At 46.1% G+C, this 288,358-nt stretch overlaps 5 protein-coding genes across 8 annotated transcripts in view; 3 read left to right on the plus strand and 2 right to left on the minus strand.

Moving 5' to 3' along the window:
• Positions 1-14,649: 14,649 nt before the first annotated feature.
• Igf2bp2 (insulin like growth factor 2 mRNA binding protein 2) lies at positions 14,650-124,806 on the plus strand. 2 transcript variants are annotated; one of them, XM_075967961.1, is made up of 16 exons: positions 14,650-14,903; positions 16,385-16,445; positions 89,890-89,938; positions 91,409-91,460; positions 94,868-94,931; positions 96,882-97,154; positions 98,826-98,960; positions 101,799-101,921; positions 102,507-102,642; positions 105,335-105,463; positions 113,723-113,791; positions 115,582-115,698; positions 119,390-119,464; positions 120,959-121,090; positions 121,917-122,030; positions 122,991-124,806. In XM_075967961.1, exons 1-16 carry the CDS (start codon positions 14,726-14,728, stop codon positions 123,081-123,083), a joined length of 1,800 nt encoding a protein of 599 aa, XP_075824076.1. In that variant the 5' UTR covers positions 14,650-14,725; the 3' UTR covers positions 123,084-124,806. The 2 variants fall into 2 exon arrangements, with proteins under 2 accessions (XP_075824076.1, XP_075824080.1); XM_075967965.1 differs by lacking the exon at positions 105,335-105,463 and having other exon boundaries at positions 122,991-123,231.
• Positions 124,807-130,142: 5,336 nt separating this feature from the next.
• Positions 130,143-175,316, minus strand: Senp2 (SUMO specific peptidase 2). Its single transcript, XM_075967973.1, has 17 exons — positions 175,004-175,316; positions 173,336-173,394; positions 169,646-169,779; positions 167,706-167,772; positions 165,736-165,823; positions 158,078-158,246; positions 155,807-155,907; positions 154,597-154,691; positions 154,026-154,077; positions 151,088-151,148; positions 148,755-148,928; positions 147,679-147,810; positions 145,643-145,846; positions 144,818-144,897; positions 136,205-136,289; positions 133,915-134,010; positions 130,143-131,620 (listed from the first exon to the last, which is right to left on the minus strand). The coding sequence occupies exons 1-17, from the start codon at positions 175,102-175,104 to the stop codon at positions 131,558-131,560; spliced, it is 1,761 nt and encodes a 586-aa protein (XP_075824088.1). The 5' UTR covers positions 175,105-175,316; the 3' UTR covers positions 130,143-131,557.
• A 28,327-nt stretch (positions 175,317-203,643) lies between these two features.
• On the plus strand, positions 203,644-244,162 carry Liph (lipase H). The gene is made up of 10 exons (XM_075955876.1): positions 203,644-203,793; positions 215,680-216,047; positions 217,480-217,588; positions 223,366-223,467; positions 226,315-226,404; positions 231,716-231,883; positions 233,693-233,788; positions 237,857-237,968; positions 241,583-241,756; positions 243,112-244,162. The coding sequence occupies exons 1-10, from the start codon at positions 203,745-203,747 to the stop codon at positions 243,188-243,190; spliced, it is 1,347 nt and encodes a 448-aa protein (XP_075811991.1). The 5' UTR covers positions 203,644-203,744; the 3' UTR covers positions 243,191-244,162.
• A 5,649-nt stretch (positions 244,163-249,811) lies between these two features.
• Tmem41a (transmembrane protein 41A) lies at positions 249,812-261,838 on the plus strand. The gene is made up of 5 exons (XM_075968093.1): positions 249,812-250,013; positions 251,236-251,389; positions 253,415-253,576; positions 254,561-254,699; positions 256,638-261,838. Exons 1-5 carry the CDS (start codon positions 249,892-249,894, stop codon positions 256,856-256,858), a joined length of 798 nt encoding a protein of 265 aa, XP_075824208.1. The 5' UTR covers positions 249,812-249,891; the 3' UTR covers positions 256,859-261,838.
• A 133-nt stretch (positions 261,839-261,971) lies between these two features.
• Map3k13 (mitogen-activated protein kinase kinase kinase 13) overlaps positions 261,972-288,358 on the minus strand; it is a 142,842-nt gene continuing 116,455 nt past the window's right edge. For all 3 annotated transcript variants that reach the window (XM_075968080.1, XM_075968087.1, XM_075968072.1), the window contains exons 4-14: positions 287,997-288,188; positions 286,780-286,938; positions 286,093-286,251; positions 285,546-285,654; positions 276,912-277,021; positions 274,858-274,974; positions 273,463-273,600; positions 267,946-268,714; positions 266,298-266,365; positions 265,327-265,624; positions 261,972-264,158 (exon numbers count right to left, since the gene is read on the minus strand). In XM_075968080.1, coding sequence (XP_075824195.1) covers positions 264,057-264,158; positions 265,327-265,624; positions 266,298-266,365; positions 267,946-268,714; positions 273,463-273,600; positions 274,858-274,974; positions 276,912-277,021; positions 285,546-285,654; positions 286,093-286,251; positions 286,780-286,938; positions 287,997-288,188 — 2,221 coding nt within the window. In that variant the 3' untranslated portion in view covers positions 261,972-264,056. The remainder of the gene's footprint in view (positions 264,159-265,326; positions 265,625-266,297; positions 266,366-267,945; positions 268,715-273,462; positions 273,601-274,857; positions 274,975-276,911; positions 277,022-285,545; positions 285,655-286,092; positions 286,252-286,779; positions 286,939-287,996; positions 288,189-288,358) is intronic.

Raw genomic sequence — 288,358 nt, forward strand, 5'->3', positions numbered from 1 at the left:
GTATGGCTACCATGCCCAGTTCATCACCTTGTTTTCTTGAGACAAGGTCGTTCACCGGTACATGGGACTCACTCATTAAACTAGGCTGCCTGGCCAGTATGCCCTAAGAATCAGTCTCCACCTCCCAGAAGTGGGATTGCAAGTGTGTACCACCATACCTGGCTTTTTGAAGGTTAGTGCTGGGGATCAAATGCAGGTCCTTATATCTATAGGGCAGCAATATTTCCAAGGGAGCCGCCCTCCTTTAAGCCCTGTTATAATGTTTATGGAGGACACTTCCACAATGCATATTTAAAGCATCTATACACAGGTTTTTAACCTAGCAACCTCGCTCTTAAGAATTTACTCTGAATGGGTAGGGGTGGCGCATGCCTTTAATCCCAGCACTCAGGAGGCAGAGTCTGGTAGTCAGAGGACAGCCTGGTCTACAGAATGAGTTTCAGGACAACACACAGAAAAACACTGTATTGAAAAACAAAACAACAGAAAAAGAATTTACACTGCAGACAAACCTCTAAGAGTACAAAAGAGCAACAAGGTTGTTACAGCAGTTTCCGTTTTCTTTCTTGTGTGTGTTTTATGTGCATGTCTGTATAAATGCATGCTTATTCTTGCACACATGTGTGTATACATGGAGACCCGGGGTTATGTGCATGTCTGTATAAACGCATGCTTATGCTTGCACACACGTGTGTTTATACATGGAGGCCGGGGGCGACATCAGGTCTCTTTCAAGACAGCTCTCCTCCTTATATATTAAGGGAGGCAGGGTCTCTTGCTGACCACGAGCTTGCTGTTTTGGCTACTGCGGCTAGCCAAACCTAATTTCAGATGAAGGAGATCCATACCACAGAAGGGAAATGCAGCCCAAGGGAGCCTTAAACATTGTAGATGGAGTCTACATCCTTATGCCAAAGACAGATGTTAGATAATAGAAGTCTAGAAAAACACTTAAATTTTTTAAGTTATTTTTAATTTCTGTGCATGGTTATTTTGCCTGCATGTATGTCTATGAACCACATGTACACAGTACCCAAGAAAGCCAGAGAAAGGGATCAGATCCCCTGGAGCTGGAGTTACAGACAGTTACAAGCTACCCTATGGGTACTGGGAAACCTGGGTCTTCTGGAAGAGCAGACAGCATTCTTAACCTCTGAACCACTCTCTTGCCCCATTTTTAAAGTTTTATTATTATTGTTGTTGCTGATTTGAGACATGGTCTCTATATGTATGCTGCCTGGCCTGGAATTTGCTTCGTAGGTTAGGAGGGCCTTGAATGTACAAAGATCCATTTGCCTCTGTCTTCCAAGTGCCGGGATTAAAAACACACATCACCACACCAGCCAGATTCATTTTTATTATTTTCAACTACGTGTGTGCATGTCTGTGTGGATGTGCACATGAGTGCAGGTGCCTAAGGACTAGAAGTATTGGATCCTCTAGAGCTTGTGAACCATACAACCTGGCTGCTGGGAACCGAATTTGAATCCTCTGCAGGAGCAATAGTCACTGAGCCATCTCTCCAGCACCAGCAACAGACTTCATTTTCAAAGACAGATGAGCAACTCCTCTGCATTCTAACACTGAATTAATATAACCATAATGACTAATCCAATGAAGAATCAACAATAGGGGTGGGGCCATAGCTCAGGAGTAGAGGGCTTGCCTAGGATGTGTGAGTTGCTATGCTCAATCCTTAGTACGGCAGAAAGGGAAAAAGAGGCATAAAAGAACCAGGAATATACTTTTGTTGTATGATAGGGCCTCTCTTGGGTATATTCCCAAGAGTGGTATTGCTGGATCCAGGGGTAGGTTGATCTCGAATTTCCTGAGAAATCGAAACACTGCTTTCCAGAGTGGTTGCACAAGTTTGCATTCCCACCAGCAATGGGTGAGTGTACCCCTTTCTCCACAACCTCTCCAGCAAAGAACAATCGCAGTGGGTTTTTGATCCTACTGCACGTACTGGCTTTGGGGGAGCCTAGGCAGTTTGGATGCTCACCTTATGAGACCTGGATAGAGGTGGGCGGTCCTTGGGTTTCCCACAGGTCAGGGAACCCTGATTGCTCTTTGAGCAGATGAGGGAGGGTGACTTGATCGGGGGAGGGGGAGGGAAATGGGAGGCGGTGGCGGGGAGGAGGCAGAAATCCTTAATAAATAAATAAAAAATAAAAATAAATTAAAAAATAAAAAATAAATAAAAATAAAAGAACCAGGAATAGCCGGGCGGTGGTGGCGCACGCCTTTAATCCCAGCACTTGGGAGGCAGAGGCAGGCGGATCTCTATGAGTTCGAGACCAGCCTGGTCTACAGAGCTAGTTCCAGGACAAGCTCCAAAGCCACAAAGAAACCCTGTCTCGAAAAAAAACCAAAAAAAAAAAAAAAAAAGAACCAGGAATGGGGGCTGGAAAGATGGCTCAGAGGTTAAGAGCATTGCCTGCTCTTCCAAAGGTCCTGAGTTCAATTCCCAGCAACCACATGGTGGCTCACAACCATCTGTAATGAGATCTGGTGCCCTCTTCTGGCCTGCAGGCACACATAGACAGAATATTGTATACATAATGAATAAATAAATAAATAAATTTTTTTAAGAAAAAAGAACCAGGAATAGGACAACAGACACTAAAACCTCTGGGTTGAATTTTAAGGGTAAAAAGTATCTACATAGCTTTGAAGTACTTAGTAACTTTGTAACACAGAAACCTGCTTGACACCCACAAGCTGCTTTACGACCTGCAGGGCACAAATCATCACTGACACACCCCTACCCAAGTAGTAGCCTCTCCATGGTGTTCCTGCTGAGTATTTCACCTAAATCTAGCCAGGAGAAAACATTGGACACACCTACTTTGACAGTATTCTCCAGAGAAATATTTCACACGCATCAAGAACATCAATACATTAGGAACAAATGACCAAGAAACTACACAACCTCAATACACGCAAATGTAAAAAATGATTTGAATTTCCTTTTGCTATAACAAATGTCTTTGACAATAAATTCTGAAAAAGCTACAGATTTTAGTATTACTGTTTACTTCATGGTTTGTATATACTTTGAATGTATTAATTGTCTGAGAAGTTCATATGTTTATGCAATGTATTCATTATAATCCATCCCCAACTTTCTACCTAGCTCCTCCCTAAACTACCCTTACCACCAACCCATCCCAACTTCTTGTCCTCTTTTTTTAAATAATATTTAAAATTTATGTGTATGAACAGTTTACCTGAGCTAATAGGAGCTCACCAACTCCAGCCGGACTAGGAAGGAACCAGCATAGGACCAAACTAGTCCCTCTGAATGTGGATGACAGTTGCATGGCTGGGGCAGACTGAGGGTCACTGGCAGTGGCACCAGGATTTATCTCTACTGCATGTACTGGCTTTTTGGGATCCTATTCTTTTTGGATGTATACCTTGTTCAGCCTAGATGTAGTAGGGAGGGCCTTGGACTTTCCACAAAGCAATGTGCCTTATCGTCTCTGAGGATTAGTTGGGGTTGGGGTGGGAGGGTGTGTGGAGGGAATGGGAGGAGGGGGGGAGTGGAAACTTGGATTGGTATTGTTTTTAAAAATCTAATAAATTAAAAAAAATTATGGGTATGTGGGCAGGCTGGGTGCAGGAGGCTGGTTTGAGGCAGATGGAGGTGGAGAGTAACAAAGGAGATGTCTTGATGGGGGGTATTTTGGGGTTAGGGAGAAACCTGGTGCCAGGGAAACCCCCAGGAATTTACAAAGATGACCCCAGCTAAGAATCCTAGCAATGGTGAAGAGGGTGCCTGAACTGGCCATCTACTGTAAGCAGATTAGTGACTTCCCTAATTGCCATCAGAGACACTCTATCCAGTAACTGGTGGAAGCAGAGGCAGAGATCCACAGACCAGCACTGTGCTGAGCTCTGAGTGCCTTGTGGAAGACAGGGAGGAGGGATTGTACTAGCCAGGGGGTCATGATGGGGAGCCCATAGAGACAGCTGACCTGAGCTTGTGGGAGCTCATGGATGCTGGACCAACAGTCAGGAAGCCTTAATGGGACTGGCATAGGCCCTCTACATACGTGTGGCAATCACGTAGCTTTGTCTCTTAGTAAGGCTTCTAACAGTGACAGCAGGACCTCTCCCTGGCACTCACCTGGCTTTTGGTAACCTGTTCCCCATGTTCCCCATGCTGGATTATCTGGCCCTGCCTGACATAAGGGGAGGAACTCAGTCCTGCCTCAACTTGATGTGCCATGCTTTGTGCAAGTGCATGGGAGGCCTGTCCCTTTCTGAATGGAGATGGAGGAGGAGTGGATGGGGAGGGGTTGGATGGGAAAAGGGAGGGGACAGAAGGGGAGGAGGGTAAGGAAACTAATTGGTATGTAAAATAAATTTTAAAATGTTATTTAAATTAAACATCATGTGTATGAGTGCTTTACCTAAATGTGTGTGTACTACATACATCTGTGCAGTGTCAACAGAGGCCATAAAGAGTATTGAATCCCTGGAAGTGGAGTTAAGGGTTGTTGTGAGTCACCAAGGGGTACTGAGAACTGAACCTGGGTCCTTTGCAAGAACAGGGCGTGCTCTTAACTGCTGGCCTTGTGTGTATGATGTACCAGAGAGAGAAAAGAGAGAGAGTGAGAGAGAGAGAGCCCCAACTTGACATCTCTCACCACCAAATTAAACTTTCCAGTACTGGGAATGGGTTATACCTAATCCAGTTGTTGTCCAAAGGGACCTCATGGGAACCCCCAAACTCAGGTTATGGCCAAGGCTACTTGTGGCTCTCCACAAATTGATGATGGTAAGGCTCTACTACTAAAGACAACACCTATATAACTCACTGAAAACAGAGAGAAGTCAAACTGATGCCTACCTAGCACCTTCAGCCCTACTGACTAATGTTCATGGTACAGGAACATACTCAGCATGCTCCCAAGTGAGAAAAGTACATACCAGCCCAGATACAAACCCTGAGATCCACAATGGTGACTGTCCACATGATATGCTGGTGCAACAGTGGTACAAAAGTTGTGGGAGCAACCAACCATTACCTGATTGGAATTAAGGCCCCCTCCATGAACCTAGACCTGACACTGCCTGGGTGGCCAGACCTGAGACTAGAGAGGCTGTGGAGCTGAGAAAACAAAATTCTATTGCTCTGCTAAAGACATGGAGCAGCAGGTGGTAGTGGTCAGCACACCTTTAATCCCAGCACTTGGGAGACAGAGGCAGGTGGATCTCTGTGACTTTGAGGCCAGCCTGGTCTACAAAGCAAGAAGAAGGAGACAGCATGCACACGGCCTATGCAGGGCTAAGCCACAGGTACCAGTGCTGAGAGGGGAAGTAGACACAAGCCCACATCACTAACTCAGAAGTCATTTTCAACTGATAACTACTTACAAAGGGAAATTTAGGTTTTTTCCAATGTAGTCTCACTGGGTAGATCCATGTAGATGGGCAACACAAACAGACTTAATGCTATGTTCAGAGTTACTTTGTTTCCCTTTTTTTTTTATTTTAGCCTTACAGATTTTTTGGTTATATATAGTATGGTTTTTGATTTTATTTTTACTGTTTGTGGGCCAAGGTGTGTGTCTAAGCATCTGTATGTGTTTCTGGTGCTTTCTGCTTTTTTTCTTTTTAAGATTTATTTACTTTACTTTTATGTACACTAGTATTTTGTCTGTATGCATGTCTGTGTGAGGGTGGCAGATCCCCTGGAACTGGAGTTACAGACAGCTGTGAGCTGCCATGTGGGTGCTGAGAACTGAACGTGGGTCCTCTGTGCTTTTTCATTGCCCTTTTTTTCAGTTTGTTTTGTCATTATTTTATTATCATTATCATCTTTTAGATGCTTGATTTTTTTTTTTTATTTTTCGAGACAGGGTTTCTCTGTAGTTTTGGAGCCTGTCCTGGAACTCCCTTGGTAGACCAGGCTGGCCTCGAACTCACAGAGATCCGCCTGTCTCTGCCTCCCAAGTGCTGGGATTACAGGCATGTGCCACCACCGCCCGGCTCTAGATGCTTGATTTCTAATGAGAGAGAAAGGGTGTGGCTTTTGGTGAGTGGGATGTGGGGAACCTGGGAGGGGGAAAAACCTTAATCAGAATAAACTGTATGAAAAAAACTATTTTAAATGGAAAAAAAGAATTCCAGTGATAGATCTTGAAAACGACAATTCAAGTTTTCTTTAAAATGGCAACATTTGTTTGGGGAGGGTACCAGTGCAAGCCACAAGGCACATGTGTAGGCCAGAGGACTGCTTGTGGAAGGTGGTTCTTCTTCCACCATGTGGGCTCTGAGGATGGAACTCAGGTCATCAGCATTGCCTGCAAGTGCCCTTACCTGTCGAGTCATCTTGCCAGCCCAGCAATCTGTAATTTTAAAGTTATCCTGATGATCATGGTACAAAAATCAAGCTCGGAAAGCATTCTCTGCCTTGTGATAAAATTTTGTTAGGGCGAGATTTTTAAAAGACTAATACCCAGCTGGAGAGATGGCTCGGTGGTTGGGAGCGCTGGCTGCTCTTCCAGAGGACCCGGGTTTGGTTCCTGGCACCCACATGGCAGCTCACAGCTGTCTGTAGGTCCCGTTCCACTCTCACAGACGTACATGCAGGCAGAGCACCAATGCACATGAAACAAAATTAAATAATTTAAAATAAATAAATAAAATACCTACACATTTACCACCAAGATTTATTACTATTTTTTAAATAAGACTACTAATTTTACTTAAAAACTGTGACAACCAATCTTGCCATCTACCTGGGCTTTCTGGCATCAGCCTCTGGCTCTCAGAAACCTGCAGAAAACAGCAGACCTGTGCACCCAGGAGATGGCACCACCTTACAAAAACAAAACAAAAAACAGACACATAAAATTGAAATTCTGGCCCCATCTTCTGTTTTATCTTACCAGGGCTGATTCACTCCAGAGCTTGAATTGCTTGTCTCTTTGCCTGCTTCCTACCTTCTAGATCATAGACAGTGTTCTGCAGTGATAGAGAGGGCAGTCCGTCCACAAACAGGTCTTCATCTCTGGCGGTGGTAGCACACGCCCTTAGTCACAGCACGTGGGAGGCAGAGGCAAGCAGATCTCTGCGAGTTAGAGGCAGCCTGGTTTACAGAATGAGTTCCAGGTGAGCCAGGGCTGTGTAGAGAAACCCTTTCTGGAAAAAAACAAAAGAAAACAAACAAATAAACAAAAACCCCATGGACCCATAGCCAGGCAGTAGTCAAGCCGACATCTTCAGCCCTGCTTTCTGACGCGCTGCACCTCCGATGCCCGTCTCCTCAGAATTTAAAAACCTTTGTCAATGCGCTGGGTGGGAGCGGCTTTAATTTCCTCAATTATGGCAGATGAGCTTATTTGCACTCTGTCTTCCAGTGAATTAGTCCGTTCACGGTCTTTGTTGATTCTTCTACTGGTTTTGCTTTTCTGGTTGTTCTGTAGAAGTCTCTTGTAGCTGCTTATGTTACGACTGTGCAAACATTTTCACAATGGAGCCTACAGCCAGGGCTCCTGGCTTGAATGGTCACATGCTTTTCCAGTTGTCTTGTTTTTCATATGCCTGTGATTATTTCCCCTGAAGCTCCATGCCTGTCATTTTACCAGGAACGCTTACTATTTGCATAAATAATGAGTTTCTCCCCCCCCCCCGTGTGTGTATGTGTGTGTGTGTGTGTATGTGTGTCCTTTTTAGTCTTCCTCTGAGCCCTCCGTCTTCCACTCTGTACTCATTGCACTCTGGATGGCTGCACGATAGCATTCCAGGTGTCTCTTCAGAGTATTCTGTATCGGAGCTCCTATTTCCCACACCCATGCCTTCTTTCAGTGTGGTTGGTACTCATCTCTTGGTGGTTTTCACTAGGTGGGGACATAGTTGAATCTTGGCACGACTTTGTAATTGGTCTAAAATTAGAATGCCAGATTAAAATCATCTCCAATCTGCTGTAAAGATATCCCCCCCCTTCGCCCTCTAGTCTCCTGTTTGTTTTAGGAAAATGCATTGCAGTTCTCTTTTCGAATCCCTCCCACATTACTGACTCTGCCAACAGGTTCTTTTACCACCTTGTGAGTTCTGAGCTTCGCAGTGAGGTGCCTTTTCTCTGGAGGAGTCAGAGGCAGGCAGGATCTCTGTGAGTTCGAGGCCAGCCTAGTTTACAGAGCAAGTTCCCAGACCGATTCCATAGCTACTGGGAAACCCTTTATTGAAAAACCAAAACAAAACAGACTTCATTTTATTTTATGCGTGTGGGTGTTTTGCCTGCATGTGTGTCTGTGTAGCACATGCACTTAGTGATTGCAGAATCCAGAAGGAATCAGATCCCCTGGAACTGGAGCCACAGACAGTTGTAAGCTGCCACGTGGGTGCTGGGAACCAAACCAGGGTCCTATAGAAGAGCAACCAGAGCTGTTAACCACTGAACCGTCTCTCCAACCTCCACATGCCATACTTTTTATCTAAGGTATATAATTCATTTCATGCTTTTCCTAGACTAGTAAACTCCTGTGCTGGCTAGTTTGACGTCAACTTGACACAAGGTAGAGTTGCCTGAAAGGAGGGAACTTCCTCTGAAAACAGAGAAAACGCTGAAACTAAGCTCAGGCTGTAGGGCATTTTCTTAATTAGTGATTGATGGGAGAGGGCCCAGCCCATTGTGGGTGGTGCCATCCTTGACTTATGGTCTTGGGTTCTATAAGAAAGCAGGCTGAGCAAGTCATGGGGAGCAAGCCAGTAAGCAGCACCCCTCCATGGCCCCTGCATCAGCTCCTGCCTCCAGGTTCCTCCCTGCTTGAGCTCCAGTCCTGACTTCCTTTGACGAAATATGATGTGTAAGATAAGCCAAATAAATCGTTCCCTCCCCAACTTGCTTTTGATCATGGTGTTTCATGGCAGCAATAGACACCCTGACTCAGACACCTACTTATCCTTCAAACCCTATGTCTAGTATCAGCTTTCTCATGATGATCCCTGGTAGCCCTAGGCTGAATGACATCTGTTTAAAAACAAACTCACATAGGAAATGCCATTATTACATCCATGTGCACATCTGCCTCCCCCACTGACCATAAACCTGCCAGGTCGGGAGAGTGAGTACCTGTTGTGTGTCCATATTGGCTTGTGCTATGATGCCCTAGCACAAGGACGTGTTCAGCACAGGGAGAAAGGACAAGCACCACCATACGCATATGCCTGCATTCAGTCTGGGGTTTCAGATGACCACTGTTTGCTCAACAATTATTACCTGGACTAGTTTTCATATTGGCTCGAAGAACAACAGGGGGAAAAAGACAAAAGTCTCATTTATCTAAAAACCAACTATCTAATTAGAAGACCTGATGTGGGAGTGTCATATATCAATCTGTTGATTTCATTGGTTAAGCAATAAAGAAACTGCTTGGCCCTGATAGGTTAAAACATAGGTGGGAGGAGTAAACAGAACAGAATGCTGGGAGGAAGAGGAAGTGAGCTGAGAGACGCCATGCTCCCCTCTCCAGATGCGATAGCTCTGCTCTCTGAGACACACGCGATGAAGCTCTGACCCAGGACGGACGTAGGCTAGAATCTTCCCGGTAAGCGCACCTAGCTGTGCTACACAGATGATTAGAAATGGGCTAAATTAATATGTGAGAATTAGCCTAGAAGAGGCTAGATAGAAATGGGCCAAGCAGTGTGTGTGTTGTTATTTCGGAGCATAAGCTAGCCAGGCGGCCAGGGTGCTGGGGACGCAGCCCCGCCGCTCTTATTACTACAAAGACCTTTTCCTATATAACTAAAGATATTTTTAATACTTATGTATGTGTATGCACATGCCATGCTGTGCCACACAGGTGGAGGTCAGAGGACAAAGTGGTTCTTTCCTTCCAGCATGTGGGTTCCAGGTATTGAACTTGGGTCCCCAGCGTTGCTACTGGGCATCTCCTTAGTTCCTTCTATGATTTTTAAAAACTAAGATCTAATTCGCATCCCATTGGTCAGTGGTAGAGAATGAACCTGGGACCAATCCCCAGGAAAATAAACACACGCGCGCACACAGAGAAGACAAGAACTCCAGGGGGTTCTTTTTTCTTTCTTTCTTTCTTTTTTTTAAAGCATATTTACAACACCATGCAACGGTGACTACTAGCCAGGATGTTTCTTATCTGTGTGAAGTGCCTGGTGCCAAAATGGGAGGAGAAAGGAGGTTCCGGAGGAAGAAATGCATTTCAGGATGGGGAACAGCATGTTTGAGGGCAGGTTATTCTGGGGAAAGGGAACAGCAACATTCAGGGGCAGGTTATTCCAGGGAAAGGGAACAGTATATGGAAACGGGCAGAGTTCTGAGGAGACCCAGGCTCTGGAAAACGTGAAGAGCAGAGGAGGTGGAGTTTATTGTGAGGAAATGGCTGTGTTATTTCACAGACAAGGAGTCCAAGTAGAGCAAGGTGAACTAACTCAACTATGGCTAGACAATTCCCCCGCACCAACTCACTAGGAGGAGTCTAAGGGACCATAAAAAGTACCGCTGGACACGCAGACGCTGGCGTGACATTCTCAGTTACTGCCATGCCGGCCGAGGCCCCATGTTCCAGTAAGGTTTCATTTTCCTCTTCCAGCTCCTCGTATTGCCTAAAGACACTGACTGTATGACCCTTGACTGTGATAACCATTTCTCCCGTGACTTTGCAGCTTCAGAAAGTTACCTCTAGGGCCATGAGTCACGGCACCTTCTGTGGCCAACATCCTGGATGAAGACTTTGTTCTTCATGGACTCCTAGGCTCATCTATGTTTACCACATGTCTTAAGCCTCTGCGTGACCATGAGTTGCTGCTTTCGGGGCTTTAGTATTCCCACCTGCAAAATGGGATTAGGAACTATTGTTCTGGTCACCTAACTGTTGCTCTGCCTCAGAGATTCAGTGGGAAGCTGTCAGGGTCTCCCTGCTTCTGAAACTCCAGGGGAAGGCTAACATAGACATTGGAAAAAAATGGGAAGACTCTGAGAATATATCCAAACTCCTGACTCTGAACTCTCATCTGGGTTTGCTAGGTTTCAATCCAACCGAGATCACTTGGGAACTCTAAGTGGCCACCATTTCTGCTGTGTAGGGTGGGCTGGCACAGAGAAACAGCTAGGAGTGAGTTTTGTCAGTGAGGGACTCTAGATTTCTGGCTTTACCTTGGAGTTTGTCCCTGCTGTCTCCTATGTTTTCCTGGCCCCTTTCCTAGCACAGAAGAACTATGGCAGTTAAGGAATCATGGCATCTGTGGAGCAGTGTGACGGTTGATCTCACAATCGACATGATAGAATCACCAGGGGAGCCGGGTGGTGGCGGTGCACACCTTTAATCCCAGCACTTGGGAGGCAGAGGCAGAGGGATCTTCATGAGTCGGAGGCCAGCCTGGTCTACAGAGTGAGTTCCAGGACAGCCAAGGCTGTTACAGAAAGAAACCTTGTCTCGAAAAATAAAACAAAACAGGAAAGAAAAAGAAAAAGAAAAGAAAAAAAGAATCACCAGGGAAGCAAGCATTTGGGCATGTCTGTGAGGGACTGGGTTTAGGTGGAAAGAACTACTCTAAATGTGAGCCCATTCTCCATGGGCTGGGGCTGTAGGCTGCAGAAAGAGAGTTAGCTGTCCATCAGCATTTCTTTCTCTCTGCTTCCTGACTGGGTACACAATGTAGCCAGCTCCTTCATACCCCAGCTGTCATGCCTTCTAGGCCATGATGGGCGGTGTGCTCAAAACGTAAGCAAAACTAAAGTCCTCCTCCAGCTGCTTTTGTCAGTGTCTGGCCACAACCAGCAGAGTGACTAACGTAGAAAACTAGCACTTAGTAGTGGGGCCACTACGATAATCCTGACTTTAGGGTTTGTAAGAGTTTGGAATTGGTTCACAGGAGGAATGTAAGTTTGGAACTTTGTGCTAGAAAAGCCCTATTCTGGTGGGAATTTGGAAAACCAGAATGCTAAGTGCAGACAGTGGAGGCCCAGCTCATGAGTTTTCAGAGAACAGAACTCTATCAGGAGCTGGGCTGGGGGCCATTATGTCCTATCCTTATAAAGACTCAGGCTGCCTCTTGACTGTGTCCTGAGAATCGGAGTGAGGCAGAATTCAAAAGTAAAGGACTAATGTCCATCAAACAATGGCGGGAAATTCAAGACAAGATAGCGCTCAAATTGCGGTCTGGCTGCGGTGCGCTGCTCTTAATCGGGAATACAGTTAGAGAAAGCAAAAGGAGGGAAAAATGTAAAGTTTGATGAGGAATGGAGTGCAAACAAGTTGAAATTTCAAATGAGGCAGGTTTGAAAGCAGCTGGAACTATTGAAATGAACTAGTGCCATCAAAAGAAACTTGGACCTCTGCACTGGGACAAGAGAAGGAAGAGACGGTAGGAGGGGAAGACTATAGGGGCTTTTAGAATTGAACTAACTGCATTTTTATTATGAGATCAAAGCAAAACTTTAGGGGGGAAGGGGCGGGATGTTATGATGCTTAATCTTGTCAATTTGATGAAATTTGAAATCACCATGGCATGTCTCTGAGGGGCTGGGTTTAGGCAGGAAGACCCATTGCAAATATAGGTGGTACTGTTTCATGGGCAGGGGTCTCAGACTACATAAAGACTTGTGTATGCCCTCACGGTTACTGCAATGTGACCAGTTGCTGCGTGCTCCTGTGGCTGTGACAGACTGTATCTTCAAACTGTGAGCCAAAATAAATCTTTTCCCCCTTCAACTTCTTTTATCAGGTATTTTGTCCACAGTACCAAAAAAAAAAAAAAGTCAAGAACACAAGAGATCTGGAAAAAAGGGTCCTTCAAGCTTCAAGATTTCAAGTTTTCTTTCAGTAGCACCATTTACAAGATGCCCGCAGGACAGAACACACCAAAGACAGCAAGTTCACAAAGCAATTTGAAAGCAATCCTACTGCCAGTGTAAAGTGGGTCCACCAGAAGCCACCTCTGCTAAGTAAGAATCAGTAGACTGTGCACACTGCCCACGGGAGCAGCCATAGTTTTGCAACACAAACACTTGGCATATTTGAAAATGTGATGTAAAACAAAAGGCATACTAACCTTTCAAAGAGCAAGGAGACTGCCAATCAATGACAGTTCCTTGTCTTTTGTAACCTACCTGTAACTATGATTTACTGCAAGCAGGCAATCGAATCCTTTCATGCAGAGATGGCCACCATAATTAGGAGCATTTGTGTAAATAATCGGAAGGCGGTTGGCTTCCAGTCCCCGGTGATTTATGCACACACAAGTTGTTTCCCTGTGTGATTTTCCTCCACAGTTTAGTTAAGGAAGCATCTATCCCTGGTTTATCTGTCAGCAAAGCTGCTCCAGATTCCAGCAGCAGTAAAACGCAGAAAGGAAATGTGTGAAGGCTTGATGAAAGCCAGAATTGAAATGTCAGTAAATATCTAAATGAGAAAGAATTCGCCGTTTCCTTCTTAAGACAAGTAATTAAGGACAGCCCCCGCCCCCTCCAAGTTTTTAAGCTCCAAGGTTCCCTGGGCAAAGAAAGCAAACCTTCAGTAGTCACACATTACTCAACTAGCCTTTACGACACCCTCACTAGTGTGGTTATTTTGTTTCGTTTACAGATAAAACAGGCTCAGGGACGCTGGCACACTTTGGAGGCACACTGCTGGGTCTGAGAATGGAGTAGCCAGGCCTTCTTCCCTATGGCCCATGGCCACTTCTCCACTTAGACATACCCCCCACCATGTAAGCCCTCTAAATTCCAACAAACGCTTTCCAGGTTACATCCAGAAGTCCAGAGTCATCTCACCTCAAAATCCCTCCAATTCTCCTCTTCTGTAGCCCTACATTTCCACAGGTCCCTTGTAAAGGCCCATTCCCAGGAGGGGGCGTACGACCCTGCCTCTTCCATCCAGAACTCCGGGAATGTCTCCCAGGCTCTGGAACCAAACCGATCTCTCAGCCTGGCATCCAGCGTCGTCGTCTCTTCGGCTGCCACCTGGGCCGCCGCTGGGCTCAGCTCTGGCTTTCCTTTCTCTTCTTGGATGGGAAAACCGGAGCCCAGAGCCACGGCAACTTTCCTAGGATACACGGTCTGGGGAGAAGCCGGTGTGGTCTACCGTCCTTTGACCACATGCGCCCCCTTCTCCAGGAGCCCGACTAGCAGCGAGTATCCGGATCCGCGCATGGCTCTGGACGCGCGGGGGAAAAGTTGTCAGCCGTGGCGTGCGCCTCTCACCTTGCTGTGCACTTCACCGGCCGCACGCCCGCGCCGGTCCACCTTGCACACACCCCGCCCACGCCCCCTCTCCTCCTACTGCCCGCGCGCCGCCACGCCAAGCCGCTCCCGGTAAGGTCCTCGCTCGGGTCGCCGCCGCTTCCGCCCGTCCGGCGCGCAGCCTAGGGAGCGCCGAGCCATCGGAGCGCGCGGCGCGGGACGGGCTGGGCGCGCACTCTTGGCGGTGCACACGCCGGTCCAACTCTCCGGCGCGCGGGGTGCGTCGCCCGTCGCCGCCCCGGTACCGGGAGGCAGAGCGAGTGCTTTGTCCGCGAGCCCGCCCGGGACTCTGCCCCGAGGAGGCAGCCGCGCCGAGTCCCCGCCTCCGCCTCTGCCCCCGGGCGGGCCGGGCCGGCCGCGGTGGGGGGAGCCAGGCTGAGGGCGAGGGTGGGGGCGGGGGCGGGCTCAGGAGGAGAGAGGAGGGCAGCAGAGGCGGCGGGAGCGCCGGGTGCCGGGCCGGGGGAGCCGCGGGCTCTCGGGAAGACACGGATGATGAACAAGCTGTACATCGGGAACCTGAGCCCCGCCGTCACCGCCGACGACCTCCGGCAGCTCTTCGGGGACAGGAAGCTGCCCCTGGCGGGACAGGTCCTTCTCAAGTCCGGCTACGCCTTCGTGGACTACCCCGACCAGAACTGGGCCATCCGCGCCATCGAGACCCTCTCGGGTGAGCACTCGCGCGACCCACGCCTCGCCTCGCCGGCTCGGGACGGTGGCAGCGGGGAGGCCGAGCCCCACGGGCCGCACCCGCCGCGACTCCCGCGCCCGCACGCACACTTCCACGCACCAGCCCCGCGCGACTCTGGTGGCGGGCGGGCTCCGGGACGGCCGGCTGCCCTGCCCCCACAGCGGGGGCTACCCTAGACCTTCGGGCCTCAGACTCGGGGCGACCCTGTGTTCCTCCGGGGGTCCCAGGGCTTGCTGGCTTCCTAGAAGCGCCCCTGGCGTGCCCAGCTGCTTCGCGGAGCTTCCCCCGCCCCCACTTTTGCAGAGCCCCCTGTTTTCCTTTTTTCTGACCCTTCTAGTGTCCTCTTTGCCAGGGGCCCCCCAAGTCCAGCATCTTCCCTTCTGGCCAGACCTTCCTTCTTCCCATGCCTCGTGCCAAAGACCTCTCGCCCTCTGCAGTCTCCCGAGCTGCACTCTCCTTTTCGAGACCCCCCCCGTGTCCTGGCCCCCCACTTTCGGCAGTTCCTCGACTTTACCTACTGAACCCTTTGAGGTCCCGGGGTTCCCCCTAACCGGCCCTTGCCGGACCGCACATCTCCCTCGGTCTTTTCCCGAAGCTCACTTCCCTCTCGCTGGTCTCGGAAGCGCTCCTATTTTTCCCTGAATTTTTTGTCCGATTTTATTGAGAAGAACTCGGGGCTGGGGGCTTTCCGCCTCCCGTCTCCCCGCCTCCTGCTCGGCCAGAAGCACCTTTTTACGAGGTACCCTGTCTCAACTCGGTGGGGGCCCGGGCTGAGAACCGGGAAAGAGGCGACCGGGGGGCCCGCGAGCGCGCTGGAGCCCAGACGGGAGTCGGAGCGCGACACTCGCCTGCGCGCGCGTTCCCAGCTCGCATCCCGCACACGCACGCGACGGGCCACGCTCCCCAGGCCTGCGACCCCCGACTCCGCAGGGAACCCCTTCCTTGGAGACCTGTGCGGTGGGGTGGGCTGGCGAGACCTGGGGGTCACCCCAAAGTAGGCGGCCGCAGAGCTGGGGTCTCCTGCGCGTGTCCCCCGAGCCCCGCTGGCAGGGAGGGCGGTGAGGTGGGGGTGGGGGCGAGCGCCCCGGATCTCGGGGTCCTCGGGTGGCGGAATATGGAACTGGGGGCCGGAGAAGCCGGGGCGCGCCAGCCCTGCAGCTTGAGTTTCAAATGAGCTCATCTTTTCAAATTGGCGCCGCTCTTTATTAAATGTGTTTTTCCGGTTATGCCACCCACAGCTATACCTGGGGTCGGAACCAGGCTTGTGCCCTTCCCACCTCGTCCGCCACCCGTGGCGCCCACTTTTCATCACAGTTGGCGCTAAGTTCGCCCAGCTGCGGCCGGGTGGAGGACCCCTTAAAGGCTCCAGAAGGCGGAGCCCGAGCGCGGGAGTAGTGTGCCTAGACCCCTGCGGGTTTGATTTGGGGAGGTTCTGAGTACTTTAAATTTCTGTTTTAAAGGTAAAGTGGAATTGCATGGGAAAATCATGGAAGTTGATTACTCGGTCTCTAAAAAGCTAAGGTAAATATATTTTGCCTAGTTTCTTTTTTTCTAACCCCCCCTCCGCGATTGGTTTTTCCATACGTATAACTAAAAAAAAAATCGTCAACTTTAAAAAATGTCTGTATGTTTTTTTTTTAAAAAAGTCTTCTGTTTGTTAGTAGAGATACATAGCTTAGAAAGTTATTATTCTTTTATTATTATTTTACTTTCATTATATAAGGTGCTTTCTGCGCTTGCAAACTGTTTGGTGCCTAATTAGGGGTCGAGATGGAGAACACTAGGTGGATTCAGTTGGCTGTGATTAAGCTGTTTATCATAAATTGCCTTTCCCCGAGAACTCCCGACTGCCATCCCTACCCCCAGCACAATAGCAAACTTCCTGGGAGATGTTAAGAGTAAATATTTACTGTGTCAGTTGAATTGCTTAACTTGACCAGGCGACTAATTACTTTTTTTTTTGCATAGTTTAGTGACGAATAATACAATAATTCAGTAACTAAGGGGTCAGTATTTTGTGTGGTATTCTAAAGCAGTAGGTTGTTTGTATGGGATGCAGGGAGAAGCCAGACTTAAGTAACTGAGGCAGAGGGGCTGTGCTCCTGAGCACTTTGCTGTTATTGTTGCATTAGAGAAACGCTGGAGAATAAACAATGTCGCGGTGAAGCCCGATAGTTAGCTATTGTTAACCTAGGAGTAACGCGTTCTGTAGGGGCTGGGTTTCCCCAGTGATTTGCTAGGGAAGAATGAAGGAGGAAATCTTTGTGTAAAGCTCACTGTGGACTTTAAATTGGGGGGGGGGGGGGTGTTTACCTCCTCCCACGTGTCCTGACTTACTTTACAGCCATTAAGGAAGTTTCTTTGCGTTCGTCATTAAGTATGTGAACTTGGGACGCTAAGTCTGATTTTCCACCTTCTTAGTCAGAGGTTAAGACGCAAGATTTTGAGAACATTTTAAAACAAATTGATTTTAGAAATACTTGGCTGTGCTGGAGGGTTTTTAAAAACATCGTGAGCTTATTTCCACATACGTTTTAATGTCATGGAATCTCTGTTTGTACATGACTGCACCACATTAGAAAACTGTTTTAATACTTTTGTTTTAGAAAAAGTTAAGAACTAATGATTTGCAGTTTGGGTTGTATTACTGAGTGGATTCTTATGTTGAAAATGTGTAGCAGGCTTTCTGTAAATTGTTCTGAGTTTATGTGGTTTCCTTCAGTATTATTATTATTACCATTTTGGGGGATGGGTAGGGGAATGTCTTCTGGGATGCTAAGTATTTACTGTAGGTTTAAACCCTTCGTCCCTCAACAGTTGAAGTTTTGATGAATACTGTTAAAAAGAACCACTGAGAATGTTTAATGCACGATGTATCTCTAAATATCTCATTCTGTTGGCTGTCTAGCTCTTGTGAATCCTTTTGGAGGTCATAATTAGCACAAGTCAATAGATTTGTAGTTGGGGGCTATTTGATGTCCCCTTATTCCACCATGCAGTGTATATCCTTCAGTTTTCAAAGTGAAATGCTAGCTTATTTAAAGTTGTTAAGATCACCCAGAACTTAGCAACAAAAAGACTATTCTGGCTTTTTCTTTCAAAATGCAGAGGTTGTTTGTATTTTGGCTGTAGTGTCACTTAGGTAATTTTATTCTGCCATAGCTCAAAAATAGTCATGTCACAAGTTTTAGTATAAATTGTTTAACAGTTTAGGGCTTATATAGTCCTAGGAATAAGTGGATTTCTTTGAACGTGTTGGTGATATAAAATAACCTCAGCCTGCCGCATGGTTGACTACACCTGAAGACAGTTAAGAAACCAAAGGCATGGGTAGCGGCTGCTGGGGAGAGGGGCACTATTTTTTGACTGATGGTTTTAATCTTTTTCCTCCCCCTTTATTTCAAATACAGACGTTCTCTACTTGCACTGCAACTTAAGGGAGAGAAAGCTAAACTGGTTGGAATTGGTTAGCTAGGCTCAGCCCTCTGGGACGAGGTCTCCATAATTCTGGGCACAACCACGCTGGTGGCTTTAAAAAAACCCAGAATACTGTGACATTTAAGACCAAAGCTTTCATGTTATACAGTGATTGTTTTATTGTTCTTTTGTTCCCTTTCCATGCAAATTGACAAGTTGGAAGTAAATTTGTGAACATTTGGTCAGTTCTATATGTGGTTTTTGTGTTCTGTGGAGCACAGGGAAAACAAGCCGTCCTCTCTCTTTACCTCCTTGAGAAATGATTCAGTGAGTGAGTGCTAATTTTTTAAATATCGTGCTTGGCTCTTTGAATTCTCAGGAAGCTGTTTTAATACCTACGTTCCCAATAGGAAGATAGGTGGTGTTTTTCTAAAGCTGATGATAGTTTGTAAAATGTTTTAATCTTCATTTGTGGAGTTATTGGCATGCTGTTTGCTTACCATTGGGTCTTTTGTTAAATCACATAGCATCATTTAATACACATGGCTACACTGTAGACAGACTAGACACTACTGTTTCTTTTTTCGGCCACTCTGAAGTAGAATTTTTTTTTCTTCTTGTTACTTATGTTTCGTCCATCTTAAGTGCAGATTGTTGGTCAGTAAGCCACACCTATCATCTGTTTCTCTTGCATTCTACTTGGTTTCAATCTGCTGAATAAAAATCTTTGGATTGTCTTGTATATTCGTATAGTACCTGTGGGATAGAGAGGGAAAAAAAACTGATAACTTTAAAAGTGCTCTGAAAAGTTCCAGAAACTTCCTTGGTAGAATTTTTATTTTGGGTGTTGCTGAAAGTGCGCTTAAAAATTCCCATATACACACATGTACACATTGGATAAACGGTTTTGATCCAAGACACACTTACTTGACTGTGCTTTTGTACCTAAGGTTGAATGATTCTGTGCGAAACACAACTTTAGAAAAAAAAATGCAGTATCTACCCACGTCTAGGAAGTAGCTGATTGATGCCATTTTCACTGGGACAGTCAAATGCTCCGAGGTGCTGTAGGGAAGCTATGAATCTGTCTTTCATGAATCAGAAATCAGTAATTGTGTTCTCCAATGCAAATGAATTTGGTCTCCTATAGGAATGCTAAAGAAAACAGTATCCCAATTGTATTTTGCTTGTATGTACTACATTGTGTATAGCTGAATTAAATACCAACCCCCCAAAAAAATCCACCCAACTTCATGTCCTCCCTGTAACAAAGGCTTTTTCTGCATTAATTTTTAATTTTCTAGAAACAGAAAGGCTTTATTAGTTTTACATCTTATAGGAGCCTCCTAATTCAAGAGTTTGTTGAATTAGAAATGATGGCTGGACTTAATTACATATGTGGAAAGATTAATACAGTGCCATATATGTTATCAAACTGTAAAGTCACTTTGATTTAGCTTTGAAGTTGCAGTTACACATTTTCAAAAAGGTGAATTTTTTATATTGTAGAGAACATACATTTTCCTGATCTCTAAGAAAAAGATATTAGGGTTGGAATGGAAATGGTAAAAAAAAAATTCTTGATATTTAGATAATAATGTAGCCTTAAGATGTTTTTAAGAGGCTAGTATTTAACTTTTCATATATTATTTAAACATTAAAAACTAATGAGGTCTACAAATAAAGAATATCATTTTCCTTTATTTTCTAATTCAATACTACTATTGAATTAGATTGGTTTTCCAGTAGTATCAATTTTAAATTGAAGGCAGCAATTTATAGAGGTATTTAAATTCTTAAACCTTAGTTCTAGAAGAGAATTGATTATTTAGTCCATCTGCTACATTGTACTTTTCAATAGTAACAAGGTTTATTTGCAAATACAGAGACTAAGATGACCCTTTAAAAGTTGTGTGTTTCATCATGTTAAGCTGGGGTGGTCATTTGATGGATGAGGGAAAATTAATAATATTTGAAGAAAGCCTTTTATATGTAATGGTCTGAAGTATATTTTCTTTAAGAAATGATTTTATATTTTAAAATACACTTAAAAAAGATTAGGAGATTCAAAACTAACTACACGTGAAAATCATTTCACCCTTTAAAGTAAACAATATTTTTATGTGTGTGTGTGTGTGCGCGCGCGCGCGCAGGTTGCTTTTCAAGTTCCTTAGTGGGTTGAAGAAGAATGTTAATGATGCCGAATTGTGCGTAAAAGGATAGAGATTAGGGTATATTTATAACAAGACAGAAAAGTAGTAAAAATAGATTTCTCCTAGAACTATTTATAAATGTTTGATATTTTCTAAATATCTGCTGTCTACAACTGGGCCACTATTCCAGGTCTGCTAATGAAACCATCAAAAGTTGATGAGCAATGGGTCATGTATAAATGTATGTATCATCCCTCTGATTCACTGGGGTGTGTGCGTCTTGTGGGGGAGCGGTAGCTTTTCATAGATCAAGTAGTAAGAGAAAGGGGAGGTCCTTAATTGAGCAGCCATTACTCTGAGTTTCAGTCCAGACAAAGCTAATGAAAATCACCAGATGATTGAAACCCGCTAAGGAAGTCATGTGTAACGCTCAGCCCCTGTGAGATGCCTAGCACTTACAGGTGCCTTCACTCCTGGCCAGCAAGGCAGACACCTGCAGTGGCATTTTCAGTGAGCCCGTTCCTGAGAAGACTGGCCAATGCAAAAACTCCCCTCCTTCATTTCTCTCCAGTTCACTCCTGTGGTGGCTTTCACAGTCTGTCACCCCCGGCCCCCCCCCCCACCAACACACACCAACTTTTCTTTTTTATACACAGGGTCTCCTGATTTAGTCCCAGCTGTTCCTAGCTCGTGAAGCTCTTTGCCTCAGCCTCCCAAATTGCTGGGATCCTAGGCATACATCGCAGTGCCCAGCTTGGGAAGTGTGTGTTGGTGCATGCACGCTTCCACTTAGAAATGCTGTCCTAGAAGGGTGTTTTGTTGTTTTTGCACAACCGGTCCTGAACCAGTTCTCTTAGAAACAGCGTAGAATTGGGAGCTGCTCAGAAGCCATGAGTTTCAAAATGTAATTTGAAAGATTCTATTTAAACACCATGAGTGTATTTTCCATTTTTCTTCCTTTTCTTTTTATTCTCCTTTTTTTTTAAAAATGAGATTGGTGGGCTTTGGCTAAACTAATTTTTAAAAATGTGTGCTTTGAAACATCTTGTCAAAGGCATAATATCTCAAAATATGACCGACTCCTTAATTTGAGGATAGGAGAGTTCTATTTAAGACGGCATGCCTGAACAATTGATTAGTCAGGTTTTATCTTTTTGTACTCAAGGGGAAGAACAAATTAGTTTGGGAGAACGTTCAAACAATGTCAGTGAAGAGATGCTAGCGGACAAACAGCAAATACCTACCAGTAAAGAAAGACAGCCCCTCCCCCACTTATTGCCCTTGAAACATTTTAAATCTTTCACTTTATAATTTGGCTTGATGCTTACAAACTTATAATTTTCATTTGGTGGTATGGATGGTATGGGTTCTATTTTGGGCAGCAAATTGCAGAGTGCTCAGAATTATTTTTAAGGTTTTTACTTTTCCTGTTTTGATTATGGATTTTAGTCTGGTTACTTCATAAAATAAGGGAAAGAAATTATTTTCTATTGCAGAAAACCTTAGGTTCTGTTGTTTTCACTGCCAAAGAGGAGAAAAATAAAATACAAGAATGTGTCTTTAATTTGGTTCAGAGTTGGATGGCATGTTGACGTGGACTATAGGAGCGGGAAAGGATGCTTCTGCATTAGAGGGGCCATCCTTACGTCCGTCATTTCAGGATATCTCCTCTGAAGCGGTGATTCCCACCCTCACTAATAATTCTGTATTCTCGAGGTGCATTATTTTCTTTTTTGCTTATTTTTTGGATTGTCTCATTGTTTATGTCCTTACACTTTTATTTCCTGAAATTTGAACTCTTAATCACCATTTTCCTAGTCTGTCAAGTAGGCATTTTAATAAGTTCAGCAAGTGAAGTCAAAAGCTTGGATACACACGTTAAGTATTATCATCTCTTCCTACATCTTGAGCGATTGTTTACCTAGTAAACAGAAAAGCTTGTATGGAACCATTGCAACAAGAGGGATGTTTGCAGTTTTTCTCGTCGTGTATTTATTTAATGTGTAAGTGTGAATTTGCCTTGGGGAGAGGCTTGGGCTTTAGAATCACTGGAGTTTTATGAGCTGGTACTGTTATGGGCACAGTATTTAAGAGCATCGCATGAGCTGTATTGCGCGTGGCTGCATCTTCAGTTCATACAGTAAAAATGCTGTATGGCCTCTTTGAAAGAAAATCAACCTTTCCTAAGTAAGATTTGGAGAAGAGGAAAAATGGACCATCCTTTTCTCACGTGAGGAAACTTAGTCTTAGAGAAGTAGAGAAATTTGTCTGCGGCAGAGAAAGACATTCAGTGGTAGGGAAGAACCCAGGCAAGGGCTCCCGTCACTGATTCTTACAGAGTGCCTCCCGTAACATTTCCTTTTAAATTAATCCACCGAAAGTTTTGGGAAGCCCAGATGCCATTTGGGAACTCTAGAAATAGAGAAGTGCCCTTTTGTAACCACCTTATTCTTAGCATGTCTGGATGAGCTGCTCTTTGTTACACTGGCTTATCAGAAACTTTATTTGTTTGTTTATTGTTTTCAGAGACAGGGTTTCTCTGTGTAGCTGTGACTGTCTTGGAACTCACTCTGTAGACCAGACTGGCCTCAAACACACACAGATCTGCCTGCCTCTGCCTCTCGAGTGCTAGGATTAAAGGCGTGGGCAGGCATGTCGTTTTAAAAGCAGCGTTAATCCCTGCTTTCAGACGGTATTTCTGCTGGCTTGTTTTGGCTCTTGTTTATACTGTTGCATTTTTCTAGTGGTCGCATTTTCTGTATTAAGAAGAAGGATAGTGCTAAGGAGGACGGTCCTCACTGGGCACCGTCGCACAGGCCCTTAATCCCGGGCAGAGGCAGGAGGAACTCTGTGGGTTAGAAGCCAGCCTGTCTGCATAGCAAATTTCGGGGCAGCCAGGGCCACATAGAGAGACCCTGTCCCAATATACCAGAAAACAAAAATAGGACATTTCTCTTAACATTTGAGGCACACAAATTAGGCACTGACTTTTAGCTCTGGTCAAGACTGTGCCATTTGGTAAAATTCAGTAATTCACGTGGTGGGCTCCTCGTGGCTCAGCTGCTTGCAGGAGGCATTGCCAGTGCTTTCTTTGAGTTGGTGGGAGCTGCCAGTCTTTCATGGATTCACCCTGGAGCTAGTCTTTTCTCCTCTGCTTCATTCTCTGCACAGAATAAGGTCTCCCCCGCCTGCTGTGAGTATGAGCGGAGTTCTCGATGGCATCCTCAGTAGCTAAGCGTGTACACGTTGCCCTTCGTCTCCACGTTGTAATGTTTTCCTGAACTCATCATCTTGTTTCATTTCTGTGGACTCTCAGGGTGATAGTGGTGGTGGGATGGAGGGTGGAATTATCGAGAAAGAAAGTAGGTGAAGGGTTGTTCTAACTCTTTGTGTACTTCTTCAAGCTGTACAGTCCAGGGCGGGATGTGGCATTTTCTATGGAATTGTGACTCAGAAGATGGGGGAGAGGAAGAGAGTAACTAATAATTACAGAGTGGTAGCTGCTATATACGCTAGGCCCTGGGCTCGGCCTCCCAGGCCTTCCGCATCCCCACCACCACCCCACCCTGAGCCTAACCCTGTTGAAGACTGGGTGTGAACCTTCAGACTCTAAACAGATCCTTTCACTGGACCGAACTGCTTCATTCAGGGCTGTAATATCTTTGCAGCTGTGTGTGTAGCTCGACTAGACTAATAGCATCTAGTCAGCAAATAGAGATTAGCTTTGTATGTTACCCCTGTCCACAGCGGGTATGCCGAGGACAGAGGGGGCTGAAGTCTGCTGTATTCATAGTTGAGCGCAGCTGAAAACCAGTTTTGTGAGTGTGGTGGCTTGTGCTTCCGTCACTCGGGAGGTGGAATCAGGGGCACAAGGTCACTGTGGGCTCCGTAAGGTCCTGTCTCAGCAACCACACACACAAAAGATAGAAAGAAATTGAAAGGGTTGGTCATGATTTGAAGGGATTTTTTTAAAGTAGTCCTAGAGTAGAGAAATTTCTAATTATGTAAAAGGGAGTAAGTGCTAAAAAAAAAAAAACCCCAAAATGATTGTAAAGTTAAGTAAGGACACACATATGTCCATGATCCATGTATGTGAGGTGCAGAAGTGTCTAATACTTCTTACCTCAGTAGTTCATTCAGCTATATTCTTTTAAATGTTTATAAGTTGGGAAGGGGAATTACAGAATCCTGTTTTAATTTTTACTTATTATAATTTTTAAAGATTCATTTATTTATTATATATACAATGTTCTGCCTGCATGTGTCCCTGCAGGCCAGAAGTTGGCACCAGATCTTATTACAGGTGGTTGTGAGCCACCATGTGGTTGCTGGGAATTGAACTCAGGACCTCTGGAAGAGCAATCAGTGCTCTTAACCACTGAGCCATCTCTCCAGCCCCATTTTTAAATCCTATTTTTTTAAAATATTTATTTATTATCATACAATATTCTGTCTGTGTGTATGCCTGAAGGCCAGAAGAGGGCACCAGACCTCTTTACAGATGGTTGTGAGCCACCATGTGGTTGCTGGGAATTAAACTCAGGACCTTTGGAAGAACAGGCAATGCTCTTAACCACTGAGCCATCTCTCCAGCCCCTTAAATCCTATTTTTAAAGCCGGTCATCTTATTAACATTAGGAAATCTTGAGCCAGGTGGTGGTGGAGCACATCTTTAGTCCCTGTTCTTCAGAGGCAGAGGCAGGCAGATCTCTGTGAGTTCAAGGCTAGCCTGGTCTACAAATTGAGTTCCGGGATATCCAGGTCTACACAAAGATGTCTTTAAAAAACATTAAAAAAGAAAAGAAAGGAAACTTTAAGCCTTTCAGATGTGGAGGCACAGGGACGAAGATCTGTGGCTGCCTTTAAACCGGTACTTAAAGTATCTCATGCATTTGTGGCTGTTGTTTTCTTTAGTGACATGGGACTTAAGTTACAGTCATATCACCAATGAAATGAGATGTAAGGGCTTTGTCTCCTGTAGAGGATGGTGCATTTTTTAGCCATAAGATAATATGAAATGTGTCAAATTATAAAGGATAATCCCTTTCTCAGTTAAGAACCTGAATGAAGCCAGCTCAAGGTATCAGTAGATAGATCTTAAATGCTGGCCTCTCCCAGTGCACGTAGCCTGTCAGCTGCTGACTGAGAGGCCTGCAAATGCAGCTGTGGGCTTTTGTCCAGCTGGGGACCCTTTCCTTTAGTGCTCACTCATCTCTGGTGAGAACAGACCTGCCTTGGAAAAATAGATGTTTTTCTTCATCATTGTATACATAGAGTTTTGAAGGACCGTGCTTTGATGTCTCTATTTGTCCCGTGTAGATGATGAAAGATTCACCCAGAAAGAGTTTAGTCCTTTAATTTATTAAGGAGGGAAGGAGGAAGGCAGAAGAGCAGTTGCCTCAGAAAACAGAGGCAACCGGGTCGCTGCAGCCTGTGGTGCCGCTGTGTGTGTTCTGGAACTCCAGGGTGAGGGCGGTCGATGCTTCCAGAGCCTCCAGGGCTAAGCAGCTCTGCCACCTTTCTTCCTCCAGTGTGACTGGCCTGCTCACAAAAGGTTTCTTTAAGGCCCTGCACTGACCCCTTCCTTTCCCGCTGCCTTCCCTTGCACTTTGTGGGGTGCTAGGGACGCTAGGTTGCAGGCCTGCTGTGTGCTCTAGCCCCAGTGCCCCTCATCGCTGAGGTTTGGGGCAGCTCAGGAGGCACGTGTGTGCTTGCTCAGTGTGTTGGAATGTATGGTCTCTGTGGCACACACTTCCTTGGATTGGTGCAGCCGACACACAGGCTTCAAGGGGCGTGGGGCCACACACTGCAGATTTTTTTGTAAGTGGTTGAGTGATTGGGAAAGTTTCTCCATGCTGAAGGTTTTTCCTGAGGTGCAGTTGCATTCATCCTTTGCAAAGGGAAAACATCGCTTTCATTTCCTTGTTAATTACCGAAGGCTAGAAAAGAGGTCTGCGGCCCTGTTAAATCATCTGACTTCTAATCCAGCCAGCCTTTCCCTCCCTTCCTCTTTGCCTGACAGCGATGCCTCCAGCCAGGCCTCTGACACTGTTTGCTGGGACACCTGAGAAGAAGGAAATCAAGAACTTTAGAAATATAGGACCTGTTCCTCCTTTTAGAGAATTAAAAGAGTCTAATGGAAAAGATTTTTAAATTTTAGCTGCTGTTACTCTTAAAATTTTCACACATCTTGTTTATTCATCATGAACTATACAAGATGTCAGAGGTGCTGACTGCTGAGTTATTTGAAATAAGACTGAGATTGTTAAAAGGGCTTTGTCTTCAGGGTTGAGGAGGCGGGAGACAGGGAGACAGGTGGTTGTTTCTCATGCTGTTTTCTGCATCTTCAGAGTTTTGCCTGGGAAAAGTTAGTTCTTTTGTTCATTGATTTTTTTTTCCATAATGGTTTGATAATATGTATCTGTTTCAGTAATGCTTTCAAAACAATGTTTATATGCCAAAATTGATTTGTGGCTTTAGGTTTTTTTTTTCTCTTTTGCGACAGGGTGTTTCATTAAATCTGAAGCTATACTGGCTGGCCTGTAAGCTGCAGGTGTCCCGAATACTTGTTTTGTAAAGCCACCTAATATCTCTGTAAATACAGGATGTATATATACTGACTACATAACATTATCTTGTTTGTGTCTGTGTGTGTGTTACATAATACAGGTTCATCTGATAAAAAAATACAGCACTCTATTTCCATTTAATTGGAGGAACATAGTTCCCATTTCTGATCAATATCAGAGCACCTATAACAAATGCTCTAAATCACGCCCTAGTAAACGGAGTCTTTTATATGTCTGGCAAATACTTCACAATTTTATTTTACATTTGTGAGTGTGTGTATATTTGGGCATGCAGTGGAGGTCAGAGGGCAATCTACAGGGTTCTTCTGTTTTCTCCTGCCTAGGTTCTGGGGATCTGACTGAGCTTGTCAGGCTGGGTGCAAGCACCTTTGCAGTATGGTTTGAATAAGGAATGTCCTCCATAGCCTTAGGCATTTCAACACTTGATCCTCAGTTGGCAGCATTGTTTGGAGAGGTGTAGGTGCTTCAGCCTTGCTGCAGGATAAAAACAACAAAAACAAACAAACAAAAACCTTTAAACTCGGAGCCTGTCTTTGGGATTGAAAAGGCTTTCCTACTTCTAGTTTGCTTTCTCCGCTTTGTGCTGTGGTTGGGGATGTGAGCTCTCCCATCCTGCCCCCACCGCAGTGCTTGCCTCTTGCTTCCCTGTGTCCCCACCGTGGCAGACTCTCATCCCTCTGGAACTGTAGACCAAGGTAAACCCTTTCTTCTCTGTCACTTGCATTTGGTCGTGGTGTCCTATCATAGCGACAGAAAGTGGCCACCGTAGCCACTGCACAATCTCACAAGCCCTCATTTACACTTCTGGAGATACGAACTTGAGTGAGTCTGTTCTGTGCTGACTGTAAAGCCAGTGGTTTGATTTTTTTAAAAATATTTTAAGACAGGGTCTTGCTGTGGAACCCTGCCTGGCCTGGGATTTGAAATCATCTAACCCCCCTCTTTCCCAAGTGCTAGGAAGACAGGTGTGCCTCGTTACTCCTGGAAAAGGCAGATTATTTCGGAAGTAAAATATGCCAGTGGAGAAATACATTGATGAAAAGTGGTGCCTTTAAATATGTTTCAAAGTGTTCTGGTTAGCATTGTACTTTGTGTGTTCTCCGTCGAGGAAGTTGAAGGCTGTCTGGATTTTGTTCTTTGGATCTAGGTGCAATAAATACTCATTAACGCCAAACTAGAAACTGTTGACTTAAGAGACATTTTCAGAAAACAAAAATAAAAACCACTCTGAGGTCCGGGATGTAGCACCAGGAAGCCCTGGTTCAGTCTCCAGCATTGCATAAGCCCGGTGTGATGGATTCCCCGTTATCCTAATGTTGCAGAGGGGAACCATCAGAAGCGAGTCTGCCGTGTAGTGAGTCAGAGGCCGGCTTGTTTGTGTCAAAACACATGCAACTCTGAAAGCTGGAATTACACTTTTTGTTTTGTTTTTTTGAGACAGGGCTTTTCTGTGTAACAGCCATGACTGCCCTGTAATACTCTATGTACTTACAGAGATCCACCTGCTTCTGCCTCTCCAGTGCTGAAATTAAAGGCATGTGCCACGGCTGACATTGGAATTACACTTTAAAAATGTATCTTGTAGTGTAATTCACAAGCATGAAGAAACTGGTCACTCTACAGTAGTGAATTAGGGTTTCTTTTTTTCTTTTTATTATGTATACATATACTGCATGTGTGCCTGCAGGCCAGAAGAGGGCACCAGATCTCATTGCAAATGGTTGTGAGCCACCATGTGGTTGCTGGGAATTGAACTCAGGACCTCTGGAAGAGCAGCCAGTGTTCTTAACTGCTGAGCCATCTCTCCAGCCCCTTAGAGTTTCTGTTTCTGTGAAGAGACACCGTGATCATGGAAGTTCTTATAAAGGAAAACATTTGTTTGGTTTATAGTTTCAGAAGTTTAGTCCTTTATTGTCATGTTGTGAAGCAAGGCAGCAAGCAGGCAGACATGGTGCTGGAGAGGTAGCTGAGAGTTCTACATCTGGATCTGCAGGTAACAGGAAGTGAACTGTCCCCCACACTGGGCACAGCTTGAGCATATGAGACCTTAAAGCCTGCCCCCAAGGTGACACACTTCCTGCAACAAGGCCACACCTACTCCAAGGTTACACCTCCTAATAGTGTGACTCCCTGTAGATCAAGCATTCAAACACATGGGTTTATGGGCCATTCCTATTTACACGTTCTCCACGAAACCACGTTCTCCAACACAACAGTCAGCATAGCTCAGGTGTTTCTTTGGACGTTCAGGATCCACAGAATAGCCAGCTCCATTTTGCAGGGCAGAGTGGTGGGGAGAGGAGGGAGGACTGGCCTTTGGCCACATGTCTTTTTATTTTTTAAAGACAGGGTCTTGCTGTGTTACCCTGGCTAACCTGTGTAAACCAGGATGCCTTTGAACTCATGGAGATGCACCTCTTGCATGATCGGATTTAATGCATTAATATCACCACTCCCGGTTTGGGCTGGTCTTCTGAACTTAAAACTTGTTTTGAATTACTGTGTAGACCAACCAGACTGGCCTTGAAATTACGGAGACTCACCTGCCTCAGACACACACACACACATACACACACTCACACAAGTGGTCATGTGTTACTGTTTGTGGAGACCAGAGTGCAACCTGGGGTCTTCTTGGGCACTGTTCACCTCATTATTTGAGAGTCTGGCTATTGGTCTGAAACTTACCAGGTAGGGTAGGTCAGCCAGTCTGCCTCCCCAGTGCTGGGGTCACAGATATGAACCCCATAACCATGGATTCTGGGGTTCCAACTCAGATTTCCATGCCTGCCAGGCCAAACCTTTGCTGATTGAGCTGTCTCCTAGCCTTTTGGACTCTCACTGGCTACATTAGAGTTGTCAGAAATAGCTGTGCCTTGAAGAGTTTTTTTTTTTTTTGTTTTTTTTGGTTTTTCGAGACAGGGTTTCTCTGTGGCTTTGGAGCCTGTCCTGGAACTAGCTCTTGTAGACCAGGCTGGTCTCGAACTCACAGAGATCCGCCTGCCTCTGCCTCCCAAGTGCTGGGATTAAAGGCGTGCGCCACCACCGCCCGGCAAGAGTTTTTTTTTTTTAAATAAATTTACTAAAATTGAAGCCACAATAGTGTCACTAGCTTACATTTTTATTTCTCCCCCTTTCTCTTCTTCATTTTCATTGTGAAGGGAAAAGAGTTAAACTATTCTATGCCTTTTGTTAATAGCCTTTTCAGTTTTTTGACTGACTCTTTGGTGTAGGTGGAATTGGCAGCCTCAGGACAGCTTGTTTGGAGTGTGAGGTGGCTGCACTGTGCATAGGAAACATGAGGAAGATGATTCAGATTGGTGGGGGTCACAACAGGCTTCGGAAATCACTCTTTAAAAAAAAATTAAGGTAGCCTGTGAGTGGTGGCTCATACCTTTGGGTCCAGCACTCAGGAAGCAGAGGCAGGCAGATCTCTGTGAGTTTGAAGCCACTGTGGTCTACAGAGTGAGTTCCAGGACAGCCAGGGAAACACAGAGAAATTGTCCTGAGAACAAAACAAACAGAAATTAAGGGTAAGTCAGCTTTTGCTTTGTAATATTTGAGGCAGGGTCTCGCTGCGGAGTTTTGGCTAGCTTGGCGCTCTTTGCCTGGTGAGTGCTGGGTTAGAGGTATGCTCTGTCCCACCTGGCTCAGCTGTTAGATTTATAAAGTCTCGCATGATTATCTGAAAACTCAATTCCTCCTGTTGGTGTTTCTGTCTAAAACATAAGTTACAGTAAAAATTTGAGCTACAGGGGAAAACCACTTGAACACAAACAATAACGCTTCTCTTTCTGCAGTCTAATTCCTGCCCCCTTGGCCAAGCCCTCCAGTTACACGCTTCCTCTAAGCTGCTTCGGTCGCAGTGTCTCTTCACGGCAGTGGACTAGTAGATAAGACACGAATTTCCTATTTCTAATGGTTTTATAAATGGAATAAACCTTTATGCTGTGGAACTTTCAAAAGTGTCCCATTTTGGAAACTTCAGATTCCAGATTTTTTTTTCAATGAGGTTTGCTCAACCTAGCACAGAGGCTTCGAGAGTCCTGTAACCATCCAGACAAGGGCAGTGTAGCATTTGGGGGGGGGGGGGGAGATGTGACAGCCAGCAACTCTTAAAGGTTAGGCTTGTGAAGCAAGATGCTGTTGGGTCTGTACTGATCATCTGTTGCTATGGACAAATTAACCCCACATCAGTGCTTTCAAACTGCAAAATTTGCTGTCTGTCTTACTCCTTTTGTAAAGGTCAGGAACGTGGCAGCCATATGGCTAGGATTTCCAAGAAAACTACAGTCAGGTGCCAGCTGGAGTGGCTGTCACCTGAAGGCTCAGTTGTGGCTCAATCTGTGGAGGCCCCTATCAGCACAACCTGCTTTTTACTCTGTTTGGATGGTGACAGGAGGCTTCCCCAAAGTCAGTAACACAGCAGGGTCACCAGCTGCCTTGTATGATCCTCCCTTTATTATACCGGAGACGCTAGGTCTGGTTGACACTCTTGTGGTGGTGAGTGTCGGGGTGTCTGCACACCCTCCCTTTATTAGACAGGAGACACTGGGTCTGGTTCACACTCTCAGGATGGTGAGTGTCGGGGTGGCCACTTTGGGAGCAGTGGTGGCGTTCATCAGGAAGAGCCAACAAGCAGATGCGTGTTTCCTTTGTGACTGACACCGAAGGGTGAGAATGGCTACAGTCACGCTTACAGTTAGCGCCTTTCAGAGTGAAACTGGACTCCTCACGAACCACGGTCTTACCGGTCGCCCGAACCGAGTCCTGTTGACTTCTCCATCACCTGTGGGAAGCCATCTGCTGTCTCCATTTCAGAGGTGACAGAACGAGACCCAAGTTTTTAGTGCCTCAGGCGAGGACACATCTCGTTGTTGTTTTAACCTCCCCTGAAGGATGATTTCCTTTAGGTCCCCTTCTCTCCATCTCACCTGGAAGAGCCGGTGTTTTAAATGCCTAACTGAAAGTACAAAAACACTCTTCTACTATCAGGAAGGATGTTTGTTACTTCTCTGCCAGCAGTGAAGAGTTCTTTTTGCTATTTTTGTAACTGGGTGAGGTCTGATTTCTCCAGAATTACGCCATACTGTGGTTAGCCATGGCCTACGAGAGGAAAATAGACTTACTCTTTAAAATCATTGGTTTTCTAAGAAATGTGCCGTTTACTATCCAAATATGAACGCCTTTCTCACGCAGAACGTAGTGGTCACTTTGGTATCGGACGTGAAGTTTTCTCCCCAGCTAAAAACTAAAGCCATGGGGTCCTCAGAATCTGGCCCCTACCTTTACCACACCGTAAATACACTGTGAACACATCTTGATGTTTTTGAAGAAATTGATTGTATTTAGAGTTGTCTTTTGTGTCAAGCATAATCATGCTTGCCAGTGTAAGCCGGGATTGCAGCACGCTAGGCAAATGTGGCCACTGAGCCATATCTCCAGTACAAGTCTATCCATGTGGATACCAGGAAATCCGTTCTATATTTTACCAGACTCATGCCAGCCTCTCATTTGCATGTAGGATGTCCCGAGTTACCTGACTCGGTCAATTATGGTGTAGAGTAATGGTCATGATTTCAGACTTCTGTTTCAGCTCACCACTGACTGTCTGCAATATGCTTCTTCTCAGGTTCTGAGAACATGAGTTATGTGGCCTGGAAAGTTATTTTGGTTACTTTCTTTTTAAAATGAAAATTATTTATACTTATTGTCTTAGATATGGTTTCAATTGCTGTGAGGAAACACCATGACCAAAACCAATTTGGGAAGAAGGATTTATCTCTTCAATATCATAGTTCAGCATCGAAGGAAGTCAGGGCAGGAAGTCAAATAGAGACAGGAGCTGATGCAGAGGCCATGGAGGAGTGCTGCTTACTTGCTTGCTTCCCATGGCTTGTTCAGTCTGCTTTCTTAGAGAACTCAGGACCACCAGCCAGGAATGGGATGGTCCCTCCCATGTCAAGCTCATGAGACAGTCTCTCTTGGGATGCCACTCCAAGTGGGCTGGGCTGGTGGTCACAAAGTCTCAGGAAACAGTTACCTTGCTTTCTTATCCCTGGGATTACAAGTATCCATCACTGTGTTTAGACTTGTACAAGGCATCCCCTCTGTGAAGTACCGTTTATGTGTGGACTTTGAGAAATGCCTTTGTGTTATCCCCAGCTGATGCTTGGCCTCCAGTTCTTTGTCTTCTACCCAGCACCTAGGAGCCACAGGAAGAAGATCACATTTCTCATGTGTCCTTCATCAGCACAGACATCTGAGCCTCCACTCTGAAAACATAAGCAATTTGAGCAATTTAAATTTCTCCAAGTTGGATGGATACTGTTCGCTTCTTGACATATGGTTTGCGTTGCTGGTTGAAACTGGCTGAAACTAGCTGAAGCGGGAAGGTGCAGTGATCACGCCTGTTCAGGCGCAGTTAAATACTGAGTTCCCTTACATACTGCCACCCGGGTGTTTGTGAGACATTGCTGGGTTAAACTCCTTCCACACTTTCTCTTTGGGTAAAACTATGACTTATTTCCAGCATGAGCGTTTTACAAATGCTCCAGAAATACGTCTAACTAGCTTATTCCCTTGTGCAGTTTAAAGCGTCCTCTTTGTGATTATGATATTGGTTTCCTCATTGAGTAATCGCCCACTCCTCTCCTTGTGATGGGAAGACCAAGTAACTTCTTCTGGCTTGGTTCTATTATAAGTACCAAGTACCATGCTTTATTATTCAATGACTTTTAGTCTTGATTTGTTTTAGGTTTTTGATGGCCCCAGGCTCAGGCAGTTAGTGATGTCTGGGATGGCCTCTGCTGAGCTTTAGGATGCGGAAGCTTTCTGGTGGTGGAAATAGGCTGTAACTCCAGCCATTCTAAAGAGTGTTCAGCTCCAGTCATGGGATGTAGTAGGATCTGACTGGTGGAAGATGATGAAATTGCTCACAGCTTATAATAGTGAAAACATTTCTCTTTCAGTACTTTTATTTGGAAAATATTCCACAGGAATAATCTGTCGAGCAGTTGTACTTTAGTTTCCATTGGGGGCCATATGACACCCATTCTGTATTGCTTACTAAATTTACTTTAGTTTTTGTTTGAATTCGAGACAGTGTCTCTGTGTAGCCCGCATTGGCCTAGAACTTGCTCTGTAGCCCAGGCTAGCCTCGAACTTGTGGCATTCTTCCTGCCTCAGCCTCCTGTGTGCTGGAATGTCAGGTGTGAGCCACCAGTCTGGCTCAGTGTGAGATTGAAGTCTAACAGATTGCATTCTTGGGAGACAGGACGATGATCTCGATTGTTGGTAGGCAAGAGAGGTTGGGGGTCAGGAACCACCACAACATCCACTCCCCAAGGAAGCCTTATGCCAGCTAAATCTACATTTATTTCAGCTCTAATGAAGAGGTTGCATTAATTACTTTCCTGTTGCTGGCCAAAGACAACATAATGAAAGAAAGCATTTAACTGGACTCGTGGTTTCAGAGTTGGAGTCCACAGTGATGGAGCAAAGGCATGATGGCAGGAACAGGCGAGAGCTCACATCTCAAACCACAAACACGACTCTTTGGAAACCTCAGAATACATCTCCTCCAACAAGCCCACATCTCCTAATCCTTCCCAAACAGTCCTACCAGTTGGAGACCAAGAATTGAAATGTCTGTGCCTGTAGGGTCATTCTCCTCCAAACCACCATAGAAGTATTTGTGGGTGCTCTCCTCCTGAGAAACATTTTCCTTTTAGGCCTTTTCTCTGCCAGGGTATTTCTTTTAGAGACCTGAATATCATGGATGATGCCTTAGTCTGCTGGTTGGAATAAGGGGACCTCTGTACCTCATTGGAGACGTTGCACCTGTGTTGAAATAACGGCCATTCGTTCTTCCCATCTGGTCCCCTCCTGCTTCTGTGCCTCTGAGAGAACCTCACTGCGATTGATAGGGTTGCTCGCGCTTAGATGTGGGGACAGCGCCAGGGAAGAGATCTCTCCTTCCAGGACATTTCTAAGCCTCTGGTAAGTCAGGCTGGGATGGGACGCTGCTTAGAACAAAGATAGTCAAAACCTGATCTTCGCTCTACCTGCGGGTCCCCCTGGGATGCAGCACCTGTCTCCACACAACATCCTCTTTGTCATTTACTCCCAAGCATTCAGAAAGGGATTTCTAAATGGGAAGCATTGGGTTAATAACTGGAAAGTCCAAAGGTAGATAAACTGCAGAGCCCGTCAGCCTAGAATTCAAATGAGCGTGTAGTTCCTGATCGCTTCTGAAGTGGCTGGGGACAAGGTCCAGGTGGAGCTCGTGGGGAGGCAGTAAACTTGCTTGGGCACCGTAAAAGTTGTTGCGGACGTTGGGAAATTGGCGGTGTCCTTGAACACCCATCTCAAAGGCCTTGTCCTGAATCAAGTCTCTTCTGTCCTGAGCAGCCTCCAGGTTTCAGTTACTGACTGTCCTCTGTGCACAGCAGTTGTGTCTGTTTACACCCACAGCAGGAAGGAGTGATATACTCGTGGTATGTGCTCATCAGTGCCTGGGTGCTGGCCAGCAGGTGGGAACTGCTTCCCAATGATTGAAACAAATTGTATCTAGTTTAGTGTGTTTAATTTTGGTACCATTCTTAGGGAAGAACACATTCTGTGTAACTAAGTTACCTTTCTAGCTTGACAGGTAAGCAGAAAACCTTTTTGTTGTCATATAGCCCAGGCTAGCCTTGACCTCAAGCCTCCACTTCTCCATTACTGGGACTGTAGGCTTGCATCACCACGCCAGGAGAAATCCTCTTCTTTGTCCAACACTACTGGCAACCTATCTGAAATGTCCTGAAATGTCCACATTCCTTTCCAAAGAGTGGTCTCGTGTTTTAAGAAGGCAATTTAGGAGAAACCCTGTCTCTAAAAACCAAGAAAAAAAAAGGCAATTTAAGATAACAAAACATTTTTAAGCTAGAGGAGGCTGAGAAAATACTTCTGTTTGCGGCCTGTGGGCTAATCGCATCTGCACCAATGGGGGAATATGCTAAAAGTCTAAGGTGGGTGGGAAATGTAAACAGATACACGAATGACTGCCCAGGTGGTGTACAGGTGCACCCGGATGGACCCTGTAGGTACCTGGGGAGTGACTTCATGGTCTGGGGAGCGGGAACTGGCACAGCTTGTGTAGGTATCCCACATGTTGCTAGTGTGCAGCCAGTGTGCACAGAGGTGCACGGCACTTCAGAACACACTGCAGTGTCTTCCTCCTGAACGTGGAATAATGACAAACTTAGTTACAATTTACTTAGCTGGGTTTTATTGAGCAGGTGGGTCTGCTTTTTACAATACTGCACTCTAAACATCCCTGAGGGGAAAAGTACCCCATAAAAATGGTGGAGGGGCTAGGGTGATGGCTCCTGGTTAAGAACTCTTGCTGTTCCTACGGCGGACCCCGGTTTGGTTCCCAGGACCCACATGGACACTCACGACCCTCTGTAACTCCTGTTGTAAGCGATCTGGCACCCTCTTCTGGATGCCATGGGCACCAGGCATCTATGTAGGCAAAACACTAACACATACACGTGTGTGCATGAGTGCATGCTTGTGCGGTCCCCTGCGTGTGAGCACTCAGAGGCAGGAGTCAAGCATGCCAACCGTGGGTGTCTTTCTCTACAGCTTTCCTCCTGGTTTTTTGTTTGTTTTTTTCTTTTTTTTTTCTTGAGACAGGATCTCTCAGAAAACCTGTGGTCAGTGATCCAGCTTGATAGACTGGCTGGCCAGCAAGCCCTGCGGATGTGAGGTTACAGACATATGCTGCCATGCCCAGCTTGTGTGTGGGTGCGGAGGACTGGAACTCGGTTCCTCATGCTTAGGCAGCAAATATTTTTCTGCTGAGCCATCTTCCCGGCCCCATAGCAGCCTTGCAAGAGTGAGGACCTGAGATTAAAGCTCCAGACTCCACACAGAAAGCCCAGTGCCCGTGTGGGGAGACGGGAGGTGAGATAGGAGACTCCGTGGAGGTGCACAGGCTTCTAGTGTGGCTTACACAGTAGGAGAACAACAGAGACCCATGTCTCTGGGGAAGGCCACCGCTGACCCCTGAGGCTGTCCCCTGACTTCATATGTGTGCCACGGGATACGGATGCTGAGTGCACACAACCTGTGTTTCAGAGCAGTGGTGTTTTCTCATAGCAGCAACGTCAAACATGGGTGTTAATTTCCTTATCAGGGCCTTAGCATCAAATAAATCACCGAGTGGACCAATAACGTGACGAAATAAATGATACAATAATCGTGGACGTCCATGGTAGTTTAAAATTGCAAATTTTGCACCAAGCCCAGGGAAAAATATGTATCATCCTAGGAACAGAATCTAGTGTTTAATAAATACTTGTGCCTTTACGAATTTGGGCAGGAAAGGCTTGGAGAACCTGAGCTGTTCAGACTGTCTCAGGAGTCTTCCTCACAGTTCACTTCCTGGGGTGAGCCTCGGAATGGGGACCCATCAGTGACTGCAGTTGCTGGAAGTGGTAAGAGCAAGGGGGTTCCTGGAAAGCGTGTGTGTGTGTGGTGCATTTACATGTATCTGTGTGCGTGGAGGCCAGAGGTCAATGCTTAGGTGTCTTTTTCAGTTATCTTATTTTTTAAGTATTTAAAAATTACATGTAGTGTGTGTGTATGCGTGCATGCATGTGTGTTTGTATGTGAGGTCAGAGAGCCCGTCACAGACCAGCAGAATAGAAGATGAGAGCCCAGCAAGTATGTGTGCTTGTTGTACTTGGTGTGAGAGAAAACCAATGCCAGGTGGGTTGTTCAGGGAACTGGCTGCTCACAGACCCAGAATTAGGGCTTAGGCTAAATTCTTTCATCTGAGCCAAGGATCTGGTCCAGCAAGTGAAGCATTTGCAGTTATGCCGACAACCTGAGTTCTATCTCTGAACCCGCATGGTAGAAGGCAAGGACCAAGTCTCTTGCAAGTTGTCTTCTCTCCTTGTACCTGAACTGTGGTGCATGCAACTGCACACATACGGAGTAAATACATAAAATGCAAAGAAAAAAGAGAGAAGCACTGTCTTTAGCAGAGCAAGTGGCTGACTCCTGCTTCTAAGTCCATCATGCAGGGGGCTGAGGACGGGGAATTACAGCCTGTGCCAAACCAGTGGGGCATCTTAGAAAACCAAAAGAATGTGGTATGTTCTTCACACCTGGTTCTAGAGGCAGAACTCTTGAGCTAGAACATCACAGAGATCAATTTAAGCAATCATGTTTTTTTCTCCAGTGGGAATTTATTTGATAAATGCCTTAGAATGTCTAGAGCACCCTGCCTGTGTACTCTGAGTCACAGCTTACTTGGGACCACTGAAGTGTGGCAGGCAGTTTGTAGCACTTGCTCTAAGACTTGTCAGTGTGCGCCGGGCTCTGTATCAACAGGGCACCCCTGCCAAAAAACGCTCGCTTACGATAGTTTGATCCATTGCTGGACAGCATGCTACCATCATCAAGTGCAGTCTGGGTTGCAGGCAAGATACCACAGCATACTCCAAGGGCCGGGCTCCCACCCTCAGGACCCATCCTGACCACCCAAGGCTGGAGGTGTTACTCTCTCTTGAGGAAAGGGTCAGATTGAAAAGCAACGCTTTACCACTCTTTCCCCTGCTCCCTTGGAACTCCCTTGTTGAGGCGTCTATCTGCTGCAGAGGCGAGAGGGCAGGTCGAAATTCCCATGTTTGTTTCACCAATATTCCAGCTACTTAAAATATTTGAAAGTGTCCTAGTTGGTACAGTGAGGGATAGTAACCACACAACCCTTCTAATGAGGCAGGTAGGTGCTAACGTTGGCATCAGATGCAGCAGGGACTCGGACTGCTGGCCACGAAAGCAGCAAGGCTCTCAGCCAGGTTGGACCAGGTCTTCTGGCCTATTTTCCACTCACCGTTTGCCCACATTCACAAGCTGTGCCAACTCGGTCACCGCTACAGAAACTTATTTGAAAGCCCATTCTTAACAGCACTTCACAGTGAGCGTGTTACTCTCCGTTCCCGTCTTCCCTCAGCTACTAAGATCCAGGGTGAAGAGGAGAAGCCAGGGGCCAGTGCTTTCGCTTACAAGGCTTCTGTGGTGCTGGAAGGAATCCACTCTGCAGGGCATGCAGAGCTGGGGAGATGGCTTCATCGGTGACAAGTCTTGTTAACCCTGTACAGCAGCTATCACCGGGGCTTGTGACCTCTGCCTTTGTGAAGCCTCCACAGATAGATTGACAGACCAGAGCGCACCTGAACGCTCACTCACTGCTGTGTGTGGTCAGCACATGGATGGAAAAGATGAGGTATAGCTGGCCTAGGATGGAAAATGGGGACCACTTGCCAGAACTGTTGCCGATCTCTCGATAGCCCTGTGGCTGTCTCTCAATAGCCCTTATTCCTCACAAGAGCAGACTGGAGTTCAGGGAGATCACCAGTCTCTTAAGGCCACCAGTAACAAAAGAGGGGGGGGGGAACCCTTTAGATACAACCTCGATTTGTCTGACTGTAAAACGGTATAGGAAGGCACGCTATTATACAGCTGGCTAATTTAGAACAGAGTTGGCCTCCAATACAGGAAAGCACTAAGACAATCACCAGGAAGACTTTGTAGCTTCCTATAACACCGAGGTCTGAATAGTTCTGCGGTGATTGAGCCAGCCTTGTGCTCCTCAGGACCCAAAGTGTCAGCACTGCCCTGTGGAGAGGTAGGAGGACTGCGGCTGCTTATGGGGGAGGGGCAGTTCACGTGATCTGGAGCTATGGGGTCTGATGTCACTGTTTCTCGTAGGCCTATTTATGGTGTCTTTTAGGAATGCTGACGGTGTTTGCACCTGTGTATTTCTAACGAGTAGTGGCTCCTTTCTATTTTTAACCCCTACTCTATCATCTGATAGGCCTTAGCGTTTCTCTTACGCTCCCTCTTCGGCCAGGCCTGCAGTAAGACTTGAACGAATCAAGGAGCAAAGAATGGCACTTGAAATGACTGGTAGAGGGCGTGTCGCTTTTGTGTGCCCCCACTCCCGCCCCCCTCCCTTATTTTCTGAGGCTAACATAGAATGTGGTCAGTGGATGAGGAGGAGGAAGGTAAGAGAGCTTACAGGTTCTGTCTCTGAATACTCTATGCTTGGGGTCAAGGCCAGGGCCTCACGTATCCGAGGCAAACATTCCATCATCATACCCCACCCTGCAAGTCAGAAGGCCTAACTTTGATAATATCTGTGCTAAATAAATATATTGACAATTTCACGTTCTTTTTCTTTACTCTTTCTATTTTTGACCCTTGGCCATTACGGAGAAAGGCAAAGCCCAGCCTTCAAGATAGATTTTTATTCTGCAGAGTTACTGTATTTGGTGGGATCATCATTTGGTGATATCTGAACCCCCCTAAGAAAGCAATCTGCTTTTAGCAGGATTTGTTACAATTTGTAAGTGACTTTACTGTGATCATGCCTTCAAGTGGATAGCCATTATATCTCTCGTGAGGATGGGGTTCAGTATGAAACACGCACCGGGGTTTAACGGTGATCGGAAATAGAGATGCAGGCTCCTTCTGCTGGGCAAGATTCCAGCTACCCCTGCCGTGTCTGGGCTGTTGTACTGTCTACTCTTTCTTCATTCTATCTCATCTCTGATGGACCAGTGTTCTCACTGGAGGAAGTACAGATGCAGGACCATGCTAACACTTAATGCTAGTTAGTATACTTCAGTACATTTAAAAGTCACATTTTCTGAAATATTTCATGGTCTGCCTTCCACCACTCCCACTTTTTCATAGCTGTTTTGATGAGTGGGTAGGGCCTAAGGACAGTGGGCACCCAGGTGATGGAAGTCCTCCGAGAGGCATAGCTTAGGCAGGTTGTTTGGATGTTATGCTACTGCTGACAGGTCTTGGCACAGACATATGCCCAGAAATACTTGCTGGGTTTAGTTGAATTGAGGGAAAAGCCGACCTTCCCTGTGTAATCATCTTAGAAGTTGGTTTTGTTTGGTCCCTTAATTTACTTTTATTTGCTATATATTTTCTGCTCACCTATGAGAAGGTACCACAGTGATAACTCACACCCATCCCTTGTCCTCTGTGGCTTAGGCCTGGGTCCACTGTCCTAGGGACTGCAGGAGCTTTACACTTGCCTGGGTGCATCCTGAATCAGCTCACGTTTCTGATGCCAAAACCCCCTTTCTTTCCTGAAATACTAGTGACAAAATGATGATTTTTATAATTATTTAAAAAGTCTTCATATGAAATTGGTAGATAATCTGAAATGGGCAGCCTCCCTCTATCCAATCTTCAGCTAGAAAGTAATTCTTATTTCGCTTCTCTTCAGGGAAAGTCCTAACCTAGAAACCTGTGATTGGCTTTCTCCTCTTCCCCTTCCCTCTGACAGGATCTTATGTCGCTCTGGCCAGCCTGGCGTTTACTTGTAGCCGTGGGTTCAAACACATCAGTCCCCCTCCGCCTGCAGAGACCCCTCAGCTGAGATTGATTGGACAACCTACCTACCACCTTCCTTCTTCCAAATGCTTCAAGTGTTCTATTAATTATTAATTTTCTGAGTTTTCCACTGAGGCAAACACAGTTTCTTGTAGTTGGTGACTCACAGCCACTGTTTCTATTCATAGCATAGGTAGCATTGATCAGCTCTTACGTTGATGTTCCGCATGGAAGAAGAGAACCAAAACCAAAAGAATGACTGAGAACCAACTGGTCAGAAAAGGATCCAAAGTGTCTAAAGCCACAGGGACACGGTGGGAAATCCATCACCACCCAGCCAGAAAGCAATTTATAAAAGTGTGTGTGTATTGTGTCTGTCTGTGTTTATGTCTCTGTGTGCATGTGTGTTTATTTCTCTGTATATGTGTCTGTGTGCAATTGTTTATGTCTGTGTGTGCATGTGTGTCTGTGTGTTTCATGTGTGTCTTTGTGTCTCTCTGTGTGTGTTTCTTCTCTGTAAGCTCCCGGTCTGGCTTCATACTTTCCCTCATGTAGACTTACACTCCTGAATCTTGGTTGACCTCCTTACCTATTGGCCTCAAGGACACCGAGCTGAGCGGTGGCTTCACCCGTCTGCCTCCTCCCCCCTCCTTTCTGCCATAATTGGTTCCGTGTTCTTACTTGAAGTTAACGTGGTGAGTTCCTGTCCACTTAACTCCATACAGTCACAGATGACTGCTGAGAAATTAGGAACAAGACCTACCGAGAAGCGGCTGCCCAATGGTATTCCTGACAGTGAAGTAAACAGAATGTTCTTTCTAAGCCAAAGGCCCTCATAGCTCAAAACAAGCTATGTGTAAATATCCTAAGACCAAACCTCTACAGTTTTTAACTGAGTGATTTTCACGGTGATTATCTTGTCTCTCTTATGATTCCTAATGTGGGGTATAAAACCATGAGTGAATTCAGGGTGAATTCAGCTAATATTGTAAATGTTTTTAAACATAAGCATTTAATGGATAGAATAAAACAACCACATCACTAAAGAAAATAATAATACAAAATTAAGCAAACAGTGATTGGCTGATGGGAAGAAGGTAGATGAATAGCATTTACACTGGCCGCACTTAAAGAGGCTGTGCCTTCCGCACCTTCCTAGACTACTTGACACTTGGCAGAGAGTAACTGCCGGGAGTGATGCTCTAGACGTGAAGATGTTGAAGTTTCTGCATATGGTGCTGGGGGAGGGGGATGTGGGGAGTCACCGCTGCAGGAACTGCTTAAACCGCCTGTCTGTGGGATCCCTGAACACCTGGTAGCAAAGAGGTTTAACCTAGTTTCTTAGATGAGAACTAGTGGGGAGGGAGGGCCAGGAACGAGCCCGGGGCAGCTGGGAGCTGGTGACCTTTGGCATACTTGGTCATGAATGCCACACTTCATCCTTCCATATCAGGCCACGGTTTTCTAGGTTTCTAGTGATGAAAATTCGCACAGTCTCGCTTAGGCAAACAGGACTCTGGGCTTTGGTTCAGAGTTTGCCACGGGCTGGCAAGATGGTTCAGCAAGTAAAGGTGCTTCCTGCTCAAGCCTGGTGACCTGGGTTGGACTCCGGATCCAACAGAAAGACAGAAGGCGAGAACTCAGTCTGCAAGGTTACCCTTTGACCTCCACATGTGCACCCATGCACGCGTGTCCTCCAGTAATAACAATAATAAATAATCTTTTGAAAAACTTTTGTCAAATAATTTCTGCAAGGTCAGGCAGGCATTAGAGTTCCTCTCTCCTTCTCTTTCTTTCCTTTAATGTTAAATGTTTTATGTGTGTGAATGTTTGGCCTGCATCTGTGTGTGTGTAACTTATGTGCAGCACCCTTGGAGGTCAGAAGAGGTATCTCATCCCCTAGGGACTGGAGTTAAAGATGGTTGTGAGCCACCGTGAGGGTGCTGGGAACTGAGCCCAAGTCCTTTGGAAGAGTATCCAGTGCTCTTAGCTGTTGAGCCATTTCTCTAGTTTCTTTGTTTCTTTCTTGAGAAATAATGTATTGCCATGTGACCCCAGGCTGGCCTCCAAATTGTGATCCTCCTGCCTCAGCTTCCTTAGGTCTGGGATTACATGTGCAATATTGACTTACTTTTTTTTCTAATTGTTGTTAACGTAATCAAATGAGGTTAGGTCCAAGGGTATAGAGAAGTCTTAAGTTGAAAAGAAAGCACAAGTATGTCATTGTTTTGCCTAATAGCTTCAGATTTAGAATATACAGATTTGATCACAGGCTGTTGTTGGGATTGAAGTCTTTCTTGGGGCCCTGCACACACAGCCTGTGACTAATAACATCTTTGTACTTTGAGAGAACAGGATTCTGGGACTGGTCATACTTCAGTTGCCTGTTTGTACCCAGTGTTCCTACTTGCAGTTTTTCTTTGCCCTAGAGGATCACGCTATTAGATACAGACAGTCTCTTCATCACTCTTTGGTCCCCAAACAGGGCTCACCACAATGCCCATGATGTGTGACCATATTAAATTTTAATCAAATACATGATACCTTTCTTTTTTTTTTTTAAAAAAAAAAAGTACTGTGGGACAATGGTCTTGTATCCTGTAAAGATTTGTCACTTGTATTGGTTTAATAAAATGCTGATTGGCCTGTAGCCAGGCAGGAAGTATAGGCGGGGAGACCAGAATAGGAGAATGCTGGCAAGAAGAAAGGCTTAGTCTGCAGTCATCACTCAGATGCAGAGGAAGCAAGATGAGAATGCCTCACTGATAAAGGTACCAAGCCACATTGTTAACGCAGACAATTATGGGTTAATGTAATATGTAAGAGTTAGTTAATAAAAAAGCCTGAGCTAATAAGCCAACCACTTTATAATTAATGTAGGCCTCTGTGTGTTTCTTTGGGAATGAAGGAACAGACTCTGCCAAAAAAAATAACATAGTTCTTTATTGATTCTTTGAAAATTTCACTTCATGCACCCCAATTCTGTTCACCTCCCAGTCCCTCCATATCCACTCCTAACCCCTGTAGCATTCCTCCCAAAAGAACCACCCCAAATTAATTAAAGCAAAACAAACAAAACCATCTTGCTCCTCTGTCTTTCTCATCTCTCTGGCACCGCCTCTTATCCCAGTAGCATCGGGAGCTGGGATGTGTCATGCAGTACACCCTGTTGTACAATCAGCCCCACCCACAAATGTCCATTGCACTGACTGTGGTCTGGGTCAAGGCCTCTGGCCAACCGTCATTGTAAGACACTCGCCGAAAAGCCTCTCGGAGATCCTGATGTTGCCCTGAGTCATGGAAGTCCTCTGGCTAACGCTCTGTGGTACCAGTCATTTCCTGTGCTCCTGCGTGTCATAGATGGGGCAGAAGTTAGGGTGAGCCAACCCAAGGCCCAGGATGTGGGCCTGGATGGTAGCTGAGCTAGTCATAGTCAGTCCAGGCTGTGGGGACCACCCCTCTCAGGCAAGGGGTAGAGCCAACTCCGCTATGCCCATGCAATCAGGGCAGCTCTCCCATACCCATGGTAAAGTGTGTGTGTGATGGGGCACAGCTCTCCTGCTGTAGTGAGGGGCAAGGCCAGCCAACCCAGGGCCAGTGAAGGATGGGGCTAGCTCAGCACGACCTTCGGATTTTGACACACTTGGTTCCTGTGGCCCCTTGTGGTTACATATCCACACAGATCACAGCTGCAGCACAACTACAGACCCATAAATGGCCCTCAGCAGCAGCTTGGGCCTGGACATCCTGTGGCCTCAGTAGCAGTGCAGGCCACCCAGATTAGTATGGCCACAGCGGCAGCATGACCATTGGACATCACATGGTCTTAGGTGACTGACCAGACTCCAGGCCTCTGCACAGCCCTCAGTGGACATCAGCTCAGACTTCTGTAGGGCCATGGACCCAGACATAGCCCTTGGCAACAACCTGGGCCCAGACAACACCGTGGCCCTGGGTAGCAGCACAGGCCACTCAGATCAACATGGCCCGTAAGTGGCACAGCCCTCGGACACCAGCATGGCCACAGATTGCAGCCTAGACCCCAAGCATCTGTGTGGTGTTTTGTGGTGACATGGGCAACAGACATCACAGACCCCAGCTGCAGTAGGGCCATGGACCCAGACATGGTCCTGGGTAGCAGCACAGGCCACTGGGATTGGTATGGCCCCTCAGCTTGACCCTCAGATGCCAACATGACCCCAGGTGGCAGCACAGACCCTGGGTATTTGCATGGCCTTTGTTGGCAGCAGGAGCCACGGACACCAACACCATCTGTGGCTGCAGCAGAACCACGGAACCAGACATGGCTCTAGGCTGCAGCCTGGGCCTAGATGTCACTGTGACCTCGGGTGGTAAGATTGGCCACCCAGATCAGCATGAGCCCAGCAGCAGCATGGCTCCCAGACATTAGCGTGGACTCGACTGGCTGACCAGATCCTGGGCATCTGTGTGGCTTTCAGTGCTTACTGAGGCCATGGGCACCACCATAGACCCTGGCTGCTGTGATCAGTCCCAGATGTCGTCATGGCCCCAGGTGGCAGCCTGAGCCACTCAGATCAACCTGCTGCTCGTTGCTCTTGCCTCTTCAGTCTGCCTCTTTCTCTCCCATTGCTCCACCGTACATTTACTCATCATTGTGGCATTGGGCCGGCCTGAGGACGCCTTCAGCCCGGGACTGTGAGGACCTGGGCCGGCCTGTGGATGCCTTCAGCCAGCCAGGGACTATGAGGACCCGGGCAGGCCTGTGGATGCCTTCAGCCAGCCCGGGACTGTGAGGACCCAGGCCGACCTGTGGATGCCTTCAGCCAGCCCGGGACTGTGAGGACCCAGGCCGACCTGTGGATGCCTTCAGCCCGGGACCGTGAGGATCCGGGCCGGTCTGTGGATGCCTTTCACCTGCCTGAGCCAAGTGAGACCAGATGGGCCTGTGGACCAAATATATGATACCTTTTATTATTACCCTTTGGTCCAGAAACTGTCATAGTTGGCATACTTTTATGACAACATCTTAGTGAAAGTAAATTTGTACTGAAAATTATAACTATAAATCAAGAAAGCCTGTAACTTGATAAAACAGTCAGGTGGTAAATCCCAACCACATAGCTTCTTCCTATGCAAGTGAAGGTTTTAAATTTTCCCACTTTTACAAAACTGAATTTAGGTTTCAGTTCTCTGAGGAGCAAAATATATGTCTCTCCCAACAAAGGGCCATTTATCAGTAACACCCATATTCGGGGACATACAAGGCCTGAGTCAGCCTGCAATGTCTCAGGGACAAATCCTGCAGCCCCCCTTCTGAGTCATGTCCGGACTTGGTCAAGTATGTCCAAAAATGGTAAAACTAAACCTTAGTCAATTAAAAGTATACTAGTGTGACTGCTGCTTGACCAATTATGTTTGAGATGACCTCACTGTTCCCGAAATTCCCCTAGCCGTGCCTAACAGGAGCCTGCCCGCTCCTCTCAGGGTCGTCGCCATTTTGTACAGGTGAATGACCCCGCAGATGCTCGTGTAAGCAGTAAGCACTCTTTGTTCTTGCATACTATTTGAGTCGAGGGTCTTCCTTCAGCATCTTCTCAGACCCCTACACATGTCCTGAGATAATGTCGGAAGAATACCACTGGAAGACTTTTGGATAAAAATCTCAGCCAGAAAAAGGAAAAAACTTCAAGTAGATGCCATTGGTAACTGAGCTAGAAGGCCAATGATTTCGACCTGCCAGCCCCAACCTGAAGGTCAGTGTACCTGGGTGGCAGGTCTGTGGAGACTCTCTCCCCATCATGTGTTTGATAGTTTCTAGTCACTGTGTGGACAGTCATGAGCTCCTACCAGACAAGACTAGGGTAACCATGACCATTAGTTTCTGACTATGGAATAAAATAGCGATTTTTTGGTTACAGGGTCTTAATGTTGTTTATGTTGGTCTTGAACTCTTGCCATGTCGATGAGGACGACCTTGAACTTGGGATTGCTTGCCCCCATTTTCAGAGTGCCAACCCTATACCTCTTAACATGTGGTGCTTCTTGCATGTTCAACAATCATTCTGCCAACCGAGTTCCATCTGTAGCCTCTGGACTGTCCATTTTTGATGACCGCCTTGTAAGTGCCATACTGTGTGGAGTAGGACCTCTTCTCAGGGAGTTAGGGTGAGTACTGTCACGTTCCCTATAAGAGACTGAAGGCTTATTAGACTTTATACTGTAGAGGTGATCATCAGGTCAGTTCCAAGCAATGCTGGTCAGAAAGACTTCTTTGAAGGCCCTCTGTAGCAAGCCTGTCACCTTGGGCTAATTGGTGTCAGAGAGAAAAGGTGCAGGTTCGGGAGTCAGGAGAGCCATTGCTGGAAATAAGCTGTTATGCTGAGCTGATTGACAGCCCTGCGCCATTTCCTTCTTTGTTAGTAATATACTACAGTCTTAAGCAGTTCCTGGCTCGGTTGTTCCTGACACTCAGAAGGTGTAATTTTAGCAGCTTTCCAACCCCATTCCAAAGAAGGACAGTTTTACTCTGCCTGGTCAGGGTTTAAATTTGCCAAGATTTCAGGGCAGTGCATATGTTTAAGGTTATGAGAATTCCTCTTCCATTTGAAGCAAGTTATAAAGGACTCTTTGTTATTTTAAAGATGTATATTCTGTGTATATGTTTATGTTCCTGATTTTATGTGTGTGCACCATGTGAGTGCAGTGCCAGCAAAGGTCAGAAGAGGGCGCTGGATCCCCTGGAAGCTGTTACAGAGCTGCCCTGTGTGTGTGCACTGGGAACGGATTCTGGGTTTTTACAAGAGCAGAGTGTGCTCTTAAATGCTGAGTCATTTCCAGTTCCCTGACTTTCTTTAAAACAATAATGTATGGATTCTGCCAAATTCTAAACAAAACCAAAATAAATAATAATAATAATAATAATAATAATAATAATAATAATAATAATAATAATACAAGGTAATTAATCTCTCCAGAACTTGATTTTGGAGCCCTTGGTAGATTTCTCCTCAGGGTTTTTGTTGGCAAGTGTCCCCAAAGCAAGAACATGTGCACATACACAGACTATAAACCCACTTTTGAGAACAATATAAAAACAATTCTTAGAAACTTATGAGATGCTCAAAATACTTTGGTCTTCAGTGACCAAATAGCTTTTCTCTTAAGACTTGGTGCTTGCAGTTACAAATAGATGTGTGTTCATGCCCAGTGCTGTCTCTGTAGGCACAGTGCCCAAAAGGTCCCCTGTAGGGAGCTGGTTGTAGTCTTACTATCCTAAGGTCTGTTGTAACCTCTTAGCCTTGTAAACACCACACTGTAAATGTGCTAGAAAGAATTTCTCATTTAGGGCTTGCGTGTTCACTGTTAGTTTCCCTTAGGAGGGGACTGTCTCGGCATTTTAAAGACGGCTGGATTCTTCCTCCTAATCCTTCAGACACTGCTTGCAGAGTCAGTCACGTGACTAAATGAGATGGGTGCATAATATCTGTTTACTTCTGTATTTGCTCATATTTTCCATAACAAATTCATAGTTATACAAAGAAACTCAGAATAGCTGAAATGGATCTTTTTGTTGTATTTATTGGCTGTGTGGGAGCGCATATATGTTTGTGGTCCTGCATGTGCCTCAGCTCCTTTTGAGGCCAGAGGGCAACTTGGGTGAATTTGTTCTCTTCTTCCATCATGTGGGTCCCAGGGGTTAGACTTGATTCTAACTTTGGCCTGTTTCTCTTCTTTTCTTTTCTTTTTTCTTGTTTTTTTGTTTTCCATGGTGCTGAGGATAAAGTGGTAGCTCCTCCCCCCATTTGATTGCTTGGGCTATTTAATAATAAGGTGTAATATTAAAAAATAGAAAAATACTCAGAGTCAAAGTTTTTGTATTTGCTATCTCAGTTGTGCACATATTATCTGAATGTAGCTATTTCTCCCGAGAATTTCCAACTTGAGGGTTATCTAAAACTGCCTTTAAATGTGGATAAGGGGTTGTTGAATGGCTCCATCAATAAAGTGCCTGTCTTATAAGCACAAAGGTCCAGGTTTAATATCTAGAACCCTGTAAAGTTGCTGAGGATGGTGTCATGCACTTGTAATCCCTGCACTGGGGAGTCAGAGACAAGAGGATCCTGGAGCCTGCTGGCTGGCCCATCTGGCCCGATGGGTGAGCTTCAGGCCAGTGTGGGACCCCTTCTCAAAGGAGGCGGACAGTGGTTCTGAGCAGGACACTGGAGGTTGTCCTCTGGTCCTCATGTGGGTGGATGCAACATACATTCAAGCATTTTAAGTGTTTGGGGCTAGAAAGATGGCTCGGTGGTTAAGAACACTTGTTGCTCGCGCAGAGAACCTCGGTTTGTGTTCCTGGCACCCACCTGATGGTTCACAGCCATCTGTAATTCCAGTTCTAAGGGATCTGACTCCCTTTTCTGACCTCCAAGGGTACCAGCCATGCATGTGGCACACTTACCTACAGGCAAAAACCTCATATGCATTAAATCTAAATTTTTTTATCGAAAATAAGATGATGAAAAGAGATTCATCATAGAGATCCATGCGAGTGTATTTTAATTTTGAAATGCTCATAGTATGTCATAGTTGATTTTTACACTTTTTAAAGACAGTCATGTACTTGTGTGTGTCCCCCTGTGTATACACGTGTGGGGGGGGGGTCAGAGGACAACCTGGGGAAGTTGGTTTTATCTTCTACCACGTGGGTCCCATAGATCAAATTCAGACCGCCAGCCTTAGAGTCTAGAATCTTTACCCGCTGACCATTCTGCCAGTTCTAACTTGCTTTCTGCTGCCTTTGGGGGCAGGGACTGTATTTTCTGTATACAGAAACCGTATAGCTGCATTAAACTATGTGTTCTGTGGGTGACACATGGTGCCGTTTCCCTCCAGTGGGTCAGTAAGTAGATGGGTCTTATCACACACCCTTCATCTGTGGAGTTGTTCCTCCTTCCATGTCTGAGTTCTGAGGATGGAACACATGTTGCAAGGTTTCCCCTGCAACCGCCTCCCCCCCCCCCTCCAGCTTCCTGCTTCTTACAAGAGTCTAAGGACATGCTTGACTCGTAATACACTGGTTACCTGATGCTGTTTTCAAGCTTTGCTGTACATTTTAACTTAGTTCAATTTGGGGAATGGGGGGGCACATCAGCTCTTGTGTGTAGCCCAGGCTGGCCTCCAGCTCATGGTGACCCTCATTTTTTAACCTCTCGAGCCTGATTGACTGTTGGCTGTTACTTAAAAAGAAAATGGTTTGGAACTTCTTCGCATTTTAATTTCTGTGAGTCTTTCGGGTTTTAAAAAGCCTTCTCAGGACTGGAGAGGTGATGGCTCAACAGTTACGAGCACTGACTGCTCTTCCAGAGAACCCAGGTTCAATTCCCAGCCGCCACATGACAGCTCACAACTGTCTGTAACTCCAGTTCCAGGAGACCTGACACCCTCACACAGACATACATGCAGGTAAAATAACCAGTGCACATGGGGAAAAAAGAAAGCTTGGTGGTGATTTAAAAAAAAAAAAGCGCACGCCTTTGATCCCAGCACTAAGAAAGGAGAGGTGGGCAGACCTCTGAGTTCAAGGTCAGTCTGGTCTACAAAGTGAGTTCCAGGACTGCCAGGGCTGTTACATAGAGAAACCCTGTCTCAAAACGCAAATAAATAAATAAAAAGCCTTCCCCTTGTCACTCAGTAAAGTCTGCTGCTCTGAGAAGACCCCCAGCCCCGCCCCTGTGATTCATGGGTGCTGCGGGGAATTAAATAGTGCAGGAGTGAGTCAGGCCGGTCTGCCACGCAGTTGTCAGGCTCCACACTCGGGCATTTACCGTCTTGGTCTGTTTCCGTGGAGTGGAGTCTGCAGGCTCCTAAGGAGCAAGGAACACTGAGACATTGAAATGCCGCGCAGCTTGAACCCACTGCTGTTCCTTACACGGTATGCTGAGTCAGTGCTCTCTGATTCTACCTCTCGTGACAAATCATGTTTTCCCGGAGAGGACCAGAGGCCCCTGTGAATCACCAGATGAGCTGCAGTGAGTCGGGTCCCCCCAGTCGTGTGCGGTGTCCTCTGGTACACAGGAGTGGAAGCTTCGTTTTCTGAGGGAACTCTACACCGAGGTCTCCCTTCTGATGAGACAGCATTGTTGATGAATGAGCCCAAGACGGAGACCATCAAAACTCCTATTCCATCTCAGGGTACATGGACCTGGCACAGATCACGAGGGCTGCTCTTGTGGGAGGAAGAATATAGAAGCCACCACGGTGGGCTTCTGGCACTTGGTTGGAGAGAAAGTCAGAAAAAAATAGTTCCTTCATTCACAGTTAGGTCAGTGCCTAATCGGCTTTAAGCATGATGGAAGCTTGAACTTTGTGGTTCGTATAATTTCCGTGACTGGAAATGATTGTTTTTCCTTTGTGGCAGGGTCTCACCGTGTAGAGAGCAGTCTGGCTCAGACCTCACAGAGATCTGCTTGGCTCTGTCCCTGGAGTGCTGGATTTAATAGCAAGTGTCGCCATGCCCTGTTTATTTCCTGTCTCTGGAGACCCAGGTTGACTATCTATACCAGTGGTTCTCAGCCTCCTAATGATATGACCCCTTAATACAGTTCATGTTGTGGTGACTCCCAGCCAGACAATTACTTTGTTTTCATAAAATTATTTTTGTTGCCACTTCATAAGTGTAATTTTGCTACTATTATGAATTATAATATAAAATTCTGTCCATTTTTAATGGTCCTAGGCAACCCCTACAAAAAGGTCCCAAGGGTCCTAACCCACAGGTTGAGAATCTGACCTATACAATGACTTTGAGAATGAATAATGAAGTCCTGGCCTTTAACCTGAATACCCTTGTTTCTTTCGGCCTTCAGCATTTAAGGACCTCTACAAGGTTTTGGAAACTTTGTTGCCTCTTTGTAACTTTCTGTGATTTTAAAGCTTTAAATACAAAGAGCTTGCTGACCTCCAGAGAAGCCTCAGAGCAAGCGTGGCTCCCACCACTAGAGGGCAGCCGGCCTTAGTCACATGATCTGAAGCTGCAGCTTGCTGCACTGGAAGCCTCCTTAGCTTCTCCAGTTCTTGTATTCCTTCATTAGCCATCACTGCACACATGTACTTAAAATACAACGTGAACAAATGTATTTAATATTAAATGACCTCTTAAAATTGCTAAATTAGCTGTTTAAAAAGGTTTAACATGCAGTCATTGATTGTCATTATGTTCGTTACTAAGTTACCAAGGGTTCGAGGATCATGCTCAGCCTCCGGAACACCTCTCCCTATATATTTATGACTTGGGGGGGAGAGTCTTCTTACTGCTGTCTTACAGGCATGTGGGGGATCTGTTTTAACTAACGGCAGCCATTCTCTTGGGAAAGCTAGGGTTTAAGTACATGTTTATACTGTTTTGATGTCACTAAGGATATAAATGCTCATTTGTTTCTTGTCCTTTTTAGTCGAGTAGAAAAGTGCATTTTCTCAAGGGCTAGCACCTTCTTTTCCTTTCTCATGAAGTCATTAGGTGTACATTAAGGGGTAGGATAATTATTTATTCTTATTTTTGTTCTCATTGGTGTTCTGCCTGCATGTCTGTCTATGTGAGGGTGCCAGATCTTGGCGTTACAGACAGTTGTTAGCTGTCCTGTGGCTGCTGGGAATTGAACTCAGGTTCTTGAAGAGCAGCCAGTGCTCTTAACCACTGAGCCATCTCTCCAGCCCTAGGACATTTCAGATTTTTAAAGTATAAATTCCTAGATGTAGCATTCTGCTAATTACTACCAAACTGATTTCCACAAAAGAGTATAGGAAAGCATTTTCGCTCTAATACATATTTCAGGATTCCATTCCTCATCTTTTTTTTTTTTTTTTTTCGAGACAGGGTTTCTCTGTAGCTTTGAAGCCTGTCCTGGCACTAGCTCTTGTAGACCAGGCTGGCCTCGAACTCACAGAGATCCGCCTGCCTCTGCCTCCCGAGTGCTGGGATTAAAGGCGTGCGCCACCACCGCCCGGTTTTATTTTCTTGATATTTTATAATTTCAAACATTTTTCTAGATAGTGGATTCTTTATTTCTCTGCTTCCCAAGTGCATTCCTATTCTGTGAAGTATGTTAGGATATGGTTCAGTGGTCAGGTAAATGTTTCAAATGTGTGTTTCCCTTATTCCTGCATTGGGAATGTGTGAAACCCATGGGCATTGTAAGGCTCCAAGAAGCATGGCAAGGGGGGCCTGTATTCGCTAATCACAGGGTCCCTTTAAGGCCAGCAGCTGGTAAGAGCTAGTGACAGCAGGACTGTGCTGCCAGGTGATGGCAGAAAGATGTTCTGGAAGATTTTAGAAGTCTGTTAGGTCTGGTGAAAGGGCTCAGCAGGTAAAGGCGCTTGCCGGCAAGCCTGACCACGTGATGGGAAGACAACCAGCTCTCACCGTTTGCCCTCCAACCTACACACTCCCATCTCCATATGAATAAATGCACGTAATAAAACATCTTGAAGTATCATAAACATTTCTTCTGGACCTTGTGATGCTATTTACGGAGTAAGGGCTCTGTAGTATCAAGATTATGTGGAAAAGTCTGAAGGAGCAGATGCATCCATCACGGCTGTTGTGTGGCTGAAGAGCTAGACCCCAGGCAGAGCTTCAAGGAACCGGTCAGAAGTAGTCAGCCAAGGATGCTCCGCCTCCATCGTCAGACAGGGCATCACTAGCCCTGGTTGTGTCCACTCTGCAGGAAATGGGCTGGGAGCTTGTTTTCCGTCCTATTTTAGGAAGGGTAGATTTTACACTATGGTGAGCTGTCAAATATGCAGAGAATGTTTAAGGGACTTTGGGCAGTTACACTGGGGAGACAGCCAAGAAGACAGAGTAGTATAATGGGAATGCCGCAGGATGTAGGGATGGGAAGGGATCCATTGAACAAATCTACTTCCAAGCTTCTTGGCCTTCTTATCTAAAAAAGTCACCCAACACGGTTCCCATTGACTCATCTTTCAGACTTGGAGTAAAGAGAAAATAAAAGCAATAACCAGAGTGTACCAAAACATCTATGAAGTGTGAGAAGATGAAGAAAAGATTCTTACATGTTCATATTTATTTTTATAATTAACTTAGTGTGTGTGCACACGTGTGCACACACACACACACACACACACACACACACACACACACAATTAGAGGTCACAAGACAACTTGTCAGGGTAGGTTTGCCCGTCCACGTTGTGGATAGATCCCTGGGGATTGAACTCAGGTCATCTGGTTTGGAGGCAATGCCTTTGCTGAAGTTACCATAATGTCAGCCCTTTCAAACATTTTTAAAAAGTTTTTAAAAATTGGGGTAGCACAGGGTCTCAGTAGGAGCTTGTTGCCAAGCCTGATGTTCAGTTCCCAGGACCACAGGATACAAGGAAATAACTCCTGAAGTTTATTCCTTGACCTCCATGTATGTATACACAGTCACCCAACCCACCATTCAAGGTAATTTCAAAAGTTAAAACTACTCTTAGCTTGTAGAACATTAAAACAAACCAAAACCTTTAAAGACAAGACTAGCTGGCTGCCTGGTTGAGTTTGGCTTCCTGGCTCTTGTTTGCCAACACATGTTCCATACCACATTCGTAAGTTCTTATCTTATAAGGGCTGGGCATGGTAGCTTATTCCTGTAATCTCAGAACTTCAGGCTGGCCTGTGTATATAGTGAAACGCTTCTAAAACACCCGAAAGGGCAGCAGGAGAAATGTACAGCTGTTTGATTTGGTTTTAATTTCGTAGTAAACAATTTAGGATGTTCCTTAATTATGATACCTGTGGGGAGCAAACGACTCTCAGGACACAGCTGGTGGGAACGTAAGCTAGAGCCAGCGTGGGAATCAGTGTGCAGTTCCTCAAGAAACGCTGAAACCAGAACCGTATGACTCAGTTGAACCGTTACTGCATATAGGCTGCGAGGAAGCAAAGTCAGCGTGCTGGAGACATGCCGGCACACCACACGCATCGTTCACAGTGGCCAAGACAGGGAGCCGCCTGGATGCCCAGCAGCGAGCGAACAGATTAAAGCTTTGGCACACATGCACCCTGGAGACGCGCGACACTTGTGCACACGGTATTCTTCCGCTGTAAAGAGTGAAGTGGTGGTATTGTCAGGAAGCGTCTGGACCTGGACATCTCGTTAAGTGAAACATGCGGGGCTCAGGAAGACGAATACCAGGTGTTTTCTCTCCTGTGTTGACTCTGGATTTAAATAAATATATAGGTCATGGGAGGGGGCTGTGTGAGGAGAGAAGTGGGTCTGAATGGAAGGGAGAGGAGGAGGAGACATGGTGGGAAGAGAAATATCGTCGTATGTAGATTTGTACTTTAAAATGTGCGTGCGTGCGTGCATGCGTGCGTGGGTGATTTGAGAGCAAAAGGCGAGACTCTGAGAAAAAGGAACCGTCTACAGCTAAAGGGTAGCATGGCCAAGCAGATGTGAACAGGCCACACAGACACACAGCTGAAATCGTCACAATATTTTGTCTTTATTTAGATTGTGTGTGATAAGAGCTTCCCATTAGGTAGTAGGTGGCTGTGTGGTACCACCATAGCGGGCAACACTTGTGGACAATAAGCTTGCTTCCCAACTGTTAGCTTCTTAGAAAATTGAATTTTTCCCCACAAGTGTCTACTGTTGGTTTTGGGGAAGGCATGGGCAAGTAGGAGTCTGTTTTCCAGAATACCAAAGCCTTGTGGGGTGTGGTTCCCGTCTCTGCACCCTGATATCTCTGCTCCTTACAGTGAGAGGCTGTGGGATTTAGGCTTACAGCAGAACTGCCTGATGCACAAGAATTCTCCCCCAAAGGACTTAATTGTCATTATAGTCCCAGCTTTCTAGAAACCCAGATCCAGAGTGTCTTCCCTGTCCTCAGGTCCCACAGGACTTCCTTCAGGCAACCAGCTTAAGCTAAGTGTGAGATCAGTGAGTGGAGTAGACTTGTGGTATGAAGCCCCTGCAGTGGGGTGTGTGTGAGGAGGCATGCATGGGCCAGGCTTCCCCAGTCGCCCAGCACCTCTCCATGCGTCGTTGCTTTTAGATATGTCTTCTCCATGCGTCCCTTTCCTTCCCAGGCACCTCAGTGAGTGTTGAGTAGGGTATGACGTAATGACCAGGTCAGCATCTAGCAGGCTGCTGAAAGAGCTGAGAGAGCTCAGAGAGAATGGGCAGTCGTTGCTTTTAGATATGTCTTCTCCATGCGTCCCTTTCCTTCCCAGGCACCTCAGTGAGTGTTGAGTAGGGTATGACGTAATGACCAGGTCAGCATCTAGCAGGCTGCTGAAAGAGCTGAGAGAGCTCAGAGAGAATGGGCAGTGCCCGAGGGGGAGGTGGCGTGTGCACCTCATTACACACATTCCCCTCCGGATCTGTGTCAGTGCTTCTCACTGCTGCCTTGGAGGCTGGGGCTTAGGAGCCAAAGAACCTATGTTTAGTTTTGTTTTGCGTGTTGAGAAGGAAGAGGACAGAAGCGGCGTGGAGAGAAGCTGTAGTGAACCAGTGCCTTGACAGCTTTGGGAGAAAGAATTAAAACTTTAACTTTGCGTTCTATTCTGAGGCCACCAGAAGATGTTTTGTGCTGATGTTCATTCCTCAGTCATGAGAAGTGGTAGGAGGGGCCAGGCATTACGTTATCTCTCAGAAAATATTAATTTGGACTTGAGTTAAAATTAGCAAGGGGAAGGAGGGAGAAGCAATAAATCATTGGACTCAAGTGATTTGGAAGCAGAGTAGTAGAACTCTCATGGCAGTAAGAGAGACTTACATGAGTCAGACCATACAGCCCCAAGCCCCGTGGTCTCAAGGTAGGGGTGAGGCTGGGTGCTGTGAGAGCTGTCAGGTAGAACCCTCCCTAAGTTGTGGCCTAGGTCGTCCCCTCTGCAGGCTGGAATCTGAGTCAGTGTGGCTTGTGACTAACGATTTGCCATAATGTCAGCTGCTTTATCGTAACATAGTTACACACAGGAGAGAGATCATCACCTATTTTTAGGAATCACCCTTCTGGGAATCGTGCTGATGATGGTCTCCAGCAAACCACTTCCAGGCCTGTGACATAAGCCTCCCAAGACAGACTCCTCTCCGGCCACCTGCTGGTGCCCTGAGGTCACACCCTCCGCTCACTTGAGATCTGAGTCGCCTTTGCCCCACAGGACCTGAATGAGACAGCCAGTTCCCAGCCACCAAGCTGCTGCCGATCTGAGTGGAGAAGCCTCACCTGCTCATTCCCATTTCCAGACGTCTGCTTCGTACCTAGGACATCTGTCTAGTAACACAGGTGCCTAAGCTGACCCTGCAGACGACAAAGCACAGAGACCCTTTACACTCTGCATTGCGAGAAGACAGAAAAGTCCAAAATAGCAGCTGTGACTTTTAAATGAGTGAGGGTCTTTCTGCTGAGAACTTATCTATGTCAAATTGCTTGATCAGTAGTTTTTTTTTTGTTGGGTTCTTTTTTTTTTTTTTTTTTTTAAAGAATGATTGCTTAGATTCGTGAAGTGGGCAGGCCTGAAGGGAAGCAGGGTGTCCACAAGCCGCTGGAGCTGAGCAGTGAATACCAGCCTCGGCCTCTGGCCTTTGTTCTTGCCTGAGCTCTGCCCGGCTTCGGAATGATTCCCAAACCACCCACCTCCGCATGACTTACCAGCACTCAGGGTCTTATTAGGAGCACATGGCGGGAAGAACTTAAGGGCGATTACTTGTTGCACTGGCTAGCTTTTATGTGGCCCCTTTGGAGAGGTCATGATGCATCGATGTTTGACCCAACCCAGCTGTGTTGCCTGTCAAAGCATGTGTTGTTTGTGACCTGTGTTAGATTATATTAGACATATACTAACCATTAGACTTTGAGTAAATCCTCTTTGTAAGGTGAGTGGGTCTCATATACCAAAATAAATAAATACATTTAAAAAAAGGTTTTTATTTGTTCATTTGAAACAGCCCTGAAGCTCAGGTTTGGCCCAAATCAATGACATAGGATTTCTGTCTTCCTGCCTCTACCTCCTGAGTGCTGCGATTGTTGTCATGTGCCACTACCCCCAGGTTTTAAGATCTGGGGATCACGCCTAACACTAGCCAGACACTCTTCTAGCTGTCTCCATCCCTAGCCCCAGAAAGGTATTATTTTTGTAATAATAAAGGTACCATTTAAAAGCCTTCAGTTATTCCCAGTTGTTGGTTTTCAATCCTCTGGCATTTCTGTAGGTTTTTTAAATTGCTGTTTTTGTTTATTGGAGTGAGTGGCCTCAGTGCCCTCCAGGCTGTTGTTGACCTCCTAGGCCTGCAGGACCCTCCTTCCTTAGCTTCTCATGTGGCTGGAATGACAGGCCTGCTTCCCTGTTTGTGCTGTTTCTCTGGTCTCTCTTAGCTTCTTGTCATTGTGACCACAGTACCCGAGAGAAGCCCACTAAGGGATGAGAGAGGAGTTTTAGTCCACCATGGCAGGGAAGCTTAGCAGAGTAGCTCAGTTTGTTGTAATTAGACTTTCCTTTGGGCGGCCAGCTCACAAATACAACATGGAGACTTACTGCTAATTATGAGAGCTTGGTCTTAGCTTAGGCTTGCTCAACTAGCTCTTATAACTTGAATTATCCCGTAGTTTTATTAATCTACATTCTACCGCATGACTTTTACCTCTCTCCCATTTTGTGTGTCTGACTCATTCCATATCTTTTTTTTTTTTTTTTTTTTTGTTTTTCGAGACAGGGTTTCTCTGTGGCTTTGGTTCCTGTCCTAGAACTGGCTCTGTAGACCAGGCTGGCCTCGAACTCACAGAGATCCGCCTGCCTCTGCCTCCTGAGTGCTGGGATTAAAGGCGTGCACCACCACCGCCCGGCTTCATCGTGTGCACCTCTCAGTTCATCTCCTACTTCCTCTTTCTTTGCCCGGAAGTCCCACCCACACCTCCTGCCTAGCTGTTGGCTGTTCAGCTCTTTATTAAACTGATCATAGCAATTTCTCTTCACACGGTGTATAAATATCCCACAACACTTCATGGAGGTGGGAGAGTTTGGTGATGTTGTTCACATCATGGTAAATGGAAGCCAAGTGTGCTGGAACCAGACCCCACTTTCTCTGGCTTCTCAGCCCTTTTTTTTGGGGGGGGGAGTTTCGAGACAGGGTTTCTCTGTGGCTTTGGAGCCTGTCCTGGAACTAGCTCTTGTAGACCTTAAGATGGTACCACCAGCTGGATTCCAAGTTTTCATTCTTCAGGCTGATCAATGATTTTAAGAGTGTTTCTTCCCAGCAGTATGCCTCACAAGGAAAAACGTTCTCCCTCTCCCCTATCCCCCATTCCTTACCCTCCACTCTTTTAGGTACACTTAGTTGCACTTCTTAGAGATAATTACTGTTAGTCTTTTCTTTCCTGCCTCAGCTCTGCAGATGAGATTTTTAGTTCACCTTAGATATTTATACTAGGCAAGCTCTACTCTGAGTATAATCCCTAGCTTTGGATGTCTATTCTAGACTTGATACTTTGTAAAAATGTATTGTTACTTTATATTTATATGTCTGTGTGGCCGGGGTGTTCCTGTGTGTGCAAGTGCCCGGGAAGACAGAAGAGGGAGTCAGATTCCCTGGAGGTAGAATTATAGGGTGTTGTGAGTTGCCCAACATGGATGCTGGGCACAGAAATTCAGGTCATCTGGAAGATCAGCAAGCACTCTTAACTGCCGGCTGTCTCTCTAGCCCAACTCTACTCGTGAGGAAGAAAGAGTTCCTCCTTTCGTCTCCTCTTTGGCCTTTGGGTTACTTTCCTGACAGTGTAGTTCTATAGGTTCTGAGCACGGTGGGTTCCAATGGAAGCAGTCCATGGTTACGTGCTATCGAAGGGGAGGGCAGAACCAGCCCAGGCCGCAGCTACAGCATAAACTGATAATGGCACCCTATGTAGAAACAGCGAGTGGACACCTGAGCACTGCACCACAGGAGGGTGCAGAGGCTTTCTGTGATGTTAGAGGTGCGCCCGCAGTGCTCTAAGGAAGCCAACTGTGGTGTGTTGCTTGGAAATTCAACCTGAAGAAAGGAAAAAAATCCATCCCCCACCATACCTCTGCCTCCCAAATTCTGGGATTAAAGGCAGGCTCCACCACTGCCTGTCAAAAAAGATTACTTTAAGAGATGGCTAGATGTTTAAAACGAGGTATCCATTGCCTTTTTTTTTTAAACCCAGACTTGAATTTGAGTCATTGGAAAGCTTTTTAAAAATTATAGTGTGTGTGCACATGCACATGTGCCATAGTGTGTGTGTGTGTAGGTCAGAGCATACCCTCAAGTGTCATTTGCCTTCTGCCTTGTTTGAGACAAGCTTTCCATTATTTGATGCTGCGTATATCAGACTAGCTGGCCCATGACCTGGGGAACCTCCTCGTTCTGCCTCCGTAGCTATAGGAACTTGGGACTGTAGAAACCGCTGTCACGTCCTCCTTTGCATGGGTTCTGAGGAGTCCAGCTCTGGTTTCCTTTTTGCCCAGAAGTGTTTTACCCACGGAGCTGTCTCCTAGCCCTAGGAAAGCCTTTGATAAACGTTAGTGCCTGTGCTCAATGGGTGTATTTGGAGCACTGTCTGGAACCATGCTGCACAAAGCAGTCAGAGTTCACTCTGCGGCCGCTCCTGTTTCTAACAGCTGAGAGATAGTAAGCAGGGGTCCACGGGTGAAATGAGAGGCTACGGATGTGAGTATGGAGGAGCTGAGTAAAAGGTCTGTGCTGGAATAGTGACTGAGAAAACTCAAAGGAGGCAGGTAGAGATTGTGAAGGGAGAAGAAACAGGACTTGGTGGATTAATGAGTAGATACTCAAGCTTGACAGAGAGAAGGATAACCAAGGTGACTCCATGGTCCTGAGCTGGGGATCGTGGGAGAAAGGTGCTGCTACTGTTGCTGTCTTATTACATAAAATGAACTCAGGAGCTGGAGTTGATCTTAGAAGACAGGATTTTAAATTTAGGTACTAGAAACGATGACTATGCCCTGCTTGATTTGGGTCAGGCAGTTGCCTTGTTTTTCATGATACAGTGGCTAAGTGGGCTCCCCAAGTATGAATTATTTTGGGGGATGGTAATTAACTTTTTTTTAGCAAGAGATATGAGTTGACTTTTTTCTAAGATAATTATGTGTTAACTCTTCTGTATTTTCCCCAATGAGGTTGAGTCTCTTGATACAAGGTCTGACACCTTGAGGCAGTAAAAATTAAGAATTAGGGGTCAGACCTGGAGACAGGACCAGGGGAAGCCGCCATGTTGGCCATGGAGCTCAAATGTTGGAAAGGAAATCCCTGCATTGACAGTGCTCGTCTAGCGGAGAAGCCTTTAAGCATCACAGCAAAGCAGAAAGCCCTTCTTTCCCACGGCCTCGGCATTTTGGATACCGTACAGCGTGGTGCTTGAGTTCATTCTCACTGTTCTCAGGTGAATGAGAGATTAGAACACAGTGCAAGCATCTTGCATATCTGAATTCTCCCCTTTACTGGAAAGAAGAGCTTTACAATATGCTCTTCCAGCTGTAGAAAATACGTTTTGTTTTTTAAAACAAATTTTGCTAACAAAATTAAATTTTCCATTAAAAATGGGGAAAATACAGCAGCTTATTTGGGGCATGAATAAGAAGTTTAAAGACCATCAATGTTAGAATTGCCGAAAAATGAAAAATAGAAGTGCTTTTGAAAATGTTGACAGTTGCCTTGGCTTTATTTACTTTATATTTTTATGTGTCACATGTGAGGCTCAGAAGACCCCTCTTCTGACACTGGGAGGCTGGTGTCTGCTTGCACCGTGCGGATCTGGGTCCCAGGATGGAGCTTGGTGGCAGCACTTTTACTCAGGGCTGAAATGCTTTTGAATTCAGCAATGTAAATGTTTTTCTCTGATCAGACGGGTGTGTTACACGTCACTGTCACTCGAACTTTGTTATCCAGTAGTTGTGTTCCCACACACGCTCAGTGGAGGAGGAAGTTCAGAGCTTTAAACCGAAGTCAGTTAGGGCCGGAGAGCCCAGCCATGGCTGCTTCGGGTGCCCTGGTAGTGTTTACTATATACTTGCTTGGTTATCTTGGGAACAGGTTCTTTTCTCTCTGAACTAAACTGAGTCCTTTTCTTGGTTTGATGTCATAATAATGTGACTTTTCATTGTACCAGGGCATTTGTCCTTTAATGAGAGGCCACATCCAGGCTAATTCTGAGTCTGATCGTTTACTGGGTAGGAAAAGCATTTGAGAACTTTTTCCTGTTCAGTCTTTCCCTGAGTGAGAAGAGATGCCCACAGGAAATGAGCTTGCCCAAGGCTAGTGGTCCTGGGAGGAGGTGGCAGTCAGAGAGTCACCATAGAGATGCGAGGTTAGACTGTCAGAGCGAGGACCCCAGGCCATTCTCCAGTGACTGTCTACACATGTATTCATGCTGATTGCTTGTTTGCATTGTAGGCTCCAGAGTTTGTTATCATCGTTAGTGTCCAAACAGTAATGATGAAGTGTTTTAACTTCTTATTCAAGTGAGGACCACAACTTCTCAGTGTTTTTTTTTTCTCAATGATATTTCTTAGTCCAGATGACTGATAAATAAACCAGTAGGCAATCATCCTTTAACAACCCAGCCTTTATATATATAAATGTTTAGGTTAAATTACTGTTCTTGGTCTAGCAGTATAGCTCAGTGCAGTGGGTGAAGGTCCCTGGCATCAAGCCTGAGTTCGAGCCCTACAACCTGCATGTAGAGAGGAGAGAACAGACTCCCAGTTCCGTCAGGTAATCCTCTGACTAAGCCATGCCATGGCACATGTGTGCGCGTGTGCACCTACAGAGTAATGGTAATTTTTCTCAATAAGCTCAAACTGGAGGAAAGAGAAGTGCTCAGATTCCAGCACCTGTTTTTAACTTGTTTTAGTGGCTGGTCAGAGTGTTGTGGGATTCTGAGTTCATCAGTGGTATTGAAGCTCTTTGTGTCAAGAACTTGGGGGATAAAAGGACCCAAAGTTGAAGGATAGGAAAAGGGATGGATCCATGAGGAGTTGAGGGGAAGGGAGGTAGGACTATGTTCAAACATCTGGTACAGAATTCCCAAAGAAGTAGTTTAAAAAATGAGAGAGAGACACACACACACACACACACACACACAGAGAGAGAGAGAGAGAGAGAGAGAGACAGAGAGAGACAGAGAGAGAGAGAGAGAGAGAGAGAGAGAGAGAGAGAGAGAGAGAGAGAGAATGAATAAAAATATGAATTGGAAAGAATGGAATTTAGGCTGACTTTAGAATTATGCAGGGACAGCCATCCATTGGAGAATGGGGTTGCCATGGTGATGGTGTGATGGAGGATTTCAGCCTCTAATGGTTGTACATACCGTGTCTGTCAAGTTCTCCCGGTCTAGAGTGTGGCGACTGTGAAGGGTTTAATAGAACTAGTTGTTGGTGTTGATGTCCCACAGTGGTGACAGCAGGCTGTGGGAGTTCTTTCTGGGTTGTCAGCCACTGTTCCTGATGTCAAGGCACAAAGATGCTTTCTCTGATGCCAGACACAGGCAGGCTGTAGTCATGGGACTCCTACACTGTGTGACCTCTCTCTCCGCTGCTGAAGGCAGCATGATGGTGTGAAGATGGGTTTCGTTTTGTCAACACAGGGACTTGCACTGTAGTGTTAGTCTGTAACTTGTTTTGTGGACAGTGGCCGCAAACTTGTGGCGGTTGTGTTCCTGTCTCTGACGACTGGGTACGGTTGTGTGCCACCACCGTCAGCTAGAGGATCTTTTTTTGTTTATTCTAAATTGTAGTGTGTATCATCTGTGTACAAGTGTGCGGTGCCTTGGCACGTGGGTAGAGGTCAGAGGACAGTTTTGTGGAGTTCGCTCTCTCCATCCACTTTCCTCTAGGGCTTTGGATTCAGTTCTGCAGACTTGCTCGGCAAGTGCCCTTACCTGCTGTGCCATCCTTATCCTGGGATCCCTTTTTAAAAAGACAGAACTTTGTCACCACTGGGGACATCCCAACCTACTAAAGAAACAGAACTAGTCTCTGTCCATAGATTGAGAACAAGAACAAATACCTTGTAGAAACAAAGCTTCCAAGACCCTAAGTAGTCCGTCTTCAAGCCCCAGGCTGTGACAGTGCTGTGCTTCAAGGTCCATGAGAGGTGCAGGGTAAGAGTGTTTGTTAACACTTTGGAGAGCGTTTAAATATTTGGCAGTTTTAAAACCAAGATTTATTTATAGACATATATGTGTATATATATATATTTGTGTGTGTGTATTGTTTTTTGGTTTTTTGAGACAGCATTTCTCTGTGTTGCCCTGGCTGTCCTGGAACTCGCTCTGAAGTCAGCTTGCCTTGATCTCACAGAGAATTCACCCACCTCTGCCTCTTGAGTGCTGGGATTAAAGCATGCGCCACCACCTCCAAGCTAAAATATATATTTCTTAATTCACTAAATGAGCGCTTGCATACCCTGGTGTGGTAGCACATGAGAGCAACCCCAGTACTTGGTAGCAGAGGCAGGAGAATTATTGCAAGTTTTAAGCTATCCAAGCCTACATAAGCAAAACTCAATATTAAAAATTTAAGAAGTACCTGCTTAATTTTTTTTTTAAGTTTGAAGCTGCAGGTGGGTGGTTAATTTTGGACGTGTGAAGACCTTGAGTTCAGATATGTAAACCCCTTACTGTGGGTGATTTGAAAATTGTTCATGCTGATGTTTTGTAGGTCTCTGCCTTTTCTGTTTTGATTTTGCTTCTGTCATTGATTTTCTTTTTTCTTTCCTTTCCTTTCCTTTTCTTTCCTATCCTTTCCTTTCCTTTCCTTTCCTTTTATTCCCTAGTCATACTTCTAGAAAAAAACAATTCAAAAATGAAAAAGTGGCCACGCTCAGAAGTGTGGCCATACTTGGATACCTAGTTTTTTGTTTTTTTTTTAAACTAAAATATAATTACATCATTTCCCTTCTCTTTCCTTCCTTCAACTTCTCCCACGTTGTCTTCTCCCCTGTTCTCAAATTCATGGCCTCTTTTTCTTGTGTGTGTACATGCGTGTGTATGGATTTGATGACACATGCCTGAGATCCTACACATGGACAGTGAAGTCAGGGAGCAAGCTTCCAGGGTTCTTCTAGGTTACACAGTGAGTACACAGTGAGTTTAAGTATTGCCTGAGCTAAATAACACTCTTGTCTCAATAATAATAGTAATAATAAAATAAAACAATATTAGTGGGGTTGGAGGGAAGGGGAGAAAATGATGTAATTGAATTTTAATTTAAAATATATTAAAAACAATTAAAATGGAGCTGGAGAGATGGATCAGAGGTTAAGAGCACCAACTACTCTTCCAGAGGTCCTGAGTTCAATTCCCAACAACCACATGGTGGCTCACAACCATCTGTAATGAGGTCTGGCGCCCTCTTCTGGCATACAGGTGTACATGCAGGCAGAACATCATATACATATAAATAAATCTTAAAAAATAATTAAAATGTTAGTTAAACCACAAGCCGAAGTTGAAATAATAGTGACAGGTGCCTTGCAGTTTCTGGTTACTTTTATCCCCACTTCTTCCTCCATATGTGATCTTCCTCACATGGCCCCAAGCCCTAGGAATCAAGCCATGTCTCATAGCCAAGAATGAAAGGTAAGAGCTGGCTGTTTATAGTTACTTATTTTTGAGACCGAGTCCTATTATCTTTGAGTTTGCCATCCTCCTGTCTCAGCGTCCTCAGCACTGGGCCCACAGGTATGTGCCTGACACTCATCTGAGAGCTGGCCTTTACTGTAGGAAGGGGTGACAATCTGAACCAGTGTCTAAGTCCTGAGTTAGGGCCCTGTCCTACCTCCTCAGTGTTGCTGAGGACAGTGTTCATCATTAAATGTTGTCTGTGTTCACTGGGAAAACCTGGGTGGGTTGTGTGGAGCCTGGCCCTTGAACACGTGGAGCCGGCCGGCTGGTTTTATAGCCACGCTTACTATAAGAGCAGTGAGATAGTGTGACCACTTTGTAGCTCTAAGCGGGATATCCCGCAAGTCAAACATGTCAGGCCTTGTAGACTTTATTTTAAGTTTTATGAAAAATGGGTTGTTGTGGGTTTTTTTTTTTTTGTCGTCATTATTGTTCCAGAATTTGGGAATCAGGTTTGAGCTGAAGTGTCCTGTCTGTCTGTGTTAGGAATGAAGTCTCCACTAAATGACAGTGCAGCATTTTGGGTTCCAGTGGGTTTGGGGATCACTGATCTTATAGAGTCCTTTATATAATAGGGTAGATAGTCCTAAGTTTGGGGAGGAATTGTGGCTCTCCTTGAGGGAGAGTCATCTTCCCAAACCTGGCCTCTTGGCTGCTTTGGTTAGCAAGGGGTAGTTAAAGTCGACATGGCCTTGCCTAAAAGACAGCTTACAGACCACCCGCCAGCCTGGCCTAGGCTCGTTTCCTTGTTTGTCTTGATTACAGCCCTCCAGCACCCTGGGGCCTTTGTCAACCACCCAGCTGCACTGAGTGTGTCAAGTGTGACACTTCCACCTGTCGGGAAGCAGCTGGACTGTGGACTGCTCAGCCCTACGTCTCAGCTCTTGTTTCGTGTCTCTCTTCTCTAGTGTCCTGCTTTAGTGAACGGGTGGGAGCCATGGGGGCAGAGGGGAGAGAGCAGGCGAAGATGCTGGGCTCATGCTCTAATTCCAGCTGTTCTCAACATCACTTTTCTCCCTCTCTCCTGGCTAGTGCTTTCTGCTGGTTCACCAGGCCCGCTTTCCCTGCTGTCTTTGGGGCAGGAAGGGAAACTTCACGATACCAACCAGTGAACAGGCAGAGTTTTGTTCAGTAGATGTTTATGGACCTTCTCTCCTGGGCTCATGGATAAAGTGTGAGAACTGGGGCGGCACCCCAGAACCCCTCTAAAGCAGGTGGGCGTGTCAGGCACCTGTGAGCCCCAGCACAGTACCTCAGACTGACTGGAGATGGCAAATCCATCTTCAGTGAGGAACCCGCCTCAGTAAATAAGTGAGCAGTGATGAAGACAAGCCGGACACAGCTTCCACCTTCCATCCGCGAACGCATGCAGCCACACACGTCCCAACATGCACACACATGCATGCGCGCCGCACACAGAGTCTCGTGCGACGAAACTAACAGAAGATGGTCCCTAACCTTGAACCCTCAGACCTTTGAGGTTTGTTTTTCTTCAGTCTCTGGCGTGACTTTCTTGTCCTGGCAGCACACTTTCGAAAGGGCAATGTCGACTCTGCTCTGTAGGCCCCCTTCCCTTGGATGCTCATCCTTCCGCAGAACTGGGACCACTTTGTCCTTTTTGGGTGACAGTTGTTGGGGAAAGGTCAGAGCAGATTGTCGTCGCTAGCTCTCCCTTCAGTCTGTCAGGATAAATGCCTAGGACGCTGAGCACAGATGTTTCAATAAACAAAGATTTGCTTTATTAAGAAATAGATTTTTTTTCCTAGATGAAAGCATAGTGTACTGAATTTGACAGAAAGATTCTGTCTCTTAAAAACAAAAAATGTGGGCTGATCTCAGTGAGTTCAAGGTCAGCCTGGTCTTCAACAGAATGCGTTCCAGGATAGCCACGGCTACACAAGAAACCCTATCTCAAAAAAAACCAAAACAAAGAATGTGAGCCAGTGCCTGCTTGGCCCAGCTCCCTCAACTCTTTCTTCTCTCATTTCTTATGAAGTTACTACCTTTTATTTTATTTTTTTCAAACACAGACATACAATTTGTGCCTCCCCGGCACACACAATAGCTCACTCAGTAAATGAGTATGAATTAAATCCCCAGGTAGCCACTACTCAGACAGAGACCATCAGAAATAACATTATTTCCATTGTTGGAATACTAACAACTAAAATTATTTTTTTATCTTTCCTGAGTGTCTCACATGACTGTCTCAGGAATAAAATAAGGCTGTGTTTAAGTGCCTGTGCTCAGTAGCCGGAAGGCATCTCCCATGTGCTGGGATCTGCATCCCTAGACTGCCAAAGGTGACAGGTGCACCAGCATTCTTCACTGCTGCAGCCCGAGGCTGCTGTGTCACACGGAGAAGTGTGCTGAGAGCGTGACAGTTGCACGAGCTGCCCTCAGAGCACATGTCCGTCCCAGGGAGCCTTCCTACGGCACAGTCTTAGATGTCAGAGGAACTGTGAGCATTAACTCCATGTTTAAAGTGCTTTCTTCCAGGTCGGGCTGAATGCCTGTTGTTGACTTCTGGGTTGTCATGTCTGGATGGGTGCTGATTAGCAGAACGTCACCCAGCCGGAACTCAGAACTCTAGTCAGTGTTTGGTTATTATGTGTGTATTCATATGTTTGTGGGTATGCGCGTGTGTGTTGAGAACAGAGGCCAACATCAGGCATTTTGAGTAAGAAGCAATTGAGTAATTGCTTCTATCTTATTTTTGAGAGTCTCTCACTGAACATGGGGCATAGCAATTCAGCTATACTGGTTGGCCAGTAGACCCTGGGGAGCTTCCATCTCTGCCACCCCTAGCACTGGGATTACAGGTGTGTGCTGCCTCACCTGGCTTTTAAAAATGTGGGTGATGAAAGCCAGGTATTAGGGTGCATGCCTTTAATCACAGTGCTTGAGAGGCAGAGGCAGACAGAGCTCTGAGTTTGAAGGCAACCTGGTCTACATACCGGTTTCCAGGGCTACAAAGAGAGACCCTATCTGACAAGAAAAACAAAGTTCTGCAAGCCATTCATGTTTAGTAGAGTGCCACTTCCCAAGAAGCTTGGCTTCCTAGGGATCTGCTTAACCGTAGACTGATGCTTTCTCGAGCCTGCCACGAATCTTGCTGAACCTAAATGGAGAACTCCAGAACCTGCACAGAGAGCATCATAAGTGCTGGGGCAACAGGTGACTATCAGTGACCATGGACACAGTACACATGTCTCCGCTGCGCACACATGCTGTGTACAAGTTCAGATTAGATGAAGTAGGAAGGTTACTGAGCCAGATGTGGTGGAGCACACCTACGTCTCAACCCTTGGAAGCTAATGTCAGAGGATCCTCTGAGCTCGAGGCCAGACCTGGTCTCAGCTCTCTCCACCCCAGCTGTATTTGGTGCTCTGGTACAAGGAGGTACTTAGAGTTAAAAACTGTCCGTCCTTCCTCCCTCCCGCTCTCTCTCCCTCCCCTCTGCCCCCTTCCCTTTTCTTCCCTTCCCTCCCTTTCCTTTTTACTCCCTCTCTTCTCCCTCCCTCCCTCTTTTTTCTTGAGAAATCATTTATTCTGTGTGTATGTGTTTGCATGTATGTCTGTGCACCGCATGCATTCAGTACCTGCAGAGGCCAGAAGAGGGCATCAGATTCCCTGGAACTGGAGTTACAGGAAGTTGTGAGCTGTCACATAGGTTCTGGGAATAGAACCTGGGTCCTCTGGAAGAACAACAAGTGCATTTAACCACAGAGCCCTCTCTCCAGCCCCCTAAACTGCCATTTCTTAAAAAAAAAAAAAAAAAAAAGACAAAGAAAAAGCAAATTGATGCAGAAAATGAAATTATTTACATTTAACCAAAGCAGTGAGAAAAAGACTCCTAGCTGCTTTCTGTGTTTCCTGTAATCACTTTTGGAAGTTTTATAGAAAAGATGAAACCAAGGCTGGAAAATTAGCGTATGTTCCTGGGGGGCGAGTTCTTCCTCTGCCTGGCATCCGGCTCCAGCCTTTCCCTCCCCCAGCACTAGATTCCTGGAGAAATTTTCATGCTTTGCTGTCTGTTGTTCCAGTAGTCTGAAAACAGGAAGGAAGGGTTCACGGAGAGTGTGTCTTTGGAATAGTGTGTCAGGGCAGCTGTTGCAGTGAGTATATCTGCGTCCCATATTTTTGTTTTAATTGCACAAATGGGACATGCACATTTTCATGCACACTGTTGGCAGAATTATTTCAAAGCTTGGATCAGATCACAGATTTGAGCTACCCTTGGAGTCCTAGTCTGGTTTGTTTTTACTGTAGGGGTTTTTGGAGAGCTCTTGGGGAATGGAACTACCTGGAGAGTTTATCAAGGGTGGGTTATGCACCAGTTACAGAAAGATGTCGACAGATTGGGAGGAATCTAAAGAGGAGCCAACACTGTTGGAAGGAAGGACACAGAAGACATGAAAGGAACTAAATAGCACGGCTTGGCCAGAGCTATGAGAAAGGGTGTGTGACAAGCCCTTAAGAATGGACGTGAAGAACATACACATCACGTCTTTAGAACATGCAAACAAGAAATAAAAATGAACACTCTGCATAAAAATGCTGTAACAAAACCCATGACTTTGTATGCTAACCTAAAATACCAATTTTTTTTTAAAAAAGTATATATATGTCAGAGTTTTGTGGGCTACCAGTGGAAGTCAGATAATGGCTTGGACCTCCTGGAACCGGAGTTACAGATGACTGTGAGCTGCCATGTATGTGCTGGGAACTGAACCCAGTACCTCTGCAAGAGCAGTCAGTGCCCTTAACCACCAAGCCAACTAAAAACCCCTAAAATTAAAAAAAAAAAATTACATCTCTAAAAGAGCTGGGTGGTGGTGGCGCACACCTTTAATCCCAGCACTCAGGAGGCAGAAGCAGGCATTATCTCTGAGTTCGAGGCCAGCCCGGCCTATGGAGCAGGTTCCAGGACGGCCAAGGCTATTGCACAGAGAAATCTCATCTTGAACAACCAAAAGGGGGGAAAAACTCTAAAGGAAAAAAATAATGGTCAGCATTAAAAAATTATTTTTATTATGGTGAAACTTCTTAGCTTGGAATTAAAGTCAGAAAGGAATGTCAGAAGCTGCTGTGTGGGAGACAGGTCTAATTTTGAAGGCTGAGGTCATGCTCTTCCTGGCGAGGATTTCTCACCCAGTTCTGATTGCACAGTTTTGCATATCAGGGTCAGCAGGGGGAGTCGGGTTGCAGTCTGTGGGAGCCAGGCAGTCTCTGCCGTGTAGCAGAGACTCACTGACACTGAGAGTTTGGTCTTTTAACTCCATCAGCTTCCTCCCTCATGGTGCCCCCTGCTGGGATCTCTGATTATAAACAAGACGGAAGAGCACAGTGGTTGAATGGCCACATGGGGTGAAGAGGGCAGCAGGCTTGCACTGCAGCTCACTTGCCCTTAAGTTGTCATCATCAGACCTGAGTTTTGATACAGCAGCACTTTTTCAGGAATCTGTAGGTGTCTGTAAGAGAACTGGGAGAGATTTGCATCTTGGTGTCATAGCAAAAGGCTATTGCTTTAGGTTAAAAGGTGTGTACATTTTAGAAGAGAATTAAAGGGAATTGGAAACTCTGAACCTCTGAAGATAAACCTGAAACCTGTTGGTCCTGGACTATGAAGCCTGTTAAAGAGGCACACCTGTCTGTATTTTAGCAGGAAACTTAACAAATGAAGTAATGAGCTACCGGTACCTTAAGCCATCAAATGCCATTTGATCTAAGAGGGATAAATGAGCAGAAATGAGCTTTTTTAGCTACACAGGAAATCCCAAGTCTCTCTTTAGTCCTTGGAGAACACCAGCCTAGAAGCAGTGCTTGCTGAGTACAAGAGGCCCAAAGATTTTCCTGTTGGGGGGCAGGGAGAGATTTAGTCTGCCTGTGTGGGCAGGATGAGAAGATGGATTCCCTGGTGACATCCAGGAAGCTGAAGAGATGGAAGGCCGCCTTTTGGTGTGTGAGTGGCTTTGCCAAACCCAAAGGCAAGCCTCAAGATGGAAGATCTTCTGGAGAAGCTATAGGATGCTGTGGGAGCTGGCGTGTCTCAGTGTTAGAAGCTCTTTTGTTAAATGCCATACTCTCAGATCTGTAAAGGCATTTGAGAATTGGGTCCCATTACCTGTTATTTTAAACTGGGCATATAAGCTAAATTTAGACGTGTATTTTACCCAATTAGTTACAGCTTACCAATGCCAGTAAATGTAAGAAGATTAAAAGGAATGTTTTAATAAGTCAAAAAACACTAGCACATGTAGGTACTCTTACCCAAGATGGTGGTGAGGTCACGTGTTTGTATTTTTCCAGAGTTGTTGTAATCTGGAGGTATAAGTTTTACAGATCATAAAACATGCACACATATACACATAAAGACCTAACACAGTCATACTATGAAAACACACCCACATAGTCACAGAGGCATAGTGTGGCCACATTATTCTAACAGACAGACAAAACACTTTCAGAAACCTGTGTCAGCTGACCAACTTAAAATTCCAGTGTAGGTAGGCGGCAGAGGCCAGGGAAGCGCAGAGGTGGTCCCATTAAAGACCAGACTAGAGTAGAAGGACAGGGGAGACATCCATTTAGAGAGTCCCAGAGTGAGACAAATGGCAAACAGCTAGAGGGGGAGGGGAAAGGGGAGTGGAGATGGGAGCACACATCTAGAAACCATGGGCTTTTAGAGCCTTGTTTGTTATTACGTTAGATGTTAGATAGCCCCAAACTAAAAGGATTTTTATAACAGGCAGCCCAGGGGTGTTTGAGGATTTGGCTTCGAATCATAAGAACCCATTTAGAAGCCCATGTTAATTGGGACTCAAGCCTGTTTCAGTGCGTCCACCAGACAGAACTCTTGAGTCAAAACGGGAGTTGTGAGAAATGAGTGGCAGATGTCTCTGGTCCACACAATTCCCACCTCAGCCTGCTTGAGTCGGGCTTTCGGCACTGCTGCGACTTCAATGGAAAATCGACAAAGTGGCTGAAATCATTACACTAACTCTTCCTTCCTGAGTCCAGACTCTGAAGAAACGGAGAGGAGAGAGTGCTTGGTGACAGATGGAGACAGGGATCCTGTGGAGCAGAGAGATATGTTGTTGGTAGCTTGGGAGTTCTGAGAGAGGCTCTCCAAGAACAAGAGTGATGACGGGAACTTCACCTCACACACATAGAGTGGCCTGGCACTTGTGTGAATTGCTGTCATGGTTGAGACACATATGACACGTGATGGAAGTCCCCTCCATACAGTCTCTGGTTCTAGGATATAGTCACCATTGGAGCAGTTACCACAAAGCTCAATAGTTCACACTTGACTAACGTTGAACTTGTTACTCGTAAGAGATACCTCTTAACATATTGATCTGTCCAGCCCATGGGCTTTGGGAGCAGGTTCGCCAGGGCAAGTCCTGACTGTGGCATGGACTCATTATAAAGCTTTGGCAGTACAGCATCCCCCTTCATTTTGTCTCTATAAAGTTGGACTGCCAGCATTTCCTGAGAGTATTGTAAGTGTGAAACCAAATAGTGTACAGTAGGCAGCCAGATGCCTTCCTTAGGCTCCTCTCTTCACTTATAAAAGTCCTGATTACTGTTCAGACATGGGCATCATTGCTTTCCTTCATTAAAAACTGTTTAGGGGAAAGTAAATACAGCACTGGGAGAATTGTGATGTCATTTCTCCAGGACCTGCTAGCGAGGTCTTCATAAAACTGTAGCATCTCTTTCCCTTCAGTCTTTCTGAGGACTGGGCTGCTCTGACCTGCAGAACTGCCTGTCTGCTGGCTCTGCTTGTCTGTGGCTTAGCCATTTACTGTTCTGCATTTGAGGCTCCATGCACCAGTCCCACCCAGCTGTCAGATGCATGTCTGCCCACTGCAAAGAAGCAGGGTAACCAGCAGGAAAGAGGCATGAGGCCACCGCCTCCTCAGACCCCGTGCCTCCCAAGAGCTCCGCCTTGCTGTTCTTAGAATGCTCCTCATTCCTGGGATTCACTTTTATTGTTTCTCCAATCCGAGTGTCTCCACTTCCCCTTCTCCTCAACTCACTTTGAGTGAGATTCAGAGAGCTTTATGGTTGTTAATGAATCTCTTCCACAACTTTCCCCCGAATAGCCTCTTGATCAAAAAATGTTCTACTGACATAAAGGGAATCCAGCCAGCCTGATCGGCCTGATTTCTTGTGCAGTTTCCAGGTCTTAACCCTGCCTTGGATTTTGTCTTGTAGTATATAGCATCTTTCCTCCAGTGATACTGTCTACTACCCAAGAATGTTGTGGAGTTCAGCTCACCCTAGAATTTTTCTAAAATGTGAAGGATGGGGAACGCAGATAGCTGTCTGGGAACCTAGTGTGTACTTGGGAGACAGGTGAGTGCAGGTGTCTGCGTGCGCCTCATAGTCTTAGAATGTACATCTTGTCATCTCGGTGCTTCAATCCACGTGCCCGATTGCACTTTCAGTCAGTGGCTGTTTCTCCTCTGATCCTGGTTCTCTTCTTCACCTCCTCCTTTCTCCTCTCCTTTGTAGGCCCTAGTTGTTTGGATCAATATTAATCACTCTGTCTCTTTGGTGGAGCAATTCTAGTCCCTCTCACTTGCTGATCCATTGATAGTAGGCACCTGGAGGCCAAGAGTTTTGTTAGTATAGTCTCATTCATTTCTAAGTATGGTATCATTCGTTTCTTAGTATAGTCTCATTTGTTTCTAAGTATGGCTTTATTCATTTCCAAGGTTCCAGCCAAAATCATTAGTCAGCTTCCTTGTGAATGTCTAAGTTCTTGCTGGGTACTTCAGAGATTGTGTAGACATCATGTACGCCTAATATATTTGGGATGCTGTCTTAGTTTCTTTCCCTTTTGCTGTGATAAGTTACTCCAACAAATGTGACAAAGGATAAAGGGTGTATTCTCACAGTTGAAGGCTAGATTCCACTATGGTGGGGAAGCCATGTTTGAAGTAGCTGGCGACTTGCATCTACAGTCAAGAAGTAGAAGGTAGTGAATGCGTGTCACTGCTTGGTACCCTTCTCCATTTCTTTACAGTCCAGAGTGCCCTGACCAGAGAATGCATCAATCAAGACTTATTTCCACTTGTGGTATCTCCTGTTACATAGCAAGCTCAAATTAGGTGGCATAAAATAAAACCCGTATATTTACAGATTCTGTGGGTCAAGAATGGAAAGGGTGTAGCCAGGCCTGTTTTGTTCCTGTCCTGTGTCTGGGCCCTCTACTGGGAAGACTCAGTGGTCAAGGTAATTTACATCTGGAGGCGGTTCACTCACTCACTCACTCACTCACTCACTCTTTGGCAGGTCGATATGGCTGATCACCGGGACCTCAGCTGGGCTGTTGGCTGAAGCGGTGGCTTTTCTCTGATTGCTTCCTCTTCCTTCTACCATAGGCTGAGTTCTCAGGGTAGCATTCCTAGGGGAATTGTGCTGTGTTCTGGCTTGAGAAGTAAGAGACTCATTTCTCAGTGGTTATAAGCCTGGCTGGATTTCAGAAGAAGATCTCAGTGGGACAGAGTCATAAGGGTGGGTTTTTTTTTTTTAATGAAGTCATCTTTAGGAAATTTTGTCTACCACAAAATCCAGACTAATTTGAGAGCTTCGATACTATCTGCTTCGTCTTCTTTTTAGCTAGACTACAGAGCATTCGTGTGCCAGAGATCACGTTGGCACGTCACAGGCTTTCTCATCCAACCTGGCAGTTCTGAGACCAGACACGAGTTGAGTCGGTGAGGTCAGACAGTTCCCCCAAGGTCAGCTAAATGTCTGGGTAGATGGGCTTTGAACTGGAACTTCTGGTTTTTCTACATCTGTACTGTGGAGACAGAGGACAGGGGCACATGACAATTACAAGACTTAATTAACAATGACATCTCCCTTTTACTTGAGCTGTTTGAAGTTAGAACCCCAGCCTTGACGACCCTAATAAGCCAGGTTCAGCCACCCACCTTTACAGGCTAATTAAACAAGTAGTAGTGGAAAGAAACAAAAACATTATTCAGTGTGGCCCACTGAGAAAGAAGGGGGTTAAAGATGTCTAGCAGCTTGTCTCCCTGCCCCAAGTCCATTCTCCGACTCCTAACTTAGGTTGAAGGCTATGTAGTTAAGCAGTCTTGGCCGAGGTGGGCTGCCCATTATTAACCATCATTGTCTGGGCTCTAATTTCTCCTACAAGATGGCCTCACAGATGTCGGAACCACATGAGATCTTTAGGTAGTGGAGGGAAGGGGACAAGATATATATATCTACAACTGGCACCAGATTTCAACTGCTCCCTCCCAGCGTGAGACTCCTGTGGGGGACATTCCAGTTTCTTGAGGACCTTTGTTTAACAGTTGAATAGTCAAAGCAGGCAACACAAGTATCTCTGGACTATCCTTGCCCCTTCCAGTCCAGTTACACTGTCTAATCCACTCTTGATGGCTGGTGGATCAGGACACTTTAGTCTGTGGACTACACATGGCCCCAGTGGGCAAGAAAAGCCACCGGGGTGGTCTTAATGCTAGTCTGCCTCCATGTCTGCCTCTGCGGACTTCATCCTGTGTGCTTTGCTTGTGAGTTGTTGGGTGGGGCTGGGAGAGATCTCCCCATGAGCTCTCTCCTGTCCCCTCCTACCTGGCTCTTCGTGCTCCTAGGACTCTTGATGCTAGCGTGTATTTGTTTGACCTTAGTTCATTGCAGCCTTGCTTAACATCCCAGTGTGCTTTCTCTGTGTACTTTGGCTTCTCAATGATTTGGGACTTTCCTGAGTTTGTCCATATTCAACCTGCTGCTACCTGGTTGGGATCATCAATCTTGCTTATGCTATTTTCTCTGCAGGATGAATGTCCTTTGCTCTTCTTTCTACTGGAGGTCTATTCTTTCTGCAGGATTAAGATTAGTTCCTGCACGCCTCCTTGCCTCTTAGTCCTGTCCATTGTCCTCCAATGGCTTCACCTTATTCTGTATGCATTCTTTGGTCTGGTTATGTGGAACTCTCACTAGTCTGGAAACTCCAGCAAGGAAGAAGCTGAATGTCACTCTTCCATAACCCTTAGTGCCTCTTTATAACTGAGGGTAGGGGCTGCATCCTTCCGGGGGGGTGTGTACAGCATCTAGTATACGCCAGTGCCTGTCTGGGGCAGTCAGTACTACAGAGATATTGGGGCGGAAGGAAGGTACAGAGATGCTGGTGTAAGATCGTAGAGAGTCTTAGTCTGAACACTTTTATCGTTGTGTATGAAGTGAAGATATTGATGTTTTGGAATACAAAACCATCTTCATCATATCAGCTGTGCAAGTGACACCCCCCCCTCCAGATCAGGACTGGCAGCTGCTGGTATTTCTTTATAGCGGCGTTCTGAAGAGGGTCGTTGGACCCTTAGCTGAGTCTGCCATCCTGCAGCACCTCCCAGCTATTTGTATACAGTTTTGCCCTGATTTCTGGTGTTCTTAGGAGGTGTCAGAGCATGTAGACTGTGGAAATGGCCTGCAGGGGGGGACCCCATCTGCAGAGCTGTGGGGAGTCATCCCCTTGGGGAGTCATCCATGCTGACCTGAGACTTTTCAGTGGCATGGCTACCTTGCGGTCATTGTCACATGTGCTCTGTAAGTAGACTTGATGGGCTCATTGGTTTTGTTTTGCTCAATAATGAAGGAAGGCTCTTGTTTCCATCCCCCCAGGGAGAGAGTTCTTAAAACAGTTGCCCTGAGAGTTTTTATAGCCCTATGCTCTAAGAAGATGACTTTTTCTAAGACTTTTGGCTACAGGCTGCCATATAAGCAAGCAGTAAATTCTGAGTATTGAGATGTCAACTCTGGGCTAGGCCTGCAGCTCAGGGACAGGCCCCCTTGCTTACATGCAGAGCCAACAATGTAGTAAAAAATCCAATATGACCCCACACCATCATTTCCAAGGGGCAGAAACTTGTTGAGTGATTGTGATCATCTCATTTGCTGGAATCATAAATCCATCCATAGTTCACAGATATCTCCCCCTGTCTATATAAACCTCAGTGGATCCTAATTCATACTTAGCCATCTGTTGAATTGGTTTTTTAAAAATATTTTATTTATTTATTATGTGTACAATATTCTGTCTGTGTGTCTGCCTGCAGGCCAGAAGAGGGCACCAGACCCCATTACAGATGGCTGTGAGCCACCATGTGGTTGCTGGGAATTGAACTCAGACCTTTGGAGGAGCAGGCAATGCTCTTAACCACTGAGCCATCTCTCCAGCCCCCCATCTGTTGAATTGTATTGTCTTCCCGGGATAACAGCTTCCAACTCGGTCCAGGGACAAAAGTGACGTATCCTTCAGGAAGGAGACAAACCCCGTCTGTTAAAATGGAATCTGGCCTTAGAAGTGACAGCTTCCGTGTTTTAATTGCACTGTGACATACTGTTAACTTGTATCAGTGTGTACGTGTGCATGCATGCAAGAACTGTGTATGTATGTAAATCCATGTGTATGCTCATTTAATTCCATAGCATGAGGCCAGAGTTCTCTGTTCTGCAGCCCTGATGTAAAGAGGCCAAGTCTGCAGTTTTGTTCAGCTGAGTTCACGTGTTATTTCCTGTGCAGCCTCCACCAGACTCAGTTGTTCCTAATTGGATTGTCCCAGGTTTGATGGGACAGGGCTGTCACTGTAAGCTTCCTGTCTCACCATCTACCGTTTCTAAGCTCACTCTAACTCCTCCCCAAAGCAGAGAAGGGCACAGTATTCTCTGAAACCCGCCGACCCTGCCCAGCCCTAAGGTATGTTTCACAGCTGGCGGCTAGAGGAACGCAGTGCAGTGTTATTGTGGTTTGCTTCTTTTTGAATGAGCCCTAGCCGGAGTTCCTGGAAGGCAGAGGTTGTGGTGGTGAGCTCCGCCTGTGTTGTCTCTCTAAGCTGCCTAGCAGAGTCAGCTGGAGGTGACGCATGGGAAACCTTGTTCCCTCAGACCCTCTGCCTCTGAAGCTGGGCTCCAGGGACTGGGCCTTAGGAATCTGGAGCATTTCAGTCAGTGAGGATGGTGGGCTTTCCCAGGTGTAGGCCTGAGACATAAATGTCTGTCCTCCACGATGTTTGTTTGCAGGGCTTGCCCTTGGTGACTCCTAGGTTCCCCCTCTCCTCTCTGGTTTGCAGCTATTCCCTGAAAAGCTTTGCTTGTTGTAGCTTTTGTTCTGCAGTTCAAGGTGGACTTCTCTTTCTGGAAATTTTAACATCAGTTTTCTGGGCGACTACTTATAACTGACATTTAATGGGGATTTCTAAAACCTCTCTGAGTCCCGCTGTCTGCCCTTTTTGTTGAGCTGTTAAAACTTTAATACAAACAAGATTTAATTGAGATGTTTGGGGTTTTGTGATCTGTTTGTAGCCGAAGCCTCTCGAGGCCCTCCCTTGCGCGCGCTCTCTCTCTCTCTCTCTCTCTCTCTCTCTCTCTCTCTCTCTCTCTCTCTCTCTCTCTCTCTCCATTTCTTGCCTTCTCTTTGCATCAGGTTTGTTTTGTAGCCAGGATGCCATAACTCTGACTTGGAAGCATCTTGTCTGGCTGCGTGCCCCTCTCCCCTCACCTCCCTGCCTCACATCCCAGCATCCGTGAAAGGGTCAATGAATCTCACCAGTGTTAAGTCTGGTATTGACTCCTGTGTGTGACTTACACACTACACAGAGACAGAAGGAGCACACCTGTGGGTCTACAGTGTCAGAATTTATTGAGTAGCAATAATTTCACAAGGAACAACAGTTCCCTAGGCAGTGGTTTGTCAAGTCGTCCTGCGTTGCTGATAGCCTAGGCCGAGGTGAGCAGGGGTTCTCTTACTGCAGTCTTAATTACTGACTTTCACTCTGAGGTCACACACTGCACAGCAGATAAGCCTGTAGCTACATACTCTGCAAAGGGCTGAAGAGGCCAGCTGAGTTCGAGGGCTTTCACGGAGGCCTGGGAGGCAGAAGCCAACGGGAATGATGAGTCCCTGTGAGTGGGTGCTGGGGTGTGCCTCTGCTGTGGAGCAGCCCCAGGGTGGGTAGAGCTGCAGAAGTGAGGTGTGGTAGAGGCTGGGGAGGCAGAGAGCAGGACCAGGGGTGGGCAAGTGATGGCAGTTTGAGAGTATGCCACATCAGCAGTGGGGACTGCCACAAACTGAAGTTCCTGGGACAGTCAGAAGCTCCCTCTCTGCCTGTCGGGCTGCTGGATGGTCAGGTGGCAGGTTGGAGCAGTCGTCACCATCCCAGTGTTAGATGTCCTTCTCTTCCTGGGAGCCAGGTGAGGAGTTGCACCTTTGCCTTATCCTGGCTTTCCTTCAGGCCTGCTTTCCTGGTATTTTAATACACTCATATGCTCACAGTCCCCATTTACTTTAAAAACTTTATCGAGGTGGGTGTGCCCTTCCTTAAGGAGCAGCCACTTGCCAGTCTGTGCTGTGTGGCTGTGCCAGGCAGGTGGTGCCATTCGAATGTTTGCACCCGTGCAGAGCCATCCCCTGCTCCAAATGGAGTCAGGATAAGGCATGGCCTGAAAAACCACTGTTGTTCACAAAATGGCATAACTCAGGGCAGAGTGCAACCTGATCTCAACAGCGGGTCCTGATGGAGCCTGCTTAGCTGGTGACGTGTTAAGGGGGAGCCCTGGAGGCAGTGTGAATCTGAAGCTGAAATTCTGTGCTGGATCCAGAGCTTGAGGCCCTATGGCTGGCCTGCCTTTGTGCACCACTGGCCTTGCCCAACAGCTGCAAGTTGCTTGGTGGGGTGCCCGTGAGTGAGGACCTTTCATCTCCCTCAGAGCCACTTTAGGGGTGGGGGGAGCTTCTTGACAGAAGCCTGGTCTCTCAATCACATTTCTATCTGGGAACTTATCCCTAATTAATTTCCCTCGGATTAAATACAGTACATATATAGGAAATTTCGAGGAAAAAAACCCTAGTTTTAAAAATATAAGCATTTTTTATTCGGTCTTTCCATAGTCTGCTCATTTGTATTAAAGATAGATTCTTCAGGGTTCTTTTTAAAAGGTAAGTTTAAATCCCCACCTTGGTTTTGATGCTAGAAGTCTGATCATGCCAGGCAACCAGTCTGCTTGCTGTTGGAGCTGTGTCCCTGTTCTCAAAAGCAGATTTCTGTGTATTCAACTTGTGTAATGCTGGCGCTAGAAGCTAATTTTAAAAAGAATCAGCATGTTGTGTATTGCCCTTTCATCGCTGTAACAAACACCCAATGCAGCTGATTTTATGGAGATCAAAGGGTTACTTAACACACAAGTTTGACTTGAGCCTGGACAACTGGGTTCTAGTGAGAGCCTCACATATGAATAGTATTGAAGGGAGTTGGACCAGTTAGCATGTGATGTTGTTTTGAACAGGGAGTGTAAGAGCTGCCAAAGGAGTCACAAGGAAATGCCTCATGTCCCCAGTGACCCAAGAACCTTCTGCTTTGCCTACTTCCCGAAGTTCCCTTGCCTCCATACAGGTGTGTGTCCCTGCCTCCCACCCTGTGGACAAGATTTCCATCATAAGGGACCCTCAGGGGTCCCCAAACTACAGCATCTTTTGAGATGCCGGAAAATGGTCATGGACCAGCATCCCTTCATGTCATTCAACCTCCCACCCTATGGACGAGACTTTAATCATAAGGGACCCTCAGGGATTCCCAAACCACAGCATCCTTTGAGAAGCCGGAAGATGGTCATGGACCGGCATCCCCTCATGTCATTCATAATGTGCTGCTTGTTGGTCCTTTGTCGTCTTGATTACAGACCGCTCTCAAATTTCCTCTGCTGCCAAGGCCAGCCTTAGTCGTGGGCTCTTTCTGTCCTCAGGTTCCAGAGAGCCGGCCTTACAGGTGTTTGCCCCTCCTCTCCTTCCCTTCTGAAAAATTACTTTTCTGGATCTCCTCTTGTTGTGATAAATAGCCATTAGAATTTTCTCCTTCTGGTCTTCCCCAGCGCTCCCTTGTGTGGTGATGACAGGGGCAGAGAGCTCAATGCAGGGGCAGAGTGTGAGCGTAAGGAGAGCTTCCTCGACATGTCCATGCCACAGTGAAGATGCCCTACTGACATCCAACACCGGCTTTCCCTGGTGCTCTTGGCCTTTACTGGAGTGTGTTACATCATAAGGGTGGTGCACAGGTCCGGGCATTTAAAGATGGTTTGTTTTTTAACAGAAAAAAAGATATCTAAAAACAAGCTAGGAAAAGATAGGGACTTGGATTGAACAAACAACTGTAAGCTATGTCTTAGTGTTTATAAAATGAAGGCTGGTGTTTCACTCCCTAGAGAGTGAAGCTGTCAGAGTAATTTGGCTGTGTTTGCTGTGGCACTCCAGTGTGCAGGGGTTCAGCCTTTTGATATTGTGACATGATGTCGTCTGCAGGTGTGCCGGGCCACATTCACAGCTGTCCTGGGCTGCATGCAGCCTACAGGCTAGACAGCCTTAAGGGACTGGGTTCTAATAGGCAGGTGTTTGTTACATGATTTGGCAACACTTGTAGATAAAACTTAAAGAGCATCCTAGCCTACAAAATCAATCATTCCAGACAATGCACCCTTACCCTTCTCTGGGAGCTCTCTGGAATGTGTCCCACTTATATTTTGGGGAGGTTCTCAAACTTGAGCTTGCCCCATCAGACATGACACAGTCTGGCAAAACTAAAGCAGGTGATTTTCCACTTTCCCCCACCTATGGGGAAGTTTCTGGAATAACCTTTCCAGGAGGAGAGGGTTTGGTGAAAATCTACAGTGAGGTTGGTGTTGAAGGAAAACCTGCGCCTTCATTCCTAAGGCCAGCTGTTCTTCTGTCTAAGGGGATGCATCCTACCCAGGGTCTATTGAAATAAAACATGTCCTTGAAATATAAACGTTTGTTGTTGAATTGGCAATTCCAGTCTGACATTTTAAGAGCAAATATTTAAATATATAAAGCAAAAAAAAAATAATCCCACCACCACCAACAAACCTGTTACTCCCTGAGACTTAGATGAAGTTTATTTATCTGAAAATTTTTGACAATGATAGGCACTTCAGTAGGAGTGGTAAGGCTTCGCTCAGAAGCACAGAAGCCGTTGATAGAAGTAACAGTCGTAGTTTGTGTGATCTTCCTGTTATAAACGGTGAAGGATATTTTGGGTGTACTTTTGAGATTTTGTCAGTCTGCATCCCATTGAACTGCTAGGAGGGTAGGCGAGAGAGTATCAGTGAGCCCACAGAGAAGATGGGGAAACTAAAGCTTTTCCTTTGCTGTAAAGGATGAGTTAAGGAGGAGCATGATGGGGGATGTTATCCAGAGGGAATTATAGTCAGAGCTTCAGAAGAGTGGGATTGTCCTGTGCCAGCGTCCCCGCATCCCAATTGTGTCCTCTTCCTTCCCTCCTTTACTTCCTCTATTTCATAGTCGTCTTGTTCCTTTTGGTCTTTGAGACAGAGTCTCACTGTGTAGCCCAGGCTAGCCTCTACCTCTCAGTTCTCGTGCTGGGATTGTAGGAATGCACCACTAGCTCTGGTTTTCTGGTTTCCCGGAAGCAAGTTAATGACTCTTCTCTAAGAGTTGAGGTCTTTGAGTTATGAGCTAGTTTTGGTTGACCCTTTGTTTTTTATTAAGAAGGGAATAAGTGAAACCTGTGGCCCATGGCAACACTCCTGCCCTAGCCTTCTGGGTGCTGGGATTCCAGGTGGGAATAGCTGTGCCTGTGGAAAAGGCTTTTTTCAAGGCAACGGGGAGGTGCAAGGGTCACAGGATTTGCAGTCCCCAACTATTGTAGCGCTTTGTTTCCACCTCCCTCAAGGTCATATGCTGAAATCCTCAGCCCCAAGGTACTGGTTCAGGGTGAAGCCCTTGCAATTCTCTCCCTCTTGTCCCTTTGGCTCTGCTACACAACCACCAGGGAAGAACCCTGGCTGAAGGCGGGCCCCACACGCAGCTGTCCTTGGCTGTTTATAAGCCTCCCAGTTCACAGTGCGACACTTCTGCTCACTGGTTTGTTCCATATGATCCATCTGGCTTTCAGGAGTTCTGAGTATACAGGAGGCACGAGTTGTCCCCTGCCGGAGCCTTATAACTTTATGAACATACCTTTACAGAGTGCCAGGAGTCACTGCGTTCATAACTGCAGTTGTCCCAGACAATGCTTTGCAGGGTATCACTGCAGTATCTACCTAACTTACCTATCATTTTATGATTCATCCATGACTATGCTACTGCTCACCATGTGTGAACATACATGCTAGAAGGAAAAACACAATTGATGTGGGTATAGGGTGGGACTTGGCTCTCACCACACATTTATCTGCCTCCCATAATAGGTCAGTTGATCACAGACATTCTAAAGAGACTTCTCTAAACTAAGGAGCTCGAAGCAGGTAAAACTGCATCAAACATGCTGAGTCTATAAGGTGTGTAGAACCTGCCTATGTGACTGGAACAGGTGAGCTCACCTGAGCCTTTGGAGTCAGTCGGTACATCCGCCCTTCTATGCAGACAGTAGGTTTCCAAAGTGCTCTAATGCCCCCACAAGATGAGGATCCCATGGCATCTGTTGGATTGCTGCGTTGCTATAGAAACAAGGGGGACCTAGTTAGGTAGAATTCCTCATTGAATTCTACCCACAGGATGCTCTTGGCTTCCTCTGCTTCCCCTCATGCCTGCAGTTTCCCTGGGGATCCTCAAGCCTAGTTTTAAAAAGGAACCAGGGATGCAACTAGCTGGGTACCTACAAATCACATTAACTCATTCTTGACCGAAACCTCCAGCCCAGCATGATCAAACCTTGTAACAAATTCTATCATGACGAAATAATTTTGCCAGTTCTTGATATTTGTAACAGATATCTATTTCATCTGAAGTCCAGTAGTTGCAGCCTGTATCGCTTTGGGGATCTAGAGTACAGAAATATGGCATTCGTAGAGAATGCCCTGAGGCATCGAGTGTTAGAAGATAGGTTAGGGTCAGGTCGGTTTAGTTTTGAAACGGTTTATAAGGGGAAACCCACAGAGGTACTGCGACCAGTTAAACAGACTGCAGCATCTGCCATCAGAGGGCTCCAGGGCCGCACTCTCTTTCCTGGCCCTGTGGAATTGAAACAGACTGAGCCATTGGAGGGCTCCAGGGTCACACTCTTGGTCCTGGCCGTGTGGAATTGGCGCTCTTACCCTTTCCTACTGCAGAAAACTTCCTTTGATTTGAGTGTTGTTAAGTTCTGCATTTTAAAGCCACAGGGAAAGTGACTGTGTACTTTTATTAAGGGCACCTGTGCCTTTGCTAATGTCAGTTAAAATGCAAGGGGGAAACCCCACAGGTCCTGCTGCTGGCTTCATTCTTGCGCTCAGAGTGAAGATGCAGGTGAGATGATCAGCTGTGCGACCTAAGCTACAGGTGTAGAGCTGCGAGGGGAAGGCCTAGTCAGTGACGCGATTGCTTTCGGAGCCATAAGACCTGAGTTTGAGCCTGCATGAAACGGCCGGGTATGGCCTTGTGCGCATCCCTCACTCTGGGGAGAGAAAGAGTAGTGGCTGGATCCCCGCGGCTTGCTGGCCAGCTAGCCCAGCTAGCCCAGCCTGCTTGGTGAGCTCTTGACCAGAGAGACCCTGTCTCAAAACCAAGATGGATAGCATTCCTGAAGAGCACCAAGGTTGTCCTCTGGCCTTCATGTACACACATGTACATGCACGAGTATCCATATACATCTGTAGACATAGACACATGCCAACAATAGTAAACTGTAGGTGTGTAGTAGTGGTTTGATAAGAATGGCCCCCAGACTCATATATTTAAATGCTTAGTCACCATGGAGTGGCAGTATTTGGAAGGATTATAAGAATTAGGAGGTGTGGCCTTGTTGGAGGAAGTGTTTCACTGGAAGAGGGTTTTGAGGTTTCAAAAGCCCACGCCGGGCCCAGTTTATCTCACCCTGCTGCCTGTGGGTTAAGATGTCGAACTCTGGGCTCCTCCTCAGCACCATGTCTGCCTGCAGACTGCTTGCTTCCAGCCATGATGATAAAGGACTAAACCTCTGAAACTATAAGCCAGCCCCAATTAAATGCTTTCCTTTATAAGAGTTGCCATGGTTGTGGGCTGGAGAGATGGCTCAGGGATTAAGAGCACTGACTGCTCTTCCAAAGGACCCGGATTTAATTCCAAGCACCTACATGGTGGCTCACAGCTGTCTGTAACTCCGGGTCTATGGGACCTGAGACCCTCACATAGACATGCATGAAGACAAAACACCAGTGCACATAAAATAAAATTTTAAAAAGTAAGAGTTGCCGTGATCATGGTGTCTCTTATAGCAATAGAAATTCTAAGATAATCTTCCTTTGTTTTTTTGAGCCAAGGTCTCATTCTATAGCTAGTGTGTTCTCCATCTGGATTGGCAGGCAGCAGGAAGAAAGAGTGGGCCTTGATCTGAGCATCTGAAACCTCAGAGCCCACCCCCAGTGACACACTTCCTCCAACAAGGCCACACCTCCTAATATTAGGTGCCACTCCTTATGGGCCTATGAGGACCATATTCATTCAAACTACCTCAAAGACTCTTGACCTTAATGAGAGAAAGCTCCTCAGCAAATGGAGATCTGTGCAAAGACCTGAGACTACAACATGCTGAGGCCAGTGGAGGGCTCAGCCCAGATACAGCCCATTTAAGACTTGGGGAATGCTGCCGAGAAGAAGGTGGGAAGGTTGTAAGAGCCGGAAGGCAGAGAAGGGCTGCAGAATGGCCATGGCAATAGTACAAATAGAGGGAGCCCGTTCAAAGGAAGCAGGGGTACTCAGTATGTGTCTGGGCTTTAGTTAGAAGGCACCTGGAGCCCAGTGAAATGCACCTGGGGAAGGGAGGCCAGGGCAGAGATGGCCAGGAGAGCTCTGTAGCAGCCACGTGGCAATGGAGGTGAGAGTGGCTGCCGCGCTTGCTTTAAAAACAAGCAGCAACCCAGACAATCCAGGGTTAGTCTCTTGTATTTTTTAAGGGACAAAGATTTATTTCCTTAGTAGCGTGGAGACACACACATATAATCCTAGCCCTCTAGAGGCTGAGACAGAGAGTCATAAGTTCAGGGCCATGTAGTGAAACCCTGTCTCAAAAATAGCAAACCAAGAAGGGAGTGGGTTTCCTTATAACCAGTCACCATGCTAAATTGTAAGTTTAGCTTTCAAAATAAGGCCCACTTGCATGAATGGTGGTGGTTTGAGAAAAATGCCCCCCAAAGGGAGTGGCACTATTAGGAGTGTGGCCTTGTTGGGGAAGTGTGTCACTGTGGAGGCTGGTTTTGAGGTCTCACGTGTGCTCAAGCCACGCCTACTGAGGCAGTCTACTTCCTGTTTCCTGCACATCAACAGGTAACAGCTCCTCCAGCACCATGTCTGCCTGCGTGTCCTGTCATGATGATAATGGACTAAGTCTCTGAAACTGTAAGCCTCCACCTCAGTGAAATGTTTTCCTTTATAAGAGTTTCTGTGGTCATGGTGTCTCCTCACAGCAATAGAAACCCTAACTAAGACAGTGGACTTAAAGGAAGAAAAATGCGTATGTCCCCAGTGTTTGAGCCGAACACGGGGTCACTCATCCAAAACTCTGACCTGGCCTCCTCACTGGAGAAGTAGAGAACACAGCTTTCCTGTAGGTCGGGAGGGCCCTGTGCTGAGCAGCCGGTCACGGGGGACTCTTGGAGTCCTAGGCTTCCAAGTGCTTGACTCATGTTAGAAGTCCACAAAGAGCCTGTCCTAAAGGGAATCACCATGATGGGGTTCAGCGCTCACAGAGAGACAACCATAGTGAAAAGGCTGAATGAACAGTGAGTTGCTAGAGAGGCCAGAGGATGCCTGCAGAATGTCTGCCTAGAAAGCTCAAATTCAGGGAGAAGCTGGACTGGAAGGACCCTCAGAAGCCCCTCCTCCCAGCAAAGCATTCTGATGACCTGACCACAGGCATGGTAGCCTGGTGATGCTGTGGGGGCTGGCAACTTCAGAGACCTCCCTCAGACCCACATGGACCTTTCCCGCATGGAGAGTCTCCAGACAGCTGCGGCTGACAAAGCCCCAGGCTGTGGGTCTTCCTAGGGTGATCTCCTTTCCCAGTTCTCAGTTCCTTTCATTCCTTGATGTCCAGATCTATGACTAGAGGGGTTGTGGACAAGCATTTTAGAGATTATGTTTCCAGGCATCCTAACACTGGGATTTACCAGGTCTGGTTTCTGCTTGCCTGTCATGCAGCCTTCACACAGAAGTATCTGTTACAAGAAGTGCTGTTATTTTAGATCTGTTCGGTTAGGATTCGGGACGAGCTGCCCTTCGTTTCTCGACTGTTGCGCTTGAACAGACGATTTGCCCGATCAGCTGATGCTCTGCAGTAATGGAACAAGAGCTAGGAGTGTTTGCTGAGTCCCCTCTTCTCCTAGCAAGTTCCAGTGTAGTTTAAAGAATAAATCTTGCATATTAATTAAAATAACAGTAAGGGTTATATGGATTGTACCCTGCTTATCAAAGACTTAGCAGTTAACAACCATATGTAAGCAAATGCATAATCATATTTGTCTTTAGGATCTGGGTTCTTTCAATATGATTTTACCTGTAACTGTCATGATTTTGGTTTAACAGCTGAGTGGTATTCCGTTGTGTGTATGGACCACATTTTCTTTACCCAGCCATCTGTTTGTTGATGGACATCTAGGCTGATTCCAGCTTCTGGCTGGTATGAACAGAGCAGCAGTGAATATGGCTGAGAACGTGTCAGTAGTAGGATGTAGACTCCTTTGGGTGTGTGCCCAAGAGTGGTAAAGCTAGACCTTGAGGTAGATCTATTCCCAACTCCCTAAAGAATTGCCACACTGATTTCCATAGTGGGTGTACAAGTTTACATCCCCACCAATCCACATAACCACAGAGGTTAGGTGTAGAGTGTAGGACTGGTGGAGAAGAAGGTAGGTGGATCTCTGTGAGTTCAAAGCAAACCTGGCCTACAGAGTGAATTCCAGGACAGCCAGGGTTACACAGAGAGACCCCCCTCTCAAAAAAACAAAACAGAAGAAGATAATACCTAAATCATTTAGAGCCATCAAACTATCAGGGTGTCTTAAGAAAGGCCTCTAAATTAAAAAAAAAAAGTGAGATGTTTAAATACTCATAATAAGGAAAGTGGCTGGGTAAAATGAATGCCGGGACAATCGTGGGGTAGGAAGCGGAAGCTTTCTAAGCTAGGAAGATGGTCAGTGTGTTACTGGGGCTGGGGAGCAAGGTGCTGAGAGAGTGCAGTGCCTCTGTAAGAGATGTAAGTCTGTATTTGCATGAAATCAAGGATACACAGACAAGCGTGTGAGGGTCAGGAGGTGGAAGGTTTTTATGTTATTTTGAGTTACAAATCAATTACCTTCTGGAAATAAATTTTTAAATGAAATTTGACATGGAACAAGATCCGATTTTCTTTAGGCCCGGAGTATTTGTGACCTTACCCTTTGTGTTTGAGTCTTGGAATAGGATCAGTTGCAAGCATGTGTATTTTGATAGAATGACTGTAGAAACAATATATAGTAGTTTATCTTCTGACTACTTTAGTAGGAAACATAAGTCTGTACTTAAATTGTAATTTATTTAACTTGTTACAGTTTCTGGATTCTTTTTTCCCTCCCGAGATAATTGGAAACCTTAAAACACGGAGCCTACTGTAGGAATGTTCTGTGGGATGGTTTAGTAAATGCAGTTGCACAGTGAACTTGATTTATGATCTTATGTGTGGCTTTGTTATTTGCTGGAGTTGGAGTGTACGGAGAAAATGTTCTGGACTGCTCTTGTCTTTACAGGAGCAGAAAAATCCAAATTCGAAACATCCCGCCTCACCTGCAGTGGGAGGTAAGCCGGGGCACCCAGACACCTCCTTAGTTTTGCTTCCTTTACTTTAGGAATTAGAGGCCATGAGACTGGTCCCCAGAGCCTCTGGATCCTGTCCTTCCTTTCCAGTGCTGGGGCTCACGACGTCAGTTAGGGGTTGTGTTTGTCCCTCTCTGATGATGGCACTCTGGCCGTTCACAGTCTTCTCCCTCAGTACCGGGCCCCAAGCACCAGCCCAACAGCCAGGAGACAGTGTGCAGCTTCTTGTGATGCTTATCACATGATCTGATGGAAGATTTTTGTTGTCTCACATTCTGATTGGCTGAGGCACTGGGAAACCTATAGAAACAGACATTTCTTTGTTAGAGTAGATTTTGTTTGTTTGTCTTTTGTTTTGAGTTAGCTGCTATGAGTAACCATTACAGATACATCTTCAGAGCACTAAATGGTCTAAGATTGCTGTCTTTATATAAAATGCAGTAGGATGCCAGGAGTGGCCCCACTGTTAAGAACAAACTGCCCTAACCCACAGTAAACCAGACCAGCCTTAAATGAAGCTGTGCTTTATCTTGTCTTTAGAAAAGGAAAGAAGAGAAAGGGTGAGGTTGGAGAACTGACTCAGTGCTTAAGCATGCACTGCCTTTGCCAGGGACCCAAGTTCAATTTCCAGTAGTCATATTGGGTGGCTTATTTATAACCCCAGATCCAATACTTCTGGCCTCTGCAGACACCTGTCACACTCATGTATACACACACACCTGTCACCCATACACACGGCGCTCTCTCTCTCTCTCTCTCTCTCTCTCACACACACACACACACACACACACACACACACACACACAGAGCCAGGCATAGTGGTGTGTGTGTGACTTTAATTCCCATGCGTAGGAGGCGGAGGCAGGCAGATCTCTTGAGTTTGAGGCCAGCCTGGTCTACATAAGGATTTCCAGAACAACCAAGTCCTGTCTCAAAAATAAGTCTTTAAAAAGAACAAACGTTGTCAAAAGATTTATTTTTTAATGTGTATGTATGTGTCTCTGTGTGCACCACATGTGTTCAGAGCACATGAGATCAGGAGAGGTCGTTTGATCCCCTGGAACTGGAGTTCCAGGTGTTTGTGAGCTGCCATGTGGGTGCCGGGAATGCTCGGATCCTCTGCGAGAGCAGTGCATACTCTTTACTGTCATCTGTCCCTCCTCAAGAACAACTCTTTTACTGTGGAAAATTTGAAGTATACACAATCTATTACATGAATAAATAAGGGGATCCCTAGGGGAGAGCTGAAGGAAGAATTGTTAAATCTCCTGACGAAAAGTGCGCTGTGTCCTTTGCTCTGCTTTTCATTTCAGCAGCGCAGTTCGGGTCATCCCGCGGGTGTGGCTGTCCAGTTACCGAGACCGCGCAGTTGTGTGGGGCCATCTTACGGTCCAGTTCTGCTGTCCTTGTTTCTCTGCGTGTTTCACGGCAGGATCTTCTGTTTCTTCACAGGTGCTGGATGGACTGTTGGCTGAGTGTGGGACAGTGGAGAATGTGGAACAAGGTAATCAGTGGGAAAGTTGAACACGAGAGTCAGGAAGTTAGCCCACTGGAGAGGACTTTGTTATCTCTTAGGTTGGGGTCATCAGGGAGAAGTAGTAAGTCCCAATGCCTTTGACGTGTGCTTCCTCTGGTGTCTGTACACCTCCCTGTCAGAGGAATCTGTGACTGTCATCTTTATATATCTGTATAATCCAGTCATTCAGGGAATATATTCTTTAAGAGTTTCTCTATATAGCCCTGGTTGACCTGTAAGTCACTTTATAGACCAGACTGACCTCGAAATCACAGAGACCCGCCTGCCTCTGCCTTGGGTGCTGGGATTAGAGGCGTGGCTACCTCGCCTTACACTTGGGCGTCTTGACACCTGCAGTGAGCGTAAGCACTGGACAGACACAGTTGGGGTGGAGCACACTTAACTCGTCTGAGAATAGTTGAGTCACTACTGTGACTTAGCTGACTCGGCCTCACTAGAAGGGAGGACACACCTAGTGTCTGTTTACTGTGAGGTAGGATTTCCCCACCAAGATTCTTATGAAAATGTCAGTTCCTTGGGTTCAGCACAAATCTGCAGAGATTCGAGGTAGAGGGAGTGGCTCGTGGTTGAATCGAGAATCTTGGAGTGGTTTTGTGCGCACTCAGAACTGAGGCCAGCCATCATAGGAACAGCACTACAATGCCTCAGGAAATACTTCTTCTCTTCTGCTCCCCATTGCTTATGGCTAATTCCTGAGGTGCTGGTTTTTTAAGAGGAACCAAAAAGGCACCTGAAGATGATGTCCTGCATAGCTCCTTACGAGTCCCAGAAAGGTGGATCCTAAGACCCTGACAACGATGACACCAAAGTCTGGTAAAAATGATTTTTACATTGGCCCTGACTGCTCCTTACCTGTGAACCCTTGGAACAGTCGCTCAGCCTCACCAACTGAACCGCACTGATTCTGTGTCCACTTGTATAAAACAAGCGTAATTTCTACCCTTCCTGTAGCATCGGATGGTCACGTCACTCAGTGGAAACCTGTTGATGTATTTCATAGACAGTTGTAAGGGTCCTCATGAAAAGATCGTAGAGCATCCTATTTCTCACAGACGGTCCAGCCTGTCAGTGATTAGCATAATTGTCTTGAAGCTGCAGTTATTAGGTGTGTTCCCCTCCACGATGGTGAAGAAGTTACCCTGTTTCTTAGGGCCGCTTGCCCGTGCTCAGAGCTGAAAGCACTCGGAGAGAACATGCTTTCTATGAATTCTGTTTTCACTTCCTTGTCATTGGAAGGAAGACATTCTAGTGGCAAGATAGCTTTCCCAGGTATCAACTTGAAAAAAATTTTAAAACAGACTGCTGGTCTGGGTGTGGTGACACATGCCTGAAATCCCAGTTTTGGAGAGATGGAGACAAACACAGCTAAAACTGTGAAATCGATTCAGAATGGTGCTACCTGAGAAGGAGGGGTTCAGGGGCACCGGGGCAACACACAGCCCTCCAGCCCCTGTGCACTGGAGACTGCTCAGCTCCAGCCCCTCAAGGCATAGAGCAAGCTATTGAGCTCGTCTTTTGTCCTGTTTCGTGGGTGATTTCAATCCGGCACAGCCTGTCAGTAGAGTCTTAGAAACTTTAATGAACAATGACTTTAATGAACAACGAAATAAGTTATTTAAATGGAGCTCAGCTTACTCTAGAATCAAGGACCACGTGACTTTCAGCAGGCAAACATCTTTGAAGACCAGAGACTTAGTGAAAGTGAGAGTAAATCTAAGGAGCCAGGATTCCTAGATGACTTCTCTGGGAGTCTGAGTTTAGCAGCCTTCTCCGTCAGTCTAGAAGGCTGCAGATCGGAAACCTCTGACACTGTACTGCCACACTGCTGCGTTGAGCACTGCGAGGGCATCTGTGAGTAAGACCGTTAGGCGCAGCCCCAGTGAGCCAGAACAGAGCCAGGGCTGGGATCCGTGTTGATGGTGTGTAGCTCATTGAGCTGATAGTTACTGTACACCTCCTACCTGTCCCCAACACCCCCCACCAAGTCTGAAGCTGCTTTGATGTTTTTATCCTAGAGTCTTTAATGTTTGGGGACACCAGATTCCTTTGAGAATCTCAGAGTCACATTTCTTTACAGTTTAAGATGTCGCAAGTGGGATGGTCCTAGAACTCCTAAGGGTTTTTTTTTTTAAGATTTATTTATTTATTATGTATACAACATTCTGCCTCCGTGTATGCCCACATGCCAGAGGAGGGCACCAAATCTCATTGCAGATGGTTGTGAGCCACCATGTGGTTGCTGGGAATTGAACGCAGAACCTCTGGAAGAGCAGCCAGTGCTCTTAAAGTCTGAGCCATCTCTCCAGCCCAGAACTCCTAAGGTTTAAGAATGAGTATTGCTACTTTGAAGGGAGCTTTATTGTGACTTTCTGGAATTATTCTTAATGCTGTTAACTTTAAATTCCCCAACGATGTGTTTTGAAGAGAGGGTCTGATTAGTCATTCTTGGTTTTTGGGAAAACATAAGCAAGCTTTATCAATCAAGCCTTTTGAATGATGTGTGTGTGTGTGTGTGTGTGTGTGCGCGCGTGTATGTGTGTCTGTCTGTGTCTCTGTGTGTCTGTCTGCATGTCTGTGTCTGTTTAGACATAGGGCTTTGCTGTGTAACTCAGGCTTACTATCCTGCCTCAGTCTCCCATTTTTACGATGGATGGACGGACGGACGGACGGACGGACACCACACACACACACACATTGCATGCCACAGATATATATGGTTGACTTTTCTTATTATGGTGTCTATATATGGAGGATATCTTAACTAGAAGGCTCAAGCCCAGCTATTTTTGGGAGTCACAGTCCACAGCCTTCTCTTTAACATTCTGTGAGTTTTAAATTAACAATTAAAATGAATAATAAATAGGTTTAGAAGTTTGAAAGTAATGAAGCACAGAGAACCATGGTGGGTTTTTTTTTCTTTATTTTCTTTATGTCATGTTCTTTCACCCATTTTCCCTCTGTGATTTTAGCCTAAAGAAGTATTTCAGAATACAAAGTCAAATGGCCTTGCCATGGAGGTGACTTAGCAGCGCTTTAGGTTGACAGTACTGGGGGCAGCACATTCCCAAATGATTAAAGATGAGGCTGTTCATGGCCTCTTTGCTCTCCACAACTGTGTGAAAATACATGAATGTGCAGAGATAATTTACTTCCTTAGAATACTTATAAGTGCAGTGCAGGGCAGCGTGTTACATGAACACCTAATTACAGAGGGTTGCATATGTCTGACTTACAAACGCTATAATGATAATAAACACACATGGGCACAGTTAAGATGCGGTGTTCTGTGCATTTTCCTTTGAAGTTAGCTTTCCATGGGCACAGGGGTGAGAGCTATTTTTAAATGGTGATTGTAGTTTTCACTTCTTCCCTAGTCAATACAGATACGGAAACTGCTGTTGTCAACGTCACCTATACAACAAGAGAAGAAGCAAAGATGTAAGTGGGTTGGGGTTCATTTCTTTGCAGGTTTATTTGGGTTTGTCTTTGGTTTTCTTTGAGTCCTGCTTCTGGAAACCTTTCCTGAGAAGGCAGGTACCAACCAGCCAGATCACATCCTCTTTGTACATGCCAGGACAACTCCAGGGTGTCTGTGTCCTCTTGGACATGCCTGTACAACTCCAAGGTATTCTTGCTCCTTTTGGCATGTTCATGCAACACCGGGAGTTTGTGTCGGGCTGTTGTGTGATTGTACAGCATCTCTTTCTTGAACAGTGTTGAACTTGACACCAGCAGAAAGACAGGAACCGCATGAGGAAGAGGACACCAGCTCTATGATGCTGCACCCATGGGCTCACTTTGACAAGCTTCAGGGGGCCTCTTTTACCTGGAGCGTACTCCGTTCTCCACAAGGAATGTGCACAGCCCGCTAGCCACACTCACTGAATGCAGACTAAAACAATAGTGTTTTATTTTTTTCCTGTGTATAATATTTTCAGAAGAATTCACCTCCTTGGCAGCAGCAGGCTTGGTTACCTGGGAATATTCCACCCTGGCTTGGACACCTACTCTTCCTCCGTTCATTACTCTGTTACTTCAGTAATGATTAGAGTTTATTTTTAACAGACATGGGATTACGTTTTTTAAGAATAGCAAAAAAAAAAAAGTTTCTTTTTAATTTTTTGGGCTGTTTTGAGGTGGGGAATTAATAGCCTTGTACCACCGTGCCTAGCTAAGACGTTTCTTTTGCAGGAGGCCCTTAAGTGGCTCCTAGGCCAGAGTAACTTAGAAGTGTAACAGGCGGGCATACTTGGTGGCTGTGTATGTCCATTCCCAAGGGAGGGAATAACCTCGGTGCTGGTACAGTTTTCAGCACACGTGAAGATGTAGTGAACCCGTTTTCATACCAGCAGGCTCAGGCTATGTCACCGCTGGCCATCACAGCCATAGCCCAGTTCCACTTGGGTAGGATCTGCACGTTATTCGCTTGCCTTCATTGAATTAAGTTTTCTGTTTTGTAATGAATTCACAAACCCTCAGTGTTACTCGAGTAGGATTGCTGCAGAAACATGTAAGGGCATTGTTCTGTTTCATGTAAAATTTTTAAAATACAGAAGTAAGTTTTGTTGTTCATAATAGTTATTTTTAGATAATCTGTAGCCTTGAGGATTGGGGGCATAAATACACCCTAACTGCTGTAGAATAGTAGATACTGAAACGTTACCAGACAGACCCTGGGCTATCTAATCTCTAGGAGTTGCCCTAGAGAAGAAGCTATACCTTCAGAGGTGCCCATGACAACATGTGGTCTTCAAGAGACTGGGCATAGTTCACAAACTTAAATGGAAGGCTGGCCCTAGCAAAAGTTACAGTGATTCCGGAGAAGGGCTGACCTCAGTTTACAGTTGTGTCAAGTGGAGTGGGCAATGAGTTATAGAAAATATTTGATAGTGGAAAATATTTAGAGTGTTAACTGATTTTTAAGGATTAGAAATAATATATTTATTTTGGTACATTTTAATAAATAGTATTTAATAAAGACAAGGAAACTATTGTTTTCCTAATTTGTGCTTATGTATTTTTGAATTTCTCAAATTTGTGATACGATTAAAATAATCATGAAGATGTCTTGTGGTTAAAAAGGAAGTAATAGTTTTGGAGCCACACCTACAGTTGTTGGTAAAGAGGGTTTAGTCTGCGGAGGGATGGGAGGAACGCAAACAGCAGAATTGTGTCTTAGCCACCTAGATCTAGATTCTGAGAGAGAACTTATTTAATTGTTGAGACTCCAGGCCCAAGATGGCTATGTCTTGCTCACCCCTGTATCCTTGGTGCTTGGCACAGGTGCCCCATAAATGGCTAGTGAGCAAGGTGAGTCAGTGCACCCTCCCGCCTTCTAGAGTTTTGCCACACTCTCGGATAAGCTTGCTGTGTTCTGCTGTGTTGCAGAGCAATTGAGAAGCTAAGTGGGCATCAGTTTGAGAACTACTCCTTCAAGATTTCCTACATCCCCGATGAAGAGGTGAACTCCTCCTCACCCCCTCAGCGAGTCCAGCATGGGGACCACTCTTCCCGGGAGCAAGGCCACAGCCCCAGGAACTCTTCTCAGGCCAGACAGATTGATTTCCCGCTGCGGATCCTGGTCCCCACCCAGTTCGTTGGTGCCATCATCGGAAAGGAGGGCTTGACCATAAAGAACATCACCAAACAGACCCAGTCCCGGTACGTGCCTCCAGTGCTCCCTCCGCTTCCTTCTGAGGGGTCGCCTGCATCCCGACTCCCCCATCCTCAGGTCACTTGGTGCTGTAGCTGGAGGCTGTGTCGTAGGGACCAGTGCTTCTTTCCCTAGGCTGTGACTAGACTCACCTCATGGGGGCTGTCTGAGTGTTCATGCTAAGATGTACGTCATTCTCTGAAAGGCTAAGTCCATGAAGAGAACACTTAACGGACCTCCAGGAAGGATGATCCCTTGTGCTAGTGTTCCATGAGCATGCCTCGTTCCACAGCAGCCGAGAGGGGCTCTGGTTATAGGATGCTCTGGTCCGGGCTCTCACCCTCTGCTGGGTCAGCCTTGCAGTGGAGTAGCCGTGCTTTAGACTGTCTAGGTTGTCGCCTATAGAAGCTGCGGGTCACTGCTGTACCAAACAAGAAAGTATGGGGCTTTGTCTGATTTTCTGTTTGAAGAGACTGGACTGGAGGTGGCAGTCAGCGGGCAAAGTCATTTGTACAATTGTTGATTTTTATGTGTCCGTAAGACCACAGCACACTGTCATGAAGATACAAGACTTGAAAACAGTGACTTGTGTTCAAGTTTTGATAAAACGTCTCACCTCCTTGAGTTTCGGTTGCTTCTGTGAAAAAGGAAGCCACGGTGTTTTACCAGGATCGCTGTGAGGATGCAAACACTCGGGCAGAGCAAATGAACTTGCATTTGCAGAGCCCCGAATTGCCAGCAAGTACTCATCCCTGAGCTGGTGTGTCTTACTCCAGTCAGTGAGCGCCCTGTAAGCTGAAAGGGAAGTCGCTCCAGTGTCTGAGGAAGCCCCAGCTGTAGACGCTGATGGGCAAGGGGAATGCTGAGATCAGACTGGAAGTTGTTGGCTGTGGTTCCTAAAAAAACCCGGCCTTTCCTTTCCCAAGTAATTCTTAGTTATCTCTGTTCTGCTTCCAAAAACTGCACAAGGTGGCTTAAGTTTCAGGGAAGTGAAATTAGTTTTTAAAGTTTGTGCCCAGTTGGAGAAGGAGACTGATGACTGGGCCCTTTCTAACAGCCGAGGGAAAGGGGCTGCGATCAGTTGTGTGATTTCTTAAAGTGAATGAAGCCAAAAGGCCCCAAAGGAGCCTGACAGACTGTTAGACCAATAGTTTTAGGAGTCTGGAAGGAAGGCAGACTGCTAGTAGAAAGGGAACCAAAACCTCAGGAAGGCAGAGAGGCACGCCTCTGCCCCTCTGTCCTTCTGTGGATGCTCAGACACATAAAGTTTGATTGAATTTGGTGCTGGAATTTGGATTCACATAAGGCTTTTAAAAGCTGTGCTCAGTGCAGAGGTCAGAACTGGTCCAGTGTGCTACTCCTTCTCACCTTACCCTTCACTTCCACGGACATTTGAAAGGCCACACAAAATACTTCACTAACCAAGCTGACTTTATTAACAAGTTGGCTGGGTGCCTTGATCCTCAGCACTCCTGTCAGAATGGCCCACTTCTGACCAGAGCGGCAAAGAATTTACGTCTGGCACGAGCCCCTTTGCACACTGACCTGCTTGGATCGCAGCTTCCGTTGCAAGTGTGCTGACGGCATTTCCTCTGTCCTCGCTATATTGGCTGGGCTGTGTTTGTTGTGTCTGAGGCCCTATCGGATCTGTGCTATGGCTCCTAATTCTTTTCCTATAGGGTAGACATCCACAGAAAGGAGAACTCTGGAGCCGCAGAGAAGCCTGTCACCATCCATGCCACCCCAGAAGGGACATCTGAAGCATGCCGCATGATCCTTGAAATTATGCAGAAAGAGGCTGACGAGACCAAACTGTAAGTTTGTACAATGCCCAGACCACTCAGTGCTGTAAGATGAAGAAAGCTCCATGAGAACACAGCACACAGAGTCAATTGTCCAGGACTCATGGTGGCTCGCAGAAATTAGGGAGCCTGTGGGGTCTGACCTAGGTCCTCTGCACATACATTATAGCTGAGCAGCTTGGTGTTCTTTGTAACAGTGAGAGCCGGCCGGGATGGTCCCTGATGTGACAGTGTGTGCCTGGTCTTGTAGTAGCAAATTATGCTGTGTTTGGTTGATGTTCCTGGGAGGTCTGCTCTTTCTGAGGGAAGATAAAAAGAGGGTGGATCTGGGGGAGAGGGGAGGTGGAGGATCAGGATGTAATATATGAAAGAAGAATTTTTTAAAAAAGAAAGAAATATGTTAAAAAGCTCTAAGTGTGTTAATAAAGGTGGAGGGATCATGTTTTTATTACTCAGGGTTCTCTAGAGAAACAGAATTGATAGAATAAATTTATACATATGCATATATATTCATATTCATGAATATACTGTAGACATGTAAGTATGTGACATGCCAGTATATGCTGTATATTACATATACAATGTGTGTGAAATATATATTTGTATATGAATATATTCTGTATATATGTATAGATTCACATATGTGTATGTGTGTATATTATATATAAAGAGCGAGGGAGGGAAGGGGGAGGGAGGGAAGGAATTTACTAGAGTGGCTTACAGGCTGTGGTCTGTGTGGTCTAGCTAGTCCAACAATGTCTGTCTACCAGTAAGAAATCCAAGAGTCCAGCAGTTGAGTCCATGAGGCTGCATGACTCAGATGGTCTTCAGTATATGGACTCCCAGAGAAGTACACCCTAATGCCAGTGAAGGAATGGACTTGCCAGTGAGAGCATGGACATGCAGGCAAAAAGCAGAGGCTTCCTTCTTCCAAGTCCTTTATATAGGCAGCCAGCAGAAGTTGTGGCCCCAATTAAAGGTGGATCTTCCCACTTCGTATAATTAAGAAAAATAGCTGGGTGGTGGTGATACACACCTTTGATCTCAATGATTAGGAGGCAGAGGCAGGCAGATCTCTGAGTCTGAGGCCAGCCTGGTCTACAGAGTTCCAGGACAGCCAGTACTACACAGGGAAACCCTGTCTTGAAAAAAGAAAAATCCCTCACAAGTATACCCAGCAGCTTGGGTTTTCCTTAAGTTTATCTATAGTTTTAAAAAAGATTGTTGGTCTTCCAAATCTGCCTGTGGGCAGTGGTGGAGCTGCGTAGAGGAGCAGGGCGTGGGCTGAGTAGTAAACTCATTAGCAGGTGTGATGTGCAAAACTAAGACGAGAATGTTCTAAAAAGAGCAACATCGCCAATCTGTTAGCACATCACAGACAGGGCTTAGCCCCTGGCCTAACGGTTATCAAGCACTTGCTTTACTTGGGACTTTTGGAAGTCCCCCAGATGTCATGGCTCGATTTGAGGGAACCCTTCTTTGATTTAAATTACTGAGGCTTTTACAAATGACAGTCTCCTCAGTTCTTTTGATTAGTTGTGTGCAGCTTAGGAGATGGCCACAAGGTGGATGTGTGAAGGGGGCTTTAAGATGTCCTATAGAGCCCAGATAGATAGAGTTCGCATGTCCGAAGTGAGTTTTTCTGAGCAGCTGTCCCATGCACGCCTGAGCTGCGTGTTGAAGCTACAGCTGTGGGCAGGAGTAAACACGGCAGTGAGAAATCAGCCTGCTGACTGCTCATGAGGGCACTCACCCAACATTCAGGGACACAGGGGGTGACTGGAGGAGGGCCCAGGGGGGTGAGTAAAAGGCAGGGGACACATGATAAGACCCTAAAACTTCCTTTCCATTTGCCAAGCGTGTATCATGTACCATGTGCTGGACGTTGCTGTGTGCACTGGGGACCCAGCAGGGGCTACAGGCTTCTCCGCCCTGGGACATTTTTCTGCTTTGCTTTCCTTACAATAACTCAGACCTTGTATCACCACAGAAGGTATCCCAAACTTGAGAGGAAGGCCGTCACTTCTTTTTTAAATGTTTTGAAGAATTGTGTTAAAATACACCTTACAATATATTCATTCACACTCTTACAAAAGAAACAGCCCTGGCTGCCTGTTCTTGCCTCCCTGTCCACCTACTGTTCTTACCAATTGGGTTACTTTAGACCAGTGCTTCTCAACCTGTGGGTCGTGACCTCTTGGGGGTCGAGCAACCCTTTCAGAGGAGTCATGTGCCAGGTATCCTGCATATCAGATATTTATAGCAATAGAAAATTAGTTATGAGGTAGCAACAGAACTAATCTTGTAGTTGGGGTCACCACAGCATGAGGAACTGTATTAAAGGGCCGCAGTGTTAGGAAGGCTGAGAGCCACTGCTTTAGAAACTTGACATGAATGGGTCATGTGGCTCTGTGTTCCTGTGGCTGGTTTAGCTCAGTCCCCCAGTTCCTCCAGGTGTAGCACACAAAGTGCCCATCCCTCTGGGTTATACTGCTGCGCCTTGGCTGCTTCTCAGTGATATTGCTGTGAATGTCAAATCACAAATGATCATGATTTTTATTTCTTTTTTTATATATGCCCAGAAGTGGGATTGCTGGATTTTATGGGATTCTATTTTTGTTAATGTAGCTCCCCCTGGCCAGGCCACCCTTTGGACTCACTCTGCCATCTGGCTACTAGTGAGTAGAAAGTGGAAGTAGAGTTAGCCTGTGGCTCGTTTAAGTCGGGATTTGTAAGCTGAGGTTCGGAAAGAACCTTGAGAAGTTGGTTTCCATTCATAAAAAGTGCAGGTGATGGCTCAGGAGAAGACAGAGTGTCTGTCCTAAGTGTTGAATGTGCTTTGTCTTCTAGAGCTGAGGAGGTTCCTCTGAAAATCTTGGCCCACAATGGCTTGGTTGGAAGACTTATTGGCAAAGAAGGCAGAAATCTGAAGAAAATTGAGCATGAGACAGGGACCAAGATAACCATCTCATCGTAAGTTACCCCTCAGACTATTATTTGCGGGAGCAGCTGACTGAACCTTCCTGTCCTCTGCTTTTGTCCAGAGAGGAGATGCTCAGCCATGCTATAGTCTCTCTGAGCAGCCATGGAAAGTGACCCACGGGTGGGCTCTACAGTCCCCAGAGTGCTCACCAGCACCAGGGAGACTCTGGGCCCACCCCAACACCATGAAAATCTTAAAATAAAAAATATCATCTATTCTGTGGCACAAGCCTGTAATCCAGGCTCTCAGGAGAAGAGGCAGATGAACCAAAAGTTCAAAGCAAGCTTTGGCTGCACAGAGAAGTCAAGGAGAGCCTTAGTGAGACCTTTCTCAAAATACAAAGTAAGACTGGGGGCTGGGGATATAGCTCAAAGGCAGAAGACTTTCCTAGCACGTGTAAGGCTGAGGTTCAATCCATAGTCTGTGCCCATAGATTGTATATAATGAAAGTCACTAGTAAGACTTGAGATTAGATAGCAGGATTCTATGCTGTAGTGTTAGGAGAAATCAAGTCTTTACTGAGATGTGCCTGTGGTCTGGAGTTTTATTCTTGCTGTCTTTTCCCCGTTGGCCAGCTTACAGGATTTGAGCATATATAACCCCGAGAGAACCATCACGGTGAAGGGTACCATTGACGCTTGTGCCAATGCTGAGATAGAGATCATGAAGAAACTGCGCGAGGCCTTTGAAAATGACATGCTGGCCGTTAATGTAAGCATCCAGTTCTTCCCTTTCTGCTGGTTTCCCCACAGCTAAGCCAGGACCCAGGCTCTGCAAGGATAGCTGTTCTTCAGCTGAGGAGCTTAGGGAAGAGGGAAGAGGGAAGGGCTTCCGACTTCTTAGGATTAAAGATGTCGGTAAACTGGGGGAAACACGGATCAGTGTGAGCCGCTAAAATCATACCTTCCAGACCATAAAGTGGGGTGATGTTCATGATCACATGTGTTAGAAAAGGGAGATGTCAAAGCTGGGCTACACATAGATGTGCAAAGTAGTGTGGGCCAACAGGGCTGGATGCTGCCTACCAGAGTAAAAGTTAGAGAGCCAGGAAAGTGGGTTCCCCTGTTTTCTTTTCTTTTCTTTTTTTTTTTCAAGAGGGACTTAAGAATTTTCATTTTTATTCAAGAAGGTGTTCACACTGCTAGTCCGCAGACTAGATTTTGATAATGTTCCTATATTCTTAGCTGAAAGGAGAAAATGCTTTTTGAACAATGGAAGGAAAGGTACCAAACTAATTAGGCTCCCCATGCTATGTTCCAGGCTCAGAATTATATCCTTATCTCCCCTGATCCTACCAACAATCCTGTGGGAACATGTTGCTTCCCTCCAACTCATAGATGAAACAGGAGAGGCTCACACACTGTACATTACAAGTAAAAAGAGATCGAGAGTCAAACAGTATTCATGGCTCCGCAGTCCTTATCTTTCACCCTCTACCCCAAAGGAACGACAATCAGGGGCTGGGAAGATGGCTCAGTCAGTGGTTCCCCTGTTTTCTAAACTTTGTATAATATTATTGTGTCTTCTCTCTCTTTAAAATTTCAAGTATATACTTTAGCCAGGTCTGGTGACCACACACCTTTAATCTCAGAACTGGAGAGACAGAGAGATAGGTGGATGTCTGTGAGTTCGAGGTCAGCCTGGTCCACATAATGGGTTCCAGGTCAGCTGGGGCTGCATAGTGTGACCCTGTTTCCAATATATATATGTAAATAAATTGACTGGGCTGGAGATTTGCCTCTGTGGTAATACATGTGTAGCATATGTAAGGCCTAGAGTTAATTATTCAGGGTCAGAACAAATGGCATCATGGGGCATAGAGACCTTGTCTGTATAGGCTGCTTGGGGGCAGATCTGTCTGAAGCAAGCCTGAGGGAGGAAGGGAATGGCCTAACTTCTGATTGGCATCTCTCGCTTGCTGGTGGACGCTCTTAGTTCTCCTAGTAAATGCTGTCACCCACTTGAGTGCTCTCTGGCACTTGAAGAAGACCGCACATTCTTCCTGTTTCTTATCTCTCACTTTATAATTGTTGAAATTATTTCTCTGTCAGCAAAGCCTCAATCATCTCAGAAGAGTAGAGTCTTTCCTTTTTCACTATAATTTTCTGAGAGCGGAAAGGGTCCTTCGATCAGCCGTCATAGGCCACAACCCAGCCTCCACGGTTATCAACCTCATTGACCTCTTGGCTTCATTTGACCCTTCCTCTACTTCCCATCCCACCCACGAACATTTCACAGGGGAATAAACAGCGACAAAGCCGTCTGTACTGCAGCCCCACCTCCCCAACCGTTCTTTCTCATGTCGGCATCCCAGCCCCACCTCTCCAGCCCCACCTCTCCAGCCCCCTTCCAGCCCCCACCTCTCCAGCCCCCCCCATCACCGCAGTGACTGGGGCAGGATGGAGAGCACCCCATGTGGACGCCTTTGTGGCAGCCATCTGGCCGTCTCATTCTTTGCTTGCGGACTCTCGATCTCTTTGCTAAGCATCTCTTCCCGTGAACACCTGGCTAGACTCAGAAGAGGTGTGGGTGTCCTGCGCATCGCTATCCAGAGCGGGTCACTTAGGTACCTGCGTCAGATCCATGCTGTGTGAGACAAACACCAGGGCTTAACAGGCAGCGTGGGGACCCAGGTTTGCTGTTCTGCGTTCTTATGAAAAGGATCATTTTCCAGGGTGACTTTACTCACAGAGAAACTGCCTCATGTTTAGGAAGCTAAGGAATGGGGCAGGCTGGGCACAGGCCAGCGTAGGGCCAGCATCTCTCCACCTCCAACCCTGATGAGCATCCTAGATTGAAATGTGAAACAAGCAGTGAGCTCTTGACGTAGCTGACCTGTCCTTGGGAACTAGAAAAGACTGGTGTTTGCTCTCGTCGAACAAATATTGTGTACTAGTGTGTCAGGTACTGCCTATGGCTCTAAATACATGACCGCTGATCCAAGGAAGTGAGGCAGGAGCGAGGCACTGAGCCCTTGATTCTGTCGTGTGTCTTTGAGGAAATAAGAGTGTGAGGAGAGCCTAGAAAGGCCATGTCAACTGGGAGGGATGGGGGACACCTGGGCAGGGGAACAAGGAGCAGGGGTCCAGAGGTGAAAGGGCACAGGGTATTCAGGGAGCAGGATTTGCTGGGGTAGGAAGCAGCTAGTGAAGGCGTCGTTGGCCACAGTCAGATATGTAGATATACCCAGGGGTAGCAGGGAACCTTGGGAGGAAGGTCGCAGTTAGATTGACAGGTTGGGATCTGTTGTCTACACCCAGTCCAAGGTGAAGAAGTCCAGGTACCTAGGGGAGCTGACCGGGAAGCAGGGGTGCTACGCAGACAGGAAGTGAACCTGACTGCTGCAAGCCTTGGCCCTTCCGGCCTTCTCTCCCTCATCTTTTTTCTTCATTTCTGTTCCCAGCAACAAGCCAATCTAATCCCAGGGTTGAACCTCAGTGCACTTGGCATCTTTTCAACAGGACTGTCCGTGCTCCCTCCACCAGCAGGGCCCCGTGGAGGTCCCCCCAGTGTCCCCTACCACCCGTTCGCTGTAAGTAGCTCAGTGTCTTGAGGGTCACTCATGTGGGGTGACTCCAGGCAGTGTTGAGTGAAGGTAAAAGCTTTTATTTGCAGTCCTGTCTTCATGGTGGGAAGTGACACTGGCCTTGGCTCTGAGTGTGCGCACTCAAGCGTGGTAAGTGCCGTGCTGCAGAGAAAAGGAACTGCTCACCAATTCGCTAAGTGGAGGTCCTTTGAAAGGGGGGGAAAAAGGGTTACTTATTTATTATGTATACGGTGTTCTGCCTACATGCCAGAAGAGAACTCCAACTCATTACAGATGGTTGGTGAGCCACCATGTGGTTGGTGGGAACTGAACTCAGGTCCTCTGAGAGAACAGTCAGTGCTCTTAACCTCTGAGCCATCTTTCTAGCCTCCCAAGGTCCCTTTGATAAAAATAAAAGTTGTTGGTCTGGCAGTGGTGGAGCACACCTTTAATCCTAGCACTGGGAGATTGGGGCAGTTCAAGGTCAGCCTAGTCTACAGAGCAAGTCCTGGAAAACCAGACGGGGCTCTACAGAGAAAACCTGTCCCGAAAGAGCAAAACACAAACAGAAAAAAGTAGTTATTTCAAACAGTAATCATGAGTACTTGTTATTTAATCTAAATGTTAAGGTACCTGGATTATTCTTGAATGCATACATATTCCCACCTTTATTGAAAGGAAGTTTTAAAAAGAAAATGCTAGCGTGTTCGCTTTTAAACCGCATGCCGTCTGATATGTAGCAGGCTCTCAGTAAGTATCGTTTGACTGATAATTCTCAGCGAAAGAAACGTGAATGGTTCGTGAATGGTTTGTTTCCTGCTTGTTGCCCTCACTCAGAGCCGATGTTCAAGATTAGTGTGTTACCAGATGGGGGCTGAAGACACCCACCACGCCACGGCTGCTTTCCCCCATTTTTTCTTCTCCAAGCACTTGTTTGTGTGTAAACTGTTTCAGTGGGGAAGAATCAGATGGGCAAGGGAACTCTGTTTTGCTCCCTGGTGTAGGCATGGCTACTGGCTCCTGGGGGCCCCCTGTGTTCACACCCTCAAAACAGGCATAGACTAGCACCATGCCCACAGGCCCAGCACATCCTGACTGACCTGCAGGAGCTTCCTGGGTGTTTGGGAGCCCTGTAGCCCGGCTCTTTGGTTCTGTCCAATTTCCTCTAAACTGAAGGAACTGCACGTGTGTCTGTGATGGAGGGGTCGTGGCGGAAGCACGCGGGATGGATGTGTTCACGTTCTTTATCTTTGCTGGGAGATGTGATAACCAACCGTTAAAAGACACTTAAGACATCTCACTTCCTGCATAGGGAGCTCTGTAGCATCGGTCTGAAAGTTAAAGCCCTTGATAGCTGAAATTACAGTAGGAAATGAGTATACAGCTTTCTCTTAGAGCAAATTTGTGCAGGCCTTTTCAGCATAGAGGAATGTTTTCTTAGTCCATGAATGGCGATGCCTGCCTGTAGTCCTAGCCCTTGGGAGGCTGAGGGGGTCGGACGGACTCCAGATGTTCCAGGCAGCCTGGTCTCTACATAGTGAGACCCTGTCTCAAAATGAAATAGATAAGTCAATACGAACCAAGCATGGGATGTTTTCTCTTGGGCTTTTGGCCTTTCATGTCTTGCTAAGGAAAAAGCCCCTTCATTCAAGATTGTAAACATGTTTTCCTTATACTAATTTTCAGTCGTTGGTTTTTCTGGGGGATGTTTATATTGTATTTTACAGGGAATTGATTTTGATCTAACTTTATTATTTTTCCAAGGGAATAGCCAGTTTCCCAAAGGAAGTTATTAATATGCTGTTTTATCATCAGCTTGAAATCCAGCTCTCTACTTCGTTTTGCTTTTGATTCTTTGTGACAGGGTCTCCTATAGCCCAGGCTGGCCTCCCGCTAACTCTGTGATTGAGGGTGGCTTTGAGCCGCTGATCCTCCTGCCCCCTCCAGCTGTCCCTCAGCCTACCTCATCGTCTTTCTGCACTTTGTCCCTTTCCACTGAACTCTGTGTCTGTGTAGAACTAGCGTTTTATGACATCTGGCAGTTTCAACAGAAAGCTGGCTTTTGTTTTTGTGTTTTTCCCCAAAGAATGAGTTGGAAAGATGGCAGCTTTTATTGTTTGACAAAATGGAAAATATACTGTTTTTTTTCCTTTTTTTTTTTTTTTTTTTTAATATTTATTTATTTATTATGTATACAATGTTCTGTCTGTATGCCTGCAGGCCAGAAGAGGGTGCCAGACCTCATTACAGATGGTTGTGAGCCACCATGTGGTTGCTGGGAATTGAACTCAGGACCTTTGGAAGAGCAGGCAATGCTCTTAACCACTGAGCCATCTCTCCAGCCCCCTGTTTTTTTTCCTTTAGATATGATAAATCCTACTCATAAAACCTCTTGACCTGGCAACTTTGTTTGGAAAAAAGATAATTTTTCCCCATTTCTTTAGAAAGTTTCTGACTTGGCTTTGTTAGTTTGTAGTTGTCTATCGAAGTGTCCATTTCAGTTGTGCTGAACCTGAGTAGAGGATGTTTGCCTCTCCTGTGCAGGGCTGTGGGTTTGCCCTCCAGCGCAAGGGGGAAATCCACTTTATCTCTGTTTTAGATACAGCACCTTAAAGTGGTGCGTAACAGATTGCTTCATCTTTTAAATGGCCAATCTTGTGGTCTTGTCTCTTTTGTTTCCTAATATTATATGTTTGTATTCTTAGTTGTTTTTTTTTTTTTAATGTTTTTCAAGACAGAGTTTCTCTTTGTAGCCTTGGCTGTCCTGGAACTGACTTTGTAAACCAGGCTAGTCTTGAACTCTCAGAGATCTGTTTCCCGAGTGCTGGGATTAAAGGCATGCACCACCACCGCCGGACTCTTTCTTAATATCTTAATAAGATTTGCAGAGTTTCCCTTTTCCATTATTTATTTATTTACTGGCAACATTTCCCTGTAGTGCAGGCTGGCCTCAACTCCTCAGTGCCCTGATGACAGGCACGTGACAGCACACCTAGTTTATGCGGTGCTGGGGAGGTACCCAGGCTTTGACAGGAGATAAGTGATGCACGATTAATAAAAACCCAGAGAGAGAAACGGGGGTTCAACCTAAAGATCAGAAAAGCAAAACAACCAGCCACTGGCTCTTACACAGTTTCAGTCAGAAATGGAGATCCTGCCTCCAAAAATCTCAGAATGAGACTGTGTCTGAGAGCTGTCTCCTCCCGTTTTATAATCCTCTCTAGGACTGGGATTAAAGGCATGCACCGTTTCTATGGTAACTAATGTGGCTCCTGGGTTTAAAGGTATGTGTTACCACTGCCTGGTCTGTAAGGCTGACCAGTGGGGCTGTTTTACTCTCTGATCTTCAGGCAAGCTTTATTTATTAAAATTCAAATGAAATGCCACTACAGATAAGGGATTCCATTTGTTAATGCGCTGTCTCCTGCGTTCTGGGAGCTCTCTTTCTTTCTGCACTTGTTCACCCGGCCTGTTGATTAGCCTTGCTCCCTCCCCTCTCCCCACTGACTTATACATGCCTAATGAGATGTAATTGCACTTTCATGTATTTAGTGAACTTGAGAGGATATATTAGTGAGTCCTTAGGGAAGTTTATTGATAGTGTTCTCCTGAGACTGCTCCAGGCATGTTCAGATCAAGGAAGCTGAAGTGGTTCAGATCTCAGGCTGCAGCCATCCTGTTGGCAGAGGTGTGGGTGAGCCAGCCCAACGTTAGCATGGGACAGCTGTTGCGTTACTCATCCGTTATGTGGTGGCATGGGCAGGACAGAGATGCCCTCTCCTGCGCCCATCCCTCTGCATGCTGGCCCTGTCCCTCACCAGCTGCAGCACTGGGGAGAGTGGCCCCTACACCTCGCCTGGACAACACAGTAGAGCTGGCCGTGAAGGTGTAGATGTGAGAGAACCAACCCTGAGGACAAGAAAGTAGGAGAACCGGCCCCGCCCCTTGCTCACAGCTGCAAGTGGTGAGCTAGCCAGGGCAATGCAGGAGAGCTCACCCAGGTGTTGAGGACGAGGGAGAGCTGGCCAGCTGGCCAACCCCACATCTACCCAGACCCAGAACCAGGGTTGTGTGTGATCTGAGACCTACTGGAGCACATGAAGGGACCGGTCCTGCAGACCCAAAGCTGCAGGATTCCCACAACACGGGGAAACGGAAGGAAAACCAAGAGGAGTCCCAGTGAGGACCCAGCATCGATAGTGTAGCAGAAACCAGAGGCCTCGAACCAGACCAATGACTCTGCAATGAACACGTGCAAGTAACGATATAAGGGGGAAAAAAATCTCAGGCTGCAGAGTCAGCCAAAGGTCCAGGTTCATTTTGCTTCTAGTCTTAGTTACTAGCCCCCATACCTCATGCAATGGCATTTCATTTGTATTTTAATAAATAAATAAAGCTTGACTGAAGATCAGAGAGTAAAACAGCCCTACCGGTCAGCCTTATAGACCAGGCAGTGAGTGGTAACACACACCTTTAATCTAGTTGCCATAGAGACTGGGTGCATGCCTTTAATCCCAGTCCTAGAGAGGATTATAAAACGGAGGAGACAGCTCTCAGACACAGTCTCATTCTGAGATTCTGGGAGTCAGGATCACCATTTCAGACTGAGGTCGAGGTAAGAGTCAGTGGCTGGTTGTTTTGCTCTTTGAATCTTCAGGTTGAACCCCCAGTTTCTATCTCTGAGGTTTTCTTTTTTTTTTTGTTTGTTTGGTTTTTTTGTTTTTTGTTTTTTTTTTTTTTTTTGATTTTTCAAGACAGGGTTTCTCCGTAGCTTTTGGTTCCTGTCCTGGAACTAGCTCTTGTAGACCAGGCTGGCCTCAAACTCCCAGAGATCCGCCTGCCTCTGCCTCCCGAGTGCTGGATTAAAGGCGTGCGCCACCACCGCCCGGCAATCTCTGAGTTTTTATTAATCGTGCTACACTCTTCCCCCAGTTGTCCCAAGAGAACCCAGAGTGGGTAAGCTGCTGGGGATAGCAACATTTTGACAGTCTGGAACAGAACACTAAACCTTCCTAGCCTTGGAACCTGTCCAAGTTCTTCCTTGCCTGTCCTGGCCCCACGCTTTCTCTGGTTCCAGAAGGAACCTGCTGCCTTTTCAGCCGGGGATGAGTCTGTCCTCACATCAGAGCTATTGAACCCCTTGAGTATAATACATAAGCCTGGCCTGGGCCACCCATACGCCTTCCTCCCTGCTCGTACTGACGGTCTCTGGTTTCTCCTGATTCAAGGGTCAGCCATCTCTGAGCTGTACCCTGGACTCTGCAGTTCTTCCAGCAAAGTGGCTGAACTAATGGTGACTCCTGCCAGTGTTCAGTGTCTGCTGCGTACCCTGTCTGCCCACTAGCTAAGTCAAACTAGGCTAAGACCTCCTGCCGCTGTCCCCTTGTGGGACACACCTAGCTGTCACCTTCATAAAAGCACCGCCCCTCCCCACGTACTCATAATGTGCTAAGGTTTTTAAATATATATATATATATATATATATATATATATATATAAGTTTTATACACACAACACACATCCCTCATACAAGGATTGGGCCAGTGAGCCCAGTGTCAAGAGGAAGTTGCTTGCGGACAGGCAGATGCGTTCTGATCACCAGAGGAAGCAGAATTTGAAAATCCCATCCCAGTGGCTGCTGTCAACTCCACCCTAGCATGGGGAGGTGGGAAAGAGAATGGCCACCGTAGACACCTGCTCATTGTAATAAGCACTCACTCACACTTCTAAAACAGCCCACACTTTCTGGCTCCCAGGAGTACTTGAGGTCAGTCCACATCTCCACCAGGGATGATCTCAACCACCTGCTTTCTCCCGTGTCCTTCAGAATGCCTTTGTAGTCACCAAGCTAGCCTTCTCTCTGATGTTCAAAGACACCAACCATCCTGGCCTGACCTCCCAAGAACCCTGCTGCTCCGCATACTTCTTACCCAGGGCTGCATGTGATCCTGGTCTCTGAGTCTTACAGTTGCTGCCCCTGGGCTGCTCACTCATTCCATCTTTGTGGCCACTGGCTTAAGACTTCTCTGAAGTTATTTTTTGCATTTGCCTCACAAATAGACCGTAAGTCCCCTCATGTCCCTCTCTCCTAGAGTAAGGTTGCCCACACGGTGGGTACTCGAAAGCTCTTGAGTGAGTGAATGTATGGCCAAACACAGCTACAGGCAGTTGAGTCTGTGGGGGACTCAGAAAGTAGATGGCCAAACACAGTCAGCTACAGGCAGTTGAGTGGGGGAGGGGGGGCGACTTAGAAAGCTCCCATCTGTAAAAGAGCTAGAGAGAATCAGGCTTGTGTAGGTCTGAGTCTCAGCTAGAAATGACTCCTTGGGCTGCTGAATTCAGAATTCTTTCCTTCTAGCAGCCCTGCGGCTCCAACTTAGGGATAAAAGGAATCTGTCCTCATTATCGTTTTACAGCTAATTTAACAATCTCTCCTTTATCCCAGGGTGGGACTGACGTGGGCAGTGTTAATGTTAGGACCCTGAACACTTGGAATACAAACGGCGCTCTAGATCCATTCTTGGCTTTGCATGGGCGCTAGAATCACGATTTACAGGAATCGCTTTTGCCATGAGAGCTGAAGGAACAGTGCTTGGGGCCAGAAGCGGGCAGAGGCCCCGTTTCCCCTGGTTAGAGCCTTGAGTGAAAAGCTCAGGAATTGGCTCCCCCTCTACCAGCCACACCCCAGAATAGAACCTGCACAGAGAAAGGGCTGAGGTCCACCTGCTTCCCAGAGAGCCTTCAGAAAGAGGCAGTTCCCTCTTGACCAACCTTCAAAGCGGTCAAGCTTCCCTGACACCCTGGTCTCTTGGCCCCCCCTTGTGGGCAGAGGCATTACTGCAGCCTCTTCAGTTGTACCAGGGTGTGAGCCGTGAAGCTGCAGGTGTGTGGCCCTACCCTAGGACCTGGGAAGCCCTGCAGGGTGCTCATAACTCGGTCTTTTCTCTCCAAGCTCAAAAGAACAGTTGTTTCTGTTGGTAAGGAATCGTGAGTCTTATCTGGAGCTGAGTCTAGCTGGAGACTGGGACGGTGGAAGACACGCTCAGCTCCCTCTGTCAGGCAGTGCTGTGTGCCTTGATGCTCCGTGCCTGTCACCATGATGCTGGTGGTTACAGTGAGAGTACTGTTGAATTACTATGTGGCTGTATGTGAAACGTAGTTAATGCAGCTTTGCTCACTTAGTGTGTGTGAACTTGGATTGCTTTCTGTCTTGTAGAACCACTATGAGATTTATGAATTTATAAATAGATATAAAATATCATAGTCCCTGCTATACCATAGGTATTCAATTAAAAAGTAGCTACTGTTTCAGCTTTGATTTTTTTTTTGATTTTCAATTTTTCCATAGCTAACTCTGCTTCATGAGTGCACATCTGCCCTCCTGCTCCTTCCCTCCCCGCATCTGTTCTCCTGTTCTTCCCCTCCCTGTATCTGCCCTCCCACTCTTCCCTTCCCCTCCCCACATCTGCCCTCCCGCTCCTTCCCTCCCCACATCTGCTCTCCAGCTTCTCCCCTCCCCATATCTGCCCTCCAGCTCCTCCCCTCTCCACATCTGCCCTCCAGCTTCTCCCCTCCCCACATCTGCCCTCCCGCTCCTCCCCTCCCCATATCTGCCCTCCAGCTCCTCCCCTCCCCACATCTGCTCTCCAGCTTCTCCCCTCCCCATATCTGCCCTCCAGCTCCTCCCCTCCCCATATCTGCCCTCCAGCTCCTCCCCTCCCCATATCTGCCCTCCAGCTCCTCCCCTCCCCACATCTGCCCTCCCGCTCCTCCCCTCCCCATATCTGCCCTCCCGCTCCTCCCCTCCCCACACTGCACACAATGCCTTTATCTGTCTGGCTCCTTTCTCTTTCAGTTTCCCCAAACTGAGTTTCTATTCCTTCTGATCTCTGCTGCTAACTGGTCTGTCTTCCCTGGATCACATTCGCTTGTTCTGAATAATTCTTGGCTTTTGTCCCCAGAGATCTCTGTTGTTTATAATGTACAACTTGTAATTCTCCCATAATGTAGGAGCCACTAGCCCTGTCGGCACCAAAAGGTGGGTTGGAGCAGTGAGAGCGTGAGTGGGCTGAACTAGAGAGAGCAAGGCTTGTCTTAGAAGCTGCATTCCCAGGGCCTGTTGCAACCAGGTGACACCTTGCCAAGGGTTCAGAGATTAGGAACACAGAGGTACACGTTGTAGATGTGACGGTGTTGCTGGCTCGCAGAGCGTGTGTGCTGCCCGGAACAGACAGCCGACTCACTGACTGCCTCGTTTGTATGCAGACCCACTCCGGATACTTCTCCAGTCTGTACCCTCACCACCATTTCGGCCCGTTCCCGCATCATCACTCTGTAAGTGCCCCTCGCATGTGCCCTAGCCACCCTTCTTCCTGCTCCATGGCCCGGCCCCACGTAGCCCCTGATGAACAGGCCTGTGAATGGTCACAGTATTCTCTGCTGTGACTCTAGACTGTCTCAGGAGTGATGCAGCAAGCCACCCTGCTTCACACTCAGTGCAGAGCCTCTTCGGTAATCCTAAGTACTGCGAGAGCGAGGTGGGAGGATTGAGAGTTTGAGGTCAGCCTGGGCTGTGTAGTAGTAACTTTCACACCAGACTAAGCTACATACAGAGTAAAGTCCTAACTTAAAGAACAAGAGCCTAGAGCTATGGCTCAGTCATTGAGAGCGCACACTGCTCTAATGGGGCTGGAGTTCCCAGCACCCATTCCAGGTGGCTCACAGTCACTGGTAACTCCAGCTCCAGGGGATCCAGTGTCTGTAGCTTTTGTAGGCACCTGTGCTTACGTAGACACACACACATACACACACACACACACTTTTTAAAATTATATTAAAAACACAATAGAAAGAAAACCAGTCAGGAAATACTACTAAGCTAAAGAAAAGTTTGCAGTAGGCAGGGGATGTGGTTCCACGGACAAAGTACTTGCCATCCAAGCATGAGGACCCGAGTTCAAATCCTAAGCACCCACATAAAAGCCAGGTGTTGTGGGGTGCACCTCGTGCTGAGGAAGTGGTGGCAGGATCCCTGGATCTCACTGGCCAGGTAGTTTAGCTAGATCAGCAAGCCTAGGTTCCATGGGATACTCTGTCCAAACTAAGGCAGAGAGCGACTGAGAAAGACACCAGTGTCGGCCTCTGGCCTCCAACATGTATGTATACTCACGAACATGTGCATAGGCTTACACCACACCAGACTTTTTTTTCTCATTTTGCTGGAATTCTTAAAAGTCTAATAACTGAAGACAACATCATTCCCATAAGAAGCATTGGCAGCCTAGCCCAGGAGCCTCTGTCGTTCCTCGGGGTTTCCAGGGAAAGGTGGCTTGCCCACCTCCCTCATGGGGCCTGGGCACAGCAGGGTGAGTCTCCTTGTGAATTGGTAGTCCTAGTGATGGAACAGACTGGACAGCTGTCTCTGTCTGTGGCCAGATGTGTTTAATAAATTTTTACTGTTTCATGTATATATGTAGGCTGTAATGGGCCACAGCACCATGTGGAAGTCAGGCCAGCTTATCTCCTTCCACGGCAGGTTTCAGGGATTGAACTTGGGTCATCAGGCTTGCATGATAAGCACTTTTTTTAAAAAAAAATATTTATTTATTTATTATGTATACAATATTCTGTCTGTGTGTATGCCTGAAGGCCAGAAGAGGGCACCAGACCTCATTACAGATGGTTATGAACCACCATGTGGTTGCTGTGAATTGAATTCAGGACCTTTGGAAGAGCAGGCAATGCTCTTAACCTCTGAGCCATCTCTCCAGCCCCATGATAAGCACTTTTTAATCCACCACACTGTCACAAAATAACCATTTTGGTTCTTGGATGAAGGCACAGGAAACATGTACATTAAATCTGTGTATGTCAGAGAATCCAGGAAAGGGCGGATGCTTGTGCCCAGCAAACACGGTTGCTCAGAGGTGCTTGTAGGCTCATGCTGTCCCTCTTGGGTTCATATACAGAGTACCAGGCCACACAAAGATCAAACGTGCCGGGTTGGCCGCCTCTGGCCATCTCCCCGGGTAGTGAGGCCTTCCCGTTCTGGTACTCTCTGGGTTACTTGGCTGGGCCATGAGGTGCCAGGTTAGAGGGACAGTTGTACACGTGTTCTTTTCTAGTACCCAGAGCAGGAGACTGTGAATCTCTTCATCCCAACCCAGGCTGTGGGTGCTATCATCGGGAAAAAGGGGGCGCACATCAAACAGCTGGCTCGATTTGCTGGAGCCTCCATCAAGGTAAGATTCTTGCCGTCAGCTGCCTGTCCCCACGGTCCTCCTCTCCGTCAGCTGCCTGTCCCCACGGTCCTCCTCTTGTCCGTGCCAGACAATTCTTACAGCCTCCCTCCCCTGCCCAGAGACAGAATCTGCTCCCATTCTTCATCTTAGTCCTTTCCTTGTAACGACCAAACCGCGTCCTCCGGGGATTAGCATTGTCCGCTCTTCCCAAGAAGATAAAAGAAGGCTGAAGATTTATCCCAAGCTAAGGGCGTGTGCTCGAGTGGAATGAGCATTTGTGTTTAGCACTCAGCGCATCCGAGCTGCCATTAGTCCGTGCTTCAAGGATTTACAGACTGTGAGAAGAGAAATGGGAAGAAGAGCTTTCTGGAAAGTGCTGATAAAATCATAGATGGGGCTGATAGCATCACCTGTTAAGAGACTAGGACTGAGCAGAAGGCTAGGGAAGTCCTCTTGCTTTGTAAAACTGTTCTGTGCAGAAGTGGCTGCAGTTAGTCCCGGATTCTGCCTCCCTTGTTGTCAGGGATAGTTTGCCGCGGGTTTGCCCCAAGCCCAGCTGTCAGCTCCGCTGAGACGCAGCAAACCCCATGGAATACTTGCCATTGCTATGGAAAATAATTCACTACTATAAGACAACCCAGAATTACGAAAACAAGTTTCATGACTTAGAGAGAAAGAATAAGAATACTTACACTTTCTCCCTGAGAGCTGGAATTTCTCCCACAGAAAGAATGACAGGGAAAACAAAACAACAACAAATACTTTCTGAATTGTGCAGAATGAGAACTGCGGTCCCACCCGAACTGAAGAGTTGCACCGTGCTGGACTCTCAGACTGCGTCTGTCTCTGCAGTTAGAGACTCACATTCGAACTGGGTGAAGCCTAGACCAGGGTGGCTGCCATGTGGGCGTGGGGTCCGCTCTGCCCAGTGGCTTGACACAGGCTGCATCCTGGCCTAGCTGATGGAGAAAGCGAGGATGAGAACAGGCTGGCTGCACCCAGAAGGTCTTTGCTGGTGCCCAGTGCTGTGGTCAGGAATGCTGAAGGACCACAGACAGTTTGGACTAAAGAGCTTCGTGGGGCCCTTTCACCCCTGCCCCACTTCATTGGGGAAAGTGAGCCATGGAGAGAATAGGGACTAAATGAAGCCTAAGCCAGCCTAGCTCTTGGATAGATTAAATCCCATTGACTTCTAGGGTCCTGAGCATCTCCTATGGCTGACCACAGCAGTAATTTCCCCACCTGCTAATGCTTGTGAGAAATGGAGCCCAGGAAGTCTGACTGTCCACCCAAGGCCACAGAACTAGAGTGTGATTGTCCTGTTTCTGCTCCATGACTGCCTTCTCCCATAGCAACCCTACTGATCATTCCCAGTTAGCGCCTTCAGGGAAATGCAGAGGGGCAGAGGAGTTCAGGCACAGAGGTGACTAGTCCATTAGACATCACTCCACAGCATTCTCAGTTAAGGACTTAGTGCCGGCATTGGATCTTGAAGTTGACAGGGCTTCCTGCCACCTGCCGCAGGGCCAGCCCATCCCAGCCTCCATCCCCTGGACAGACTGTGACTGTCACCCAGAGATAGCTTCCTGCCATGGTCCTTGAGCTTCCCTATTCATTCTTTACCTGTGGCTCCCATCTGTCCTCATGCCACAGAGTAAGTAGTCAAGGCCAGGGGAGTCTTCAGAGGCCTTGATGAAGGGGTCCCTCTTTCTAGATCAGTGCAGGTGCCAACATGCTGTGGATGAGTGTTCCCAAGAAATCTGGGACTCAGCACTGGACCCTGAGGTCCTGGGGGAGACCCTTGTTTAGAGCCTAGATGGGTGAAAACAGAATCATTCCTCTGAGCTTTGGAGACAGTAGACTCACACAGCAGTGGAAAGGAACCTCCCTGACCCTGGGTTCCTTCTGCCTGAGCGGCCCTGTAACAGACTATGTTCCTCCTCTTTTGTTTGTTTACTTGCTTGCTTGGGAGTCATGGTCTCATAGCCTTGGCTACTTGCAAGCTTCCCTGTGGAGCCTACAATGGCTTTGAGGTCCTGATTCTCCTGCTTCCATCTCGGGAGTGTGTGTTTGCAGAGTTGAGAAATATGTCGGGCCTCGCACGGTGTGTGCTCCTGGCTCACCCTTAGGTTCCTTGCTGCACTTTCCTTTCTTTTTACTTTGAATTACATTTAATTTTGCAGTGATCTGATGATTGAGTTTTAGCTTACTTGTTTTTGAGACGAAAGTCTTCTGTCTGTGTTGTCCAGCTAACCTTCAACATCTAGTCTCAAATGATCCTGTCATCTTGGCCTCCTCGGTAGCTGGAACTACTGACATGAACTGCCAGGTCCAGCTCGGTTTTGTTGTCTCCTCCTCCTCCTTCCTCTTCTCCTTTAAAGATTTTTTTTAAGTAAGTCAGAATGTGCTGGGAGGAAAATGTAATGAATGTAATAATATAAAAATGTCTTAGCCAGTGTTCTACCGATGTTCCACTCCCTAAGTATTCAAATATGAACCTCTGGGGGCCATTCATATGCAGACCACCACATTCCACTCCCTGCCCACATAGACTTGTAGCCATATCATAATGCAAAAAATGCATTCAGTCCAACTTCAAAAGTCCCCATAGTCTATCACAGCGTCAACACTGTATAACACTCCAAAGACTCACAGCAGTCTCTTAACTGTAATCCCCTATAAAACCAAAATCAAAAGCAGATCACATACTTCACACCACAGTGATAAAGCAAAGGGAGGAAAAGAGGCATAGTGAGGAAATACCGGACCAAAGCAAACTGGGCAAACTCCGAACTCTGCATCTCCACATCTGATGCCAGCTTGTCTCTCTTGGACTGGTTCTACACCTGTTAGTAGCTCTCCTCTGGCGTCCCCAACATCTGAGGACTCCAAGGTGATCCAGGCTTCGCCTGCACAGCTTCATGCAATGGCCTGTTTGGGCCCTGGCACATGCCTGGTCTCTGTAACTTAGTCACAGAGGGAAATTTCCCAACACCTGTCTTGTATCCTTGATTCTAAAGCCGGAATCATATGACTGAAGCTGCCGCTCCTTAAGCATTCAAATATATGAACCTACGGCAGGCCGTTCTTAGACCACCACAGACCTCCAGCCAAATTATTGGTGAGGTCCTTGTTTGTAATCTCACGGGATTAAAAGCTAGCTGGCTCAGCCCTCCCGTGCGCCACTGATGAGTGGGGACGTGCACAGAAGGGTTTGCAGAGCCATGACCAGAACCAGGGAAACATCACTCAATGACAGCCATACCTGCTCTGCCTCCTCATCACTTACGGCTGGTTCCTCTGCGAACTGAGCGTTAGAGCCAGGCTAACCTTCCCTGCAGCTCTACTGGTCAGACGGCATGGACTAACCCTCCTTCCCTCTAGACCCGGGGGTTGGCAGAGCCCCTTATCTAACAGGACTTGACTGGGGTAAGAGGCAAGTTGCTGAAGGGGGCTCACTGCAGGGACAGGCAGTAGCTATGATCTGCCCTGCCCTGCCCTGCCCTGCCCTGGGTAGCCAAAGATTCATATTTGATACCGAGGATTAAGGTCATGACTTCCTGAGCCTCAGGGCAGAAGTGGTACTGTGTCAGAGTGTGGAGCTTGAAGGCGGAAGCCTTGTCATCAGCTGGTGTGAGCATGCTCTCAGACAAGCAGGGGGCCTCAGCGTGTTCCTTTTCTCGAACTGCAGATAGCTCCGGCAGAAGGTCCGGATGTCAGCGAAAGGATGGTCATCATCACCGGGCCACCTGAAGCCCAGTTCAAGGTCAGTGCCAAAGACCATGCTGGTGTTGAGGTTCGCCTGTGGCAGCCTCATGTCCATCTCCCCTCCGGGTCCTCATTGCTCCTCTGTGCTCCTTCTGTCTACAGAGAGGTGGGTCGTCTGTAGGTGCTCAGTCCGTGGTAGTACCTCCAGCATGTCTCTGATTGGGTGGCTTGGGTCCCCCTCAGCCGTGGGTGTTAACCTGGATGCCGAGGAGAAGCTTTTTGTAGTGGGTACTCTGGCAGCCTGTAAGAGAATTCTGGTAGCACTGGAGAGTTCCTCTATAGGAAGCTTTGCTTTGTTTTTGATGTTATTCCTCTAGGAACATTAAAACTTGAATTTCAAGAAGTTGGAAACGTGTATTGATTTATAAGAATTCAGCCCTTAATAATTAAAGTCATAAGGAATCAGAAGCCTTCAGCTAGAAAATGAACGGACAAACGTGATATACCCACAAAAAAGAATGATTTACCCAATGCATGCTACCAAGGGATGAACCCGGAGAAACAAGAGCTTGTAGGCCATGGTTCCGCATACGCAAGAAGGGGTGGCAGCCAGCTGCTGATAGGCTAGTCCTGGGAATTGAGCCCAGGGCTCACACGTAGGGGACAGCAAACTCTCAGCCGCTGAGCCACATTCCTAACCCTCTTCCAATTCTTTAAAAATTTTGATACAGGGTCTCCCTAAATTGCTCAAGTTGGCCTTAACCTGCAGTTCTTTTTTTTTGGTTTTTCGAGACAGGGTTTCTCTGTGGTTTTGGAGCCTGTCCTGGAACTAGCTCTTGTAGACCAGGCTGGTCTCGAACTCACAGAGATCCGCCTGCCTCTGCCTCTCGAGTGCTGGGATTAAAGGCGTGCGCCACCACCGCCCAGCTAACCTGCAGTTCTTTTCTTCAGCCTCCTGAGAAACTGGGTATTACAGGCTTGTGCCAGCGCTGGGTAATGGGGGAGGATCCTGAATATTCTGGATGGTGGTGATGGGCCCACACATATTGACTACCAAGTACAATACTGAAGTAATGACTTCACTACCAGGTGCAGGGTCGTGAGTTCGATTCCCAGCACCACAAAAACAAACAAAACCAGCAGCATGTTTAGACTCAGCAAATGCTGTCACCATCTGCTTACCTCCTTCGATGACCAGAGAAGTGAGCAGACAGTGGAGGGGAGTTAAGAATGCCTTGAACACATTCAGCCAACCAAATGCTACAGGTGCTGGGGATATGGAAATAAGGATGCAGTCTTAGTGGCTCGCCAGTTGCTCCCAGCCAAGAAACGCATTCCCTAGAGGGAGCAATCGCATGCAAACCAAGAGGCTTGGCTGCGTGTCCAGATTCCGGTAGAGTGAGGTTGTTGAGCGCACGAGCGTCCCAGCTCTGTAAGGACTGAGTGGCTGTGCAGCTGCCCGGGTGCCCGTCACTGAGACTCCTGGTTCCTGCACAGCCCCCACAAAGCAGTGTGGCCGGCAGCTAGCCCTCACCAGTCACCTTGTTCTCAGGCTCAGGGACGGATCTTTGGGAAGCTGAAAGAAGAAAATTTCTTTAATCCCAAAGAAGAGGTGAAGCTGGAAGCCCACATCCGAGTTCCTTCGTCGACAGCTGGCCGGGTGATTGGCAAAGGGGGGAAAACCGTAAGTCAGCTCCCCTCTCGAGTCCCTTTGCCTAGTGAGTTCCCTGTCCGGGCCAGGCCTGACGACCCTCGGATCCTCACGAGCTCTTTCGCTCGTTCTCAACATGTATGAGGGCCTTGTGATGACACACTTGGTTCTGACAGGGCAGGATGAATGAGGCATGGGGATTCCGAGGGCAGAGATGTCACCAGCAGGGCCTAATCCCATGGTGTCACACTTACTCTATTCCTGAGTGCTGTGCCACCTAGCCCAGTTTCTTTTGCTCCCTCCCCACATACACATCTGCATGTAGCAGATAGGACCCATTTGAGACCACTCTCTACCTGGTTTCCAAGTTCCGAGACTGTAACTCTGCCCTGTGCTCTCTCCTGAGAGCCATCTCCAGGGGCCCTCTCGCTCTCCCGTTTTCTGGTTCTTCCTCGAGTCTGGCTGTCTACTCTAGGGAAGTTGGCTGAGCAATAGGATGAGAAATTTTCATTTACTTATTTATTTATTTATTTTTGCTTTTTTGAGATAGGGTTTCTCTGTGTAGCTTGGGAGCCTGCCCAGGAACTTGCTCTTTAGACCAGGCTGGCCTTGAACTCACGGAGATCCACCTGCCTCTGCCTCCCTGTTGGGATTAAAGGCATGCGCCCACCACCACCCAGCTTCTGATCTTCAGGCAAGCTTTATTTATTAAAACACAAAATATCACTATAGAAAGAAGATTCAGCCTCCCTGCCTCCCCTTCCCCAGCATCCCTAGAGTGTCTCCCTCCACAGCCCACGTATTGGCTTTACTTGGATGTGGGGTGCGCTTGGCCTCTCTCAGTTTTCTGCCTTTCCAGGTAAACGAGCTGCAGAACTTGACCAGTGCAGAAGTTATTGTGCCTCGTGACCAAACGCCAGATGAAAATGCGGAAGTGATCGTCAGAATTATCGGGCATTTTTTTGCTAGCCAGGTACTATTCTGTAAGGGCCTGCCTCCTGCCCGCTCTCTGCTAGTTCACATACTATATCTGTGTCAAGTGGCCATATACCTGAGTCCCTCCTGAGCCCCTGACCTCAGGGACTGGAAACTGTTGGTGCAAGGCTCCTGGCATGCTAGGGTTGGGAATTTAGCATCCCTTTGCCCTCCCAGCCTTCCTCCGAGGAGCCACATGTCCAGCAGGTCCCCAGCAGGGCAACCAGGTGGCCAGGTTTCACTGCGGAAGGTTAACTGCTCACAGTGGGGCCCTAGTGTTCTGTTGTTGTCTTCCCCACCTCCTTAGACCCCATCACTGTTGCCCTGCGCTCAGAGAAGCCAGCCCTGCAGTGACATGTGACCTGGTTGTCTCGATGCCTTTTGCTGGGTGGGTTTTAGAGAGAGGGCAACACTGTGATCCTCACGTAAGCGAGGGAGAAGGGCAGTCTGTGGTCTCCCGCTTGATCTGACTCTCAGTTGCTCTCCTGTGGCCTTGGGAGCTGCGGGTCAGGGTCGGAACTCCAGCTCTTCTGGGCTTTGGCAGGGCTCTAGTCTCTGATCTTTCTAGTGCTCTGGGAAAGGAAGGGGCACAGCAGAGCTCAGGTGTGAGGAGAGGGCCTTCAGCCCACACCCCTCCCCCATCAATGGTCACCGTACCCTACAGCTGCTCTCTAGCCTGACTGCTCACTGTGAATTAGAAGCTGCTAGTTCCTCCCCCTCCCACCCTGTTGCACCCTCCATCCTCTTCCCCCACCCCATCTTGCACCCAGTAAATAGCCTTGGTGAGGTGAAGAGGAATACTTCCCCTGGCTGTTGGGTGTGGTGCTGGGGGACCTGAGGGATGTGAGATTGGTCTGAGGACTCCTCTCTCCTTTCCCAAGTCCCAGCTGGTTTCCTGTGGGCCCCAGAACTGGGATTGTCTCTTCCCTGTGCCCTCCCCTCCCTCTCTCTGCTGCAGACTGCGCAACGCAAGATCAGGGAAATTGTCCAGCAGGTGAAGCAACAGGAGCAGAAATACCCTCAGGGAGTCGCCTCACAGCGCAGCAAGTGAGGCCCCCCAGGCGCCAGCAAACAACCGATGAATGTAACCCTCCCAACACCTGACAGACGAGACCAAACAGCCAGCAGATCGGGAGCAAACCAAAGACCATCCTGAGGAGTGAGAAGTCTGTAGAGCAGCCAGGGCCTGCAGACCCCCACACATCCTGGGATCCAGGAGGCCGAGGGAGGGCCGGGTTCCCCAGGAACACCACTTGACCTGCGCCCAGCTTCCCCTGGCTTCTGCAGGCTTACCGTCATCCACTGCCCACCCACTCAGCTCCCTCCTCAGCTCCCAGGACGCCGTCCCTTCCAGTTGAACTAACATAGGTGAACATGCTCAAAGCGAGGCAAACCTCCGTAGCCTTTTCTTCGTTGTGGAAAGTGTCTCTGTACATGGCTGTACATACTAGAAGGGGAAGATGTTAAGATAATGTGGCCTGTGGGTTACACAGGGCGCCTGCAGCATTAATATATTTTAGAAATAATATATCAAGTAACCCAACTCACTCCAATTTTTACTCAGTTATTAATTTTGTTTTCTGTTGAAGAGAAAGCAGGCTTTTCTAGACTTCAAAGAATAAAGTCTTGGTGAGGACCATAGGTAGTGAAAGAAACTTTGAGCCACCCACACAAAATTCACTTGGAGGGAAATCTCGTCAAGGACACTTAACGGCAGTTGTGGGTCACCTGTGTCTATCAACAGAAGGGATACCGTCCCTGAGGAGGGGCCCAGCCCTTGTCACCTGTTTATCCCATACACCCATTTCTCTGCAGCACGGGTTTTAAACTGGTTTTTTTTTTTTGCAATACTGCTATATATTTCTGTCTCTCTGTTTATCTCCCTCCCCTACCTTCCTCTCTCTTCTTTGCCTGCCATTCTTTGAATTCCTTCACCTTTTTCTGTCCCTACCCCATATCTATGCACGCCCTCCCACCCCCCCAGGCAAAGCAGTGCACTGAGTATCACGTCACATAAAAGGAACCATTGCGAAACACAGGAACCAGCTTCAGCTTGCCCCTGGTTACTCAAGCGAACAAGAGTCGATGGCACTTGTCCGAGCCTCTAGAAGAGGAAAACGGGAACCCTCCAAACCAGCCAGCCAACCAAACAAAGGAATGTTCCAGAAAGAAAGAATGTACTTTGTCTTCTTTGTCTTTCTACATTTTGGTATATAAGCCATCAACATTTAGTGAAATTATTTCTTCCTTTAAAAATTGAAAGTGCAGGAAAATAGCAATTTATACAAGGTTGTTGGCCCAGGGCGTTAAATTCACAGATTTTTTTTTAAAAAAATGAGAAAAACACACAAATAAAGCTACCTCAGGTGTTTTTTTACCTCAGCACCTCGCTCTTGTGTTTCCCTTAGAGATTTTGTAAAACTGATAGTTGGAGCATTTTTTATTTTTGTAATAAAAATGAGTTGGAAAAGAAAAAGCTTTCAACTGCCAGCCTGGAGCAGGCGGCAGCCCAAGTGTGTGGCTACCGGGCTGGCTCGTCTTCCGCTGGCCAAGAGCCTGCGTGGCCTTCTTGTGGACACATCTAAAAATGTTTATTTTTTAAAAATGACAAAAACAGAGAGAGAATATTGGAGCCGTCCTGAATTTCAATAGGGTGCGTGCCATGAGGGCTTTTGCGCTGAAGGATGACCACGGCCTGGTTATGTGAAGAAGCCAAGAAAGACACCACCAGACTGCAATGCCGGTTTCCTCTACTGCAAACAGTGTTCTTTGACAAAAAAAAAAAAAAAAAAAAAGAAAAAGAAAAATATATCCAAGCTAACAAGAGTCTGGCGTCCTGGTGTCTTATTGAGCAATTGGACAGTCGGGACCTGGGCAGCTCCTCATCCACACGTTTGGGGGCGGGGAACTGGATGAGTCAGTGGGTCACCGGGGGCTTGTGGGAAACACACCACGGCTGGGTCCACATGGGGTGACAGCTTGTGGGAGGCGGGGCCTGTGTTTCAGCCTGTGGATGACTCGGGTGCAGATCTAGAGGCCTAGAGGGCAGCCTGATTGGCCTGCTGAGCTGAGGCTCTCAGCCTTCCTCAATGTTGTGACCCCGACCGTAGAATTATCTCGTCGCTGCTTCATAACTATAAGTTTGCTAGTTATGAGTCATAATGTAAACTGCTTTCCAATGGTCTACCATGACCCCTGCGAAAGGCTTAAAAAAATAAACCAGGGGTCGCGACCCATAGGTTGAGAACTGCTGAGTTAACCATCTTCTAATTGAAAGCTTAAAAATGCACAAAACAGGGGCTGGAGAGATGGCTCAGAGGTTAAGAGCTTCGCCTGCTCTACCAAAGGTCCTGAGTTCAAATCCCAGCAACCACATGGTGGCTCACAACCACCTGTAATGGGGTCTGGTGCCCTCTTCTGGCCTGCAGGCATAGACACAGACAGAATATTGTATACATAATAAATAAATAAATATTTTAAAAAAATGCACAAAACATGGGCACGGTGGTGCACACCTTTAACCCCAGCACTCAGAGGCAGAGTTCGAGGCCAGCTTAGTCTACAAAGCGAGTTCCAGAACTGCCAGGGTTGTTACACAGCGAAATCCTGTCTTAAAAAACCAAAAGTAAAACAATTCACCATTGTCGAGTTCTAGGCTGAGCAAGGCTGAAATAGGAGTGTAGCTCAGCAGTAGATACTAGCAACACACAGCAAATCGCAACAGCATGAAGGGACGAACCTCCAGGGCCAGGCCAGGCTGTCTGCCTGATGGCCACCATCTCTCAGAGGAACTCGCCACTTCCCCCAGTGGAAGGTGTAGAGGTGGGGACTGGCATAGCCAGCAGGAACACAGATTAGAAGCAAAGTGGGGTTTGGTTTGCTTGCTTTTCTGTTTTGTTTTTTTTGGTTTTTTTTTACAGTCCGGTCCTGTGTGTCATCCTGGCTGACAGGGTACCTGATGTGCAGTGTGCTGCCTGGAGACTCACAGCAGTCCTGGCCCAGCCTCCCGAGTGCTGGGACTGTTGGTGTTCACTGCTATGCCGGGTAGGAAGGTGTTAAAGAATAACACTGGGCACCGAGAAGCTACTGACTCAAGTGTTGGACTGCCTAAGGCAAATCAGTGCTACAGAGATTATTGGCTTACCCAAGCCACCCTGATGGTGGCCTTTAGCGTGCGTAACACACACACATGGATACATACACACACACATAGATACATACATATATACACATACACGCACACATACACGTCAGAAACCAGTACCACACTATAACCATTTAAAAATAGACTTAGGGGCTAGAGAGATGGCTCAGCTGTTACAATGGCTTGGGGATTGGCTATTCTTCCAAAGGACCTGGGTTCTATTCCTAGCACCCACATGGCAGCTCACAACTGTCCGTAACTCTGGTTCCAAGGAATCTGGCATCCTCAGACATCAGACAAAACCCCAATGTACAGAAAAAGTCTTTTTAAAGTCTTTTTTAAAAAACACAGATTTAGCTTGGCCCCATTAATGGCGCCAGGAGACTCACATGTTCAAGACCTGTCTCAAAATGAAAAGTAAAATCAAGTGATCACCTATACCTATGGATCCCAGAATTAACTGTTCTGAAAAATAAGGTTAAATATATTTTTCAAAATATATTTTTTGATATATTTTTTTCTGATAAAATTTTTTTCTGATAAAATTGACTATAATTGCCCCAAAGCATTGTGAAACAAAAATTCTGAAGTCAATCCAGTTTCAGGTGTGTCTTCTACTCAGTTTGAAGATGAATTTTTTTAAGTTTATTTATTCATTATGTATCTGTTGGCATCAGATCTGATTATAGATGACCGTGAGCCACCATGTGGTTACTGGGAATTTAACTCAGGACCTCTGGAAGAACAGTCAGTGCTCTTAACCTCTGAGCCAGCCCTTGAGGATGAATCAAGGATCAAGGTTTTTGTAAATTATTGCTTGTCCTTTGATAGTCTACTGCATACTGATCACTCCCCCTCAATCTCCTCTTAGCTCCCTCCCACCCTTGTCTACCCCACATCTTCCCTATAGAACTATTTCTCACCTCGAGAATCTGCTAGCTTTGTTCTGTGTGACCGTGGCTTTCCATGGCTTCCCGTGTAGCCTGGTGGGCTTAGCTGTGAATATACAACTGCAGACGATGGGCAGTCTGCACTTTAAAGTGAGTTCCTGGCGAGCCTGAGTCACAGTGAACTTTCTCAAAACAAAATAAAAACAAAGACGTGTTTGTTCATGTAAAACGTGCATGTTGGCTACACATCTCAAGGAAGAAAAAGGCACACTTCTTACATTCCGAGCCGGGCCTTGCTTTCTAAATCTGAATTTATATGAGTGTTGGCACGCAATACAGAGGTCAGAGGATACTTTTGGAAGCTGGGTCTCTCCTTCCCCGACATGTTCAAGCAAGTGAACTCAGCTGCTTGTTGGGCTGTCCTGTCAATTTGATTTCCTGTCTTATCACCCATGTAGAGAAGTAATAGGACTATACTGAATATATTTAGGAAATGCCAATGTACCCCAGAGTGAATGCCCCTGGTAATCACTTATCGAGTCTAGAAGCTTCTAGCCTGTTTCCCTAGGTTTAGGTGGATCATTTTGAAACAGGCTGTGCCTTTCTCCCTTCCTCCCTCCCTCTTCCCCCACCTCCTGCCTTTTAAAAACCTTTCATTTTGCCTGGCAGTGGTAGCACACGCCTTTAATCCCAGCACTAGAGAGGCAGAGATTGGCAGATCTCTATGAGATCCTGGTCTACAAGAGCTAGGTCCAGGACAGGCTCCAAAGCTACAGAGAAACCGTCTCGAAAAACAAAAACAATTTAAAAAAAAAATTATCTGTATGTCTGGGTTTGTGCGTGCAGGTTCCCAAGGAGGCCAGAAGAGAGCAATGGAGCCTGAGGCCAGAAGCGAGTGCTCTTAACCCCTGGGCCATCTCCCCAGCTAGTCCCATCTCGTGTTTGTCTGAGTGAGTGTATACCATGTAGTCAGAAATCAGAAGAGGGTGCTGGACTCCCTAGATTTAGGACTATAGGCCATTGTGAGCTGCCCAGTGTGTAAGCTGGGATTTACGGCCCTCTGCAAAAACAAGTGCTCTTAACTGCTGAGCCATCTCTTCAGTCCAAAAAAGGAAACATATTTCACAAAATAATTGTGTACATGTGAGTTATATATTGATCATAGGATAAAATACATTAATGAGTTTCAATATAAAATCTAAAAGCTACTTAAGAGATTAATTTATTGGTAAATAAAACTAGTATCTATTACAGCACACCCAAAATCCTTGGGTATATTAAATTACTAAAAATAATAAATCAGCAAGCCATATGTATCTCCACCTTACAAATAAGGTCTAAAAATTTACTTGATATGGAGGCCTTCTCAAAACTAGCTTATAAAGCCATTTAAATATGTGGGTTGACCACAGTATCTTAAGTTGTTTAGGTATTTGGTGTTTACTGTGTCTTCAGGAAGACTCCCCACCCACACAAGGTCCCCTCAGCAGTCACCAAGTTCAGTGCAGGACTTGAGAGGGAGAGAGCAGGGGGCTCCAACAGCCTTAATCAACTTGGGTAGAATACAGAATCTGCGGGGATGGTTGGACAGCGTCCCCCGACCGCAACGCCAGGTAAAGCACAAGCATAGAGCATTTGACTGCAGAAAGAGAACTCACCAACACTATGCATTTCTTAAAATTTACTCATTTTCAGACGACAGACTGTGGGCTAAACAGAACAATGAAACATTTTTTTTCAGGTCCCCAAATTGAAATTTCACACACTCATACACACATTGGCTTTAATTTTGTTGACTTGCTCGCTAGTTACACCAATAGCTATTTTCATCACCTATTTTTATTTTTTTCATGATGTTTGACTAACAATTCTTTTGGTTTTTCAAGACAGGGTTTCTCTGTGCAGCCCTGGCTGTCCTGGAACTCACTCTGTAGACCAGGCTGGCCTTGAACTCAAGAGATCCATCTGCCTCTGCCTCCTGACTGCTGGGACTAAAGGTGTGCGCCACGGCCTCCCGGCAACTGTAACAATTCTATTGCCCACATACTTCCTTGTACCAAGGGAGACACGTCAGTGCCTAGACAACCATCTTGTGGCATCTTAGCTTGGATCAGGAATTCAGGTAGAGCAGTGCAGCTGTAGCTGAACATCTGCACTCACCTGTTTTACTATGCCTGAGTGTGGTGCATGCACATACGTGCGGATGAGTACCTGAGAAGGCCAGAAGAGGAGCTTAGCTGTCTTCTAGCACTTCTGTTCCTCTGAGGCAGGGTCTGGTCCTCTGCCGCCGTTCCCTCAGAGCTGGGATTACAGGTGTGAGCAGGTGAGCCTGTGACATAGGTGCTAGGCTGAGGTTAAAAGGGAACTCAACTGAAACCACTGAACCATCTCTACAGCTTCCTGTCTGAATTAACAATACCTCTCAAGGGCACGCACAGTGATGAAAAGCTCAGAGAACGTCCCTCGAATGCACCATCAGCCATAGCATCATTCACCTGGGTGGAGAACAAATCGTCATCCAAAAGGGACTTAGCCGACAGAACAAACCTTACTCAACCCTTGATTCCTTTGAAAATTTGCTTACTATTATTACAGTGCACCTGTCCATGTGGCCAAGTGTGGAGGTCAGGGGACAACTTGGGGGAGTCAGTTTTTTCCTTCCATGGTAGGTACAGGGGATTAAGCTCAGGTCATGCAACCATCTTGGCAGGTCTGGGCCATAAACTCACAGGCAGAATTCTAACATCCAGTTTCTAGTAGACAGCAAACTTCTGAGCTCCTCTGGTTATACCAGCTGCCTGATCTTGGCCCCACTGGCCCAGTTCCTAGGGTGTCAGCTAAAAGAAGTGGTCTCTGTGCAGTCCCTCCTGCAGAGGAAGGAGCACAAACAGTTACGCCCTGACTGGGCCACCAGGTCTCTTTGGGTTGGCTTGGCCATTTTGGTCCACATCACAGGCCCAGCTTCCATACCAAGGCCACTTCAAGTCTCAGAAAAAAACAGGTTTCAATGGCTACAACCTCTGACCCAGGATTCCCCAAGAGCAGATATGGACATTTGTATCTAACGCTATGCAGCTTTTCTAAGTTTCTTTCTTTTTTTTTTTTTGATTTTTCAAGACAGGGTTTCTCCGTAGCTTTTGGTTCCTGTCCTGGAACTAGCTCTTGTAGACCAGGCTGGCCTCGAACTCACAGAGATCCGCCTGCCTCTGCCTCCCGAGTGCTGGGATTAAAGGCGTGAGCCACCACTGCCCGGCTAAATTTATTTCTTCTTTATGTATCAGAACAAGTTGGGAAGGTGGAAGCTGAAGAGAGGAGGAATTATCAGCATATATTCTAGGTTCTGCCAGACAGTCTTTTATTACATCATAAAAGCAACACTAGGCACTAGGTCTTGCAAAATATGCTCTGACCAACTTTCTGAAATTAAAAATGCATAACCACATCTGTAAGATTTTTAATGAACAAAAAAGTTAAATACAAACTTTCATATGCAAAATAGATGACTGTAAAACGGGCAACCTCAGAGCCAGGTACTAAATCTCTCTCGGGAGGCTCAGTGGGACTGGAGTAGGGCATGCTAATGAGCCGAGAACTTAATTTCAGTTTTATATATATATATATTAAAAAACTCTGAGGAAAAATAGGCATAAATTGAGGAGCATCTTCTGAAATAGACAGTTCAGGCCAGCCCTTTACCATTGTGAGGTTCATACTCAACCACACCTACGATGAAACATTTATGGTCACAGTTACTTTGAATCCAGTTTCAAGAGGAAGCCAAGCTACTTCAGTTCTAGAAAAGGAAGTCTCTAAGATGAGCGTGCGCTGTTCTGAGGCTGCACAGACTGAGTTCCTTGGCCACATCTCCACGCACTGTGCTTCTCTAAAAGGCAGCAGATCCCTACAACAGCATCGTCATTTCTTCTGCATCTTCAAGTCTCAAAAGAGAACTTTAACCATATCGGCAGTTCCTACTCCAGCATCAGAGAAGCTAGTGAACACCTGCTTCATCCCTCTGCAGCAGGGAGTGGCAAGTCTGATTAACATTCTTTTCAGAAATAAATAGTTCAAACAAATTATTTATCATTAATTATAAAGAGCAGTGAGGAAGGGCACTGCCCAGTGTTTGCAAATGAGCGGTGAGTGAGTACACACGGACAAATATACAGAAACAACAATTCATAGAACAAGTCCTGCATTTCCCACATTCATATGGAAATAACTCTTGAAAACAAAAAACATTAATTAGCATTTGTTCTTTATGGGGTGAACAGTCCAGGGCTCTGAGCAGGCACAGCCTTACAAACAGGGTTGCAAGCAGCCCCTCCACACCTCGAGTCAGTGCATGGAGAGGCCTTCATGCACTCTTGATAGCTCAGTACCTGTGAGAACAGAAATGATACGGGGACTTTTTGACCCACAATGCATGAGGTATATGGAAACATCCATGAAAGAACCACCAACAGCTAGAAGGCCCAGGGCAGGGCATTGTCACAGCAACTGCTGATGGAGGATTTCCCACACCATCTTCTTCCGGAAGAGAGGCATCTGGTGCTGAAAGAATCCCACAAACAACAGTGTTACACACGCTGTGTGCAGTATCACAGCATGACAGTCTCTAGGTGTCACCACATCCGTCAGCCTGACCATTTCACATCAAGTATACATTTCTGAAGCACAGTGGGATTTATTTTGAACCAGGAAGGCTTTCTTGTCCTGATCTTCCCAACTATGTAGGTGGGATTCCAAGCATGGTCTGCCATGTTTGACACAGGTGTTTATTTGCTTGCTTAAGAACGGTCTTGCTAAACAGCCTCCTAAGCGGCTGTGTTCACGAGCTTTTCCTGCCTCAGCCTCCCAGTTCTAGGATTACAAGTGTACCACACTCAGCCTATATACATACATTCGTGTATAATTACATGTGCATACATATGTACTTATAGGTTAAGAAAAACCAAAGCTGAATACAGAATCATATATTACAGAGTAATGACAAAAATAGTAAGAGAAGAAAGAAAAAAAAGCAACAAAATGGAAATGTCCAAGCAGTGGCACAATAGGAAACTTTTCTACATCCTAAGCGAACATTATTTTTAAAAAACAATTTGCTTTTATATTAAAAAGTGACCTTAGGGCATGAAAATATGGCTCGCTAGTAGAGGTCTTGCCTAGTATTTATGAGGCACTGGTTTCAATTTAAATGACCCTTATTTAAAAAGCAGGAAAAAGCTGGGTGGTAGGGACGTGCACCTTTAATCTCAAGCACTCCAGAGGCAGAAACAGGCACAGGTGGACCTCTCTGAGTTTGAGGCCAGCCTGGTCTACTGTTCTGAGTTCCACAATAGCCAGGGCCATACAGGGAAACCCTCTCTCTCTCTCTCTCAAAAAAAAAAAGATGTTCCCACCTTGGGCCTATTTGTTTTTTTTTAAATATTTATTTATTTATTATGGATACAATATTCTGTTTGCATATATGCCTGCAGGGTAGAAGAGGACAGCAGACCTCATTACAGATGGTTGTGAGCCACCATGTGGTTGCTGGGAATTGAACTCAGGTCCTTTGGAAGAGCATGCAATGCTCTTAACCTTTGAGCCATCTCTCCAGCCCCTGGCCTATTTGTTTTAAATTAAAGACAAGGTCTCTCACTATGTAACCCTGGCTGGCCCGTCACTCACTATATAAACCAGACTGGCCTAAGACTCAGAGACCCTCAAATCTCTGCTTTCCCAGGGCTGAGATTAGAGGCATGTACCACCATGCCCAGCCTTAGCATATGATTCTTAAGTTATCTGAAATAGTTCAAGGCATCAACGGGTTCAGTAGACTGTCTAATATACACAGTGGTGTACACTTGGAATCATAGCAATCAGGAGGCAGAGGCAGGAGGATGAGAAGTGCCAAGGTCATCCTTGGCTACATAGTCATTTCCAGGCCAGTCTGTGGCTATAGGAAATCCTGTCTCTCTCAAAAAAGAAAACATATAAAACTCAGTAAAACATTACTTTTATTCCTAGTAAAACTGCTGAGACTAATCAATAGTGATTACTGATTATCTGAGATGGGAAAGCTGGTTCAGTAGTGGTTTACTCCATGTTCCTCCAAAGCTCTTAGTTCTGCTGCTCAGAAACAGCTTGTCTGGCACACAGGAGCTGAGACAGAGAGGTCTATGGATGAGAATATTTCTAATTGGGGTTCACTCTGGCTGTAAAAAGACTGAGAGTTCACTATCAACAGAGGCTTTTTTTTGTTTTGTTTTGTTTTGTTTTTTTGTTTTTCGAGACAGGGTTTCTCTGTGGCTTTGGAGCCTGTCCTGGAACTAGCTCTTGTAGACCAGGCTGGTCTTGAACTCACAGAGATCCGCTGCCTCTGCCTCCCAAATGCTGGGATTAAAGGCGTGAGCCACCACCGCCCGGCTTCAACACAGGCTTTAGGTTTTTGATACAATTGAACTTCCTCTCAAGTGTAAACATCTCTCAGAAAGGAAAACAGCCCATGCTTCCATCTTAGACCTGGGGTTAAAGTCCTCCCAAGGCCTGTTTTCCCCTAGCTGTTATCTATTCTCACATGCCTCCCTTTAGCTAAAAACAGCGATACATATAAACCAATCAAAAAATGGAGTTCAAGCACAAGCAAATTATCCCACTGGTCATCAACAATTTATGGTCAAGTCCAAGAACACATCTATGACAGAGCATGTGCACCACTGTTCTGAATGGGGCCTCACCTAAGGTTCTTAGCAACAGTCAGTCAGTCAGTCAGTCTGTCTGTCTGTCTGTCAGAAGAGCCTGAAGTGTGCCAGGCACTGCCAAAGTACACTAATAAGTGCATGAGAAGGAGCTGGACTCACCTGAGTAAATGTGATAGGTTTGTCCCTAGAAATATAATCTGCATATTTACAAGTAAACATCCCACAATCACTCCCATTCAATTGTTGAGGAATCTCCTAAACAAAACAAACAGAGGAGGAAGAGGTAAAATATCATTACATATACAACCCTTTAGTCTCTTTCTAAACATCGCTGTGGAAAAACAGTGTGATGATGGTAGATGAATCTGGTGCTACACAGACAAACACAATCACGCTGACTCTCTGTGGATACACCTGGTGTTACACACACACAGATGCACAGACACAATCACGCTCACTCTCTGTGGATACACCTGGTGTTATACACACACAGATGCACAGACACAATCACGCCGACTCTCTGTGGATACACCTGGTGTTATACACACACAGATGCACAGACACAATCACGCTCACTCTCTGTGGATACACCTGGTGTTACACACACACAGATGCACAGACACAATCACGCTGACTCTCTGTGGATACACCTGGTGTTACACACACACAGATGCACAGACACAATCACGCTCACTCTCTGTGGATACACCTGGTGTTATACACACACAGATGCACAGACACAATCACGCCGACTCTCTGTGGATACACCTGGTGTTATACACACACAGATCACAAACACAATCACGCTGACTCTCTGTGGATACACCTGGTGTTATACACACACAGATCACAAACACAATCACGCTGACTCTGTGGATACACCTGGTGTTATACACACACAGATCACAGACACAATCACGCCGACTCTCTGTGGATACACCTGGTGTTATACACACACAGATCACAAACACAATCACGCTGACTCTGTGGATACACCTGGTGTTATACACACACAGATCACAGACACAATCACTCTGACTCTCTGTGGATACACCTGGTGTTATACACACACAGATCACAGACAAACACAATCACGCTGACTCTGTGGATACACCTGGTGTTATACACACACAGATGCACAAACACAATCACTCTGACTCTCAGTGGATACACCTGGTGTTATACACACACAATTGCTCTTTATGACTCTTCATGGACTAAATACTGTAATTATGATACAGCATGTGAGGCCACACACAAACACTTTGCAGAAGAAAGAAGTAAGGCAAGTAAGAGTTCTAAGCAAAACAGAACCCATCAAACATGATGAGGGGTGGGAAAAGAAGGAGCGGCATTTGATTCATTACAAGAATAGTAGTGACAATGATTCATATTATTATAAACTTTAAATATGCCCGAAAACGCAAGCATCTATTTCAATACTGTGGAGGTTACATGTCTTAACAATCAGGGCACCTGCCCATTGCTTGGGATCCCTACAGTTTCCAGGGAGATGAAAAAGAGATTTTAATCTACTAGGATCACTCCTTGAGAGCTTAGTCATGTCCCTGAGGCAGAAACACAGCTAGAGCAAGCAGCTCTTAAGACATTAGAAAATGGGGCTGGAGAGATGGCTCAGCGGTTGAGAGCGTTGCCTGCTCTTCCAAAGGTCCTGAGTTCAATTCCCGGCAACCACATGGTGGCTCATAACCACCTGTAATGAGGTCTGGTGCCCTCTTCTGGCCTGCAGACATACACACAGACAGAATATTGTATACATAACAAATAAACAAATATTAAAAAAAAAAAAAAAGACATTAGAAAATAAACCCGTATGGAAAAAGCTGTGTGCTCTCATCCCAATCTTGACTTGATGTGACTACAGCCATCTTGAACTGTGACCCTAACTGAATCACAGTTGAACCTGGTCAGTTTCCTAGCACACTATGGCAGGTCGAGCCACTGGAGTGGTATGTATGGGAGTTGTAGGACCAGACTATGACATCATGAATATGCAGAATGTGCCTTTAGTCTGACAGATGAGGTCTCTTCCACTGTGACCTAACCACTAGCCCTGCTGCCACTTTGTGCCAGTTTCTGTGCAAATGGACCATAAGCTGCAGTCTGTTGTCATGGGTCTGCCTGCCTTTGTTCTCACAGTATCCTGGGGCCCATTTTCAGACCTGAGACTGGGTTTCCCCAAACAGTTTATACCTAAAGTAAGATGAAAGACAAGAAACAACTATCTTGGTTACACTGATGGTTATAGATTTAGAAATACAAACATGAGGATTAAGGTTGTATCCACGGACCCTAGATTCAATCTTTAGTGTGACACACACACACACACACACACTCTCTCTCTCTCTCTCTCTCTCTCTCTCTCTCTCTCTCTCTCTCTCTCTCCAGGAAAATGAGTGAAACAAGAAATACAGAGAGCGTCACTTACATGTGGCTTCATGCTGTAGTGGGTCCACTCTAAGAGATTGAGATCTGTATTTCTTTTGGTCTTACTTTCATCCTGCAAATACTGACTAAAGAAAACAAAAACAAATAATAAATTTATCAATGGAGGCCCAGGAGACCACCCACTGTGATTAAAAAGGACCATGTGATGTTCAGCAGGAATGTCATTCTCAAATCTGATTCTAATTTGGGGGTGGGGGTTTCAAGACAGGGTTTCTCTGTAGCTTTGGAGCCTGTCCAGGAACTCACTTTGTATACTAGACTGGCCTTGAACGCACAGAGATCTGTCTCTGCCTCCCAAAAGCTGGGATTAAAGGTGTGTGCCACCACCGCCCGGCCTGAATCTATTTGTTTTTTTAGAAATATAATTACATTTTTATTTTTAGGTTGTCCTTTCCTGCTAGTACAAATTATATATGTTAAAAGATATCATGCATGCTTACTTTAGAACAACAAAAAAAAACCCTAAAACAGCCACTCAATTACCAACTGGCTATGTATTTTTCTAGTTCTCTATATCATCTGTAATATACACAACTAAAGAATTCATCGTATACTGTATTGAAAAGTACTGCTCAAGGTAGTGAAAGTTTGTAGTGCTCCAGAGGCTGAGGTAGGAGTCCAAGTTTGAGGGAAGTCTGGGTATGTAACAGAACAGTCTCAAATAAGAGCACTACCTTAATCTGAAAGAGACAAGGTCGGCAAGGAACTCATTAAACCAGGAAGAGCTGGACAGGGAAGCAGGCAGGACCGCTATGCTGCAGAGTCCAGCTAGAAGCCCTCTCCAAAGGTGTGTGGCCTGTCTAATGAAGCAGCCCAGGAGGGAGCAGCAGAGGCTGCAGGAAAGGGCTGCACAGACCTGCAGCACAAGGAAAGGCCACAGTGGGGTGCAGGGGTTCAAGAGAACTACCAGAAAGGACCTGCTACCTCTACTCCTCCACAGGCCAGAACCCCAAGTACAGTGAAGCTACAGAGACAATAGTTCCCCGCAGCAGTGCCCACTCGTCCACACAGCACCACAGGGAACTTTAACTGGAGCCAGCAAAATCTGAGGACTTCACCTTTCGATTCAGCGCCGCTGTGAGCAATTCAATCCATGGGTATTACTTTTACCTCTTATTTTCTATGATTCAATTTCAACTCTGGCATGCATGTCTCAGGATGGTTTTGCTTTTGTTTGCTGAGGTTTTAGGACTATGTTTCTCCACCTGGTTTACCAGAAAATACTTTTTAAAATTTTTTATGTAGGGGGCTGGAGAGATGGCTCAGCGGTTAAGAGCATTGCCGACCAATTCCCAGCAACCACATGGTGGCTCACAACCATCTGTAATGAGGCCTGATGCCCTCTTCTGGCCTTCAGGCATACATGCAGAAAGAATATTGTATACATAATTAATAAATAAATAAATATTTTAAAAAGTTTTTTTTAATGTGTACCAGTGTTTTGCCTGCATGCATATCTGTGTGAGGGTGTCAGAGCTTACATGTACAGACAGTCATGAGCTGCCATGTGGGTTCTGGGAATTGAACCTGGGTCCTATGGAGGAGAAGCCAGTATTCTTAACCACTGAGCCATCTCTCCAGGATCTCCCCACCCATAGAAGGCATTTTTTTTTACTGTTTTCTTCTACTGTGTTTCATATACTCCCCCTCTTTTCTTAACCATATCCCCTCCTTTTTTTAAAGATTTGTTTATTTATTATGTATTCAGTGTTCTGCCTGCATGTATCCCTGCAGGTCAGAAGAGGGCACCAAATCTCATTATAGATGGTTGTGAGCACATGTGGTTGCTGGGAATTGAACTCAGGACCTTTGGAAGAGCAAGCAAAGCTCTTAACCACTGAGCCATCTCTCCAGCCCCATCCCTTCCTCTTTTATTGTCTATAATATTCTATAGTTTTAATGCTCTCTAAAATCTGTGGACCCCAATAGTACCCCAATGCTCCCTTCCTTTTTATTTTACCCACCTTGGTTTCTTTTTACTTCAAAGTCCATCTAATACTCAATCCTTCTATTTCCCCACCTTACTTCTCTCTCATCAATCTGATTAACTAAGATCTGCAAACATTCCACATTATCCTTGGTTGTTTATCCTGTAGAGCTACTGAAGTCTAAGGGTCCATGAAATAAGGTGAGCATGGCAACTGCACGGTGGGAACAGCAAACAGCTGTGGCTGTCCTAGCTCATCTCTTCCTCGGGATAATATGGAACTCACGTAGGCACCCAGACTCCCGGACTGAGGAGCTATTTTCTCAATTACACACTCATCATTACCACACCCAAGTTCCACCTCAACACTGCCAACACTTCAGCTAAAAGAATATAGCTGATTTAGAAAAAAGAAAGCAGCTTGGTGTGAAGGTGTAGGCCTTTAATCCAGCAATTGGAAGGTAGAGGCAGGAGGATCTCTGTGAGTTCAATGCCAAGATAGTTCCAGGGCAGTTGGGGTTATGTAGACAGATTTGGTCTCAACAAACAAACAAACATGACAAAAAAAACCCTCCAAAACCAAAAACCACACCAACAAAAACAAACAACAACAAAAGATTTAAATTAATAATAATGAAGAAAAAACAAGCACGCAAAGAAATAACACCAGATGTGTAAATCCCAATGCAGTACCAAGGAACAGGGAAAGAGCCAAGAAAGCATCAGTCCTGTAGAAATGACTGACTATTCAGTAACGGCGTCAGTGACAACCCCAGACACCTCAAGACGATGATTACAAACACATTCAAGGATGATAACAGATGGAAGGGTACAACAGGGAACCAGATGTGAGGCCATGCACCTTGAGTTTTCACAAAGATACCCAACACACACAAAAGACAGCTGTTTTCAACAAACGGTACTGGGAAAACTGGCTAACTACCCTCCCCTGCAAAAACCCAACCCAAATTCTTGTATGTCTCAACCTGCACAAAAATCATTTCCAAATGGACCCAGGGCCCCAATCTAAGACCTGAAACTCTGAAACTGCTAGGGGAGAAAGGAGTATGCTGGGGGCAAAGGTAAAGACCATCGAAATAGGAGTCTGATGCTTAGAAATAAGGCCCATCATCCATAGGTGTGCTCTATGAAACTAAAAGGCTTCTGTAGAGGAAAGGAAGCTTTCAATTAGGTGGAAAACAGCCTCCAGAATGAGAGAAAACTCCTCAGAGGACCAGTTTCTGGAATACACATGGAATTCGGAACTACACATTGAGAAAAACCAACTATTACAATGGTACCGAACAGAGAATTCTCAAAAGAGGACGATAGCTAGTAGTATGCACGTAGGAAGTGTTCAACATTATTAAAACTACTCTGTGACCTCACCACAGTCAGAATGGCTATGGGAAGACAAATGACAACACATCCTGGTGTGGATGCAGGGAAAGAAAGGCTTAATCCTCGGTTGGTGGAAAGGTAAATCGGTGTAGCCACTATGGACATGAGTGTGGAGGGTTCTCATATGGCTACACATACAACTTCCACTTGTCCCAGCTATACCACTCCTGAGATGTGTACCCTAAGGACTCTCTATCCTAGGAGAAGCCTGCATATTCGTGTTCACTGCTGCTCTCTTCACAATGGCCACGAACTGGAATCAGCACACGTGTCCATAACTGATGACAAAGATGTGCTACACATACACAATGGGATTTTACTCCACGGCAAGGACAAATGAAATTGGGAAATTCACAGGAAAATGGATGGGACTAAAGAAGTTACAGTAAGTGAGATCACATAGGCTCAGACAAACACTGTATGCCCTTCTCACACATGTAAATATTAGCTTTTAATTTTTATATCTGTGTGTTTAATTTGGAGTTATTTGTAGAATTCAGGGGACTTGAAAGGACCTATGAGAAGGGCAGGGGCTCTGAAAGGAGCATGTTGGGAATGCCTGGGAAGAGCTGGCAAAGGACATGAGCAAGACAAATCATTTACATTCGTAAATCATCAAAGAATAAAAGATACTCTATAGGAAAAAACCTGGCCTTGTCAACAATAAGCTAACTCACTGTACAATTTGCCTTTTCTCACTTGAAATTAAGAAACAAAGTAGACTGGACTAGAAAAGTCACAGTCGTGAAACGCCTTCTTTAAGGCAAGAAAACAGTTTTAAATTCAAGGAAGCTAAAGAGATATTAAGTACACGTCTGAGCTCCTGGCTCCTGGGCCTATGTTTAGAAAATGTGTGGCATGGGCATGTGTGTCTGTAATCCTAGCACCAAGAAGCAAACACAGGAGGAGCCATGGGTTGTGCTGTCCAGCCAGTCTAGCCTAATCGGAGAGCTCCAGGCCAATTAGAGAGCCTGTCTCAAAGCAGGCAGATGATGCTTATGAGGACACTTGGGCTGTGTCACACAGACACCAGTTCCTATGTGTAGCCATACATACACGAACATTCACTAAAAATGACTTTACTGATATATAACTTCCTAAGCATGGATAATATCACTGCAGTTATAGAAGAGAATTCCTTATTCTTGGGAGATGTATTTTTTTTTTTTAAGACATGGCCTTACTGTGTTGATGAGGCTGGCCTTGAACTCAGAGATCCCTGTGCCTCTGTATCCCAAGTGCTGGTATTACAGTGTGTCCACCACAACAGGCTATAAAGAGTTTAAAAAGTATTTGTGTATGAGTGTTCGCCTGTATGTATTTATGTGTATCATGTTTGTCTACTGCCACTGAGGCCAGAAGAGGGCACTGGATCCTTAAAACTGGAGTTACAGAGAGTTGTGGGCCACCATGTGGATGCTGGGAACTGAATCAGGGACCTTTGCAAAAGAACAAGTGACTTTAACCACTGAGCCATCTCTCTGCCTCAGGAGATATATTCTTAAGTACTATAAGTAATTAATTTTAACCTCAATTTTAACTTTAATCTCAAAGTCCTCAAATTCTACAAATCAGACCTTCTAACTTGAATATAGAATAAAATTATGCAGGACTACGATGCAGATTCTCAACTGGAATAACACTGTCCCCAACAGGGTTGAAATTGCTTTCAGGAGGTAAAAATTTTAGGTGCCTTAATGCTTTATAGCCTTCTATATGAGTCCAACAAAAAGAAAAAATCTTTTCTATTTGTACAAAAGTCCAGACTGCCTCCAATCCAAGAGCCTCCTGTCTCAATCTCCCAAATTAGGATTAAAGGCATGAGCTACCATGCCTGGCCGCAAATAAGTCTTTTTTGTTTTTTGAGACAGGGTTTCTGTGTAGCTCTGGCTGTCCTGGAAATTAATCTGCAGACCAGGCTGGCCTTGAACTCACTGAGATCTGCCTCCCAGACATGCACCACCATACCCAGCTAACAATAAGTTTAATCCTTAGTATTAGGTACTCTTACAATGGGGAATTAAATTTTTCTCCTAATGGAAAGAGACAAATATCACAAACAAGGGGGCTGGAGAGATGGCTTAGTAGTTAAGAGCACTGACTGCTCTTCCATTTGATCCAGGTTCAATTCCCAGTACCCTCATGGCAATTCATAACTGTCCGTGGCTCCAGTTTCACGGTGTCCAACACCCTCATACAGACATGCAAACACCAAGTCACATAAAATTAAAAAAAAAAAAGATAGCATAGCTCCTCTGGCAGTCTTTAATCCCAGCACTTCAGAGGCAGAGGCATATAGATCTCAGCAAGTTCGAGACCAGCTTGGTCTACAGAGTGAGTTCCAGGACAGTTCGGGAACCCTGTCTCGGGTGCCCCGCCCCCCAAGCATAACTACTTCATTGTGCTGATTGGTTGTACATGCAAAGCACATCCACATGACACAAGCTAAAGTTAGCAACGAGGAAAGAACCATTAATCAAGTGCCTCCATGAGTTAGGGAGTTTTATTAATTAATGATTGATAAGTGAGGACCCAGCCAATTGTGGGTAGTGCCTTCCCTGATGTAGTAGTCCTGGGTTCTATAAGAAAGCAGACTGAGCAAGCTGTGTAGCGTAAGCTGGTAGATAGTGCCCCTCCATGGCCTCTGCGTCAGCTCCTTCCTCCAGATCCCTCACTGTTTGAGTTCTTCTCCTAGATCAGTGATGGCCTACAACGTGGAAGTAGAAGCTAAAGAAACCCTGTCTTCCCCAAGTTGGTTTTGGTCATGGTGGTTGTCACAGCAGTGACAACCCCACAGTTGAATCTTTTAAACCTTTGGCAACTACAGCAAATGTAGCTCCTGCTTTTAACGTTAGTAAGGATGAACAAATAAGCTATATTCAGTTTACAAAGAGCAATTATTGGGATAATTGGTGTTCTTAAAGGTGTAGTGCCACCCCACCCACCCCCAGTAGATATCCCATGTTCCAGAAGAAAGCCATGTATCCAAAAGTTGTGGGCAGCACAAATTGGTTGTTAATATTTTATTGTATTTACCTTCCTATCTTTGAAAGGTTCCTGGACATTGCTAATCCCCCCCCCCCGCCCCCAACACACACACAACACACACTGTTTAGTTTTAGTTTCTGTGTCTGAGTGAGTGTTTTGACAGTGTGTCTGTATATACCTTGTGCCCACTGAGGTCAGAAAAGGATATGAGAGTCCTGGAAATGGAGTTACATGTGGTTGTGAGCTGCCATTTGGGGACTGGGAACCGAGCCTGGGTCCTCTATAAGAGCAAATGCTTATGAATCCATTGAGCCATCACCCTAGCCCCAAAGATATATTTTTATTTTATGTGCATTGCCATTTTGCCTGCATGTGTGTATGTTCCACAAAAAAAAAAAAAAAAGATTTGTTATGTATACAGTGTTCTGCATGTATGCCTGCACACCAGAAGAGGGCACCAGATCTCATTACAGATGGTTGTGAGTCACCATGTGTTTGCTGGGAATTGAACTCAGGACCTCTGGAAGAGCAATGAGTGCTCTTAACCTCTGAGCCATCTCTCCAACCTGGAGCTATGCTTTTAAGGGAGGTTTCTAGCAATTACTAATGGAGTCTCTCTTCTCCAAGGTCTTACTTTCTGTGCTTTCAGTTACCTCAATCCAAGAATATAAAATGGAAAATTCTAGAAATAAGCATTTCATAATTTTTAGACTGCACACTGCTCTAAGTAGCATGAGGAAATCTGGTACCATTCACAATATACACCCCTGAATTTCTAAAGTGTTGGTTACAACATGATATGGAGCCACGTGACTAAAGATGACGGTCACAGAATTATGGCCACAGCAGAAGGTTTCTCAATGTTCAACAGCCACAATCAAATGTGTGATGAAATAGTTTATACTATGATATTATGAACTAATGCAGTGTTTGGGCAGTTTGGGCCCATGCTACATCAGCAGCAGCAGCAGTAGCCGTTTCACTACAGCCTTGGTTCTCAAGAAACCACAAGCCTACTCTACACTGATTGTTCCATCACACCACCAACCAAAACCAATGCTGATTGACACGCCTCACCTCAGACACAAGACATTAGCAATTCCACTGTATTTTTTTAACTGTACAGTTTTTTGCTCCTATAGAAACAAATTTGTCTAACTATAGAAAACAGACTTTTACTACTTTTCTACCCAGCATAAAAGTATTCAAAGATATCTCTGGGTTGTATCATGTTAGAATGTCTGATTTTAAAAACTGCTATTTGTGCTTCAATCTCAGCACTCACAAGGCAGAGAGAGCTAGATCTGTGTGAGTTCAAGGCCAGCCTGGTCTACAGAGAGAACTCCAGGAGAGCCAAGGCTACAAAAAGAAACTCTGTCTTATGGGGAAGAAAATTGGGGTCAGCAAAATGGCTCAGCTGGTAAAGATGCTTGATGCCAACCCTGACCACTTAAGTTTAATCCCCAGGACCCACGTTTTATTAGAAAATGTTTGATTGTATACCATTTTATGTACCTAGAGCCACACAGAAATTTCTCAAGTGAAAAGCGAAGTGGGGACTATTTAAGAAGCCCTGCTCTATACCACCCATCTATATGTACTTGCTGTCCTATTAGCAGAATACTTGTGTCCAGGTAACAATTATTTTACTTAATAATGGCCTCTAAAAGCAAAAATAACAATACAAAGGAGGTTCCTGAAACACGGGAAAACAGAGGAACTTTCATCCTTTGGGACAAAGCACGGTCCACACAGGTTGGTTCTGCACTGCCTGTCTTGTTGATGCTCACCTGGACGACACCTGACGACAATGGAAACTATTGAATTTGGAATATTTGCCTACACAAAGCATACATTTTACTTAAAAAATATCCCTGAGTTCTATGAATCGAGTTCCACTCTCAGAAAATACAGTTATAAGTTGACTCTAGGACTGCAGGCCAAGACTCCCTGAGTATTTCAGAATACCCAGAATTCTAATTTCAAGGAAATCTGATTCCAGTCAGGATTGTGGAGAATATGCCTTACACCGAAACGCCTGCAAAGTTGCCTGCCCTCCACGATCTCGCAAACAGAAACTCTCAGCTGAGATAAGCTCCTAAGTTAGTTAGACAACAAGGTGGACGTGACGGAGCCCTGAAGAGAAGCACTTCATATCATGACACATTACTTCATAACTGCATTAAGACAGCCACCCAGAGCGCCCCAGTATTAAACAGAAGAGAGATCCAGTGGAGGAAAGACAGCACAGCAGCGAGACTTTCAGACCATACTTACAGAAGAATCTCACAGATCCTGTGGCCTTTCTGTCCCATAGAATCCAGATACTTAAGACACTTTTTTCTTAGGTCCATCACCTATATGGGAAAAGGCAAAAATTCTCAGGCAGACATCCTTTTCTGCTGTTTGATTTTTACTGAGATAAAGTCTCACTATGTAGCCTAGCCTGAACTCCAGATTCTCCTCCCCCAGCCTCCTACATACTGGGATCTCGACATGTGCTACTATGCCAGTACCACACCATGCCAGAAACATGTAAGCATTAATAGTAGTATGATTTCATTTCTAAAAATAAGAGCATTTAAAACTTTTTAACATATGTAGCAATATGAACAGATTTCAGAACTTTTACTTGAAGTTGTATAACACACACGGTTTGAGATAAATAGGACAAACTTCAATTTCTATACAAAGGCACCAGTAATCCTCCTAGCATGGGACTTCCCCCTGCACCTTTTTCCTGATAGAATCAGAGCTCCTTCTAAAGCATGCCTGTAGCTTCCGAAGCTGAACAAGTGAACACCTAGAAAAAGGACTCTACAGAGCTGGCCTTTCTCACTGGAGGAGTGACAGCAGCCTTTGCTGCAACTGGGGTACAATTAGCAGTACAATCCATTTTTGGCATGTGCAAGGAATTGATCCCTAAGACAAGAAAGGAAAGATATGGGAACAGAGAAAAAGGGGGAAGGAAGGGGGCAGGAAGAAAGAGAGAAGAGGTTGTCAGGGAAAGAAGGGAAGTGAGGGAGAGAGAAGAGAGAAGGGGAAAGAGAAGAGAAGGAGGAATCTATAACCAAGCTCCAACAATTAACCTTCTCAACTCACCACAAGGCTCCAATGCACCTTCCGATGAATAGGTACCAGAACAAGCTCTTGTTCAAAGAGATTTACCCCTTTGGTCCATCTTTTCACTGCTTGGTAACCCCCAGACTTTAATTTAGGATAGAAGAACGTACTGAATGCATGAAGTGCTGGATAGCCTTGCTTTTTACTCCTTTCCACTAAAAGATTCATGTAAAAATTAATGACCTGCAAAATACCAAAAGATTAAAATTTGGAACATGGCAAATACATTACAAAATTAAACTGCTACCTGAATCAGGAAGTGAGATGCTTAGGGAAAAAACAGTCCATGCAAGAAGTCAGAAAACAACTGTTCAGTACAAATGAGCAAGACAAGGAAGAATAAAGGGCTATGGATTGAACTCAACAGCCTAGTACATGCAAGACCCTGGATTCAATTTCTAGTACTGGATCATCTCCCTAAATGAAAACCAGCAAGTCATGTGACTATAATTTTGAAGCACATGAATCACATTTCTATGCAATAATAAAAAGGCATATGCAACTGTTATGCAGAAAATGAACTATTAACTATAGCACTACATCCAAAATATACCTCAATTCGGTTATATTTCCTGGAAGGAAAGTGCCAAAATATTTATGAAACCTTTGGACAATAATTTTTTCAAATATAAAGTATTTTTCAAAAACTTTATAATAAGCAAATTTACACTTACATTACATTTACAAATGACAGTATTGCTGGGTGGTGGTGCACACCTATAATCCCAGCAGAAGCAGAGGCAGGTGGATCTCTGTGAGTACAAGGCCAACCTGGTCTACAGAGTAAGTTCCAAGACAGTCTCCAAAGCAACACAGAGAAATCCTGTCTTGAAAAACAAACAAAACAAAACAAAAAGCCATATTTTCATGTAACTGGGCTTGTGACATAGGGAGATGGAGCAAAAAGAGCAAATGAGAAAACTGAGGACAGAACAGCTAGCTGAAAAAGGAGTAAGAACTAAGGCAGCTTTTGTGGACTATGTTATACAGACAACAAACTGAGTGACTTTAAGGTTTATTTTTAACTATATGTGTATATATGAGCATATGCACGCTGAGTGCAGGTTCCCATGGAAGCCAGAGACAAAGATCCTTTGCAGGTGGAGTTACAGGCTGTTAGGCCAAAGGATGTGGGTGCTGGGAACCAAGTGTGGGTCCTAACTGCTGCATCCTACTTCTGTATTTTCTCGGAAATACACAAGAATCTAATACTCAGCGTGTCGGCAGTAGGCAATGATTCACTCAGGAACACACTACTCTTATGAGGAAGCTGAAGGGAGAGATTGCCACAGTCCTCTCCCCTTCCCGTGTGTGAGGGCCCAGACCCATTCTCCATCACTGTACCAACAGCAGACAATAAAGCTGTAGGCATCGAGACTGGGCTTTATAATCATCAGAACCAACCGTGGGCAATACCTTTTCTGGGGGGGAGAAGGGTAGAGACAAGGTCTCACTATGTAGCCCTGGCTGGCCTGGAACTTGCTATGTAGAATGGGCTGGCCCTGAACTCAAGAAATCTGCCTGCCTCTGCTGGTATTAAAGTATTTGCTACCACCCCCACTCCAATACATTTTAAATGAGATGTTTTGCTTTTCATATTACTAATCAGTGATGCATAACTCAGCGGGAGAGTGTTTGCACAAGAGCCTAGGTTCAATTTCAAGCATGAAAAAACAAAACAAGAAAGAACACCTGGGGCTGTGTGAAAGCTATGACCCAGTTATTCCGGAGGATGAGGTGAGGCAGGAGGATCACAACAGGGTTCAAGGTGTGTCTGAGCTCTTTAACATAAGGCCAGCCTGGACAACTTAGTGGAAACTTGTCTCAAAACAGAAGACAAGAGGAAAAACAAGAGGGCAGAGGCTATAGCTCAGTGTGGAGCACTTGCTTGTCTGTCCAATCTCTGGCACTAAAAGAAAAGGCAGCGGAACAGAAATTGCTTCCCCAGCCCCTTCTAACTGGGTAGAAATCACTTTGATTATAAGCAGGTGACAAAGCAGGAAGAGAGAACTGACCTCATCATTGAGCCACTGATAGTTCTTTAAGGTCTGGATATCTCCTCGAGTAATTCGCAATTTGAAAGCGCTGCTTAGGATCTCATCTGGTGGACCATGGCCCAGGGCATTACTGATTTCCTTTTCCATGTCCTGAATTAGAAGGTCCAGAGGACATGCATTTAGCACAGAACCACTAGCAGGTATCAAAAGCCTGAGTGAGAAAATGCCTTTCATCTCAGCAACACCTGATGATCTTTGAGAACAGTCACTATTCAAGAACTACAAAACTACAGTGTAAAAACATTCAAATTTACAACTATAAAACAGTCTTAATAAGCCAAGCGGCAGTGGCGCACACCTTTAATCCAGCACTTGAGAAGCAGAGGCAGGTGGATCTCTGTGAGTTCCAGGCCAACCTGGTCCACAGAGCAAATTCTAAAAGAGTCAGAGAACTCCTGTCTCAGAAAAAAATAAAACCAAACCAAAACAGTCTTAATAAAGGATATCTTCCTTTAATTATTTTAATGAATTATGCAGATAAATATATATTTAGTTTATGAACCCAATCAAAATATTTCCATTACTGTTTCTTTCCTTGCCACACAATTTTGTCATTTTATGGCTTTACTATTTACTATTTTTTCACTATATTCAAGTACGGTAATCAATAAAAAAAGATTGTTTTAGAAAATCGTAATTTTAAAAATGTTCAATACATTCATTCTTGATAGCCCATTTTAAAACTTAAAACATATGAAGGGTAGAAAGCCAATCAATTACAGCGATGTGATAGCACATGGTCGTAAGCCCAGCAGCTGAGAGGCAGCAGAAAGAGGACTGCCGTGAGATCCAGACCATCCTGGACTAAGTACTGAAAGAAAAAAAAAATCCCAAGACCCCCAAAACCAAGTATACTGATCTATCAAGCAACCTTCACACAGACAAATAATCAACATAGCCAATATAAGAAGACCCAGAGTCCAGGTCTTGTTTTGTTTTTAAACTTCATCTACTCAGTCCTTATCTAGAGAAACTCCTCAAAACAAAGCAGGTGTTTCAGTTTAGAGACAGGCTGACCCACACAGGAACCATACCTCTGTAAGCTCAAAGAGATCTGATCTTCTCTCCTTTTCTCGGCTCGGGAAGTTCTTTTCCTTCGCTTCAAGCACGGACACTTTTCTCCTGAGTAAGCCATTGCTCCCACTTCCAAGGCGCAGCCGAGCAGACACTTCTTCTGACAGATCAGGTTCCAATTGGTGAACCCTTGTCTGACCAAAAGAGTTTCAACATTGACTTGGTTCCTCTTGTACATACAACACACACTACATATGGAACATAAAACTGTTTATGTTATGAAAGAAGATATAAAGCTAATTGTTTTCTAGTTTTAACTGTCATGGATTTTCGTTTTGGGTGGTGAATAAATGCATAAAAACAGATTCAATAGTAAAAGTGCGAAATCCACGGTGAAGCCACACAGCCTCTGCTCCAAGCGGCCTTTCTAACTGTGCAGTTCACTGAGATGGACAGACTTTGGGTCTGGTTAGTTTTGGTGTATGATATTTTTTATAATTAGGTCTATAAAATTAAGAAAAAAAAATGATACTCTGGCACTAACTTGAAGACAGAGAGAGAATGAATAGGAGAACTGGCAACTCTCTAGACCATAAAAAAGACCCAGCCTGTCTGTATGCCAGGGCACGGGTGAGCGGAAGCTTCAGGGTTAAACAAAGGTTCACGGGGCATATCAACTGCAAACTGAAGCACTTACATTCCTTGGGGAGTAGGAAGGAAAGCATTTTCAGTTCCTATTCCCATCTAAAGTGTAGTTAAAGGTGTCTGTTTAGTTTAGAAAGGCACGCATTATACACAAGAATTTACTTCTGTCCTTATTCAAAGTCAGCCTGTGTTAATTAAACCTGCTTCAATTTATTTATTCCTCTTTCTGTACTGGAGTTGGAACCTAAGACCTTTTTTTTTTTTTGATTTTTCGAGACAGGGTTTCTCTGTAGCTTTTGGTTCCTGTCCTGGAACTAGCTCTTATAGACCAGGCTGGCCTCGAACTCCCAGAGATCCACCTGCCTCTGCCTCCCGAGTGCTGGGATTAAAGGCGTGTGCCACCACCGCCTGGCGGAACCTAAGACCTTTAACATGCTAAACAAACACTACTACTAAACTACAGTCTAGTCTATTTCATATTTGTATGAAAAAAATATATTGTAGAAAATACCACCGAACTACAGTCTAGTCCTCTATTTCATATCTGTATTTAAAAAAAAATCTATTGTAGAAAAGCAAGGTTATCACTAATGGCTGCTAATTAACTCATGCATACATAATGAAGCCTCCACAAAACCCCAAGGACTGGGGATTGGAAATGTAGCTCAATGGTAGAGCACTTGCCTTACATATACAAAACCCACACCTTACAAAAAACAAGTTAGGAAATGTGTTTAGAAATAGAACTTTGGAGTAGAGCTACAGTATTCTCCAGAGATCAGTAAGCATTCTTTGCTCTTGCTGACTGCCAGGCAGACCACTCCCTCCTTCATTTTATTTTATTTATTTATTTATTTATTTATTTATTTGGTTTTTCGAGACAAGGTTTCTCTGTGGTTTTGGAGCCTGTCCTGGAACTAGCTCTTGTAGACCAGGCTGGTCTCGAACTCACAGAGATCCGCCTGCCTCTGCCTCCCGAGTGCTGGGATTAAAGGCGTGCACCACCACCGCCCGGCTCCTTCCTTCATTTTACAGAAACAACAGCTCTCACTGTGTTGTCTAGACTTGGGCCTCCCCAAGTGCTAAGACTGTCAGCATTCTTTGCTTTGGCTGAGTGAGTGACAAGTGATAAACACAAGAGTCTATCAGAACATTAGATAAGGGAATGCTTACCACTTTGTAATTCTATGTAACTAAAATATAAGTAACAAAGATTCAGTAAATCTATTTCTGTGTTGGGGTGTGGTCATGCATACCTGTAATCCCAGGTAATTAATTAATTATCTCTAATTAATTAATCTAGAGGCAGAGGCAACTGGATCTCTACAAATTTGAGGCCAATATGGTCTATATAGTAAGCTTCAGATCAACGAAAGCTACACAGTGAGACCCTGCCTCAAAAGTGGGGGGGGGGGGATATACCTCTGTCAGACACTAAATGTTTAGTAAAAGACTTTATCATTAAAAACCTGAGTATGTCTACAGAGATTACTGAAACAATGATTCTAATACTCACACTGAAAGTAGGCCGGGTGGTGGTGGCGTACTCCTTTAATCACAGTTCTTGGGAGGCAGGTGGATTTTTGTGAGTTCAAGGCCAGCCTGGTCTACAAAGTGAGTTCTAGGACAGCCAGGGCTGCACAGAGAAACACTGTCTTGAAAAACCAAAAACCAACTGACAAACACTTTACCAAGGGCTTCTACTTACACCTTCTTTTTCAAATCGGAGTCCCGCCACCTTCTCTGTGTCAGCTCTCCCTTTTGAGTACCTGAGAAGGAAACCATTGAGAACTTACAGACTTCTGCTGTTGAACACGGTACATGTAGTTCCAGAATAAGATTTATTAGTAGTGCACATCTGTAATACGAGAACCCAGGGAACGGAGAGCAGGAAGATCAGCTGCTCAAGGCTACATAATGAATTTGTGGCTAGCCTGGGCTAAATAAGATCCTGTCTTAATTTTTTTTTTCTTTTAAATTTTGAAATTAGGATTCACTGATCTCTAAACAAAAGTGGTCTTGAGAACACTGGCCTGCTGTAAATAAACTGGGCCATGCTAATGTTTTCCTCCCCGTGAGGACTAGCCTCTCTGAAACTGAGCTACAGAAGCCTCCCTCAGGTTGTCTCTCTCTACTGGGCACTGTAGCAGGCAGTGGAAGGAAATAACATGAAGGACTGGTCCCAGAGAAGTGCAGTTCCTGCTGGGACTAGACCTCTCTCTGGAGCCTACAATTTTGGAACAGTCTGAAGAAAACTACAGGGAAACAGAGACACCGGTGAGAGAGACGCTGTAGAAAGCCAAAAGCAGAGCTGAACGGGAGATTCTGACAGGTGCTGAGAAGACCAGATGCCGACAGAAATACGGACACTAGACATACTCATGAGGTCCACACAGAGTCCGTGGTATTAGAAGGGGAAGAATGGCTCTATTTTCGCTGCAATCTGGAACCTTGTCTGAGGGTGATTTTACAGAGGATGAAGTGTAGGAAGAGGTGGTACATGCCTGTAACTTCAACACTCAGTAGGCAGAGGCAGAAGGATCAGAGCTTGAGGTCAGCTTACTTACAGAGTAAGACCCTGTATCCAAAGACTGCGGAGGTGGATGAGTCAGGAAAATAGTGAATTTGAGTCTGGGACCCATGTAAAAGCTGGGTGCATGCTATAGCCCAGCTCCAGGGAGGAAGAGACAGGAGGCTAAGGCTTGCTGGCCAGCCAGGCAACAAGCTCCAGGTTCAATTAGAGACGTTGTCTAAAAAAAGTAGAAAATGACCGAGGAAAAAATCTAATGCCTCCACCTCTGACCTCCACACGCGCGCACACACACACAATCCCTCCACCTCTGACCTCCACATGCACACACACAATCCCTCCACCTCTGACCTCTACACGCACACACAATCCCTCCCAATCCCTCCACCTCTGACCTCCACACGCACACACACACACATCCCTATACCTCTGACCTCCACACGCACACACAATCCCTCCACCTCTGACCTCCACGCGCGCACACACACACACACACACACACACACACACACACACCCCTCCCTGCCCATTCTCTTAAAAAGAGAAGGGTGGGGAAGCGGTGACAAAGGAACTTTAAAGGCAGTTTAGCAGCCAGGATGTAGCATGGTTACTGCTGGAAGATTTTAGCCAAGCTTATAGAAGACTCGGAAGGAAAATGCAGAGCCAAAGGACGAAAGGGATGGACAAGGATGATGTAATTACTTAAAAAGATTAGTACTGTTAAAACTCACCCCAACTGCCTGTCCCCCCAGGTACTTTTCCTTAAAATAAGAAACTGGCCATGGGTCTAAAGCACAAAACTGTGACCTTGTCTTAGTTACTGTTTTATTATTATTGAGTGGTTTCTTTGTTCTTGGTACTCTCACACTTTACTGGACGGGTGACAGAAGTTCTACAATACACAGTGTACATCAGAGGGCAACCTCGGGAGGTTGGTTCTCTCTACCAGTGGGTTCTGGGGATCAAACTTCAGACTTGGTGGCAAGCTCCTGAACCATCTTGCCAGTCCTGTAAAATCATTTTGAAGACTGCCTGCCTCAAGAAGAAAGGTACCCTCCTTGCAGGGAGCTGCCTATGGTCATCTACCTAACACTTTTAAGATCGCAGCAGCTGTGGTCCAAGGGAGCTTGGCTATTGCCAAGTTGGTAAAAGACCTTGGTACTGTCTATGTGGTAAACTTGCAATGGTTAATCATGATTCGATTTAGAGCCACCTAGACAACTGGATGTGTCTATGAGAGGCTTTTCAACAGAGGGGACAAGCCCACTCTGAATATGAGCACCAGCACTCTGGAGACTGCAAGCTGGGAGGCTGCTTACAAGCCAGCATTCCCTTCCTCTGCTTTTTGATCTATCATTACCTTGCCATGCTTACCCTATCACAATGGGCTGAACCCTCTGAGGCAAAAATCAATCTAAACAGTAACACCTACTCAATTTATCTGAAATGGAATTCCAATTAGCCTTGTGAAAAGTTGCAACTTTACAAACTTTTAAAACTTTCCTGTACAATTTCTGTTTACATATTAATATATCAATTTATTTCTATTCTTAGGAAGTCTCTAAGAGTCACAGCATGTGAGTGATACTCGCTAACAATCACCCCATTTTGAGCTCTCTGGGGATATGTTTATGCCTTCCAGAACCCATCCTGGCACATAATTTATAAACACTAAACAGTTAAGTTCCCTTAAAGTGGTCAACAAGCATCCCTGGGAAGGCCCGGGACAAACTTCGGGTTTTGCAGCCCTATTCATACTTCCTCACCTCTGTGGCTCACTTAAACCAGACGGGCCAGATTTGGACCTTGGCCCTTACTGGCCAAGTCTGCTATAAAGATATAACCATCCAAAATCCTAAGGAAAGCAGAACTACCTTCACTGTTCCTATGTTTGAGACAGTGGCCATTGGGGATGTCACCCACGTCTTTCCCGAAGCCCTGGTGGCTACGAGATGGCGGCAGTCTGGAAGAGTCTGACTTAAGAACTATCTACCTACTCACAGTACTGACTAGTTAGCAGACAGAGGAGGCCCACGGTTCCGCGTGGGTATTCATAAATGTGACTTGTGAGAAGACTTACTCTCAATGAAACCTTAAAATTAAAAGGGCCACGCACCTCTTCTCACTTCTCATTGAACAGAGAGGTCCCCTTGTTTCAACAACTCTGTCTGTGGGGATGGAAAGAAAAGATCCTTTACTTGCCAATCCCAGGCTGGAATGTCAACTGTCAGATTCACAGTATCAGCACATTTGTTTGCACTGGTGTTAACATGAACTCCAAAGCCACTGGCTGCCGCACACACAAGCACCTCTAAAATGCATGTCACTTTTTCTTCCTTCAATATAAGCTTGATTACAAACTGATAACAGATCATTCAATAAGCTAAAGACATTCAGTGAACAGTATTGGAGAAAGATAAGACAGTTAATATGAAGTAAATTAATTTTAGTCTCACAAAATATACTGCTATATAGGCATTAATCCTAATTAATCAACTGAATCTTAATAGCATTTTTCTTTTTTAAAATAAAACTTCAGGTAAGTGCTAGCAAAAGCCTTAAAGTCTGACAATACTTTACAGCTTGGTATAGCATCTTTGAATAGTGTACCGATTTGCAACCTCATAAGCATGCGCTCACATGAGCCAAGGTCAATGTCTTATGATGGAGCTCAGTCTGGAACTCACACTGTTTCGGAACAAAGTGGGTTGTTCTGACTCCATGACTCTGCTCCTCCACCCAGCCTTTGGTCTTTAATGTGTCCATCTGACTTCTCTGAGAACTTAAAAAGACAAAAGGAGAAAGATCAGCTCAGGCACAAAAGGTAAGGCCTTAGTCACGCAGAGAAAGGACTAACATTCCAACCTTTAACATCAGGACGACAACAAAAACCTATGATGTGCAATAACCAAAGTTAAACTTCCAAATGATAATTAGTTCTTTCTGCATTCAATAAGCTAGACAATCCTGAGACTCAGCTTGAAGTCCCACACTTCATACGACTGTGTGTATCATTCCACACTTCAGAGGACTCTGTGTATTTGCAATCACTTGTTAGAATTACCACGCGAACTGAAATCCTGAGCTTACACCTTCCTGCCTATTCCTCCAGATAAAAGTACATCTTTTCAAATCACCTGCATGTTGAATTAACAAGCAAACTTCTTATGACTTTACTCTTATTCCTAAGCAGAGGATTCTAAAATGCAATCACTAGATGCCTCGGAGACTGTGTGTGTGTATGGGGAGGAGAAAGGAAAAATGAAATACAGGAGAGGCTGTGAGGGAGTGAAGATAAAAAGGGGTGCTGGGTGGTGGTGGCGCACGCCATTAATCCCAGCACTGGGGAGGCAGAGGCAGGCGGATCTCTGTGAGTTCGAGGCCAGCCGGGTCTACAAGAGCTAGTTCCAGGACAGGAAACAAAAGCTACGGAGAAACCCTATCTCGAAAAATTAAAAAAAAAAAAAAAAAAAAAAGATAAAAAGGGAACAGAAGAAAGGAGCTAGGACAAAGGCAGAAACACAGATACCTGTGTCGAGGAGACTGGGCAAGTTGATTCTCTTTCTGTACATGAATAAGAGTTCATATAAGTTGGAAGTGGTTTTCAATGGGTATAATCTCAGCATGTGGGAGGCTGGGGCAGAAGAATTATAAGTTCTAGGCCAGCCTGTGCTAAATAATGAGAAACAAAAACATCCCCCTTCCCAGAAAAAAAAAAAAAAGTTCATGTAGGCAAAGGTCTGTAAAGCTAACGGAAAACTACATTTTGTAAGCCACTACACTACAGTGTCAGACAAGCTCCACGGCCAGCACCTCGCTAGAAACAGAAGAAGGGTACATGCTAAGGACACATGTTAGCAAAGGATACACACTAAGAAAGCACTCGTCAGTTCTTACCTATGATGTGAAGATACGGGAGGGAGAGTGTTTCCATGACTACCTTCTTTAAGTCGCTCCAATAACTTTCGGTATTTCTCCCTTTCATCCTTTTGGACACCCTGGATAAGAAAATATGCAAGGTGAGTAGAAGCTCAGGAAGCCTAAACTCAAATTTAACCAGACACTGGCTGGTGAGATGCAGCCCACAGATGAACTTTATTTGAGGAACACTGTTCTTAAAATTGCTTTAATTAAATACCAACTTGAAAAAAAAAAAAAGAAAACTTAAAAATCTAAAATCTTGACCTCTTTAGAAAAAAACCGAATCAACGGCCTGGAGCTACCACCTTTAGGTAGGCCATTTGCTTTCCACACTACTTCACTCGTTTACATTGTCTGACATATCAGCGGTTCTCAACCTATGGGTCCTGATCCCAACAGCCCTTTCACAGGGGTGGCCTAAGACCACCTGCACATCAGATATTTACATTACGATTCACAACAGAAGCAAAATTACAGTTATGAAGTAGCAACAAAAACTAATTTTAAGGTTGGGGGTCCCCACAACATGAGGAACTATTTATTAAAGGGTCGCAGCATGAGAAAGGTTAAGAACCACTCACTGTGCTAGATCTTGGAGGCATTTGCGTCTTTGACAGAATTAAGTTGAAAAAAGCTGAGTTGACCAGAAATTAACAGAAAGAATCCACTTCATAATTAGAGTCCACATCACCAATGGCCTTGCAGCCACATTAATTAATAAATTAATTGTTTGTGGTGCACCTCACCCAGCAGACCTCGCCTGGCCTTCCTGGACAGTAACCGCTTCCAATCAGTCTTCACTGCCCGTCAGGCTCTCTTCTGCCTGCCATAAGTGCTGATGGCTCTGCCCATATCTCGTCTCATACTACATCTTCCCCTGAATACTCTTATCAGCTCCCTTGAACTAAATTACAACAATATGTAGAAAATTCAGAAACATGTCTCTAACCCTGCCTTCTTCTCAAAACTCCCATCACCTATATCCAAGAGTCTACAGGAGAGGTCTTCTTGCGTGTTTCACGGGCACTTTAAACAATGTCCAAAACTGAAGTCAGCATCTTCCCCCTAAACACACAGGGTATCTTGGTCAGTGACATATATTTATCCAGAGCTGAAATCTGGGCCTCAGGTTCTCCCTGTATGCTATGTATTATTCTCAATTAACAAACATGTCCTTGCTAAGACTAACTGCCCACCACCTTATCTGCTATCTGCTTAGTCATATCTCAGATCTCCTAAAACACTCAGGCTTCTCTTCTGAAATTCTACAGAGGGCCTCTGGCCCACAATTCCTTTGGCTTGTCTGTCGAATTATAAGTTATGTAATGGGCTGGAGAGATGGCTCAGAGGTTAAGAGCGTTGCCTGCTCTTCCAATGGTCCTGAGTTCAACTCCCAGCAACCACATGGTGGCTCACAACCATCTGTAATGAGGTCTGGTGCCCTCTTCTGGCCTGCAGGCAGAAGCATACAAAATAAATAAATAAATATTTGAAAAAAAAAAAAGTTATGTAAAACTCCTGAAGGCAGGGGCCAAATCTAGGATTCACAACCCGAATTACTAAAAACTAGTGCAGTATCTAGGACTTGAATAAATATTTCTTTGATGAACCAAGCAGCTCCCAAACCACCCACCAAATTCAAACAGTGGGTGGAATTGGGAAACAGCAGAGACAGAAATCATGCTCAACACTGCCATGTCGAGAAATGAAGAACTATCATCTCCCCCTCTTACTACGCACTCTGAAAGGGAGGAAAAGCAGAGAGGAGCCTCATTCACCACCTCTACTGAACACAGCTACTAAAGTTCATCAAAGTAAGTAAGGCAGGGCACGACGGTGCACGTGTTTTATCCCAGCTTTCAGGAGGCAAGACAGACAAATTTCTGTGAGTTAAGAGGTCAGCCTAGTCTACACAGGGTATCGCAGGACAGCCAGGGCTGTAGAGAGACCCTGTCTTCAAAAAATAAAATAAAGTTGAAAAGCAATCTCTTCCTAATGGGATCCTTTCTTAACATCTGAAACTGACTCAGAGATGCATGTCCAGAGTAGCTCCGGGTACTGACCGTACAACAACAGTACTTATTATGAGTCAAAGCAGGCTGGGGAGGCCAGGAAGGGACAGACACTGGGACACTTATAGTCACTGTACCCCTTCAGTACCTTTTGAATTGTATGTCACAGTACACAAATTATTACTCAAAAGTCATTAAAAACATTTCTTTAAGATACCAGGCTGAAAGGGCTTACCTCCTCCACTGTGCAATGGGGACGCCTCACACCCTTGCCACCCTCTTCCGAAACCATCTCTGTTACACCCTGCTCCTGAGGTTTCCATGTTAAGGAACTCTCTGGATTGCTTTTGCTATGGCGACGACCACTTGGTCTTCTATTATAGCCTTCTGATTTCAATGTGTAACTGAAGAATAAAAGGAGAGAGAGAGACAGAGAGAGAGAGAGAGAACATATCACTGATGAGATTTAGGCTGCTAGGTCATCTGATTATTCTGCTGTTCTAGTTATCCCAGCATTCCATTACAGGACGTCTGCTCTGGTCACTAGAGCTGTCACATGAAAGCCCTCCTCCTCACAGCCAGGCTTCCACCCTAACCCCATATTTAGCTCCCTACAGCACATACCTCTCCCCCAGCAGCTACTTTTCCTTTACTCAGTGTGCACCACTGAAATATCAGCTAAAGGCTAGAAAATTAGATGCTGGGACTGCAGCTCGCTATAGTTCTAGCCATTCAGAGGCTTAAAAATGCTTCAAACCAAAAATCTAAAACCAGTTAGGCAAGGTAACAAGAGCCATCTCAATTTCTAAAGGGTGAATGTCAGGAGTGGCTGGGGGTGTAGATCAATGAGTGGTAGAATATTCAACTAATATTCAAGGACCTGGGTTCAATCCCTAAGGCTTGGAAGGAAAAGTGGGAGGGGTAAAGAGGGAAGGGAAGGAAGAGGAGAAAGAGGAAGAGGGAGGGGAAAAGAAAAAAAAATGAAACCGGAAGGAAAAGGATGGAGAGGGAAGGGAAGGAAAAGGTTAATGATTAATAAACTAAATACAGCAAGAAAGCTGTGTCACTTCTGCTGGTGACAAAACCTGCCTCTCTCCTTGTTACTGCCAGCAGCCCAAACTGATATCATAGTTCTTGGTAAGTGCTTTGAAAAGGATACAACATGCCCAATATAAGTTTTTTTTTTTTGCCCAATACAATTTTTACAAAAACATTGTACCATCTCTAAAAACATCCACAGTCTCTTAAATTTAAATACTAATGCCATTACAAAGGAAGGTTAAAGAGATGCTCAGGATTAAAGCAGATTTTAGAAGACGGAAAACAAATACTACGCAATCCTGAACTGGATCCTGGTCCTGGACAGGGAAGAACCTAAAATGGAGAAATTTAAGTAAAACTTATAAAAAAAAAAAGCCAAACTTTATAACCTATAATTATATAAATCAATGTCCTCACCCTTAAAGAAATGAACTCAAATATTTAAGAAAAACAGCAGAAATCCAATCCAAGCAAGTGCTATCTCTCAAATGGTTCAGAAAAAAATACATCTACACGTAACTGAGGAAGCAAAAGCGGATGCTGCAGAGCACCAGTCAGACTGAGCGAACTTCAAAACACCGACGGGAAACTCAGAGCAAAACTGACATGCACAAAAGGAAAATGTAAACTTTAACTGTAAGTCGTTAGCCAAGGACCTCCAGATTTGTGTTTGTATAGGTTCACATTTGCACACATGTACTTGTGAAAGCAAGAGGCCAACACCAGGCATCTATTTCAGTTGCTCTCCAGCTCACTTTTTTTTTTTTTTTTTTGGTTTTTCGAGACAGGGTTTTTCTGTGGCTTTGGAGCCTGTCCTGGAACTAGCTCTGTAGACCAGGCTGGTCTCAAACTCACAGAGATCCGCCTGCCTCTGCCTCCCGAGTGCTGGGATTAAAGGCATGCGCCACCACCGCCCGGCTCCAGCTCACTTTTTGAGGTGACTGAGCCTAGGTTTCACTGAATCTGGGAGCCCCACCTCCAGCACTTGGAGTTGAAAGACTTGTGCAGCTGTGGGACAGCTTTGACACGAATGCTAAGAATCAAATTTAGGCCCTCGTGTCTGGACGACAAGCACTTTACTAACTGCCATCTCTATGCCCAGAATTTTGTTTTATTTTTTTCCAAGACAGTGTTTCTCTGAGTAGCTTTGACTGTCCTAGAACTCATTCTGTACACCAGGCTGGCCTTGAACTCAGAGATCTGTCTGCCTGTGCCTCCTGAGTGCTAGGATTAAAGGCATGCACACACTCCTGCCCAGCTCTGACTCAGAATTTGTAATAAAGAATCTAACTTGAAAGAAAAGACTAAAAGAAACCAAGGCAGTAGGGGCTCAGGTAAAGCCCTGGGGAACAGAAAGAACAAGTTCAAAGAAAAGTAAAATAATAGACAGTTTTTGAAATAAGAAAAGACACTGGACATTTATAACTGGAGCAAGATACTTAAAGAAAAAAATTCATGCCGAGTGGAGAGGACTCCTAAAATTTAAAAACTATGAGAGCTTAGGAAAAAAACCAGGAAGGTAAAACAGAAAAACCGAGAGTTCAAAGTCAACTTAGACTACACAGTGAGTTCAGGACAGCCTCAGTTACATAAATTCCAGCTTGGTGTGGACTATGTGGTTGAGATTCTATCTCAAAAAAGAACAAAACAGCAGGGTGATGGTGGCGCACGCCTTTAATCCCAGCACTTGGGAGGCAGAGGCAGAGGCAGGCGGATCTCTGTGAGTTCGAGACCAGCCTGGTCTACAAGAGCTAGTTCCAGGACAGGCTCCAAAGACACAGAGAAACCCTGTCTCGAAAAACTAAAAAACAAAAACAAAAACAAAAAAACCAACAATAATAAAAACAAAAATCAAAAAACAAACAACAACAAAACCTAAAAAAAACCAATCAAACCGACAGCAATAACAACATAAATCAATAAAACACGCCATGGGGTTTGTTTGTTTGTTCTGAGGCAGGGTCTCTTTATGTAGTAAACATACATAGCTCCCTACTTCTCAGTATAATTAATGGTAGTAGCAACTCACTTAAAAATCAAAGCTGGTTTTGGAGTTTGACAGTGGCTATCTTTCCCTAATTCCAAGCATGTTGTTAAAAAAAAGTCATAGTTTCTGTCTCATATCAGGAGCCACCTGGTATGGGACAGAAGGAAGATAAAATTTAGGGACTAACATTATCAAAACTCTACTTTCAAAAAATTTTACTTCTCCTCATACCTATTTTTTATGGTACCTTTCATTTAATATATGTCTGTATGAATAATGTTTAAGTTTTCCACAATGAACAATAAATTTCCCTGCAGCAATCTTTGGAAGTTTCCAGGAAGAAGATGGGGCCCCACAACAACGATTCCACCTGGTTGATGTGACATCATTATGCTGCTAGCACCACTCTAAGATCAGTTTTGGGTTACAAGCTGCTCAAGATGGTTCCAACTTGGCTGAGATGGTGCACCTTCTTACAACGTTCTGTCCACAGCTTCAAATAAGAACTTCAGAAAACCCTATCGACTACTCAGAGACTATCTGCAATTATACCAGACAGTAATCTTGAAACTTAACCATCATTTTAGTTTTTACAAGATCCCAAAGAAATAACATCGCCCCCTGATATCTGGAAGTAATTCTAGAAGACTACGTCCCCTCTCCCAACAAAGTTTGTCCTCAGGGTTAAGGACATAGATGTACTTAACTAGAGTAGGGGTTGGTTATAAGTGGTATAGGGTTGGGGGTAGAAATGAAGCAAGCTTAGAGATTTCTTCTGATTAAAAAAAAAGGAACTGGATGGGATAATAGGTAGATTAAATTATTATTTAAGACAATGTACTTTGTATATATTCTTGTATATTGATACAAATTCAAATTAGTTATTTTGAATATGCTATTTCTGTTTACAATATTTGTGTGGCCATGCAAAGCTATTTTGTCATATTGTATGTATACACGTTTCTACCTCTGCTTAAGACATTCTGTATATTAATACAATTTTAGATCACATTGCACTAAATGTTGGGCACTGAAGACACTCCAATTGAAGCTTGGTTTCTTCTTGGCAAAACTGGCCTTTGGGCAAAGAACTGCCCAGCCTCAACCACTGACAAAATGCATCGTGTCCAGACTGGACAAGCAAGATACAAGCAAAAAGACTCCCACCAAACTTTGCCAAGACAAGGTAAGATGGTTTTTCAAATTTTCCTGTCTCTGAAAATGGTCTGTCTGTCACTCTAGGCCTTAGCCAAAGTTGGTTGCCCCAAAGTTACAAATGAGAGTTTGGGTGATTGCTTAGGCAGCTGGTTGTCTCTGTCATTTCTTGCACCTTTTGGAAGTTGCTAGATTGTACTTCCTGTTTACTCAAGTAATATTATTTCCCTTTTCAGCTTTTTGATGGGGTTGAAGACTTTCCTCTCATGACTTAGCCAAGCCATTTTAAACATAGGAGTTAGACTCCCTAGGCTAGGATAACTTTTGAAGCATTCAGCATGTTTCTTGTTTGATGTTGTTCATGCTGGTTGTAATTCCAATTTCTTCTTTTCCCTGGACAATACTTGATATTTGTTATTGTATATAGTTTTGTATTAGGCTTAGAACTCTCTTATTTAGACAAAAGGGGGAGGTGCTGTGGGAACTCCCTCAGCCAATAGCCTTTAAGATAATGGCCCATTTTGGGTGTGGTCTTATATACAATAAATGCAGGTGAAAAGTGTGTGCAGGCCTCTTGACTGCTGGATTCGATTCCAGTTCCCAGTGCATGCAGAGGACTGTGGATTGCTACTCTTTCTGTGAGTTTATCCCCAGATAAGTAAATCTTTGTTATACTCCATTCCAGGATATTATGGAGTGCTTTTGTACACCAACAATGTAGCCCTGGCTGTCCTGGAACTTACTAGGTATATCAGGCTAGTTTTGAACTCAGAGATATGCCTGCCTCTGCCTCTTAGTGCTGAGATTAAAGATCTTAGCCATCAAACCTGACAAAACATGGCTTTAAAAGGAACAAGGCAAAAGACTTTGAATTTAAGATATCCAAGCAATAGCAACTCTAGAAAGTGACAATAATCAAGAGGACAACTGACAAAATAGCTTGGTGGGTAAAGGTGCTTGCTGCCATGCCTGATGACCTGGAGCCCACATGATGCAGGGAGAACCAACTTTCACAAACTGTCTTTTGTGCGTGTTTTCTCTCTCTCTCTCTCTCTCTCTGACACCCCCACACACACACATGTTAAATGCATAAAAAATTTTAAGAGGGCTGAGCAGTGGTGGCACACGTCTTTAATCCTAGCACTTGGGAGGCCGAGGCAGGTGAACCTCTGTGAGTTGAGGCCAGCCTGGTCTACAGAGCCAGCTCCAGAATAGCCAAGGCCACACAGAGAGACCCTGTCTTGAAAGAAAAAAAAATTAAGAGGAAAGAAAATTATTGATAAAATAATATTTTACAGAGCTGACATGTATGTTCAGTGCACAAAACTTACCAGGGTGAGCTGAGCTGTGCCTTTAATCCCAGTACTCCAGAGGCAGGTGGGTCTCTTGAGTTTAAGGTGAGCCTAGTCTATAAGATAGCCATAGTCCACAGGACTTAAACAGAGAAACTATCTCAAACCAGACACCCTCCCCCCAAAATTATATCAGGTTGTAAAGATTTCTGTACACACACACACACACAAACACAGTACACTTGTACATATATATGCATACACACACATACACACAAACACAAACAGAGTTTAAAAGAAAGTGAATATCTATTCTTTTTAAGATCGTTTTTAGGGAAGTTGGATTGTTCAGTGGGTAAGAGCACTTGCCATTCTTTCAAAGGACCAGGGTTCAGTTCCTAGCACCCACAAAGCATCTAACAACTATCTGTATCTCCAATTCCAGGGATTCTAATGCCCTCTTCTGGCTCCCAAGGGCACTGCACATGGTATATACACAGGCACACAAAGGCAAAACACTAATACACATAAAATAAATGTATATATTGTGTTTTCATTTTCACTTAATTCTAGGATGTTTTTTATTTCGCTTTGGTTTCTCCCTTAACCCAACTGTCATTTGGTAGTATGTTGTTTAGTTCCCTTGAGTCTGGGTACTCCTGTTGTTTCTATGATTGTTAATATCAATCAAAGCTTTATTCCTTTGTGGTCAGATAGGATGCAGGATGTTATTTTAGTCTTCCTACATTTATACTGAGACTTGCTTATGTGCTAATATGTAGTCAATTTTGAAGAAAATTACAATAGCTGCTGAGAAGACAGTGCATTCTCTAACGAGACACCATACAATACCAAATATAATCCCTACTGGACTACCTCTTTTTTGAGTTGTTGCCTAACAGGGTCCCATAGACCAACCCCCTAAACATTATAGGCTATTGCCAATGCTCTTGGTTATCATCCAGAACTTGACAGTAATATCTTATTGCTGAAGAGCACCATCTACTTGAGTCACAGAACACAGAGAAATCTAGCAAGCACTCAACTGAAAGATTAAGTCATATTGGTTAGCTTTCATAGTGCTGGAAGGTACTATGTAGACCAACAGAGGAAAAAGTAATCATCAAACTCACCCAGCTATGCACATGGCAAGCTATACTAACAGTGCATTAATAGCACAAATATTATGGGAGTAACCATAACTAATTAACCAGCTAATTCTGACTGGATTTAAGGCCTGCTCCATGAGATGGAAGCCATGCCTGACACTAAGGCCAAGAATCTGTGGCTGGAGAGGTACCGGGCTCAAAGTGGAAAATCTACTACTATTATTCTGCTAAATGCATATAGCAATGAAAATGACTCTTAATGAATCATGTCTATAACCACTGGCCAGTGTGTCCCTCAATCCTCATCAAACTTCTCCTGGTGATGGCTATTAACACAGAAACCCACAATGGGCCAATGAGCAGAGAATAAGAGACTTTGGAATGATCAGCCCTAAATGGGTGTCTATACCACATCTCTTCCCTCAAGGCTCAGGGATCTATGCAGAAGAACAGAAGACTGTAAGAACCAGAGGTAACTTCAAGAGTTTTCCATACATAACAGGCAAATGCACTTATGAACTCACAGTGAGACTGTAACAACATGTACAAAAACTGTGGAAGCTCACACCAGACAAAGTCCTACCCCAAGCTTAGGAGCTATTGGTATCTGACTGCTTCTGGGAAAGAGAACCTCACTTCTCTTCAACCAAGTGACACCAGGTCTATTCATCATATTCCAAAGCACATCCATACTCAGAAGAAGCTAAAAACATAAACTGGACTAGATGGGAGAGCAAGGAGGAGAAGAAAGAGGAGGAGGGGAGGACATGAAGGTGACTGGGCAGGGAGGAGGGGGAAGACATGAAAGTGAGTGGACAGGGAGGAGGGGGAGGACATAAGGTAACTAGGCAGGGAGGAGGGGGAGGACATGAAAGTGAGTAGGCAGGGAGGAGTTGCAGAAGGAGGATGAACATGATATACTGCGTAAAATTCTTAAATAAATACACTATCAAAAAAATAAAACGGGTTTGTAGAGATGGCTCAGTGATTAGGTATACTGGCTGCTCTTCCAGAGGATCAGGGCTGGGGGTTCAATGCCCTCTTCTGGCCTCCTCAGACACCAGCTATGAAAGACACGGGTATCTATTCAGGTAAAATACACAAATTATCAAAAATAAAAATCTTAAAATGGTTTTCAAAACAAAATCATACTATGGACACTCAAATTCAAATCTAACTAGTCATATGCTACTCAGCAAGCTATTACCCTCAGATTGCCTACGTAGTATTATTTAACAGAACAAAGGTAAAAATGCCTAGCAACAGTGGAGTGGGTTCCATTTACAGGAAAGCAGAATTTAACACTTACCCAAAAGGCAGGACTCTACGTGGCTGATCTCGGGTCACTGTCACTCTGATCTTTGGATAGTCACTTATTCCATTAGGAGACTTATTACCTTTAAGAACACATTTGTAATGAGAGGAAAAACTACCACTGTGAACAGTCTGCATTAGGACAGAAGTTTTACATGACAGACTAACTTAATCTTTTTCAAAGCATAGTACTCTAGCATGAAAGTTACAAAAAACATTCAAGAAAAGAAATGGTGGCTAGGAATATAGCTCTGTGGTACATACACTATTGCCTAACATGCATGAGGCCATAAGTTCAATTGTCACAAAACCACAACAGTAATCGAGTAGCTGATATTAAAATACTACACTTAAGTCATATTCACTTTACATAAACTTTAAAAACCATGAGCTAAAAGAGACCTTGCTCCTTATGCTGTTGTCTCAGTTACTCTGGCCGCAGCAATGTCAAGGAACTAATACACAGGGTACATGTGCACTCATCTTTGCACTTCTGTGCCACAAGAGGTACCCTAACCTAACTAAAGTATGAGGAATAGAAGTATAAAGCTTCGTTTCTTTAGCTTTGGCTTCAGAACCTCAACTTCTGTAGCACTGATTTTCACTAGCTACCTCTTTCAAAGTACAATTCTACACACATGGCAGGTACTAAGACCATTCTTCAGAACTCTGGCTTCTTCTGAGTTTCCCACAACACTATTTTGTGCAGTGCATACAAATACAATTACGCTCTCCCCTCAGGTCTATACAGCTGCAAGAAGCAGGAACTTAGGGTTGCTCATTAAATATACGAACTCTGAGCAAGAACAAGGTCTCCTGCTATTCCTGACAAGCTGACTTGGTGCCTAGCATATAGTAAGCTCTTGGGATTTTTTTCTAAAGATTTATTTTTATTATTTTTAAATTATGTGTGAATGTGTATACACACACACACACACACACACACACACACACGTCTGTGTGTGAGTTCAGATGAGGGTATCATACCCCCTGGAGCTGGAGTTCTGCCTGTTGTTGGTACTGGGTTACAAACACAGGTCCTCTACAAGAGTGCATACCCCGCCATCTCTCCAGCCCTTCCATGTTGTTGTTTTTTTAAAAGATTTATTTATTATATATAAAATGTTCTGTTTATATGCCAGAGGAGGGTAGCAGATCTCATTATAGATGGTTGTGAGCCACCATGTGGTTACTGGGAATTGAACTCAGGACCTCTGGAAGAGCAGCCAGTGCTCTTATCCTCTGAGCCATCTCTCCAGCCCCCTTTCATGCTTTTTAATCAATGAGACTTGATCTGCAGTCACATTAATATATATATAACAAACACAGCAGTCACCTCAGACAAGAATGCTAAAATTAAGCTCCAGGATGAACATCCTTCATGTGAAACCTGAGTGCTTATGACAAGGTTTCCGGTTTCAGATTTCAGGATTTAGACCAGGGATGCTCAACTGCTGGGGTCCATAAAAAGCTGTAAAACCAGTCCCAACAATTTAAGATAAAACCTATACTTGTTTTTGTTGTTGTTCTTGTTTTGTTTTTTGAGACAGGGTTTCTCCATGTAGCCCTGGTTATCCTAGAACTCATTCTGCAGACCAGACTGACCTCAAACTTAGAGATCCACCTGCCTCTGCCTCCTGAGTGCTGGGATGAAAGGTATGTGCCTCCACCCGAATGGCACCCGAGAAACAACATCCAAAGTTGTCTTTTAACTAAAATACTCTACAAGATAGAAAACTTTCAAACACAATGCTCAAGACTTCTGACTTGTACACACTGAGGTCAAAGAACTTTTGAAGAGTCCTATGTCTGGTAAAAGGCAGACCTCAGCCCTACTTGTTTGGATGGACAGTAAAGAGACTAGGCCTTCATTCTTATCCTACCCAAATGAGTGCTTTCCTTTCACATCCTGCAGGCCAAGGGGACATAGGCAGAAGGGCAGCTAAGAACAATCTGACACCTCACCCAGTTTCAGCATGCTGTTGCAGGATCCAGAACCCGTCAGTTCACAAGATGAAGAGCTCGAAAATACCTAAAACAAAGCAGTCGCTTCTGTAGCATCCCAGCTTGCAACTTAAAACATTTCTAATATAAAAGCTTACTCTAGCCATGAGTATTTTCAAGCTAGCACACAGAAATAATATCGCTAAGATAAAAAAAGCTGTCAAAACTGACAGGAGTTAAAAAAAAATAATTACATTTCCCCCACAAATACTTAAACAAGAAAACAACAAATTTCCCTTGCAAGGCAGAGCCCACTGCACGGTCAGGCTGACCTCACACTCACTCAACTGGTCTTTTGTTCTGAAGAGAGTACTTGACTCTGTAGCCCGGGCTGGCCTGGAACTCACTATGGAGCCCGGCTAGTCTCAAGCTCACACCGATTCTTCTGCCTCCACCTCCTAAGGATTACAGGCATTAGCCACTATACCTGGCCTTTTCTTTTCTTTCTTCCTTTTGTTTTTTAGGCAAGGGTCTCACTGGATTGTCACAAATAGTCCTAAATGTCCAAGATCATCTAACTCTTCTGCAGCAGGCTTCTGAGCACTAGAATCATAAGAGTGTGCCACGAAGCTAAATGAGCCAATATTCTTCTTTAAAAATATTACATTCCTTTGTGTGTGTGCGCGCGTGCTCGCGTGTGAGCTCGTGAACATGCAGCAGTGCCTGTGCATGCATGCATGCATGCATGAAGGTCAGAGGACACCTTCCAGGAAACTGTTCTCTCTTTCTACAGTATGGGTCCTGGCGATTGAACTAAGTTCATCAGGCTCAGCAGCAAAGCCTGAGTTTGCTTGAGTCTTTACTCACTGAGCCATCTTGCTGGCCCCCTAACATTCTTTATAAATATTTTTAAAATATTTAAATTTTTACCTTTAGTTTTTTTTTAAAAATATTTATTTATTTATTATGTATACAATATTCTGTCTGTGTGTATGTCTGCCGGCCAAAAGAGGGCACCAGATCTCACTACAGATGGTTGTGAGCCACCATGTGGTTGCTAGAAATTGAACTCAGGACCTTTGGAAGAGCAGGCAATGCTCTTAACCTCTGAGCCATCTCTCCAGCCCCATACCTTTAGTTTCTTGATCTTCATATCAAAGCTAACAATTGCATAATTTCTGGAAATAGGTCAATCTATATGTTAATTCCCCCAAAAGACTGAGAATATTTTTTTAAATTCAATGTTAAAAAATATATTGCAATGTATAGTGATATTTTATTTGTGTTTTAATAAAGCTTGCCTGAAGATCAGAGTGCAAAGTTAGCCATACTAGTGAGCCATACAGGCCAAGCAGTGGTTGCACATACCTTTAATCCCAGCAGCCACACTAGTTAGGCGGTGGCGGTGCATGCCTTTAATCCCAGCACTAGAGAGGAATATAAAACAGGAGGAGACAGGAGCTCAGGTCTCAGTCTACAGTCTGAGGTTTGATGGAGAGCATTGCAGTCTACAGTCATTCTGAGGACAGGATCGCCCTTTTGTTTGTCTGAGCCTTAGAAGAGGTTAAGAACTCTCTAGTGGCTTGGCTGCTTTGCTTTTCTGATCTTCAGCTTGAACCCCAATATCTGTCTCTGGGCTTTTATTAGTCATGCTACAACAATGTAATTTTTTTTTTCAAACTAAGTACAAACATCAGTGTGTAGATAAATTGGACTTAGATTTAGAAGACCCATTTCAGGCACCCTGTAATCCTAGTACTCAAAAGATAGAGGCAGGTGCATCTCTGTGAGTTTGAGACCAGCCAAGTCTACATAGTGAGTTTTAGGACAACCAGAGCTATGAAAAGAGACCCTGTCTAAAAAAAAGAAAAAAAAAAAAAAAGATATACAAGGTCCTGGGTTCCATTTCCACACAAAACAACAAGAAGTGAAAAAAAGACCAATATCCCAGCCCCACTGACCTCTCCTGAAGGGGCCACATTCCGTGTTCCATTACAAGCAGAAGACACCATGGGTTTTGTGGTCAGCTGGCATGGGAATCCAAGTAAACTCGCAGCATTGTAGAAACCGCTTTTCACTTGGTGAATGATGCAATCTAGAAAGTATCAACAAATTATAAGCACAGCATTAACTTGCAGAAAAAATTAATTATATTTTGAAAAGAACCTATCTTAGTTTTTAATAAAGTCTTAATTTGAACACTGAAATAAAAATGTATCTATAAAAGTACTTTGGGGCCATCAAGATGGCTTAGTGAGTAACAGTGCTTGCCCTGCAAGCCTAGCAATCTAAGGTTAATTTCCAGAACCCACATAAAGATGGAGAGAACTGAACCCACAAAGTTGTCCTCTGACCTCCACAGGCATGTCACAACACAACTCCACTCATGTGTGTGTGCATCATACATACATGAATAATAAATACTTCTTCCAACTGAAAAAATGGAATTCTAACACATGAATTTTGTTTTAATCAACTAACACAGCTGCTATGAAATCATTAAACTATTACTTTAGTGCCACAAACTGATTCCCAAGACAATCTGTAATAGTAGCTTTTGAGCAGTAGGCTTTGTAGAATACATAAAAAGAAACTTCAAAGAGATGAGGGATAAATGAACAAAGAACACACAAACTGCCAGGCACGGAAAACCTATAGAGAACAGTGATACTCACTAGTTTCCCAGGCAGGTTAACAGCATGATTACCTTAAACAGCCATCTACAAAGCCCCTCATAAATCCTGACTGAGAGAAAACAAAAACAAACCATCTCTTGAGCATCTGCGACAAAGAAACGCTATCCCATGACTGAACCAGATGCATTGAACAATCTCAAGCTCACTTCTTCCTGGTACCAAAGATTACAAAATCGAGAAGTAAACAAATGGTGTGTGTGTGGGGGATTTCAGTGCTCCTCTACTTCCTTCTTTTATAATACTACCTCCCTCACTTCCTACACATCTATGTTTCCTACAGTTTCCTTTATACTCGCCAATGAAAGATACTGTAAAGAACTAGTTTCTTCCTCAGAGAAAAATAGGCTAAAATGGTGGCTTTAAGCAACAGAGTTCCAATGTAGATAAAATGCAAAATAAATACTCTCTAGGAAGGGGAACGGCTCAAATAAGTGAGAAAATGTGTTGGTCAGGTGGAGCAGAATCCAACTTAGAAGTAATTTACATATTTGCTGACCACAGTGGCGTACACTTGTAACTCCAACATTCAGAAGGCTGAAGCATTCTGTTCTAATTAGGGTTACTATTACTGTGATGAAATGCCACGACCAAAGGAACCTGGAGAGGAAAAGGTTTATTTGGGTTACACTCTATCATTACTGTTCTTCAAAGTCAGGACAGGAACTCACACTGGACAGGAACCTGGAGGCAGGAGCTGCTTACTGGCTTACTCCTCATGGTTTGCTCAACCTGCTTTCTTTTTTATTCCGTTTGTCTGTTGGTGGTTTGTTTGTTTATTCTGAGACAGGGTTTCTTTGTAGCTTTGGAACCTGTCCTGGAACTCACCTGCTTTCTTATAGAACCCAGGACAACCAGTCCAGTGGGAATACAATGGGCTAGGCCCTCCCACATCAGTTACTAGTTAAGAAAATGTCCCACAGACTTGCTTACAGTCAGATCTTATGGAGGCATTTTCTCATTGAGGCTCCTTCTTCTCCAATGACTCTAGCTTGAGTCAAGTTGACATAAAAATAGCAAGCATAATTCCAAATTCATGAGGTGAATCCCAAGTTGGAGACCAGCCTGGGCAGCACAGTAAACTTAAGGATAGCCCATGCTACATATGGAGACCCTGTCCTAAAAAAGAAAAATACTAACATTTTCAAATTAGTTGTTTTTCATTTCAGGAATTGGGAAGCAGTTCCAGGTTATTCCTACAAGAAGCTGAAGGATGGTTTCTACTCCTGATTGGTGTTTATTCCACAGACTCCGGAAGACAAGACATACTTCTTGATGAGAGTAACAGACACTAAAGTATTGGAATGTTTTACTTTCCTACAAATTTTATCAAAAAATGGGTCTATCCTAACACTGTGTCAGCTCATTAGACTCTTACAAAGGAAGGTCTCACCTATAAAAGAGGCTCACATGACCTGGTGTACTATGAGACTCTGGTTCTCACAGTAAATCATAGCTTTGCTCCATGAGGTCCCCTTCCTAAAGTCACCCAGAAGACAGATGTGATTACCATGTAATTTCGTGTAAATTAGTGAAAATTAAAAATTCAGTTCTTTATTGAAGAGTGATGGCTCACGCTTGTACTCTAGAACTGGGGGGGGGGGGGGTGAGGAAAAGGACTGAGGACAATTTGTACTCTAGAACTGGGGGGGGGGTGAGGAAAAGGACTGAGGACAATTTGGATTACTTAAGACACAGCCACAGCCGCACACTGACACACACACACGCACACACACTGAATTTAAAAACCTTGAATTCTTTGAGTTAAACTAGCCATACTTCAAGAACATCACCGCAAGAAGAGCTGCTGGTCAGCACGCTGTGCTACCCAGCTGCATCTCCAATTCAGATTCCTTTCTGCTGTGTGAAATCAAAGTCTGACGGAGTGGGGTGATCCTCAGCACAGAAGCAGGTGACTACCATACACAACTAACCCAGGAACCTTCTCTAATACCACCGAAGTGTTGCTTTGCAGTACGAGGGACTGAAATCACCGAACTTATTCCCACCCTCTAACTACTTTACTTTGAAACCAGGTCTCATTCAGTAGTCTAAGCAGGCTTTGAACTTTGACCTATCGGCTTCGGCATCCTCAGTAAATAAGACAAAGGCCTGTCTTAACCAGGCCCTGGGTACCACCAGTTGTTTTTTGTTTCTGGTTTGGTGTGTTGTTTTTTTGCCATGTTGCTTTATGTATTTTACTACATTCAAGTACAAGTTAATATTTATTTATATTTTTTAAAGAAGCTCAGTTTTTCTTAGCTAAAAATGATTATAATTAAGCCTAATGTTATTATTATTTTTTTTTTTTTTTTTGGTTTTTCGAGACAGGGTTTCTCTGTGGTTTTTTTTGGAGCCTGTCCTGGAACTAGCTCTTGTAGACCAGGCTGGTCTCGAACTCACAGAGATCCGCCTGCCTCTGCCTCCCGAGTGCTGGGATTAGAGGCGTGCGCCACCACCGCCCGGCGTGTTAATTTTTTTTAATTTCCTGTAATTATGTAAAATCAAGACATACTCAGTATTTATTAGATTTAAATGGAATAGCAACAAGTTCCACAGTTAACCAACACATCTGGAATAACCCAGATTCACAAGCACTATTGAAAACAGGGATCACACTATAGTATTCCACTGTGCCTGGCCCTTTAACCTGTTTTATTCTTGTCTACCAGGAAGACACAAGAAAGCAGATGAGACAACAAATCAGATTGGTTCACACTGCCAGATGAATCTGATCAGTCAGTTTAAACTGGTGCTTAAAAAGAAAGAAAACGTCACTTTTTATTACAGACTACTTTAGCACTTTAAACACATTCACTGCACATATCTGAAAGACAGTGGCGTAGGGAAGGGTAGGAAAGAGGCAACTTTTTCATTGTCGCAAAATTTTACCTTTGGATTTTGTTCCATACATGTATTTTTCCTACTAAAAAGAAATGAAGTTTTAAAATGTAATACCTAATCTTGGTCTTTTAGCTGGGATTTCATCAGTGTCCACTGCAGTAGAAAACAGAGTGCTGTAAAGAAAGGAAAAGAAGTATGTATATACGTATGCAACATATGTATTTCTATAAAGAAACTTACTCTGAGCTGGAGGTGTGACTCAGTTGTACAGCACGTGTTTAGCATGTAAAAACCTCTGGGTTCAAAACCTAGCACCAAGACAAAAACATACCATACAACATTCCTAATTCCATCTACAATTCATAAAATGGGATGAAACGTGTAAAACAGAATGCTAATTCTAAATCTTTTTTTTTTTATTTTGGTTTTTCAAGACAGGGTTTCTCTTGTGTGACAGCCCTGGCTGTCCTGGAACTCACTTTATAGACCAGACTGGCCTCAAATAAACAGAGACCCACCCGCCTCTGCCTCCTGAGTGCTGAGAATAAAGGTGAGCACCACCACTGCCTGGCTGCCCAGCACTTATTTCTAAATCTTAAGAAAAACCCAAAACTTCCTATTTTGTAATGATGTGTAATCTGCTCAAACTGAACCAATAAATCATTTGTTTTTGGAACAATAATCCCAGAGACAGCCATTTTTTTTTTACTTCAAGTGTCAATATTAGCAGCCTTAAGAGGTATGTTATGGGGGGGGGCCTTGGGAGAGAGTGATTAACTGCCCTGCCCCAAACCCACCCCAGGGCCACAGATGGAAGACAGGACAGACACGGCAGACAAGCACTCTACCACTAAGACACACTTCTAGTCCCTAAAATGAGGGGGGGGGGGGGCACTGAATGATTCTGAATGAGAATAACTGTTAACAGTCCCCATTCAATAAAAGATGCAGTTTCATTGAACACCAGACCCAGCATAAAACACTGTCTGCCCTTACCTAGTACATCAAAGATTACTTTAGGAACTTTACAACATCTTAAATTCTCTTGATTCTATCTCTCTGGAATATGTACCAGTTTAGCTAACACCCAATCCCATCGGTGACCTACATTTCTAGAATCATCTATGAATCATTTAGTTCTAATTCCCCTAAACCAATTTTTGTCCTCTTCTCTTGACCTGGAAACACAAAAAATAACCATCATCATCATAATAAATGAAGCAGGCACAGCATAGTAAGGGAAGGATGGGAGAGACTTATGGGGAATATAGAATTTGTACAGTGTTTTACTTTCTAGATAAATCCTTAATTAAAGGGGAAGGCTATAAAACAGGTAAAGGTGTAGCTGCTAAGTAATAATATTTGTTATTTCCCTCTAATTTTAATCAAGCCTTAGAGTGGGGTACCTACTTTCTTTCCGCCTCTTACAGCGATGCTAAAGAACTGGACCATTCTCCTCCCCTCCAGCCCAACACACACAGCTGCTGTAAAACAAGACAACTGCTGTTCCTTGGTGAGAAGAGAACAGTACTCGCAGTCAAATGACCGTGGGCCAACTCCTAACCTATTGGCTTGTCCCAGCGCTGCCCGCCCGCGGTGACACCGGGCCACCGGAGCTGTTTCGGGCGAGCAGTACAGCGGCGGCCTCCCGCTCCCCTTCCGCTCCCAGCTTGAAGGGCGGACTCGCCCCCAGGCCTCCGCGGTCCCGGAGCCGCCGGTTCCCACAGGCCCGCGGCGCCCAACGCCAGCGCGGGGGAGGGGACCGGCGCGCGGCCGCCTTACCTGCTCGAGCGCCGCCTCTTGAGCAGGGCGCGAGCCCCGGGCGCGGGCCGCTCGCACAAGCGGAGAATGGTGCCGAGAACCCTAGCCAGCCATCTGTACATTCCAGGCCGGAGCAGCAGCGGCGGCCGACACACCCCGAGACGCGAACCCCAGAGCTGTCGCCGCCGCTGCCGCCTTCGCTGCTTCAGCCGGAGCCAGGTTCAGGCGCGGGATTATGACGCCATCAGAGGGCCCACAGATTCAACGTTCCCCGGGCTCAGGGAGGACCCACTCCGCGCCGCTGACGTCACCTCCTTCCGCCCAACGGGAAAGCGGCCTCCGCGATCTGCGCACGCGCAGCCGGGCCCGGCTACCGGTGAACCTAGCAACAGGAAGCCGGCCCGGCTGAACAGGCTCTTGCGCAACCTTGATTGGCAGGACTGGTGGGCGGGGCTTTCTCTTCGGCGGAGCCAGTCAGGAGTCGGCGTCGGGACAAGGCCCACAGACCCAGACCACGTGTACCGCCGCTATGGAGGAACCGGACGGTGGGGGCTCTATAAAAGAACGCGCACGGTGAAAATAGGTCAGCTTAGCTATCGAATGTTTAACGTTTTACTCTTTAATTGGCATCTACGTTGGTCTATTACTTTACACGGATAGCCGTCCTGTTCTCAGCAACCGAAAGGGAGCCTGTCATAAAAACCAAAGGTGTAGCAATTAAAGGTGTAGCCTACGATAATAAAGCTGTTTTACCAGCATTTGAACAAAAGTCTAAGTACTAGGCCTGTTCTACGTTCTTAAGGTCAAACCTACTGGAAGAGACATTTTCATAAATAATTTTAAATTAGGATACAAGATGTTACTACTGTGGGGAAGAATGTTGCAAAGTGCAATGGAGCTAGAGAAAGGAGAACCGCAAGCTGGGGAATGGGTAGGGCGGGAGGACAACTCCTTAGGAGAGTGTTGTGGGACCTTTGTACACTGCGTGAGGATGTATTGTTGCGATTGGTATAATAAAGAGCTAAACGGCCAGCTAGGCGAGGAGGAAAAGTAGGATTGGGGAAGGGGGATAAGAAGGAATCACGGTTTATGAATTACGTGAAAGAGACACCAACATACACAGGAGTTAGACATACAGAATGAATGTATGTCTAAAAAAAATCACATGGTAAAATGTAAATTAATAGAAACCGGTTAATTTAAGTTATAAGAGCTAGTGGGGAAAAGCCCAAGCTAAAGCCACGCTTTCATAATTAATAATAAGTCTCAGTAATAATAATATTAAGTCTCTGTGTCTTTATTTGTGAGTTGGCGGCCCGATGAAAAATCTGACTACATATGGTCCCCAATGGGGAACTTAGAAAGATCCTCTGCCGGTTTGGATTGAGGAAGTAGAGATAGAGGAGGTCACTGGTCACTTCTCTGCAGCTTCGCTGACTAATCAAGTTCTTACCCTGTTATCTGACTCCTGAGTTTTTATTGATAAAGAATAATTAAACCGGGGCTGGAGAGATGGCTCAGTCGTTAAAGGCTAGGCTCACAACTAAAAATATAAGAATAATTAAACCGGGCAGTGGTGGCGCACGCCTTTAATCCCAGCACTCAGGAGGCAGAGGCAGGGGGATCTCTGTGAGTTCAAGGCCAGCCTGGTCTACAAGAGCTACTTCTCGGTCAGGCTCCAAAGCTACAGAGAAACCCTGAAACCCTGTCTCATTTAAAAAAAAAAAAAAAAAGCCTGCCGCCCCTTCTCGGACTCAGCTACTTCCCAGCTGGGGAAGTAAATGGTTCCAGACCGAGGCCACAGTCGTGAAGCTCTGCTCTCACCAACTGGAGGGGGGACGGAGTCAGCTGCCAGAGTGGCAGTGTGGTCACCTAAGGATTGGCTCACACCGTCAGAGAAGGCTACAAACGTGAAAAGACAGGTACAAATCAAGAAAACCTCTGAACAAATAGAGTATGATTAAAAATGTGTTCAAATGCTAAAGAAGGGAAATGAGTATAGACAGCTGTAGAAAAAATAATTTAAAAGTAATACAGTCTTGGGCTGGAGAGATGGCTCAGAGGGTAAGAGCACTGGCTGTTCTTCCAGAGGTCCGGAGTTGAATTCCCAGAAACCACATGGTGGCTTACAACCATCTGTAATGAGACCTGGTGCCTTCCTTGCCAGCAGTACATTGTATGTGTATGCTTAATAAATAAATAAATCTTTAAAAAAATAATAAAGTCTTTAAATAGAGCAAAATAATAAAAAATATAAACCACATAAAAATGGAAAATATTAGAGAGTTTGGGCCTTATATGGTGCTTTGTTAATTTTGAATTTTTTGAATGCTAATAAACAGAAAAAACACTGGGGTAGGGGGAGGCAGCGATGCCAGAAGACCCAGGACAAACAGGATAGGCAGGAGGAGAGGTAACAGCTATGAGCCACGTGGAAGAACATAGATTAATATAAATGGGTTAACCTAAGTTATCAGAACTGGTTAGGAACAAGCCTAAATTATAGGCCGAGATTTCATAATTAATAAGAAGTCTCTGTGTGATTATTTGGGAGCTGTCTGAACAGAAAAAGGCTCATTACAGGAAAGCTTCAGAGAAACAAGGACTGAATGATACCTTTGGCCTTCTAATGAGCTCCTCTGCTCCTCCTAATGTAGAGGTCACACTATCAATTAGCAACTGAAGAGTCCCACCTTGTTGGGTGATTGGAAATCCACCCTCCTCTGGGACAGTTCTGAAAACGCAGCAAAGGTTTTGATTCCCTACAAACCTCTGCTTCACTGTGTCTCAGTTAAGGCCAGCTTCTGGGCTTGCTTGAGTTCAACCCAGGTGCTTCCAGTGTGACCCCTTCTTTCAAGAGGCAGTGTTCCAGAATTCTACTGCAAGCCTCCTGTGTTGCTTTCCTTGTAATAAAACGCTGACTGACCTATAGCTGGGCAGGAAGAGATTGGGCAGGAGAGCCAGGCTAGGAAGATGCCAGGAAGAAGAAGGGCAGAGTCTGAGGAGTTGCCAGGAGATGTAGAGGGAGCAAGACATGCTGGAGGACAGATAAAGCCATGAGCCATGTGACAATACATAGATTAATAGAAATGGGTTACTTTAAGTTGTAAGAGCTAGTTAGTAATAAGCCTGAACTATCAGCCACACATCTATAATTAATATAAAGTCTCTGCGTCCGTTATTTGGGAACTAGCAGGTGCCAAAGAAAAGTCTGCCTACATTTTTACAGGAGGCCATCAGTACTCTGGCCTGAAAGGTGTCTGGCAGAGACAATTCTAAGTATGTGCTTGCGCCTCTCAATTTCCCAAACCGTAATCAACACCAAGTTGTTACTGAAAGCTTGTAAAGGGAAATTAAAAATAGATTCTTTTTCCTCTGAAGACTTGATCATTTAGTCTGTGTAATGTACGGATAGAAACAATAAAAAAAAAGCAACAAATTTTTTAAAATGAAAGCACAAGAGCCACACAGAATTAAGACAGGATTGACTTTAGAGCTGAACAGAGGAAACAGAACTCAAGCTTCTAGAAGGAAAGTACAGAAAGAAGGGACTTTTATTATGTTTTATTACTTATTTTTGAGGTATTTTATCTATCTATCTATTATTTATTTGCTTTTCGAGACAGGGGTTCTCTGTGTAGCTTTGGAACCTGTTCTGGACTAACTCTGTAGACCAGGCTGACCTCAAACTCACAGAGATCTGCCTGCCTCTGCTTCCTGAGTGCTGGGATTAAAGGCATACTTCATCACCACCCAGCCAAATTTTTGTTTGTTTGGTTATTTTATTGTTGTTGTTGACATATTTTATTAGTTGAGAATTTCTTTTTTTTTCCCTCGCCTCTGCTTCCCAAGTACTGGGATCAAAGGCATGTGGCACTTCTACTGCACAATAAAGTTTATTTTTACATTAACTTTATTTTGATTTACTACTATGGCAAATTTCCAACTTATTAAAATTACAGAATAATACTATAGAAAGAAGTGCTTAACACCTAGCTTCCAATGTTTTCTTTATTCCTAGCTACTTTATGGACTTAGACATATTTCAAAGTCAGGGGCATATTTCTTTTTTTCCCAGTCTTTAATTATTACATTTCTTTGTTCATATGTGTACACATGCAAGCACATGCCATGGCACATGTATAGTCCTCAGAGGATAACTTGTGGGAATTGATTCTCCTTCTACCAAGTGAATCCCAAGGATTAAACTCAGGTTGTCAGGCTTGGCAGCAAGTACCTTTACCTGCTGAGTCACCTCGGTTTTGTATACCTGCCCCCCATCACTTTTCTTTTTCTTTTTTTTTTTGGATATTTATTGAACTCTACATTTTTCTCTGCTCCCCTCCCTACCTCTCCCCTCTCCCCTTCAGCCCTCCCCCAAGGTCCCCATGCTCCCAATTTACTCAAGAGATCTTGTCTTTTTCTACTTTCTACTTCTCATGTAGAGAGTAGATCTATGTAAGTCTCTCTTAGTGTCCGCATTGTTGTCTAAGTTCTCTGGGATTGTGGTCTGTAGGTTGGCTTTCTTTGCTTTATGTTTAAAAACCACCTATGAGTGAGTACATGTGATAATTATCTTTCTGTGTCTGGGTTACCTCACTCAAAATAATGTTTTCTAGCTCCATCCATTTTCCTGCAAAATTCAAGATGTCTTTATTTTTTTCTGCTGTATAGTACTCCATTGTGTAAATATACCACATTTTCCTTATCCATTCTTCAGTCGAGGGGCATTTAGATTGTTTCCAGGTTCTGGCTATGACAAACAATGCTGCTATGAACATAATTGAGCACATGTCCTTGTGGCACGATTGAGCATCCTTTGGATATATACCCAAAAAAGTGGTACTACTGGGTCTTGAGGAAGGTTGTTTCCTAATTTTCTGAGAAATCACCACACTGACATCCAAAGGGGTTTTACCAGCTTGCATTCCCACCAGCAATGCAGAAGTGTTCCCTTTTCCCCACAACCTCTCCAGCATAAGTTGTCATCGGTGTTTTTGATCTTGGCCATTTTTTTCAGGTGTAAGATGGAATCTCAGAGTCGTTTTGATTTGCATTTCTCTGATGACTAAGGATGTTGAACATTTCCTTAAATGTCTTTCAGCCATTTTAGATTCCTCTGTTGAGAGTTCTCTGTTTAGGACTGTACTCCAAATTTTATTGGATTATGTGATCTTTTGGTGTCCAATTTCTTGAGTTCTTTGTATATTTTGGAGATCAGACCTCTGTCTGATGTGGGGTTAGTGAAGACCTTTTTCCATTCTGTAGGCTGTCGTTTTTTCTTGTTGACCATGCCCTTTGCTTTACAGAAGCCTTTCAGTTTCAGGAGGTCCCATGTATTAATTGTTTCTCTCAGTGTCTATGCTGCTGAGGTTATATTTAGGAAGTGGTTCCCTGTGCCAATGTGTTCAAGTGTACTTCCCACTTTCTTTTCTATAAGGTTCAATGTGGCTGGCTTTATGTTGAGGTCTTTGATCCATGTGGACTTGAGTTTTGTGCATGGTGATAGGTATGGGTCTATTTTCATTCTTCTACATGTTGATATCCAGTTATGCCAGTACCACTTGTTAAATATGCTTTCTTTTTTTCCCATTCAATATTTTTTTCTTCCTTGTCAAAAATCAGGTGTTCGAAGATATGTGGATTGATATCCGAGTCTTCTATTCGGTTCCAGTGGTCCTCCTGTCTCTTCTTATGCCAGTACCAGGCTGTTTTCAGTACTGTAGCTCTGTAGTAGAGTTTGAAATCAGGGATTGTGATGCCTCCAGAAGTTCTTTTATTGTACAGGATTATTTGGGCTATTCTGTTTTTTTTGCTTTCCCATATGAAGTTGAGTACCTTTCTTTTGAGGTCTTTGAGGAATTTTGCTGGGATTTTGGTGGGCATTACATTGAATCTATATTAGTTGAGAATTTCATACAACGGGTTTCTTTTTCTTTTTCCTCCATCAAGTCCTATTTGTGCTGCCCATAGGCCTTTCACTGGAGCGTCCAGAAAGCAGTTTCCTGTACTCATCCACCACCGCTGGCGCTTACGCCCTCCCACCCCATCTTCCACAGTGATCCCCGAGCCATGCAGTATATATAAGCACGGTGCAGAGAAACTACCCAATTAGACCACTCTGTAGGTAGAAAGGAAGGTTTATTGGGGATCAAACCACCAAGGCCGTCTACCAGAAAAGCAACCAGATTTTGTGACAATCAGTAGGGTGAGGACTGGAGCTGATCAGACTGTGTAGATTGTTGCTCTTTGCAGGAGGTTTTAAGGAGGCTCCTGAGAAGGTGGGCGGGGTAGGGGGGACCTTTAGACCTAACATTCCAACCTTTTGTTGAGAAGGGGTGATGAGTCCTCAGGCTACTTCTCAGTTGGAGGCTTGAGAAGAGGGGCTCTCTGGAAAGAACACTGGTCCAAATCAGGTTCTCAAACTGGAGGGTGATGGTAGGAGACCCAAGGAAACCCCAAGGAAGCATCTGGTTTACCTACCCTTGGTTTATTTCATTAATTTGCTCCCAAAAGAACCTGAAGAAGCAACTGTTGTTATGAGAAGGATAGAGACCAGTGGACCAAAGAGGGTAGAACCAGGGCCCCAGAGAGGACTGTGTGAGAATCTGGCATTGGAACCAGTTCCTGGAGACTGTAGTTTGTGGGCCCGTTCAAGACTCTCTTCCAGTTGGCGGGACTGGTTCGCACACATACTAACAACGCTCTTCCCTGAGGGATAGCCAAGTGTGTCCCTTCTCCGTGGTTAGCAAGTCCAGGGCTCTTCAGGAGTACCGGGGCCAGAAAAACAAGCTGGTCCTAGAGTAGATGCAGAATCCTTTAGAGAATATCAGTTAATTCTGTGACTCAGTTTATCCAAACAGCTAAAGGCTAACAAAGGAGGCAGAGACAAAGAGGTTAAACATACATCTTCAAGTCACTGTTTACTGCTCTCCCCGCACCTCCCAGCCTCTCCCTGCCCCTCTTGTCCTGCCTCTGGAGTAAGTCCTTTTCCTGCTCATGCTGTCTCTCACCTTGCCCCTGGAGTTTGCTCTCATCTCTAACCATGGGCTCTTTTTAAACTCCTCACATGATGGGGGAGAGTCTTCTGTTTTGTGTTCATTTCATTGGTTAAATAAAGAGACTGCCTTAGCCCTTTAATAGGACAGAAAATTAGGTAGGCAGAGTAGACAGAACAGAATGCTGGGAGAAAGAAGCCAAGTCAGGCAGTCGCCATGATTCTCCCACTCCAGACAGATGCAGGTTAAGATCTTTCCTGGTAAGCCAGCTCATGGGGCTACACAGATTATTAGGAATGGGTTAGATCAATATGTAAGAGCTAGCCAATAAGAGGCTGGAACTAATGGACCAGACAATGTTTAAAAGAATACAGTTTCCTTGTAATTATTTTGGGTATAAAGCTAGCCGTGCTGAGCTGGGTGGAAACGCAGCCCACCGCAGCTCCTCCTCTGTTGTAATGAACGGCAGGCTGTGTCCCGGCTACTTTTACACCCGAAATAATTACAAGAAAACTGTATTCTTTTAAACACTGCTTGGCCCATTAGCTCTAGCCTCTTACTGGCTAGCTCTCACATCTAGATTAACCCATTTCTAATAATGTGGGTAGCTCCACGAGGTGTGGCTTACCAGGAAAGATCTTAACCTGCATCTGTCTGGAGTGGGAGAATCATGGCGACTGCCTGACTTGGCTTCTTTCTCCCAGCATTCTGTTCTGTCTACTCTGCCTACCTAATTTTCTGTCATATCAGAGCCAAGGCAGTTTCTTTATTAACCAATGAAAGTAACACATAGACAGATAACCCTCCTCCATCACTCACCTTTTGACTCCTCACCTGCCTTCTCTAATCTTTTTCTTCCTCAGACCCAGATTTCAGTAAAGCCTCGCTGTCTTACTGCAAATGGCTAGGTCTCAGCGCAGACTAGATAACCAGTCTCAGTGTGAGGGTGTCCCAAGCAGACTGAGAGACTTGCCAGAGAGATGTCCAGGATTAGTGGAAGGACATCCCTCCTCCATGTGTTGGGGCGCCCAAAAGGCTGTGGGAGGATGGCTGACACACTGACATGATTTTGTAGTAGTAGGCTCCAGGAGCCAAGAGAGACAGAAAGACTCCAGTGAGCCAACAAAAGAGAGACGGAGCAAGCAGCTCCAAGGCGGCACTTCCCAGAATAAACAAGGAAAGATGGGGGGCTTGAGGAGGTGGAGGAGAAACGGCTGAAGAGATAGACTCTAAAATTTAGAGTCTGATATGGTGGGTGGCAGGAGTCAGCAGAAACAAGTGATCTGCATCCAGGAGGGACAAAAATTAGAGGCCAGTTCTATTAGGAGGAACAGGTCTTTTGTGGGGCTCGGTGTCCCTCCCAGGTTTTGGGCACGGAATGTAAGCAATAGCGTAGAGGAAGAAACTACAAAAATTTCTTTCTACCATGAGCAGAAAGAAAGGCTTTTTTTTTTTAATCAAACTTTCAGTGCCAAAGTCCTGTTTAGGACAGTGTCACAAGAACTGCCCTTTAGGGAGTGGGGTGGACAGTTGTGGGTCTCTCTGTTAATCACCATATATTGTAAGGAGAAGGTTCCTTGATGAGGGTTAGAGATGCATTAATCTAAGTGGATGTTATTAGGAGTCAGTTTAATAGCAGGTCAATTCAGAAGAATAATAGTATTAGGTTCTCTACTCTAATGCCTATGACTTGTCTGGGCTTCAGCTCTTGGCCTGATAATGGGCTCAGACTTGGCTTTCATTTTGTGGAAGACTTAACTCCAATCAGAAAGTAGTTGTTTGGGGCTGGAGAGATAGCTCAGCGGTTAAGAGCACTGGTAGCTCTTCCAGAGGTCCTGACTTCAATTCCTAATAACCACATGGTGGCTCATGGCCATTTGTAATAGGATCTGATGCCCTCTTCTGGCATGCAGGTCACTCATACATAAAAATATAAAATAAGAAAAATAAAGTAGTTGTTTGCTCCCATGATATTCATGCCACTATTACTGAGGGCATGACTTGACAGGTTGGTCATTATTGTAGCTTGCAGGGTTCACATCAGGGTAAGATTGATGATGGTATTTCTCCTCTAGTGGCATGTCTCGTGCCTTCCTGCTGGAAGCTATGAAAGCTTCCAAGTAGGGATGAAGTTTCTGGGTTAGTACCTGCTTAAGAGTCCCATACTCTGTGACTCAAGCACATGGTGTCTTCAGCGATAGAGTCTTAGCATCCAGTTCTGCAGGGTCACCAATGTATGTAATGTTTGTGGATCTGTGGAACATCACTGGGGCCAAAAACTCCAAAAGAAGTAACTTGACACTGGGCTTTTTATTTGTTAGTGCATGGTCTCTAGTCAGGGCACCATTGCCTTGTATAGAGCAACTGCATTTTAACTCTGAGATGGGGGGTGTATATGTTTATATTTTAGGAAGCTCCTATAATACCAGGTTTTCATATGCCTTTTTCAAAAGGCCTTTAGTGTTATTTTTTCCTCCCATACTCCCTTCTCTACCTTACCCTCCACTCCTCCAACCACAGTTTAACCCTTTCTGTTCCATTATTCCCTTTTAACCCTTTACACACCTCTCATTGTGGCACTGGAATAGGTTTTGAGAGTGAAGAGCCCAAAAGGGCCCCTTTGTCCAAGTGTTACCAAGGCAGGGGGACTTTCCTTCTGTCTTTACCTCCTCCCCATTCAAGCTGGTCTTCCAAAGTATTTAATGGAGCCAAGACCCTACAGAAAACAACATGCCTGGACTATCAGTGAGGATTGATCTTGTTGTTGGTAAACTTACTACCTTATCAAGCATTGGGTGTCTCTGAAGGGAAAGAGCAGCTTTTGTTCAGATAATACGTTAGCAAGCTGCTTTTGATAAGAGCCTACCTCACTCAGGGCTGAGCACCCGGAGTAAGGAACCCGGGATGAAGTCTCGTGGGACCATCACAGCACTGCCGTCCTTTCTTTGCTGTTCCGGTAACACACACACAAATGCAGTGTTGAATGCTAGGCATGGTGGCACATGTCTGTAATCCCAGACCCTGGGAGGCTGAGGCAGGAGGAACATAAATTCTAGACCAGCCTGGTCTACATAAGAAGACAGCATTCTGGCCTGGAGAGATGGCCCAGTTATTAAAGGGTAAGCTTATAGCCCAAAATATAAGAAATAGTATCTTGTTTCAGAAAAACTCTCAATCAAAGCACAATTCTCACCTCAAAGGGAGATAAAAAGTAATTTGACCTGGCACCAAATGTGCATAGCTATGGCTCAGGAAGACTCATGTTGGCCCAAATTCCATGGTCCGACGTCTTAAAATGTTTATAGTAACAGAACAAAGAAAATTATAATTCAAGACACATTTAAAGTACATTGGGGAAAACATTATGTAGGCAGTTCACAAAAGACCAGGGAAATCTCAGCTCTAGGCTGCAGATGTTATCTGACGTCATTCTTAGCATTGCACTTGGTGGGAACTAGGGGTCTGTTTGGATACTCTTTAGAGTATCTGAATTCTTTAGGATTCACCTAGTGGTCACAAACATGGTAGGTCACATATGGAAGAGGGCAATAAATAATAATATAGCATTTCAAGACAGGGTTTCTCTGTGTAACAGCCCTGGCTGTTCTGGAACTCGCTGTGTAGACCAAGCTGATCTCAAACTCACAGAGATCTGCCTGCTTCTGTCTCCTGAGTGCTAGGATTAAAGGCAGGCGCCTCCATGCTTGGATATAGGTAATTATTAAGGGCTCTAATGATGGTCCAATGTAATCTGTATCTGGACTTACAACCTTCTAATCAGTCAGCCAGCCTTTGTAGGCAGAGCTTTTTCCCAGGACTTCTTGTTCACAAACCAAAAACTGAAATAAAACGATAAATAAATGCAATTTTGAAACATTAACTATGCATGTGGAAAATTCCAGAGCTTTGAGATTATAGGGGTCATTCCGAGTCCCAAGGCCTCATCAGCAAACAATGCCACTTAGCCTGGCCCCCAACCTTGGTTATCCTCAGCCGCCAAGAAAATAGACTTCACTCATATATTAGTTTTTGCCTTTAATCTGTCAACTGGTGCCTTCGATATCCTGTGGACTGTAGAACACACATTGGCCACTATAGAAGAGACATTGACCACTATAGAAGAGACATTGACCACTATAGAACAGACATTGGCCACTGTAGAACAGACATTGGCCACTATAGAACAGACATTGGCCACTATAGAAGAGACATTGACCACTATAGAACAGACATTGACCACTATAGAACAGACATTGACCACTATAGAACAGACATTGACCACTATAGAACAGACATTGGCCATTATAGAACAGACATTGACCACTGTAGAACAGACATTGACCACTCTAGAACAGACATTGGCCACTATAGAACAGACATTGATCACTATAGAACAGACATTGATCACTATAGAACAGACATTGACCACTGTAGAACAGACATTGACCACTACAGAACAGACATTGGCCACTATAGAACAGACATTGACCACTATAGAAGAGACTTTGACCACTATAGAACAGACATTGGCCACTATAGAACAGACATTGACCACTATAGAAGAGACATTGACCACTACAGAACAGACATTGACCACTATAGAACAGACATTGACCACTATAGAACAGACATTGACCACTATAGAACAGACATTGGCCACTATAGAACAGACATTGACCACTGTAGAACAGACATTGACCACTCTAGAACAGACATTGGCCACTATAGAACAGACATTGATCACTATAGAACAGACATTGACCACTGTAGAACAGACATTGACCACTACAGAACAGACATTGGCCACTATAGAACAGACATTGACCACTATAGAAGAGACTTTGACCACTATAGAACAGACATTGGCCACTATAGAACAGACATTGACCACTATAGAAGAGACATTGACCACTATAGAACAGACATTGGCCACTATAGAACAGACATTGGCCACTATAGAAGAGACATTGACCACTATAGAACAGACATTGACCACTATAGAAGAGACATTGGCCACTACAGAACAGACATTGACCACTATAGAACAGACATTGGCCACTATAGAAGAGACATTGACCACTATAGAACAGACATTGACCACTATAGAACAGACATTGGCCACTATAGAACAGACATTGGCCACTACAGAACAGACATTGACCACTATAGAAGAGACATTGGCCACTACAGAACAGACATTGACCACTATAGAACAGACATTGGCCACTATAGAACAGACATTGACCACTATAGAACAGACATTGACCACTATAGAACAGACATTGGCCACTATAGAACAGACATTGACCACTATAGAATAGACATTGGCCACTATAGAACAGACATTGACCACTACAGAACAGACATTGGCCACTATAGAACAGACATTGGCCACTATAGAAGAGACATTGACCACTATAGAACAGACATTGGCCACTACAGAACAGACATTGACCACTATAGAACAGACATTGGCCACTACTTTCCATGGCCAAAGAATGGAATTACCTTAGCAACAACCCCACCACTGCCACAGCCATTTCTGGCCTGGGCAAGCTTATCGGGGGGGGGGGGGCTAAAGGAGAATCCCAAGCCATGTGCAGTCTAAAGGACATTGAGCCTTCTTTCCTTGGCTTGGCTAAACTGCAGCCTTGTCCCATAGGAGGGGTACTTTTCATTGCCTAAGTTTCACCATAGCTAGGTGTTCTGGTCTCTTCACACACACACACATCTATATTTTATATACGGACTAACACAGTATTTCTCCATGTATTCTTAGTTTTGGCTAACCAATTCTCTACCCTCTCCTCTCTGCACCCTCACTTGAACCTTTAATCTCCAGCACAGTCCACCTTTCCTTCTGTGTCATCTATGTTTTATCCCTTTAATTGAAATTTTTCCCTAGCGTTGTGTCTTAGTTACTTCATTATTGCTGTGATAAAGCACCATAACCAAGGTAACTTATAGAAGAAAGTATTTATTTGGGGTTTATAGTTTTAGAGGGCCCATGACTGTCCTGGTGGGGCATAGCAGCAGGCAGACATGGCACTGGAATAGTAGCTGACAGCATATATCTTGATCCATAAGCATGAGGCTGATAGAGCTAACTTTTCCTTCTTTTTCTTTTGGGTGCTGGCCAGAGCTTAAGTATACTTTTCCTGGAACTCTGGAATACCTCATTATTTCTCTGAAGCACCCCATCCCACTTCCACCCTCCACTTTTGCTATGCAGCTGATGTCTGCCACATGTGGTTAGTCTTACGTGGCATGACTCTCTGCCCCCCTCTTAAATTCATGCCTTAGGATCTATAGTAAAATTCTCTCTAAACTCACCTTTTGTGTTAATGAGTTTCATTCTTCAAATTCATGAGACAAGAACCTGAAAGTCACTTGCTCAGAGTGGTTTTGGTGGGGGGACTCTGGCCAGGTCAAGTGTGGCAAGCATGGCTCTAGGCCTTGCCCTTCTCCCCTATACTCTCTCTACCTGACTAAAAAGTGATAGATTGCATTCTAAACCTAGCCCCCAAGATCTGTTCCCTTGTTTGGCCAATCCCTCCTCCCGAGGCTGACAACCAAGGTCCAGCTACCAAAGTATTGAAGTCCAGCAATCAAAAGCTCCCTTTGGTTCACCTTATTAACATGCCCAATCAAAATTAAACACCTCATCCTAACATGGGGTTTCTTTCCCCCTTTACCTTTAGAAACTGCCATTTGCCTATGGGTCACATTTGTCTCCTCTCTATCCAGAGGCAGTCCTTTGTCCATCTGGAATAAACACCCTCTCCTTCTGTTCCTTTTCCCTTCCCCATTCTCTGTCTCCTGCTTTTGTCTCTTGGGCTCTGCCCTCTGTCCCTCTGGGGCAGATAGGTCTCTTTTGTGCTGAGAAAACTTGATCTTGGGGTTCCTGCTTTTCCTTTCGCTCCCCCCAAAAAGACGATGTTGTTCTCAAAGACATTTCAATACCACCATACCATTTCTGCAATAGCCAGGAAATATAAACAACCTAGATGCCCATCAACTGGAGAATGGGTAAGGAAAATGTAGTGTATACTTACCGTGGAATATTACTTAGTTGTAATGAAAATGGTATGATGAAATTGCAGGTAAGTGGGTAGAACTGGAAGAAATTATACTGAGTGAGGTTACCTAGGCACAGAAAGGCAAAAGCTACATTTTCCTCATGTCTGGATCCTTGCTAACAATTTGGTTTTGTAATTAGCCTGGAGTACTGTGGAAGACAGAAAACTAGAAATGAGCCACCAGGGTGGGTAATTATGGCGGGGAGACTAGTAAAGTACAGGTAAAATACAGGTAGAGAGAGGAATCCTGTGGGCAGAGATTCAAGTATGAAGGGCGGGGGAGATGTGCCAGGTGCAGCAGCCATGAGGTCAAAGGTACAAAAAGAACTAGCAGCCATAGGTTACATTATATAGGGAGGAGCAGCTTGATTGTAGGGCTTAGGATAGGGGTCAGGATACGCCAGTCAGGAAGGCTCTGTAACAGATAGTGACCACGGGATGCTGGAGAACCTGCTGGCCAGGTCCTCTTTGATATGTTAAATAGGCACCTCACCTTTTGTCCAAGGTTTGAAACCTAACACTCATGATGCCAGAAGATAATGGAGAAACGATACCTGGCCATATTGGCTGGCTCCTAGCATCTCAGATCTGAGGGCTGATTAAAAATTTATGAAGGAAAGGGCCTATGCTGTGTCCAGGTGAGCACAGGATGTTTCTCTCTCCTCTCTTCCCTTCTCAGGGCCTGTTCAGCATCCCGTATTTTTTGTACATTTTGTACATTTGCCCCTTCTCATGTACAGACCTATCAGAAGTATTGTCATTTAGGACACCACTGGGAGCCCCTTCTCTCCCCACTTTTGCTCCTCTGACACTTTCAGGATGATTGTCTTTCTGACCTTTTATTTCGTGCCGTGTATGTTTCGTTGCTATACATTTTTATTGTTGGTCCTACTATTGTGAAAGATAAACTCATAAATTAAGTTTCTAGGTTTTCGTTTTTCACTTTTGCTTTTGATATTTTGCAGCATGGTATTTTGTAGCTAAAACTGTTCTCAAATTGGCTACGTAGCTAGGGTGGCCTGATGATTCCTTTTCTACTTGTAAAGTGCTGGGCTTATCAGTTTGTGCCAACATGTTGAGCAAATTTCTTTCGCTGTTACTGATTTTCTCTGTTAAAGATTTATTTATTTTTACTTTCTGTATCTGGGTGTTTTTCCTGCATGTATGTCTGTGCACTGTGTGCATACAGTGCTTGCAGAGGTCAGAAGAGGGCATAGGATCCTCTGGAACTGGACTCACAGATGGTTGTGAGCCATAGTGTAAGCACTGGGAATTGAACGTGGGTCATCCGGAAGAGCAACCAGTGCTCCTAACCACTGAGCCATATCTTCAGCTCCCATTTTTTTTTATTTTTAAGACTAATTTTAATTTTAAAATCATATGCATTTGTCGGTGTCCACTTGTGTATTTGTTTTTGTGCATGTACACAGAGGGTCCTGCAGGGGCCAGAAGAGGGTGTCCGAGCTCCTGGAGGGGCCAGAAGAGGGTGTCCGAGCTCTTGGAGGGGCCAGAAGAGGGTGTCCGAGCTCCTGGAGGGGCCAGAAGAGGGTGTCCGAGCTCCTGGAGCTAGAATTAATAGGTTGTAAAGTCATCTGATGGAGGCGCTTAGGATTGAATTTGATTCCTCTGGAAGAACAATAAGAGCTCTTATCCTTGAACCATCTCTCCAACCCTTAATATTTCTGAACTTCTAAAAACGTTTGGATTGAGCTGATGCTCCAATATCCCCATTGACATGAGACATCACGGGACAGGGACCTTCTCTGGGACTTGGCATGTTTGAGTGTCCATGTGCTAAGTGAACACCTAAATGTAGGACCTCGTTCAGGCTCAGCACTATGTAATCACAAAAGCAAATGCCGAGGTCACACAGAGACCCAGCCTAACATTCTGAACATAGAACGTTGTTCTAGAATCTTTGCCAAAGTACTGTCTGTTATCATCATGAGGTGATGATGAACACAAAATTAGCATAAACTCACACACCTTTACAATAATAAAATATAAACACAAATTAAAATGGTTGGATTGATTTTCACTAAGTTTAGATTTCCAGAGTGGTTTGATTTAAAATATAGATCTGAGGCTAACTTTGAAGGCTGATATTGTGGTGCATGCTTGTGATTCCAGCACGCAGAAGCCTGGAGCAGAATTATTGGCTTCAAAGTCAGTCTGGGCTAGATAGAATGTTTCAAGCCAGTCTGAGTTACATAGCAACCCTATATCAAAAGTGTACACACACACACACACACACACACACACACACACACACACACACACTTTGATGACTCAAAGGAAAGTCAGCAAGACAAAGTTGAAACCAAGGACAGTAAAAAAGACGTGTCTCAGAGAAAATACCCTGTGGAACCAGACAGCCCCAATGGTTCTTGACCATTCTGAATGAGGACCTAGCAAGTCACAGAGCTGACCTTCCAAACTGTGGGACTTTTCCGTGGAGTTGCTTCTTATGTAGACAGCCCTGTGCCTGGAGATTATTGAATGACAATTCTAGATTCTACTGATCAGCCCTGGGGAAGCCAGCTACAAAAACTAAGACAAATCTGGATCTAATAAACATCTCTGTCAGATCCAAAGGAAACTCCACTTCTCCATATTTCGAAAGGCAGTCCTGGACCTTAGGACCATTCCTTAGGCATTTGAGAAACTGGCTCCCACTAGCCAGAAGGCATCATTCTACTATCCCAAAAGGGACCTAAGACTCTGCCATTAACAAATGTGCAATGGTGCCTCTCAGCATATCAAGGTCCATGGGAGCTTCTAGGCTCCCTCAGCCCCTATACACAGGTACTTGTTACACACTTCAAAGCCTCCACACCGCAGCTCACAGGCTCCCCTTCCACCAGGTCCCCCCCCCCTCCTTATAACCCTGGAGATCTCCCCATCTCCTCTACTCTCTGCTTTCCCAGAGAGCAGCCTTAGCAGTTTGGAACAAACTTTCTTCACCCCACCCCCCACAGAGCTGCTGCCATAGGTGTTCCTTGCATTCAATTCTGAAGCAACAATTCAAGATCCAAAAGAATCTAAAGTACATGGTGTAAGACCCAATCTCGACAAGCTCAATAGAGGCCCGAGTTTCAGTAGTTAACCCTAAGGCAAGACCTGGTTCCAAGAAAGACCATAAACTGAGACGACCCAGGGACGGCCCAGGAACAGATCATCCACAGGAAATTCCTAACGTTTCCAACCATTGTAGATAGGATCACCTGCCAGTACACACCCATTGCTTTTCACCAGGACACCCCTAGACAAAGGTCAGCCAATCCGGGGTTCTGAACCCTAGAAATCCCTCACCCCTACCTTTACTATTATATGAAAACCCACCCCAACTGAACTGGGGGCTCTCCGATCACGCCAATACGATGGACACGTGAAGAGTCCGACTTCACGAACTTGTATAAGAATAAAAATTCTTTGCTTTAACATATAGGACCTGGTCTTCTTGTTGATTTTTTTGGGGGACTCCGTGATCTGGGCATAACACATAGTACCAAAAGATGATTCAGATATTGGGCATTCCTCAGACTTTATTAACTTTTGTTTGTTTTAAAACTTTTCATAGGAAAAAGCAGTTTGCCTTTGCCTTATTTGTTTTCACAGCCCTCAGAATTTCTCTGTGACACGCTGTGACTACTCAGAGATCCTGGTATGCACTGCTTTTAGTATTTCTGGGGAAGAGTCTCTGTGTAGCCACGGCTGACTCTAAACTCTAGGTCCTCCTGCCTTAGGAGTTAAAGGTATGTGCTTCTACCCTCATTACTTTTAATTACTACACTGTAAGAAATTCATGCTTTCTTTTTGTTTTTTGAGACAGAATCTTTCTGTGTAGCCCTGGCTATTCTGGAACTCATTCTGTAAACCAGGCTGGCCTCAAACTCAGAGATCCACTTGCCTCTGCCTCCTGAGTGCTGGGATTAAATGCGTGACTTACTATCACCCAATTTGAAATCCATACTTTCTAAACACATAGCTTGATGCCATGAAAAATATGTATATTTGTTTTTGTTTTCCATGAAGTGAGACTCTCCACTCCCTAGGTTGCCCAGATTGAGTATTCAGAGTGATTCTGGGCTCAAAGTATCCTCCTGTTGTAACCAGCGTGCCTGGAAACAATGATTAGCTTCCTTTATGGCTGATATTATAAAACCTTGCCTGAAAGAGACCCTCACCCCCACCCTGAGTGTGTGTGTGGTGTTGTAGTCAGATTTTTCTTTGGGCCACCTGAAATGGATTAATAAAAAATGCTGCGGATCCCCGTCAGTGGCAGGCAGCAGAAATGCTGCAGGTCTCCAAGAGGTGGCAGCAGGCCATGTGGCGGCAGGCAGTGGGCCCTGAAAGCAGCCAGTCCCAGGCGGGGATGGCTGCAGGTCCCCAAGCGGTGGCTGGTCCCGGGCAGGGAGACACATGGCGGTGGGCAAGAGACAGAGACATGGATAGGCACACCATGCAGAGTGAGGTTGAATATTTATCAAATGGGTTTTGGAGGGGAAAGGGAAAAGGGGAGAAGAGCAGAGAGATAGAGAGAGAAGGGAAAGACAGAGGGGGAAGGGGAGAAGTGGGGAGAGACAGAAGCTACCTCTTCAAGAGGGAGATGGAAAAGGGAAGGAACTCAGGCTGGAAGCTGAAGATCAGCCTGCCTCAGCAGACAGGGGAGAGAGTGGGTGTGGCTTGTCTCTTAAAGAGACAGGACAAACCATTACACCGCCAACTCATAAATAATGACACAGAGACCTATTATTAATTATGAAAGCTTGGTCTATAGTTTAGGCTTGTTCCTAACTAGCTCTTATATCTTAAATTAACCCATTTATATTAATCTATGTTCTATCACATGCCATTACCTCTCTTCCATTTTGCACCTCCTACTTCCTCTTTGTGTTTCCTGGCATCTCCTGTGTGCCTACATTCCTCCTCTTCCTCTTTTCTCTCTGCAGAAATCCTGCCTCTACCCCCTGCCTAGCTACTGACCATCCCACTTTCTATTACAGCAATCACAGTATACAAGTATCCCACAACATGGTGTTATATGTTGGCGCAAGTGTTCACAGGGTCAGGGAAGGACATGCTCTTTGCCTTATTCCTTCAAGACAAGGTCTCTCATGGAATCCGAGGCTGTCTCCGAGGGCTGCCAGCAGGCTGCTTTCTCTCCCTCCTATCCGCTTGTCTCTTTCCATCTCCTCTGGGATTACAGGCCATGTGAATCCATGCCTGGATTTTCACAGGAGTGCTGGAGGTTTGAACTCATGACCCCATGCCTGTAGAACAAATGTTCTTACCCACCGAGTCACCTTTCCATCCCAGAAAAATACGTTTTAAACATGTTATTATTATTATTGTTGTTGTATATATGTGCACATGTATGGGAGGTCAGAGGACGTCTCTTGGGAGGTCTCTTCTTCCACTGTGGGTTTAGTCAGGTCATCTGGCTTGTCAGAAAGATGGCGGGGGTGGAGGGAAGAAAGGAAGAAAGAGAGGGATAAAGGGAGGGAGAACAGGTGTCAAATATATTACTTTACATACATAATCAACCCTACCTGCTGAGGAGGCTGAGGTGGGAAGGTGGCCAGTTTAAGCCAGACTGTACACCTCTGTGTATGTGTGTCGTTGTTCATGCCCACATGTGTGTGCAGCTGTGTGTGTGGAGGCCAGAAGCTGGTATCAGCTGTCTTCCTCTATTACTTCCTACCTTACTTTAAAAAAAATTTTTTTGGCCCACCCACTGCCCTGTGGTTGGAATGTGGGAGACAGCTGGCTAGGAGGCCTGCTAGGATGAGCAAGTTCCTGTTGGAGGAAAGGGAAAGAAAGAGAAGCAGAGTGGTTTATGCACCACGAAGAGAGGCTAACTGGAGATGCAATGGTGATGGTGAAGAGCCTGCACTGCCACCTGAGGCCATGGGTGTGGGCCCAGGAGAGCTGGCAGGCTGACCAACTTAGGTACTACCACCCAGGCCCAGATCCAGGGCTTTGCATTGGTTCACCTTAACATCTTCCCTATCTATGACCCGCTGGGGCAAGTGAGGGGTCCAAAGGGACTGGTCCTGCGGAACCACAGACAGAGAGGCAGGAAGGATGCAGGAGCAGAGTGGTCCATGCACAGAGGGCCTGGAATATGTGATGGAGAGGCAGGAAGGATGCAGGAGCAGAGTGGTCCATGCACAGAAGGCCTGGAATATGTGATGGAGAGGCAGGAAGGATGCAGGAGCAGAGTGGTCCATGCACAGAGGGACTGGAGATGCGACAGTTATGCCGGATATGGGAGAAGGCTATGGTTGGCAGAGGAGCAGGTCATGCCCAGAGGGGTCGGCAAGATGTTCTTATTTTTTAATTTTTAATTTTCTTTTGTGGGGGGAGGTTACAAGGGTGGAGGGGAGGGCAGACATGGATGGACTGGGAAATGAATGGGACTGGGGGTGCATGATGTAAAATTCCCAAAGAATCAGTAAAAAATAAGGTTAAAATTTATTTTTGAAGCCGGGCGGTGGTGGTGCACGCCTTTAATCCTAGCACTCGGGAGGCAGAGGCAGGCGGATCTATGTGAGTTCGAGGTCAGCCTGGTCTACAAGAGCTAGTTCTGGGACAGGCACCAAAGCTACAGAGAAACCCTGTCTCGAAAAACCAAAAAAAAATTTATTTTTGAGATTATAGTATAATTACATCATTTCCTCCTTCCTCTCCCTCCCTCCCAACCCTCACACATAGTCCTTCTTGTTCCTTTTCAAATTCTTGGCCTGCGTTTTCATTAATTTCTGTTACATACCTATATGGACTTTTATGAGACAAGGTGTCCTGGAGAACCTAGGGGTTGGCTGCCTGGCAAACCCCAGGGATCCTTCTGTCTCCCTATCTCTAATGCTGGGATTACAGATACTGCCACACCCAGCTTCTTGGGTGGGTTGTGGAATTTTTGCTAGTGACCTGAACTCAAGTCTCGGTGTTCATGTGGCATCAGTTCATTGACTGAGCCATCTCTCCAGCCTCCAGTCAGTGAAATAGTGAGACTGTCTTGCAATAAAATTTGAAAGGGGTTGAGAGTCTAGTTCACTGGCAACTGGTGCAGCAGTGTCCTGGGATCTCCAGGACCTGTGTTTGGTTTCCCTGTACAAAAAGAAAGAGAGCCAGGTGGTGGTGACTCAGGCCTTTAATTTCAGCACTCAGGAGGCGAAGGCAGGCGGATCTCTGTGAGTTCAAGGCCAGCCTGGTCTCCAAGAGCTAGTTCCAGGACAGGCACCAAAAACTACAAAGTTTTGAAAATCTGTGCGCGCGCGGATGCGTGTGCGGATGCGTGCGCACGAAAGAGAGAAAGAGAGAGAGAGAAAGAGAGAGAGAGAGAGAGAGAGAGAGAGAGGAGGCACTTAGTGGTGGAATGCCTATTCAGCATTCAGCACGCTCAAAGCCTTGGGTTCAGTCTGCAGCACTGCAAAAATACGCAACAACATGACCCTGCCATAACCAGGGTGTGTGCTGATGCTCGAGGCTCAGTTGCCATTGAAGGCTGTGCAGATGCTGAGATCTGGGTCCACGGCTGGGTCATGTGGGGGTCTGAGGGCCACATTGCCATTGAGTCCATGCCGATCTAAGTGACTTGCACTGCCAGTGAGGCCATGGTGACATCCAGTTTCAGGATGCTGCCAAGGACGATGTTTGTGTCCATGTTCCAACTCCCGCCTCTGGGGTCTGCATTGGTGTCCATGGTGGTAGTACTGCCGGTCCGCACGGATGTCAGGGACTGGACCACCACCTAGGGTCAGGTTAGCGTCTAAGGATTGAGCCTCTGCTGGAGCCCTGCAGATCTGAGTAGTCTGTGCTGCCGTCTGGGGCCATGGTGTCATCCTGGCCTGGGCTGCTGCTGGGGGCCATGGGACAGCAGTGGGCTGTGTTGATATCTGTGGCTCCTGGTACCCCTGAAAGCCCTGAGGATAGGGCTGCTCAGAGTTGGTACCGCCCCTCACTGGTAAGGGAATAAGAACAGGCCCTGCCCCTCGTCAACTGCAGCACTTGGGACAGAGGGTCCTACACCTTCTTAAGGCAGCACAATAGAGCTGTCCCTGCTGGCGTGGGTGCCCGTGAGCTGCTCTGAAGGCCCTAGAGTGGGAGAGCTAGCCCCACAATCTGTCACCGGTGGCATGGGGGAGGGAGACATAACCCCCTTGCTCTTTGTCCCTCACCATCTACTGCAGGCAGAGAAAGCTGGTCCTGGGGTCACGAGAGTGGAAGAGCTGACCTTGCCCCCCACGGGCTACAGCACTTGGGATAGTGGGTCCTGCTCCTAGCCCGGCAGCACAGTAGAGCTGGCCCTGTTGGAAGAGGTGCAGGCGATCTGGTGCCCTGCACAGAACGGAAGGTGATCTAGCCCTGCCTTTCATCTGCCATATGGTAGAATGGGAGAGGGAGAAATGACTTCCCCCAACCCTTGCCACCTGTGGCGGGTGGGAGAGCTCATGAAGTGGGAGAATTGACATCATACCTCATCATTGGGAGGGCAGACCCTGCACCATACCCAGGCAGCGTAATAGAACTGACCCTGTTGGCAGGGGCTCAGGTGAACTGTCCCAGGGGCACGGGAGCAGGAGGGCCGACTGTGTCCCCTCCTTTGTCATGTGGTGGCATAGGTGAAGAATAAAGTTCCCCCTACTCTGGTCCCTTACCACTCTGGCAGGTGCGAAAGCTGGCTTTGCCCCTACCAGCTGCAGCACAAGTGAGAGCCGGCCTGGCACCGGACCTGGGCAGCACACTAGAGCTGACCCAGTGGGCAGGGTCACAGGTGAGTCTGGCCGGTGGGTGTGAGAGCAGGAGAGCTGCCTCCCCCCTCATATGCTGTGAGGTGGCAAGGGTAAGGAAAATACACACCCTTCCACCTAAGAGTGTAAAATATACACTCTTCCACCAGCCGCAGAGCTGGCCTGGGAGCATGAGAAGGGAAAAGCTGGTCCTGTCCCTCACCAAGTTCCGCAGTGTGGAGAGTGGGCACCTCACTTGGGCAAAACAATAGAGCCGACCCTGGTGGTGTGAGTGCGGGCAAACTGGACCCAAAGTCTGAGAAGAGAGCTGGCTATGCTCCTTGCGGTCTGTTACACAGGTGAGCTAGCTGGACAGTGCTGGAGAGCCCTCCTGGCTGGTGACCCTGAGGGAGTGCTGGCTAGCTCTCCCACCCAGCTACCACTCAGGCCCAGAACCAGGCCTATGTGTTAGCCCACCCCAACATCCACCCCAACTGTGGAGTGCTGGAACATGTGAAGGGGCAGGTCCTGCAAATCCAAAGCCACAGGACCTCCATGGCACAAAGCAACAATAGGAGAGCCAAGAGGAATCCTAGTGAGGGCCCATTATTGATGGTGTAGCAGAAGCCAGAGGCCTCGAATCAGACCAATGACTCACTGCAATGAACACTTGCAAGTAAAGATAAATGGACTAAAGGGTGACTCACTGGGTCACACTACAGCTTCCAAGCTGAGAGGTTTTTTGTTTTTGTTTTTTGTTTGGTTTTTGCTGTTGTTTTATTTTATTTTATTATATTTTTGTGTGTGTGTTTTAGTTTTAAATTTTGTTTTGAGGGAGGTTGCAAGGGCTGAGGGTGGAATCGAGGGGATGGGAGGATGAGTGGAATCGGGATGCATGATATGCCCACAAAATATCAATAAAAAGGTTAAAAAAATAAACAACTGTTGGTGGAGGCTGCACATTCATTTTCTGGCTGCCCAGACCTGAAATAAATGCACAGAAACTATATTAATTGCAATACTGTTTGGCCAATAGCTTAAGTGTATTTCTAGTTAGCTCTACATCTGAAATTAGCTCATTTCTATTAATCTGTGTATTGTCACATGGTTGTGACTTACTGGCAAGGTTCCATTCACTGCCCAGCATCTGTCTCCTGGGGCTGCTACATGGCTTCTCCCTGACTCTACCTTCTTTCTCCCAGCATTCAGTTTAGTTTTCCTGCCCGGCTTTATTCTGCCCTGTCATAGACCTAAGCAGTTTCTTTAAACAACAACAACAAAAATTAAATTAAATAGAATTGAAAATTGTTGAGGGGTTAGGGCTCAGTTGTAGGCAAACATTTCTGTCCTGCAAGTTGATCCCAGGTAACCAAACAGAGGCTTAATATTAATTACGAATGCTTGGTCAATATCTCAGACTTGCTACTAGTTCACTCTTATATTTTCAATTAGCTCATATTTTTATCTACCCTTTGCTATGTGGTGTTGTAGGAGGGTCTTCTATCTATCTGTTGCTTTCATTGGTTAATTAATAAAGAAAACTGCTTGGCCTGATAGGTCAGAACATAGGTAGGTGGGGAAGACAGAACAGAATGCTGGGAAGAAGAAAGCAGAGTCAGGCAGATGCCATGCTTCTCCTACCCAAGATGGACAGTGGTTAGACTCATGCCAGTAAGCCACAGTCAAGTGGTGATACACATTAATAGAAATGGGTTAATCAAGATGTGAGAGTTAGCCAGTAAGAGGCTAGAGCTAATGGGCCAGGCAGTGTTTAAAGGAATACAATTTGTGTGTTGTTATTTCAGGTGTAATGCTAGCTGTGCGGGAGCCGGGCAGGACAAAAAGCAGTGTGGTACAATGTGGCTTGGTACCTTTTCTCAATATGGCATGCATGTCTATCTTGCTTCTCTCTGTGTCTGCTCACAGCTCCTCTGACTCTGTTCTTTCCAGCATTCAGTTTGGCTCTCTCCCTTTCCTTATCCTGTCCAGATATTGGCCAGTCAGCCTGTTTATTAAACCAATCACAGCAACATATATTCTTACAGTGTTAGGTAACATCCCACACTCAGTAGTAGAAAATAAAACAAAACAGGGGGAAAAGAAACAAACCAAACCAACCAAACAAACAAACAAAAAACCCAAGAACTGAAAACAACTTAAAGGAGGGAAGGGTGGAGGGAGGAAGAGAAATATGTAGTTTGGGGAGTATAAATCTAATCTCTTTGTTGGATATGATTTGAGGAAATTGACTCATCTTTCTGAACTCGTATTCCAAGTGAGAGACAAGCAAGTGGACCAAAGGGCGTTACAGGTTGAGTCACACAGCAGTGTGGCCCTAGACCAGGCTGGGTGGGGACACAGGTCACCTTTCCCGGTTGTCAGAAAAGAGAATAATAAAGCTACCTCTCCTGGGTTCCATCACACCTCCTTACCTGCCTTTCCAGTCCACACAGTAGAAGCTGGCCTGCCACTTTCTACTCTGCTGTCTGTGGTGAGTGGGAAAATAGGCAGCCGGTGTGTGTGTGTGTGTGTGTGTGTGTGATAAATACGTAATACACACTAGAGGCAGATGAGGTTATTCACACGTACAGTCCCGGCACTTACAAGGCTGAGACAGGTGGGTCAGGAGTTCAGTGCCAGCTTTGGCTTCATGGCAAATTCAAAGCCAGCATGGGCTACACGAAACTCTGTCTCAGGAAACTGAACTAAATGATGATGATGATGATGACGACGACGACGATGATGATGATGATGATGACAATGATAGGTTGGACTGAAGGGACAGTGATACTTGTGAGTTGTGGTCTCACCTTAGGGCCATCAGACTGAGAGAATCTTGGTTAGCTAATGGAGATAAGCACAGGGCTTCCTCAGAACACTTCCGAATTAATGCTCTTTCAATGACTGTAAGAGTTGACCCATTTTCAGGCGTATCTCTGTGAGTTCGAGGCCAGCCTGGTCTACAGAGCAAGGTCCAGGACTGGCTCCAGTTGGGAAACAAACAACAACAAAAGAGTTGACCCATTTTTGTTAAAACACATTTTGCTTTAAATAATTATTGGTTGGTTGGAAGTTGCAGAAACAATGGAAGAAGGTCCTTGTGTACCCACCCAGTTTCCCATTATCTCATCATCTCCCGGAAATAATAACGTGCTATCAAAACCAGAACATACACCCTGGCACGACTCAGAGACCTAGGTCAGACTCTGTGCGTGTGTGTGCCCGTGTGTGTGTGTGTGTGTGTGCGCGCGTGCCTGTGTGTGTGTGTGTGTGTGTGTGTGTGTGTGTCTGTGCCCTCATTGCATGGCTTCCCGCAGTCACCACTTCAATGAAAGCATAGGAATGGTCCACCATTAAAGGCTTCTTGCGGGGCTGGGAAGACAGCCCAGAGGTAGAGCTCTTGCTTAGTGAGCTCAAGGCCTGGAATCCCATCCCCAGCCACAAACCAGAAGAGACGCCTTCCTCGCGCTATAAGGTTATACTCTGCTCTATCCTCCTCTTCCCCACCTTTGGGCTGTTTCCTTTCCTAATACACAGTTGGTAGTTCTCATTACAGTGTTAACATCTGTACTCATCTGAAACAGAAAGAACAGGTTCTTCCATTGGTTCTCTGCTGATAGGAATGCTGGGAGGAAAACAGCACCCAGCTATGAAGTTGGTGGGCCTTCCGTGTGGTAACCATTGGTAACACCAGAGGACGGCTCAGCAGGACAGCCTTATTCCTGTAGGACCGGCTAGTGTACGCCTAAAAAGTACATTGGCTAGTCCAGATAAGCACTCAAAACTGATAGGAACTCAACAAATATTTATTTATCAGGTAACTACACTGACCCAGCAGGGAGGGGCACATTCCAGGGCAGGTTCCTTAAAGAGACAGAACAATTCTCTGTTTAGAGAGCCAGTGTTATCAAATGAGCGGGGCTTAGCGCAAGTGTTGGCTTGAGTTTCCTATTGACAGTCCCTTAATTCTTTTCCGAACAGGACGTGATAGTAAAACACACTGTAGTGTGCTCCTGCAGTGTTCACGAAAGGACTTGAAGGAGGTCCCCAATCCTCACACTCTTGAAGGCCCCTTGTCAACTCTGCAGCCTGCAGAGGGAAGAGACCCATGCCAGCTGCATGGCCAGGAAGTTAGTAAATGGAGTTAGCAAATGGTGGGAACAATTACGTTGGCAGCAGGCACGGTGCGGAGGACTTCAACTGCGATACCTCATTTAATCTGTGTAATTACTCTGAGAGTTGGGTGATCTTATCTTCACTTCATGACTGAGAAAGTTGAGACATGCAGAACTTAAATGTTTTATTTATTAGGGCCATGTAGTGAGTGGAAGATACGGGATCTGAACTCAGGCTAGTGGGCCAGGGCCTTCGCCTTCATTAGGTCTCAGTTGGATACAGGAATGGACAAGCACTGTCTGTTTTCCTTTTGAAGGGTCTTGCTATGGAACCCAGACTGGCCCTGAACTTCATATCCTCTCGCCTAGCCTTCTGAATACTGGCCTTACTGTGCATGCTCCACGGGACTGTTAAAAAGCCTTCCATCCCTGCCCCCAAGTGCTTGCGATGAACTGATTCCTTGGACAGCAAATGCTACTGCCATTTAATGGTTAAAAATGCCGAGAATCCAAGTCCATAAACATAGATGAGAGGTGAGGCGTCAGATCGGTCATCGTCTCCTCCTACCCCTACCTCCTCACACGGTTGTTTGAGATAGAATTTTGGTATGGAGCCCAGCCTAGTTCCAAACCTGCAATCCTCCAGCATCAGCCCCTTGAGGATGAGGATTACAGGCATGTACCACCATACCTAAGTCAAGAAGCACTTCGCATAGGTACATAGACTAAATGACTAATGGTTTTGCCTGACGTTTGGATGAAAGTGTGGGGTGTTTTTTTTTCTTATCATTTTTAAGCTTATAAAACAACCAGAAGCTTGATGCTTGAAGAATTTTCACTAGAAAGAGGATCACATCACTGCGGCCTACCCTGTCATTAGTGATCCACCTTCTCAGCTTCTCCAGGGCTGGCTCACGGGCTGGTTACCTTCTCTTCAGCTGAACCCTGCTCATCCACAGTCCCCTCCTCGTGCCGGGTTAGTTACTTCTACTGTAGATGTTAGAAAAATTAGAGAGATGAAGATACCATCTTTAGAGAGAAGAGCTGGTGGGTGGGGCGGCGTAAAGGGCCAATACTCCTGCTTGCTCCAGGCCTGAGGAGAGCGTGAGCTTCATCTTCAAGATCTCCATGACGCAAAGAGAGGACCAAGGAGGGGTTGTCTTCTGACCTCTACAAGGAAGGATGGGAACCATGGCACGCCTAACTACCTCCAATAAATAAATAAAATATAAAAACAAGAACTCGGCTATGAGGGAGACAAGAACTCTGGATAGAGAGTAGTAAAAATAGGGGTAAGTACAAAAGGTCTTTGATCTGAGGCATGGATACATTTGTAAACACAGCCGTATACCTGGACTTAATCAAATGCTATTAATAAACTTTATTGACATCTGTGGAAAGCGTGCTTGTGAGTTCTTGTAGAAAGTGGTTTTGTCTAATGCAGCCAGGAATAAATACTGACCGGATTTGTTATTTCATTCATAAAGGAGAAGGCTCTCAAATTAGGTTGATTTCAACACACCAAGCCAGACAGATAGTAAACCGCCCACGAAGAATGAAACTTTTTACCCCGTCATCCCTCAGATGCAAATGAGACAGTAACATCCGCACCGAGCAGGTGTTTGTGCAAGCAGAAAATCCCAGACCTTTTATTGCAAAGGGGAGGAGCCAAAGATCCTGACAGGACTAGCAGGGTTGCCTCCCTCCCTCAGGGACTTCCTGCTGTCACTAAGTCAGGAGAGGGAGCTCACTGGGAGAAAGTCGGACTCTGCCAGGCTCTGCTGAGTGGGCCACATCCTGGTGTTCGGGACACACATGCTCTCTTGAGAGTCCCTATGCTGAGGCTGTACTTTCTTATCAGTTTGTTGTGCTTGGTGAAATCAGGTAAGTCATTTAGCCAATGCTTTTAAAAAAATATTAATGGACTTTCACAGTTCTATGTGAGCATTTTTTAGGCCAGGAACTATGGTAAAATGAACTTTATTATACTGAATTTTTCCCCTCAATCATAGATCCTACTGTTATTTCTTTGAGTTAACTTGAAAAAGCTATAGTAGTATTAATCCTCATCATAGCTAAATTGTGTCTTTCCACAAATATGGAATTAAATACCATTTTTTAAATGTAAAAAATTGTTTTATGATTCTTAAGGCAGAGAAGGTAAGTTTTTTCATTTTTTGTTTTTTCTTTTCATATTTTTAGCAAGGGTAAATTATACTTTCAGGTATTTAGGTATATTTAAGTCATTATTATTTAAATATTATTACAAAATCCCCAAAATTTTATATACATAAATTCTTTACAACGGTGCCTGGTATATTTATAACTCAAAACTTATTCATTACCAGGCTGGGATGTAGTTCAGTTGTAGGATACACGCCTAGCATGTATGATGTTCCGGGTTCAATTTCCAATACAAAAAAGGTAATAAAAGCAAAACAAAAATATTAATCTCCATGGTGAGCTAACAAAAGGGAAAATTTACTCTCAGCCCTTCTAGGAGCCTACTTCCTTTCCACACAAAGCTTGTGGCTATGACTTCTGACACAGCCTTTGTTTGCTTGTTTGTTTTCCTAGACCGGGTTTCTCTGTGTAGCCCAGGCTGTCCTGGAACTCTCGTAGACCAGGCTGGCCTCAGACTTAGAGATTCATCTGCCTCTGTGCTGGGATCAAAGGCCTGGGCCACCAGGGCATATATCAGACCTGTACACCGTTCACGTTCTGTGACTTGTAAAAGCGTTGCAAGTGATTTAGTCTAAGGAAACAACCTTTGTTTGGGGTAGTGGCAAATGGTGCTAGTTTTAAACCTAGGACACACACTGGGCAATCACTCAACTACCAAGTTACATTTCCAACCCAAGAATAACTTTAAAAATGAAAAAACAAACCAACAGGAAGCCTCAGAAGCAGAGCTGATGGAGCAGAAACGCCTGCAGTCCAGGATTAGATAAGGTCCAAATAGGAAACTATTTCTACTGCTGTATTTACTTAATATGTGTGGGCACACAAGCCGCAGTGCCCGTGTAGAGTACAGCTTGTAGGAGTCGGCTCACTCCTTCCACTGTGTGGGTGGGCACTGGATAGAGCTCAGCTTGTCAGGCTTGGTATCGGCTGCCTTTACCCACTGTGCCATCTTGCTGGCTCCAGTAATAAGCTAATTTTAATGAAAGTGATCTTTGGGGCTGAGAAGATGGCTCAGTGGATAAAGCGCTGGCCAAGAAAAGATGAAACCACATAACTGCCTAAGGGGTATGGAGGCCCTCCTACAACTTCAGAACTCCGTGGGCTGAGACAGGATCCCTGTGCGAGCTGGCCAGCTGGGCTGGCTGAATCAGGGTGCTCTAGGTCCCAGCGAGAGACCCTGACTCTGTTTACCAGGTGGAGAGCGATTGAGGAAGACATCTGTCAACCTCTGGCCTCAGCATGCACTAGCACCCTCAGACATGTGCACCCACACACATGAGACCATGTATACACATTAACACACACACCACACGCAGATACATATGCCAGAAAGAGGGAAAGGAGAAGTACTCATTAAGTTCATTCTGATGCTTTTCAGAAATGCCCAAAGATGTTTTTTAAATGAATACTGGTGAGGGGCTGGTGAGACAGCCTTGTGGGTAAAAGCACCCACTGCACAAGGCTGGGAGCTGAGTTGGAACCCCAACCTACGGAAAGGTGAAAGGGGAACACTGACTCTTCCCCATGCGTGAGCTGTGGCATGCAAGAGTCTGTGCACACGCACACGGGATAATAATGAAATTTAAAAATTTTTAAAATAAAATAATGCAAAAGTTGAAATGGTAGAACTCAATTTTGTAAACCAGTTGAAACTGTTAAAATCATAATGGCATGCTGAGAAATGAAGCTTAGAATTGTCCTAGCAATTTTATATTAGTTATATTGGGATTTATTTCCAGCCCTCTTGATGGCATCACTTCAAGTCTTTATCCAACCATAGGTGGTAAATAGTATTGTCCCAGTCTGTCATCGACATCAACAGTTGCTATGTGGTATCTACTGAGTGCCAAGGCTCTGGAGACCTCCTAGGCATCATTTATGATTCTTAGACCAGCCCTGACAGTCTGGGGGCTTGGGTAAAGTGAGTGAGGTGAACAGCATTCCCCAGAAACAACATGTACGAGGAGGGACACCAAAACTCAGAAACCAAATGATTGTTCATTTTCTGGAGATTTTTATGTGTCTGAGTGTTTTTCCGAATGTATTCTGTGCACCATGTGCATGCAGTGTTCACAGAGGCCAGGAGAAGGCGCCCTCTCTTCGGAGACTGGAGTTACAGATAGTTGTGAGCCACGGTGTGGGTGCTGGCAATGCTCTAGAGGAGCAGCCAGTGACCTTGCCTGCAGAGCCATCTCTCCAGTGCCATGCTTTTTAACTAAAAATGACATATAAATGATTATTCATGGATGTGTGCACGTGTGTGCATATGTACAGACACCACAACGTGCTGGTGAAGTTCAGAGAACAACTTGCTGGCATCCAGCTCTCTCTTTCCCACTCTTTGGGTTCCAAACTCAGGTCACTAGGCTTAGCAGCAGGCGCCTTTACCCACTGAGCCATCTGGCCCTCCCAGTGAGTGAGGCTATAATGCAATATTTAAAATATCAAAAGTATTGCAAATAAATGCATAGTGAACAAAAGGTTAAAAATTTACTTAAAGATAGACTGCTTTTTGTGCTGTTACCTGTACTGCTGGTGAAAAGAGTCATTTCTAACCAGCAACCTGTTCCTTGGTGGCCCAAGGCTGCCTTTACTTCCTTGTGCGGCAGTTTATGAGTGTCGTTGATGCTGTGTAAACAGACCTAATCACACAGCTTTATTGAAAGAGTCCCTTCCCTTTTTTTCTCTTTATGGTAGCGTGTTGATGAACTGTGTGCAGTTGATTCAAAATACCAAAGGATATTTGAGTGTGTACATGCGCGTGCATGCGGTGCTGAGGCTCGAACCCAGGGCCTCACAAGTGCTATGCACTACCTCTGAGCCATATCTCAGCTCTGTAAGGAGCTTATTGAATTCATTTCCCCGTGGCTGTGATAAAACACCTGGCAGAAGCAACTTAAGGGAGGAAGAGTTTCTCTGGCTCGCAGTGCAAGCGAATGCTGTCCTTCATGGTGGGAAGCAGGGCACCTTGCCATGTTGATGGTCGGGGTGGAGCTCTTGATGCTGTTACACCTGAGCAGATCAGGAAGCAGAGAACTGGGACTGGAAGGGTACCCAACCTCTAATCCTTAAGGCCTCGCCCTCAAGGACATTTCTTTTAGCTAGGACACACTTCCCAAGGGTTCTACAGCTTCTGCAAACAGTGCCACCATTTGGCACATGAACCTGTGGAAGACATTTCACGTTCAAATTATACATGTGTGTAAGGACACAAGTTTTTGGCTTCAAATTCAACTTGCCTCTGTGTATCATTTCCTCAAAGGTTAGCATTGGGATGGTCGTTTTATAAATGCAAGATGGAGGCACAAGAGAGGTTAGGCAATTGGCTATGCCAGCTTACACAGCTGGTGAATGGTGGGCTGACTCTCACACCCACGCTTCCCCCAAAACTGTATTGGGTTTTCATCAAGACACTGTACAAAGCAAACGTTGTAGGGAACCAAATGGTAAATACTTAAAGTTTTATGAGACGATACTCATGCCCACTTAACTCAGCTAGTAGAGCAGGGGAGCATCCATGGACGGTATGTGCGTAGGCCTGGCCAGATAATAAGAAAATGCGATGGGACTGCAGGCCAGCGGGACTTCCATGTAGCTCAGTTGATAAAGCGCTTGCCGAGCTTGCATGAGGCTTTGGGTTTGATCCCCAGCCCTGCAAAACCTGAATGTGGTGTACAGCACCTCTAATTCCAGCACACAAGGAGTGGAGGCAGGAAGATCAGAAGTTCAAGATCATCCTCAGCTCCATAGTGAGTTCAAGTCCAGCCTGAGCTACACAAGGTAAAAAGGTCATTGATGATTGCCTTGATTTTCTACTTGAATCTGTTTTCTTTTAACATAAGAAAGGTCATAAAGAATAATTATGCCACCTCTGACTAGAACGCAGGTCCTTCCTTGAAGGGTATTGTACACGGAGTCCATGTCACTGTGATTTTCCAGTCATCGGTAAGAAATGTTATTTCAGGGTAAGGAGTCCAGAAGGAACAGGCATGGTTTCTCCTGTTTCAGCGAGCTATGAGAGAAGGTGAAGCTTGAAAAACCAGTTTAGTACACTCTGTGGTTACCTACTTGGACTCTGAATAACCTTGACTTTGTAAGAAATAAATAAAATAGCCCCAAAGTTGTTTGCCTTTGGGAAGCATAAAATAGTTCATAGCTTTAAATACACTATCGTAAACTAAGACATACGGAACTCTCTGGTGTGTGAGGCCACTGAACTCACTAGTTTCTCACAATGTCTCTTGTTCGTATGCTCTCCATATTGCTGAGAGTTTGAATCCAATGAAAAGTTCCAATACTAGGAACACATTTGCTACAACAAGAACAGCAGCAACTCAATACCTGACCCCAAGTAGCTTAAACTCGTTTCTGACGTGGTCCATGATACCTCAAACTCATTGTTTTCTTTTTAAAATGTTTAGTTCTGACAACCAAAACTGGAGCTCAGTGGGAGAATGCACAAGTCCCTGAGTTGGTCATCGACACTGCAGAATTGCTAATGGGCTGGAGAGACGGCTCAGTGCTCTGAGTTGGTCATTAACACTGCAGAATTACTGATGGACTGGAGAAACGGCTCAGTGCTTAAGAGCACTTGTTGCCTTCCCAGAGGACCCAGGCTTCATTCCCATCACCCACATGGCAGCTCATAACCATTTTGAACTCCAGTTCCAGGGGATCTGATGCCCTCTTCTGACCTCTGTGGATAATGAATATGTACATGATATACTCATAAAACATTTTTCAATGAGAAAAAATAATTAGGAAAAATTAATAAACAATAAGTTTAATTTTGAACCAGCCATGGCTTTACATGCCCATAATTCAAGGACTAGGGAGGCTGAGGCAGAAGCATCATGAGCTTGAAGCCAAAAAATTCCAAACCAAGGGGACTAGTGAGATGGTTCAACGGTGAAAGGCACTTGCTGCCAAGCCTGCTAACCAGGGTTCCATCTCCAGGAGGAGAGAGCCAGCGACTGTCTGACCTCCACACCATGACACACGTGTGTCATTCCTCATTAGTGTAATAAAAAAAAATTCCAACCAAGTCAAAGGAAGCAACCAGCTCAAGAGCTCTGTTAGAAGGGAAGAGTGGGCAAGAAGATATCCCAGCATGCTGCAGGGCTGGCCCCCAAGAAAGGAAGGGTTAGAAAGACTGGGCAGGGCAAGCCTCTGTCTCAGCACAGTTCAGAAACTACTTCAGACAGACTGACGATGAATGCCCGAGACAAAGTTCCCTGTAAGAGGACAGCTTTCATGGGATAGAGGTGTGTTCTATTGCTGTGAAGAGACACCGTGACCAAACTAACTCTCGTAAAAGAAAGTATTTAATTAGGGGCTTGCTTATGGTGTCAGAGGTTAGTCCATTGCTGTGGCAAGAAGCAGACAGGCAGACAGGCGTGGTGCTGGAACCGTAGCTGAGAGCTTTACATCGGATCTACAGGCAGAGAGAAAAGGGGGGATGGGAGGAGGAAGAGGGAGAGGGAGAGGGAGAGAGAAGACCTAGCAAGGGCTTTTGAAACATCAAAGCTCACCCCCAGTGATACATCATCTCCAACAAGGCCACACCTCCTAATCCTTTCCAAACCGTCCATCAACTGGGGAATAAGCATGCAGATATACGAGCCATGTTCATTCAAAAGACCACAGAATGGAAGGAAATGTTAGTTCAGAGTAACTGAATTCCAAAATAACCAGGAAAAGACAGGTGCAATTTCTCATGTTTCAGATAGATGGGGTTAAAGGACAGTGGCATGTCAGGAGGTATGGAGAAGTCCCCCATTCTTTCTACAGATTCCTCCCCACCCTCTATAACACGTTCTCATGATAGCCCAGGCTAGCCTTCAGCTCATCAATCTCCTGTCTCTCAAGGACCCAGATGAATGTGTGGCTTCTAACCCACTGGCCTAAGGGTCATGTGTCTTAAGACCTAGTAATAATGAAGTAGTCCTCTTCTCGGTAAAGGGACATCTGTCATCCCCAGTATGACCTCACTCAGGATCAATCCCAGCTACATTCCTCTCTTGGACAGACAGGCAGTGTGTGAAAAACAGCCACACACTGATTTCCCCAGGCCACCTGGAGAGTAAGTTACACAGACTGGAGCAAAACTTAGCTTTGCGGACAGATAAAGCCCACATGGCTCAGCCCAATCTCACAGCTCCTCCTGTATTGTAAGATGACCAGTTAAATAGAGAGGTGTCGCTCAGGGAGAGCTCTCCTAGCAGACAGGAGCAGTCCCTGTTCTCCAGGGCATGCCTTCTCTAGGAAGAGGAAGTGAAGGGGTGACACGGAACCATTGACCTACTAACTACCTAAGCCATGTCTGACTATACCAGGGTAGAGGTAGGGTCCAGAGCATTGTGTATTACTTTGGTTATTATTACTGCGATAAAAGCCACGACCAAAAGTAGCCCGATGACTCTAGCTGGTGTCAAGTTGACAAAAAAACTGAACAGCACAAATTAGTTCTCAAATTTCCATTGAGGGAACTCAGAACAAGTGTGTCCCAAGGTTCCATTGCTTTCTGATGGCTCATTGCGTCCCAGGGTTCCCTTGCCTTCTGGTGTCCTGTGGTGTCCCAGGGTTCCCTTGCCTTCTGATGTCCTGTGGTGTCCCAGGGTTCCCTTGCCTTTTGGTGTCCTGTGGTGTCCCAAGTTTCCCTTGTCTTCTGGTGTCCCATGGTGTCCAGGGTTCCCTTGCCTTCTAGTGTCCCAGGGTTCCCTTGCCTTCTGGTGTCCCATGGTGTCCAGAGTACCCTTGCCTTCTAGTGTCCCAGGGTTCCCTTGCCTTCTGGTGTCCCGTGGTGCCCCAAAGTTCCCTTGCCTTTTGGTGGCCCATTGCAAGTTTGTGGTCTTCTCCTCCTGTTCCATCCCTGGTCCCTTACCACCTCTCTGGCTTTCCTCAAAGATGCTCTCTGGCTTGGTATTGTGACTTGTGCTCCCAAGTGAGCTGCCCTCGTTCAGTGAAGCAGAATGTGAGATAGTGCCTTATGGAGTGGTTTGCAAATAATTGTATTTCAAATAATGCGGTTTCTGGTCATTACATTGTGTTTGGAAACCAATTAGCATTTTCACCTTTTGTAAGCGAACTTTTCTGTCAGACTGTCCCACCAGCCCCTTCCAAATAAGCACACAGAGACTTAATATTAATTATAAATGATTGGCTAATAACTTAGGCTTGCTACTAACTAGCTTTTACAGCCTAAATTAACCTGTATTTCTTATTTAAGTTCTATCACGTGCCTCATGGCTTGTTTCCTCATTTTATACATGTCCTGCTTCCTCTGAGTCTGGCTGGTGACTACCCAGACTCTGTCCTTCTTCCCAGCATCCTCTCTGTCCTGAAAAATCTTGCCTAGCTATTGGTTGGTCAGTTTGTTGTTCCCCAGTGAGAGTAATACATATTCACGGTGTGCAGAAGGATCAGTCCACAGCACACCTTTATTTGTCTCTCTGCCTTTTGTCTCCTGGTGTCTGGAGTTGGCACAGGGCCCTGTGCACATGCACACGTGTTCCGCCTCTGAGCAGCTCCCCAAGGCCTCTCCTAGCAGCTCTTGACTGAAGCATTATGTACGACCGCAAAAGCCAGATTCTGTCAAATTCCAAACCCAGGGACCACGGAACTCTTCATTTACCTCTTTTATCTCTACACACACACACACAAACACACACACATACATTACATGAATATATTGCTGCATGAATATATGCATGTGGGTGCCTCATGCCTCTGGAGGCCAGAAGAAAGCAGCAGAACCTTTGGAACTGGAGTTACAGGAAGTTGTGCACTGCCACGTGGATGCTGGGTAACAAAACCAGGTCCCCTGCAAGAGCACTCAGTGCCCTTAGCAGCTGAGCCATCACCCCAGCCCCTACCTCTGTCATCTTGCCACTTGACCTTTGTTTTATTTCAAAATCTCCTCCGTTCCCCTTTGAACCAAAGCCTCAAGCATCTACCTACATTTGCTCCTTACATCCTTTCTTCCCTTTCCTGCCTCTTCTCCCTTTCTTCCCTGTCCCTCCTCTACCCTCCCCTCCCCATTCCTTCCCACCTCCCTCTTTTGTACTATTAGGTACTGAATCCATACTGCTAGGCTCATGCTGGAGCATGAAGCTACATCTCCAGCCTGCTTTTGTCACAGCCGCCACCACCTTCTCTTCTTTCTTACAGGGTCTTACTATGTAGCCCAGGCCAATCTTGAACTCACAGAGATCCACCTCCCTCTGCTTCTTGAATGCTGGGATTAAAAGCATGTGCCACCATATCTGGCCAACTTTACCTTCTGATGTCATTGTTCATCTGCTCCTCTGCCCATCATGATTGCATCTCTGCCCTTTCCTTCTTTCTGCTTACTTGGAAAGAACTGAACACTTTTAGAAAGGCTACAGGAATAAGGGAGCATGCAGAACAGCAGCACATCTTTGCAGAGGTTTACTTACTGGTCCTTTGTGGAACTTCCTGGGCCTCCAAGAGCCTGTGCTCAGTCACTGAGCCCACCCTGCAGCCCTGGACCGATTTATTCTCAACACCTTGACACACATTTCATCATCAGTTAGCTATCTATTTCTACTTTCTGAATCATTTGTCAAGAAGTCTGGCCCTGTACCTTCAAGTGCTTTAGTTATCGTTTCTAAGCATTGGGGTTTTCTCTTTTATGATGTCTTAGTCATTGTTCTGTTGCTGCAGAGAGACCCAGTGACCACAGCGAGGTCTCTAAGGAAAGTGTTTAACTGGGAACTTGCTTACAGTTTGAGAGGTTTGTCAGTTATCATCATGGTGGGGGTATAGTTACCGGCATAGCAGGCTTGGGGCTGGAGGGATGGTTGATAGCTACATCCTAAACTGCAGGCAGAGGGATTGTGGGAGGGAGGGAGAGGAGAGGAGAAAGAGACGAGAGAGAGAGAGAGAGAGAGAGAGAGAGAGAGAGAGAGAGAGAGAGAGAGAGAGGAGTTACACTGTACTTTTTAAACTTCCAAGTCCATCTACAGTGACTCACTTCCTTCAACAAGGCCACACCCACTCCAACAAGGCACAGCTCCTAAACTCTTCTCAAACAGTGGTCTCTGGTTCGTGGGTTGGTCCAAGAGAGAAGACACTTCAAGATGAAATTTTAAGGCCTGTGTGACAGCAAGAAGGTCCAGTCTCCGATGAACAGAACCCCAAACAGCCGGGCAAAGGCATATTTATTGATTTATTGATTGTTACACAAGGTTGGTTTTGGGGTAAAGTATTTCCTCATACCAAGGTCCTATCTAATCTGTTCGTCTCTCTAAAGGAAAGCATCACAGGCCCTCATGACTTTAGTCCTTTATGGTGTACCATTTTCAGTACACAATAATCCAAGAGCCTCAGGTGGGCCTGAGGCATCTTGTGACCAAAGTCAAGGGGTGGCTGCAACGCCCCTTCAGGAAAACAATTCCACAGATCATGGAAAATGACCACTGTTTTCCATAAAAATTCTTTGCTGTTTTTTACAGTGATTTTTCAAGGTCAAAGTTCTTCCAGAAAGCAGCTATTCAAAGGTCTGCCCCAGCGACAGTGACTGCTAAGTCCACTTCCTGATGACTAAGCATTCACATATATGCGCCTACGGGAGCCAAAACACCACACTAACCATCATGTGACTATCTGTCTCCATGAACTGAAAGCCGAAGCCACACTTATACCTGATTGCCTAGATATCAATTTTTATTGCATTTTTCCTTCTACCGCAAGAGCTACCCTACAGCAAAGTCATGCATTAGCTTATCCTGTCTCTGGAATCCTTTAATCTAGAACATTCCCACATCCCTCCTACACTATTTATTATGGTGATTGTTTGTCAAGAAGACAGATCGTGGTTCTCACTTTACGTTTCTGCTTTGCACTGTCGCAGTTGGGTTCCAGTTCCAAGGTCAGCACTGGGACGGTGGCACTGTGGCCTCGTCATCCTCTGTCGTTATAGACACACAAAGTTCACCAGCCTTTCTGCAGTGCCCCGGAGTGGTGACTGGGCAAGGAGTTGCTCCACGATATTGCTGCTGATTCTTCCTTAGCGACTGGACTTCCCCCAGAGCGATGCTCCAAGCCAGGCATGCTACAGTCCTAGAATTTACGAGAGTGAGATAGGAGGGCTGCAGGAGTAGGGCTAAATCAGACTATGTAGCAAGTCTGAAGCTGGACTTACTTAATACTGCTTTTATATTAAGATCTGGTCTCAAGCGGCAACGAAAAGATCTTCCAGACAACGAAAAGTGTCTTCCTTGAGCCCAGCTTCCTCCCAGGGCTGTTCTGCAGAGTGAAGGTGTTGTCGGCTTTTTATTTTACTCTTTAGCTCTTTGACTCTTTGTTCTTTGCTCTTTAAGGACCAGCTCCCCAGCTCCCAAATAAACCCACGGAGGAGACTTATTTTGACTGGTGAATACCTGGCCTTAGCTTGTCTTATTTCTAGCCAGTATTTCTCAAATTATCCCCTCTACCTTTTGCCTCTAGACTTTTACCTTTCTCTATTTCTTTTTTTTTTTTTTTTTTTTTTTTTTTGGTTTTTCGAGACAGGGTTTCTCTGTGGTTTTGGAGCCTGTCCTGGAACTAGCTCTTGTAGACCAGGCTGGCCTCGAACTCACAGAGATCCGCCTGCCTCTGCCTCCCAAGTGCTGGGATTAAAGGCGTGCACCACCACCACCCGGCACCTTTCTCTATTTCTGTATAGCTTTTCTTTCCTTATTACTCCATGTCTGGCCATGGGGCTAGGGGGCTTGATATCTTCTCCCAGATATTTCCTTCTATTTATTCTCTCTGCCTGCTGGCTCTGCCTGTCCTTTCTTCTGCCTTGCTATTGGTCCTTTAGCTCTTTATTAGACCATCAGGTGTTTTAGACAGGCAAAGTAACACAGCTTCACAGAATTAAACAAATGCAACATAAAAGAATGGAACACATCTTTGCATCACTAAATAAATGTTCCACCTCATAAGCAAATGTAACAGATCTTCAACTAACAACATGGAGGATTGACAGGAGAGCTTGAGGAATTGATAAGAAAGGGAGCCATCACCAGCTGACATGGCCTGCAGTTTCAGGGGCTCAGGGCAGGGCACACACATTCTGACCACTGTCGCAGCTGAGGGTGCTGCACAAGAGACCATGAAGACCCTTTGATGACTCTTGTGTTGTATTCTGTCTCTCTGAGGACACACAGGTTAGAAATTACGATTCAACAGGTCTCACAGGACAGAGACACCCATGCACAACACCCAGAATACATCCTGAAAGGGATTTCACTGTGCTATAAGTGAGGCACATACAGGCGCTGATGGAGTTGGGGAGTGAGGATATGGTTATGGCTGGAAGGGTAGCCAAAGACGTCATTGAGCTAACTTGTGGTTTTGACCCTGAGAGAGTCAGGAGAAAGATGTCTAGAGCAACCAGGGGTCATTCCTTAGGAATATTCGAACAAGCATGACCTTACAATTTCACGCAGGTGAAAAGATACAGGCCCTGCGAGGCACTGTGAGGAATTGTAAGTGTGCCAAGGAGTGGATCATGGTACTTTTCTGCCTGATACTCTGTGTAGGAGGCACTGCATGATGCCATCTTGTTCTGATTTCCAGACACGGATGAAACATGCCCGTCTTTCACCAAACTGAGCTTCCACAGTGCAGTGATTGGCACAGAACTAAACGTGAGGCTGATGCTCTACACACAGAGAAACCAGCCCTGTGCACAGCTCATCAACTCCACGGCTCTGGGGAGCCTAAACGTGACCAAGAAAACCACCTTCATCATCCATGGCTTCCGGCCAACAGGCTCCCCTCCTGTTTGGATGAAGGAGTTGGTCTTGAGTTTGCTCCATGTAGAAGAGATGAACGTGGTGGTTGTTGACTGGAACCGAGGAGCAACAACTGTGATATACACCCACGCCTCTGACAAGACTAGAAGAGTAGCTGTTATTTTGAAGGAATTTATCGACCAAATGCTGGTAAGACAGACTTCCCCTTAGATGACCCTGGATACTTGTTTGGGAGCTTAAAGCCAAAGGGGCATCACTTGGTTGGATGGTGAGGGACGTTTGGAGAAACACTGTGACCATCTGAGTAGACCCGGGGAAGGGGTGTGGCTGCTCCCATCACCCACCTCACGAGGAAGGGGTACAGGGCAATATCATTGTAAATGCTCTTCTGTAGATGATGGCAAAAAACCTTGTGAAAGGAGCTTCGTCTTGTAGCCTGCCTCTGTCTCCAGAGGGCTGGGATTAAAGGTGTGCGCCACACAGCCCAGTGGAGCTGCTCTTTCTAAACAATAGCGAAAGCACTGCTTGCAGTGACCACTGTGTCTGGGGGTGACATGAGCTCCTCATCAAGCAGGTAATATGTGGTGGCTCAGAGCAAGCTGTTCAGCAGTCTGCCTTCAGGATTATATCCCCTCCCCCACTTTCTGGAATCCCTAAAAATGTCCCTACTCGATGAGCAGCAGTCAAGATGGAGACACCAAAGACACACATTTGTGGTTAGATTGGTTTAAATCCTGCTTTGTACTGTTTTCCTTGGGCCAGATGACTTCGACTCTGGGCTTCGATGTCCTCATCTGTGTATTAAAGTAGTAGAATTGGCATTGTGGGATGCTGTCATGGTCCCTGCTTTTCTGTCGTTCTGGGAACTGAACTTAAGGCTTATGACATATGAGGCAGGTGCTCTACCACTGAGCTACTTCTCCAGCCTGCTTTTGACATTTAATTAAGACCATAGGGGCTCAGGAGTAGGCTCAGTTGGTAAATACTTGGTGTGTAAATATGAAGACCCGAGTTCATCCCCCAGAACCTATATGAAAACTCTGGGCACAGCAGTGCACAGTGCCTGCCTGTCATCCCAGACCCTGGGAAGGGAGAGAGAAGAATCCCTAGGGCTTGCTGGCTAGTCTAAAAGTCAGCCATCTCCAGGTTCACTGAGAAATCCTGTCTCAAAAAAATAAGGTGGAGAGCTCAATTGAGGGAGGCAGCTGACTTAAAAGGAAAGATTTATTTTTTTCTTTTTAAAATATCTCCATGTATTTTGCCTGCATGCATGCACATATGCCTCATGCATGTCTGGTGCCTGCGGAAGTCAGAGGAGGCATCAGATCCCCTGGAACTGAGTTATACACAGTTGTGAGCTGCTGTTTGGGGGCTGAGAATTGAACCTGCCTCCTCTGTAGGAGCAACAAGTGTTCTCAATGAGCCATCTCTCCGGGCATGAGACCTTTCGCCCTCTGGATGGCACACATAAGTGTATAGATGTGTGTGCATGCCCACCTACAAAAGAGTGAGACAGCAGACGGAGGGTACTTAAGAACATCCCTCCAAAGTAGACAGCTGGGACATCCCCGCACGTGCCATCCATTTCCTGAACTCTTACAATTTGTGAATGGAATTCTAGGCCAACGGAGCATCTCTGGACAACATTTATATGATTGGAGTGAGTCTAGGAGCGCACATATCTGGATTTGTGGGGAAAATGTACGCTGGGAAGCTGGGAAGAATCACAGGTAAGGTTTCTGTCACTAACCAGGGTCTCACCTGGGCAGCTGCTCTCTGGGAGAGCACCGAACAGGCAACCTAATCCTTGATAACATTAACCTCGGCCTATGACTTAATAAAATACATGTAATGCATTTTACAAACTGTGATGTATCATAGAAAAGCTTTGCTGTGACTTTATTTCTCTTATAGTTCCCCTCCCCCCGCCCCAGCAATATCCTATGGGATATTGATCGATTCCCTTGATTGTTTTTAATCCAGGCTGGCCTGAACTACATAGTTAGAACTCTCCAGGCGTGGCTGGGGACTCGCTGGGTGTGTGTGTGTGTTGGCGGCTGGGCCTGGCTGTCTAAAGACAAGCTTTCTAGCAAACTCAGAATGAAAACACGCCGAACTGCAGCAGGTCAAAACCTAAAGGACAAAGACTTCTTTTCTGGACCTCTTGCCTGGAGCTTAGGAATTTTCCACAGCTGCTCACAGGGCGGAGGGATGCCCCACAGAACTTTTCACCTTTCCATCCTCACGCCAGGTTTTAAATGCAGGGGGTCGGTGAGATAGACATGTACGGGAGGAGAGGAAATGTAGATTATTCAAAACATATATCTGGGGGTACGCTTACCACTCCAGCACCCCACCCACCCACCCATTGGCGGCCACTGCTTCCCAAAATTTGTCTTGGAAGTTTTCTTTTCTTCCACTTTCCCCAAAGGCCAAAGCTGCCTCAATTACCCAATTGACACACCTTTCTAGGGAAACAAAGTAGATTTCAAAGTTCAATTATCAGTATATTTTACAAAACAATGTGTCTTTATGGGGGTGGGGGAGAAGGAGAGAGAGAGAGAGAGAGAGAGAGAGAGAGAGAGAGAGAGAGAGAGAGAGAGACAGCTGGTTTGGGTTGGTGTCACTTTAGGAGTCCCTTTCCTGGTAGGTGGGATTGTTTTTTTCCCCAGGCTGTGTTGAAGTGGGGTGTTGTACGGGGTGTTGACTTATAGCTGTTGCTGGCTTCTGTGCTGACTTCCTCTGTAGTGACTAACCTCAAGTTACCAACTTGATGTCATTGGCCAGAGCTAAGAAGAAATTGGCCAAATCCACGCCTGGGCCAAGTGTTTTTTTCCCAAGTGCCTTGTTCTCTCCTGTGCCCCTTGACAGATCTGTCCTCCCAACTGCTGTGAACTTCAGTGGACCTACCCTCTAACTATGGAAATTCCCCAAGCCAGGCTTTCTGCTAGGTCCATGTGACCTGACCTGTGACCTGGACACAAGTCAATTTTCTACCTCCATGACGTCCCCAGGTCTCATCAGCTCTGAGCCTCAAGTTTAGTGCCCGCAGCCTCAGGAGAATTCTCTGCCCCAGTATCCTTGCTTGGCTTGGGTGTGCTCACTGGATCACGGGGTGGGAATGTGATCTGTCACCCAAGGACACAAGTCACTATTATTTCCTGAGACAAGGACAGGATGGCCTGTTGGCTTTGCCATTTTCCTCTCTTACGCTCCTCTTCTCCAGGCATATTTCTCAGTTTGACTTCTCTTTAGATTCATTCATTCATTCATTCATTCATTCACTCATACATGAATCCTGAGTCTTAGGTATGCCAGGCTCAGGCTCTGTCATGAGATGCTCCCAGGATCAGGAGTCTGTATTTTCAGCCTGCAGATGCAGGTGGTCTGGCCACCACCCTTGGAAAAACAACACATTAGCCGTTAGCTGCACGTGACCACTGGACACTTGAAATGCATCCAGTGCAAACTGAGATGGGCTGTAGGTGCAGAATATGCACCCAGTGCAAACTGAGATGGGCTGTAGGTGCAGAATATGCACCCAGTGCAAACTGCGATGGGCTGTAGGTGCAGAATATGCACCCAGTGCAAACTGCGATGGGCTGTAGGTGCAGAATATGCACTGGCTTTTGAAGACTAAGGTTCAGAAAAAAAAAATAAAACAGAAAGCAAATCTCACATTTAATATTGGTTAAGTTGACATGCCAGTCTTTAAATACACTGGGTTCTTTTTGTTTTGGTTTCTTTTTTGTTTGTTTTTGTTCCTCTGAGACAGGGTATCTCTCTGCAGCCCAGGTCTAGAAACTTACACTAGGCCGTAAGTCCATGGCAATTCTCCTGCCTCAGTCTCCTAAGTGCTGGGGTTACAAGTGTGATTGATATACCAGACCTGGCTGGTTTTGTTTTGTCTATTATTTTAAACTTTTAAATAATATTTTCTCTTTTATAGTTAAAATAATTAAACATTTAATATTATATTTAATATTTAATTAAGATGTTAACCAGTTTTAATTGTAAACATAAAATAGTTTTGTTTTTATTTTCTATATATTTTGTTTGTGTGTATATGTGTGCGGGTGCGTATGTGCGGCACAGCATGCTTGTAAAAGCCAGAGAACAGTTCACAAAGTCAGGTCTCCACACTGCATAGGTCCTGGGGTTGAACTCAGGCTATTAGGCTTGGTGGCATGAGCCTTTACCCCCTGAGCCATCAACATTTTTGTCTTTTTGAGAGAGGTAGTGCCTCTGTACCTGCTATGCACAGATCATGGAGTCCCCCAGAAACCCATTAGTCCTGTATGTCAAAGCCAAGAGCCTTTCTTCAAGCTTAAGCTTGGACTCCCCATCTGTCCTACACAGCGGCTGAGAGTCCCAAGCACAGTCAGGGTAGGGTTTTTACCATAGTAGAGGTTGGGTGAGGGGATTTCCAGGGTTCAGGACCCTGAATGGCTGACATTTGTCTAGGAGTTTGGGCAAAAGGAGAAGAGGTGAGTCCTGAGCTCAGGAACATCTTGTGGTCTCATCTAATCTTATCTAATGGTTGGGGTGTCAGGTACTTCCCTTTCGATGCCCCTCCCTGGATGGTGTCAGCTTATGGCTTTTCCTGGAGCCCGGTGCTGCCTCCCGTGGCAGCTAGCTGTGTGGCCTGGGCCCCATTATGTGTGGCCAGGTTGCCCTGGGCCCCACAGTATCCAGGCTAGTTTTGAACTCACTCGTCCCCCCCGCAAGCTGGCCTTGAGTCTGAGATATTCCTGTCTTAACTTCTTAAGTTCTCCCACAACTGGGTTAAAACTTAATTTTTTATTCTCTTTTGGTTTTTACATGATAGGGTTTCTCTGTGTAGCCCTGCTATCCTGGAACCCACTCTGTAGACCAAGCTAGCCTCAAACTCAGATATACCTGCCTCTTTCTCACAAGTTTGAGATTAAAGGCATACACCACCACATTCAGCTGAAATTTAATTTTTTTAATTTAATATTTTGTATGCTGGGCATTGAGCCCATGGCATCACTACAAGTAAGTTAAGTACTCTAGGATCTGAGCTATATTCCCCAGCCTTATGCTCTTTTGCAAAAAAAAAAAAAAAAAAAAAAATTAGTGTGTGTGTGTGTGTGTGCCAGTACCAGGTCTACAGTGGCCAGAAGAGGGCATTAGATCTCCTGATTGTGTGCTGGGAACTAAACCTGGGCCCTTTAGAAGAGCAACATTCTGCTGAGGTATCTCTCCAGTCCTATAGTTCTCTCTCTCTCTCTCTCTCTCTCTCTCTCTCTCTCTCTCTCTCTCTCACACACACACACACACACACACACACACACACACACACCCAACACATGAGTGCCCTTCATGCCAGAAGAGGGCACCAGATCCTATTATAGATGGTTGTGAGCCACCTTGCGGTTGCTGGGAATTGAACCCGTGTCCTCTGGAAGAGCAGCCAGCACTCTTAACCGCTGAGCCATTGCTCCAGCCCCCTTCATATTCTTAAAATCAAGTCACCATTTGTTTTCCAAGCATTTTAGTCTGGGAGATGGCTCAGCAGATAAAAGCACTTGCCAAGCAAGTATGAGAGCCAGAGTTTGGATCCCCAGCACCGACATAAATGCCAGCATTGGGATGACAGAGGAAGGAGCAAGTTAGCAAGCTGGACTAGACAGGGTTCAAGTGGGAGACCCTACTTTAATATATAAGATGGAGGGGGGAATGGAGGAAGACAACCAATGACAACCTCTGGACTCCATATGCATACAGACACAGACATAGACACACAGACAGACACAGACACATGGGCACACACACACTTGCTAATATATACTCATACATGCAACACACACATTTTAGGTGACTGCTAAACACTTTTAATTACAGATATAGGTTCAGGTTCTGGACCATAATTTTACTTCCATTTTATAAGTCCTGGGGTGTGGCTTGCACACCCACTCCTTTCAATACCCCAAGCTAAATGTTTTATCCAAGTCTACAGGAGGCTCCAAGCTAGGGTACTCGCTCTATTTTGGGGGCAGGAAGTGGTTGGTGTTGACTGATGGGGGTGGGGGGATTTCTGGGTAAATTCTTCCCAAGGCTGTGGAGTTTTTTCCAGCTGTGTGAAGTCCTGCTGTGCAGAGGCCACCTGTTGGCCTTGAGTGACTGGGTGTTACCTCACACCCTCCCACACCAGTTTCAGTTGGAGAGGACCGAAGCAGGAGGCTGGGGGTGGAGTAGTAAGGAAAGGAGGGAGGCAGATGAGAAACGTTTCTAGGGATCCCAAGGACATTGGGAGAGAAGAAAACAGCTAACAGAAGCAAGGATCCTGCCCCTTAGATTGTGTGTGGAACACAGGAAGGGGAGGTGTCCTTGAAGGGACACCCACGGGGACTAGTTGTGTGGCTGCACGCTTGCTTAGCATGCATGAGGTCCTGGCTTCATTCTCCAGCACCCAGAACCAGAATAAAGTGAATTTAAACCTAAATAGGTTAAACTCCTAAGGAAGATGCCTTTAAAAATGTCTTTGTCCAGGAGTCTAATAAGAGGGGCCTTTGCCACACTCCGCTGCTTTCTAAGTTCTCACTGCGTGGTCTAGAATCCCAAGTGTGGCTCCCCTGACTTCCCAGGGGTTTCATTGCTGTGGTAAAAAAATCCAGTTAACACTGACCAAGATTAAGAAATTAGATCAGGTATTATGGGATGCATTTGGTCGGCCTGGTCTGTAGTGTGACAGGAGCTTCCAAACCCAGGTTTCGGGGGAGTTTCACAGCTGCCTTTGCTTTGCTAGGTGCCGAGAGACCTTGAGCACAGCAGATGGAGGGGTCTGTACTTCAGAGCCAGTGTCTGGCCCCGGATGCTTGAGTCGTCTGGGTCTTGGGAGCTGTAGAATGGAATCATGCTTGTCCACTGCTGCCTCCTGGTCTGTGATGTGGTTCAAATGAGTTAGTAAATGAATGAAGGTCGAGCTGAGGAGGGTTTCTGAAATTCCTAAAATCCTTAAAGCAGGGAAGATCAGAGAGGTTATGGGTGCCTTTAATTTAATTTAATGTTTTAATTTGATTTAATTGATGCCTTTCATTTAATAGCACACAGGAAACTGGGGCAGATGGATATCCAGCTGGAGGTCAGCTGCATAGCTAATTCAAGACGGTCTGGTCTCTATGATGGAACTTTGTCTTAAAATCAAGGACTGGGGATGCAGATGAGTGTAGCTTCACGCACAAGGGTTTAGATCCCAGAGCTACCGGTGGAGCTTCTCTGCCCTTCTGACCTCACCTGTGGGGCCCTTCCCTCGCTGGGCCACCCCATGCACCCTGACTGCTGTTCTCAGAGCCACTGCCAGGGTAACCATCCACACTGTGGGAGAAAGCCCTCTGGACCGGAGTCCTGGCTGCGGGATGGGATGCTAACAATTACTCACCCAAGCGCGCCCTGCAGCCGTGAGCCATCCTCTCCAGGAGGGATCAAAGATGGCTTCAGTGATTCATGGCGTGGGGCTGCCAAGCTTCTCTGCTTTTTCTCTTAGGTCTCGACCCTGCAGGCCCTTTGTACAACGGGAAACCCCCTGAGGACAGATTAGATCCCAGCGACGCACAGTTTGTGGACGTCATCCACTCCGACACTGACGGTAACGCTCCTTTGAGAATTAGTGACCCCAAGACGCACGGTCTCCCCCGCGGATCTCCTGATGCTATCTTTTCCCCTCATGTGGGTAGTGTGCGGGGTGTGGTCCAACAGCACGGAGTGGGAGCTAGGCCCAGGACCTGATAATGGAGCAGACATGATTTCTCTTTCTCTCACCTCGTGTTTTCCAGTGATCATCGAATCCAATCAAGCACGGGCTGGCTTGTCTATACATAGACCGCTGGCCACAGATGAACAGTTTTCAGGGTGCCTGACTCTTTTCTCTTATTTCCCTGTGTTGAGAGCGCAGTGTCTCCCCACCAAGAGCACTTTTGACCCTACTCCTCACTCTTTGTAGATTGGCCAGGTCATTTCTGTCTCTCAACTGCCAGTTTCTTATCTGCTATTCGGTACATGCTGGTGTGGCTTGGGGTGGCACTCATGGTTGGGTGCCAAGGGCTGTTACATATCAAGACTGTGGCTAAAAAATTAAGAAGGGGTAGATATCCACTATATCCAAATGTTTCTGGGAGGAGCCAACTGGGAACTTGGGGAGGAGGGATGGAACAAAGCAGAGTGCTCATTTAATTATACGCCCGTTTGGTGATACAACTAGCTAAGGAACCGTGAACCTAGGGTGGAGCATGTAGCTCAGTGGTAGTGTTTGTGGTGTGTGCTCCAGCACCGGGAACAAAGGCCAACAAACCAGCAAAGGGCCTATGAGACCCTCAGTCGCTAAGGGTGTTTGCTGCCACCTAGCCTGATGACCTGAGTGTGATCACTGGAACCCATCTGATGCCAGGGAGAGACCTCATTCTCAAAGGTGGTCCTCCAGCCTCCAGATTCATGCTGGCACATGTGCAGCAAACACACACAGACACTACAGAATAAAGCTTTTGCTTTTTAAAATTACCCCGACCCTGGACCATGGGCACTTCTGTGTGACAATCAGTGACTTTATCTTGGAGGAAATATCTTCTTGTGGACAGGTCCATTATCATTGTGGCATTTGCAAAGTAGTCCTTGCTTAGTTGGAGCCTTTCAGCACCATTTTAAGATGGACAGAAGAAAACAATTTGCTTTTTAATCTTTTCCTTCCTTCCTTCCTTTCTTCCTTTCTCCCTCCCTCCCTCCCTCCCTCCCTCTCTCTCTCTCTCTCTCTCTCTCTCTCTCTCTCTCTTTCTTTCTTTTTTGAGACAGGGTTTCTCTGTGTAGCTCTGACTGTCTTAGGCCAGGCTGGCCTCGAACTCACAGAGATCCACATTCTGTCTCTGCATCCTGAGTGCTGGTGTTAAAGGTGTGCACCGCCTCTCTCCAGCTTGCTTTTTATTCTCAAAAGTAAGTTTTGTTTTTCAGTGAGGCAGACCATAAGTTTTGCCTTTCCTAGTGATATTGAGCCAACCCCAAAGCCTGCCAGCCTCCACCCTTCATCGAAGTTGCTTGATCCAATCTCCCCAGAGCTGTGCTGCAGACGTTGTTAAAATGGGAAGCGTGCGTGAGATGCCCGGCTGATGCCTGGAGTCTCAAACTGTGAAAACTCTTTTCACGATTCCTGCAGTGTGCTGCACATAACGTGTGCATTTGCAGATGCATGTCTAAACATTTACTTTTGTTTTTTTTCGGAGACTCCTGCTCTGTATCCCTGGCTGACCTGCCACTGTGCAGCTGAGGCTGGTTCTAAACTGTCAACCTTTTTGTCTCAGCCTCCTGCTTGCTGGATTGTGTGAGCCCCCACAACTCATTCTGGGTTAACTTTTTAATAAACATTTTCCAATTACTTTGGGGTTTATATGGTTAGAGAAAATAAAGTTGTTGGGCGGTGGTGGCGCACGCCTTTAATCCCAGCGCTCAGGAGACAGAGGCAGGCAGATCTCTGTGAGTTCGAGACCAGCCTAGTCTACAAGAGCTAGTTCCAGGACAGGCTCCAAAAGCTACAGAGAAATGCTGTCTAGAAAAACCAAAAAAAAAAAAAAAGAAAGAAAGAAAATAAAGTTACTACATTTCTAAGTACCCATTTTTAAAAGTGTTTCCCACCTTTTTTTTTTTATTGTCCTAGATCCCAGTCCATTTGTTTGAAGCAGGGTCTCACTCTTTATCCCAAGCTGGTTTCAAGCTCATAGCAATGTCCCCGCCTAAGCCTCCTAAGTGCTGGTATTGTAAGAGTGAGCTACCACACCTGGCTTAGGCCCAAAGCTTTTATTTTTATTCTTTTTTTTCTATGCATATGGGTGTTTTGACTGCATGTATGTCTGTGCACTATGTGTGTGCCTGGTGCACAAAGAGGCCAGAAGAAAGTATTGGATCTTCTGAGACTGGAGTTACAGTTACAACCATTGAAGTTGGCTGTGAGCCACCATGTGAGTGTTGGGAACCCAGCCCAGCACCTCTGGAGTAGCAGCCACTCTTAACCACTAAGCCATCTCTCTAGATCAGGTCCAAAAAATTTTAAGATTTTAATCTACTAAGTAAAAACTGTTTTATATTTCATTTTGTGAAGATTTACACAATGCACACTGAAGTTCAGGAATCTCCTGGCAATTAGATTGCTCTGACTAAAGGTAAAGAAGAAACAGGTCATCTGGTCAGCCCTGCAGGGGCCAAGAGCCCAGAGCCTGTCTTTAGAAACAGTGGGATTCCATTCCACCACCATTTTTGTGCTCAGCCAGCACTGACCTACACGCTGATGCAATTTGCTTGCTGCTTTCAAACACACCAGCGGACATGTTCGGCCAAGACCTTTAAATAGGTATAAGGGCCATGATAGCAGCCACCACAACACAGTCCCTGCCTAAGCCTGCAGAGTGTCAGGATGTGCAAGGTCCCCGTGCAACCCTTCTGTGTTCTCTTTTAGCGCTGGGTTACAAGGAACCACTAGGAAACATAGACTTCTACCCCAATGGAGGACTGGATCAACCGGGTTGCCCAAAGACGATATTTGGAGGTGAGTGTCATATGTTATCCCTTGCAAGACAGTAGTTTGGAAAGGCATATTAAAATATCTGATGCTAACAGGTGTGATGATACATACCTATAACACCAGCACTAGGTGGAGGCAGGGAGGATCAGAAGTGTTCAAGCACAGCCATGAGGCCCTGTCTCAAAATAACAACAACAAAAAAAAAACACAATAAATTACCTGATATCAATAGGCATTGCAAATAGAAAACAAACTGCCTGAAGGAATAGAGGTGGCAGAAATATGTATCACAAAGCACAAATCAGGAAGGTGGAGGGCAGCCGAGAGGTGAGAGGAGGGGCAGAGTTGGAATCCAGTCCTCCCTAAGTGCTCTGACTTATTCCTCACTGCTGCTAGAGAAAGGAAAATCATTTTGAAAAGGATGCTCTGGGGGCTTGAGAGCTGGCTCAGAGGGCAAGCGTGCTTCCTGCCAAGCACAAGGGCCTGAGCTCAGATGCCAACACCCACATGAAAAACTGTGCAAGGCAGAGGCAGGAGGACCACTGAGACTTTCCGGATGCCAACCTAGGGCCGCATTCTGTCTTCTCAAAGGAATATGTGAAGAAAGCTAGAACAGGACCTCTGCTGCCCTCCTCTGGCCACCTGGTGCCTGCACACATTGGTATTTGCACACCTCCACATGCAGATACACTAACATGCTACACTCACGCATTTGGAAAGAGCTAAAGATGATCTGTACAGAATGGCATTGGTATAGGGCCACATTGGAATAGCAAAGTGTTTGAAGATAATACAGCTGAGATGATGTGAGTGGGCTTAACCCAGATCCTGTCCTGTGCGACAGAGTGACCACATAGATCCCCTGCATCGTTACTGACACCACAGGCTCTGCTAGAGGAAGTCCTACAGAGCAGGGAAGCAGAACGCTCAGTCCAATTTGACTCAGGCGCCTCATGCATCTTCCTCTCGGTCCCAGTTTGTCCTTTGCTGTCTACCTTGGGGGCTGAACTGAGCATTGAAAACAGAAACCTTGGTGTCATTGCAGCACTCGGTGCCCCACCCCTAAGCCATTGCTCACAACCACAGTGCCTTTTTCCTTGGTTTACTGCTTCCTATTTAGACCTAACCATATTTATTACCCACCTTGGGGCTCAGTTCTTTTTGGAATCACACCGGCAGCTCCCCATCACCTCCAGGTCTTCTGTTACTCATCTTTGCATCACCAGCCTCCAGCTGCACCATAACACCTCGTGACTCCCACTGAGAAAGAGTCCTGCCTCCGCCTCTCCCTGCCAGCACCTGTTGTTCAGTCCCTCTCAGCCGTAGAAACAGAACCCAGCCACCAGGGATGCCTGGTACCTTCTTGCCAGCCCTTGCTGCCATTGTTATCTTTGTTGGCTCTGTAGGAGCATCCCTCCTACATCTACACACTGATGAGCTAGACTTAACTTCCACATGCTCCTGTCAGTCACTGAGCTATTGCTGTGAAGAGACAACATGACTAAGGCAAGTCTTTTAAAAGGAAGCATGTCACTGGGGCTTGCTTACAGTTTCAGAGGCATAGTCCATTATCTTCATGACAGGGAGCATGGCAGCAACTGTGCATGGTACTGGAGATGGAGCTGAGAGCTATATCCTGAGCCATAGGCAGAGAGAGAGAGAGACTCTGGGCTTGGCGTGGGCTTTTGAAGCCTCAAAGCCCACCCCCAGTGATGCACTTCCTCCAACATGGCCACACCTCTTTTTTTTTTAAGCTGTACTGTTCTGATCTCTGGCATATCCTCAGCCCCTACCACAGGGTCAGAGAACACATGCCTCTGAGTATTTGTTGAGCAAGCGAATGAGACAGCCAACCTCATATCAGGATTAGGAGTCGGCTTAGTCTGCATGTCCTTTTGATCTGTCCCCCTGAATTCTCAAAAACATTTGTGGTCCTGGGTTGTACTGGCCAACAGATGACTTGTTTTTAGAGTGAGCATGAAACTTGAGAACAGTTTGCTAGTGGAGATGGCAATGTTTAGAACATGCTTAGACATGAGTTTCATTCTAGGGTTCATAGAGGCCACACCTTTTAGTCCTTCAAATGCTCACAGTGCCACTCCCTGGTGACTAAGCCTTCAAATAGATGAGCTGATGGGGCCGTTCTCATCCAAACCACTGCACCATTAGAGAGCCATCTTGGTTATCCCCACCTTGTCCACAGGATCAGCATTTCCTTTCACCCTCTCTGCTGGCCTCCCCAGCCCTCTCTTTCAAAGCTGCACCCCCACCTCGCTTCCCTCCATGGAGTCATTCCCCAGGGCCCTATTTTCCTGATGTTTTTTCTTCTTCGTTTTTCACTTTCTGGGTGTGTGGATCTGCAGGCCAGAGATCCTCATCAGATACCGTTTCTCGGGAGCCGTCCAGCTTGTTTTTAAGATAGTCTCTAGGAGCTGATTACATTGGTTTGTTTTTATTTTAATTAAATTTATTTCACATCCCAACTGCAGTTTCCCCTCCTTCCTTTTCTCCCATTCTCTACCTACCCCGATCCACTCCTCCTCTGTTTCTGTTCAGAAAGGGGCAGGCCTCCCATGGGTATCAGCAAAGCATGGCATATCAAGTTGCAGGACGATTAAGCACCTCCCCTTATATTAAGGCTGGGCAAGGCAACCCAGTATGAGGGATAGGTTCCCAAAATCCAGCCAAAATGTTAGGGACAGCCCTTGCTCCCACTGTTAGGATTCCCACAAATAGACCAAGCTACACACTGTCACATATATGTAGAGGGCCTAGGTTGGTCCCATGCAGGCTTGGTTCAGACTCCATGAGCTCCTATGAAGTCAGATTAGTTGTTTCTGTGGGTTTTCTTGTGATGCCCTTGACCCCTCTGGCTCCTACAATCCTTCCTCCCTCTCTTCAGCAGGATTCCCCCAACCTGGCTTAATATTTTGCTGTGGGTCTCTGCATGTGTTTCCATCAGTTACTGGATGAAGGCTCTCTGATGACAATCTATGAGGATAGCAGAATATCATGATTGCATTTCCACTTCCCCCTCCAGTTGTGTTTGGTTCTGTTCTAGGTCTCTGTGTCATACAGCCTTTGGGTGCTGGCCCTCCAGACAGTGTCAGGGGCAGGCTGACCCTCATGGCGTGCATCTCAGGCTGGGCCACTCCCACAATCTCTGGGCCACCCTTACCCCAGCACATCCCATAGACAGGACAGACTGTAGGTGGAAGGTTGTGTGGCTGGGTTGTGTCCCAGTCCCTCCACTGGTAGTCTTGCCTGGTTACAGGATCTGGCCAGTTCAGGCTGCTTATCTGCTATTGCCGGGAGTCTTAGCTGGGGTCATCCTTATAGATTCCTGGGGGGTTCCCTTGCACCAGGCTTCTACCTAACCCCAAAATGCCCCTTTCAAGTCATCTCTTTTAGTACTTTCCTCCTCCACCCATCCCAAACTGATCCCTCATGTTCCCATACCCACCCCCATCCACTACCCCCTCCACCCCACCCACAAGATCTCTTCTGTTTCTCTTTCCCCGGGAGAGCCATGCGTTCCCCCACTCGGGCCATCCTTATTACCCAGCCTCTCTGGGTCTGTTTACCTTGTTTCTGTGATTGCTTATTGTCATTGCTCTCTCCTCCTCTTTGTGTGTGGTGTGTGATGTGTGGTGTAGTGTATGATGTGTGTAGTGTATGATGTGTGTAGTATATGATGTGTGTGGTGTATGATGTGTGTGTAGTGTATGATGTGTGTAGTGTGTGTGTAGTGTATGATGTGTGTAGTGTGTGTGTAGTGTATGATGTGTGTAGTGTGTGTGTAGTGTATGATGTGTGTGGTGTATGATGTGTGTAGTATATGATGTGTGTGGTGTATGATGTGTGTGTAGTGTATGATGTGTGTAGTGTGTGTGGTGTATGATGTGTGTAGTGTGTGTGTAGTGTATGATGTGTGTGGTGTATGATGTGTGTGTAGTGTATGATGTGTGTAGTGTGTGTGTAGTGTATGATGTGTGTAGTGTGTGTAGTGTATGATGTGTGTAGTGTATGATGTGTGTGGTGTATGATGTGTGTGGTGTATGATGTGTGTGTAGTGTATGATGTGTGTAGTGTGTGTGGTGTATGATGTGTGTAGTGTATGATGTGTGTGGTGTATGATGTGTGTGGTGTATGATGTGTGTAGTATATGATGTGTGTGGTGTATGATGTGTGTGTAGTGTATGATGTGTGTAGTGTGTGTGGTGTATGATGTGTGTAGTGTATGATGTGTGTGGTGTATGATGTGTGTGGTGTATGATGTGTGTAGTGTATGATGTGTGTGGTGTATGATGTGTGTGGTGTATGATGTGTGTGGTATATGATGTGTGTGGTGTATGATGTGTGTGTAGTGTATGATGTGTGTAGTGTGTGTGTAGTGTATGATGTGTGTAGTGTGTGTGTAGTGTATGATGTGTGTAGTGTGTGTGTAGTGTATGATGTGTGTAGTGTGTGTGTAGTGTATGATGTGTGTGGTGTGTGATATGTGTGGTGTAGTGTGGTGTGTGTGTGTGCATGTGCCCATGTGTGTACGTGTAGAGACCAGAGGGTGTTCTCATTGGCTGCTCTCCATTTTGTCTTTTTGAGACAGAGACTCTCACTAAACATGGGACTTCCTCTGTAAGCTATCCTGGCTGGTCAGCAAAAACCTGGAAGCCACTTGTCTCCCCATAGCTAGTGCTAAGGTTACAGACCCATGCTGCTCTGTTTGGGTTTGACATGGGTACTGGAGATCCAAGCTCATGTGTTGAGCCATCTCTATAGCCTCCCTGAGGTCGGATTTAGAGCCTCGTACATAGAAACTAAACAAGCATCGTACCAGTCAGTGCTGTTTCCCTCTGCCACCTAGAGTGTGTGTGTGTGTGTGTGTGTGTGTGTGTGTGTGTGTGTGTGTGGTGCATGACAGCATGATTGCCTATGGAGGCCAGAAAAGGGCATTGGATCCCCTGGAGCAGGAGTTACAGGCAGTTGTGAGCTGCCAACATGGGTGCTGGACGAACTGGGGTCCTCTGGAAGAAGCAACAAGCACCCTTAAGCAGTGAGCGTTCTCCCCACCCCACCCCCACCCCCGACTCGAGGTTTGCCTTTGTTTTTACAACAACCCTAATGAATTTTGCTTTCCACGTTGCTACTGGTCGCCGTGAGTCCCCGTCTGTGGTTCTCATAAGGATTAAGTGGACCTGAGCGCATGGGCTCTTTCTGCGCAGGGCCTGGTGCTCAGGAGCTGGGATCGGGTGTGGTGGGCGGTGCTTGTGTAAAATGAGAAATGCAAGTCCCGTAAACGCTGCATGCAGCATCTCTTGGTTCCTTTATCATCAAGGCATGAAGTACTTCAAGTGTGACCATCAGATGTCCGTGTTCCTGTACATCGCATCCCTGCAAAATAACTGTTCTATCAACGCCTACCCCTGCGACTCCTATCGGGATTACAGGAACGGCAAGTGTGTCAACTGTGGCATTGGGCAAATGGTGTCCTGTCCCCTCCTGGGTAAGGCCAATAAGTTCCCATCTCTCACGGACAATTCATTTTTGTGCAGATCTTAGTCATTTTACTCTCTAAAAATTCATCTCAGTTTGTATTTCCTAAAGTTTTATAGAGTCAGCTTTATTTAGTATTTGAGATAAGGCCTGTATAACTTAGGCTGGTTTGCACTTACTCTGTAGCCTAGGCTGGTCTTGAACTTGAGACCTTCTTGCTACACCCTCCAGAGTAGCAAGTATTACAAGAGTGTACTACCATGCTAAACATTATAATCAACTTTTCCTGGTCAATTTGTTCTCTGAACTACTCTAGTCTTGAATTATAAAGAGTATTAGGGGGCTGGAGAGATGGCTCAGAGGTTAAGAGCACTGACTGTTCTTCCAGAGGTCCTGAGTTCAATTCCCAGCAACCTCATGGTGGCTCACAACCATTTGTAATGAGATCTGGTGCCCTCTTCCCCTGAATATATACTAAATAAATAAATCTTTAAAAATGTTAGGTTAAAGCATGACAGCTCAACAGGGAGGACTGAGAGTTTGAGCTAGTCTGGGCTACATAGAGACCCTCTTTTTTTTTTAAATTATTTTTATTTATTATATAGTGTTCTGTCTACATGTTTGCCTGAACTCCAGAAGAGGGCACCAGATCTCATTATAGATGGTTGTGAACCACCACGTGTATGCTGGGAGTTGAACTCATGACTTCTGGAAGATTGGTCAATGCTTTTAACTTCTGAGCCATCTCTCCAGCCCCAAGATCCCCTTTTTCAAAAACAGCATTGACAACACACACACACACACACACACACACACACACACACACACACACACACCAGAGCCAAAACAAACAACAACTAGCGTGTACCCAGAGTCCTAAGAACAAGCTACAATGGATTCCACATTGAGGTTATTGCAGCCCTCCTAGACTTAATATTCTGTCATGAAGATACTAGCAGGATTGCAAGCCTCCCCAGGCTTTGCCTAGCCTGTCCCTGCTTGGACAAAACACTCATGGTGCACATGCCTTTCTGCTGGGGGAGGTCCACGCAGAGCTAGGGACCCAGCCCAGGGCTGAGCCTTGCAGAATGATCCCTTTCAACAGGATCTATAAAGACTTTCTCTCTACACTCTGACTCCTGTGTCCACATGCAGGGATCTGGTGGGGGAAAAGACACTGTAGAGACCACAGAGACATTTTCCAGAGTTAGAGGTTGGCTAAGAAGATTTCTCCTGACAGAAAGAGGCTTCACTATGCATTGACCTGCAGGGGGACATTCATCTGGCAGAGCAGGGGAGGGCGGGAGACAGAGAGAGACAGAGAGCAAAAGACAGAGTGAGATAGACAGAGACAGAGAGTGAGAGACGGAGTGAGACAGAGAGAGAACTATGTGTATTACTTGGGCTAAAGAGTAAATAGTTTGCATTGTGAGGCCTTGAGTCCTATCTTCAGAACGAAGCAAACAAGACCCCATTGCTTTGCACGTGTGATTAGGGATGCTGTCTCTCCATCCGGCTTGACCTTGAATGCATAGCTGAAAACTCTCTGTGTGTCCAGCGTGTGTCACTTGCACTCCCTGCTGAGTTACTGAGGGTCAGTTCAGGGGAGCGGTCACGGTAGGGTCCTTCTTCCCTTCAGTTCTTAAAACGGGGACAGCCAGCAAGATGTAAGAGCATTGGCAGGATGTTCCCGGTGGCCTTTCTTGTCCTCACATTAGGGGCCGGAGATGGAGCGGGAGAGAGTTGTAAACTGTCCTCATGTCCTTTGTGACTTTCATGTTTATGTAACACACGCTGGTGTTTCTGACTTGTTTCATAGGCTACCATGCTGACAGTTGGAAAGACCACTTGCTGGACAAAGACCCTCCGATGATGAAGGCATTTTTCGACACGGCTGAGGAAAAACCGTTCTGCAGTGAGTGGTGAACGTGTGTTGGTGGTTCTGTCTGACCATGGCATTCTGAGGGAGGACAGGGTCTCAGCTTTCTAGATGCTTCCTGGTAGATAGAGCTTGGTGTTTGGAGCTGAAAGGGCACAAGACCAGCACAGCTTCTGTCTGGAGCAGTTGTGTGACCTCCTCTGTGAGTGTCTCGGGCCAGTTTGGTAAATGGAGCCAGCCAATCATGCCAGTCTTCTAGGTTCTTAGGACCGAAGTGAGTCTGAGTCACAGTACCAGCACGCAGGGGACAGTCACTGTCAAAGAGGCATGAAGCTGGGGTCAGGAATAAACAGGTGAATACTGTACTTGAATGAGTTCTGTTCCACACTGGAGCTTCTGAAACCTGCCTCTCACAGATCCTTGGCCTGTGAACATTTCTTATTATTTTAAACAATATTTTAATTTATTTTACTTGTCCCTCCTTGTATTCCTTCCACAAGCCCCTCTCCACTCCCCTTCCCCACTCGATCATCCCATACCAGCCCTCCCCATCCAGATTTACCTATTGTATTTGCTTTTTGTGATGAGATTTATCTGTCCCCCCTCATCCCTTACTCTATGTGTGCCTTCTGTGGTTCTATGGATTATAGTTTGGTTGTCATTGATTTAAGAGCTAATATCCACATATAAGTGAATACATACCATATTTGTCTTTCCGGGTCTGGAATATCTATCTTCCTCAGGATGAGGTTCTTCTAGCTCCAGTCGTTTGCTTGCAAATTTCATTTTGCCATTTTGTTTTAACAGCCGAGTAGTACTCCACTGTGCAAAATGTACCACATTTTCTTCACCCATTCTTCTGTTGAGGACATCCAGGTGGTTTCCAATTTCTGGTTATTATGAATAGAGCAGCAATGAACATGGTTGAGCAAGTGTCTCTGTGGTAGGATGAAACATTTTTGGGTATATGCTTGAGTGATACAGCTGGATCTTGAGGTAGATCAGTTCCCATCTTTCTGAGGAACCACCATACTGAGTTCCGCAGCACCTGTATAACTGCACTCCTACCAACAATGGAGGGTGTTCTTACTCCACATCCTCTCCAGCATGAGCTGTTTCTTGTTTTGTCGATCTTGGCCATTTTGACCGGGGTGAGATGGAATCTCAAGAGTCGTTTTGATTTGTATTTCTCTGATGACTAAGGATGTTGAATATTTTTAAGAGAGTTTTTTTTTTGCCATTTGAGGTTTTCCTATTGAGAATTTTCTGTTTAGATCTTTACCCCATTTTTAATTGGGTTATTTTTTCTTGATGTCTAGTTTCTTGAATTATTTATATATTTTGGATATTAGCCCTCTATCAAATAGGAAGTTGGTAAAAATCTATTCCCATTCTGTAGTCTACCACTTTGTCCAAATGTCGGTGTCCTTTGTCTTACAGAAGCTTTTCACTTCCATGAGGCTCCTTACTAATTGTTATTCTTAGTGCCTACTTGATCGGTGTTCTGTTCAGAAAGTCTTTTCCTGAGTCAGTGTGTTCAAGGATACCCCCTTCTTCTCTTCTATCAGTTTCAGTGTATCTGGTTTTATGTTGGTCTTTGATCCATTTGGAGTTGAGTTTCGAGCAGATGATAAGTTTGAATCTATTTGGATTCTTGTACATGAAACCATCCAGTTTGACCAGAGTATTGGTTGAAGATGCTGTCATTTTTCCAGTGTGTATTTCTAGCCTCTTTATCAAAAATCAGGTGTTCAGTGGTGTGTAAATTTTGTCTGGGTCTTCAATTCAATTCCATTGATAATCCTGTCTGTTTTTGTGCCAATACCATGCTGTTTTTGTTACTATAGCTTTGTGATACAGCTTGAAGTTAGGGACAGTGACACCTCCAGCAGTTCTTTATTATTCGGATTCTAGCTGTCCTGTTTTTTGCTTGTTTGTTTTTTTGTGACAGGTTTTTCTATACAGCCCTGGCTATCCCAAAACCCTCTATGTGGTCCAGGTTAGCCTTGAACTCAGAAATCTGCTGCCTCTGCCTGCCCAGGTGCTGGCATTAAAGGTGTGTACCACCCTGACCAGCTCCTATCCTGAATTTTTGTGTTTCCATACAAAACTGAGAATTGTTCTTTCAAGGTCTGTAAAGAATTGTGTTGGACTTTTGATGGGGATTTCATTGAATCTGTAGATGATTTTTAGTAGAATAGTCATTTTTGCTATGTCCTCTTGATCCACAAGCATGGGAGATCTCTCCATCTTCTGATATCTTCTTCAGTTTCTTTTGCCAGTGACTTGAAGTTTTTACCAAACAGATCTTTCATTTCTTGGTTAGCAGGTGTCCTGCAGCAGAGCTGAGGATGGGACTGGGAGATTGGACAGATAGGGATAGAGGCGAAGGTGAAGATCTACAGTTAGCCTGCCTGCTCCCAAGCAGGAGTGGCCTGGGGGCCCCCAGGGAGTCGGCCTGTGAACATTTCAAACATTCCCAGATATATAGGTGTATAAAACTGCTCCAGAGGGCTAGAGAGGTGGCTCAGTTGTTAAAGGCTAGGCTCACAACCAAAACTATAAAACTGATACAGAAATAAAATATTTACTGATAATAAACCATAAACAAGTTTGTTCTAAAATAATTATTACATGTATATTATCATTTATTAAAGACATAAGCAAAGTTGCATTCTGATGAGCTAGACGAGCCTGCTCGTTTTCCACAAGGAGGTAACCCTTGGCTAAGTATCTACCGCTGCTTCATGTAGGCCACCGCTGTTGTCTCATGGAGCTTGTCTGCATTCTGATTTCATAATAATCAGTGAGAATGTTGCTTTGAGTGAGTATGCAGAAAAGTGGCAGCAGGTGTTTCAGAAATTGTGGGGAATTCTGCTCCTATCCCAAGTCAGAACTCCTTTAATGTTTTTTTTTAAGATTTATTTATTTATTATGTATACAACATTCCTTCCATGTATGCTTGCATGCCAGAAGAGGGCACCAGGTCTCCTTACATATGGTTGTGAGCCACCATGTGGTTGCTGGGAATTGAACTCAGGACCTCTGGAAGAGCAGTCAATGTTCTTAATCGCTGAGCCATCTCTCCAGCCCCCTTTAATGGTTTTTTAAAAAACATTTTATCTGTTTATCTATTTTATGTGGATGAGTATTTTGCCTGAATGTGTGTCTGTGTACCATGTGTGTGCCCGCAGATGCCAAAAGAGGGTTCTAGATCCCTTGAAACTGGAGTTAGAGACATTTGTGAGTTATCGTGTGGGTGCTAGGGATTGAACCCTGTCCTTTGGAAAAGCAGACAGTGTGTTTAACTTTTGGGCCATCACTCCAGTCCTTGCTTCTTTTTTTTAAAATGATGTGTGTGTGTGTGTGTGTGTGTGTGTGTGTGTGTGTGTGTGTGTGTGTCCCGGAACGGTATGGGGGTAGAGGTTAGAGGACAACTTGCAGGAATCCATTCTTGATCAAACTCAGGTTGTCAGAACTGGCAGCAAGTACCTTTTGCAGTGTGCCATCTTGGCCAACCTCTGACAGTGATTTTCTAAAACCAAACACAGTACAACCCAAAGCTAGCCCAGTGTGGTACTGACCTGCTGAGAAATAACACAGAAAAACATTAAAATTCTCCGTAATTCAAGCACTGTCTGCAGAGCAACCCCACGCAAAATGAGAGTAACTTCACTTATACCACCATCAGATTATTTTGTGGGGTTTTCTTTAATAACTGGATTATAGGGTCCTCTAGCATGAACTTTTAGGATGAGTCACAAGTTGAACAAGCCGTCCAGCCTATGAGGCACAATCCCTAGAGAGCACTGAACTCTGCTGTCACGCATGCCGTCTGTACCAAAGAGAAGAACAAGAAAAAGTAGAAAAGTCTGCTGCGTGTGGATTGGTCTGGTGGCACACACCTGTAGGTGGTCCTCACCTACACCATGAGTTTGAGGGACCTGGACTTGAAAAACGACGTTAAAGAGCAAAGAAAATTCCTCCCTGGGTCTTTGCAGAGAAACTATAGAGGAAGAAGAAAGGGATCTAGGCTTTTTAGACCTGACCCTACTGGGGAGCATTGGGATACCTCTCTTATGGGGTTCTCTCCCTGTTTCACAGTGTATCATTATTTCGTGGACATTGTATCTTGGAACAAGAACGTAAGAAGAGGGTTCATTACAATCAAACTGAGAGGCGAAGACGGAAATATCACAGAATCCAAGATTGATCAGTAAGTTGAGCGCCAAGCTTGAGTTGCCAGTTGAGATGTTCTTCTTGCTTAGCAGCCTATACCATCCTTCTTGCTGTTGAGACGCTCTTCTTGCCTATAACATCCTTCCTGCTACCGAAGGCAGCAGAGACTCTCACTCACGGGCTGGCCCTGTCTCTTCCTCACCTTTGCTTTCTTCCGGTGCAATAGGTGCAGTGGCTTTCTTCCCTTTCTCCCTCCCTTCTTTACCTCTTCCCGCCCTCCCTCCTCTTTCCTCTTTTGCGTGCCCTCCCTGTCTGTCTCTCTTACTTGTTTTCACTTTTCTTCCTCCTCTTATTATTTTCAGCAATTAAATGTTTAAAATTAAAAACCACTCTTGCCTTCTGCGAAAGTTCAAGCCGTGAAGTTCTGGTCAGAGTGCTGATTTAGCTGCACGGGTGGAACACACTTGTAATCACAGTGACTTAGGAGGCAGGGTCAGTAGGACTGTGGTGAGCATGAGGCTAGCCTAGGCTACACAGGGACGGTAAGACCAGCTGGCCTCATACAGTGAGACCTGGTTCAAAACCCAAAATGGGCATTGGAACGATGCTCAGAGGTCAACAACACTGGCTGCTATTGCAGAGGACCCAGGCCCAGTTCCCAGCATCCATGCAGCAGCTTATAACCATCCACAACTCCAGGTCCAGAGCAGTCAATGCCCTCTCCTGTCCTCCAGAGGTGTCAGGCATACACACAGACAGGCATGCAGGCAAACTCCCCATACACATAACTACAGCACCCCCAAAAAAGGAACGTGTAGACTTAAGCATTTCACAGTGTATGTTTGTGTGTGTATGTATCCATCACTCAGAACTTTAATCATACGCCATAAAGGCATATAATTATGACTTGGCAATAAAAAATCATCTGAATTTAAAAACATAGAGGAATATACAACATAAACATGTAAGTTTATGCTAAGGAGTTCTTGACACATTCTGTTTCTCTTTTGTTTTAAAGATTTATTTATTATGTATGTATGCCTGCATGCCAGAAGAGGGCACTACATCTCATTACATACTGTTGTGAGCCTCTATAAGGTTGCTGGAAATTGAACTCAGGACCTCTGGAAGAGCAGCCAGTACTCTTAACTGTCGAGCCATCTCTCCAGCCTCCCAGATTCTGTTTTTAAAACGTCTCATATTTTTTGAAAAAAAAAAACAACCAAACCACCCACATTTTATTAAACAGTTCTTGGGCAAGTGGTCCTGGGTTGTAAAAGAAAGCAGGCTGAGCAAGCCACAGAGAGCAAGCCAGTGAGCAGTGTTCCTCTATGGCTTTTCTGCCTCTGTTCCTGCCATGCAAAGATCCTGCCTTGAGTTCCCTCGGTGATGGGCTGCGAGCATATGTGTAAGCTAAATACATCCTCTCCTTCCCAAGCTGTTTTCGGTCATTTCTATTAGAGCAACAGGAAGCAAACTAGGGCAGTGCCTTTAAAGATGCATCTTGCATTTACAATGGTCGCTTTCGGTTACTGGATGAAGGGTGTGGCACACACTGCTTGAGCGATTTCTAGACCAGACCCTATGACGTGCTGCTACCATGTGCTCTACGTATGAAGAAACTGTGGCTAGGGAGCTGAGTGGTTGGGTCAGTGTGAGTGTGGCGGGGGCAGCAGGCCTGTCCGCCAAGTACCTTCATCACTCTATGAAGGAGTCTACTCCTCCCACGGAGCTACCCACCCCTGCCTCCTTGCACTGGAAGTTTGTGAGTAGTTGTGTTTTTCAGGGTTCCCCACTGACTCGTTTCATATCTGATATCCCCATGTCCACAGAGGGCTAGTGTTTCCTGGAAGGACAACAATAGGAAGGTCTTCATGAGGAAGACTAGCCTCAGGTGTATGGGCTGTGGATTAACGTGAGGGAACCTGAACAGATCTAACCTAGAATACTGACTTTCAGAATACACAGCACCTAAGGGGTCTGGAAGACTCTGTGTGGTCACACACAGGAAGCGGGCAGGGCAGGGCTCTGACTAGATCCATATGTTCATGCCGGCAATGCTTTCATGTTTTCCTTACATGCACCTGAGAGCTTTAATTTTTACTAAGGGAATCTTGATCAAGTGTGAATGAATCCCTAAATTTGAATTTTAAAATATCTTTTTGTTTGTTCTGGGACAGGGCTTCATGTAACCCAAGCTGATTTTGAACTCACTAAGTAGTCCAAACTGGCCTTACCTTCTTGCCTTCACATTTCAATTAAGATCAAGGCCTTGGCCCAGTGAGTTGGCTCAGTGGGCAAAGTCAATTGCTGCTAAGCCTGATGACCTGTCATGGTGGAAAGAGAAAACCAACTTCCCCCACAAATTGTCCTCTGACCTATGTTACGTCATGCAAGTGTGCACCATACACAGAGATAAAGAGGGTGAGATAGACTGACAGACAGGCAGGCAGGCAGGCAGACAGACAGACAGACAGATGGATAGATACATGACAGATAGATGGATGGATAGATGGTTAGCTAGCTAGCTAGCTAGATGATAGATAATAGATGGTTAGATGGATAAATACATGACAGATGGATGGTTAGATACATGATAGATAGATGATAGATGGGTAGATAGATAAATAAATAGATGGAAGAATAGATGGATAGATAAATTATAAATGTAACTGAAAACAAGTGTCCATTAAGAGCTAAACTTTAAGAAAGAGAAAAGATAAACACAAGAAGGTGACCTTAGCCAGGCATCATGCTAAGACCTGTAGTATCTGGAAAGTTGGGCTGGAGGATTGCAAATTCAAGGACCACTTAAGCCAGGGAGCGAGTTGAAGGTAGGCCGGGCACCTTCGTAAAACCACGTCAAAAGCAGACTTGGGAGGTTCAGTGGCAGACAGCTTGCATGAATGGCTCAATGGGTTGGATCTCCAGTACTGGGAGGGAGGGGAAGGAAGAGAAAATTGGAGCCTTAACATCTTTACTGCTTCTTTTACATTCCATTTTTTAAGGGGTGAAAGAATATGGAGTTAGAATTAATGTCTGATCCCAATTTTGTTGGTAATATCCAATATATCATAATTGGAAATCCCTGGTCCTCAGACATCTCTCTCTGGGGAGGTTCAGCACTGTTCTTATTCCTCTGGGAAGCTGGGAAAGCAAGCTACAGATAACTGACAAGCACCCTGGGTTTGGGGCGATGGGCTGGCTCCACACATATGTCTCAGGTTGGGATTAGGGAATCACACAGGTGTTTATTACCCTAGCCCCACTGGAATCCCATCCAAAGCTTCATGGAGTGTGGCAGGGCTGGAAGAATTCTGAGCTGGGTTTCATCTCCACACGGCCACATACAAGCTCTGTCACATGGAGAGCCTGGACTCCACAAGCAGCTGTGGGGATGTGCTGGAGATTCCGACATCGTCTTGACCACAATAGTCAGGCAGAGTAGCACGCTTAGCCAGTGTCATTTTGGAGGTCAGTAGCTTCATTTAGGCAGTTCTATGGACTCAGGGACCTTCGCTCACAGAAGTCAGCTTGTGCAGGCAGACAGAGGGACCGAAGGGTCACCTGCTGGGTAGACGCAGAGGCTGGAAGCAGCTTTCTCTCGTTAGCAATCTACGTTCATTTTGAAATGCCTTTTCTTCCTTCCAGTGAACCATCGACCTTTCAAAAGTACCATCAAGTGAGTCTGCTTGCAAGATTTAATCAAGATCTGGAGAAAGTGGCAGAAATGTCCTTGCTGTTCTCCACAGGGTCTGTAGTTGGTCCAAAGTACAAGCTCAGGGTCCTGCGAGTGAAGCTGCGGTCTCTGGCGCATCCAGACAGGTGAGCCACAGGCAGGCGTGGCAGTTCTTGCTACCTAGCTTCCTTCTCTAGTCCTTCCTCCTACCCCCACCCTCCCTTCCTTCCATTCTTTATGAGACAGGGTCTTATGATGTAGCCCAGGCTGGCCTCAAACCTGTGGCAATTCTCCTGCCTTAGGTTTCAAAATAGTGAATTTCTTTTACTTAAAAATTTAGGGTACTTGCTGGATGGTGGTGACACATGCCTTTAATTTCAGTACTCAGGAGGCAGAGTCAGGCAGATCTCTGTGAGTTCGAGGCCAGCCTGGTATACAAGAGCTATTTTCAGGACAGGCTCTAAAACTAGAGCAAAACCCTGTCTTGAAAAACCAAAAAAAAAAAATTAGGGTACTGTGCCAGGCAGTGGTGGCACATACCTTTAATCCCATCACTCAGTAGGCAGAGGGAGACGAATCTCTGTGAGTTCAAGACCAGTGTGGTCTACAAAGTGAGTTCTAGAACAGCTATGACTGTTACACAGAGAAATCCTGTTTCAAAAAACAAACAAACAAAAATTTAGTATACTAAGAAAATGTTTAGCAATAAATGATTCTTTATAAGGTATTCACTTTATCTTACAACAGGGCCTTTTAATTAATTGATTAATTAATTTTTTTCCGGGCCTGGTAATGTAGGTCCATATTCCTAGCTAATCTGGAAACTGTGTGTCAAGGGGATCAAAAGTTTAAGGACTGAGGAGTTCAAGACAAACTGGGAAACTCGTCCAGACACTGTTTCAAAAACAAAAAAAGGAAGAACCAGGGAGTGTTGGCTTCTAATCCCAGCACTTGCAAAGTAGAGGTGGGAGGTTTGGGAGTGGAAGAGAGGACCTGGGTTGGATTCCTAGCACCCTTGCGGTACCTTACAGCCATCTAGAAACTGTAGTTAAAGGGGAATCTGATGCCCTCATCTGACTTCCACAGGTACACAGCATGCCCACAACATGCACACAACATGCACAAAAGCCTAACACTCATACACATAAAATAAAATTCTTTTTTTTTTCAAGGCAGGTTTTCTCTGTGTAACAGCTCTGGCTGTCCTGGAACTCACTACGTAGGCTAAGCTGGCCTTGAACTCACAGAGATCCTCCTGCCTCTATCTCCCGAGTGCTGAGATTAAAGGCATGCACCACCACCATCACTGGGCTGTAAAATAAATGTTAAAAAGAAAGAGTGGAGTAGAGTTAGATGAGACTCCACACCCTGCTTTCTTGTGTGCGACTTCCATCCCTAGCCATTTGCCTTTTGAAGCAAGTGCTCTGCAACCCCCCCCCCCCAATCAGGGTGCTTCCCTGCCTAGACTAGGGGCTAACAGGGCTCTTTTTGCTTTCCCCAGGCCTCACTTGTGTAGGTATGATCTTGTCCTTCTGGAAAATGTTGAGACGTTCTTCCAACCTATTCTGTGCTCCAAGTAGCAGGACACGTGGGCAGCGGTGACGTCATGATCTCTACTGCTAAGGCTCTTGCTGCCTCACCCTACTTCGTCCTGAAGACTCCAAAAGCACAGGGGAAAAAAAAACCCAAGGTTATTTTCGGCAGTGTCCCATGGATGTCACATCACAAAATGTCAAACAAACTGCGATTATGAAACAGCACTGGGAAGGAGCCCCTAAGTAGGGCAAGACAGAAATAGCTGGGCTCCCGACAGCAGAGCGCTCTGTTGGGCCCCGTCCTGGGGCCTCGTTTGTTCTGGGCTGTCAGGCCTGCTGCCTGTCATATCACACCCTCAGGGCCATGGGTCAGGCTTCTTGGGAGTGTAGCGGATTTCCGCGTTCCTCGTGTCCAATCCTCCATCATCCGGTGTGAAGAGAATGAACCGGACTACCTCATGGGAACTGTGGACTGGGAAGGCCAGTCTGGGAAGGGTTTGGGAAATCCCTTGAGTCCATAATGTGAATATGCTTTCATTTTGATACAGTTTAGCCATATCTCATGTATAGATAGATACGCAACCTCTCCTTTCCAACCTCTGCTTTGCTCCCGGACTGTTGGCTTTAGGATGGCAAGAAGGCTCTGGCTTCCAGCCTTTTCTGATGGTCAGAGGTTGGCCTTAGAGCCCCGCAGTCTGTACTGAGACCAGGCACTAAGTGGAAGGGAGAAGGAGAAGAAACAGGAGCCACATCACGCATGGACCAGGCAAAGCAAGAGGCTGGAGAGAAATAAATGAACTTGATTTCACCGAGGTTGCAGAGGTGGCTGTTACAGGATAGTTTTTCTGCCCTGGGATTGAACACCCTAGGTGCAGTGAGCCCTGTTCTCAGCCCCAGGCAACATTATTTAAAGCAATCCTTTGGAATGTTTTCTTTCCTGTCTGCTGGTTAATCCATAACTAAGCCAGGAAATTCTTTAAGATGCAGAGATGCAAAATAAAAATAGGCTGTGCATGATCCCACCGACGCTAACCTCGGGACACGCTGCTCTCGCTCGTGCTGCTGCCGCTATGAATGCAAAGCACGGCCCAGTTCTTGCTGCATGGAACCTTCGGGAAGTCTCCTTAGGCCTCCCTGGAGACAGACACCACTTCTGAGTATTTCTGAATGACCGTTGCCGTCAAGTTAAGAGGTCTAAGAGGGCCAGGGACAGAGAGGGCAAAATGACAGCAGGACAGTTAGGGGGTCCAGGTACCTGGTGTGAAGGTGGCTATCATCCACCCCACAGCCGTGACCAGCTCGGGACTGTGGCACAGGCCCGGTATGCTTCCCTTCCTCTAGCTGCCCCAGATGTTGCCAGGAAATGGACGCCGTGAGCAAATGGGTCCAAATCCACATGGTTTTTCTTTTCCTGTTGCTATGGTAAAATGCTCTGGAAGAAACAGCTGGAGGGAGAAAGGGTTGGTATTTGCCCACAGTCCAGGGGTGCAGCTTATCATACCTGGGAGGTCAAGGTAAAGGAGTTTAGAGGCAGCTGGCCATCTCAGCCAGTCAGGAACCAGGGTGATGAAGGCAGGCTTGCCAGTGTTCAGCTCCACGTCTTGCTGCATTTAAGAAATGACTGCACTTTATTAGTTTGTGTTGTGTGTTTATGTGTACACACATGTATACATCTCACAGCACAAGTGTGGTGGGCAGAAGACAATTCGTGGGAGTAAGTTCGCTCCTTCCAGTGTGTGGGTTCCCGGAATCTGGTCATCAGGCTTAGAGGCAAGCTGAGCCGTCTCCTTGGACCAGTTTCTCAGCTCTTATACAGTCCAGATCCCCTGACTAGGGAATGGTGCCACCTACAGTGGACGGGTCTCCCCACTCAGTAATGGAATCATCTCCCCAAAGTCATGCCCAGAGGTACATTACTCAGGTAACTCTAACTTCTGTCATTCCGACAGTTAACATCATGGTACCTTTATCAGTCAGGTTCTTAGTGTGTGTGTGTGTGTGTGTGTGTGTGTGTGTGTGTGTGTATAGTTATATATGAAGGGGATTTATTAATTTATTAGAATGCCTTATAGACCATGGACCAGTTATTCCAGCAATGGCTGTCTACCAACAGAGAGTCTTAGAGTCCCAGTAGTTCAGTCCACAGGGCTGGATGTCTCAGCTGGTCTTCTGTATATGACATAATGCCGAAAAAGTAGACTGCAATGCCAGGGAATGAAACGGATTTGCCATTGAGAACAAACACGTAAAGGAAGCAAGTTTCCTTCTTCCGTGTTCTTTATACCGACTGAGCAGAAGGTGTGGCCCAGATGAAAGGTGGGTCTTCTCAACTCAAAGAGCCAGATTCAGAGTGGGTCTTCTCACTTCAGATGACTGAATCGAGAAAGAAAATTCATCCCTGGTGTGCCCAGCCATTTGGGTTTTAGTTAATTCCAGATGGTGTCGAGTTGACAACCAAGGACAGCCGCCACCGTCCTCCACATCTTCCAGGCTTCCCTACATAGCGAGAGTCCACTCTGTGTAAGAAGACATGGCTGCACTCTGGGTGGAGGAAGGCTGGGTGCACTGTCACTCACAGGAGTGGCACCTGGCCACACCCAGATGTGGACAGTGGACGTGGTGAGGGCCTTTGATTTCAGAAGTTTTTATTGGTCCTATATTAGCATGGCCACTTTTTGTCCTCTTTCCCTTTTCTCCAGAGGGCCGAAATAACTGTACAAATGTCAAGAATGGGAATTTCTGCCAAATCACAAACTCTTGGGACTTTTAGCACAACACTGAGCTGATGTAGACCCTGGGAGGCTGCTGTGGGATGAACGGGTGGGTGGGTGAATGAATGGGTAAGAAAGGAAGTTTGTTGTGGAGTGGAGACAAGTTTCAATGGCTTTCAGGTAATGGTGATGGCAGGTGAAGGGACCCAGAGGGGTGGCAATTCTTTCCCAAACCTTTTTCCTCCCTGGACACATTGCTTTCCTGCATCAGGGTTTCACTATGATGCTCAGGCTGGTCTTGAACTTGGGATCTTCTTACCTCAGCCTCCCTGGTGCTGGGACTATACTAGCACCGAGGAGTGGGAGCCATTGCCTGTCTTCCTTTCCTCCTTCATCTTTGTCTCTGTATCCCAGATGAGTGACACAATTGAATTTGTGTGCACTCTTGGCTCCTCCAGGTCTCTGCCACTCACCACTCAGCTCCTTGTCCTTGTGTCCCCTCTTCACGGCGTCAGCTCAGACCTCATTTCTGGTCACAGCACACATCGCCTCTTCCAGCTCTTTGAACACTTCCTTCTTCCACTGATGCACGTGGGCTCTCGCGAGGTAGCTAGCAGCATTTAGGAAGTAAAAACTGCAGAGAGGTCCTCGGGTCACTGAGCGACTTAGCTCTAGGAGCACTGGGGGATCCCAGGCTCTTCCTGTCTTTGTTTCCCGCTGTGATGATCATGGGCTGACCTGCTCACAATGTAAGCAAGCCCCCAATTAAATGATTGTATAAGTTGCCTTAGTCATAGTATCTCTTCACAGCAATAGAAAAGACAGGGTCTCACTATGTTTTGTCCCAGGCTGGCCTTGAACTTGTAAGCCACTTGCATCAGGCTCTCAACTATGCCTTGCCTTACTTCAGTATCTTGAAAAGATAAAGTATACCCCCTTTATATTAGGTTTTTCGAGACCGGGTTTCTCTATAGCTTTAGAGCCTGTCCTGGAACTAGCTCTTGTATACCAGGCTAGCCTTGAATACACAGAGATCCACCTGCCTCTGCCTCCCAAGTGCTGGGATTAAAGGTGTGTACCACCACCGCTTGGCTCTCAGAGTTTTTTTTTTTTGTGGTGTGCAGTGGGGCTGCTTCTCGCTTTTTTTTAATGTTTTTATGATTTATTTATCTTTCTTTTATGTGCATTGGTGTGAAGGTGTCTTATCCCCTGGAACTGGATTTTCAGATAGTTGTAAGCTGCCGTGTGGGTGCTGGGAATTGAACCCGTGTCCTCTGGAAGAGCAGTCAGTGCTCTTAACCACTGAGCCATTTCTCCAGCCTATCATAGTGTATTCTTAACCCCGCAACTTGTTTGACTGTTAGTCTAGCTATCTGGTACCTGTGTCTTAGCTACTGCATCTACGGGGCCGTTCTCATTCAAACCACCACACTATATCAGCTCAGGATATGCAGAACTGTCTCTTTCTTTTAGGAAGTGTTTTAATATCCCATTTTTGAAAGTGTCATAAGTAACCTACCAGTCCTGAAATTATGGGTCTTTGGGATGCTGGCAGTCCTTTGATACCAAAACAAGGCCAAAAATGCAGGAACTATAAAAAAAAAGCATCCTGGGTGAGGAAACCCATACCCAGACATACAAACATGGTGTGTACTTACTCATAATTAGATATTAGATGTAAAGAAAAGGAAAACCAGGCCACAATCTACAACCCCCAAGAAGCTAAGTAACAAGGAGGACCCTAAGAGAGATATGCATAGGATGCCCCTGGAAAGGAGAAATAAATAAAATTTCCTGAGTAAATTTGGAATGTGGGGACAGGGTAGAGGAAGGAGGGTAAAGGGGAGGGAGAGGAGAACATGGGGGAATGGAATGGTTGAATTGGGGGAGGGACAGAGAGGGAGAGGAAGGAAAGAGATACCTTGATAGAGGGAGCCATGATGGGGTTAGGGAGAAACCTAGTGCTAGGGAAACTCCCAGGAATCCACAAGGATGACCCCAGCTAAGACTCCTAGCAATAGTGGAGAGGGTACCTGAACTGGCCTTTTCCAGTAGACGGATTGATAGACACTCTAATTGTCATCATAGAACCTTCATCCAGCAACTGATGGAAGCAGATGCCGAGATCCACAGTTAAGCACTGAGCCGAGCTCCCAGAATGCAGTCGAAGAGAGGGAGGAGGGATTATATGAGCAAAGGGGTCAGGATCATGATAGGGAAACCCACAGAGACAGCTGACCCGAGCTAGTGGGAGCTCAGGGACTCTGGCGTGATAACTGGGGAACCTGTATAGGACCGAACTAAGTCCTCTGAATGTGGGCGACGGCTGTGCAGCTTAGCAGTCTGTGGGGTCACTGGCAATGGGACCAGAATTAATCCCCAGTGCATGAACTGACATTTGGGAGCCCATTTCCAATGGAGGGGTACCTTGCTAAACCTCGATACAGGGTGGAGGGACTTGAGCCTGCCTCACCTTGATATGCCAGACCCTTGTTGACTCCCCATGGGAAACCTACCCACTTTGAGGAGTAGCTGGGGAGTTCGGTTGGGGGGGGGGCCGTGAGAGGGAGTGGGAGAAGGGGAGGGATACTGAAGTGTAGTTGGTATGTAAAATGAAAAATTTAAAAATGAAAAAAAAAACCAAGGCCAAGAATATTTGTGGATTCAGTTCTTGCACGTCCAGTTGCAAGGATTTTGTACTCTTGCATTTTGACACAGGTTCCCTATTTGACACCAAGAGGTGCTCTGAAGTGCTTTGTGGCCTTTGAGCCTTTGAAGTCCTCCCCCGGTTTGTTAGTCATATGGGCTGTCATTTCAAGCCTCCAGTGTGCACCATGCACTGTCCCTCTGGTCCTGTTCCCACTGCTGTGGTCCTTCCTCCTCTTTTTTGTTGTTGTTTGTTTTCCCACCAGGGTGCTTGCTGTTAACTCAGGGTTAACTTACTCCTACAGGTAGAATTCTCAGATGAGAATGGAATCTTTCCCCTTCCCCCTCCCTGTTTTTGAAGACAGGTTCTCATTGTAACCCCAGGCTGCCCTCAAAGTCTCCATCCTGCCTCAGCTTCCCAAGTCCTGGGATTGCAGATGTGCACCGCCATGTCTGGCTAGTGGAATCACTCTTATTAAATGCTTCCAGGCTTACCTTGCTACCTGTAATTTATCGAAGCACCATTTCCCCAGCCGATCTACTCCCCAAGTTGTCAATTCTCATCCATTTCTCACAAGCCCCGGGCTTCCCTGAAGGTTGGCTTGCTTAGGGCCAGCTCACTTGCTCCTTCTTCTGCTCACTCATCCTAGAGAGTAAACTCAAACCTCACATCGTTCAGAATTCACACAGTGTGAGGACCACACTAGTTTTGGATATCTGAATCTGGGTTTTCTTTTGGGAGATGCCATTCTCATTACCTCCTACCCTGCCCCTTTTCTGGACCTTGCTTAGTATATAGAGATGACTGAACTCCGGGTCCTTAAATGCTGGGATCAATCACATGACCACCATGTCCAGCATTACAGACTCTTTTTAAGACTTAGATGTGTGTTACAGGTTTGTACCTGCTAGCTCCAAGACAAGAGTTTTAATGCTGAGATTTTTTTCGTCCGTTAAGACACATACTGAAATCTGTTTATGAGGAGTGGGGATAGTGAACACCCATTAGGCACCGAACAGAAGGCAAGTCTGTTTATTTCTGTGGTGGTCACCATCAGCGCCAGTTCCACGTTTGTTGGCTACAATCGCTTTGTGTGACAGACTATGGACCAGGCTGTTTGACCACCATGCTGCAAGCTGACGGTGGCAGGCTCACTACTCACCCCTAACACTCCCAGCGCTGCGCAGTAGGAGCTCAGAGCGGAGAAGGCAGGGAGAGAACAGACCAGCACACGTTTGGAGGGGGCGGGGCCTGTAGCGGTGCAGGGCGGGGCTTCACGTAAGACCACACCCCGTCCGTCGGCGAACACGCTCCGCCCGCCCAGTCGGCTCTCGGGAAAGGGATCGGCGCTGCCACGCGGGGAGCGCGCTCTCCGGCCCGGCCGCGGTATGCGCGCGCTGCTCGGCCTGCTCCTGGTATTCGGCTGCTGCACCTTCGCGTTGTACCTGCTGTCCACGCAGCTGCCCGTGGGGCCGAGGCTGGCGTCGGCCGAGGAGCCCCAAGGCAGCCGGTGAGTGCGAGGGCGCGGGCCGGTGAGTGGGGCAGAGGTCGGAGGGTTGCCAGTGATGCGCGGGGCGACCTTGGCGCTTCTCCGCACGCAAGGTCACCTGCCAGCCCCAGCCACCTCGGCCACCTTGGCTCTTCTTCCTCAACCCAATTTACCACACCAGCCAATCTTGAGAGGCGCAGCCCGGACTTGGGGTTATGAGGCTGTGATCCGGTCTGGCCTCTTCCTGCCTGACTGCTCCCCATGTCAGCCGAGCGAGTCAGGAGGCGTCGGGAGGCGGCAGCAGACTCAAGGGGCGGGTTGCCCGATTGCTGCATACTACTTACAAAGTGCATGAAATATGCCTGGCGCGTTGCCGCATTATCAAGAAGCTTAATTTGAGTTGCAGGACAACTGTTTTCAGTAACCATTGTCTTTTACTGGAACTGAAAGAGCTTTCTTGTGAATGTCAGAGGTACTCGGGAGAACTTAGGAGGGGTTGCTTACAGTTTATCTCTGCTGGAGTGTTGAGATGGCAGAGGCAGGGTAGTCTTTGTCCTGTGACCCTTGGACCGGAGCCACAATGTTCCAGGCCTAGAGAGGGGTGAAAAGAGAGGCTCGTGGAAAGGATTGGCTGTGAGCCTGCCGTATTATCAAGAAAGCTGTATTTATGATGTGAGATAGATAAAATTGAAACTTGTTTTTGCCTAGTACATCTGGGTCAACACGGTGTCTAAATAGTTCTGGGCGTGCTGGGGAGGGGTCTCCTTGAAAGGCAGGCAATTTAGGATGCCCAGCACTTGCCTGGAAATGCATATACCTGCCTCTTTGGACTAGATCAAAGAGACTAGAACCCAGATCAGTGATGAGGCCATGCTCAGGGTGGGGGAGGCTGCGGGATTCCATCTTACACCCCCTGAGTACGTAAAGAGGGAATTCAGCGGTTATCCAGCACCAGACTCTTTTTAGGCGAGGAACGTGAGACCCATGGACACTACAAGGTCACACAACTGGAACACAGCAGAATGGGGATGCCCGTTCGGGTCTCTTGCTCCCATGCCAGGGCTCTCCTATCGGCCTGTGTTGAGTTATACTGGGTCACCTGTCATCTCGAGTTCTTCTTTGTATGTATTCCCAGATGGCCAGATTACATGTTTATAACTCTAGAAAAATACACATCGAATAACTTTCTTAGGCACGAGGCTTCTCTGGAACCCATGTTTCCATCTGATTTTCCAATCCCTAGGTCACTGTGGTTCCCCTCAGATCTAGCGGAGCTGCGGGAGCTCTCCGAGGTCCTTAGAGAGTACCGGAAGGAGCACCAGGCCTATGTGTTCCTGCTCTTCTGCAGTGCCTACCTCTACAAACAGGGCTTTGCCATCCCTGGCTCCAGTTTCCTGGTCAGTGTCTTGCCTTCTTTCCAACCGGCTTCCTCTTCTGTAAAATGTGGCCGCTCCCCCAGGTCCCCCTTTGGTTGTGGGGCGGGACGAAATGAAACATGAGCTGGGGAGGCTGGCACAAGTGGGCACTCAGCACTTAGTGATGCTCCAAGGTTCCCATTGTCTTGCTCCACCTCTCCTCTCAGCACCTTTTCCTACTCCCAATCCAGCTTAGATCTACCCAAGCAGATTGGGGGGGCGGGTGTGGAAACGGGAAGAAAAGCAAACATGTCTGAGAGAGGGGGGAGCTGGACAGTGGAGGTCAGAGCCGACCTGGGACTGACTTCCCCCTTGAGCTGATCCTGCTTCAGGACAAAGAAAGATCTAGCTGCTATTGGGTGCTATAGAGCCTGAACTAGTAAGGGCTGTGTACCCGAAATTGGGGGTGCATTTTAATACTGCCTAGTGTGATCTTGGTTGTGTGACTGTTTCTCCCCGTAGGATGGGGGTAGCACAAGACAGAGGTCTATTGAGGACTACTTAGGACATATTTACGCATACGTATGTATGCCAAGTATATATTGCAGCCACAGCCTCACCGCCGAGGTCCCCTCTTGCCTGTTTGCTTACCTTAGTTCACTGGTTCATTTACTCACTCGCTCATACTTTTTAAAAGATTGGTTTATGTGTACGTGTGTGTCTGTACATATATGTATAGGTGCCTGTGGAGGTCAGAAGGGGGCATTAGAGCTGGTGTTACACAGTTGCCAGCCATCCATCGTGGGTGCTGGGACCCGAACACTGGTCTCCCACATTAGCAGGCAGCACTGTCAGTCAATGAGCCGTCTGTCCAGCTCATGCTTTGAGACGAGGCCTCACTCTGTAGCGCAGACTGCTCTGGAACTCATATGCTAGCCCAGGCTGGCCTTGAAATCAAAACAGTCCTCCTGTCTCAGCCTCCCAAGTGCTGGGGTCACAGGCTTGCGCCGGCACACTTGGCTTTCCCCATGTGCTTTCTCCCAGATCCCGTGCTATGAGGCAGGGCGATATTCACCAGCCAAACTGCACTTAGAAGTATTGATTAACGTTTCCATATTTGTGAAGCTAAGGCTTTACGGGTCAGTTAGGACTGTGGCCAACACAGAAGTGCAGCGAGAGCTTACTAATCAGGTGAAAAGCCAAGAAGGCATCTACTCAGATTGCCGAAGGTCCATTTGCGGTCTGCACAATAGTAGTAATAGCCTGTGAGCTTCACTTCTCTTTTTTGGTGCCCCAGTGACTATGGGGTAACTGTACCCCTTGTCGCAGTCAGGTAATGTCTGTACCTAGTCTCCTTTTCAACTTGCCAATGTCCACTGAGGTCTCGGCCTTGTCCTTGTACAGGTGAGGAGCCTAAGGTGAGGCTTATATTCTATGTTTCCATTTGCCAAAATGGGCCTTGGGTTTTGGCTGTGAAAATCTCTGAAAGTGAGGGAGCCAATGCACAGGCTCCAGGACAGGCCACAGGCTCCAGGACAGGCCACAGGCTCCAGGACAGGCCACAGGCTCCAGGACAGGCCACAGGCTCCAGGATAGGCCACTGGCTCCAGGACAGGCCACAGGCTCCAGGACAGGCCACTGACTTCAGGACAGGCCACTGGCTCCAGGACAGGCCACTGGCTTCAGGACAGGCCACTGGCTCCAGGACAGGCCACTGGCTCCAGGACAGGATAGGTCACTGGCTGCAGGCCAGGCCAGGCCACCAACTCCAGGATAGTACACTGGCTCCAGGATAAGCCAAAGGTTCCAGGACAGGCCACTGGCTCCAGGATAAGCCAAAGGTTCCAGGACAGGCCACTGACTGCAGGACAGGACAGGCCACAGGCTCCAGGATAGTCCACCGGCTCCAGGACAGGCCACTGGCTCCAGGACAGGAAAAGCCACTGGCTCCAGGATAGTTCACTGGCTCCAGGATAGTCCACTAGCTACAGGCAGGCCACTGGCTACAGGACAGGCCACTGACAGCGGCTAGATGTTCTCATGGCCGAGGTCTTGCTTTCTTTGCAGAATGTTTTGGCTGGTGCCTTGTTTGGGCCATGGCTGGGACTTTTGCTGTGCTGTGTGCTGACATCGGTGGGTGCCACATGCTGCTACCTGCTTTCCAGCATTTTTGGCAAACAGTTGGTCATCTCCTACTTTCCCGATAAAGTGGCCCTGCTGCAGAGGAAGGTAAGATGGGGACACACCTCAGTGCTAGTCCCTGAGCATCAGCTCACGGTCTGAGAGGACCGAGAAGCAGGGGTTTCCCACAGTGCTCCTTCACCCTACCTGGGAGCTGGGGAGAGTTCATTTGATGTCTTTCGGAAGCAGAGACCTGTGATCAAATCCCAGTTCCATTCTGGTCCTTACTTGCTTTCTAGCTTTGAGTTGAGTGTCTGACCCCTCTGATTCTCAGCTACTTAGTTAACTTCGTGCGTGTATGTGTGTTGGTGTGTGTGTGTGTGTGCGTGTGCTTGTGTATGTGTGAGTGCATGTGACAGGACAGTCTTTCACTGAGCCTGGAGCTCACTGATTTGATGAGACTGGTTGGGCAGCAAACCTCGTGGATCCTCCTGTCTCTGCTTCCAGCACTGGCATCCCAGGCTGGTGCCACGGCCCCAGGCTTATTTTTATTTGACATGGATACTGGTGATCAAATGTGGATCCTTATGCTGACAGGTCACACAGTTTACTGTCTGCACTATCTCCCCAGCCCAGTTTTTGTTTTTGTTCTTTTTTTTAATTAAAAAAAATACTTTTAAGTTTTTAAAAATTTATTTATTTTTTTATGTACATTGGGGTTTTGTCTGCGTGTATGTCTGTGTGCTGATGCCAGAACTGGAGTTACAGACAGTTGTGAGCTGCCATGTGGGTGCTGGGAATTGAACCCTGGTCTTTTGTAAGAACAGCCAGTGCTCTTAACCACTAAGGCTATCTCTCTAGCCCCCCAGTTTTTGTTTTTATTGCTACAAGGTCTCATGCGTAACTCAGGCTAGCTTCAACCTTGTGGGAGTCCTCCTGTTTAAGCCTCCCGAGTTCCTGAGTGCTGGGATTTCCTGTCCAGCTGGTAGCTGTGTTTTCAGGATGGGGATGTGGGAGGAGCTGGGAAGGAGCCATTCAGCTTCAGAGCTAGCTGGAGAGCCCTTCTGCTCCTGACTGTGGCTCTCTCTGCAGGTGGAGGAGAACAGAAACGGCCTGTTCTTTTTCCTGCTGTTCCTCAGACTCTTCCCCATGACACCAAACTGGTTCTTGAACCTGTCGGCCCCGATCCTGAACATCCCCATCGTGCAGTTTTTCTTCTCCGTGCTTATCGGTAAGATGGAGGTGGGGTGCTGGTGGAGGCCCTGCCCTCTGTCACTTGCCACCTGCCCATATGCTTGCCCACCAGCAGCATCTCCAAGCCTGCCCCTGACACAGCCTTCTCTGATTCAAACCTCCTCTGGCTTGAACATGAAACCCATACAATGCTTTTATAACAACTAAGGGTTGTTCATTCCGTGGCTAAATTCGGTGCTTCTTATGTGCTCAGCACATGCTGGGCCCTGGGATTGAACAGGACCGTCTCTGTAAACTGCATGACTTGGCTTCGAGAAGTGCTAGCAGGCTAAAGGGCCCCCTTTGACTAAGGGGTTTTAGGGAGGGCTGGCATCAGAGAGGCTTCTATCTGTCTTCTGAGAACAGTATGACCATATTTCCACGCAGGAAATCACTTAGCTGGCTCAGAGCTGGGTTAGGAGCAGTGTTTCTTGAAGTGTGGGCTTCAGGTCACCTTTGCTGCTAAGTTAAAGTGACCACAACCCACCCATCTGTGAGCATTACCTTCTCACGGTAAGCCACCGCCCTCCTTAAGCCAGGGGCAGAGATGCTCAGACCTTTCTTAGAGTGTGGGGAATGACATTCAGGGGTTTGTATCCAAGTTAACAAATGTGCAGCTGCTATTAATAGGACTGTCTGAGAGAGACGGAAGGAGGCTGACCGCAGCCAGCTCTTGTAGCATCTCGCCGAGCATCTCAGCGTCTCAGCTAATGGGGGCTAAAAGCTGTCATCACCAAAGTGACACCAGCTTGGAAAGACTCTGGAGACAGAGTTCCTTCTTGAGGGCCAGGCTGTGTGACATTGAACGGTCTGATCATTATCTTTCACGTACTTCTTCCCTGAAGTAGAGGAATGGGTTATCAGGGTCCTAGCCAATCAGAAACTCAGGAGTGTCGGGGGGGGGGGAGGCCTCTAAAATGCGGGCTCCTGGGTTTTAATGCAGAGCAGAACTAGCGTCTCTGAGGTGGAGCCAAGAATGCATTTTGTCTTATTATTTGTTTGTGATGTTGCTGTGTGATGGCAGCCAAGGCAGACCTCAAACTTTCAGGTTTGTCTGTCTGTCAGTCTTCCAAGCGCTGGGACTGCAGGCATCCACTACACTTGGCTTACCATTTCCTTTTGAGACAGGGTCTCGCGATGGAGCTCTGGCTGGCTCTCAACTTGCTCTGTAGACCAGGAAGTCTTAAAACACACAGAGATCCCTCCGCCTCCCTCCTGAGTGCTGGCGCCGAAGGTGTGCTCCCTTATGCCTGACCTAGCGTTTTCCTTTTTCTCTTACACATCACAGGGTTCTTGGTAGTTGGTTTTGGTTTTGAGACAAAGTCTCAGCACGTAGTCCAGGCTGATCTTGAATTTGCTGCTATTCTCCTGCCTCCGCCTCCTAATTCCTGCAATTATGTGCCACCGTGCCTGATTCTAAGGAATTTTTATGCCACCTGCTGCCCGGCTGCCAGGCAGACTATGGAGTCCAGAAGCCAGCTGAATTATTAGAGTACAGAACAAAGTTGTACTTTGAAGAAAGTTGTTTTGTTTGTTGGGTATTGAAAGTCTTTAATGCACACTGAAAATTTCATGTTGCTGGTCTATTTCTCTGGTTCGGCTCTTGGGTCCCACCTTCAGCAGGGGCACAGACTCCAGCATCTCTCAGCTCACTCCCTAACTTAGTATTTTTTTATGTATGGGTAATAAATTTTCCTTATGGAAATGTGTATATACACACATACATATATACACACACACATATATTTGTGTGGCCCATTTTAAGGCCTTTTGTTGGATGTGTATAGGAAGCGTGGGGAGAAAAGGAAGGAGGTAGAACATTTAGGGGGTTAAGAGTTGGAGACTGAGTCGCTGTTCTGAATCCCTGGCCGGCATCTAGCGCTGTTCCCACCATCTTGCCCCATTAACGGACCGTCTCCACTTTGCTTTTTTCCAGGTTTGATTCCATACAATTTTATCTGCGTGCAGACAGGCTCCATCCTGTCCACCCTCACTTCCCTGGATGCTCTTTTCTCCTGGGAAACTGTCCTGAAGCTGCTGGCCATAGCCCTGGTTGCTTTGGTTCCTGGAACCCTCATCAAGAAATTCAGCCAAAAGCACCTGGCCCTGAGTGACCCAAGGAGTACTCGTCACCTCGGTGGCAGGAAGGACGCGTGACACAGGTGCCATGTTTACCACCGCCCTGGACTCTGCTGCTGGTCTGTGTGATGGGCACGGTCCTCTACTGTCCTCACTGTGTTTTAATCACCCTCAGGAAGGTGATGTGAACGGCGTTCTAGTGTGTGCAGAGGCCTATCAGAAGGGCGCTCTGCTTGAGGGTCCAGTCCCATTTAGCATGGTTCTGTGAAATGGACTGCTTTCTAGAAAATTTTGTTTTGGTTCTGTCCAATAATAGGGACTCAGTCTGTTGGGCTTGCCTCTTGCCAGTCCCTGAGATGTCTTGGGAGAAGATGCTGGTGGCCTTTTGGACAGGCTGTGTAACAGGTACACCTGTTAAGTCTCTGTGGATGTTTGTATCAGACAGAACTCTAGCCTGTTAGTCTCCTGAAGAGTGTCTTCTCTACCTTTTTGCTGATGATCTACCTCTCCATAGGCCAAGGGACCCATGGCGAACTGCCTAAGACTTACACACAGCTCGAGTGCAATGATTCCTGTAATATCCCCGTTCACACACTGATGTTTCTATGTCTAAGCTCCTTGTGGTTGTATGTCTTCAGAGTTAAGCTGATTCAAACATGATTAAATATGAATGGAGCCAGCTTTGCATGTTCTGAATGTGTTCTGAGGAAATGAAACCTCATCCCAAGGCCCTGCCATGCTTCCTCTGAATCAAATGGCTGGTTGTGTATTTTCCGCCTGGGAATCCCTTCTATTGCCTCCTGCTGGGAGAGTGGCGTCAGTACAGGAGGCTGTCAGCCAGTAAACACACTGTGATTCTTTGTTTTGTTTTGCCTTTGCAAGAACAGCTGAGGAATTTGTACTTTTTAATACAAACAGGGAAGAGCGGTGTGAGTGCTTGCCTGTCTGGTCGTCATTCACAGCTGTCATTGTGTCTTCCAGCTGTGGCCCTGGGCTGATAGCTCTGTGAGCTTGGACCTCATGGGGACAACTCACGACAAGGACTTGCCAGCACTGCTGCTCTCAGGCATCACAGGCTGGGCTGGTGTGTTTGTCTCAGGTCTGGGCTCAGCCAGGAGTCTTGCCAAGGCTTCAGTCGAGGCCTGATGTGCGCACTCGGGTTCCACAGTGAGAGTGGATTTCCATGTCGTGGCGTTTTTAAGGCTTTCATTAAAAAAAGAAATGTGTAAAAGAAGCCTTTCAATTGAGGGGATGACAGGAAAGAGGCTACACTTGAAGCCGGTGATTCCAGAGCATTTTGGAGTAGAGAGGGAGAGAAGACGGGGGTTTTCTCCCCCCTTTGCCTGTGTGGCCCCAGCGGGGTTCCGCACAAGTGTGCCTTATCAGGCTTGAGCTCACAGGGGAAGGGATTTCCCTAATCCATGGACATAAACATTCTGCAGTGAAGACAGAACTTAAGAGCTTGTCTCTGCATGTTGCTGACTCAAAACTGCCTTTACGAAAGGGACTAGAATTGACTAAAAAAATATAATTCAAAAGACTGGTTTAGCTCCCTATTCCCAGCAGGCCTCTGACCAAATCATGCCAGCTTCCCATTTGCCTCTCTTGGCTTCTTTAAGAGTGATGTCATTGGTAACAGGACAGCTGCAGGAATGGCAGCAGATGGCTCAGGAAGAACCAGACTGCCTGTCTAAGCCTTTATGGGAAATCTCAGACAAAATGGAAACCGCAACTTTAGTGCTTGTCCCTGAAATTAAGAGTCCTGGCTGCAGAACCCGGCTTGCCTTTTCCCTGAAAACCTGGCAGGGCAGCTTGTAGGACGCCAACAGCACCTTTAGGAAAAGACAGGACCAGAACACACCAGGTAGACTTTTTGTTTAATTTCATGCATTGGTTTGTTTTCATAATCATTCTTGTTCCCATTGCTGTTCGGTACAAAGCCAGAGCCCGTATCTGAAAATGACGTGGAGCTGGAGACCTGTGAGCTTCAAGGAGACAAGGGAGTTCATTTTGAGACTTTAATACTTGAAAGAAATTCATTTGTCCTGAATCAACAGGAGCTCAAATTATTGTAATAAATAATCATAGAGAAAAAGAGAGGGTGGGGTGGGGGCAGACATACATACATTAATAAAAAAGACTCAAAAGACTTCCTCATCCGCTGTGAAGTGGGGTTCTAAAGGTGAAGAGCCCTGGATGATGTGGTCAAGATACCTTTTCCTAATAGCCTGCACATGTGGCTGGGTCTCTAGCTTGTAGCCGTGGGAGGACTGTGGTCACTGGCTGGATACCAGTGACCTCCACTGCTGTGCAGGAGCCCTGGGGAGCAGGGCTGTGATTGTGCTGGAAGTTTTCTGACAGTGGCCTTGCCATCTGCTGAGGATGTGGCACCTGAAATCCTGCTGGCACACCTTTGCCATGCATGTGGCATTTACAAAAGCCTCACCCAGCTCTTTCCCTGAGAAACGTTCTGGGTTCCACTGGGTCCTCCATTCAGCAGCCTCGTTCAGTCCATTCTTGTTTGAAGGGGCATCTGCAGTGCCAAGTAAGCCATGCAGATAAGCAAACAAACACACCCAATGGGACAGTCTGGAGGGAGGTAAGCGTATTGGGACATTTGTTCTATGGCACCAGCAAAGAAAAACCTTGCTGCCTGGGAAGGCTGGACCACACTGACAGTTGAAGAGAAGTCTTGACAAAGTTTCACAGCATTTTGGGAGGAAGCAGGTAACAGACTGCACACTTCAGTTCCCAGACAGGGAAGGGTGTGCTCGTCCAGTACAGCTCAGTGTGGGTAGAGATGTGATTGGTGCAGTCCAAAGGGGAAGAATGAAGGCAGGTGGCCCTTTGTCATGACATGCCCCTGTCGGCCTAGGGAACCCATAAGGAGACTACTGGCGTGGTCCTAGACTTGTCCATCAGGAACTGAGGGTCTAGAATCATCTTTAGGGAATGGTTGTGAGCTCAGAGCTGGGAGCTGGGTTAATAAACACTTTGCACATAAATTCCAACAAGTACTGACGGATGCTTCAGATGCTGCTGTGAGTGGTTCTGAGGCTGTAGCAAGGCTCAGCAGGGAGCAATACAGTGCTCAGTAAAAGGTGCTGCCATGGGGCTTAGTGTGGAGGTGGTCCATGGTGGCATAGGGCAGTGTTTTGGTTTCTGGAGAAAATAAACATGGTATATGTGAAGCAGGGCAGTTGTGTGTGTGTGTGTGTGTGTGTGTGTGTGTTTTGAGACAGGGTCTCATTAAGTCACTCTTACTACCTTGAATGTAGATAAGGCTGGCCTTGAAATCATAAAACTCTACCTGTTTCTGCCTCTCCCAGAGCTAGGATTAAAGGTATATGCCAGCAGACCCAGCAAGAATTTTCTTCCTTTAAGAGAACTTGAGTGGGCAGGCGATCTCCAGGCCCCACCCTATTGAGGAGCTCCTGGCAGCTGACAGCTACTGGAGGAAGGAGGATCATCCTTTGTCCGCGGAAGTGGTTCACTTAACTTCCCATGCCCTGCAGTGGGTGTCCCCATATACATACACTCATGGGTGGCCCTACTAGACTGGGAGAGTTACCAAAACAACAACCTAACCCCCACCCCCAAACAAAACCATCAAGTTGGGAGGAGGATGTTTTGAGTGGGCTATGGAGGGGGAAAGGGGTGAGTGTGATCATATTTCATTGTATACATCTATCACATTCTCAAGGAATAAAAAAAATAGGAACATTTGAGATATAAGGGCATGAGAAAAAACAGTAAACCACCGAATCAATAGGAACATGTTCCCACTGAGAAGACGTCAGTGATACCTTGTGGGGACACTGACAACCCTGAGTTAGTGACATGAACTCCAAAGTCACTGCCCCCATCGCCTAGAGTAGGTTGGGGACAGCAGAGCACAGTGGGGCCCCGAGTAAGTACCACACAGCACCTACTCAAAATGACCTCAATTCTAGGATGAATTTGGTGGATCTAATGGCTTAAAATACTCAGTCTTCAATCAGGCTACTCAAGACACCTTACAACACCACGTCATTGCCCTGCACAGGCTCTCCCAGAGTCCTACAGCTAGCTCTCAGGTGAGGTATGTTTCAAAGTGGACACAGGCATCTCCGTTCTTGTGCTAAGCAATTTTAAGTGGGATTTTTATTCAGCGACATGATCTTAGAAGAAGAGAGGAAATCCAGTGCTTGACTGCAATGCAAAACTGAAACTCCCCTTGGTAGTCAGTCCAAACCAGATGGCCAAAGAATGAAGGTGTTCATCCTGCACCCAGTGACGAAGCTTGAGATGGGCCTGGCAAGGCTTCTCAAAGCACCAACACATGGCGGCAGCTAAGGGCACTGAAGAGCTGGCTCTTATGTTCCCTGAGCTCTCCACTCAGAGTTCTGCTGACTACAAGGTTCTCAAGGAAACACACTCCAGTTTCCTGCTTCAGGGCAGGCTCTGGGGGTAAGGTGGGGGGAAGTCTATTTTCCCTTTTAACCTTGCTTAGAACAGTAATTCTATTCAAAAGGACGGGTTTTACTCCTATCTTGATGGCACAGCGAATGACTGGAGTCCACACACACCCCTAGTAAGCCTATGATAGTTAAGCCAGATAAAAGTGGCCTTAGTGTGATGGACAGAGAGGACGGGAATTCAGAATGAAGACTGATGTAGCAGGTGCGTTTCCGGGGAGGACCAACACTGAAAGGTGCCAGACAGAAGTTGGCCTTTGTGTAAACAGCTGGTTCTGCTTTGTGTTGGACATAAAAAGTCTCTGTTCCAAGGAATAAGGGACCTGATGCTGGAGGATGAGGGAATAGTGCCTCTGATGTCATTCCCAGCCCTGTGACCCCCCAAATGCCTCCACCTCCTAGAACTCTTGTCTATTCCAGAAGCAGATCGTGACTGGCATTACGTACTTCCCTTTGTTCTAGTCTTTCTGCTCTTCCCAATTTGTGGGGCTCAGTGGGAAGGCGATGACTTGCTTTGCTGTACACTCTTGAAATTGCCTCACGAGCCTCCGCAGAAATGCTTTGTCTTGCTGTAAGAGCATTAAATCTCTTTTTGCCTCTACTTCAGTGCCATGATTTTATTTCTAAGACATTGGAGGAGAAAGTTTATAACTTTTGGGACTTTTGAACGATTTGTTCATCAACTTGGTCATCTGCCCATTCAGGAGATTTTACAATCAGTTAAAAACAAAATCATCACAGTGTACCCAATGTTTTTCGGGGCAGAACACACCCCCTCAGAGCAGCTGCTACATCCAGGAAGCCAGGGAAACCACCAGGGAGTACACTGAGGAATGCCAGGCATCCCACAGACAGCTCCATCCCCAGACCCTCACTAGGCCCACAGAAGCCCATAATAATCCATGGTTTGCAAGAAACAGTCATTGTGCTACACAATAAGCCACACCTTCTGGTCAACAGAAAATTATGACAACATAAGGTAAAACAACAAGGATAAGAATGTCATAACTTAAGCTCTCCTGTGTAGTCCTGCTACAGTTCATACAAAATGGAATAATTTAACAAAACAATACTGCTTTCCAAGTTAAACATTTTCCTTCATCCTTCCTATGAGCTAAAAATTATAGACACTAAAATTTAAAATCAGTGTCTCAACATAAAGTGTAAACAAAGGAGAGGTCAAACAGAAGGCCGGCTCTAAGTCCCCTCCTGCTTTTCAGTTTTGGCTGATGCAGTCAGTGACCCCCGGCCAGGGGCACCGTTTCCATTGGGGTTGGAATGTCTTAAAACCTAACATCCTTACAGGATGAAATGTCAGAATCTAGCAAGTTCAGATTTGGCAGAAGCCTGCATTGGAGACAGGAGTCGGGCCAATGCACACGTATACGAATTCTAGATAAGACATCTTTAAGCCAGGCATGGTGGGGCCCACCTGTAATCCAGCCCTCCGCAGGCTGCGAGACCTTTCCTGCTGCAAGCCAAGACTCCACAAATTACCTGGAGTACTTTTCATAGCCCAGGCAGGACTCTGGACACAGGAAGAATCACATGCTTTTGAGATAGTAAAGTAATCCTAATTCCTGCTTAGCATCACCTGCTCCTTCTACAAGGTTCCTAACCTACCTAAACAAAACTGCAGTGGTTCAGAATGAAAACGACCGCATTTTACAAGAAGCATTGAACAAAACGTGGTGAGACAGGCCACCTTCATGCAACCTGCTTAGTTTGCCTTGTATGCTACACTGACAGCCACCAAAGATTCCAAGCTAGAGTAAGATCGAGAACAAAAATAAAGATGGTTTGGGACTGGACACTGGACACACACATCTTAGCTGCCATCCGTGTGAATCAATATGATTCCAGGAGATAGACAACCTGGGTCCCGAGAAAGGTTGCGCCATCTTGCTTGTATCGCTGAACGTGGCCATCCTGAAGAAGAATGGTATGTTTTACAGGTAGATTTTCCTAATGCCACTCAGTGTCCTCCTTTCCCACTCAAGACCCTTTCCCCTTCCTGGAAGAAGTGCCAACAGGTGGAAGGAAAGGAAGAAGAAATGGCACCCGAGTTTGAAAGACCATGCTGGTGGAGGTGGTGAGGGTGGCAGCCTTTAAAGGCAAAAGCTGTTGCTAAGGGCAAGACTTGATGATACTGTAACCTTTACTGCCAGATTTTGCTTAGTGTTTAAGAAGTGAAGTCATTTCCACATGTGCGGTTCCAGTTCTGTTTGCTTTTCCCTCTCAGAGGAAGCGCGTGCGCTCCGAGGCTTTGGGGCTATCGGATCCCTCAGCTTCTAGCTCATTTCCATCCCTCGCACAGACAAGCCGTTGAACTTAACATGGCTGCGTTCTTTTGGCTTGTATTGTAAATGTTCAGTATGTCTCATTGCAACTCTTCAAGTATGGACAAAAGACCTGGTCCCGTGTTCAAGCGACAGTGACACCTCCCAGCCCCACAAACTCCAATGTTGCTCCTAAAGACCCTCTTTCCTTTCCTTTTTTTTGTAAAGAAATTATTGTATCTGTTATCATATATAGTTCACTCTTTACAATACAAAGTGTTAAAATGTTCAACAAAAATAAATATCAATGTTACAGTAGCTGGAGTATTCAGTACAAGAGATCCCTGCCATTCTTGATTGAAATGCTCAGTGAGATGCAACTTCATTTGGGTATTTTCCCAGAGATTTGACTGATCTCATGTTCCTGTCAGTGTGGCTTGTTTCTGGGATGGGGCCACTCCTCCTGGACGAACGCAGGTGGGAGGAGTCTAGGGCTGGAGAGGATTTGCGATGCCAGCGTCTTCTGACGGAGAGCCCTTGTCACCAAGTGGCAGAGCTGTAGTTCTTGCTGGTCCTAACAGTGGCATCCGAACACTCCCCCTCTGAAGAGTCACAGTCCGAGTCTCCAAACTGCACAGGGTTCTGCAGAGTTTAGACAAGAGATCTTAATTCTCTCCTACCACCCTCAGTGAGGGCATGCTGCACGCTTTCCCCTGGCAGCCCTTACCTCCCTCTGCCACCCTCACTGAAGGTGAGTCGAACACTTCCCGTGTTATAGGAGCTGACAAAGACAGATGCGGGGGCGGGGAGAGCTGATGGAGAAAAGAGCTATGTAGAGTTGGCGATGCTGACTCACATTCTGTTTCCATAGCATTCCAGGGCCTCGGGTACCACTTACTCTAAGTCCTTTACATCTGCTAGTCCAGTCTACTCACCTACGGAAACTGGCCATTTCTCATAGATTTGATAGATAACACACACATTTTATAGCTAAGGACACTTACCTTCATTAAGGCTAAGCAAATTGCCCAAGGTTACATGGTAGGTAGAATGGCTGGGCTTTGCGTCTGTCTAGGGAGTCTGAATCCAGGGTTTACACCTATAAATAACACACTCCCCTGGCTCTCCAGAGGAGAGCGAGGGCACGGAGGGAGGGACGCCCAGTCCCCTAACAGGATTGGGAGATGGGGTGAGCAGGGGGTGGGGGTTTTCGAACATTTCATGTTTCTGGCTCACTTGTGAGCCACTGTCCTTATTCAGAGAGCCCCGCAGCTACACGCCTGTGTCTACATCATGGAGGCGGTGCATCTTTTATCTACTGATTGGAAATTATAAAGACCCCGAGGCTTGAACCTACTTAGTTGTTCAAGCTGGGGTCATCTGAGGAGAGGAAACCTCACTTGAGAAAACGCTTTCTTCTGACTGGCCTGTAGGCAAGTCTGGGTGTCGCTTTCTTGATTAGCAATTGATGTGGGAGGACCCAGCCCACTGTGGGTGGAACCACTCCCTGGGCAGGTGGGCTTGGGTTGTACCAAGCTGAGGCAGCCATGGGAACAAGTCAGCAGCAGCAGCTGTCTTCTACGGTGGCTGTGTCAGCTCCTGCCTCAGGCCCCTGCTCAACTTCGGTGCCTCCTCGGTTTCTCTCCGTGATGGACTGTGAACTGTAATCTGAAATCAACCCTTTCTTCCCCAGGTTCTTTTTGGCCATAATGCCTATCACAGCAACAGAAAGCATACTAGGATGCTACTCTAAACCCCAGAGGACCACGAGAACGGCGCAGTGGCGTGAGGAGGAGGGAGAGGCGCCCACCTCGTAGCCACGCTCCTCGGTGCACAGCTTGCCCAGGGACATCTGTGTCTTCACGCGCCGGACCGCACACTCCTTGTCAGACAGCCCATCTGAGTGGGAGGAGATCTCGATGGGCGCCTCCGGCGTCTGGGACAGCAGGTCATCTAGTTTCTCAGCCAGGCGGTCCTCCCGTCTGTCAGCGGACTCGTCGGGGCTGTTTGAGTGGTCGCTAGTGTTCCCTTCCTCTCCGTCGGACACAGAGAAGTTCTCGGAGCTAAAGGTTGAGTATGACTGGCAGCTGCGAATACAGCGGTGGGCCCTGGAGGCGGGGAAAACACGCAGACTTAAACAGAAAAGGGGTGGCTAGCTTTCTCGCCTTGACGGGGTCCTGTTATCTACCACCCCAGAGGAAGACTAAAAGGCAACGTTTACAGAAGTAGAGAGGAGCCATGAGCTGAACTGCGCCCCCACCACATTCTCTATTTTATCCTTCTCTCATATGTGAGGACACTGGAAGAAGGTGGCTGTCTGCAAGCTAGGAAGAAAGCTGTGACTAGGAACGGAATCATTGTCACTGCCATCTTGGACTGCCCAGCTTCTACAACTGGGAGAAATACGTGTTGTTCCATAAACTTCCTAGTCTGTGATATTTGGCTACAACAGCGTGAAGAGATTAGCAAAGGAGGTCCACTAGGAACCATGAGTCACCACAAACACGTGCCACCCCTCCCCTCTCCCAAACCGGACCCTGTGCTCTGGAGAGTGACAGTGGATCTGTGTTCATGCTCCTCACTGTGAAGTTCTCTGGAAGTGAATCCAATGACCTGTGACCTGCTGTGCAGGGCAACCGTCAGACATCATGGGAAGAAGTCAGTGTTTACTTCACATGCCCTGTAAAGTGGCTGCAGACAGGCCTCTGGCTGAGCCCGCATGGCACACTCGGGAGCTTCCCCATGACACTGAACACGGTCATAGGCTTGTGGGGGCTTTACCTCTGTCTTCGAGGAAACTCCACTTCACTGTCCACCTCCCCTTCTTCTTCCGAGGAGTCATCTCCACTCTGAGGAGGACAAGGGGAAACGACCTTTATTGACTGTGGAATCTTCCTTCTCCCCATCTCTCTTACCTCAAACAGATTTAATTTCATCTGGGGAAAGGGAAGCTGAGCTGCTACGGGGTGTGCGGTTCTAATGAGGCTGAGGGTGCTGCACGCTCTGGGGTCTGCAGAGCTAGAGATGGCACCGAAAGACAGCAGGGCGGTTCAAAGGTGTGACATGGAGTGGATCAGAAAAGGTGTGGGTTTCTTTGGGGCTTGATGAAAATGCTTTAAAATTGGTCACTGAGATGACTACAGAACCGTGGGTAAAAGGCAGGCTGGTGAGATGGCTGGGGGCAAAGGTCATCTGCCACCAAACAAACCAAGGCTACGGTAGTGCATGTCTATAAACCTAGCACGTAAGAGGCTGAGACAGGAGAATTCTGAGTTTGAGACAAGCTTGAACTACACAGCAAGACTCTGTCCCACACACCAAGCAAACCAAATCAAACCAGATCAACCAACTAGGCAACCAGCCATCCTGTCCATTTAGATGCATGCACTCCATGTTTCTGCCCATGGCGGACTCTATGTTACTGGCTACAGGGACTGGGGAGGGTGCAGAATGGATTAGCTCACATCCAGGTTGCCACGTGAAAGCACACGTGGACCTCTGCTCAGCCAGCAGTGGCACACCTGGAGGAAGGAACACAGTTCTGAGACAGCAGATAGTGCCCAGCCTTAGCTCCTTTCCCAAGAAGTATCCAGTTGAACAAACTCATCTTACACCCCTCCTCCCCTCAACAGTTATGATGAGCTGAAGTAACATCTAGGATTAAACGTTTACCATGTTCACAATAACCCGGTAGAGTCCTTAGCGAAGCAAGCTAACATTTAAAGCAGGCTGCATTCCAGGCACCATTCTAGATGCTTCCTACTTACTAATTCAAGGAGTCTTCAAGTCAGCCAGCCTGGCAGAGTCCACTATTGGGCCCTCTGCACAGACAGTGGCAGATTCACAGAGGTGCTAAGGGGACGGCCCTGGCTTTGAACTGGTGACTCCCAAGCTTAGATCTCCAACATCATGAAGGACTGCTAGGCAGCCAGTGGAGGAGACAAACAGGTTTCGGGATTCAGAGCTAGCTGAGTCAAGATGGCTGTTGATGTTACATTGTAAAGAGCATTGGTGCCCAGGGGATTAAGAAGCACCAGTTTTAAAAGGCTGTGTAGCCAAACAGAATGCTGGCAAACAGTCACTATGTGCCTTCTCTAAGACCATGTTTGCAATCATGCACCAGGAATCTCCACTCCTAAACTTCCTTGGGACATCCCTCAAGACTGGAGATCTAGGACAATAGCTTGCAAACATTGTGACATCTTTAGTATATGGTTATCCCAGTCTCCCCATTCAATAACCCCCCAAATCCACTCCCTGGCCCACCACTGGAGCACTGTTGAGGGAGGAGCCTTTGAAGTGAAAGAAACACCACTTTTGGTGTCCCACCCTTTCCCAAAGCACGCCTTTTAATGCCCAGTTTTATAATGTGCACCACATGGATGATGGCATTTGATGGCAGGGACAGTCTACTCTTGTCATCCCTTACCTTCTGAAGGGGCCGTGTCTTTTGAGGTAGTATTGGGGGTGTGAACTGATGAGAAATACCAGATTGACAGCCATTGAATCCATTGGCCTCCATTCTCTCGGATTCTTGGGCGTTTCCCGAAAGAGGATTGTGTGCTGGTGAACTGGAACAGTCTGGGCCGCTTCCCACTGGCTCAGTGGTGGGACCATCTAAAGACCCAGCATGCTCTGGTCTGCACTGGAGACAGGGATCGTAGGCTTCGGTCTGACAGCAGCCCCAGGGCCCAGCTTGCTCAAGTTCAGGACCCCTCCAGCAGTCTGCCGCCATGGCTGTGGAGATGAGGTCCGGGCTGGAGCCCGGCATCTGTCTTTGAGCATGGTTGCTGAGTGGACTCCGCAGGGCTGCTGCTGGGCCGAAATACCTCAGGTTATTGGCACAGGTTGCAATGTCCTGCCCATGTATATTGAGTCTGGGGTGGTGGCTCTGAGGCAGGTCAGAAGGGGGTTGCTGGTATTGCTGCTGGAGGGGGCTATGCTGATGGAGAGGAGGACACGGAGCCTGAGCGTGATGTAGGTAGGTGGGGTGGGATGCATTTTCCTGGGTCGGCTGGCTTTTCAAGATTGCCGCAAAGTCACTGTGGCTGCCTCTACTATTCCCTCGGCGGTGACGTGGTTTGCTCCGGTATCGGCTCTTGCTGCTTGATGAGGACATTTTGGGACTTCCAGACAGAGGGGATGCAGTGGGAACTGCTTCTGCACTGGGGATACCTTCAGATCGTAACAGGTCTGGCCTAAGAAGAAGAACAGATTTGTGTCAAACACATCGAAACATGTTTGGAGTAAAATGCGCCAAACTTTAAAATACACTCTTGGATTATAAATTTGTAACTTTGTGGGTCGACTCTGGTGTCTTGTGCCTGTTAGGCAAGCACCCTCCTGCTCAGCCACATCCCTAGCCCTACACACTTTTGTTATTGTGTGTCTGTTTGTTTGAGATCGGGTCTTACTTTGTAGCTGGGGCTAGTCTCATCCTCACAGCAATCCTCCTGCTTCAGCCTCCTGAGTCCTGGAACTACTAGTGTGAGTCACCCTCCTGGCTTCACACGCCCTCAGTCAGCATTCACAGACACAGGGATGTTTCCCAATGCACACAGGGAGCTGCTTAATGTTATAATAGTACAGTGAGCGCTGTTTAAAATAGCAAATCTGGGAAACAACCTAAATGTCTAGTTACAGTGATTTCTTTTTAAAATTTAATTATTATTGTGAGAGGCATACATGGTGTGTGTGTGTGTGTGTGTGTGTGTGTGTGTGTGTGTGTGTGCATATGTTTATGTATGTTCCACATTGCATGTATGGAGGCCAGAGCATAACTGTGAGGAGCTGGTTCTCTCCTTCTACCGTGGGATCTGAGGATTGAACTCAGATCATCAGGTTTGTGTATTGTTATCAGCTGAGCTGTCTTACTGGCGGCTTTCTTCCTCTGGATTCTGGGTCACTAGCTTTGTTCTATGAGATCCTTAATGTCTTCCTGGTACCCTCACAGATATGGGCAGCAAGGAATAGGCATGGGGGTTTGCTCACACCAGACATCTGTCCAGTGATCCGTCACAGAGGAGAGAGATCTGGTACCATTGGACAAACCCCAGGTTCATTGGCAAGAGCTAAACAGTTTAAGGAGTTTGGTCTAGACAGGGTCTACTGGAACGAGCCATCCTTGTATACAGCATGCACTCAATAAATCCTAAAGGCAGACAGGAAGGAGGGGTCTGGGAGGGAGAAGGCCCAGGGGGTTAGGCAAAGGCAGCAAGAAAGGGTCAGTGAGAAGCACAGTGGATCTCTACTGTTTACTCCCTCTACGAGACAGGCTCCCTAGCCCAAGCTGGCCTTGAACTTTGTTAAGGATCACCTTGAGCTCCTGCGTCTTCTCCTCAGTGATGCAATTGAAGGCACACATCACTGTGCCTGTTCATACCACACTGGGAACTGACTCCGGGGCTTTGTGCGTGTTATGGGAGCACTCGACCAACTGGGCTACCCCCAACCTAACATTCTACTTCCATCCTAATGGGAGGAGGCCTCCTTGTTCCTGTGCCTCTGGGACCAGTTGTGAAGGTTACACGCAGGAGGAAACCTCAGCCCACATGTAAACAGGTGGTTTCTGAGCTGATGGATGGACTCGGGACCTCTTCCTTCTTGCCAGACAGCAGCACTCCTCTTTAGGACCAGATAGGACACAAACCAGCAGGAGGTTTTAGAGCTGGGAGGTCCACACATTCCTTTCTGAAACAGCAGAAGCCCTCTCTCAGCTAATCACGAGGCGCTCAGATGTGGTGGCTTGGAAGAGGGCAGGCAGCAGCCCCCTCTGCACACTGCCCTAGCCCCTCCCAACTCAGTCGCAACATCTGAGACACCACTGTGCAAGTCCCAGAGCACTGCAGCAGACGCTCCTGCTGGTCAGCCTGAGCGGTGGGGAGGACCTGCATGGAAGGGGTTCAAGGGCTTCTACTGCAACAAGGGAGTCCTACAGGGCTGGTAACAAGCTGTGGTGGCATCCAAAGGAGACTTGAGGAGAAGTGTCCCCAGAGTGACCTTGCTCTACCACGTCAGTCACAATATGTAATGTGCTCTCACTGTTACCATAGCTGCATTCATTATCACAGGGCTTGGCTTGTCATCACAAAGAGGAACTGATTCTTTGACCCCGATAGCTTTTACTCCAGGGCACAGCTCTCTCCCACCTCGGGCTTCTCTTTTAGATGGACTTCTATGCCCTTCCTGAAGCCTATGGAAAACAGGCCAGGAGGGGCTACCAAAATGTGTGATGGCGGATTGTGGTTGTCAGTTTGACACATCATCCCAAGAGGGACTTTTATCTGAAGAATTACCTCCATCAGAGTTGTCACATAAGCTCGAGGAAATAAGTTTGATCTCCAGCACCCATGTTTAAAAAGAAGCCAGGTGTAGTGGCATGGTCTTGTAATCCCAACTTGGGGATAAGGCTGAGTCTGGGGAGGGGGAGGCAGAGATAGGTAGATTCCTGGGATCCACTGATCAGACAGCCTAGCCTCCTTAGTGAACTCTAGGCCGTGTGAGACCCTGTCTCAAAAGAACAATGTGGATGTCATCTGAGGAACAACAGCCAAGAATGATCTCTTTCCATATGTACATACATACATGTGCACCTGTACATGTGCTCTCCTATGCGCGTGCACACACATACACACACCATATATACATGTGCACCTGTACATGTGCTTACCTATGCGCATGCTCACACATACACACACCATACATACATGTGCACCTGTACATGTGCTTACCTATGCGCACGCGCACACACACACACACTGAATAAAACAGTGGCTCACACCCTTAACCACCAAGGAAATGCAAACTAAAACTACTCTGAAATTCCTTCTCACCTCAGTTAGTGACTGTCACCCAGAAAACAAATGACAACAAATGCTGGCACGGATATGGAGGAAGGAACGTAGGCACGCTTGGGGGGAGGCATGCACTTTTACACACACTGATGTCCACACTATGGAAATCAAGAGGCTCCTCCAAAAGCTAGAACTAGAATCACCATCTGACCTAGTTTCTCCCCTCCTGTGAATGCACCCGAAGGACTGCGTGCCCTGCTCCAGAGAGACAGGCACACGCATTTATTGCAGCTTGACTCACAACATATAGGAAATGAAAGCAGACTACATATATGTCAACGGAAGAGAGGATGGTGGAAATGAGGATTATATGCACAATGGAATTTTATTCAGCTGCAAAGATAAATGAAATTATGAAAAATCCAGGGAAATGGATGGATCTGAAAAATGTTATATTAAGTGAGTTAACCCTGGCTCAGAAAGACAAATTCCCCATGTTGTCTGTCATATGTGGATCCCAGCTCCAAGTGTAGATACGTGCACTTATGTGAGTGAGCCTGTGTGGTCAGGAGACCAGAAAGGGGCCAGTGGGAGGGCTACAGAATCCACCTAATGTGGGTGTGGAGGGAGAATACTAGGGGGAGAAGGGCTCAAGCAGGGATGGGGAGCATAGAGATGGGAGGTAGGGAAGAGGAGAGAGAAGACATGGAGGGTCAACCAAAGCTAAGTGTGTATGAAGATGCCATAAAAACTTGCTACTTCTAAGTTAATAAAAATTTAAAAGATAAATTACATTCTTGGCTTGTGTTTCTCCATCCTGTATTCTTACGGCATTTGGCTTGAATCTCACAAGCCAGGACATTCTCTCCTTTATAGTAGCCTGACTGGGAGGGACCCAGTTCTCTGCCGAGTGAGAATGATAAGGCTCCATAGCATTTGGTGATTCCAGAAAGGAGTGAAGAAGTATCCTGAGATGTTTTGAAGGTGCTAAGCATTGAATTTGGGCCCCCCTGCAGCTAAACACACACTCTACACAGAGATGTAGCTCCACTCTCTATTACTGAGATTAAATCAACATAAAGCAAGTGCTATGAAAAGGGAAAGAAGCTGGGCATGGTGGCGCACACCTTTAGTCCCAGCACTGAGAAGGCCAAAACCCTATCTTGAAAAATCAAAACATAACAATAACTGGGAAAGATTGGTGTCCTAAAAATTAAGCCGTGCTTTTGGGCACCAATGCCCGATAGGTGATTTCACACTAATCAACCTTCGCAGTGGGGTGCGAAGGCACATGCTTGTTTGTTACCCTGGCTACTTAAGAGATTGAGGCGGGAGGACACTGAGTTTGAGGCCAGTCTGGGCAACTGCCCAACAAACAAACTAACAAAACCAAATAAAACAAAAGTCATAAAAGTTTCATGTAAAGGTAGAGTACAGGGAACCTCTTGGCTCGGTATTCGTAATATCAATGCCCTGTTTATTATTGGTGGTGACATATATATTATTAAGAACTAAGTAAATATATTGATCACTGTGTCAAAAATCAAGAATTACAATTAGCTCAGTTCTGTTTCTAGGGTTATAAGAATAAAAAGAAATCTCAGGCGGTGGTGTCTCACGCCTTTAATCCCTGCATTCAGGAGGCAGAGGCAGGTGAATCTCTGTGAGTTCGAGGCCAGCCTGGTTTATAGAGAGAGTTCCAGGACAGGCTCTAAAGCTACACAGAGAAACCCTGTCTCAAAAAAAAAACCCACAAAAAACAAACAACAACAACAACAACAAAGAGAGAAATAGAAAGAAATCCCATAACGCTACCATTTACCCATGAGGATACTAGAGTTGAAAGAAGCCAAGTGACATGGCTCAAGTCATACACCTATAAAACAGGGCTGCAGTTTCAACCGGATCCGATTGTCCCTGCTGTACACGTCCTTGTCCTGTGTTTGGTACTAAGACAGAGGGCCTCAGGTGGTAAAGTGAGACTTCTGGGGTCTGTGCCATGCTCTCTCATCTTCCTGCTTGGCTTTACCTGACCCATGAGCTGCTAGAAAGCCCCAGAAAGGCCACATCTAGACATCTGAGACTGCCCTTTTCCTGTTCCCCCCCACACCCCGTTTATCTAAACGTCAGATACACAGATACAGTTGTCTCACCGCTTAGTCTGCCCTCCAGCCTTGTGCGGCACACCCTTCCTTTTCATGAGCTTCTCCATGGCATTTGGGTGGATTATTGGACGGACAGGGTGCCGCTTGTAGGTCCCAGGATACTTCTTTTCCACTGCCTGCTCTCGCCTGTGGGACGAAGGACAAAGCCACTCTTGAGTTATGGTAGACAGAATGTCAGGACAGAGATAATCTAAGGTGGTGACCATGGAACCAGAAGACACCCTCCTAATTCCCTACCTACAGAAGAGGAACCATGAGGCAGTGACACACACAGCTGAACCGTGCGACAGAGACATACATGACAGAGACATACATATGCTGAACCGTGCAACAGAGAGACACACACAGCTGAACCGTGCGACAGAGACATACATGACAGAGACATACATATGCTGAACCGTGCAACAGAGAGACACACACAGCTGAACCGTGTGGCAGAGAGACACACGCATGCTGAACCGTGTGGCAGAGACATACACATGCTGAACCGTGTGGTAGAGGCACATGCATGCTGAACCGTGCAGCAGAGTGATACACGCATGCTGAACCGTGTGGCAGAGACATACACATGCTGAACCGTGTGGTAGAGGCACATGCATGCTGAACTGTGTGGCAGAGGCACATGCATGCTGAACTGTGTGACAGAGGCACATGCATGCTGAACCGTGCAGCAGAGTGACACACACATGCTGAACCGTGTGGGAGAGGCACATGCATGCTGAACCGTGTGGTAGAGGCACATGCATGCTGAACCGTGCAGCAGAGTGACACACACATGCTGAACCGTGTGGGAGAGGCACATGCATGCTGAACCGTGTGGTAGAGGCACATGCATGCTGAACTGTGTGGCAGAGGCACATGCATGCTGAACCGTGCAGCAGAGTGACACACGCATGCTGAACCGTGTGGCAGAGGCACATGCATGCTGAACCGTGTGGGAGAGGCACATGCATGCTGAACCGTGTGGCAGAGGCACACGCATGCTGAACCATGTGGGAGAGGCACATGCATGCTGAACCGTGTGGGAGAGGCACATGCATGCTGAACCGTGCGGCAGAGACACACGCATGCTGAACCGTGTGGGAGAGGCACATGCATGCTGAACCGTGTGGGAGAGGCACATGCATGCTGAACCGTGTGGCAGAGGCACATGCATGCTGAACCGTGTGGCAGAGTGACGCACACACGCTAGTCCAGTATGTGGTCCCATTTCAGACCTGCAGCGGCTCTGCTAACTTGTGTGCCTCACCCTAGTAGGGACTGAGGACAGAAAGTCCCTAAGGAATGCTGATGGAACAACTAAAATATCCTCATGGTCACCACAGCAGACTCAGACTCAGAGCAGCGAGGGCTGGAACCGGCTGGGACCGGTGGGATACGTACTTCAGGAGCTCCTTCTCCCGCATCTCCAGCTGCAGCATGATGGCGCTCAGCTCCATGTACAGATTGTTGGCCCGCTCGAGCTTTCGCTCATAGTGCTCTCGAATATCCAGCGCATGTCTGTTAGTGAAAACACAGGATGAGCAAGGCTGAGGAGAACGGAAGTCAGCTCTGATGAAGCACGCACGTGGCTTACTTCAAAGCACCAGCCCCAGGGGTTCTAAACACAAGGATTCAGACAAGGAGTGGGGATAGGAAATCTGGGCTGTGTGTTTAATCCTAAGGGCCCCTCCAGCCACACGGGCCACAGACAAAGTAACAATACCGTCTGTGCGCTCTTTATAGTCTTCATTTGTGCACACGGCACAGTCTTAGCACAATACAGTAGAGTCACATATTAGTGGGCATAACTTAAAGTTAATTAGTCAATTGATTTTAATTCAACTCAGGTCCTCATACTCCATGATCACGTGCCTATCCATGGCACAGGTCTTATCTGGGCTGGTGTGGTTGCAGCGCTTCCCCCAGATTCAAACGTAAACTTTCGCCCATAAGGTGATGGTCCTGGAGGTAGCCGCAGTGGGTAGCAGAGGAAGCCTTTTGATTCTCCACCGTGTGAGGACACACGCGGGTGCCATGATATGATGGATGGGTCTTCACCAGCTCCTGAATTCCCTGGTGCTCCGCCCCCAGAACCATAAGCAGTGTGTTTCTTCTGTTCATAAACTGCTAAGTCTAAGGCATTTTGTTCCAGAGGCCTAACTGCCGAACACTGTGCTTATTATGTTGAGGCCAGAACCGGAGCCTGTAAATTCCTGGCTCCAAAGGCACTGAGAACCATGGAAGTGCTCTAATAAGGGTTTGTGCTCAGAGGACCATAAAGGAGGAAACAGGTGAGAGGAGCAGAAAGTGTGTGTATGGGTATACACATGTTGAAGGTGGCTGTGTGCGTGGGTGTGCACATGTTGAAGGTGGCTGTGTGTGTGGGTGAGCACATGCCATGGTGTGCGTGTGGAGGTCCATGATCACCCTTCAGAGTTGTCCCTCAGGTAACTGTGCTGGAGGCCACTGTTGACCTCTGCACCGTACAGTGTAGGCTGGCTGGCCCACAGCTCGTGGGGAGCATCCTGGCATTGCCTCCTATCCTGCCCCAGGAGCTCCTGGATCATAGCTGTCATACCCCGACTTCTGTGGCTCTGGGAATTCAAACTCAGGTCCTCAAACTCCTGTGGCAAGATCTTTACTCACTGAACTGTCTGTCTTTCACGGGGTAACTTTTTTCACATGTTAATTCTTTTTAACTGATGGAAACGTTGTACGTATTTATGTGGTACCCAGTGACATTTTGATACATATATTTGTCATATAGTGTTCAAACTAGGGTAACCAGGGCAGGAGAGATGGTTCAGCAGTTAAGTGTATGCACAGCTCTTCTGGAGGACCCGAGTTCAATTCCTGGCATCCATATCAGGTGGCTCACAACTACCTGCAACTCTAGCTCCAAGGGATCTGAGCCCCTGGCTTCTGTGGGCATCTGCACTCGTGTTCACACAGACACAGATATATAACTTAATATGGAATTAATGAAAAAAATCAGGGGAATTATTATTATACTCTTCCTCAACAATGACCATTTCTTTATGTTGGAAACATTTCAAATCCTTTATTCTAGCTTCTTTAATTAAAAAAAAAAATACTGAAGTTAGGGTGGTGGTGCAGGCCTACAATCCCCATACCCAGGAGGCTGAGGAAGGCAGGTCTCCGTGATTCTAGGCCAGCTTGATCTACAATCCAGCAAGGACCACAGAGTGAGACCTTGACTCAAGCAAGCAGGTGAGCGAGATTGTCACCTGCTGCCACCCCAGCATGCACAGAATTGGAAAACTTCTTTCTGTCTATTTATAACAGCATCCATTAGCCAGCGCCCCACCCCCTCCACGCACCCTCCCTGCCTTAGGAAGCACCTTGTACTCCTGCCGCTTTGAGGGCAGTATTTTCAGGTTCCCCAGGACAGGGAGACTGAACTGGGACTCGGAGTGAGAGGAGTGGGGGCTGACCTGAGCTCCTCCCTGCGCCGGCGGATCAGCTCCTCGTCTAGCCGGTGGATACAGGCCCCTTCACTTTTGATTTTCTCAAAGTGCTTCTTCACTTCTTCTCTCCATTCAGCCTGCGGGAGGAAAGTTGAACTCTGAAAATACTGTAGTCTCCATCCCCGATGCGTCCACGACAGCACGTCACAGACATTTCCTCCTGTGCCTCTCCATGTTTCCCCAAACTTTCTACCGGAGCTTGTTGAGGGTAAATGTTCAAGATGCACTAGCTCATCAAGGACGAAACAGCCTCCAGTCCGGAAGTGCAAGCCCCACACTCTGTCCTGAACACACTCTGGAAGTGCAAGCCCCACACTCTGTCCTGAACACACTCTGGAAGTGCAAGCCCCACACTCTGTCCTGAACACACTCTGGAAGTGCAAGCCCCACACTCTGTCCTGAACACACTCTGGAAGTGCAAGCCCCACACTCTGTCCTGAACACAGTGCTGTCTCTTTTGCAGTTTTCCTGCAGCAGAAACAGCACAGGGCACAGCAGGCAATCACTTCTGGGAGGTAGCGTATGCAGTAGGGAGGCAGAAAGAAAGCCCTGACGACTGCAGCTCACAGGCAGACACAGCTGCTACCACCTTGGCTTTGCTGAAGAAAGAGGGACGGATGGTGCAGAATACCCCAGAGAAAGTGCTCTGCAGAGCAGTACACCACACAGAAATACAGGCTGAAGGGGAGGATGAGGGAAAGGGGGAGGGAGAAGAGGGGCAAACAACGGAGGAGTCTGAGATCACCGAGGCAAGGGGCGAGGGTCTAACACATGATTCAGGCTGGCCAAGGCTGCTTTCACTTCACAAATACTCAGGGATCTACCAACATCCACTTGGCTTTTGATAGGTGAGGTGTTTGTTTTGTTTTTTTCTTCAAATCACTTAAAAAATCAAGGAAGAAGCTGAATGTCACATTCGGGTCAGTAACAGGAAAACCCTGCAGCCGCAGAAGTTGGGGATAAAGAATCTGAGGGAAGAAGAGTGGCCATGAAGCTGCACTCTGCTGTAAGTAGAACTGGGTGTTTCTAACACTGCGCATTCTCCTGGGATGGCTCCTTCGCCCTGAGACACATGCTAGACAGACCTCTGCACCGTGAGCCATGCAGTTCAGCTTTTCATTCTGGAGAAGGCACATGCTGCCTTTTGCAGCACTTATCCCTTGCCCTCCCACCAACAGTGGGGACAGGCTCCAATCTCCCCACATCAGCACTGACGGGCATCTCTAATGTCCCTGGTGACGGCAATCCCATTTCTCAGCATCCATCCTGAAGAACCGAGATCAAGATTTTGGAAAGAGATTAGTATTCCAGCTCACCATGCTCTCTGTATCAGCACTCTGACAGTTGCGACTAGAAGCCAACAATGTTGGACAGTGGATACTGAGGGCAGCGTGTCAGCAGGTGAGAGGAAGCAAGGTCACGTAGAAGACTGAGACAGTAAGAGCAAAACCACATGTGTGTGAGACACCCAGCTATTCCCCCACGGAGCAGAGCAGTGACAAAATACAACCAGCCTCCATCTTAGTATTCTTGAGAGTTTATCAGAGGAAGCATGGAGACATAACAATCCAGTTCAAGCTGAGAGTTTTTAGCTTCCTAACATGCAAACAATAGCAGGTTGCAAGCAAACAGTGCACAGGGCACCCGTGTTACTATTCTTCCCTAGACCTTCACGGGGACACCTTAAGTAGGGGTCAGGGCAGGGCTTAGAGTCAAGGCCCACAAGCTTCCTACCGCTTCTCTAGCCAGCTCATCAATACTCCATCATTATTGGCCAGAGATGGTCTCAATTTCAGACCTGGAAACATCAATTTATAAACAGTTGAAAATTTATTGCAACTAGCAAAAATTACTGCAACAAGCAGACTAGGGGTTACTGAGGGAGAAATGACATTGTGTGTTGGGAGGAGACTGTGGAGGAATTAATGAACAGGACAGACACTGCTGTACTCTGAACGCTGTTCTCACACCCCAAGAGTCCCAAGGCAAAGGGATGGGGTGGGGCTTTGGGGAGGCGGGAGGTCAGGAGGGCATCTGTTTCGGTGTGAGTATGGTTGGGAGGCAGGCTGGGAACACAGAGTGTCACCCATGAAGCAGGACTCATGTTCTTCCCATGTCCTGGATCTGCTGGGTTTGGACTTGTCATGGACTTCCTGGCCTCAGAACTGGGGAATAACCTGTTCTGCTGACCAAGCTCCCATGGGTAGTAATTTACCCTGGCAGCGCACCTTAAAGCAGATGCTCGACATACTCTTCTCCTCCCTGACCTATTCTCTCCTGTCCTAGCCCCAGAAGAACCTTTGGTGAGACCAGCAGTTACTTCGTTTTGACTCTTGACCCAGTAATGGAAGTGAGCTGGCCCACTGGGGCAGTGACTGCAGGACCTTAGCTGCTCTGGGCAGGGCTTTGCACATGGGAGGTTTTCAGAAAAGTTAACACTGGCGTGAGAGCACTGAATAAAATCCTTTTAAAAAATTAGTTTTATTTTATGTGTACTGATGTTCTGTCTACATGTATGTCTGTATGAGGGTGCCATGTAGGGGCTGGAAACTAAACTCAGATCCTCTGGAGGAGCAGCCAGTGCTCTTAACTGCTGAGCCATTTGCCTAGGCTCTTGAAGTAAAATCTCAGATTATGACATTTTCCATATATATATATAGTTAAATTGACTGTCTCAGTAGCTTTTGACTTAGTGCTTCCACTATAAGTTGCTTTCCAAAGTTGTGATACTAGATAGTTTGCCAGTAAGGGGGGCAAAGCTATTTGCAACTATAGACTACAGTTGGAAGATTTCCTCGGAGCACTTGCTCTCGTTTCACCAAAAATATGTGTGTGTGTGTGTGTGTGCGCGCGTGTGTGCGTGTGTGTGAATATGTGCACAGGTGGCAGAGGCCCATGACAGCAGCCAGAAGAGGACACTAGAATCCCTGGAGCTGGAGTTACAGGCGGCTGTGCTGTAGCCACTTGATACAGATGCTGGGATGTGAACTCAGGTCCTCTAGAAGAGCAGCAAGCACTCTTAGCTGCTGAGCCTCTCTTCAGTCTCCACACTTCAGCTTTTAAAGTAAGGTCTTTAATGCATTTTGAGTTGATTTTTGTGCAGGCTTAGAGATGTGGATCCAACTCCATTTTTCTACAGATGGAATCAGCTTTGCCGGCACCGTCTGTTGACTAGATTTTCCCTCACTCTAGTGTGTGTATGAATTTGTCAAAGATAAAGCTGTGGTTTATTTCTGACCCTAGTCCACTGGTCTACATGTCTGCATCTGTGCCAGTGCCAGGAGGCACTATGGTCTGTGGTGTGATCTGAGATCACTATGGTCTGTGCTGTGGTCTGTGGTGTGATCTGAGATCACTATGGTCTGTGCTGTGATCTGTGGTCAGGTACAGCAGTGCCCCAGCAGGCGCTGATCACTATGGTCTGTGGTGTGATCTGAGATCACTATGGTCTGTGCTGTGGTCTGAGATCACTATGGTCTGTGCTGTGGTCTGTGGTGTGATCTGAGATCACTATGGTCTGTGCTGTGGTCTGAGATCACTATGGTCTGTGCTGTGATCTGTGGTCAGGTACAGCAGTGCCCCAGCAGGCGCTGATCACTATGGTCTGTGCTGTGGTCTGAGATCACTATGGTCTGTGCTGTGGTCTGAGATCACTACGGTCTGTGCTGTGATCCGAGGTCGGGTACCGCAGTGCCCCCAGCAGCATTCTTTCTGCTTAGGATTGCTTTGCTACACATGTTCCTTTATAATTCATATGAATTTTAGCATGTTTCCCCTAGCCCTGAGAAAATGTCACTAGAATTTTGCTTGTAATTACAATGAACCTGTAGATGACTTATGTTTTTCTTTAGGTTTCTCAAGGTTTAGGTTTAACATTAGGCTTTTGATCCTTTTCTGTGCAGGCTGTGTGTAAGAGAAAGAGATGCAGTTTTATTGTCCCTGTGTGGTCACCTAGCCTCCCCAGCACGGTTTCTTTTTTTTTTTAATTATTGATTTTTATTGAGCTCTACATTTTTCTTTGCTCCCCTCCCTGCCTCTCCCCTCCCCGCTTCAACCATCTCCCAACGTCCCCATGCTCCCAATTTACTCCGGAGGTCTTGTGCTTTTCTACTTTTTACTTCCCATGTAGATGAGATCTAAGTAAGTCCCTCTTAGGGTCCTCATTGTTGTCTAAGTTCTCTGGGAATGTGGTTTGTAGGCTCGCTTTCTTTGCTTTATGTTTAAAAACCACTTATGAGTGAGTACATGTGATAATTGTCTTTCTGTGTCTGGGTTACCTCACTCAAAATAATGTTTTCTAGCTCCATCCATTTGCCTGCAAAATTCAAGATGTCATTGTTTTTACTTCTGTGTAGTACTCCATTGTGTAAATGTATCACATTTTTTTTATCCATTCTTCGGTCGAGGGGCATTTAGGTTGTTTCCAGGTTCTGGCTATGACAAACAAAGCTCCCAGCACGGATTCTTGAAGAGGTCGTCTTTGTTGAGTGGATGTTTCGGGCCTTTGCTGAGCATGGGTGACTGCGCTGTCTGTTCTCTTCGAGGTTCCCTTGACTGCTGTGATGCAGACCATGCTGGTTTTGTTCGAGGGCTCTGCCAGGTCCAGATCAGGAAGTGGGAACTTCCAGCATTACTCTCCAGGCTCAGGATCACATCGGACTTTCTGGTTTCTGTGCTTCCTTATGATTTTTAAGATTGTTTTTTTTCTAGTTTTGTAGACAATGCAATTGGTGTTTTGATGGGGAATGGCTTGAATTTATGGATCACTTTCAGGAATCTAGCTGCCTTAGATTCTGCTAGATTGCTTAATAAAATACCATGACCAAAAGCAATTGGGGAGGAGAGGGTTTATTTGGCTTACACTTCTACACTGTAGTCCATCGCTGAAGGAAGTCAAGACAGGAACTCAAGCAGGGCAGCAACCTGGACTGCCTTAGATTCTGCTAGATTGCTTAATAAAATACCATGACCAAAAGCAATTGGGGAGGAGAGGGTTTATTTGGCTTACACTTCTACACTGTAGTCCATCGCTGAAGGAAGTCAAGACAGGAACTCAAGCAGGGCAGGAACCTGGACGTAGAAACTGATGAAGAAGCCATGGAGGGGAGCGGCTTACAGGCTTGCCCCCTATGGCTTACTCAACCTGTTTTCTTATAGAACCCAGGGCCACCCACAATGGGCTGGTCCCTTCCCCATCAATCACTAATTAAGAAAATGCCCTATAGCTGGATCATATGGAGACATCTTCTTAACTGATGTTCTCTCATTTCATATGAAGCTGACACAAACTAGCCAGCACACTTTCACGTTATTGGTTTTGCCAATCCTTGAGCGCAGGAGATCTTTCCCACCGTCTGTAGTCTTCAGCTCCTTCCTTCTGCGCCTCCACTGCCATGTCTTTCAGCCTTCTGTTCGGGCTTTCTTCGTTGTCAAGGAGATGTTTTTCTCTGGTTTCTCTTCAGCAGTTGGTGGCTGATGACTGGAAAGGCGGCTGACTTCTGTCTGTGGATTTCCTATCCTGGGATTGGCTGAGAATGTGTGTTGGTCTGAGAGATTTTTGGTGGAATCCTTTCAGGATAGTATCCTGCTGTCTTCAAGGCGATGCTCTGATTTCTTCCTTTCCTGCTTGTACTCTCTGCTTCTTCCTCGTGCCCAATTCTCTTTTCATCAGATGTTTTCCTGTAAGATCTGTGCCCACTGGGGACAGGGTCTTTCAAATTTTTAGTGTTAGAACCTCGTTATTGTCTTATAAATTATTGAAGATTCCATGTGATATTTGTTAATGTGGGCGATACCTACTGATATTAGGCTAGACTAAAAACTGTGAGTTATACACATGAGGATGTTAGGAAACATTCTGTTTGCCATCAGAGTTATATCTCACATCATACAGTTTCTAGAACAGTCTGTATATACTCCTGGGAGAACAAGATTGAAAGCAGTAACAACTTAATGTTATCATGAAAACAGTTTCCTTCTTGTGATCGCCTTGGAAGACGTCTCAGGCTCCCCTAGAAGTATCTAGATTGCAATCTGAGGGCTGAGGGAGCTTCTCCAAGTCTCACTTGGAGAAGAAAATTACATTTTCCCTGATTTTTATCTGTAAAATTTTCATTGTGTAGACATCAATTTTCCCTATAGGTTAGCATAAATTTTATGCATTTAATTTAGTCTATTTTTAGGCAATAAATGTGTGTAATAAAATGTCTCTCCTAAGAATAAATCTTTGAAATGATATTGGAAGTCACTGCAGAGATGGAGTTCACTTCATAAAAGTCATTTTAGAAACTTAATAACAATAATAAAAATGAGAAAAGCCATATGTCTAATGTGAAGTTTCACATACGCTAATGTGTTATTAATGGTTCGATTCTAAGCTGGGCATGTGGTGTAGGTCTGCAATCCCAGCTACTCAGGATGCTAAGATGGGAGGAATTCCACATTCACAGTCTCTCTGTGCTATGGAATGAGTTCAAGGCCCGCCTGAGCAACTTAGCAAGACTTGTATATATAAAAAACAAAACATGGCTGGAGAGATGGCTCAGTGGTTAAGAGCATTGCCTGCTCTTCCAAAGGTTCTGAATTCAATTCCCAGCAACCACATGGTGGCTCACAACCATCTGTAATGAGGTCTGGTGCCCTCTTCTGGCCTGCACACATACACACAGACAGAATATTGTATACATAATAAATAAATAATATTTTTTTAAAAAAACACAATCAACAAAATCTAAGGCGGACCTCAGTGGTAGAGTGATTGCCTAGCATTTAAGAAAGCCCAGGTTCAATCCTGAGTATTGCCAACATCATGATGAAAATAATTTTGTACACACAAAGGTCTAATTTAGGACAATCACTTTTTTGTTTGTTTGAGACAGGGTTTCTCTGTAGCTTTGGAGCCTGTCCTGGAACTCACTCTGTACAGCAGGCTGGTCTTGAACTCACAGAGATCCGCCTGCCTCTGTCTCCCGAGTGCTGGGATTAAAGGCGTGTGCCACCACTGCCCGGCTACAATCCCATTTCCTTAGAAAGCTGGATTACTATTTTGTGATCTCGCCTGGGTCTGTAGGGAAAGGGAACGTGTCCTCGTCTGTAGTCACTCCCCATCCACAGTAACAGTGGTCAGAGCCGCATCCTTCTGACACCTACAGCACTTCCACCCAAGAGCCACAGCCCTTCCCTTCTCTGGCTCCATCCCTTACAACCTGCTCTGGCAGATGCTCTGGTTAGGAGGAGTTGTGGCCTAGTCTGGTGGCCTGTGACTTGCTGCAGCCAGTGCGGCACTGTGACAGGCGTTATGCAAAGCACCATGACAATCACCTGTACTGGGCCATGCTCTCTTGATCCACTTGTTACCATGGAAACAAACGGAATGCGAGGAAGCCCGAGTGGGCTTGTGAAAGAATTAGCAGCCACATGGAGGACAGAGGAACTCTAGCCCCTAGCCAGATGCTCAGCACGCCTGCTAAGGAGGCCACCTGGAGGACAGAGGAACTCTAGCCCCTAGCCAGATGCTCAGCACACCTGCTAAGGAGGCCACATGGAGGACAGAGGAACTCTAGCCCCTAGCCAGATGCTCAGCACACCTGCTAAGAAGGCCACATGGAGGACAGAGGAACTCTAGCCCCTAGCTAGATGCTCAGCACATCTAGTAAGGAGGCCACTTGGAGGACAGAGGAACTCTAGCCCCTAGCCAGATGCTCAGCACATCTGGTAAGGAGGCCACATGGAGGACAGAGGAACTCTAGCCCCTAGCTAGATGCTCAGCACATCTGGTAAGGAGGCCACATGGAGGACAGAGGAACTCTAGCCCCTAGCCAGATGCTCAGCACATCTGGTAAGGAGGCCACATGGAGGACAGAGGAACTCTAGCCCCTAGCCAGATGCTCAGCACATCTGGTAAGGAGGCCACATGGAGGACAGAGGAACTCTAGCCCCTAGCTAGATGCTCAGCACATCTGGTAGGGAGACCACCTGGAGGACAGAGGAACTCTAGCCCCTAGCCAGATGCTCAGCACATCTGGTAAGGAGGCCACATGGAGGACAGAGGAACTCTAGCCCCTAGCCAGATGCTCAGCACATCTGGTAAGGAGGCTGCCTGGAGCTACCCTCCTGCTAACCTGGGATTTGCTTCCAGGCCTCTAGGTGAACTCGAAGCCTTGAAAGAATTGCCTAGCTCAAACTGCCTATGGAATGGTGAGCTAAATAAATGCTGACGTTGTTTCATAGTGTAAGTTGTGGAAAATTTTAGAACAATGAAGGCTAACAGACACGTTAAACTACTTTTTTAATCGGGGACTACCAGGGCCTAATTCTGCTGTGGCTCTGTCTGGTCCTTAAGTTCCTGCTTCTTGTCTTCAGCTCTTATGCTTCAAAGTGAGCAAAGCCTTCAGGAGGAACAGCAGAGGTGGTGATCCGAATGCAGGGCGAGGCAGTTTTCATGTCCTCTTTCTCCTCCTTAAACAGCGTCACGAGTTCACAGTCACGTTCACCAACCATCACAATTACCGTCTCACAACAAATAGGGTCATTTAATGGCTGCACAGCTAGAGTGCTCCTTGGCTGACTGCCCAGTCATGAGGCAGGAGAGCGCTGGCTTACCTGAGATTTGAAGTAAGTCTCCTGCGGGGTGGCAAGCACATCTGCCGAGGCAATGTCCAGATGCATGAGCGTCTGCCGAAAGGACGGCCGGTTGCGAGGCTTACTCTGCCTAAGAGAAAGAGAGCGTGCGCGTCTCAGAGGGTGTGTCTGGGGGCGCCGGGGCTGCACTCTGCTTTAGAAAACACACATTTTATCCCTAGAACTGCTACGTCTCAGGCAGTTAAGATGTACTATTGTGCAAAGGGAAACTGTGGCCAGGATAAGTATCTACTGAAAACGTGGGAAGTTAGGTCAGTGATTCACTAGGAACAGTGAAGTAATCCGAGCTCTCGGCTGTTAGGTTTCGTCAGTCACACACAACTCCATGAGTACGGGCTGGCTCTTCTTTACAGGGAGACACGGCCCTGATTTCATGGGTAAATCCAGCCCTAAAATTCCACAGCTCCTGTTGCTCCACCAAGACGTGGTTCCTTCTACCCTGCAGAAATGCCTCTGCTCTCTCGGGGAGTTTTCACACAGAGGGTAACAGAAGAAACCCACTTCTTACCATGTCTGTTTCATAAGGATTTTGAATCCATCTGGGCAAGTGGAGGGAACTGGGAGGTGCAGGCTGTTGCTCCCAACACCCCAAATGATGGCCGAAGAGTCCACATCTTTGTAGGGGATCTCCCCTGTCAGCAGCTCCCAGAGCACCACTCCAAAGGACCTGCAGCGGGCCGTACACAGGCAGCTTAGAGGGACGAGCTCAGACCTTAGCTCTTTAAGTAACTAAAGACCGGGTAGATGGTGTAAGCTCGTAATCTCAGCACTCAGAGGCTAAGCTGGGAGGATCATGAGTTCAAGGACAGTCTGGGTACACAGCAGGTTTCAGGCCATCATGGCTGTATGCTGGGACTTATATTATCAAGAACAAGTAAATTTTAATATATTTTACTAAAAAATGTGAGGCTTATGCAATGTATTTCATAAAGTCTCCTACACCACACCCTTATTCAAAGTAAACTTCCAGTTTCCAGAGAGTTTAGCATAATCAGTGGAGATGCCTCAGAACTGACTGCTTACTGGATCTTCACCCCAATTCCTCTCCTAATTCTTCCTGACATATATCACATTGGGGCACAGCTTAGAGAATCTGAAACCAGAATCAACCAGAAGGGAAGGGCAGGGAAGACAATGGAGGGCAGAAGCCAGGCGAGAGTGGGCAGGGCCCTTGAGATGGCTGGGCACCACTCACCATATGTCAACCTTCTCAGAGACGGGCTCATTCCGGATCACCTCAGGCGCCATCCACGCGACTGTCCCCGCGAAGGACATCTTGGTGCTTTTGTCACTGAGCTCCTTGGATGTACCAAAATCTGAAATTTTGACTGCATCTGTGTGAGTCACTAAAACACTTTGAAAAGAAATAAAGACAAGAACCCGGTCATTAGTGCTGAGTTAAGAGTTCTCTGAGTAGGAGACCTGAGTCAGGCAGTGACTGACGCTTCATCATCTACACTGCAGAGTTCGGCTGACAACCCCCACTGCTCTTGGCCCTCACCCTAGAGACAGCATCATCTGCACCTGCCAGGCAGCTCAGCCCCCACGACTTGCTAACCGTGACTTCTGCCAGTCGCCCTCTCTTCCAGGCCCACTGTCTCTCTATAAATAGCAGATGTGGGACCATGACATCAGGTAGGCATCACATTCCAAGGCTCAGGGGAAAGTCGAGTCCTCTCCAGGCCAAGGATGAGCTCTGATCAGCAAAGTTCAAGCAGGTTCCATACAAGACATGATTTTCTTTCTTTCTTTCTTTCTTTCTTTCTTTCTTTCTTTCTTTCTTTCTTTCTTTCTTTCTTTCTCCTTCCTTCCTTCCTTCCTTCCTTCCTTCCTTCCTTCCTTCCTTCCTTCCTTCTTTCTGGCTTTAGCCTCCTGACTCTCTGGCCTCTGCCTCAGAGAGCTGGGCTGCAGATGTGCACCACACCTCAGGTAACTGTAGAGAACCTGCTGCAGGCATCTGTGAACATGCCTCGCCCCCTCCCGCCCCGCCCTGGGGCCCGGGAACAAGCCCTCCACTGTTGAGCTGTATTTCCAACCTGCCACCGTGTCTCATTCAGCCATTTTCATTCTGTTGTGTTTTAAACACTTCTGAAGGGCAGTTAATTTTGTTTTAAACCTAGGAAAAGAACAACCCAAGCTTTCAAACGGGGGGAGCCTGGCATTAATTTTTTAAGGTGATGAAAGTTGGCTGCTTCAGATAGTAATGAAGTTCGCTGCACAATTGCACAATCCAAAAGCCACACAAGGGAGGCTTGAGTTATGTACCTGGCCGTATCCCCCATATAGATAGGTGATGAGAAGCTACCCACTGTGTGACTAAAATCAAGTTACAAGTCTGAGAGCCTCGGCCTTGTTTGATAAGAACCTCATTTCCAAGTAACAGAACAGCCAACAATGGGCTCTAGAACTCACTTTGGTGACTTGAGGTCACGGTGTATGATTTTATGGAGATGGAGATAATTCATCCCACTAGCAATTCCTGTGGACCAATCCACGAGCAACCGAGGTGTGATCTTTCTGCCAGCTCGCAAGACTTCGTAAAGCTGTCCGTGGGCACAGTACTCCATGATGATGCAGTAGCACGGGGCCTGGGTGCAAACTCCCCTTTGAAGAAAACATAGTAAGGACATGAAAACAGGCTAATGGACACACACACACACACACACACATCTGTATCTCAACACGAATACAGGCTAATAGATATATACACACATTTGTATCTTGACATGAATACAGGCTAATAGACACACACACACACATCTGTATCTCAACAT

Source organism: Microtus pennsylvanicus, chromosome 1 (genome assembly GCF_037038515.1).
Source record: "Microtus pennsylvanicus isolate mMicPen1 chromosome 1, mMicPen1.hap1, whole genome shotgun sequence".
NCBI classification, from domain to species: domain Eukaryota; kingdom Metazoa; phylum Chordata; class Mammalia; order Rodentia; family Cricetidae; genus Microtus; species Microtus pennsylvanicus.

Coding starts and splice junctions, on each gene's coding strand:
- Igf2bp2 (XM_075967961.1), top strand. CDS start 14,726: ATGATGAACAAGCTGTACATCGGGAACCTGAGCCCCGCCGTCACCGCC. Junction 14,904..16,384: donor CGCCATCGAGACCCTCTCGG/GTGAGCACTCGC, acceptor TCTGTTTTAAAG/GTAAAGTGGAATTGCATGGG. Junction 105,464..113,722: donor TCCCCTACCACCCGTTCGCT/GTAAGTAGCTCA, acceptor GTTTGTATGCAG/ACCCACTCCGGATACTTCTC.
- Senp2 (XM_075967973.1), bottom strand. CDS start 175,104: ATGTACAGATGGCTGGCTAGGGTTCTCGGCACCATTCTCCGCTTGTGC. Junction 154,078..154,596: donor CCACTTTGTTCCGAAACAGT/GTGAGTTCCAGA, acceptor CCATCCCCACAG/ACAGAGTTGTTGAAACAAGG. Junction 148,929..151,087: donor TCCGATTTGAAAAAGAAGGT/GTAAGTAGAAGC, acceptor TCTTTTGGTCAG/ACAAGGGTTCACCAATTGGA.
- Liph (XM_075955876.1), top strand. CDS start 203,745: ATGCTGAGGCTGTACTTTCTTATCAGTTTGTTGTGCTTGGTGAAATCA. Junction 226,405..231,715: donor CCCAAAGACGATATTTGGAG/GTGAGTGTCATA, acceptor TTTATCATCAAG/GCATGAAGTACTTCAAGTGT. Junction 237,969..241,582: donor ACAGAATCCAAGATTGATCA/GTAAGTTGAGCG, acceptor TCTTCCTTCCAG/TGAACCATCGACCTTTCAAA.
- Tmem41a (XM_075968093.1), top strand. CDS start 249,892: ATGCGCGCGCTGCTCGGCCTGCTCCTGGTATTCGGCTGCTGCACCTTC. Junction 250,014..251,235: donor GAGGAGCCCCAAGGCAGCCG/GTGAGTGCGAGG, acceptor TCCAATCCCTAG/GTCACTGTGGTTCCCCTCAG. Junction 254,700..256,637: donor TTTCTTCTCCGTGCTTATCG/GTAAGATGGAGG, acceptor GCTTTTTTCCAG/GTTTGATTCCATACAATTTT.